Genomic DNA, 288,358 nt, shown 5'->3' with positions numbered 1-288,358 from the left:
ATTCGTGGGGTTGTCTCCATACCCGAAAACATGCATCCGCTCGAAATAATTTGAAACGAGACTCGTCCGAACAGGCAACATGCTTCCAGTCATCAACAGTCCAATGTTGATGTTGACGGGCCCAGATGAGGCGTAAAGTTTTGTCTCATGCAGTCATCAAGAGCACACGAGTGGGCGTAACCTCTGAAAGCCCATATCGATGATGTTTCGTCGAACGGTTCGTATGCTGACCCTTGCTGATGGCCCAGCATTGAAATCTACAGCAATTTGCGGATGGGTTGCACTCGTGTCACGTTGAACGGTTCTCTTCAGTCGTCGTTAGTCCCATTTTTGCAGGATCTTTTTCCGCCCGCCGCAATGTCGGAGATTTGATATTTTAACGGATTCCTGATATTCACGGTACACTCGCTGAATGGTCGTACGGGAAAATCCCCACTTCATCGCTACCTCAGAGATCCTGCGACCCATCTCTCGTGCGCCGACTATAACACCAGATTCAAACTCACTTCAATCTTGATAACCCGCTATTGTAGTAGCTGTAACCGATCTAACAACTGCGTCAGACTCTTGTTGTCTTATATAGGCATTGCCGACCGCTCCACCGTGTTCTGCCTGTTTACATATATCTGTATTTGAATACTCATGCCTATACCAGTTTCTTTGGCGCTTCAGTGTAGTATAGGAGCAGCTGGTCCCGGCGGAGGTTCGAGTCCTCTCTCGGGCATGGGTGTGTGTGTTTGTCCTTAGGATAATTTAGGTTAAGTAGTGTGTAAGCTTAGGGACTGATCACCTTAGCAGTTAAGTCTCATAATATTTCACACACATTTGAACATTTGTAGTATAGGAGATTAGATACTGGCGGAAGTAACGCTGTAGGAGGGAGCTTGGGTCATGCTTGAATAGTTCAGTTGTTAGAGCACTTGCTGCCCCAACAGGCAACGATAATCTGGTTTCGAGTTCCGGTCCTGACCACGACTTTTGTCTACAAGGAACTTTCATATCGGCTCGCTGAAGAGTGCAAAATTCGTTCTGAATAGGCTGCAGAAGACATGCGGAGATGAACAGACTTACGCAGAACAATCTAGCATGAAGAACTGCATTAAACCAGATTTCGCAATGAAGACTAGAACAGTATCAATATTCCTGTGGCGACCCGCCATGCAGTTGTTGCTAGACATACTGCTATAACTGCCCTGTCCCTACAAATAGTAACCGTCACCGCGTTCAGACAGAATGCTCTGTTGTTTGTTTTGCTGACATCAGGGTGGAACCTAGAGCTGGACGCTAATCCTTTATTAACAGCACCGCGTAGTGAACACGCAGTCGATGGCTGTTGCGCGTTAGCTCCCTCCGATGATACAAGGGAGGCGTTCGATAGCACTACGACAGATTAGTTCCCCCGCACAAATAAAACGAAACGAACGCCTCGGCCCTTCGTCGTTCTTCCGTCCCGAATCGTCCGCTCATTATTCAGTGACGTGGCTTATTGACCGTTAAAGCTGCCTCGCTGTTCGCAGAAGGAAAATAAAACAGCTGTGTAATTCAAGAGTAAACTATTTCAGTAACTCTGACTGAAATCTCACTGATAACAGTCTTCACACGTTTCCTGCCTCTAAAAACATATAAAATTCAACATGTGCCTTAAGAAAGGTCGGTATTTTCCGTTGTATATTAGATCATCAGCCGACCTCTCGGCGAGATGTGCTTAAACTATCGTCGAAAATATATCGTACATTTCGATAATTGATTCTGTTTTTTTTTTAATTATTCACTGACGCGCGATAAAGGCGCTAGATGCATTTTAGAAATTGATTTCGTGGAATTTATTTGATGTTACAAACCTACACCAGTGCAAAAAGAGACTGCATGAAAGACAGATTTCGACGAAGAACTACTGTAAAAAAAAAAAAAAAAATTACACTACGCGCCATTAAAATTACTAGATCAAGAAGAAGTGCAGATGATAACCGGGTATTCATTGGACAGATATATTATATTAGAACTGACATGTGATTACATTTTCACGCAATTTGGGTGCATAGATCCTGAGAAATCAGTACCCAGAACAACCACCTCTGGCCGTAATAACGGCCTTGATACGCCTGGGCATTGAGTCAAACAGAGCTTGGATGGCGTGTACAGGTACAGCCGCCCATGCAGCTTCAACACGATACCACAGTTCATCAAGAGTAGTGACTGGCATATTGTGACAAGTCAGTTACTCGGCCACCATTGACCAGACGTTTTCAATTGGTGAGAGATCTGGAGAAAGTGCTGACCAGGGCAGCAGTCGAACATTTTCTGCATCCAGAAAGGCCCGTATAGGACCTGCAACATTCGGTCGTGCATTATCCTGCTGAAATGTAGGGTTTCGCAGGGATCTAATGAAGGGTTGAGCCACGGGTCATAACACATCTGAAATGTAAGGTCCACTGTTCACATTGCCGTCAATGCGAACAAGAGGTGACCGAGACGTGTAACCAATGGCACCCCATACCTTCACGCCGAGTGATACGCCATTATGGCGATGACGAATACACGCTTCCAGTGTGCGTTCACCGCGATGTCGGCAAACACTGATGCGACCATCACGATGCTGTAAACAGAACCTGGATTCATCCGAAAAAATGACGTTTTGCCATTCGTGCACCCAGGTTCGTCGTTGAGTACACCATCGCAGGCGCTCTGATAGTCCATGCTGCTGCAAACGTCGTCGAACTGTTCGTGCAGATGGTTCTCGTCTTGCAAACGTCCCCATCTGTTGGTTCAAATGGCTCTGAGCACTATGGGACTTAACATCAGTTCCCTAGAACTTAGAACTACTTAAACCTAACTAACCTAAGGACATCACACATATCCATGCCCTAGGTAGGATTCGAACCTGCGACCGTAGCAGTCGCGCGGTTCCGGACTGAAGCGCCTAGAACAGCTAGGCCACCATGGCCGGCTCCGCATCTGTTGACAGGGGTCGAGACGTGGCTGCACGATCCGTTACAGCCATGCAGATAAGATGCCTGTCATCTCGACTGCTAGTGATACGAGGCCGTTGGGATCCAGCACGGCGTTCCGTATTACCCTCCTGAACCCACCGATTCCATATTCTGCTAACAGTCATTGGATCTCGACCAACGCGAGCAGCAATGTCGCGATAGGCTACAATCCGACCTTTATTAAAGTCGGAAACGTGATGGTACGCATTTCTCCTCCTTACACGAGGCACCACAACAACGTTTCACCAGGCAACGCCGGTCAACTGCTGTTTGTGTATGAGAAATCGGTTGGAAATTTTCCTCATGTCAGCACGTTGTAGGTGTCGCCACCGGCGCCAACCTTGTGTGAATGCTCTGAAAAGCTAATCATTTTCATATCACAGCATCTTCTTCCTGTTGGTTAAATTTCGCGTCTGTAGCACGTCATCTTCGTGGTGTAGCAATTTTAATGACGAGTAGTGTAAAAAGCCTTGAAGTTATGTTTGAAATTTGCTGAAAGTCGCTAAGCGCTCTCATTTTCAAATACTGTATGGATATAATCTGGGCATTTGTGCGCCATGCTTTACGCTACCTCAAGACATATGTATACGCAGTTCCTAACTGTAACACTTGTCTTACTGTGTTAAACTTTTAACGTAAGATTATTCGCCGATCAGTGACATTAATGTGACCACCGCCTCTGTTCGACGTAAGTGTAAATAACTACTCTCAGATGGCAAGTGGGAGGACTAGCAGTGGAGGGTACATAAAGAGCGACGCGGGACACAGTGCAGTCGCTGTCATATTGCGGAAACGGAGCGATTTATCAGACTCCCAAAACAGCATGATCAATGACTTTCAGGCCAAGTGGGTAAGTTTGCAAACTGTTCGCATGCCACCATGGGTAAAGTACACCGTGCATGGCAAAATGGCGATATCCAAAGCCGGTGCCGAGGCAACTGTAGTGGACAACGGGGTGTAGGTGACAGGGGTGAACGGCGGCTGCTGAGATGTATACGAGCGAATAGACCTGCGACTGTTGCCCAACCGACCATCCATATGAGCCAAGGGGTTAGCGACAGTGTCTCCTCAACGTCCGTCCAGCGGACGTTACAGCGCATGGGCCTCCATAGAAGGCGTCTGGTTCATGCACCCACGCTGACTGCTATTCATCAGCGACGAAGGATGATGTTTAGACACCAGTAGCGCAACTGGAGGTCCACTGAGTGGCGATTGGTGGCCTTTTCATCCGGATTTGTGGGTGGAGGGGGTGGGGGCTTTGAGGGTCTGTAGACCCGGGCCTCGAGAAGGACGAAGGGCCTCCTCTCTGGTCGACTTCTCAACTGGCTGTCTAATAAGACTCACTCAGGATGCAGTCATCATCATAGGATAAAATATGACCAAAAATATCTCAAAATTTGGGTCACAGAGAAGTTTCCAGAGGAATGGAAATGTGCTTTGATCCATCTCCTACATAAAAAGGGTGATAAGTTAGAGCCAAATAATTACAGAGGCATTTTCCTCTAGTACCAGGCACATACAAAATTCTCTCAAAGGTGTTATTAAACAGACTAGAACCACAAGCAAATCCACAAATAGGGGAATACCAGGCAGGCTTCAGAAGAGGGAGATCAGACATAGAACAGATCTGTAACTTGAGACCAATTTTTTAAGTCAGACAGACAAGAAACACTGTAGATACCTTTCTTGACTTTAAAGAAGCATACGACTCCATAGACCGACAAACGCTCTTTGACATACTGGAAGAATATGGCATCGACAGAAAAACCAGGGAAATTATACAACAGACGTTCACAGACACTACCTCGAAGATTAAGATCATGGGAGGTGTTGTGTACACAGTTCCGCGTAGTCAGCGCATACACAACTTCCCCACTAGAGCGCGTACCGCTAAGCACAACAGCACAGGCGCAGCGCTCGTCCGTCTCCGCATTACGAGATGGCGCTGCCATAGAGACGGACCAAATTCTGCTTCCGCCGATCTGCGTATTAATATGTAACACAGCCAATGAGATTGCTGCTAATGTAGAACCTTTTCTCCTCACGGATCACAATCACGCAGTGATACCTGAACGCGCAAGGTATTATAACGAGTGTACAGACCTCTGATTAGTCAGTCTCCATTAGTCTGCATTTGTCTGTACCAGTCTATAGTCAAGTTTCAGTCTGCGCCTAATAAGATTATCATATTCCTGTACATAGCCATGAAGAGAAATGTATAGACAATTTGTCAAGTATCAGAGATATGTGAGAATAAGATTAATGTACCAAGACCAAAGGAACTTCAGAGTGTCAGTTATAAACAGCATCCAGAATCAAGTTACGTAATGTCTATATTTTTTATTATTTTAATAAATGTGTATGAAAATTAATTAAGTTCGGTTTAAAGTTGGTCACCGTCAATCTGCTACTCTAAGTGTGCAAGTGGCATTTCTATCGTGTGACCTAACGGCAGAAGATAAACACGCCACGATAAGACCACGAGACATATTGCTGACACTCGCCTACTTCGTTAGAGCGACAAGTCAAATAATCTGATGGTGTGTGTACCGAAGGTCTTACAGTATGCACACCACAGGAGGTATTTTGGAACCCTTCCAGATACACACAGGTGTCCGGCAAGGGAATGGGCTTTCACAACTCCTGTTTAACATAGTCTTAGACAAAATTGTCAAACAATGGGAAGAACAACTTAAACGAATACAGCTAGGAAGAACACGTGAAACAAGAACATTCACAAAATGTCTGGAATTGGCAGATGACATAGCCATACTTAGTAATAACACACAGGAGCCAGAGGAAGCACTGGAACGCCTACATGAAATAGCTGCCAAAACAGGTCTACAGATGTCATACGAGAAGACTCAGTACATGGAACGACAAACCAACAATGCACACATCATGCAAACGATGTATGTATCTGTAAAAAAAGTCTAAAAATATAAATATTTAGAGGAATATGTACAAGTAGGTGGATCAAACAAGGCATCCAACATGGAACGAACAGAAAGACTCCAGAAAGCACACAAACTCACATGGTCACATTATAATAAGAAAAGCGTAGCAAGACTGGCGAAAATTATACACTACAAAACAGTTGTATTACCGGAAGCACTATATGCGTCAGAAAGGACCACAATTGGAGCATCAGGCATCATAGAGGCAGAAAAAATAGAACGAAAAATTCTCAGGAAAATATTCGGACCAATACACAAAGCTGGAATATGGATGAAAATACCTACCAATGAGTTATACCAAAACTGTGACAGACTCACAGACATGATCAGAAAACGCAGACTAAATTTCTACAGACACATACAGAGAATGGACAACACCAGACTTACAAAGAGAATCTTTGAGATAGTAAAACATTAAAGCCTTAAAACAAATAGGCATCATGAAATAGAGGAAGACATAAGGCAGCTTGGGATTAACAAACAAATGATAAAAGACAGAAACGAATTCAGGAACAAAATTAGGAACGCAAAATTTATGGTAAATGAGAAGAGGAAGACGGGAGCATTATGGACGGAACAAACGAAACAAGAGCATAATCAAAGGATGAAGAGATTTTGGGAAGAGAAAAAGAAGAAAGGAAAGAAGGGAAAAATGTGTCATCATGAGATATTTGAGTTCAAACACTGTCCATAAGGGCAAAAATAATCTGAATGAATGAATGACCAAAAATATGAAACAAATTTCTTCGTTTTTTACATCCACCATCTCAATAACTTAGCATGGATCGAATATAGTGCGTGATAATAATGGTCGTATTTTCTCGCTGAGCAGGAGTGTTCGGCACTCTCATGTAGTTATAGAATACCGAGTCCTAATCCAGCGGAAAATTAAGTCACTGCGTAGCTGCACAATAGCATATTTTCCTTTCATGTCAACAAGTTCCGTCTGTTTGTAAACCCCAAATGCGTGGAGTTGGGTAGAATTTTTTGACCACAATAATAACCGGGATACTACAGACACTTTTTATTCTCTGTGGGATAACTTCATCCCTCGCCGCTTCCTTTTTTTATATGCTGGTTTTATCACTTTTCTGTTTTTGTAGCGCTGAACTGTTACTCCATGTGGCAGTATTGTTTAGAGCGTTGTAATGTACTATACATTTGAAGATTGGCTGTTGTTAGCACCTAGGGCGATATAGCTTATGCTGATCAGTTAGTGTGTAACTCATATTTGAGTTTCATTTCTGGTTTTAGGCACTCGGAACGGAATCTCTTTGCTTGGGGAAGCAGCTAAATTTGAGAAGAAACTGCTAAAAGTGACTCCGTATTTTACGAAGAAATATTACTTCATTGGCAACATTAGTGAATTTTGTACTGAACCATAACCTCCTGCACCTGTGCCTACTTCTTGTAAGGAGTGTTTGACAAGTTCTGGTGAATCTGAAATTGTTGTGGAACAATATTTTGTAAGTGTGACGGTGATGAATGACCCCTAGACGCGAAGAACTGGAGCCAACTACGATAAAAGAAGATAAGTAAAGAGTTTATTGTTAATCTTACTGCTCTCGAAGCTTATTAAAAGATTTTATTTTGAAGTGAGTGACAGTTAACAAATGATGTGAGGAAGGGGTAAATTGCATCTTGAATGTGTCATTTCAAAAATGGGCGAAAATAAGCAATTTGTCCAAGCAAACCTAAATAGTTACCATTATTTGGGGCTCCAAAAATTTCGTTATCACCATGAAAAGCAAGTCCTCTTCTTACCAAATGTTCAATTACTTTTACCAAGCACCGAGGCTCTTCTTACCAATAATTTCCACTTTTTCAATCACAAGCTGCTTTTCATTGCATTCACTCAGAGTATGGACTTAGACAATGAGCGTACTCCATTTTCAACCTGTGGATTTTCTGAGTGGAAGAAGTCCCATGAAAACAGCGTTAATCATCACGAAAATTCATTGACGTGGCTTCTGTGATCGAAAAACGAACGACGTATCGACAATGAAATTTTTGACTTTATAGGTCCTCATGGTTCCAATATACATGATAATCCTGAAGAAAGCCTGCTCCGTAATTTCTGTTTCTGTAATTTTTGTTCAATTAAATTTTTCCATATCGCATTGTCTTTACAATTTCCGCTTCAAAATCGAAAATTACACTGTTATTGCCAGAAATAAAAACATGTCCGATCACATCAGAGGCATGCGCACTACTAATCCATTCTGCGGTACTAAGTACTGTATATTCCAAAAAGTATACAGACTTTCTTAACAAATGACTTTTTATTAATCTATTGCATTATTTTATAACTTAGTCCAAAATTTAATAGTTAGCTCCAGATTGCATAATTAATAACACGAATTTACATACAGAGTTAGTACACGTCGATTGTAACAACGAAAATAAAATAATTTCATTTTATACATTTTAACCTGAAATATAATACATCGTGTACACAATCATATGAAATTCCTTTAGAAAAACAGCTGAGATGATATTAACCTGTTTGAAAGGCAGAAAGTATTTTTGGTATCGATAACTTCTGTTGAAGAAGGTAATGTTAGAGAAAAGTGTTCCTTTAAAAAGAGCATGGCTGTAAAAATCGTGGCCATTATCCATATTTGTCAAGACTCTTCCTGAAGAATTCATCGGCCTAATGGGTAACAAGATATTGAGTAAAATAGTTCGCGAAATTCAGACAGCAATATACTTTCCTCTCACTACCAATTACGACCTGCGATACTGAGACAGGATTCTCCAAATCAGCCCTTATCAAGAACGACGTACGTGCTGTAATGCAAGAAGAACGAATTTCCACTCTCGCCTCGTTATCAGTGGAACATGAGGTCACCAGATCTCTTGACTTCCAGGATGTGATAGAGGACTTCGCTAGGACGAAAGCGAGGAAAAGAAATTTTTGATTTAGTCAGTTTTTATCTATTGCATTTATATAATAGGTTAACTTTGTCGGTTTTTTCTAATGAAATTGGAAAGTGCCATTAGGTATAATATCATTAACGCATGACATTGTTGATGTCGTAGAAATATGTGTATTCCCTTACCTTTCCTATTGTACTTTCACAGAAATGTATTAGGCCTACATGAAGTAAGCGCGGGGCTGCATATTTTTTCTAGGCCCGAGCCTCCCTATGGTGTTAATCAGGCCCTGTGGTCTGGGGAATATTTTCGTGGCTTTCCCTGGCTTTCCTGGAAAGGCAATGGATCAATACAACTATGCATCTATCCTTGGGGATCATGTCCATCCCTGCCTGCAGTTAGTTTTTCCTCGGCTCGATGGCATCTCTCAGGAGGACAATCCAACGTATCACACAGGTCATAATGTACATACACCAAGATGAGTTTATCGTACTCCCCAGGTCGCCAGACTCCCCGGATTTAAACCCAATCGAGAATCTATTCGACCATCTCGATCAGTCTTTTCGCGCCTTGGATGGTCAGAGGTCAAACCTAGCGCATCCGGCCACAGCGCAGGAGTCGGCATGGCTCCACATCCCTGTCGGTGCCTTTCAGAACTTCACTGGCTCTCTTCCTACACGTCTTGCAGCGGTCGGTCCTGCAAAAGATGGTTATTGAAGCTTTTGACAAGTGGATTACACTCATTTGACTGGGCAGTGTACCTCTGAAGGAACAGACTGACAGTATTTAAAGTTTTTAAATTTGGTGGATAATTTAATGAATTAGAGAAAATCAAATTTTTTACGCCTGGAAGCCGTTAGATAGGTAACTTGCAACAGGGGGTATGTATCGTGCCCTGGGTTAGCTGTTTAGTCACATAGATACTCCCCCTTTCCGTTTATTCGTTCAACTGCAACAAGTTTATTGCGTACAGTGTTTTCACTGCACTGCATTCACACACAGAAATATTGACATTGCTAAATAAACTGGAATAAATAAAGTATAATATTAACTCTGAACAAACACTACGACGAAGACTTTCGTGAGGAATTTGTTGTACTTGATCCATATATGCCCAGAACCTTTTCTGTCACGCAGTTGTATGATTTTCACTTACCTCATTTATTAGCGACCACAGGTAACAGCGGTAACAGTAATTTTTGGTTGTCAGTTCGGAAAAGATGTTTTTACAGTGAGCCAACAATGGCCCCATGGGTACGTACGGTAGTCGTAGACTACTATAGAACAAGAATAATCAAAACAAAACATATTTAACGTTAATCAGTGTTATTAATTGTCATTTTATAATCAGACTTAATTATTGCAAGTTACGGACTACTAAGTAATCATAAAAATAATGTACAGAATGAGATTTTCACTCAGTAGCGGAGTGAGCACTGATATGAAACCTCCAGGGAGATTAAAACTGTGTTGCGGGTGGAGACTCGAACTCGGGACCTTTGCCTTCCGCGGGTAAGTGCTCTACCAACTGAGCTACCCAAGCACGACTCACGCCGCGTCTTCACGTATAATTCTGCCAGTACCTCGTCTCCTACCTTCCAAACTTTATAGATGCTCTCCTGCGAACCTTGCAGAACTAGCACTCCTGAGAGAAAGGTCCAGAGTTCGAATCTCGGTCCAGCACACAGTTTTAATCTGCCAGGAAGTTTTAAACATAATATAATTGAGCGTGAAACTCTGCAATGCATTTTTCATGCAGATATACGTACTTTACATTTGTGGCACCATGTGACAGTTTAATTTTTACAACACTCACATCTTCCTTTGATCTGATCAGTGAGAATAATATGTTGAACTAAAGGTTTTCGTGCAGAAACAGCTGCAGTCGTCCTCATTCGCCGCTGCGGTCCAGGTTGAGTTTCAGCACTGCCGTATTACTGAAGACCTACCGAATGGTCGGTGCTACCTCACTGCCACATGTGTTGTGCGGTTCACCTCCATACCAGGTTTCAGCAAGGACGTTTTCTACTGCTTGGAAATATATGGGTTAATGTCCGCGGTACACTTGTCGCATTAATCCTCCACGAAAATACGAATTTTCGACAATATTGGTCTTATGCTTTGTCAGAAAAGCAACTGACTGTCGAAAAGCAGCGGAATCGCTCATATGTAACTAATGTATTAGCGAGCAATTTTAAACTTGTCATGTCCTTTTCCAAGGTCAACGATCAAAAACTTCCACCCCTTGCATTATCGGAACGCTTCATGATATTAAAACGAGCTTTTCTGCAGACGATAGCAGGCAGAGCGACACCGGGCTGCAAAATTTAAGAACGAAAGTAAGTTCCACATAGTGTATCACTGCAAAGTAACATAGCTGGGTTAAACTTGTAGCATACATAGAAAGACCTGCTACAGTCTAGTACAGAAGGTAACTGAAAGAAATACGCAATGAGATGAACAAAAATGACACTTTTATTCAACGACAATAATTACACTGGAGTCACTGAAATTTATGATGGTCCCATGGACACTGCGAAAGCCGTGACATGGTTAGGAATAGGGTATTTGACCACCAAGAACGGCAGCGCATGCTCTGCAGCGTGCTTCCACGCTCGGCAAAAGGTTGGTAAGGAGTTCTTTTGGTGGCGACTTCAAATCCACCTGCGTGGTTGGCATGTGGACGTAACGTCTGCCCAACCCATCCCACACGTGCTAGATGGGATTTAAGACGGGGAAAGAGCAGGCCAGGTCATTCCCCAAAAATCCTCTCATTCACCTGCGCAGTTCAAGGTAGCCACACATAGTTATCCACAACAGCTCAAAGTTGGACCTAAGAAAAGCTTTTGATGTGATTGATCATTCTATACTCCTGAGGAAGCTTGAACGATATGGTGTAAGAGGTGTGCAAAATCAGTGGATTAAATCATATCGCTCTCAGGTAACTGAAATTAAGTGCATGGAAGGAAATGAACTCCAGGTACACCTTTCAGAACCATGTGGACGAAGTCATGGTGTCCCACAGGTCTACATTTTAGGTCCCTTTCTTTTTTTGGTCTACATTAATGATTTCCCATCACATGTTAGGGATTCTGAACCAGTACTATTTGTAGATGACACCAGTCTATTGATTCAAGAGAATAAAGAAGAAAATCTTACTGCATCTGCAAAAGATATTACAAAAGGAGTGTCTGAATGGTTTACCAGAAACAGGCTAATAGTTAATCTCCAAAAAACAGTACTCATGAATTTCCACACTGATCAAAATAAAAATCCGGCACAATCTGTAATACGTATATATAACCAAAACATTAGTGCTGTCAATGAAACTAAATTTCTTGGGATTCATATCCAGGAAAATCTTAAATGGAGCATTCGTATTACATCCCTAAATTCAAAACTAGCAAAAATGATCTATGTAGTAAGAATTATCTGCAACAATACTAGTGCAGAAACAGTTAGGGCTGTATACTTTGCTCGTGTGCATTCATTACTGAAGTATGGTATCATTTTCGGGGGAAATGTACACCAAGCCATAACAGATTTCAGGAAACAAAAGGTAATTATAAGAATAATGAAACAAGTGAGCAAGAGAAAACCACGCAAACCTTTCTTTAAAGATCTAAAGATCCTACCCCTTCCCTGCATTCATATACTGGAAGTAGTCATGCATGCCAAAAAAAGCATACTGAGAAAAGAAAACCTTTTCCCTCAAAACAAAAGTGTCCCTGATTACAGTACCAGGTCAGACAGTGACATACATGTTAATCATTGTAACACCTCATTATGCCAAAAAGGTGTATACCATGCAGGAACAAAACGTTACAACATATTACCAGGACATATAAAATCTACTCCTAAACTACAAAGTTTTAAAAAGTCTGTGACAGCCTAACTTCTGAAAAACTGCTATTTCTCAAACTGTGACATTACAGCCTTTATCACTGTAAAAGTTTTTTTTTCTGTATTCGCATCAGTATGTGCGAACTTTTAACATATACCAATGAATGTTGTAACCAGATATCTTTACCGCGCTCCTGAAAAGCGCAGAATATCACGATAGCTATAAACTGTTATACGCTGCTATCGATCAGTAAAAAAACGATGCACCTATGTTTCAAAAAATAACAATTGCCAATTTTTACTTCTGCAGGGAGCCGCGCCGCTCTCTAGCTGTTCTTCTGTGAATGTGTTGCGAGTCGGACGCAAAAGTATTGTGCTCCATACTGATATAATCATTTTATTGTAAATTTAAGAGTTTAAGTGATTAAAAATATATGTAGGCACAAACAAGCGAGAATGTGTATCACGAAAATTCGCTCCACCGCCACAATGGGTGGCCATGTTAATGTAAGTTTCCGTTTCATAATATAATACTTAAAGCCTTGAAGTTTATTTAATTTCAAAGAAAATCTCTCAACCTTATTTTCATTAATTATACTTGTGATAATCTTTTCTGTTTAAAAGATTTATGCAGCTTATGATCCAGCGTGTGTTCTGTCGGAACAGGAGGCTGTCGTGACGACATCGCTATAGTATTTATTCCAAGTTCTTTCAGTTCCGTTTATATGTTCGTACAAATCCAATTAGTTGGTCCCTTAGGTTTCTTTCATGTAACTTCTGTCTGTTTTCTCCGCGCGATCTTCCTCCGAAAAAAAGAAATTTCTGTTCATTTTTTTTAGTAATTTTCGATATCGCGAATGAGAAAAGACAGCCGCCTCCTGCTCCGAACGGAACACCACGACTTTTCTAACGTCGGAGAGTACCGCACGAATTTTCCGCTAAAAGGTAATAGAATTTCTTAAAGCTGGATCAATTATACATGTTGCTGCTGTTCTCCGACAAATCTGGTGTGATTAATTAGTAATTTATTCTGTCACGACAAAAAAAGAACCAATTTTATTTTTACCAAAGCAACAAAGCTTTCAATTAAATTATTAAAAAAAAAACAATCATACCAGAAAACTCACAGTATCTTTTGCAAGAAAAAATGTAATTTGTATCTTTAATTGTAGAAATAAGTTATAAATATACAGTATTTCAAAAATTTGTAATTATGAACTGTATATATCCAATTTGTCATAAAAATTTAAATAATGTATGTTTGACGTTTGAAAAACCAATAGCTAAAAAGGTTTTCTGTCCAATATCCCGTGTACAATATACGTACTGAAAAAGAGATTTATCTGGACAAATATATGAATAAATAAATAAACAAGAAGTCAAGACCTGCCGAAACAAGGACTACACGTGAACTACAATTTCATATATTTTGCTTATTATAATTATTTTGTCAAAGTATGTTCTCTTTGGCTTGATAGTTCGTATTCCGGCGTTTCAACTGTGACTCTTGGTCGTTTTATTTAACGCTGTGACGACACAGGCCACGGCAGGATCCCAAGAGCGCAGCCGCAATCGGTGTCCTGCCAGCTCCCTCTCCTCTCGCCTAGCGCCCGCTTCCGCGCAGATGTCCTTCCGCGGTTCATTCTACTACCACGATGCACCATCCGCTACAAGGACACCGGCCGCCGTTCGGGGAGCATCCGCGTGGTACGTTTTCCGCGTGGTCAGCTCCAGATAGCTGTACTGAAGCCGCCGAAGCCAGTCAGCCATCAAACAGTAGATCGCAGTCTGTGTCAGATCATTTCTACACGACTGGCCATTAAAACTGCTATACCACGAAGATGACGTGCTACAGACGCGAAATTTAATCGACAGGAAGAAGATGGTGTGATATGCAAATGATTAGCTTTTCAGAGCATTCACACAATATTGGCGCCGGTGGCGACACTTACAATGTGCTGACATGAGGAACGTTTCCAACCGATTTCTCATACATAAACAGCAGTTGACCGGCGTTGCTTGGTGAAACGTTGTTGTGATGCCTCGCGTAAGGAGGAGAAATGCGTACCATCACGTTTCCGACTTTGATAAAGGTCGGATTGTAGCCTATCGCGATTGCGCTTTATCGTATCGCGACATTACTGCTCGCGTCGGTCGAGATCCAATGACTGTTAGCAGAATAGGGAATCGGTGGGTTCAGGAGGGTAATAAGGAACGCCGTGCTATATCCCAACGGCCTCGTATCACTAGCAGTCGAGATGACAGGCATCTTATCCGCTTGGCTGTAACAGATCGTGCAGCCACGTCTCGATCCCAGAGGCAACAGATGGGGACGTTTGCAAGACAACAACCATCTGCACGAACAGTTCGACGACGTTTGCAGCAGCATGGGCTATCAGCTCGGAGACCGTGGCTGCGGTTACCCTTGACGCTGCATCACAGACAGAAGCGCCTGTGATGGTGTACTCAATGACGAACCTGAGTGCACGAATGGCAAAACGTCATTTTTGAGACGAATCCAGTTTCTGTTTACAGCATCATGATGGTCGCATCCGTGTTTGGCGACATCGCGGTGAACGCACATTGGAAGCGTGTATTCGTCATCGCCATACTGGCGTATCACCCGGAGTGATGGTAAGGGGTGCCACGTCTCGGTCACCTCCTGTTCGCATTGACGGCGCTTTGAACACTGGACGTTGCATTTCAGATGTGTTACGACCCGTGGCTCAACCCTTCATTCGATCCCTGCGAAACCCTACATTTCAGCAGGATAATGCACGACCGCATGTTGCAGGTCCTGTACGGGCCTTTACGGAAACAGAAAATGTTCGACTGCTGTCCTGGCCAGCACATTCTCCAGATCTGTCACCAACTGAAAACGTCTGGTCAATGGTGGCCGAGCAACTGGCTCGTCACAATACGCCAGTCACTATTCTTGATGAACTGTGATATCGTGTTGAAGCTGCATGGGCAGCTGTACCTGTACACGCCACCCAAGCTCTGTTTGAAGTAATGCCCAGGCGTATCAAGGCCGTTATTACGGCCAGAGGTGGTTGTTCTGGGTACCGATTTCTCAGGATCTATGTACCCAAATTGCGTGAAAATGTAATCACATGTCAGTTCTAGTATATTTGTCCAATGAATACCCGTTTATCATCTGCATTTCTTCTTGGTGTAGTAATTTTAATGGCCAGTAGTGTATGTAAAAACAGCAAGAGAGGAGTTAATACCTATTGCATCTGCAACATCGCGAGTCAATACGCAATAGCGTTTTATTGCAGTAAGCTACTCCGACGTACCGGCTCGTAGCTTTGGAGCCGTTAGCGGTGGCAATATACAGCCACTGGTATCTTAGTGTCACTGACTCGCACCTGTCGCTAGCCTAGCCGTGGGAAGCGCAACCTGTGTTAGTTCGAGCGACAGAATACTCAAGCCCCTAAGAATCTAAATAAACAGTATTAAATATTATTCAATTTTGTTAAAAGTCAATATACAGCGCTTTGTTGTTAAAAGGAAGGTTGTTTTTAAATCTCAGCTATATAGCTGAGATACTTTCAGATTTAGAGACAGTTACCTAAAACACCAAAAACCGACAGTTATAAGATTAAAGTCAGTTAGGATTCATAGAAGTTTGTTTTTTAGTATCATTGGAAGTATTACTGAAGTTCACTAAATGGCAGAACAATTTATTTCGATTTTTTTATAATTAATGGCTTTCACTATTTTTCATTTTCGTAACATGGAATTCAGAAAGGATTAATATTTATTTAATAACTCTTTGTTTTGCTGTGTGAATGAGAGTGTATAAGAGGGACATACATAAAGATTCAATATTATCTGATTTTAAACATTACGTAACTATGTCATGGGAAAGTGTGAAGCAAGCAGTTGCAATGAAAGCTGTAATTTCCCTACCTTCCTGATGACGTATCTCCGAGGCTACTTGCTTTTATAAGAAAGCAGCTAGAATAGCCATTCACAGAGTAATGATTTTCTAAAGTCATTTCAAGATCAGTTTTCTTTTCCTTTGGTTTTGTTAAACATTTTATTAAGATTTGCATGATGAAGTGACGTAAATGCATCTGTGAATATTGATTGGCGTAGGACAGAGTTGGCGCGAGAAGGAACTGGAAGGATTGTTTTGATTGGTTGGTCATTTTGAACAATCAATCAGAGTTAACTATTTCCCGAGCTTTATCAAGTAGTTATAGGCCCTGAAAGGAACGGCATGGAATGAATCGTTGGCTAGCTATCGGACGTACAGGTCATGCTGGACGTGTCCGTCTACATTATGAGTAAAATGAAGAAGTTACTGGTATTTCGCACCCGGATGGTATTGCCGTGAAAGCAGTTGCATTTACGGACAGATTGTGAAAGTTTGAGCTTGTTGAAGTGATTTGTTAGAGAGATAAACGCGTGTGAATTTTCGGACTTTGTACATTTCCGCGTGGCATGTTTCATATTCATCTATGAAATAGTTGGCGAGCAGTTTCTTTATTATAAATCCACTGAAATAAAAGACCGAATGTGAAACTCATATACTGTAGCAGAGCATCGACTGTAGATCACGTAATAATTCGGGTAGGACTTAAGTACATTTCTGGCTGTCTTGCGTGTATGCTGGGTTGCATGGACTGTGAGCTCAGAACATTGATATTAGTCGTTTAAATTAAATACGGTCTGATGGTAAGTGTTTAATTTTGAACCTAAAGAAATAAAAGAACTCGTTGCAGAATTTTGCCATTTTTCTAAAAGAATGAAGCAATCGCCCTCCACCCGAAAATCGTTATGAGATATAACAGGATAGCTTGCTACCAGAGTTTAGGCGGACTTTTCAAACGTAAGTATTGACGATGTTTTTCTTCAACGCTGCTTTTAACCTCGTCTGAACAGTATCTACGTATGTAGAGAATCGGGCTGGTGAACAGACCCCGTACTGAGGTAGGTGGAACTAGAGTGCACAGTACGAGGAGCAACTCGTAACCCGCCACACCGCACAGTGGTACAGTTGTATTAGTCGACTACAATATTATTGCACCTGGGAGTGTGCCGCTTCGATCGCGTTGTCGGGGGTCAGCGAGTAGTCGGGACTGATAGTATATGCACAATTGATCTGAAAGCATTTGCCTTAGTCAATACTGTACAAGTTTAATGTAACGTCACCGCGTGTTTGCGATAACGATTGGGGGAATAATATCGTGGTTGATATAACAATGATTGTTTCAGGACCATAGGCGCCAACGGCCATTTTTCCGATGTAGCATAAATCATCATTCACATGGCCCGTCGTACACAGCAGTTGCATCGGCGCGGGTTTTGAATAGTGCCATGCACGGTACATTTTAATCACTACGGCAGGCAGGCAAATAGTTTACAAACCCAACCGTTTCGGAACTGCTTCCAACCTTGGCCCGAAAGCCAATAGTCATGCCGTTTTGGTCGTCAGATAAATCTCTCCGTTTCCGCATTAGGACAACGACTGAACTGTTATTCGCGTCCCCCCGACACGTTTGACATACCCTCCACGTCTATTGCTTCACGTTTATGTCGAATGTAGGCGGCAGTCATATTAATGTGACTGGACCATGCACAGTCTTACGTTAAAGGTTTGACACTGTAAGACAGGTCTTAAAGTTTCTAACTGTAAATGACAATATAGTGCCAACTACAACTTTTTGGGACTTCTCAAAAGCATTCGATTGCCCAGTTCATACTATTGTACGTGAGGAGCTCAAATGTTGTGGCTTCAGAGACCTCTCTGCTAATTATTTCTCATCCTGCTTAACTAAAAGAATGCAAAGTTTCGCATTAAGAAATAGCGTGAGTACACACAACGATGCAGCATATTTAGAAGGGAGGAAATTCATTTATTTTCTGACTCCAGTACCAGTCAAAACAAAAATATACAGTTCATGCACACCTTAATGGCCTTCAGGGAAGAAAGCAGAAAATTTTTGTAATCTGGTACATTATTTCCCTATTAGTGGTCACAGCTATAATCCTGACAGAGTGTATGGTAGAATGAGTACATATAGACTGCCGGCAAAAGGAAGACACTCTTTCGCAAACAGAATACAATAAAGTACTGGAACAACATGGTATCGTCAAGACGTTAAATAAGATTGGGAAGCAAAGGATATCAAGTACAGTGCACAAGAAAAGGCCTAGTATCTCAAATGCCTTTCAAAATAACTGTTCACCAAGTAATGGCTTATGAAAAGTCTAAGAAGTAGGTATTGTCAATATTGGAACTTATAGTGGAAGTCCTGGACAGGTACGGAAATCCAGAAACTGCAGCCAGGAAGTGAGTAAAGTAGCCACCTTGAAAAAGAAGAACATGGTCAGCAAGGAAAGGAAAAATGTTTTAAAACATAAAAGGCATTTTAACGTACCAGAAGGAGCAGAAGAGTTTTGCAAGGACATTGCTGAAAATGATCAATACATTTCCAGTTTAGTATTGTTGCAGCTTGTAGTTTGGTTGTATTTTAATAGGGTTTATACTATTTTGCACTTCTGCTAATCAAAGAGTTATGGAAAGACATGATACTAAAATGTTATATTGTATTACGTTATTACATTTCTATGCAAAATGAACAATAAAGCTTTCTTTTTAATTAATGTTAAACAATAAAAATAAGTGGGAAAAATCCATTTTAGTGTGTATATTAGCAAAACCTTTAATTTCCAACTTTGCATTTATCGATTTTTGAAAACAGTTGGAAATTTGGACCCTCTGTTCCTAAATAAACAATGTGAAGTTTACAAAAGACAAACACACAAACTGAATAAGACCAAAGAAAGCTGTTAAATTATCTCTTTTATGTAATTAGTTTTTGGGTATGATGTATACAAATGTGTTTCCTCAAAAGTTTACTTTTCTGTGTTTATCAAAACGTTCCTCAGTTACACTCAACAGCCAAGGAAACTGGCTCGCCTGCCTAATATCGTATAGGGGCCCCGCGACCACGCAGAAGTGCCGCAACACGACGTGGCATGGACTCGATTAATGTAGTGCCTGAGAGAACTGACACCATGAATCCTGCAGGGCTGTCCATAAATCCGTAAGGGTACGTGGGGTGGAGACCTCTTCTGATCAGCACATTGAAAAGCATCCCAGATATACTCAATAATGTTCGTGTCTGGGGAGTTTAATGGCCAGTGGAAGCGTGTAAATTAAGAAGAGTGTTACTGGAGCCACTCTGTAGCAATTCTAGATGTGTGGGCTGTCGCACTGTCCAGCTGGAATTGTCCAAGTCCGTCGAAAAGCACAATGGACACGAATGAATGCAGGTGATAGACAGGATGCTTACGCACGTGTCATCTGTCAGAGTCGTATCTAGACATATTAGGGTTCCCATATCACTCCAACATGCCCCATACAATTACAGAGCCTCCACCAGCTTGGACAGTTCCCATCGATTCATGAGGATGTCTCCATATCCGTACACGTCCATCCGATCGATACAATTTGAAACGAGACTTGTCCAACCAGGCACTATGTTCATAGTCAACAACAGTCCAATTTCGGTGTTGACTGGCCCAGGCAAGGCGCAAAGCTTTGTGTCGTGCAGTCATCAATGGCACACGAGCGGACCTTTGGCACCGAAAGCCCGTATCGATGATGTTCCGATGAATGGTTATCACGCTGGCACTTATTGATGGCCAACATTGAAATCTGCAGCAATTTGCGGTAGGGTTGTACTTCTGTCACGTTGAACTATTCTCTTCAGACGTCGTTGGACTCGTTCTTACAGCATCTTTTTCCGGCCGCAGCGATGTCTGAGATTTGAAGTTTTAGCGTATTCCTGATATTCACGGTACACTCGTGAAATGGTCGTACGGGAAAATCCCCACTTCATCGCTATCTCGGAGATACTGTGTCTCATCGCTCGTGCGCCGACCACATAACATCACGTTCAAACTCATTTAAATCTCGATAATTTGCCACTGTAGCAGCAGTAACCGATCTAACAATTGCGCCAGACACTTGCTGTCTTATATAGGCGTTACCGACTGCAGCGCCATATTCTGCCTGTTTACGTATCTCTGTATATGAATACGCATGCCTATACCAGTTTCTTTGACACTTCAATGTATTTGCGCACAGTTACGGACGTTGATACAATTCATTTTATGAAACAATTTTCAATTAAGAGAAACATATTTTCGTTTAGTTCTGGATGAAAATTGACAGTTACAAAACAAATCAACTATTTTAGTACTACAAAAAACAAAACTCTGCGATCAGACCCAGAAGCCGACACAATCATCGACCGACCGCCGTGTAATACACTCCTGGAAATGGAAAAAAGAACACATTGACACCGGTGTGTCAGACCCACCATACTTGCTCCGGACACTGCGAGGGGGCTGTACAAGCAATGATCACACGCACGGCACAGCGGACACACCAGGAACCGCGGTGTTGGCCGTCGAATGGCGCTAGCTGCGCAGCATTTGTGCACCGCCGCCGTCAGTGTCAGCCAGTTTGCCGTGGCATACGGAGCTCCATCGCAGTCTTTAACACTGGTAGCATGCCGCGACAGCGTGGACGTGAACCGTATGTGCAGTTGACGGACTTTGAGCGAGGGCGTATAGTGGGCATGCGGGAGGCCGGGTGGACGTACCGCCGAATTGCTCAACACGTGGGGCGTGAGGTCTCCACAGTACATCGATGTTGTCGCCAGTGGTCGGCGGAAGCTGCACGTGCCCGTCGACCTGGGACCGGACCGCAGCGACGCACGGATGCACGCCAAGACCGTAGGATCCTACGCAGTGCCGTAGGGGACCGAACCGCCACTTCCCAGCAAATTAGGGACACTGTTGCTCCTGGGGTATCGGAGAGGACCATTCGCAACCGTCTCCATGAAGCTGGGCTACGGTCCCGCACACCGTTAGGCCGTCTTCCGCTCACGCCCCAACATCGTGCAGCCCGCCTCCAGTGGTGTCGCGACAGGCGTGAATGGAGGGACGAATGGAGACGTGTCGTCTTCAGCGATGAGAGTCGCTTCTGCCTTGGTGCCAATGATGGTCGTATGCGTGTTTGGCGCCGTGCAGGTGAGCGCCACAATCAGGACTGCATACGACCGAGGCACACAGGGCCAACACCCGGCATCATGGAGTGGGGGCCGGCCGCGGTGGTCTAGCGGTTCTGGCGCTGCAGTCCGGAACCGCGGGACTGCTACGGTCGCAGGTTCGAATCCTGCCTCGGGCATGGGTGTGTGTGATGTCCTTAGGTTAGTTAGATTTAAGTAGTTCTAAGTTCTAGGGGACTTATGACCTAAGCTGTTGAGTCCCATAGTGCTCAGAGCCATTTTGGAGTGGGGAGCGATCTCCTACACTGACCGTACACCACTGGTGATCGTCGAGGGGACACTGAATAGTGCACGGTACATCCAAACCGTCATCGAACCCATCGTTCTACCATTCCTAGACCGGCAAGGGAACTTGCTGTTCCAACAGGACAATGCACGTCCGCATGTATCCCGTGCCACCCAACGTGCTCTAGAAGGTGTAAGTCAACTACCCTGGCCAGCAAGATCTCCGGATCTGTCCCCCATTGAGCATGTTTGGGACTGGATGAAGCGTCGTCTCACGCGGTCTGCACGTCCAGCACGAACGCTGGTCCAACTGAGGCGCCAGGTGGAAATGGCATGGCAAGCCGTTCCACAGGACTACATCCAGCATCTCTACGATCGTCTCCATGGGAGAATAGGAGCCTGCATTGCTGCGAAAGGTGGATATACACTGTACTAGTGCCGACATTGTGCATGCTCTGTTGCCTGTGTCTATGTGCCTGTGGTTCTGTCAGTGTGATCATGTGATGTATCTGACCCCAGGAATGTGTCAATAAAGTTTCCCCTTCGTGGGACAATGAATTCACGGTGTTCTTATTTCAATTTCCAGGAGTGTATTATTTGAGAAAACCACTGGAAAAAAAATAGTATCACGTCTATATTGTGGTGCCACAACGTACACTCAATAATGTATCAGTCTTTCTGTACAGCAGTAAATATCGGTAGATAGCCTCACTGACACACCCAGCAAATAGAGCTCAAAACACTCAAACACAATCTATAAGTAATAATCAATATGCCTGTAACGATACGGCAACTGCTGATTGCAGCGTGATATCGAAACACTAATCAGTATTGGCAAAAACTGACTGAAGCTGAACAAGTATTTCATAAATGCGAAAAAATTTTAGCCGTAAAGTCCACCAGCCGCTGAAATTGCGGCAGGTGTTCTGTACTCACAGATAGAAAAGCGGACCAGCTTGAACTCAGCGGAAGTCCTGACAAGGGAATTTCCTGAACCGACTAGGCACGGACTACCAACTTGGAACTGCGTGCCTGTTGTGGAGAATCCCAACTATGGCGGCCGAAGCACGGTGAAGATTTGTGGCCCACAGCCAGTGACATAACCACTCTATTTTGAAGGCATATTTTCTCATAACTGCTAAGAAAAATAATACACCAACGCAATGAATACTTGGTAGGCCTATATAGATTTAACCCCCCGCCTCCCCCCCCTCCACTCCCACCTCCATACCCCTCCTTCGCCTACAAATGGACAACTGCAACTGTGCGCTGTCTTTACACCTGTATCTACATAATACTCTACAAACCACTGTGAGATACATGGCAGAGGTTCCTTCCATTCGTGTACGGAACTCGGGCAGAGTGGCTGCTTACATTATTCTCTGTGCACTGTAATTAATCTAATCTTGCCTGCATGCTCCCTGTGGAAGCGATATATGTACGTGACTGAAGAGCTGCTCTAGATCCTGTACTTTAAAACTCTGTAAGAAGGCTTTAGTGAAATATATGGCGTTTATCTTCAAATGTTTACCAATTCAGTATTTTTTCAGTATTATTGTGACGCTCTCCAATAAATCAAACAAACGCCTGGTCATTTATGTTGCCCGTCTTTGCGTACTTTGAACATCTCCTGTTAGACCAATGTAGTGTCGGTCTGACACACTTGGACGATTTTCTTAGATATTACCCACGAGTAATACGCAAGGAGTCTTCTTTGTAGACCAACTGTATCTTCCAGTATCCTGCTTTTATTGACCCTGTGTGACCATTCCATTTCATATTGACACAAATTTTTACATCCACGTATTTCCATGAGTTGATAATTCCAACTGTGACTCACTGATGTTATAGTCGTGGTGCACTACGGTTTTCCGTTTGCTGAACTGCACAATTTTACATTTCTGGACATTTAAAACAAACTGTGAATCTCTCCGTCACTTTAAAATCTTTTCAAGATATGATTGGATATTTGTGGAGGTTTTTCAGATATTAATTCATTATGGATAACTGCAGCATCCGCTAAAAGCGTGATGCTGCTATTAATATTGTCTGCTACAACCTTAATACACGAAACGAACAACAAAAGTCCCAACACACTTCCTTGAGGCAGGCCTCAAGTTACCTCCGCTTGTGTCGATGACTCTCCATCCAAGATAGCATGCTGCATTCTCCCTATCAAGAAATCCTTAATCCAGTTACAACTTTTTTTTGATACCACATATCTCGTCAGGCAAGTACAGGGTAAATGTAAACGTCGTGTGACTAGGGCCTCCCGTCGGGTAGACCGTTCGCCGGATGCAAGTCTTTCGGTTTGACGCCACTTGAGAGAATTGCGCGTCGATGGGAATGAAATGGTGATGATTAGGACAACACAACACCCAGTCCCTGAGGCGAGAAAATCTTCGACCCAGCCGGGAATCGAACCTGGGCCCTTAGGATTGACAGTCTGTCGCACTGACCTCTCAGCTACCGCGGGCGGACAGTCCAGGGCTATAAATGCGAAATCAAACAAGAATCACAAAAAAACTGTTATATACCTGTAGGAGCCCTGGAGACAGTGAAAGGTTTGAGATTGTTTGTATCACTCTAAGACAGAGATTTTGGAGCCAGATTTTAAACTTTAAAACATTTCCAGGGGAAGATTTGGGCTCTGAAGATGATTCATTGCTTTTGAAGTATAAATTAAAACTGAAAAAAACTGCCAAAAGATAGGAAATTAAGGCTATTGGACGTGGATAAGTTCAAAGAGAAATAAAAGCTCGCACGGGAGGGTACAGATGTTCGTTTTTCTTCCGCGCGCTGTTCGAGATAGGAATAATAGAGAACTGTTGTGAAGGCGCTTCGTTGAACCTTCTGTCAGGTACTTAAGTGTGATTTGTAGAATACCCATGTAGATGTAGATGTAGATGAAAGAACGTGAGATTGTTGAGGCTTTCAAAACGAGCTTTTGGCTACGATTGAATCAGACAGGGGAACAGAACACCAGAACACAGTGGAAGACGAATGCCGTAGCTTTGAGAGCTAAAATAGACAAGGCAGCAGGGGACTAGATAGGTAAAAATACAAGGCCTAGCATAAATAGTTGTCCATCACAGGAGATATTGAATTTAATTGATGAAAGGAAAATATATAAAAATTCGGCAAATGAAGCAAGCGAAAGAGAGTATAAACGTCTAAAAACTGAGATTAGCAGAAAGTGCAAAATGGCCAAGGTAGAACGGCTAGGAGGCAAAAGTAGCTCTATATAAGCATGTGTAATTAGGAGAAAGGTGCATAGTACCTCCTAAGAAATTAAAGAGGACTTTCGAGAAAAGAGAAGCAGTTGTGTGGATATCAAGAGGTCAGATGGAAAATCAGGCATAAGCAAAGAATGGAAATCTGAAAAACGGAAGGAGTATATTGAGGGTCTATACAACAAAAATGAACTTGACGACAGTATTATTGAAGGACAAGTCGAGTTAGATGAACATGGAATGGAAGATATGATACTACGAGAAGAGTCTGACACGGGACTGAAAGACCTAAGCCGAAACAAGGCCCCTGGAGTACACGAAATGCCCCCAGAATTGTTAATATCCTTCAGACACACCGCCATGACAAAAAATATACCACATGGCGTGCAAGACATATCAAACAGAGGAAATACCGTCGCACTTCAAGAAGAATGTAATAATTCCAGCTCGAAAGAAAGCTAGTGCTGGCAGCTGTCAATATTACCTATGACTTTAATTAGTCGTGGTTGCAAAATAATGACGGGAATTATTTACAAAAGGCTCGAAAACTTGTAGAAGCCAACGTCGGGAAAAATCACTTTAGGTTCCAGAAAACTGCCGGAGCATGCGAGTCGACAATGACCCTACGACTTATCTAAGAAGATAGGTTAAATGAAGGCAAACCTACGATTATAGTTCTTGTAGACTTAGAGAAAGCTTCTGACGACGTTGAATGGAATACGCTCTTTGAAATTCTGAATGTAACATACGTAAAATAAGGGAAGCGAAAGGTAATATACAACTTTTACAGGAACCAGACGGCAGTTAAAGAGATTGGACACGAAAGGAAAGCAGTGGTTGAGATGCGTTTGAGACACCCCCCGATGTTATTCAGTCTGTACATGAAGCAAACAACGAAGGAAGCGAAAGAAAAATTTGGAGAAGGAATTAAAGTTCAGAAAGAAGAAATAAAAGCTTTGGGGTTTGCCAACGACATTGTAATCCTATCAGACACAGCAAAGGACTTGGAAGCGCAGCCGAACGGAATGGGCTGTGTCTTGAACGGAGGATATAAAATAATCATCAACGAAATCAAAGCAAGGATAAAGGAATGTTATCGAATTAAATCGGACGCTGTTGAGGGAATTAGATTAGGAAAAGAGACACTAAAAGTAGTAGATGAATTTTTCTATTTGAGTAGTAAAATAATTTATGGAAATAGAGAGGATGTCAAATGTAGACTGGCAATGGCAAGGAAAGAGTTACTGAAAAAGAGAAATGTGTTAATATTTAATATAAATTTAAATGTTACGAAGTCTTTTATGGAAGTCAAACTAGGGCGGTAAGCAGCTCAGACAAGAAGAGAATAAAAGCTTTCGAAATGTGGTGCTACAGAAGAATGCTGGAGATTAGATGGGTAAGTTGCGTGACTGACGAAGAGATACTGAACAAAATTGATGGGAAAGGAAACTTGTGGTATAAATTGAGTAAAACTCTGTACATGGTACATTGTACACTGTGAGACACCAAGGGATCACAAATTTAGTATTGGAGGGAAATGTGAGGGGGGGGGGGGAGAGAGAGACAAGTTGATGTACAGAGAGACCAAGAGATGAAATTCAGAGATGAAGTAGCTTGCGCAGGATAGGATAGAGTAGCATACAGAACTACACCAAACCATTCTTCGAACTGGAGACCATAACAAAAGTATCTCTAGATGTGCAGAATGAAATATGGTTTTCAGGAAGCCTTGCGTGAATAGCACAAATTGGGTTTCTCATTATCGATATTTAGAGAACGCTTGTTATTTGGCGTGAAGCATATCATTCTCTTCGAGATACCTCATTATGTTTGAGCACCAAGTATGTCCCATAGTTCTGCAACCGATGGAAATAGTTCTATGAAACATTTCTGCTACCCATCTTGTAAACGAGTGTGAGCCGTGCTTTCTTCCAACCACTATGCACAGTTTTTACTTCTATGAATGTACAGAATGTTATCGTTAAAATGGAAGCCAACTCAGCTGCAAATTGTGTGCAAGGAGTTCGTCAGATCCTGGAGCTTAGCTTAATGTTAGTGATTTTAGCTGTACCCAAACAGCATTGACTGTCACATATTATCACTCACTTTATGAGAATTAAACTAACGGATTAGTTCTGTAACTTCCTTATCAAAGGATGATTTGAAAACAGAGTTCGGAATTTCTGTTTTTACTTTTCTACCTTGTACTGCAGTTCCAGCGTCATCTATTATGTCTGGAGACTAACCATTATTTCACTCGACAGCCTTTACAAACGATAGATTAGGATTTTTTTTCTTCAGATATTTCGATAAGATTTTGTTGTGGTAGTCATTCAAGATTTCTCATATCGTCCTCTTTGACAGTTAAACGGGTTTCGTTCACTATCTCTGTGTCTGTAAAGCTATGCTTTGTTTTACACTTGTTTGCAGTAGTTGCAGCTTTTTAAGGTACTTTACTGTGAATGTATACCAGGGAAGTTCTCTCTGTCAAAGAATATTTTCTCATGAAGCTATGAGGCCTTCAGAATTAATGATGAGCTTGGAAAATTCCGTTCTGACGAAGTGGCTGGAAGAATCTCGACGCTATAGGTAGTTATTCGTAAAACCTACTTTCCGCTCAGAATTAGATCCACGAACAAGCAGAAGAGGATATTTTCACTCTACGTTTCTGTCACATGCAATTAAAGTTTCTGTTAATCATTTTCTCCCCAAAAAATGTTGTGTTGTACTTAGAGGACAGTGTGCCTAGAAACACACGATGTTTTTCTTTCTTCGGTACTTCAGTCTAGCGACTGAGTTTAGAATCACATGGTCACCAGAGACAGCCTTTAGGAGATTCTGACATTTTCAACAGTTTTTGTTGTTAAACATAAGGTTGTGTTTTTTGTAAAATGTGTTAATATTTTGCGTTCTTCACATTTATGTGGTGTATCATATGTTATGCTGTTTGGAATATGTTGTTAATACTTCAGGCACAGAATGTTATGGCGAATGAAATGCTAGATATTTTTGGAACAATTTATATAATATGTGGACAGTTAAGCCATACTTTGTCAGTTGCGCCCCATCTTGTACATTGAAACGGAGGGTATCTTCCGCCATGAAGCACGTGATATTTGTAAATCAACTAACTTTCCCTATCTTGAAAATGGAAGTTTCTAGTTGTTTCCAATAGCTTCCATTTTAAAAAATATATATCTTGTACCTCGTTTTTGATGATACTTCTGCTTGACTTGATTTCACTTAGCGAGTATTGGTGTGTAACAGACTAATAATGTAACAGGTTCACTATTAAATGCAATATTCACAAGATTATCTCGACGGCAACGTTTTAAATTTCAATCGAATATGGTTCCTAGGTCATGATTATGTCTTACCTTGGTACATGTTTTCACATAAGGACAGACCTTAATTTTCCGGAGTCAGTTTTGTAATTTCAGTAAAAGACTGCAGCACATAAAAAGTGAATGCCGTTATTTAAATCCGGCCCTTGTGGCCGAGCGGTTCTAGGCGCTTCAGTCCGGAACCGCGTAGCTGCTATGGTCGCAGGTTCGAATCCTGCCTCGGGCATGCATGTGTATGATGTACTTAGATTAGTTAGGTTTAAGTAGTTCTAAGTCTATGGGACTGATGACCTCAGATGTTACGTCCCATAGTGCTTAGAGCCATTTGAACCATTTGAACCGTTATTTAAAGGTGGAATAATAAAATATACTGAACTTCTGTATGGTTCAAATGGCTCTGAGCACTACGGGACTTAACATCTGAGGTCATCAGTCCCCTAGAACTTAGAACTACTTAAACCTAACTAATCTAAGAACATCACACACATCCATGCCCGAGGCAGGATTCGAACCTACGACCGTAGCTGTCGCGCGATTCCAGACTGAAGCGACTAGAACCGCTAGGCCACCCCGGCCGGCCTACACTTCCTCTATCACGCCACATTTCCGATGTAAATACAGTGTTCCGCAAAACTTGAAGACGAAATAGATAAAAATAACATAAAATATTAACTACTAGGTGGAAATGAATGAAACTGTGGGAGCATGTTGCCAGAGGTGTTTCCCAGCTGCGCTTAGAAAGACAGGCGTTATATAGCGTCACTATAGCGCCAAATGGGACTGGCTGTGCAGCACGGCGCAATTGAAGGAACGCGAAAAAACGGAGTGTCAACTAGTGAGCAGTTACAGTCCACTGCAGTGGTGTTCTTCATTACAACGTGCCCCGCAGTCAGTGTCTGGATGATTTTACGCGAGTAGGAACATCGGGAAACTGGAAGGATGACGGAAGTGTAGCCCAGAAGTTTTGTATTGTTCACAGCACTGTTTCACACATTGTTGCTTGTTCACATGCACCAACGACCAACCAGCAATGGGCAGCCCCACCGATGATGATGATGATGTTTGGTTTGTGGGGCGCTCAACTGCGTGGTTATCAGCGCCCGTACAATTACCCAATCTTTGCTCAGTCCAATTTCGCCACTTTCCTGGATGATGATGAAATGATGAGGACAACATAAACACCCAGTCATCTCGAGGCAGGTGAAAATCCCTGACCCCGCCGGGAATCGAACCCGGGACCCCGTGCTCGGGAAGCGAGAACGCTACCGCGAGACCACGAGCGGCGGACAATAACAGCCCCACCGAGCGAGGTTAGCAGACTGGCCTCGCATTCGGGATGATGACGGCTCAAACCCGCGTCCAGACATCCAGATTTAGGTTTTCCGTGACTTCGCTAAATCGCTACAGGCAAATGCCGAGATGGTACCTTTGGAAGGGCACGGCCGATTTCCATTTCTATCCCTACTCCAATACGAGCTTGTGCTCCGTCTCTAATGACCTCGGTGTCGACTGGACGTTAGCCGGCCGAAGTGGCCGAGCGGTTCTAGGCGCTACAGTCTGGAACCGCGTAGGTTCGAATCCTGCCTCGGGCATGGATGTGTGTGATGTCCTTAGGTTAGTTAGATGTAAGTAGTTCTAAGTTCTAGGGGACTGACTACCTCAGAAGTTAAGTCCCATAGTGCTCAGAGCCATTTGAACCATTTTTTTCGACTGGACGTTAAACCCAATAGTTCTTCCTTTTCATTTGGCAACCGCGCCGTCAGAGGAATGGGAGACTCTACCACAAGAACTACTTAACGATCTTGCGACCACCACAGGACCATGTTAAACAACATACATAGTCGTCCGTGATCATCACGCATCCTGCTAAGAACCATATACCGTTTTTTTGCAGTGTCCAAGATACTATCATGAATCGTGGTGACTGCAGACTAATTATTGCCTCATAATATAGGTATCATTTCGGATCATCTCGTAGCATATTTGTTTCTGTTGTCTTCTGTACTACACTGCAGCAGTCGTGCCTATTTATGGTCCAAGTTGTATCGAGATAGGTAAGCTGGCAGTGGCGCGTCTTGCGAAAGATTCTTTCGTCGTTATGTTTTACACACCAGTGATTAAACAAGTGGTCAGACAGTTAGTTAGTTAAATGTTCCATAGATCAGTTGAATGTTTTTTTTTTTTACGAAATGATGTGGAATAATCAGTTCACAGGGTATGTATACATGACTGTTTTTAACATTAATCAACATGTTTTAAGTGTAATGAACATGTTATTTTTCAGTGATACTAATGTCACTACACTCATAAACTAGGTTTTTTCAAGCTACCAGTTCATTGTCCATAACAAATGTTTTTTGGTTAGATTTAGATCTTCCTTTGCCACCTGTCAGACATTTTACGATATTGAGGAAATGATCAGAACTTTTTGTCGTTGCACACTGAACTTCTTTCTAAGCCACTGACAGCTTCATTAATGGGTAATAAAGCTAATTTTTTCTTCTAGTGTTGTGGGTATGAATGTCGCTGTTCTTATTACGGCGAATTTCAGTAGAGAATATATGTATTGTGACGGTCCAGTTAAAATGTCCAGATGTTTGAAGAGGTTCCTACGTGACGATTGTGAAAGAGCACCACATATTATTGGTACTGCTTTCTCCTGTGTTATCAATACCTTCTATCCAAGTGATGAGTTACCCCAGAAAAGTATTCCATAAGACATTATTGAGTGGAAGTATACAAGGTATGTTAGGAGATTGATTCGTTTATTTCCAAAACAAGCAGTTGAACAAAGAGCAGATGTAACTGATCTTAATTGTTTGAGCACCTCAGTAAAGTGCTTCTTCCAGTTCAAATTTTCATAAATATGCACACCCAAAAATCTGAAGCATTCTGTCCTATTTACTGACACCTTTCCGGATGCTACATCAGTTGTTGGTATGACCCTTTAAATGTTATGAGGAACTGGATGCAGTATGTTTTCTCAAAATTTAGGGGGTATGACCCTTTAAATGTTATGAGGAACTGGATGCAGTATGTTTTCTCAAAATTTAGGGGTAGTCCATTTTTAGACAGCATTTGACAATTCTGTAAAAAACATCATTAACAAGCTCTCCTGTTGATTTCGCTCTAATGTGATTTATTGCAGCACTAGGATAGTTTGAACAGAGTACCAGTTCTGCTTGAATCAGATCACATACCCCGTCAACATGTAAAGGATCATTTCATTTCATAATTCCCTTCTGGCTGCTTCACTTTTCTTGACAGGCAGTGTGTGCGTGTGAGTGTGTGTGTGTGTGTGTGTGTGTGTGTGTGTGTGTATCTGTTGTCAATAGCCCTCGTGCTTTCGTATTCATTCGGTATTCATATCAAGCACGAATTGTTCCAAATGCAAGCTAGCGCTCAGTGTCTATAACACTTCAGGAAACGTCCTTGAAGATCTCCTTGACCACACTGTTATCTGCCGTTAACCACTGTTCACCGGCTCCGCATAACAGTTCGGTCCACCCGGCAGTGTCCACATTGTAATCAGATCGCCAAACGCGCAAACCTACAAGGCGCCACGCACGTACTCCCACCACGTCCACACGCCAACCTCCAACTTCCCGCTATCGATATTCCATCTCGAGCACGCAAAGTCTCTTAATAACGGTCCTTATTTACACAGTGAAGTCAACGACTTACTAGAAACCCCTGAGTGCGAGGTGGCAAAAGGAAAATGATGTTTAGGGCATTCGACGCCCCACATATTGCCTATCATACAGCTGTTGTCTGTTAGTGGTAAAAGGGTTTGGGACTGGAGGTATCCTATGGTGAGCACAGCATGAGGCTACGGAGCGTAGTTGAACGGCTTAGTCGACGAGTAACTCACAATAGTGCTACAGTGCTAGTGGTGTTGATACGAAGCAGAATAATGACAACGATAAACAAAGAAAATACTGTATGATGTGAGGTCCGCCAGGTATGCAAAACACGTTTTTCTTTTTTTTTCCAAGTATCCAAACATGTTTCATCACCACTGTGCCATCATCAGTGTGTTTCCGTTTTATTTAATGTGTAATGTGAACATTTTTACTAAATGATTACAAAATTATGTGGATGTTTAGTTCAAAAAATAGTTCGTTTCTTTTTGTTAATACCTTTACACTTGGCGTGCATGACTTTTCAAGACCACTTGTGTATTATCTATTACACGTATTGATTTATATCTGCAACAACTTTTACTGAAGCTGACATTTCGTAAGCAAAGAACCCATCCGATTTCGCAGGGTGAGAATGAAGTGACAGACGAAATATTAGCGTTTTTGCGGTATGAGTAAGAAATGTGTGGTTTCCTATACGCCCGACTGTGCGGACAATATACATGAAGACAACAATGATGACGATACGTGCTTAACAAGTAAAAATGTTATGGAAACATGTGTCGAGCCACATAGTTCATCATCCTTGTCGGAGAGGAAGCCACTATCCCGTCTCCAGTGAAACGTAGTAAAGGATGACCGTTGCCCAAGTACAGGATACTAAACATAATTACATATATAGAAGATAAACCGCTGCATGTTAAAAAGCAAATATGAAGAGATTTCGAATAGATTCGCAGCGATATGGCCGTGTAGTCCATAAGAAAAACTACAGCTAATCAAGGGAGGACAAGGTGCACTTGTTACAAAAACTGGTGTTTGCGCGCTTCGGGGATGCTAGATACAATTTACAGGATATTTATGATAGTGTCTACTACGTTATGCACATCAAACTGCGCGCGACATAATTTACAGTAATTTCAAGTGAAGCAGTTGATGGCTGCATAATTTCAAACAGTGCTACAGAATTGGATAACATACGATAACGAAATTTCAAATAAAGCGTCAACTTGACGATGAATAATGAACTGCGGAATCGGTCCGAAAATTTGCAGATGAGATTAAGAAACTTATCCCATCGTTCAGTAAGATTAGATAGTGTGTAAGCTCAGGGACCGATGACCTCAGCAGTTCGGTCCCGTAAGACCTCACCACAAATTTCCAAATTTCCAACTCCGACCAGCCTGGATTTTAAGAGGAAAGCAGATGAAAAGAACAGTGGAAATGAGAGATACGACGAGAGTTGTATAAAGATCAACTAACAACAATGCCTTAACGCATTCTTATAAAATTATGCCGACTGTTAAAACTGGATGGTAAATTGGCTGGAAAGTTATTTATTGTGCTGTGGAAAGTTGGAGATGCTCTGCCTCATTCGGTTCTTTCTCGGGTGCGTGAACTTTGCAAGGGCAGTATGGAATATTTACGTCACAGCAAGCAAGAGTGGGAAAATCGTCGTAAGAGAACTACAGTACTATGGTATGAGCGCGGCTTTTGGCCAACAGCTGAATAGCTGGTCAAAATAACTTCCTTTTGCTTGATTCCTGGTCTGCGTATAAAAATCATACTCCTTTAGAGCAAGCTATCCGTCCTGAAATGGCCGGTCGGTGTGGCCGAGCGGTCCTAGGCGCTTCAGTCTGGAACTGCGCGCCCGCTACGGTCGTAAGTTCGAATCCTGCCTAGCGCATGGATGTGTGTCATGTCCTTAGGTTAGTTAGGTTTAAGTAGTTCTAAGTTATAGGGGACTGATGACCTCTGATGTTAAGTCCTTTAGCACTCAGAGCCATTTGAACCTCCTGAAAAGTGTGTGTCATTGCAAATCATACTATCTCGAACCACTGGTGAAATTCAGCCTTTCGATGTTTGTTTTCTCCGTGCTTCTAAAACATATTATCGCACTACCTGCTGCTACGCGTTAAAGGGTAGCCAGCTTCACGATAAGCTCCACGACATACTGTTTTGCATTCGGTTGCATGCTATCGCTCTCCATCAGTTCACATCATCCCTTTACACCAGTATGACTCTATTGTAATCTACATCTACATACATACTCCGCAATCCACCATATGTTGCGTGGCGGAGGGTACCTCGTACCACAACTAGCATCTTCTCTCCCTGTTCCACTCCCAAACAGAACGAGGGAAAAATGACTGCCTATATGTCTCTGTACGAGCCCTAATCTCTCTTATCTTATCTTTGTGGTCTTTCCGCGAAATATAAGTTGGCGGCAGTAAAATTGTACTGCAGTCAGCCTCAAATGCTGGTTCTCTAAATTTCCTCAGTAGCAATTCACGAAAAGAGCACCTCCTTTCCTCCAGAGACTCCCACCCGAGTTTCTGAAGCATTTCCGTAACACTCGCGTGATGATCAAACCTACCAGTAACAAATCTAGCAGCCCGGCTCTGAATTGCTTCTATGTCCTCCCTCAATCCGAGCTGATAGGGATCCCAAACACTTGAGCAGTACTCAAGAATAGGTCGTATTAGTGTTTTATAAGCGGTCTCCTTTACAGATGAACCACATCTTCCCAAAATTCTACCAATGAACCGAGGACGACTACGCGCCTTCCCCACAACTGCCATTACATGCTTGTCCTACTTCATATCGTTCTGCAATGTTACGCCAAAATATTTGAACGACATGACTGTGACAAGCGCTACACTACTAATGGAGTATTCAAACATTACGGGATTCTTTTTCCTATTCATCTGCATTAATTTACATTTATCTATATTTAGAGTTCTTTACTCCAATCACAAATCCTGTCGAAGTCATCTTGTATCCCCCTGCAGTCACTCAACGACGACACCTTCCCGTACGCCACAGCATCATCAGCAAACAGCCGCACATTGCTATCCACCCCATCCAATAGATCATTTATGTAGACAGAAAATCTTTAAGAGTGGATACCTAGTTGAGCGTCCTGCGCTGTTAGTAACTCCCAAAAAGTTCGCCTTCAAGCTTTATGGTGCGAATCTTTGTGATTACTGTAGCGCGCCATTTTTCATTCGGTGATCATGATGAATGTTAATGGTTTGCTTTGAATCTTACTTGAATGTCGACGATACCCATTTTGTGAAGTGTAGTACATACATCCCATATAAGGTAGATTTTTGCACCTGCCTGGCACTCGTTTTCTGTTGCCCCCCATGATGCACATGGTGCAGCTAATATTTTTCCTGTCGTAATGAACATACGACCTCGCATTCAAGGGGCTTCTCGTTAGATATACATCTGCAATTACGAGAACACGTCGATACGAACAAAAAACATTTAAAATAAAGGGAAGAAGAGGGAAAAGAAAACACGTCATCGGATCAGATGTAAACGGACACGCTTATTTAATGCGGAAGTGTCCACTAGATGCCACGAGAGACGACACGCCCGTACAACAGGAGGGCGGAGAGTATCGTGTTGGCAGTAGAGAATTGCCATTGCCATTCTATATTCACGAAGATGCAAAGCTGGTACTTTTTGCCGATGATACAAGTGTAGCTATCACACCCAACAGACAAGAATTAACTGGTGAAATTGTAAACGAAAATCATTAAGTGGTTCTCTGCAAATGGGCTCTCATTAAACTTTCACAAAACACAGTATATACAGTTCCACACAGTAAATGGAATGACACCATTAATAATATACAGTTCTACACAGTAAATGGAATGATACCATTAATAAATATAGACTTCGATCAGAAATCGGTAGCTAAGGTAGAATACTCAAAATTTCTAAGTGTATGCATTGATGAGGTTGAACTGGAAAAAACACACTGAGGATCTGCTGAAACGTTTGAGTTCAGCTACTTATGCTATTAGGTTCATTGCAAATTTTGGTGATATACATCTCAGTAAATTAGCTTAGCACACTTATTTTCATTCTCTTCTTTCGTATGGCATCATATTCTGGGGTAACTCATCATTGAATAAAAGAGTGTTCATTGCACAAAAGCGTGTAATCAGAATAATTGCTGGAGCTCATCCAAGATCATCCTGCAGACACTTATTTAAAGAGCTAGGGATCTTCACTGTAGCCTCACAATATATATATTCACTTATGAAATTTGTTATTAACAATCCGAACGATTTCAAAAGTAATAGCAGTGTACATGGCTACAACACTAGGAGAAAAAAAAATGGTTCAAATGGCTCTGAGCACTATGGGACTTAACATCTATGGTCATCAGTCCCCTAGAACTTAGAACTACTTAAACCGAACTAACCTAAGGGCAGCACACAACACCCAGCCATCACGAGGCAGAGAAAATCCCTGACCCCGCCGGGAATCGAACCCGGGAACCTGGGCGTGGGAAGCGAGAACGCTACCGCACGACCACGAGATGCGGGCACACTAGGAGAAAGGATGATCTTAACTACTCAAGGTTAAATCTAACTTTGGCTCAGAAAGGGGGAAAATTATGTTGCCACAAAAGTCTTTGGTCACTTACCTAATAGTATCAAAAGCCTGACAGATAGCCATATAGCATTTAAAAGAAAATTAAAAGACTTTCTTAATGGCAACTCCTTCTACTCATTAGATGAATTTTTTGGTATAGTAAGTGGGTAATTTCCCCAACCCCCACAAAAAAATTAAGTGACATTTAATATTTTGTGTAATGTAATATCTTGTATAGACACCTTTTATTAACCTGACACGTTCCACACGTCGTATTCATGATATATGGAACAAGTACTAATCTAATCTAATCTAATCTAGAAGACGTAATAGCGGAATAGGTCGGTCAAGATAGCTCGATGGCTTCGAAGTGGACTAAAGAATGGATATCACCTGAGAAGCAGATACACCAGGGACACTTCAATCTTTCGAAAGTTGCCCTAAGCTGACTGTTGGTGTTATGACTCTGAAGTAGAAACGTGAATGATTAACTACAGCTGAAACACGGCCAGGGAGACCTCATGTACTGACGGATAGGGATCGTCGAGCATTACGGGAGGCGGTTGTACAAAATTGTATGAAAAGAATCAACTCGCACCCAATCCTAAGAAAACGCAAGTGTGTTCATTCCATCTGAAACATAAACAAGCCAACAGGAAACTTGAAATATTCTGGAATGGAGTTGCACTAGAATATTGTTCCCATCCCAGGTACTTGGGTGTCACTCTCGACCGTACACTAACCTACAAGGAACATTGTCTGAAGCTGAAGCAGAAAGTATCCTCCAGAAACTGCCTTCGTCGGAAACTGGCGGGATCGAACTGGGGTACACAGTCACAAACATTAAGAACAACAGCTCTTGCCTTATGCCATTCTACAGGAGAGTATGCTAGCCCAGTGTGGTACAATTCAGTACATGCAAAGCAGGTTGATGTAGCCTTAAATGACAGCTGTAGGATTGTTACAGGCTGCCTAAGGCCAACCCCCATAGACAAAGTTCAGTGTCTCGCTGGGCTTGCTCCATGTGACATCAGAAGAGAGGTCGCCGCTAACATCGAGAGGCACAAGTCAAATACAGTGACCTCACATCCACTATTTGGACATCAACCTGCCAAGCCAAGAGTGAAGTCCAGGAAGAGTTTCCTAACAACTTCACAGCCCTTGGAATGATCAGCTGCGGCTACCCGACTCACCAAGTGAAAAGAAAGATGCCAATACCTGTCAAACTGAATGACACCACAAGAATCCCTGCCGTCTGGACACATGGAGAAGTGGGTCATCTGGAAGTCCTTGAACAGGCTACGGACCGAAGTCGCAAGATCGAGGGACAATCTCCTTAAATGGAACTTCCAACTGCCAAATGCCAACACAACACTGTGCAAATGCGGTGAATTACAGACAACCCGGCATCTCTTCAAATGTAACTTATTCCCAACCAGCTGTAGCATGAAGCACCCAATGATATCAAAGTTGCCCAACTGTGGGTGAATACTGTGTAGTTTTCTTTGTATGTGTTGTATATGTGTTCATTTTAGCGTACCTCTGACACGAATAAAGAAGAAGCGGAAGGAATCACTTGTGAGTTCCTACCAGCACTCCAGCTAGAAGGAAGACTATGCGAGGGAGTTATAAGAATGGGGTACAATGGTCAAGGATCTCCTTAAAAGACATACATTTCTGTTGCCAATGCTAAGCAACGCTGAGGTTGTGTAAAGACCGACGCCTCTGCAGACAGCGGATGACTGGAAATGAATGATTTGGAGTGATGAATTGTTTTATACCTTGCGGCAATCCAATATATAAGTCAAAATGTATAGCTGCCTGGATGAATGGAAGCTTACTCTAAAAGTTGTAACATCTAAATTAATGCGGATGAGCTGGGAAAGCAATCCCATAAAGTTCGAATACAGGATTAGTAGTATGCTGCTTGGCACAACTTTTTGTTGCTGTGGTCTTCAGTCCAGAGACTGGTTTGAAGCAACTCTTCATGCAGCTTTATCCTGTGCAAGCTTCTTCATTCCCAAGTACATACTGCAACCTACATCCTTCATCTCTTGGTCTCCCTCCACTCAGCCCTCAAATACTAAATTGGTGATCCTTTGATGCCTCAGAACATGTCCTACCAACCGATCCCTTCTTCTAGACAAGTTGTGCCACAAATTCCTCTTCTCCCCAATTCTATTTAGTACCTCCTCATTAGTTACGTGATCTACCCATGTAATCTTCAGCACTGCCGCGCGGAGTGGCCGCGCAGTTTGAGGCGCCATTAACACACTGCGCGACCCCTCCCGCCGGAGGAAGTAATGTGTAAGTCTATGGACCCATGACCTCAGCAGTTTGGACACTTAGCAATTCACACACATTTGAACATTCTTTTTCTTCAGCAGTCTTCTGTAGCACCACATTTCGCCAGCTTCTATTCTCTCTTCTTGTCTAAACTATTTATCATCCATGTTTCACTTCCATACATGGCTACACTCCACACGAATACTTTCGGAAAATACTTCCTGACACTTAAATTTCTCTTATTCCGAAACGCTTTTCTTGCCATTGGCAGTCTTCATTTTATATCCTCTCTACTTCGACCATCATCAGTTATTTTGCTCCCCAAATAGCAAAACTCCTTTACTACTTTAAGTGTCTCATTTCTTAATCTAATTCCCTCAGCATCACCCGATTTAATTCGACCACATTCCATTATCCTCGTTTCGCTTTTGTTGATGTTCATCTTATATCCTTCTTTCAAGACACTGTCCAGTCCGTTCAACTGCTCTTCCAAGTCCTTTGCTGTCTCTGACAGAATTACAATGTCATCGGCAAACCTCAAAATTTTTATTTCTTCTCCATGGATTTTAATGCCTACTCCGAACTTTTCTTTTGTTTCCCTTATTGCTGGCTCAGTATACAGATTGAATTGCATCTGGGAGAGGCTACAACCCTGTCTCACTGCCTTCCCAACCATTGCTTCCCTTTCATGCCCCTCGACTCTTATAACTGCCATCTGGTTTCTGTACTAGTTGTAAATAGCCTTTCGCTCGCTGTATTTGACCCCTGCCACCTTCAGAATTTGAAAGAGATTATTCGAGTTAACTTTGTCAAAAGCTTTCTCTAAGTCTACAAGTGCTAGAAACGTAGGTTTGACTTTCCCTAATCTATCTTCTAAGATAAGCCGTAGGATCATTATTGCTTCACGTGCTGAAGCATTTCTACGGAATTCAAACTTACCTTCCTCGTGGTCAGCTTGTACCAGTTTTTCCATTCGTCTGTAAAGAATTCGTGTTAGTCAGTTAAATAACTAAGCGTAACATTGGAAAACGATATGAAATGGAAGGAGCACGTAAGAACAGTCGTGAGGAAGGCTAAGGATCTACTTCGGTTTATTGGAAAATTTTTAGAGAAGTGTAGTTCATCTATAAAAGAGACCTCATACAAGGACATTTCTAAATTCTATCACCAAGTGATTCTAACAGCGGTGCTTTGTGAAGTCAAACCGGATTCCCAGTAAAGAATGGAACGTTCTTACCGTGGAACATTATTGTGAAAATTCACAGTCAGACATTTGAAGGTGAGTACATAACAATTCTGCTACCGCCAACCTACATCTCACGTAAGGAAGACGAACACAAGGTAAGAGAAATTAGGGCTCATACGGAGGCACATAGACAGTTTCTTTTCCCTCGCCCTATTTGCTAGTGGAACAGGAAAGTAAAAGTCTAGTAGTGGTACAAGGTGTCCTCCGCCATGCACCATACTGTTGCTTCTGGGGTAGGAAGGGTTTGCTGAAATCTTGGTAATTGTTACCTCCCATCGTGTGTAGCGCCATGAAGGAAGCAGAGTTAAGGTGTGGGAGTGTTTTTCGTGGCTAGATTGTGGTCCCCTTATGTCACTTAAGAAGACACTAAATGGGGAGCAGTTCGGATGCGATTAATGTTTGTAAAATTACCAAATATGCAGCAACCAGTCGCAAAATCATGTATTTATTTATTCACTTTTGTAAATCGATTTCAACTGATTAACAGCCATCATCGGTGCTTTCAACCAATATGGCCCTGAGTAGTAATACTCAGTATTACTGCTCAGGGCACACATTGGTTGAAAGCACGGATGATGGCTGTTAATCAGTTGAAATCGATTTGCAAATACTCAGTATTACTACTCAGGGCACATATTGGTTGAAAGCACCCATGATAGCTGTTATAGTAGGGCACATATTGGTTGAAAGCACCGATGATGGCTGTTAATCAGTTGGAATCGATTTGCAAAAATGAATAAATAAATACATGATTTTGCGACTGGTTGCTGCATATTTTGTAATTTTATGTTTTACGGTCGCTGTACAACTTGGGAACGACATGGAACCCACCATTCATTAATTTTTGTGTCAGGACGACATGGCACAGAGCAGCATCTCTGAGGCAACGCTTTGTGGACTACGAGAATCTTGAAATAGACTGGCCTGCCCACAGTCAACCCAATTCGACACCTTTGGTATGAGTTGCATCAGCTTCGCTCCAGACCCCAGCGTCCAACTACACAACCATCTCTGGTCACACTTCTTGAGTAAGACATTCAGATACCTCAGTATAAGTGACCCCAGAAGACTTCAAGCTCTCATAAAGGCGAAGGATGGAAGCACACCATATTAATGTTCCCTGATAGGTGTCCGGATACTTCTGATCAGATAGTGTACCATTAATATTTCCAGTTGCACGGCGGACAATTGGTGGATTGTGAATAACAGCTGTAACCCTGACTGGTGTACTATTAGCAGACGCAAAACACTGTCCTGGAACGCCACTCAGGGTAGTAAGTAGACTCCTCCAAGAGACTACGAGATGAAGGGGCTGGGACGAGGGGCGGCCGTTTTTAACCCGGGCGGCGGATCTGCCTCAACGGGCGGTCGCGTGCGGCCAGTTTATTAGGCGGCGGCGACCGCGCCCCAGGGTCATCCCGCCCTCAAGGCCCTCATTATCGGCAATCGATGGCCGCCGGGCAAGTGCAGAGCTACCTGCCCTGCCCTAGGGCTGGCTGCGTCCCGTGACCAGAGTTCTCAAGAGCACCAGCGGTCGATGGATCGTTCCTTTTAAAGACGCCCCGCAGGAACACTGTATAATCGTCCGCTCTTCCAGCGCTCAGACTCGTCCAGGACGTGGGGTGAGATCATGGATGGAGCTGCTCTGAGACTCTCCTCCACTACTGGCGGAATCTGGGTTCCACCCTCCCCCACGCCTGCTGGTTGCTCACTTCTCCGACACAGCTGCACAAGTGTACTTCCACCCAGACGGCGGTCCTCAACGTATCTACATCTATATCGATACTTGTGGTGTGCGTACTGTAAGACCTTCGGTACACACACCATCAGATTATTTGACCTGTCGCTCTAGCGAAGTAGGCGAGTGTCAGCAATATGTCTCGTGGTCTTATCGTGGCGTGTTTATCTTCTGCCGTTAGGTTAGACGATAGAAATGCCACTTGCACGCTTAGAGTAGCAGATTGACGCTGACCAACTTTAAACAGAACTTGATTAATTTTCACACACATTTATTAAAATAATAACAAGCATAAAAATAACTTAACTTGGTTCTGGATGCTATTTAAAATTGACACTCTGAAGTTCCTTTGGTCTTGGTAAGTTAATCTTATTCTCACATATCTCTGATACTTGACAAATTGTCTATTCATTTATCTTCATGGCTATGTACAAGAATATGATAATCTTATTAGGCGCAGACTGAAACTTGACTACAGACTAATGCAGCCTAATGCAGACTGACTAATCGGAGGTCTGTACACTCGTTATAATACCTCGAGCGGTCAGGTATCACTGCGCGAGTGTGGTCTGCGAGGAGAAAAGGTTCTACGTTAGCAGCAATCTCATTGGCTGTGTTACATATTAATAAGCGGATCGGCGGAAGCAGAATTTGGTCCATCTCTAAGACACCGCCATCTCGTAGTGTGGAGACGGACGAGCGCTGCGCCTGTGCTGTTGTGCTTAGCGGGGCGCGCTCTAGTGGGAAGTTGTGTACGCGCTGACTACGCGGAACTATGTACACAACAATACTCCACAAGTCGCCATATAGTGCGTGGTGGAGGGTACCTTGTACCACTAACAGTCACTTTCTTTCCCGTTCCAGTCGCAAACAGAGTGAGGTAGAAACGACTGTCTATATGCCTCCGTTTGAGCCCTAACTTCATTTATCTTATTTTCGTGGTACTTACGTGAAATGTACACAGATGAGCCAAAACATTATCACCGCCTGCTTAATAGCTTGTCTGTCCGTGTTCTGCGTATCAGGGATTCTACTGGTTGTTGGTAGCTTTATGGAGATATGTGGAATTATATGTCCACGCAGAGGTTATACAATTTGCATAAATAACAAGCCGTTACCAGAATGAGATTTTCACTCTGCAGAGGAGTGTGCGCTGATATGAAACTTCCTGGCAGATTAAAACTGTGTGCTGGACCGAGACTCGAACTCGGGATCTTTGGCTTTCACAGGCAAGTGCTCTACCAGCTGAGCTACCCCAGCACGACTCACGCCCCGTCCTCACAGCAGGTACTGGCAGAAGTAAAGCTGTGAGGACGGGGCGTGAGTCGTGTTCGGGTAGCTCAGTTGGTAGAACACTTAACCGCGAAAGGCAAAGGACCCAAGTTCGAGTCTCGGTCCGGCACACAGTTTTAATCTGCCAGGGAGTTCCAACAAGCCGTTGATTTGTGTACGCGGTGATGGCGCCCGATAGCGGCCCAGATGGGTTCCATAGCATTTACATCAGGCGAATTTGGTCACAGAGGCATCAACGTGAGTTCACTAAAATGCTCCTCAAACCACTGTAGCACTGTTCTGGCTCCGAGACACGGACAATTACACTGCTGAAAGATGATATCGTCACCGGGGAAGACATCAAGCATGAAGGGATAAAGATGGTTAGCAGCTGCCAGCGTGTCTTGAATTACTACCACATAAGACTGCTCCCACCAGCTTGCGCCTGTGGCGCGCTGCACGCTTCGAGCCACAGTACACCTCGCTGACGCCGTTTCTTGAAACGACCATCGACCTAGTGTAGCAAAAATTGCTATTCACTTGGACAGCCGACACGTTTCCATTGATCAACGGCCAAACGCCGATGGTTCCGTGCCCACTGCAATCGTAACTGACGATGTCATTGGGTCAATAAGTGAAGTAGTAGGTGTGATCTGCTGCGGAGCTCAATGTTCAACAATGTATGATGAACGGTGTTTTCCGAAACTCTTGTACGTGGACCAGCATTGCGCTCTTTCGTCAGTGATGCCAATATCGCCATCTATCCTACTTTACAGAGCAGACAAGCCTCTGAACCCCACGTTCTGTGAAGAGTCGTTGACGTCCAACCATTTAGCGCCTAGTGAAGGTTTCACTGTCCTTTTAAGTCTTCCAGTAGATGCTCACGTCAGTGGCACGTGAACATTCGACCAGCTTCGCCGTTTTAGAGATGCTCGTTCACAAGCTCTGCGTAATAATAATCAGCCCTTTCTCAAAGTCGCTTATCTCACTGGATTTCCCCATTTGCAGCCCATATCTTCGCTAGGGTGAGCCCCCGTCCGTGTCTGCTCTGCTTATACACTTTTGTTACGGCGACTCCTGCTAACAACGCCAACAGGCGGCATCCAACGCTGCATTGCGCAGCGGTCATAATGTTTTGGCTTATCAGTTAATGTATATAGAGAAGAATAGCGGTTCTATCACACTTTCCTGGAGCCCTACTGACGATACTCTTGTCTCTAATGAACACTCACAGTCGAGGACAACATACTGGATTCTGTAACTTAAAAAAACCTTACAGCTACTCACGTGTCTGTGAACCTATTCCATACGCTCTACCTTAATTAACAGCATGCGACGGGCACCGTGTCAAATGATTCCCGGAAATCTAGAAATATGGAATCTGCCTATTGCCCTCAGATCCCCCTTGCCCTTTCCCTGCATTGAAATTGTACCTGATACTCCCTGCCTCCTTGCAGACCCACCTCTCCCCATAACTACCCTATTCCCCCTATCAGATACCGTATTTTCCTGCTGTTATTTACGACCACGCAAAATACCCGTACCGACGGCAATATGTCGCACGATCCGATATGAAATGTGTGAGACAAATAATGAAATTGAATTTTCATCTACCGAAGTTATTCGATTTTTTTTTTCTGTGTTCTAACAACAATATGGTCCCGTGCAAAGTAGTTCCCTCCGGCAGCTATACATCGGTGGAGTCTTTGTTTGCGGCCCGTAATGAATTTATCCCCTGTGCCAGCCTTTTCACCTCAGAGTAGCACTTGTAACCTACTTCCTCAATTATTTGCTGATGTATCCCAATCTCTGTTTTCCTCTGCAGTTTTTATGCTCTACTGCTCCCTCTAGTATCATGGAAGTTACTCCCTGATATCTTAACAGATGTCCTACCAACCTGGCCCTTCTTTTTGTCAGTGTGTTCCATATGTTCCTTTCCTCGGCGATTTTCCAGAGAACCTCCATGTTCCTTATCTTATCAGTCCACCTAATTTTCAACACTCTCCTTTAGCAGCGCATCTCAAATGCTTGGATTCTCTTCTTTCCCGGTTTTCCCGCAGTTCATGTTTCACTACCATGCTATGCTGTGCTCCAAACTTACATTCTCAGAAATGTCTTCCTCAAATTAAGGCCTATGTTTGATACTATACTTCTCTTGGCCAGTAATGCTTTTTTTTGCCATTGCTAGTATGCTTTTTATGTCCTCTTTGCTCCGTCTGTCATGGGTTATTTTGCTGCCTAAACCTAAACTCCTCCCGAACAGGCAATGAAGGCCCAACGGTACCGACCGGCCGCCGTCTCATCCTCAGCCCACATGTTTCACTGGATGCGGATATGGAGGGGCATGTTGTCAGCACACCGCTCGCCCGCCGTATGTCACTTTAGGAGACCGGAGCCGCTACTTCTCAATCAAGTAGCTCCTCAGTTTGGCTCATAAGGGGACACTGGACTCGCATTCGGGAGGACGACGGTTCAATCCCGCGTCCGGCCATCTTGATTTAGGTTTTCCGTGATTTCCCTAAATCGCTCCAGGCAAATGCCGGGATGGTTCCTTTCAAAAGGGCACGGCCGATTTCCTTCCCTCATCCGATGAGACCGATGACCTCGCTGTCTGGTCTCCTTCCCCAAACCAACCAACCAACCAACCTCATAAGGGCTGAGTGCAACCCGCTTGCCAACAGCACTGCGGCATGGATGTTGACTATTTTGCTGCCTAAGTAAAAGAATTTCTTAACTTCATCTACCTCGTGATCACCAACCCTGGCGTTAAGTTTCTCGCTGTGCTCGTTTCTGCTGCTTCTCATTACTTTCGTCTTTCTTCGATTTACTCTCAATCCATATTCTATACTATTAGACTGTTCATTCCATAAAGTATATCCTCTAATTCTTCTTCATTTTCACTGAGGATAGCAATGTCACCAGCAAATGTTATCATTGATATCCTTTCACCTTAAATTTTAATACTCCTCTTGAACCTATCTTTTATTTTCCTCACTGCTTCTTCGATGTATAGACTAAACATTATAGCGATACTTTGACACAAACAAACCTTTGGCTTCGATCCAAATTTGACGTACGTTAAAAATGTTTAAGTTTAACGAATGACCAAGCATCCTTATTGTTAAACATTGGCCTGATCTCACAAGAGAACGCCCAAGCCTGACGTTTTCGTCTGTTTTTGAAGTTGAAGGTCTTCCTGAGCAAAGTTCATCTTCAACGTGTTCTCGGCCTTCCAAAAATGATTTGTACTAGTGAAAAACTTGTGCTCTTGGCAAGGAATGTTTCTCGTACCCCTGTTTCAACTTTTCAAAGATCACACTCAGGGATTCCCCAATTTTAACCGTAAACTTGACGGTATAGCGCTGCCCTAAACCCGCTGTTCCATTTTCGTAAAACACAACAAAATCACAGCTTCACTGATGGGGCTCTCAAAAGTCACCTGATGGCTGTATGGTGCTGAAACTCGGACTGAGCTTCTGGAAGGGATGAACACACCGGTCTACACAAGTAGAGCAACACATCGTTGCCAGGCCGCTCGCAGTGTTGTCAGCCTCATAACTTTTCTCACACATCTCGTAATTATTTTGGCCCTGTGCAATTTTAATATACCGGGTGACTTCGTGGTGACGTTAAAATGTTTCAGACATGATGGAGAAGGAGAAATATATCAGTATGAGGTTACGGCCCTGGTTCGGAAACGACCGAATCAAAAGCTATGATCGAAAATCGTTTGATACCTCTGACATAGACCTCCTCCACTGCCATCTCTTTGGGTTCCATATTTTTGGAGGAGGTAGAACGGACTAACATAAGACAAAAAGTCCAGTAAACATGGGCTCTAAAGCGCATGCCTTACGAGCTATGACCGCTTGTTCATTTCACTACTGTGAAACACATTTCTTCCGCTCAGTGGCGGATATCTACATCTACATCTACATCCATACTCCGCAAGCCACCTGACGGTGTGTGGCGGAGGGTACCTTGAGTACTTCTATCGGTTCTATAATCTCTCTGATTTTATCCTCATGGTCTCTTCGCGAGATATACGTAGGAGGGAGCAATATACTGCTTGACTCTTCGGTGAAGGTATGTTCTCGAAACTTTGACAAAAGCCCGTACCGAGCTACTGAGCGTCTCTCCTGCAGAGTCTTCCACTGGAGTTTATCTATCATCTCCGTAACGCTTTCGCGATTACTAAATGATCCTGTAACGAAGCGCGCTGCTCTCCGTTGGATCTTCTCTATATCTTCTATCAACCCTATCTGGTACGGATCCCACACTGCTGAGCAGTATTCAAGCAGTGGGCGAACAAGCGTACTGTAAACTACGTACTTTGTTTTCGGATTGCATTTCCTTAGGATTCTTCCAATGAATCTGAGTCTGGTATCTGCTTCACCGACGATCAACATTATATGATCATTCCATTTTAAATCACTCCTAATGCGTACTCCCAGATAATTTATGGTATTAACTGCTTCCAGTTGCTGACCTGCTATTTTGTAGCTAAATGATAAAGGATCTATCTTTCTGTGTATTCGCAGCACATTACACTTGTCTACATTGAGATTCAATTGCCATTCCCTGCACCTTGCGTCAATTCGCTGCAGATCCTCCTGCATTTCAGTACAATTTTCCATTGTTACAACCTCTCGATACACCACAGCATCATCTGCAAAAAGCCTCAGTAAACTTCCGATGTCATCCACCAGGTCATTTATGTATATTGTGAATAGCAACGGTCCTATGACACTCCCCTGCGGCACACCTGAAATCACTCTTACTTCGGAAGACTTCTCTCCATTGAGAATGACATGCTGCGTCCTGTTATCTAGGAACTCCTCAATCCAATCACACAATTGGTCTGATAGTCCATATGCTCTTACTTTGTTCATTAAACGACTGTGGGGAACTGTATCCAACGCCTTGCGGAAGTCAAGAAACACGGCATCTACCTGGGAACCCGTGTCTATGGCCCTCTGAGTCTCATGGACGAATAGCGCGAGCTGGGTTTCACATGACCGTCTTTTTCGAAAGCCATGCTGATTCCTACAGAGTAGATTTCTAGTCTCCAGAAATGTCATTATACTCGAACACAATACGTGTTCCAAAATTCTACAACTGATCGACGTTAGAGATATAGGTCTATAGTTCTGCACAGCTGTTCGATGTCCCTTCTTGAAAACGGGGATGACCTGTGCCTTTTTCCAATCCTTTGGAACGCTACGCTCTTCTAGAGACCTACGGTACACCGCTGCAAGAAGGGGGGCAAGTTCATTTGCGTACTCTGTGTAAAATCGAACTGGTATCCCATCAGGTCCAGAGGCCTTTCCTCTTTTGAGCGATTTTAATTGTTTCTCTATCCCTCTGTCGTCTATTTCGATATCTACCATTTTGTCATCTGTGCGACAATCTAGAGAAGGAACTACAGTTCAATCTTCCTCTGTGAAACAACTTTGGAAAAAGACATTTAGTATTTCGGCCTTTAGTCTGTCATCCTCTGTTTCAGTACCATTTTGGTCACAGAGTGTCTGGACATTTTGTTTTGATCCACCTACCGCTTTGACATAAGACCAAAATTTCTTAGGATTTTCTGCCAGGTCAGTACATACGGGGGGCGCACGGGGTGTCCCCCCCACCTTCTTGGACCGCCCGCTCTGCCACGCGCCCCATCCCCGCCAGTCAGCCCGCACGCTATTCGTTCGTTTCTTTCGTCACTCGACTCGACTCTACTTTCCTATGCAGCATTATCATTTAAAATTCAACATACTTTTGCCCTCACATCTACTGAAACATGACGGTAATGATCTGCCATATAAAATGAATGAGTGCTCAACTGAACTACCCTTCTTTGAAGAAGAATCACCCTTTGCGGTTAGAAAGAGACTAATGGGAGAGATTCTTCAATACAAGCAAACGAGCATAAACGCCCTTATATTATGCAAGCGTTGTCTGTTTGTCCTAGATCTGACTATCCTACTTCGCGCACGCTGTACAAAATATTTGCTTGTCTGCCTGCATCTTTGCTACAGTAGAAAGTAGTTTTTCAACATTGCGGCGTACAAAGACACGGCTGATATCGACAGCGAAGAAGGATTGACTTATGGCTTAGCTCTGTTGAACACTCACCATGACATTGATTGCCCTATTGACGAGGTAATGAACCAATTTGCCAGGAAGAATAGGCGCATAGAATTCATCATTTAAGGAAGAGCACCATAATTGTAACTTTTTTATATCATAACATGGCACATTGTCTTGTCTTTGTATATAACCAGTTTAAATAAAACTTTCTTAGCCGGCCGAAGTGGCCGCGCGGTTCTAGCGCTGCAGTCTGGAACCGCGAGACCGCTACGGTCGCAGGTTCGAATCCTGCATCGGGCATGGATGTGTGTGGTGTCCTTAGGTTAGTTAGGTTTAACTAGTTCTAAGTTCTAGGGGACTAATGACCTCAGCAGTTGAGTCCCATAGTGCTCAGAGCCATTTGAACCATATTTTGAACTTTCTTAAACTTTGCATTTGACTTGATTATCTTTTATTACGGTAAAAGTAAAGGTAGCTCAAGATATCTTTAGCGCCCCCTCCGTAAGTTTTTCTGTATACGCCATTGCTTCTACTGAACTACTTTCCATGCATTTTAGAGCTCATTCATATTTACTGGACAGTTTTTCTTGCTTTAGTCCGTACTACCTCCTCCAAAAATGTTGAGCCCAAAGAGCTTGCATTAGAACAGACGAGTTTCGCAGTATGGAAGACGACAAATTCTCATAGCTCGTAAGGTATGCGTTTTGGAACCCATGTTTACTAGAAATTTTTTTCTTTAGTCCGTACTATGACCCTGAAAGTTGCCTAAGCTACAATACTAGCAACAATGGTACTGGGCAAGTATATTACTATCAGGGTGAATTTCAAAGATTTTCGGTTGTAACTTTCTACCGGTCGTTTACGAACCAGGATCCATTACTTTAAATTTACCCTTCTCCATCATTCCTCGAAGTGTAATGTCATCAAGGAATCGTCCTGTATTCGTAACTGATAAGCCCTGTAGAACAACGGTGTGTGTGTCGGGTAATTGTAATTACTTTTGTTACGAGATAGGCTTGCTGCAATGGGTTCTCGTGAAAACTTTGGGTTCAGTGTGATTTCTATTGCGAGACACGCTTAATGTAATGTTACTGTATTTATTAAAAACACTTTAAAACACAACACCTTAGTGCGCGACGTAAATGTCCACTTGATACGTCTACCTGTTCCTGAGAAAAAGGAGTCTCAACAGATGGACGAATAGAAAGAGATTCGCATAAGATATGACAAAAAAAATTTTTCGTGTGATATAATTACATATTAACAGATTTCAGATTTTTTTCCCTTTGGTTGTACAGTAAAACCTTCCTTTTGCTAAATTTCTTGATTATAAGCCAACGGAAAATACCGTATGTTTTTTTATGAGTGAGTTTGCGAGAGTCAAAATACGTGACATAAATGGACGTGTCCTTCGATTGCATTCACTTACAAGCGTCAATGTTCCACACCGCCACGGGAATGTAGACCTTAGTATGCGACATAGACTTGTACTTGATACAGGTACTCTTTCCTGAGAAGAAAGGTTTTTAACAGTTGGACTGACAGATAGACGGACCACAAACTGATACTATACGGGTTCCGTTTTTACCGATTGAGGCACACCACCCTAAAAATATGGGCCTAACACAGTACTTCGGTGCACCCCATACGTGTGTGTGATAACGTTGGAAAGAGTTCTCTGTTTTCCCCTTGTTTGAGGCCTCTTTTGGCTGTTTGCGATCGTAACAAACAGCGGAAACTTGGAGAGACGTCTGTCCCCATCAATCTATTCCCCCCATTCCACGTCACGGTGACGTTGACCTCACCCACACGATAGTTACGGCTCCTGGGACTCTGGGGCCACGCCCAGTCTTTTCATGTCGCCGTCACGGAATGTGAGACGCCTACGACTACTCTCCCAGTCATCACCTGCATAAACAACTAGCTCATTTGCGCCACGGATCCACTATAACTAACTCCAACATCAGTCACTGTTATCACTTAGAAAAGCAGCTAGTTGTTTGCAAGCTGTATCACAATTAAAAGCGCTAACTGACGCAGGCGACAATGTACAACAATAGAAGCAAGAGCGCTCCAGGAAACATCAGTTCGCAGACGTGCCTCGTACGAGATAACTGCGAACGTGAGTTTGTTATCCGCCACTGTGCTCATTTTCACATGTTGTCTTGGTAAGTATAAGTGTAGGCTGATGAACCAGGACATTGTGACTACTTACATAAATTGAAGATGGAGCAAAGAGAAAAGGAAGGATCTAATGATTTCAACTGCATTGGGGGTGTGCAAAATCAGCGACGACGAGTGAAAATGTGTGCCAGACCGGGACTCGAACCCGGGATCTTCTGCTCACCAGGCACGTGCGTTATCCAGAGCGCCACCCGAACACTGTGTTTGTCGCAAATGTGCGGACAATCTCAGCACACTCCCTGGGTGATTCACACTCCCACCTAATGCCCTCTATCTGCAGTCTCCGTCCATGTCCTATGAAAATGTGCATCTACACTGAAGAGTTTGGAATCATTGCCCAGACAGCATGCAGGACCCACAACTACGATACACAGTATGTAAATTGAAGGGGGAGGGGGAGAAAGGAAGGGAATGGGAAGGTACTAATGTTATCTATTACACCGGAACTTTATGCAGAGTCAGCAGCGACTAGTGAAAATGTGTGCCGGACCAGGACTCGAACTCAGGATCTCTCACTTACTCGGCAGTTGCGTTAACCATTGCACCACCTGGACGATGTCGGCACCTTCCCTGGCCGATTCTCCCTCTCACCTAGCGCCCCCTATCTGTAGTCCCTGTCCTTATCCTCCACGCTTGCTAATTCAAATTTTCACTGGAGCTCGAAAGGAAACTTGTATCCGCACTGAAAGTTGCGGCTTCAATGCCCATTGAGGCGAATCAGTTATATGAATGCGTGGTGTATGTTCTTTTTGGACATGTCCAAAAGAACAGACACCATGCATTCATATACACTCCTGGAAATTGAAACAAGAACACCGTGAATTCATTGTCCCAGGAAGGGGAAACTTTATTGACACATTCCTGGGGTCAGATACATCACATGATCACACTGACAGAACCACAGGCACATAGACACAGGCACCAGAGCATGCACAATGTCGGCACTAGTACAGTGTATATCCACCTTTCGCAGCAATGCAGGCTGCTATTCTCCCATGGAGACGATCGTAGAGATGCTGGATGTAGTCCTGTGGAACGGCTTGCCATGCCATTACCACCTGGCGCCTCAGTTGGACCAGCGTTCGTGCTGGACGTGCAGACCGCGTGACACGACGCTTCATCCAGTCCCAAACATGCTCAATGGAGGACAGATCCGGAGATCTTGCTGGCCAGGGTAGTTGACTTATACCTTCTAGAGCACGTTGGGTGGCACGGGATACATGCGGACGTGCATTGTCCTGTTGGAACAGCAAGTTCCCTTGCCGGTCTAGGAATGGTAGAACGATGGGTTCGATGACGGTTTGGATGTACCGTGCACTATTCAGTGTCCCCTCGACGATCACCAGTGGTGTACGGCCAGTGTAGGAGATCGCTCCCCACACCATGATGCCGGGTGTTGGCCCTGTGTGCCTCGGTCGTATGCAGTCCTGATTGTGGCGCTCACTTGCACGGCGCCAAACACGCATACGACCATCATTGGCACCAAGGCAGAAGCGACTCTCATCGCTGAAGACGACACGTCTCCATTCGTCCCTCCATTCACGCCTGTCGCGACACCACTGGAGGCGGGCTGCACGATGTTGGGGCGTGAGCGGAAGACGGCCTAACGGTGTGCGGGACCGTAGCCCAGCTTCATGGAGACGGTTGCGAATGGTCCTCGCCGATACCCCAGGAGCAACAGTGTCCCTAATTTGCTGGGAAGTGGCGGTGCGGTCCCCTACGGCACTGCGTAGTATCCTACGGTCTTGGCGTGCATCCGTGCGTCGCTGCGATCCGGTCCCAGGTCGACGGGCACGTGCACCTTCCGCCGACCACTGGCGACAACATCGATGTACTGTGGAGACCTCACGCCCCACGTGTTGAGCAATTCGGCGGTACGTCCACCCGGCCTCCCGCATGCCCACTATACGCCCTCGCTCAAAGTCCGTCAACTGCACATACGGTTCACGTCCACGCTGTCGCGGCATGCTACCAGTGTTAAAGACTGCGATGGAGCTCCGTATGCCACGGCAAACTGGCTGACACTGACGGCGGCGGTGCACAAATGCTGCGCAGCTAGCGCCATTCGACGGCCAACACCGCGGTTCCTGGTGTGTCCGCATTGCCGTGCGTGTGATCATTGCTTGTACAGCCCTCTCGCAGTGTCCGGAGCAAGTATGGTGGGTCTGACACACCGGTGTCAATGTGTTCTTTTTTCCATTTCCAGGAGTGTAATTATGGTCATCGCCAGATTGAATGCTGCCTGCTACCGTTTCTGATAGGAAAGTATGCAAGTGAAGCACAGACGAATGGGGAATCATACGGACAATACGGGCCGCAAATGAGGAAATCCACTGACATAAGCGTCTTTGAAAAAGGGCTGACTGTTATGGTCCGGTCTCTGGGAGTGAGCATCTCGTAAGCTGCGAATCTGCTCGGCCGCTAGCGTGCTGCTATTGTCAGTTCTGTGGAAAGTGGTCGAAGTACGATAAAACCTCGAGTATCTGGTAAGGTGTTGGACGTGCACTAATGATGACAGAGCATGGAGGCAGGAGGCTTCCCCGCTCTGTAAAACAAGACATGCGGCGATCTGTGGCAGATGTGATGCCAGAGTACAATGCTAGTGCTGGCGCGAGTGTCTCAGAGCTCGCTGTTAGGAGCTCACTGTTGAACATGGGACTCTGGAGGAGACGACTGCTACGTGTGAGCATGTTGAACCAACGACGTCGTCATTTCCGATTGCAATGGGCCCAGGATCATGAAGACTGAACCCTCACTCAGTAGGAAAGTGTCGTCTAGTCAGAGGAATCATGTTTCTTATTACACCAGGTCTATGGCACCGACCAGGCGAACCACTGAAACACACATTGTGCTATGGACGTTGCGGCGGGACGGGGCGGGTGGAAAAAAATCGTTCATCGTATGGTTCAAAATAAACGTCCACCTACCTCAGTACGGCTTCTGCTCGACGACCCATCACTCTGTAAGCGTAGATACTTACTAGACGGCGAGAAAGCAACGTTGAAGAAAACGCCGCCTAGTATCTGTCCTGCAAACTCCGCGTAAACTCTTGTAGTAATTCAGTTCCTGCAACCTCACATATATCCAGATTTCGGGTAGTGATATGGTGCATTTTTTCTCACAGTAAATGTTCAAAAAATTTGTAGATAAGCCTTTTTATCGCTTCTAGCATACATGAAAATGGGCTATCAAGTCCGCATTTACCTAACTAACGTATATATAGTTCTCTGTTCACAGTTCATACAACCAATTTCACACGCAAAGCAGCCAGAAATTTACACAAGTCCGACCCGATTGATGACGCGATCTCACAGTCGCAGATCCTCTACTATAAATGAGTTTCACATTCGGCCTTTTTCAGTGATTTCTTGAAAAGAAACTGCTCACCAAACACTCCATAACTGAATACAGAATACGCACACTGAATTTTCATGAAGGCCGAAAGTTCACATCCGACTAACTTTCCAACAAAACACTCCCGAAACTCCAAACTTTCATCAATCTGTTCGTAACTACGTCAGCATTTAGCCACGACACGTATTAAACGTGAGGAACTCAATATTCCTTCATTTTACACATAATGAGTATCGTCACATTTAACATGTCTTTCCGCGTCCGAAGCTGACGAGCGACTCTCGCGATAGTGCCTCACTCACTGCATATCTAACTATCTGTGCGCGGGAACTACTTAATTCTGATTGGCCAATCAGTCTGACTGACCAGTCAGAATGACCCTTCGAGATCATTCTCGCGGAAAAACTCGCCTAAGCCAATCACTGTTCAGAAAGTAATTTAGGTCATCGCAAAATGCAAATACTAACACAAAGTTTAATAAAACAAAACGATGTAAAATTAATCTTGAAAATAATTTAGAAGACGATTGCACTTTAAATTAATTTTCGGGCTGTCTTTTTACAAAAGCAATCACCCCTAGACATACGTCATCAGCAATGTGGTAAGTTACATCTTTCCCACATTCCAATTACGTAATGTTGTATATAATATAATATTGAATTTTTTCGTATGTCCCACATGCACACTCTCACTTATTCTCATTTATTCACAGATGTTCAAATGTGTGTGAAATCTTATGAGACTTAACTGCTAAGGTCATCAGTCCCTAAGCTTACACACGACTTAACCTAAATTACCCTAAGGACAAACACACACAGCCATGCCCGAGGGAGGACTCGAACCTCCGCCGGGACCAGCCGCACAGTCCACGACAGCAGCGCCTTAGACCGATTTATTCAGACAACGACATAATAAACAGATACTAATTTTTTCTGAATTTTTATACTACAAAATGAAGAATAATTAAAGTTTTGAAAATGAAAATCGAAACTAATTGATTTGATATATTGAGAACTCTATGAATGATTTCAAATGGTAACAAAAGACAAACTGTAATCGTTCCTAGCTGAATTTTTCACCCTGAGTGTCGGTTTAGGGGATTTTAGGTAATTTTCTGAATCTCTGAAACTATAATATATACAGCTTTGAAATTTGGAGGAGATCTTCTTCTTAATAACAAAAAATAGTAAACCAAGTTTGAAAATAATCGGTTAACATCTAATATGTTTTATTTAGATTCGTAGGGGTACGAATATACGGTCGTTCTAAGTGATACAGAAGCCCGTTCTCACGCTGGCTAGTAGCGACAGATGTGCTATGAGTCACGGCACGGCAAAGACACAAGTTTGCAGCCTCCTGTGCGTTCAATGAGCTCCACGTCTACGTATCTTATTGCAATAAATGTTATCCCATAATAACTTGCGACGTCACAATGTGTCCTGGTAGGGGCAGAATTATCCTGTGGGGCAATTTTCCTGAGCTTCCGTGGGTCATGTGGCAGTAACTGAAAGCACCAAGAAAGCTGAGGATTATGTGTACATAATTACAGACCTGCAGCATCCCTTCACATTTGATGTCTTCCCTGAAGCTAGTGAAATCTTCCAGCAGAATAATTGTCCATTTACCAAGCTGTAACCGTCCTACAGTAGTTTTAGGGGCATGATTGTGAACTCACAATGATGTCTTTTCCACGGAACTCGCCTGAACTGAACCAGCCGGAACACATCTGGGACGATATTGGGCCCTGTCTCCGCTCCCGCAAACCATTGGCCAATAATTTACGGGAATTGTGTGACTCGTGCGTGGACATTTGGGGCCTTAAATCTTCTGAAACCTGCCAAGGTCTTGTCGAATACATGCTACGCAGAACTGCTGCTGTATTTTGTTCTGAAGGTGGACCAACTGGGTACTAAGCAGATGAACATAATATTTTCACTCATCAGTGTATTTTCCATTAACTCTGCATCTGACTGGAGTGCAACTTTCGGTAGGAACTGTGTCTCCTGACAGTTGATTGTTAAGTCCAGTGTACAGTAGAAATAGTCACTGGTGCAGTACGTCGGGTGCTGATGGAAGGCGTCCTCCGCTTGTACTGTTCCAGGTGACCCGGCGCCGCCATGCCCCGGTACGTGTGGTCCGGCGTCAAGCTGCCTCCCATTGGCAGGCCGGCCGAACCCCCAGTCACCCAGCTGCAGGTAAGGCGATCACCACCTCCTGGTATACTGTCTCTTACCGACACCCTGCTGTGGTTATTGTGGTTACAGGACTATCAGTCCGTGGATTGTTTCCAGACGGAGGTGAAGAATCTGTCTGACCATAGGTTCAGACCGCAACTTGCTCACTTTCAAGGAGAGGAGGCTCCTCTTAACACAGTGACGATGTCTGTTATTCCACATTGTAACCTCCCCACTATATTTCTTTCTGTATGAAATTTTAGCCCAACTTTAACTATAAAACTTTATTCTATAAAAGTCTACGTATTACCAAAAATATGCATCCACGAACTGTTATCAAGCTTAAACTCGTATGATGACCTTTGACTAAACAGAACCTAATTTAAATTGAACTGTAATTGATCTGAATACAACTTGTCTTTATATTAAATGCACAACTGAAGTAAAACAGTTATCAGGCACTAATCAAAATTACCACTTACCTCGCGTCTTGACAACATTGTTGCAGATTTCTCTACAGCACAACAGCAGACAGCAAGCAGGCAGACTTCTGTTTCTAAATAAAATTTCCAAACTATACTCAAACTGTTTCATTCCACATGGTGCAATGTGGTAATGCGTAATGATAAACAGTGGGCTGGGGAGAGCAACTTGCTATGCTTAATAAAGTGAACAATGATTTTAAAAGGGTACAATGTTAACAGAGAATTTCTATAAAAATCAACCAGTTAATCAATTAATATGATAATGCATGATTCAGGGAAGTGGATCTGTCTATCTCTCAGCAAATTAACAAAGTTAACTAGCTGACAATAATCATTCTGACAAACTAGCTGTGCAGTGCTGCAGTCTTACCTCAAACTTCTTCTCTTCCAAAAATTAATAACATTATTCAAAATTTATATTCTTTTCGGTTTCTAATATATACATCCCATTCATCCTTCTTGTCCTTTACAATCAGTCTTTCTTCATCTAACAGATACAATCGCAACTCCACACAGCCCTAATAAATAAGTCCATCACCTCTCACGCTTCAACTAAGAGTATATCAGACTTTGGAGAGGCAAAAACTGTGCCACGTCAAGATCAAAGTTTATTTAACAGTAACTTGTTCTCTCTCTGACACGTACATCTATAACATACAAAACTCAAAATAACATGACTACCTTACAACATATATTGCTTTTAATTGCCTACCAATATTGCAGAAATATATTTAGTTCTTAGTTCAAGGGGAAACTTTATGACGAATTCAATGTTTTTTCCTTAATTTGCAGTCGTCGTTAGTGTCCAGGAGTTGCCATATACGCGTAACATTGATATAAGAGATACAGGTCCCACGTATTTAAACAATAATGACCGATGTGTTGGTGGTTACGTTTTATATAACCACTTTTATTGTCAGTTATTCAAATGCAGTTGTAGCCACTCAATTCTCAAACATTTTCCACTGAAAATAGTGTTACAGATTGCATAGTAAATTTCAAGAGAAAAAATTTCTTTCTACACGTTCATGATAGCAAAGAGTAACGGACAGTTAGTGAGCAAATTTGGAATACTAGTGACGTCTTTGGCGCCGAAATTACAATGTATATGTACTGTGTTTTGTTCTGGAGGTATGTAGAACATTCTGTTAGTCAAAATAAAAGTTAATGAATTTCCGTTTTTTATAAGTTACATATTTCCGAAATGTTCAATGAATTAACTTGGGTTTTTTATATTTTACTTATTTCCAAAAAGTTCAATGATTACTATAACAGAAAATATTTGTGATTATTATCAAAGTAATAGGTATTTATGAAAGAAACAGGATAAATTTCGTAACTTTCAAAATTAGGGATGTTATGTCACTTCATCAATTTCACATGTTATCGATATTACTAATTACTAATAAAAAATACTTTAAATTTCTCATAAATGATGTTTAAATCATTTTACGAGACAGAAATAAAAATGAGAGTGTGTTTTACACGTTGTTATTGACATTTATTGGAAAACTAATTTTCATGGTATAACCTGGTAACATATGAAACTATCGATACGAAATCGGTGGAAAATGTATAAAACCAAATTTCACCAGGCTACAAATAAACTTCGTAAATGTGCAAAAATATGAGTAAGGTACTTTACAATCGAAAATAGATGTAAACATGGATAAAAAAAACATATGGTATCGTAGACTTCTGCAATTAAGAGAAATTCCAAAAGATCTTGGTTTATCAACATGTACTTCACAAGAAATTGAGATTTACAAAAAAAAAGGAAAGGGCTTAGTAGTGATTAAATAAAATGTACAACCTTTTATAATATCTGTATTCTGTCTAAGCAGTTCGAGACCGTACCTTTGATTTTTCTTGAAAATGCGGGGTAAAACCGTAACAAGTGTTTCGCATTAATATGTAGTTTAATTATCAACCTGTTTAATACAGTGGTTAAATAGAGTGGTATAATGATCACAAGTTTGGAGTGTCGCTGGCCGTTGTATTCCCATTTGTCTGCATTTTTCTTTTCCTTTTTGACGCTGCCGCAGGTCTCCCATTCACTCGACTGTTCACTTTTCAGAGTTTTTTGATTCCTCTCGACGCAGGCTTTTCTCTGACTTACGTTTTCTATAATTCTGAGCGTAATTACGACCCATTATTTTGTAATCAGGCAAAAATATCTTCACTCCTATAAAATATCGTTCAGTAAAATTAATTTCGTGAATAATCGAAGCCACAAATAACGAAGTCAGAAATATTGGTGAGAGAACTAGTTCATGAGGAGATAAATATTTTATTTCGTAGATCTGCTAACAAATTACGGAGTTCACTGCACTAAGAATTTAGAATCCATTTACGTTTCCTTTTGCCTTGTGGTGGATCGGATAACAGGCCACATGTAAGTCTGTGTCTCTCTTAAAGATGAAATGCTTCGGTAAGATTGCTATTTGATCAATTATTTGTCGCCGTTTGGTGGTTTTGAATCAGGTGCTGTGGTATCAAGTTCTACATTGATCGGATTATGTTAGTCTTCTAGTTTCATTAAGAACGTTGCGATGCCAAGGCCTGAAGTATTTGTATCTGTCAGTTTAATTAAGGACTGTTTACATTATTTACTTGTGCTCACAAATTTAGCTGCATGTTCTTATATTCACTAATTTTGTTAGCATGCACTGTTTGCAAAGAAAATTTTACAAATATAACCTCTTCATTCACACTTTTCATAAGAAGCTGTGACTGCGTCGGTGGTTTTAAAATTCGCACTGTACAACCTAGACCAACCGCCGTGTCGCGATACGGCCAGGGAAACAATTTGCAGATAAATAAACTACGTAAATGAACGGCATGGGGTTAACGACGTTATTGAAACGGAATAATAACTATTTAAATCGAATAAATATTTATTGCTAATAGATCATACATTTGTAAATAGTGGCCTGATTCAAATGGAAACAAAGATAAATGATAATTTATGTAGTGATGTAGAGCAACGTAAACAGAACACGTACATGCAAAGATTGTTTAACAGCCCTTTAATCACGAAATTCTGAAGTGAAGAGTCAAACTCCAGCAGCACAGTTTCTCACTATTAGCCGTGGCACAAAACTTATAGTTCATTATACTAAATAATCACTATAAAAATGCGTAAACAAGCCCATCACACACAAGTGTTGATATTAACTGTAACAAAATAGTTAAAGTTTCCAGCTGCGTCAGTTATCACAAATAAAATTCAAAACGGGGCATGTACTCAACAAGTCGTTAGAAATCCACTGTTATATATTCAGCCATGTTGTTTGTATAGCCGTCTATAATTGCGAAAGTGTTGACGACGCAGGATTTTGTGCACGAATTATCCTCTCCATTATGTCCCTTAAATATTCGATGGGATTCATGCCAGGTGGTTCGGGTGGCCAAATCAGTCGCTCAAATTGCCCAGAATGTTTTTCTAACAAATCGCGAACAACCGTTGCGCGGTGACATGGAGCATTGTCTTCCATAAAAACTGCATCATTGTTTGGGAACATGAATCCATGAGTGGCTGCAGGTGGTCTCCGAGCAGCCGAACATAAATATTTCCAGTTAATGATCGGTTCAGTTGGACGGACCAGAGGTTCCAGTCCCCTCCATATAAACACAGTCCACACCATTATGGAGCCATCGCCAGGTTGCACAGTGTCTTGCAGACAAGTTGGGTCCATGGCTTCGTGGGGTGTGCGCCAAACTCGAACGCTACCATCAGCTTACTAACTGAAATCGGAATTCATGTGACCAGGCCACGGTTTTCCAGTAGTCGTGGGTCCAACCGATATGGTCACTAGCCCAGGAGCGGCGCTCCAGGCGATGTTGTGCTGTTAGCAAAGGTACAGGTGTCGATCGTCTGGTGCCATAGCCCATTAGCACCAAACCTGCCGGCACTGACCTAACGGATACGTGCGTCGTACGTCTCATATTTGATTTTTGCAATTATTTCACGCAGCGTTGCTTGTCTGTTAGCACTGACAGGTTCTGTGTTGTCCGAGGTGAGACATAATGCCTGAAAACTGGCATTCACGGGACACTTTTGACACTGTGGATCCCAGAATATTGAATTCCCTAGCGATTTCCGACTACCGTTCCGCGTTCACGGTCGCAGGTTCGAATCCTGCTTCTGGCATGGATGTGTGTGATGTCCTTAGGTTAGTTAGGTTTAATTAGTTCTGAGTTCTAGGCTACTGATGACCTGAGAAGTTAAGTCGCATAGTGCTCAGAGCCATTTTGTTCCGCGTTCAACGTCTGTTGATTCCTGCCGTGCGGCCATAATCTCGTAGGACATATTGTCACACGAATCACCTGAGTGCAAATGACAGCTCCGCTAACGCACTGCCCTTTCATATCTTGGGTACACGATACTACCGTCATCTATGAATGTGCATATCCCTATCCCATGGCTTTCTTCACCTCAGTGTAAGCGTTCTTTCATAATGCGAAATAGCTACAAATAATAATGTACACTCCTGCAAATGGAAAAAAGAACACATTGACACCGGTGTGTCAGACCCACCATACTTGCTCCGGACACTGCGAGAGGGCTGTACAAGCAATGATCACACGCACGGCACAGCGGACACACCAGGAACCGCGGTGTTGGCCGTCGAATGGCGCTAGCTGCGCAGCATTTGTGCACCGCCGCCGTCAGTGTCAGCCAGTTTGCCGTGGCATACGGAGCTCCATCGCAGTCTTTAACACTGGTAGCATGCCGCGACAGCGTGGACGTGAACCGTATGTGCAGTTGACGGACTTTGAGCGAGGGCGTATAGTGGGCATGCGGGAGGCCGGGTGGACGTACCGCCGAATTGCTCAACACGTGGGGCGTGAGGTCTCCACAGTACATCGATGTTGTCGCCAGTGATCGGCGGAAGGTGCACGTGCCCGTCGACCTGGGACCGGACCGCAGCGACGCACGGATGCAGGCCAAGACCGTAGGATCCTACGCAGTGCCGTAGGGGATCGCACCACCACTTCCCAGCAAATTAGGGACACTGTTGGTCCTGGGGTATCGGCGAGGACCATTCGCAACCGTCTCCATGAAGCTGGGCTACGGTCCCGCACACCCTTAGGCCGTCTTCCGCTCACGCCCCAACATCGTGCAGACCGCCTCCAGTGGTGTCGCGACAGGCGTGAATGGAGGGACGAATGGAGACGTGTCGTCTTCAGCGATGAGAGTCGCTTCTGCCTTGGTGCCAATGATGGTCGTATGCGTGTTTGGCGCCGTGCAGGTGAGCGCCACAATCAGGACTGCATACGACCGAGGCACACAGGGCCAACACCCGGCATCATGGTGTGGGGAGCGATCTCCTACACTGGCCGTACACCACTGGTGATCGTCGAGGGGACACTGAATAGTGCACGGTACATCCAAACCGTCATCGAACCCATCGTTCTACCATTCCTAGACTGGCAAGGGAACTTGCTGTTCCAACAGGACAATGCACGTCCGCTTGTATCCCGTGCCACCCAACGTGCTCTAGAAGGTGTAAGTCAACTACCCTGGCCAGCAAGATCTCCGGATCTGTCCCCCATTGAGCATGTTTGGGACTGGATGAAGCGTCGTCTCACGCGGTCTGCACGTCCAGCACGAACGCTGGTCCAACTGAGGCGCCAGGTGGAAATGGCATGGCAAGCCGTTCCACAGGACTACATCCAGCATCTCTACGATCGTCTCCATGGGAGAATAGCAACCTGCATTGCTGCGAAAGGTGGATATACAGTGTACTAGTGCCGACATTGTGCATGCTCTGTTGCCTGTGTCTATGTGCCTGTGGTTCTGTCAGTGTGATCATGTGATGTATCTGACCCCAGGAATGTGTCAATAAAGTTTCCCCTTCCTGGGACAATGAATTCACGGTGTTCTTATTTCAATTTCCAGGAGTGTATTTCTTTATTTATGACTTGTTTCGAACGCTTTGCAGCGTTATCAGATGGCAGTTCTGGTGCTTAGCTTCGATGCATTGCTTTCTGAAAATCAACACATTCGGAATGTCTAGAATGAAGCAAGTTTATCGCTTTGGTTGGGGAATAAAATTGATGGTTTAGTATTCAAATTTACTTAAATTTTATGTACTTTTTTATTTATTTAAATTTGATAATATTTCTTATTCTATTCCATAGAGAACGTAGAGTAAAATACATATATTCAAAGTTCACTTAGAAAGGTATAGTATCTAACGAAACTGTGTGAAAACTTCGGTGGGGAGACAGCTTTTTCCACATAGTCACGCTAGACACAAGATGACATAAATACGTGAGGAAAAGAAATGACGATCCTTTTCAACAACGTCTTCGACGTAGAACCTGACTGACTGGAGTAGAATTGTCTATATTGATGAGTTCCGCTTCGAGTTCAGCCCTGATGACCAGCGAAGAAGTGTCTGCAGATGCGCCGGATAGTGGTGGGATACGAAACTGACTGTCGCACGCCATACGGGCCGACAACCAGGAGTAATCTTCTGGTGTGTCATTTCTTTTCATAGCAGGACCTCTTTAGTTATCATCTGCGGCACCATTACAGCACAACCGAACGTCGCAGATATTTTGTGCCCCCTTTCGTTGCCCTTCATGGAAAGCCATCCTGGGCTTACATTTCACCAAGATAATGCCCGACCGCATAAGCCGAGCGTTTCTACTGCTTGTTATCCAGCTTGCCAAACCCAACCTTGGCCAGGGATGTCGCCGATCTCTCCCCAGTTAAGAACATTTGGAGCATTATGGGCAAGGCCGCCTAACCAGCTCGCAGTTTGAACGATCTAACGCACCAATTGGACAGAATTAGGCACGAGATCTCTCAGAAGGACATGGAACAGCTCCGTCAACCAATGCCAAGCCGAATAACTGCTTACATAAGAGCCAGCGGTGGACCAACATGTTATTGACAAAAAAATGGTTCAAATGACTCTGAGCACTATGGGACTTAACATCTATGGTCATCAGTCCCCTAGAGCTTAGAACTACTTAAACCTAACTAACCTAAGGACAGCACACAACACCCAGCCATCACGAGGCAGAGAAAATCCCTGACCCCGCCGGGAATCGAACCCGGGAACCCGGGCGTGGGAAGCGAGAACGCTACCGCACGACCACGAGATGCGGGCATGTTATTGACATGATCAATCTGTGAAGCTCTTTCTCTTGACTAAATCATCTAATTTTCCTGAAATTATAATCATTTTTTTGTATGTGTATATCACATCTAATGATTTCTGTCTCATTGGGTAATTCCTTCGTGATGCTGTGTTTTTTTCTTGTCTTACAGCGTGTAATTTGATGCACTATCTGTTTTTAAATAAAGTCAAAATGTAGAAAGCAGCTAATGCGTCCATGTGTTCTGGAGCAAAATCGAGAGCTGCACATGTGTGTTTGTTACAGTTAATTTGCGTAAAGTTCTCCCCTGTTGTCGACAGGACTACCAACACGCCGTAACATACATTGCCTGCCAAAAAGGGTGAAGCACCCATAAGGAAAGGAGAAAACCAAGTGAAACTTCAAAGGTTCAAAGGAAATGTGATGTTATTTCTGTGATTACAAAATCGAGTCAAGTATACAAAGATGTTGGTACTGTTACGTTGAACCCCATCTGGCCTAGATGCATGCACTGATTCGATTGGGAAGGGTGCCGTAAAGTTGTTACATACTCACTTGAGGCAAACTGGCTCGCAACTGCTGTAACTGGTTCTTGGTGTCCTAAATAGTGGCATTGAGATGGAATTGATATCCGAGCAGCTCCAACACATATTCTGTAGGAACAGATTTGAGGATCTTGCTGGCAACAAGACTACCTCAACATCGTACAGAAAGTTCATAGAGACTCGTGACATGTGCGGACGAGCGTTATCCTGTTGAAAAATAGCAGCATCTCAGTTTCGCTTGAGAGGTAATACATGAGGACAGAGGTTGTGTGTGATGTACTGTTCTGCAGTCACAGTCTCCTCAGTCACTACCATCTGTAACCTGAAGTCATATCCGATAGCTACCCGCACTATGTTGCCGGGAGTAATACTGCTGTTTTTCTCCAAAACATTGGAAGAATGGGGCATCCCCCCAGGGCGTCGTCATATTAGCCGATGATGTTCATCCACTGTAGTGAAGAATCGCAGTTCATCGCTGAACACAATGCGACGCCAGTTATTAGCAGTCCATGTTTCCTGGTCACGGCACAACATGAAACGTAGTCGTTTGTATTGTGTTAACGACAGCCTACGCATCCGACAGTAATGCTGTAGTCTGACTGCTTCTAGTCTCCAGCGGCGTGAGGTAGCCGCGCGGTGTGAGGCGCATTGCCACGGTTCACGCGGCTTCCCCCGTCGGAGGTTCGAGTCCTCCCTCGGGCATGGGTGTGTGTGTTGTCCTTAGCGTAAGTTAATTTAAGTTAGATTAAGTAGTGTGTAAACCTAGGGACCGATGACCTCGGCAGTTTGGTCCCACAGGAACGTACCATAAATTTCCAAATTTCTAGTCTCCGGCTGACACAAAACGTTGTAGGGAGTCCATTCCTTATTCTTGGATGGCAGACGCAGATGTGAAAGCGTGACGATGCGCTTGCTGCACAGTGCGGCGGTCCTCCCTTATAGTGGTCAGACGTGGTCGGCCGAAATCTTGACGATGATTATACATGCCCACACGTCCACCACAGATCTGGATACTGCATGATTCGACCGGCCAACGAGACCCACAATGGTGTCCCTTTCGAACTCTTTCAGATGCTGATAACGCTGGCTCACACTAGTGTGTGGCATAGGCGTGTCCTCCACAGCGATAACTTGACACTGCTCTCGGCCTTTACGTTCACTACCAGGCCTGGTAACAACACCGAAGACGAGCAACACTAATGGAGTCTGTCGGCCGTTCTACCTGTCACAGAAAATTTGCAATTTCAGTCATTTACACAGCCGCCCATCCCGTGTACTGTACATTGACAAACAACCACGTCTTCTGTTTGTTTCATTTTGTCACGCAATATATACAGGTTGCAACAGAAAGGTTTTGGCAAACTTCCAGGAAATATTCATCACACTTAGAGGAATAAAATTTATTTCATGGACATGGGTCCGGAAATCCTTTATTTCCGTGTTAAATCTCATTTTCTGCTCATACATACATTAATCATCGGAAACACACAGAAACGGAATGTACCAGTATGACATGATACATGCTTGGTTATAATGTACACTAAGTTGTAATTCTCAGGCTCGCCGCCACTGCCTGTTGTTACAATTGAATGAAGGTAATGTTGCCATGTGGCTCACATCCTTGCTTGTTTTGACATGCGACAAACTTCATTACTCTGCTAGTACCAAGCAAGTACCATCATCTGTTCAGTGAACACTAAACGGACTTAGTTCTGGTACAGCGCAATGGAAGTGAACTCAAATGCAGAATTGGCAGGTGCTCATTTGCTATTCGGATTAGCAGACGGTATTCGCCGTGGCGCTGAATGTTTCTATCGGGAGAGATTTCCAGAACGACATTGCTCCGACAGGAGCACGTCCGAAACAACTGTTACATGTTACGCTTACGCCTATTACTGGCAGCTGGGGGAGGCATAGAAGGACGAGGATACCTCAACTGCAGCAAGAACTTCTTCGTGCAGTTGGTGACAACCCTAGTGCGAGAGTAAGACAATCAACTGCAACAAGTAATGGTGACCACACGAGAGAGTGCTACTTGAGACCTGCTGTTACAGTAGAATGTACAACGCCTGCATGCAATATCAGCAGCTGATTTTTCTGTACGGGCACACTTCGGCCAATGGTTGATTGAACAATGTGACAACCCGCATATTAATGCAGACGTCCTACACACGGATGAGGCTTCGTTGCAGAGTACATGATTAATGTGCTGAAGAGTTGTAGAAACTGACTTTCAGCATGTAAATAAAGCGTTTCAGGACACATGCCCATGTAACATACTTTCTTCCTCAGTGCGTGAAGAACGTTCCCTGAAAAATTGTCCATATCTTTTGTTACAACCTGTATAGCGGAGCCGTTTACCCAATGCCTCAACCTACAAAATGTAGGAAGAATTATGCACAAACTGACATAGTTAATGCACGCATCACACATAGTTTGTCAGGAACTACCGAGGACGTACTTGTGGCAGGTGATTTTAGTAATGCATCCTTTTCAGCTGTGTGTGGCACGGAGTGGGATGTCGTTACGTCAGAAAAGTAGGGTAATAAAAGGAAAAGTGAAACGAACTTGTGGCTGGAGTAACGCTGATGTGAGTTACCGTGACATTTTCTACAAGTTTGCTGACATTCACGATTACTTATAACAGAGTAGTGATTGCGCATGCACCTGCCTAATGCGCCACTGACGTCAATGCAGGTTACATGTGAGGTCAGCGAGCTCTTAACGTAGCCATTGCTTCCGGTAACGGATCGATCAGATTGATACGGAAATTTTCTCTCTTGACTTCTCTTCATGTAACGTAATTTGTAAGGGGAACTAACGTCGATAGTGGTATGACGCATCACTGGTTCGCTGGAACCTTCGCAGCTGATCGCCATGTCATTGTCTCACTGTTCAGTTCAACAGTGCTCAAGTTTACCGTTCAGGCGCCTTGACGAGAGACGAGTGAAGTCAGTGTTCAGGTTTCATGTGGAACGGTGGTGTTTTGAAGTGTTGATAAAGTATCAGTTCGGAAGTTTTCTCGTAATGGTAGCGTAATAGTGAGAGATTAATCGGTTTTGCTGATATTTGTTTTCTGAGCATTAAGCCGTGGTCCAAGGCACAACTCAGTCATAAAATTTGAAGAAGCAGCCCTTCAGACGTTGAAGAAGTAACACTCATTTTAGTTTCGGTGTGTGGATCACACATTCGTTGAATGGTGTCATGGAGAAAAAGAACTCTCTGAATTTCTAAATTTTGTGAAGAATACTAACTCTAATATAATGTTCACTATGGAAAGAGTGAAAAAAGGGCAAATTTTATTTTTTGTTGTACAAGTAATTAACGCTAGACACTAACACCAATCTTTAAACATGGAAACAGAAAAGATTGTAACAACTACAGAGGTATCTCTTTAATCAACGTTGTGGGTAAAATCTTCTCAGGTATTGTTGAAAGGAAAGTGCGAGTATTAGTTGACGACAAATTGGATGAAAATCAGTGTGGGTTTAGGCATCTTAGGGGTTGTCAGGACCAGATCTTTAGCTTACGGCAAATAATGGAGAAGTGTTATGAGTGGAACAGGGAATTGTATCTATGCTTTAAAGATCTAGAAAAGGCATATGACCGGGTTCCTAGGAGGAAGTTATTGTCTGCTCTACGAGATTATGAAATAGGAGGCAAACTTTTACAAGCAATTAAAGGTCTTTACATAGATAGTCACGCAGCAGTTAGAGTTGACGGTAAATTTAGTTCATGGTTCAGAGTAGTTTCAGCGGTAAGACAAGGCTGCAACCTGTCTCCACTGTTGTTCATATTACTTATGGATCATATTTTGAAAATAATAGACTGTCTGCGTGAGATTAAGATATGTGAACACAAAATAAGCAGTCTCGAATATGCGGATGACTTAGTTGTGATGGCAGATTCGATTGAAAGTTTGCAAAGTAATATTTCAGAGGTAGATCAGAAATGTAAGGACTATGGTATGAAGATTAGCATCTCCAAACGAAAGTAATGTCAATGGGATAGAGATATAAACGGATTGAGTGCCAAATAGGAGGAACAAAGTTAGAACAGGTGGACGGTTTCAAGTACTTAGGATGCATATTCTCACAGGATGACAACATAGTGAAAGATCTGGAAGCAAGGTGTAGCAAAGCTATTGCAGTGAGCGCTCAGCTACGATTTACTCTCTTTTGCAAGAAGGAAGTCAGTACCAAGACTAAGTTATCTGTGCACCGTTCAATCTTTCGACCAACTTTGTTGTATGGGAGCGAAAGCTGGTTGGATTCAGGTTACCTTATCAGTAAGGTTGAGGTTACGGATATGAACGTAGCTAGGATGATTGCAGGTAGTAGTAGATGTGAACAATGACAGGAGGGTACGCACAATGAAGAAATCAAAGAAAAACTGGGAATGAACTCTATAGATGTATCAGTCAGGGCAAACAGGCTTAGATGGTGGGGTCATGTTACACGCATGGGAGAAGCAAAGTTACCCAAGAGACTCATGGATTCAGCAGTAGAGGGTAGGAGGAGTCGGGGCAGACGGAGGAGAAGGTACCTGGATTCGGTTAAGAATGATTTTGAAGTAATAGGTTTAACATCAGAAGAGGCACCAATGTTAGCACTGAATAGGGAATCATGGAGGAATTTTATAAGGGGGACTATGCTCTAGACTGAACGCTGAAAGGCATAATCAGTCTTAAATGATGATGAAGATGATGATCACTAACACCCCTTACTTATATTAAACACTAACGATACGTAAAAGGTACGTATAGATCTTGAAATGGATTGTTTTTAGGACGCATTATAATTAAAAGATTATTATTCGTTTGAACTCTTTAATATAAGAATGCTGATTGTACAAAAGCGGTTTCCAAACAATGCACGACAATACAACATTTGTTCATATTGTTATATGAAAAGAAGTAATTCGACGCGTGCAAATTGTCATTTAGATATAAAATAAGTTAGTAATGAAATCATTGTTTGTGTACACAAAGACGAAATTAGAAGTGGCAGCACTATGGGAAATAAACACACACCTTCTTCTGATGTTCGCTGCATACTGGCTTGTTCCAAGCTGCACAGTTAACTGTCGTTATGCACTTCTTAGAGCAGTGGCAGTAAGAAAAGTACTTTCTCGGGCCATATTGCGGAGTAGGTCCTCGCTGTTCTTGCACATTAGTTTATAATACTCTTTTTATAACAGCCTTTAGTTCCTTTCTCGGATCTGACATAGAGACTCGATGGTCGAGCAAGGAACATGTAAGTTGTTGATGCAGTTATAGCATCTCAAACAACCATCCAATCCATATAATCTCTAACATCCATTGAACTAATGATACATATTCCCAGCGTAGGCAGATTGTCTACAAACATCTACATCTACATCTGTCGGAGGTTACCCTGTACCACTGCTAGTCACTTCCTGTTCCGCCTGCAAACAGAGCGAGGGAAAAACGACTGTCTTTATGCCTCCGCATCAGCCTGAATTTTCGTATCTTACATTCGTGGTCCTTAGACGAAATGTACGAGGGCAGTTCAATAAGTAATGCAACACATTTTTTTTCTTGGCAAATTTTGGTTGAAAAAACCGGAAATTTCTTGTGGAATATTTTCAAACATTCCCGCTTCGTCTCGTATAGTTTCATTGACTTCCGACAGGTGGCAGCGCTGTACGGAGCTGTTAAAATGGCGTCTGTAACGGATGTGCGTTGCAAACAACGGGCAGTGATCGAGTTTCTTTTGGCGGAAAACCAGGGCATCTCAGATATTCATAGGCGCTTGCAGAATGTCTACGGTGATCTGGCAGTGGACAAAAGCACGGTGAGTCGTTTTCCAAAGCGTGTGTAATCATCGCCGCAAGGTCAAGCAAGACTGTCTGATCTCCTGCGTGCGGGCCGGCCATGCACAGCTGTGACTCCTGCAATGGCGGAGCGTGCGAACACACTCGTTCGAGATGATCGACGGATCACCATCAAACAACTCAGTGCTCAACTTGACATCTCTGTTGGTAGTGCTGTCACAATTGTTTACCAGTTGGGATATTCAAAGGTTTGTTCCCGCTGGGTCCCTCGTTGTCTAACTGAACACCATAAAGAGCAAAGGAGAACCATCTGTGCGGAATTGCTTGCTCGTCATGTGGCTGAGGGTGACAATTTCTTGTCAAAGATTGTTACAGGCGATGAAACATGGGTTCATCACTTCGAACCTGAAACAAAACGGCAATCAATGGAGTGGCGCCACACCCACTCCCCTACCAAGAATAAGTTTAAAGCCATACCCTCAGCCGGTAAAGTCAAGGTTACAGTCTTCTGGGACGCTGAAGGGGTTATTCTGTTCGATGTCCTTCCCCATGGTCAAACGATCAACTCTGAAGTGTATTGTGCTACTCTTCAGAAATTGAAGAAACGACTTCAGCGTGTTCGTAGGCATAAAAATCTGAACGAACTTCTCCTTCTTCATGACAACGCAAGACCTCACACAAGTCTTTGCACCCGAGAGGAGCTCACAAAACTTCAGTGGACTGTTCTTCCTCATGCACACTACAGCCCCGATCTCGCACCGTCGGATTTCCATATGTTTAGCCCAATGAAAGACGCAATGCGTGGGAGGCACTACGCGGATGATGAAGAAGTTATTGATGCAGTACGACGTTGGCTCCGACATCGACCAGTGGAATGGTACCGTGCAGGCATACAGGCCCTCATTTCAAGGTGGCGTAAGGCCGTAGCATTGAATGGAGATTACGTTGAAAAATAGTGTTGTGTAGCTAAAGGATTGGGGAATAACCTGGTGTATTTAAATGCTGAATAAAACAACCCCTGTTTCAGAAAAAAAAATGTGTTGCATTACTTATTGAACTGCCCTCGTATTTTGGCGGCAATAAACTGGTTCCGCAATCACCTCTTCTCTACATTTTCTCAATAGTATTTCTCGAACAGAACGTCGCCTTCCCTCCAGGGATTCCAAAAGTATCTGCGTAACACATGTGTGTTGTTCGAACCTAGCGGTAACAAATCTAGCAGCCAACTTCTGAATCGCTTCGATGTCTTCCTTCAATCCGTCCTGATAAGGATCCCAAACACTCGACCAGTACTCAGGAAGAGGTCGCACTAGCGTCCTATTTGCGGTCTCCTTTGCAGATTAACCACGCTTTCCTAAAATTCCCCCCAAAAAACTAAAGTCGACCATTCGCCTTCCGTACCACCGTCCTCACATGCTCTTTCCATTTCGTGTCGCTTTGCAACGCTACGCCCATATATTTCAACGGTGTCACTGTCTCAAGTAGGACACTATTAATGCTGTATCCGAACATTACTGGTTTGTTTCTCCTACTCATCAGCGTTAACGTACATTTTGCTACATTTAGAGCTAGGTGCCGTTCATCACACCAACTAGAAATTTTGCAGTCTCATCGTGTGTTCTCCTACAGTGGCTCAGCTAACAACGACAGACTGCTGCCCACCCCGTCCGCCAGATCGTTTATGTACCGGGTGATCAAAAAGTCAGTACAAATTTGAAAACTTAATAAACCACGGAAAAATGTTAATCGAGAGGTAAAAATTGACACACATGCTTGGAATGACATGGGGTTTTATTTGAACCGAAAAACAAAAACGTTCACAAAATGTCCGACAGATGGCGCTGCACAGCAAAACGTCAGTGACTGCGCAAGACAATCGTGTATAAACGGACCTGTAATGAGATAGAGAATCAGATTCGCCAGCAGTCGCAGCATATTGACGTTACCTGAAAAGGCGCTTTTAGTGAAGCTGTATTATCAGAATGGGGAATGTGCTAGTTCAGCGTTACGATCCTATCCCCATAGGAAGGGGACTCGAACGGATAAAGGTCCGTTGACAAATGTAGCTGTGGCGAGAACGATATCGAAGTTCGAAGCCACGGGTTGTTTAGACGATAGACCCCGTTGTGGCCGACCGAGCACAAGGCGTAATGCTGCTGAGACAGTTCAGGAAGAAACGGAGACTGTAGCGGGTTCGTCTATCACCGGCATTCCATACACTACTGTTTGGTTGGCACTTAGTCGTACCCTCCGATGCTATCCGTGCAACATCCATCGGCATCATGAACTGTTAACTGGCGATTTAGTGAAGCGGAGGGCATTTGCGGTGTGGGCGTTTCAAAAGATGGCGGAAGATGACGATTGGTTGAGTAACGTGTTGTGGACCGACGGAGCTCATTTCACGCTCCGAGAGTCTGTCAACGTCCACAAATGCAGAATTTTGGCTACCTAAAATCCTAGAACTGTCGTGGAAACTCCATTGCACGACGAGAAAGTCACGGTATGGGTTGAATTTGCCATATCTACCGTTATCGGGCCTTTTTCTTCGAGGAAATGTGTGATTCTGGTTTTGTAACTGCTACCGTGACGGGTGAGAGGTACGCCGATATGTTACAGAATCGCATCATCCCCAGCCTGGCTGATAAACACCTCCTAGAACGTACGATGTTCATGCAGGATGGCGCTCCACCCCATATTGCTAGACGCAAGATCTCTTGCGCGCGTCGTTTGGTGATGATCGTCGGCTCAGCCGTCACTTTCGTCATGCTTGGCCTCCCAGGTCTCCAGACCTCAGTCCGTGCGGTTATTGGCTTTGGGGTTACCTGAAGGCGCAAGTGTATCGTGATCGCCCGACATCTCTAGGGATGCTGAAAGACAACATCCGACGCCAATGCCTCACCATAACACCGGACATGCTTTACAGTACTGTTCACAACATTATTCCTCGACTACAGCTATTGTTGAGGAATGATGGTGGACATATTGAGCATTTCCTGTAAAGAACATCATCTTTGCTTTGTCTTACTTTGTTATGCTAATTATTACTATTCTGATCAGATGAAGCGCCATCTGTCGGACATTTTTTGAACTTTTGTATTTTTTTGGTTCTTATAAAACCCCATGTCATTCCAAGCTTGTGTGTCAATTTGTACCTCTCTATCTACATTATTCCGTGATTTATCCAGTTTTCAAATTTATACTGACTTTTTGATCACCCGCTGTATAGAAAATAGTAGCTGTCCTATTTATACTTCCCTGGGGCACTAACCATACGTGAATTGGGCTTTGTGAACTTTCGTTTCAGCTCCATTGTCGCCACTCCAACGATTAGCCACGTTCGTTCCCGCTGGATTCCACTTTCTTTCTGTGTGCTTGAAGCACCCAGACATACAGTTATGAAACTTTTAATTGTAACATACAACTATACGTACACATTGCGCATCGTTAGTGTTCTGTAGTTAAAATACCTGACGGAACTTTAGAGCATACAGTCTAAAGAAAGCCCATCCACACAGATAGAGAGCTTCACAGAAATTCCAATAGCCACCCCAAACAGAAAAGAGGAGTGATCGAAACATTGGTGGAACGGGCAACAATAACCTGTGAACCATTGTACTTGGACGACGATGGGAAACATTTAAGAATGGCCTTCAGAAGAAACGGTTAATCTGTCTAAGAGATAAGTAGGGTGCTGTGTCCTAAAAAGTCTAGAACTTCTAATGAAAAAGAACCAAATAAAGGAAAAGTTTTCCTACCATTTGCAAAAACTGTCACGGATCGCATCATCAAAACACTCAGAAAAGACGGTACTGATACAGGGTTCAAGCCAGGGGTGGCCCAGAATTCGGCTCGCGGGCCATGCCCTAGCACGAGTGCCCTAGCTCTCTTCAGTTTAAGAGAAGTTTCTACGTAGATGTAGATACATCTTTATGAAGAAACTTGAGTAACATATTCTCGACAACAGTAGTAAAACAAGCTCAACCTACTTTTTCAAAAGCTTTCACAAAGTACATAAATCATTCTCATAATTTCAGATTCAGTACACAACAATCACTGTAACCACTCCCATTCATGTCTCGAGTTCAGCCTACTATATATATACAGGGTGTTACAAAAAGGTACGGCCAAACTTTCAGGAAACATTCCTCACACAGAAAGAAAGAAAATATGTTATGAGGACAAGTGTCCGGAAACGCTTACTTTCCATATTAGAGCTCATTTTATTACTTATTTTCAAATCACAGTAATCATGGAATGGAAACACACAGCAACACAACGTACCAGCGTGACTTCAAACACTTTGTTACAGGAAATGTTCAAAATGTCCTCCGTTATCAAGGATACATGCATCCACCCTCCATCGCATGGAATCCCCGATGCGCTGATGCAGAGAATGGCGTATTGTATCACAGCCGTCCACAATACGAGCACAAAGAGTCTCTACATTTTGTACCGGGGTTGCGTAGACAAGAGCTTTCAAATGAAAGTCAAGAGGGTTGAGGTCAGGAGAGCGTGGAGGCCAAGGAATTGGTCCACCTCTACCAATCCATCGGTCACCGAATCTGTTGTTGGGAAGCGTACAAACACTTCGACTGAAATGTGCAGGAGCTCCATCGTGCATGAACCACATGTCGTATTGTACTTGTAAAGGCACATGTTCTAGCAGCACAGGTAGAGTATCCCGTATGAAATCATGATAACGTGCTCCATTGAGAGTAGGTGGACGCAACTAAAATGAGCTCTAACATGGAAATTAAGCGTTTCCGGACACATGTCCACATAACATCGTTTCTTTATTTGTGTGTGAGGAATGTTTCCTGAAAGTTTGGCCGTACCTTTTTGTAACACCCTATAATTATATATATATATATATATATATATATATATATATATATATATATATATATATATATGATGTAATCTTTTTGTATATAAGGATAAAATAATTGAATTGTGGACATACCCACATTTTGGTGCACCCTATTCACATTTTTTAAAATAAAAGGAAAGCATGTATATCTAATTAGATAACATAATAAGTCCGTTGTCCATGTGTCCATATTCTAGTACAGACTATACATTTAAAAAAAAAACATATTTATGTAGAAACCATTTCATCTTTTATCTTTGTATCCAATGTAATCGAGCATATCTGTAACGTGTACAACATCTTTGAAGTGATCGTGTAAACATACTGTACAGTGAAGAGGACATACAAAAGGGAGCAGTATGCAGACGTTTTACTACTCTACTGCCTCTGTAATTACAATTCACTGTCAGAAATTCATGCTTTTAACCTAAGCAATGCCTTTTCTAAATAAACAATTTGTATCATTAGCAAAAGACGTAACCTACACTGCCTTTGGCCTGCTACTGTGAAAGCCGCGCGGGGTAGCCTTGCGGTCTTGGGCACCTTGCCACGGTTCGCCCGGCTCCCCTCGTCAGAGGTTCGAGACCTCCCTCTGGCATGGGTGTGTGTGTTGTCCTTAGCTTAAGTTAGTTTAAGTCAGATTAAGTAGTGTGTAAGCTTAGGGATCGATGACCTTAGCAGTTAGGTCCCATAGGAACTTACCACAAATTTCCAATCCCCAATTTGCTACTGTGAAAAGATGTCTGTAGTATTCACCAACTCCAGCTATGTAAATAAACAATTCTCACCTGAAGATGATGTGAAACCCAGAAAACTATTTTATTTGTATTACTCACCTGAATCATGCGCTAACCTATGAACTTCTTCCATCTCTGAATCGGAAACCAAAGAAGGCATTTCATCAGTGGAACTGCCATCTTCAACACCTATGAGAAGCTGATGAACACCATAATCTATGGAACTATCCAAATGCCTCGTTTTGTCTTCTTCTTTTGTTAAACGTAGTTCTGCATCCCACCAACACTAGGTAGTGACATGCCACAGACCGTCATGTATTACCTTAGCACGTCTGGTAGCTTAAATGTCGCGTTATTTCTTGCGATATAGTCTTTTAACTTGGCTCCAAATAAGTCCTATGGAGTTCAAATTGCTGTGGTATGGCGGTAAACCGACGACAATGTGTCCCACAGGCTAAGCCATTTTATCAATAATGTACTAATCTACAACGTAAACGTCAACCTGTTTCAGTAATTCAAGATTAATCGCAGTGTGATCGACATGTGCTCCATTTCCCATCAGCCAGTTTACAATGTTTTTGTTACTCTAAGATTTTTGTGGCTTGCACTCAACCTTAACAGTATCATATGAAGCATTTTCCGTAATTATAACGCTATTGGACGCTATTTTGGTAGAATATATTTGAACCGTTTTAGAGACAGTTCATCATTCAATGGCTTCATTATAATCTTCAGTGTTTTTTTTTTATTCAAAAATCAATTCTACACCTTCCAAAAAACTACATTGCTTCCTATACACGCTATAATTAGCCTTTTTCATTTTCCCGTCGGATTTTTTAAACCCTGTGATAGACGTGCAACAAAAGCCGCCTCTTATGAGTCAGTGTTGTGTCAGTCCACACTTTTTATGTCAAATGGCCTGCTTTAAGTCTTGATCCTTCAGGGTAATGAATCTTCCGTTTCTTGCATATGCTGTTGACTACAGGAGATAACGCAATATCCCATATAACTGTAATTACACTATTTCGTTTTCTACATTCGAGCTTAAAGCCAATGTCTTTTATTAGTTTATAAAATGTCGTTCTTTTCAATGTAGGCAAGTCATCGTCATTATTTACCGCTTGAAGTAACTTGTTCATTGAACGCGCTTTGTTCCTGAAGAAAAATGTGTCCACCTTTGACTGCAAAGCATTTTTAAAACTTCACATTTTCCTAAGACACACGACTGATGTTTTCCTGTGTTTCCTAGAACTGACAGCTCACCCGTACTGCATCTGTCTTTACAGGCAATCATTACAGTTGTCACAGAAACACCGCGAAAACGGATGTCATTGCTGCAAGTTCCTCTACCGGTAGCGACGGATATTATTCCTATAACATTGAGTACTATTAGTTTTTCACGCTTTTTAACGGTGTTACTTTTCTATGTTTCACAAAAGAAGACGGCGCAGTTTCAGCCATTTTCACCATACACATGGCGAACACGAATGAGTGAGAAGCACTACAATGACGTACGTAACTGAACGTTCCTCTACATGAAGATCACCACTTACAATCTGAATAATGGTGAACAGCTCATTTTCATATACAAAGGCTGATTTTCGTCCTCACACTCCACTTGCTATCAAGCGCAGAACACAGATGTCAATGCGATAAACATTACAAAAAATTAACTTAGTGTGGAATCAAACCCATGACCTTGCGTCTACTAGTCAATTGTTATATCCACTATGGTACAACAACTGAGCAGATTTGGCGATGTTTCTAAAATTTATTAAAAAGAAGGTGAGAACTTATACGTTTCGGCATCTAATGTTCAAAGGAGAAATTGAGAGAGTATTTACAAACAAAGCCGACAAGTTGCGATCAGGACCTAACCATAGCGTCGTGCACAGAACTGTTCATCAGAGAAGGCGGCTGCACATCGAGATTTGAAATAAGAAACACATGGTGTAAACATTTAGCATACTGATTGGCAAAACCACTGCTGTCGATTAATGCTTTAATACGTCTTAACGTTTCATTAGCGGTAGTATAACACAAAATATCTAATACAAAATTAGGGTCTACTTCCAATGGCGTAACAACACCGGTGGCTAATCCAGCGGCAATAGAGAGTTTTTTAAACTTTGTTAAGGAACAAGAGGGCAGGATGTTTACGGTGCTGCTAACATAGACGACAAATATAATGCCTTCCTTAACACGTTTCCTATGCTCTTTGAAATTAGCTTTCCATTAGAACCTTCACAATAGGGTACTAGCAGTAAAAGGCAGCCAGGGTGGCTGACAAGTGGGATAATAATATAATGTAGAACACAGTGGTAATTATATCAAAATGTTAGAAGCAGTTGCAGTAGAGCCACAGTAGCCCATTACAGACAATACTGTAAGGTGCTCAAAATAATATTAGGAAGGCAAAGAGTATGTGAAATGAAAATAGAACACTTACTTCACAGAATAAAATTAAAACCATATGATCAGTTGTGAAGGAAGTGTCTGGTCAGCAGCACAAGGTCGAGGACATAAAGTCAGTACATAGTAAAAATGTTTCTGTTACTGGTAAGTCAGATATATGTACAGTATTTAACAATCACTTTCTGAACATGGCTGGTGAATTAAATAAAAACTTTGTTTCTACAGGGAATTATATAACTGTCTTGGAAAATGGCTCTCAGAGACTGATATCTAAACTATTGCTCTGTGATACTGACAAGGGGGAGATTGAGTCAATAATTGTATCACTGAAGACTAAGGATGCTCATGGATATTCTGGAGTATCTAGCAGAATACTAAAGTACTGTGCTGCGCATGTTAGCCCTGTAGTTACCCATATTATTAATTTTTCCTTTAGAAAAAGTCAGTTTCCTGAACGATTAAAGTACTCAGTAGTGAAGAAGCTTTATGAAAAGGGAGAAAGGGATAATGTAGACAATTTTAAGCCTGCATCCATGCCATCAGCTTTTGCGAAAGAAATTAATAAGACTGTGTATGTAACAATAATTGATCATTTCATTTAATTTCACATAATTTGCTGTCAAAGTGCAGTTGGTTTTAGAAGTGGTTTATCAACTGAAAATGCTATGTTCCATTTCCTATGTTAGGTAATGGAGGGATTAAACAAAAGATTTCGAACGCTAGGCATCTTTTTTTTATTTAACTAAGGTGTTTATTATGTTGTTGATAAAATATTGCTCCAGAAGTTGTGTCATTATGAAATATGGGGAGTAGCTCACAATTGGTTTACCTCTTACTTTAAGAACAGAGAGCAAAAGTTTATTCTCCACAGTACTGAGAATGGGTATGATGTGGGATCTGAGCAAGGCACAGTTAAATGGTGTGCCTCAGGGATCAGTGCTTGGGCCACTTCTATGCCTTATTTATATAAATCATACGCCTTCTAGTATTACAGGTAACTAAAATATTTCTGGTTGCTGATGACACTATCTTGGTAGTAAATGATGCTGTTGCAACTTTGGCACTGTTTCAAATAGTGCAATTCAAGAGACAAGTTTATGACTTGTAGAAAATAAACTAACTCTGAATCACAGTACGACTCGATTTCTACAATGTCTAACACACAATTCAACAAAACCTGTCGTTTTAATTACACAGAAGGAGCGTAAGATTAGTGAGTCTGAAGAGTTAAAATATCATAGGTGTTCAGATAGATGTAAACTGTTGCAGACAGCACATGTTCAGAATCTTGTTGAAAGACTTAATGCTGCCATTTTTACTATTATAACAGTATCTGAAGTAAGGGATAGTTCGACAAAAAAGTAGTCTGCCTTGCTTATTTTTTCTTGCTTATGACATATGTTGTTATATTTTGATGTAGCCCTTCCCAATCTCAGTGGGTGTTGTTGGCTTAGAAACAGACTGTTCAGACAATAAGTGGTGTATGTTCACGAACCTCTTGTCAACCCCTGTTCATTATCATGGGTATTCTGACATTGGCTTCTCAATGTACATATTCTTTAATGTCGTTTCTTGTTAACAATATCAGCTTATTCCTAAGAATTAGCATCTTTCACACAGTTAATAGTAGGCAGAAATCCGGATTGCATTTAAAGTGCACCTCCTTGACTTTTGTGTAGAAGTGCGTGCGGTATTCTGCTGCATCCACTTTCAATAAGCTACCACAAGAATTAAAAAATCTTAGCAGTTATCCACGCCCTTTCAAATTTAAAGTGAAGAGTTTTGTCATGGTCATTCCTTCTATTCTCTTGGGGAGTTCTGCGAAAAATTAAGCTGATTCCTGTGTTATATTGTTGACTGCATTTACATCAACTTACAGCTTCTCGTCTTTTTGAGATTCATAAACATTTTATTTTAGCTATTATTACTTTTACGTTGTAATTTCACGTATTGTCATGTTCGGTGACCATGGAGATTTGCTCCTCAATTTGGTCCTATAAAACCAATTGTGGAAAAAAAGTGTGCTACATACGCTGACCAGTCGCTGAATGTGTGTTTCTTTACATCAGGATCGTTCTTACAATAAATACAGTATAGCATGAACTAAACTAGCACTACTTTGACGTTGCAACCGCCGTAGTATAAGTAACGTTTTGACAGTCAGAGCCAGTTCACCATTATTGGCAATAATATATTAACTGTACTATAAACACAAAATATCATTATGAAGTTATTGTACCACAACGAAACGTACTTAATAAACCATCAAACAGATTTTATAGTCAGAATTAAGTAATATACATCATTTCGTTTTAAAGTGCATGTTCTTTAACAATCAGAACTCATCACATTTTAATTAATCACATAGTTACTTTACCTATCACTTTACTAACATTTATTTCTGAAATTGACATTGTATTGATTCGAGCTGTATGTTTAATTCTATTGGAGTTACAAAAATATTACGAACATAACAGCGTTTATTATGTGGCAAACAAACATGTAATTTACATAAGTAATTTATAGTGCCTTTGATTATGCTTGAAAATACCGAAATGAATAACAACCGACATTAGTAAAAATAATAGTTGTAACAGTAAATATTTTCACACCGAGTAACAGCCGGGCCAGGTAGTACACTAAAGATGTGTATCGCACACTTCATTTAGCTCATCTCTATCTGTTACATTACAGCATCCACAGTTTGTTAAAGCCTTGTGCTGACTTTTCACGCATTATGCTCTCACCCATTCACCTGACGACGTGTTTCACCCACCTTCATTTCATTTTCACTGCAGTCGTAATTAAATCTTCCTTCCCAGTCCATTACCTGGTTCGTTTGTTTTCCCATCTCTGCTTGCCACGCCTCTCTCTAACATTCCCATCATTTATGCATTTCACATCAATTCAGTCAAAAGCGTCCAATTAACTCATTGCACATTTACTTCATTTTTTTTTAATCGAACCACGCGTTTCACTGCTTTTTCATTTCAGTAGTATCACGCTAAGGTAAACTCTACAAAACCGTAGATTAATACAATTTTCTTTATCATAAACAATGATTTTTATGTGACCATTGTTAAGTAAATTTGTATCCAAACACTTGGAATTGTGATGTTTATCTAACAAATTCGGTTAACTTTTTTGTAATATTTTGGTAATAAAATTTATTGCTGTAAAAAATTCAAATATTTTGCAGCTCAGTTCTTTAGACGCCATTTATAAAGCATAAAACTAGATAATTTCTAATTTTTTTTAAATTGACGTATTAAACCCTTACAATTTAAACTGATGGCTCAGCCTGAAATCTTATACTGGAGCTTTAAATTGACATCTTAAACCGAAACTGAAAACTCATGTCTGAACTGAATAGTTAAAAGAATTAAAAAGTGGGTGAAACTTTGTAGCTGAAACCTACAAACTGTTTGAATCTTTAAAATAATTTCCCTTCTAATTATCTCCTTTGTATAAATGGTTCGATTGCCATCAAGGATGAACACATTTAAGTTTAGCAAGTAATCGGAGCTTCAGATCAATAACAATTGTAAGGCTTCTGATTTTGAGATAGTTGGAATACTGCATGATATGAAAATTAATTCTATTTTAGATGACAGGTATAAAATCGGGTTACCTGGTGAATATGTTAGGAAAAGTGATAAAATTATGTCAAAAGTGCTGTATGATAAATGAGTTTTCGTAAGATACAAAGATATGAAGAATACGACGTTTATGAATGAAACTGAAATTCTTTACAACGGTAATTTTTGAAATTTGTTATTTCGTTTGTTACTATATTTTGTCTATTTTTGAATATTTCTATATAACGTATTCATAGAGTTAACCTTAAATTTAATTTATTGTGAGAATACTGAAATTTATCATGACATTACTGAAATGAAAGAAATAGTAAAATGCATAATTTGGTAAAAAATCGGGGGGGAGTACAACAGATGCAATATGAGGGAATTTGGCACGTTGTAGTGAAGTTACATCAAATACAAAAGTGCTCCATCTCTCTCTTTTCATGTCTACATTCAGACAAAGATTATGGGTCCTACTAAGAAAGAAGAGAGACTCAGAATTGGAATTGCAAGAAAATGGGTAGTAAAATACGGGGAAGCACAACATCTGTGAAGAAAAGATTACTAATGATATATGGCAGAGAGAGGTGGAATGACAACCATTCGAATCCCCTGCGCCCAATCAGATTTAGGTTGTCTGTGTTTTCCATAAATTACTTACACGAATGCATGGATGGTTCCTTTGAAAGGGCAAGATCGATTGCATTTCTCAATCCAAGTTTCAGTTAATGCTCTGTCTCTAATCACCTCGCCATCGACAGGATGTGAAGCCCCAGTCATTCTTTCTTTGCTAATAATCAAAGGTCGCTCAGTCAGGTACCTCAAAAATCTTCAACACTGCTTCTACCGTTACAACGCAGGTTAGTAAGGGGTATAAATCAGAAAAATTGATTAAAATTCATTCACATTGGCAGAGGCAAACTCTTGTCATGCCAGAGACAAAAATGGAAGCAGAAAGCGAGTCAGTATGTCTCATCGCAAGTGTGTCAGGTCATCGACACATTATTATACAATCTTTTGAGAGAGGTACAAATTCAGCGGAATGCAAGCTGAGACAGAAAATCAAAGGAAGTGAGGCAAGCATATTCATGAGCTCATAACACATGTTACAAGAGAACATAGCAAGGAACTGACACAGCAGTTACAAGTACCTTAAGTGAATGTAGCAGAATAAGCAGGAAGCATGGAATCAATATGAACTGAGCCTTGCGTCATACCTTACACCAGCTTCCTTCAAATACCCCACCTCTCCAGCTCTCGTCATGAGTTGGTCACTGGGATCGATGGCATTCGCAGTAATACCATTCGGCTCTATGATTATGATACGGTAGTGAGTCTATGTCCTACATGCTCTAGCGTAGTCTATGAACTAGACAAAGAAGTACTCAAGGCGATGGCCTTCACCTGATGATCTTCATACTGCTTGCTGTTTATCATCTACTGATGGAGGAAGTGACTATCTTGTGACAACACGACATCGCACGGTGCTGCCAGCACTAAACTACTGCGCAGAAGCCAGCAGTAGAGCCTCTTGGAGTCCACATTCCTGCTCAACAGTCTGGTGCCTCTGAGTGCTGACACCTACCAGGGGGAGGGAGGAGATCAACGGACCGCATGATTAATGAGACCGGGTACATCACGGGTGGCTCATCAACGGTCATCATAGAGTTCGTAGAGGGACCGAGAACCTTCCAGCAGCCATCCCGAGATCACTTCGCACTGGGCAACTGCAGCCCACGGCTCTGGAGTCGCTAAACCTCGCCTGACATACGTCAGCTGGAAACAAACATGCAGCTGAATGAGCAACGCCGTGGCTGGTGCGGGAGAACGACGAACTGTAAACAGTGAGAGTAAATGATTCAACTCTAATAATGTTTTACTAGCGTCGTTGCCGCTTCATACATTCCCGTGAGCTATCCTGACTTCACGTAGAGGTGTCTCCACTCGACCCCCTGTGGTACAGATACCGAAACACCAAGCGTTAATGAAACTGGTTTGGAAGGACCTGCCACTCTCATGCATCAGTCTTAGAGAGATCTGTAACTGATTCTAGTGCGAAACATTGACCAGAGCATGCGACCCTTTCAAGACACTAAAAAGGAAGAGCGGATGTACATAGAACCAGTATAGAGAAGTTTTGGGCCAAGAACAATGTCCGTTAAAGTTTAGAATTGTGGACTGTTAACATTCTGTAGCGAAGCATCTGGCAGCTCACGCAGGCTGCAGCAATTCAAGAAGAGCATCAGTACTTCTTCTCTTTTCGTTTCGGCCACCTAGGGACCACATCATTTCAACTGGCACGTTTTCCGAGGCTTAACTGCCGCCCCGTGTTCCTGCATTTGTTCCTGGTTCTTTTCTCTCAGTCCACGGCTTTCCTGTCTTCAGCTTTGGCTTTTCCTGTAAACCTCTGTGAACCATGACACTTTGGTTTTCATATCTCGAACGTAGATTAAAATCCCCTTAGATATCCTTCCTGGGATCATTCGTGTCACGTAACCATAAAAGGAAGTCATTGTTTTCCGAATCAAGTTCACTTCTCTTCTCCACATGGTTATATAGTTTGATTGCAACGCCTTCTGTACTCGTAGTTTTCTTTCATGGGATCCAGGATTTTATTCAAAATATTTCTTTCTCTGGCTTTAAGTTTCTGCACTAAATCTTTCCTGTTCATTGTAAGAATCTCAGCACTACTTATGTTTTACAAACTATTTGATTTGTATCGAATGGAAACGTTAGACGAAGTCTCATTACAGTCCTTCTAGGAGTGCTGCCGCATCATACACTGTCTAGTCACATTAACGTGACGACCTGCCAAAAGCCTGAATATGGTCGCCAAACACAGATGCATACTTGTGATGGTCCATTGTGCCTTCCACAATGACGAGATCACCCGGTGAAAGCTCCCTCCTCCGGCATGAACCCTTCCCACAATTGTTTTCAGACGTTTCATGCCGTGAGCGCCGACGGCGGTGGAGCATAAAACGTGAAGCATAAAAAGTGATTCATCTGGAAAAGCCATCTGTCACCACTCGCTGGACATCCAGTTGCGATACTCGCGTGCAAAATCGAACCTTCTTCGTGGAAGAACAGCAGTCAGCATAGGTGCGTGAATCAGGATCTTGCTGTGGAGCGCCTTTACAGCAACGGCCACTGATCGGTCGTTGAGGAAACTGAGGAGACACTGTTGGTAGCCCCTTGGTTCATCTGGGCGGTCAGTTGGTTGGTTGGTTGGTTGTTTGGGGAAGGAGACCAGGCAGCGTGGTCATCGGTCTCATCGGATTAGGGAAGGATTGGGAAGGAAGTCGGCCGTGCCCTTTCAGAGGAACCATCCCGGCACTTGCCTGGAGTGATTTAGGGAAATCACGGAAAACCTAAATCAGGATGGCCGGACGCGGGATTGAACCGTCGTCCTCCCGAATGCGAGTCCAGTGAGGGCTGTCAGTTGCTCAATACTGTAGCTGCACGTCCATTTGTCCGTACACATTTCCGCAGCCATCGTTCACACCTATCATCTACTGCCCGTGGTGCACCGTCGGTGACTCGGCGCTGCTTTTGGATACGGGCCATTTTCTCGTCCACGTTATACTCTAACCGCGGCGAATAGTTTGCAGAGTTACCCGTTTCTTCCACTCTTGGCCCGAAAGCCAATGAGCATGCCGTCTTGAGACTTTAATATACCCTCTAGTTCTAGTGCTGCGACCTGCCGTCTGTGAGTAGTTATTGCACGTTGACGTCGAACACATGGGTAGTCACATTAATGTATTACAAAATACTTAAAATAATTAAATACTGAAGTAACCGATGTATCGGTCATGTTGCTACAGCCTTTTTCAGGCAAAAGCTGTGGAGTGTCTGGGTCAGTAAGCTGCTTGTTGATGGTGTTGTACGGTCACATATGTCAATTTTCTTAGATTTTTTATTGGTGTTAAACTACCAGTTGTCGGTGTTAAGAGAGAGGGAGGGGATGTTTGGTAGCCTATCCTGGAGGGAGTGGGGAGGGGGGGGGGGTTAGTTGTCTTGCTGGTGACTGGCAGGCAGCTTCGAATCGGCTACAAGCTTGTGGGACCCGTGTTTTCCTGCTCTTGGTTACGGATAAAGGACGCCAGTTGGGACTTCGCTGTTTCTTTAGCTCAGGCGGTCAAGACAATGTGACGTCACGTGTGACCGCTGCCCTGCTATCACACACGACCAGTTATTAGGTACGGGTCGGGATTGCTGACAACTAGGACGCTGGCAGCCCGTAGCCGTCTTCCCTATTGATGTTGTAAGGCTGTTTCAGGATTTCAGTCGCCTCTATTATTCTGCGTGTACGCATCCTTGGCTAGTTTGCGAGTATTCTATATGATCAAAAGCACGCAGTCACTTGTTAGTGGACATAAATAGGGCTGTGTCCACCTTACACCTTTATGACGGTTTCATCTCTACTGGGGACACTTTCAGTGAGGTATCTAAATGTCTCTGTGGGAATGGCAGACCATTTTTCGTCAAGAGGTGAGACCAGAGAAGGTAGCGATGTTGGACGCTAGAGCCTAGAGTGAATTCGATGTTCTAACTCATAGGAATGTTATTGTCTACAAACCATTGCCTCACATACGCTGCTTTACAACAGGGTGTACTGTGATGCTGATACAGTCATCGCCTCGGAACTATTCCTCTAATGTACGCCGTACACAGTGCTGTAATATGTCTTCACGTCCTTCCGCATTTAACGTTTCTTTAAGTACAAAAGGGGACCACACCATACCGTAACACCACCACCTCCGTATTTCACTCTTGGTACTACGTCATGATGGCAGGTATCGTTCTCCAGGCATATGCAAAACCCAAACCCTTCCATGGGATTTCCACAATTCGTCACTCCAAATCACTCGTTTCCAGACATCTACTGTGCAGTGGTGTTGCTCTTTACGCCACCTCAAGCGTCGCACAGCATTGACTACAGAAAGAGGTCGCTCATGAAAAGCTGCTCGACCACTTTCAATGTAGTTTTTGAATGTACGTAAAGGAAAACCAGCCCATTTTTCCTCAAGAACGAAACCAGAGAGAGTAGTAATATTAGGGGCTTAGCTTTGGAGCGAAATCGTTGTTCTAACTCGACTCAAAGTTGTTCCATTCGGCTGAGATCGGGGCTCTGAGCAGCCCAGCCCATTTCAGGAAATCTTTTCATCACGGAGCTGCATTATGACAGCATGCAGTGTTATCCTCACACAATCAATCATTGTCTCCGCACTGTTCCTCTACTTGTACACAGTACACAGTGCTATAAAAAGTGTTCGTATCCTTCCACATTCAGCGTTCTGTTAAGCGCAATAAAGGGAGTACAACCAACCACAAAAAACACTCCTATACCCCTGCCACACCTTACATCGTACTTCACTGTCGACGCTACATACACTCCTGGAAATGGAAAAAAGAACACATTGACACCGGTGTGTCAGACCCACCATACTTGCTCCGGACACTGCGAGAGGGCTGTACTGTACAAGCAATGATCACACGCACGGCACAGCGGACACACCAGGAACCGCGGTGTTGGCCGTCGAATGGCGCTAGCTGCGCAGCATTTGTGCACCGCCGCCGTCAGTGTCAGCCAGTTTGCCGTGGCATACGGAGCTCCATCGCAGTCTTTAACACTGGTAGCATGCCGCGACAGCGTGGACGTGAACCGTATGTGCAGTTGACGGACTTTGAGCGAGGGCGTATAGTGGGCATGCGGGAGGCCAGGTGGACGTACCGCCGAATTGCTCAACACGTGGGGCGTGAGGTCTCCACAGTACATCGATGTTGTCGCCAGTGGTCGGCGGAAGGTGCACGTGCCCGTCGACCTGGGACCGGACCGCAGCGACGCACGGATGCACGCCAAGATCGTAGGATCCTACGCAGTGCCGTAGGGGACCGCACCGCCACTTCCCAGCAAATTAGGGACACTGTTGCTCCTGGGGTATCGGCGAGGACCATTCGCAACCGTCTCCATGAAGCTGGGCTACGGCCCCGCACACCGTTAGGCCGTCTTTCGCTCACGCCCCAACATCGTGCAGCCCGCCTCCAGTGGTGTCGCGACAGGCGTGAATGGAGGGACGAATGGAGACGTGTCGTCTTCAGCGATGAGAGTCGCTTCTGCCTTGGTGCCAATGATGGTCGTATGCGTGTTTGGCGCCGTGCAGGTGAGCGCCACAATCAGGACTGCATACGACCGAGGCACACGGGCCCAACACCCGGCATCATGGTGTGGGGAGCGATCTCCTACACTGGCCGTACACCACTGGTGATCGTCGAGGGGACACTGAATAGTGCACGGTACATCCAAACCGTCATCGAACCCATCGTTCTACCATTCCTAGACCGGCAAGGGAACTTGCTGTTCCAAACAGGACAATGCACGTCCGCATGTATCCCGTGCCACCCAACGTGCTCTAGAAGGTGTAAGTCAACTATCCTGGCCAGCAAGATCTCCGGATCTGTCCCCCATTGAGCATGTTTGGGACTGGATGAAGCGTCGTCTCACGCGGTCTGCACGTCCAGCACGAACGCTGGTCCAACTGAGGCGCCAGGTGGAAATGGCATGGCAAGCCGTTCCACAGGACTACATCCAGCATCTCTACGATCGTCTCCATGGGAGAATAGCAGCCTGCATTGCTGCGAAAGGTGGATATACACTGTACTAGTGTCGACATTGTGCATGCTGTGTTGCCTGTGTCTATGTGCCTGTGGTTCTGTCAGTGTGATCATGTGATGTATCTGACACCAGGAATGTGTCAATAAAGTTTCCCCTTCCTGGGACAAAGAATTCACGGTGTTCTTATTTCAATTTCCAGGAGTGTATAATGGCAGGTAACGTTATCGAAGCATTGTGTGGGGCGGTGGGTGGAAAATTTTCTGTTGTTGCCGTTCTCAAAACAGGATCTCTAACTACAATTTGGCAACCAGAAAGTGATTAGCAAAAACGTGATACCTGTAATTAAAGTTCCCTGGGCCCCCTCTGATGGAGAAATAAAGTTATTGATCACTGAAGTTCGTTACGCTGAGGATTCAGGATGATTTCTGGGATTAATAGAAAATGCAGTTTACTATAACAATTTTCACTATATTCTGAAAACGATAAAGCGTAAAGTTTCAGACAAGTGTTTACCCAAGCGATGCTACTATCAGCTATTGTACTATCAGAGCTGTTCGGAGTCTTTTGCGCGGATGCAAGAAACTGTTCAATAATCGTTATTGATGTAAATGTTCAAAGTTAATGCTCGCCAAAATTTGATGTTAATACTCATCAAATGCCACGCTAGTAATGGTAGGTCTGTCCTGCAGCGACACGTGAAAATACGACATACGCAAAACTGAGAATAAATTACTGAAGTCGTTCCGCAATTAACGCAATGCAAACTCATTGTTACGTGCACACCGAGTTACATATTATGGCATCCAAGGCTGTTCCTTGCAACTGCACAGATGCGACGCGGCTTCCGACACGGAGTGCGCGCTGATACGAATCTAGCACAGAACTGGGGCCTGACTATAGCTCGCAGGGCTCTTATTTATACAGCCGTGGTGCGGACCGCCGGTCAGTGTGGCCGAGTGGTTCTAGGCGCTTCAGTTTGGAACCACGCGACCGCTACGGTCGCAGGTTCGAATCCTGCCTCGGGCTTCGTTGTGTGTGATGTCCTTAGGTTAGTTAGGTTTAGGTAGTTCTAATTTCTAGGGGACTGATGACCTAAGATGTTAAGTCCCAGAGTGCTCAGAGCCATTTGAACCATTTGGTGCGGACCGCCGAAGGCGCAGCCAACAACATTTGCCAACCTGATTAGCCGTTGGGGCTAGCAGAACACCACTTCAAGTTACTAAATAATTAATTGCTTCATTCGCTGAACGCCAATGAAGCTCTCAATTTAATTGTCCTATCAGCACACAGGTAAGTATTTGTAATAAAATTCTGACGTGGCTATGTTAAATACTTTTGGCGAACGAATTATTTCAATTGCACTGCACGCAATAGATGTGCTCTGAACTTGCCCTTTGGAGAGACGCTACAGCTATAGTTTTATAGCTACCTTTTGGAAACTTCTCACATCTTTGTTATTATAGCGTATCTCCATTCTACCTAAATCTAAACATCCTAGCTTTATTTAATCACTTACTTAATCTATCTTGCTTCTGTACTTTTAGGACACAAAAACGGAAAATCATGAATATCAAACAAAATATTACTTTGTGAGATCCAGCATGCTGTTTCCATTAAATTACAATGAAAAAGGAATCCAAATATAAATTTTGAAGTTTCTAACTCCTTCCTACTGCGCCAATGATTTTTATGTAAAATGTCCAAATTTCGAAAACTGTTAAATTTACTAAACTGAAACTTAACACATTATTATTTCAGCATCACTCCTGACATGCCATTAACTTTTCAAATCATTTACTTTACTTTTAAGGTATTGTGCAAGATTTGTGACATCATAGCTAATCAGAGCGGACTAGGCTGGCACGGAATGGAAAGCATATGAAGTCTATATGGCGTGAGTAGGCTGCTTCCCTACAGTTGGCCAAACGCAAACGCTTCCGTCGGATTGCCAAAGGTTACAATGTTATTCAACACTCCAAATCACTTGTTTCCAACCATCCACTGTCACGTGGTGTTGCTCGTTACACCACCTCAATCGTCGCTTAGCATCGATTACAAAAATGTGTGGTTTATGACAAGTTGCTGGACCATTGTACCCCGTTCTTTTGGACTACTATGCACAGTCATTGTGTTAACTGGCCTACCGTTACCACTCTGGAAATCACGACTAATTCCTTCTGCTGGTTTCATGCGGTTGTTTACAACCAACCTCCTCAATGCTCGACGGTCCCTGTCAGCCAATATATGAGGTCTGCCTCGTCTTAAACTGTGATTGTTCCATCACATTTCCACTTCACAATCACGTCACCAACAGTTTTTCTAGACAGCTTTAGAAAGCTTGAAATTTCCATGATTTGTTACTCAGGTGACCTCTTGTAACTAGTCGACATTCGAAGTCGCTGAGCTCTCCTTATGGACCCATTCTGCTGTTACTGCTACGCTACTCACTACACGTCTTTTTCTTTTTTCATTATTGTGTTTCAATTCCCCATCCGGGACAGGCAGGCAGCAGCATACCTCTAGGCGCTGCTCTTCAGCCGAGAGACAAGTATACAGGAAGACATTTAAAACAATATAAAGGAGAAAACATGGCGGAACATAGATATAAAAAGGGGGAACATAATGGAAGATAGCATACCAAAGGGGTGACTGTAAAATGGAGATAAAAATCTAAAACAACTATTTTATACAGAAAACCACACACTTTAACAATTAAAAGATGCAAGATGAAGTACGGCCGGAGCATGAAAAGGTGCAGAACAATTAAAACACCCATGCGATGGGTGGCATAGCACAGAACAATCACAGACACCAAAACTATATACACATCAAGCACACGATTAAAACCACATCGCTTGACGACAATGTAGAACAGCTCGGACACAACACATCACACATCACAGTACACTGATGATGAAGAACAGACTGGGAGTATCTACTAGGGGTAGGGGTATGAGGGAGAAAGGAAAAAGAGAGGGAAGGGGCGATGCTAGAGGGATGGAAATTTGGAAATTTGTGGTAAGGACTATGGGACCAAACTGCTGAGGCCATCGGTCCCTAGGCTTCTGCACTACTCAATATAACTTTAACTTATGCTAAGGACAACATACACACCTATGCCCGAGTGAGGACTCGAGCCTCCGACTGGGGCAGCTCCATGAACTGTGACAAGATGACCCAGACCACATGTCTACCCCATGCGGATGGAGGGATGGGAGAGAAGTGGGGACAGGTGGGGGGCGCACCAAAGAGGGCCATGGAGGGAAGGGAGAGGAAAAATGTCGAGGAGAGAGTGCAGAGACTCAGGAAGGGGAAGGAGGAAAAACTGCTCTGCAGAGTGGGAGGGGAGGGGAATGGAGTGGCCGTGGGGAGGGGGAGGGACAAGGACGGGCTACAGTTGCTAGGAAGGGTAGACATCATGGTGAAGTTCAAAATCTCAGAGGAGGAGGTGCTGGAAATTGCCCTGATGAAGGATATGGAGGGGCTGGAGGTGGAGAGAGGGGGGAATACAGCAATAGAGGCGCGGCAATAGGCGGCGGTGGAGAGGAAGGAGGGTACCAGGGGGTGGAGGGGATCAAGCCTGTGCACAGGCAGATATGTTGGAGGAAAAGGAGGAGGTGGGAGAAGGGGATGATGTCATATAGGAACCATGTGGGGGACAGAAGATGGATATGGAAGGCATGGCGGAGCACATGGTGTTCAAGGATTTGGATGGCATTATAAAGAGGGGAGGCGAGGGGGAGGACCAGGCAGTGCTGGCATAACACAGAATAGGACGGATGAGGGATCTGCACTACACGTGCTCACCCTTGTGCTTTTATACTGGTGGGTCCGCCACTGATGACATTTGATGGTCATTTCTGCTTTACATGGGGGTGTCTAGATATTTTTGATCACATAATGTACTTTATGCTGTTCTGAAAGATCTTTCAAGAAGAGTCATCCCATTTCACAAGAATATATCTTGTATGTGCATAAACACAGACACTTGGAGTAAATTTTAACTTCTATATAGCAGTACAAAATTCAATTTGGCGCCAATTGGAAGGTTCTGGTGCATGTTGTGTTCAGCAGGAGTGTCCACAGTATGGTTAGCTTGCTATGTCGTTCATTCATTACCAAATGTACGTCGAGATGGTGATAACACAACAACAAAAGGTCTTTTACGGTCATCGTTTCGAGAGGTGCCATTAACTTACAACTGTATGGCATGATTTTAGTAGAGAATACCACACTTACCTCATACAGCTCAAAACATTGACTGATGGCACCAGCAGTTACAATATACTGGTAGGGGTTCTCGCAGAGTACAGAGTTTTTCACTTAGTCCACAAAAGCCCAGTTGTCACCCTGTACATCATCCACTGATTCGATCCCCCCCACCCCATGGTGTCTTCAGTCATCTCCACTCCAAGCCCATTGCAACGCCTTTACCACTGTGTCTCGCCCTCTCTCCACCTCCACAGCCTCCACCTCCTTTCCCAACGCACCTTCCAGCACCTACCTCTCCCAAATGATGAGCTTCACCCTGATCTCTACCCCGCCTACCAACTCAAACCCACCTTCCCCCCCCCCACCCTACTCTTCAGGGCTCCCTCTCCCCTCCCCTTCCCACCCCGTGAGTGGTTTTCCTCCCTCCTACACCCCTTCCCTTTCCCGTGGCCCCCATCTGTGTCTCTGTGCTCCCTCCTGACTTGCCTTCCCTCTTTATCTCCCACCCAGTCCGTCTCATTTCTCTTCGTGCGCCCCTGCCTCCGCTTTTTTTTTCCTTCCATCTCCTCCAGTCTCCCCCTTGCACCTCCATCGCCTCTTTTTCTCTCCTCTCAGGCCTCCCATCCCTCAGCAGGCCCCTACCAGTGGTTTTTATTCTTCGTGTGTGCTCTGTCGCTTCCAGTGGTTCTTTAAGCGTCTCTTGCCCTGTGTGCTTTTATACTGTGGCCAACTTTTAACTTGTGTGTGACTCCAGAGTATTTTAAGTGCCCCACAAATCGTCAACTGCTTTCTTTTAACTTTAATTCGACTTTTATAACTGCCCCCAACGAACGTCCCCATGTTAGTGCATATTTTAACTTCCATTCTGTCCATTTAATTTGTTTATAATCCCCCTTTTTACGCCCTTCTTTATGTAGAAGTTCTCATTTTTATTTCTTTAATGCCACTCGGCTGAAGAGCGGGGGATTGTGCCGCTGCCAGCCCTCCCCTGTCCATAAGGGGCAGGGGAATGAAATTACAAGAGAGAAAAAAACAGTTGTCACGTCGACCGAGAGTTAGCCATTCCTTATGTGTGTGCTTGACGTGTTTTGCAGCGAGGTCTGTGTTTCAGAAAAAGGATTCAGTCACAACATGTCGGTCATGAGATAATAAAAAATAGCGCATACATTTTTCTGAATTCGCGTTGCACGTGGAGATGGAAGATAGTAATTTCCATTCACGTTTAGTATTGAGACTACGTTCCATCTAACAAGGAAACACCTCCAACGTGACTCCATATTTTAAGGAGAAAAAAGGCATACATGCAAGATAGCAGCCCCAGAAATCGATACCGCGCGAAACTATGGGCCATAATTCTGAGCGTGCGCCCTTATGACCTTCTGAAAGTACAGCTTTTAAATTTTCACGTACACCGGTTGTTTCTCACTCGCTCCGCCCCATGTCGGCCACGTAATGCCCGAGCGCTAAGTATATTCAGCGGAGCGACAAGGGAAGTGGAGGGGGAAGCGGACACATCTGCTCAAAATTTTTTGATATCTTATTACAGAACACGTATTATTCTATTCGAATAGTAACAAGTACTATGAGTACATAATACGTTAACCTCACGCACATATACTGCGACTATTAATTTAACGATATTCTTGTATTGACATTCTGCAACTATAAGACGGATTACATGAACAAAATTTGGAATATCGAGCGAAACACTAGACCTCTAGCAGTCGTCGGACGCATTTTCTCTAGTGTTTCGGTAGTTATTCCCAATTTTGTTTTGGTAATGTGTAGCTGGAATCTGCCCTAACACATTCCGCTTATCGCGTCTTTCACGCAACGCGCTGTGTCGACGGAAGCCGTCGGGTTACAAAAGAAATTTTACATGTCCATTAGATAAAGCGGTTCCAAATTAGTCTAGTGCGCTATTCGTTTTGTCGATGTGCATTTTTTTTTATCAAAATTGGTTTTTGGGGGATGCTCATACAACCATCTCAACAGTGGAAGATAGGAATGTGTGTTTCGACAATTCAGAATATTCACTAGGGTCAAGCAGTACCCTGGTACGGAGTTACATAGGCGTAGACTTGCCATGTGATGCCATGCAGGCGATTTTCGTGTCACTTATGACGGTACGAAAATAAGAAAAACACAACACATAGTCCCCGAGCGGAGAAAATCTACGACCCGGCTGGGAGTCGAACCCGGACCCCTTCGGTTAGCAATTCGATATGTATTAACAAGTACAGTCAAGCACGGAGTATAATAAGCACTCCATGCCGCATGGCCGTAGCAGTCAGTGCAGTCGAAGCCTGTAAGCGAGACTGGTTAAGTCAGGTAACGCAAGCGTGGCGAACAAAGGTGTTACAGTGTTCCCGTGACCGTACGAAAACATATTTCTATACCGAATTTGGGACCACTTTATCAAATGGGCTCAGATAATTTCGCTTTAAAAATAATTTTGTTTGTAAAGAGGAATGACCTGACACTTTCTGTCGACACTGCGTGTCGCATGAAAAAAGTGATGAGCAGTATTTATTTAGGTCGACTCAAACTACAAACTGTAGAAAAAAAGAAAATTAGAAATATTTGCCACAATACTAAAGGGAACGAGCCTGATGACTCTTAGGAGGGACACTCCATATATATCTTCCTCAAAATCGAAGTGAATAAACCTAAGCAACTAAAGAATTATTACGAAATGAAGTTAACTATTTTCCATTTGCCAGCTTTGGAAGCCAAAGTAAGTAACACACAACAGCGCTGTTAATAACTAAACAGCCCTGCGCAAATTCCTTAATGACAACTCATTCGTTTCATTCATTTGCACTACATTTGTGAATCGAAGCGTAAAAATGTTGGAACAAAAGAAATCTACGGCTCCAGCTACGATTTATAAACCGCGTACTTTGCCATAATGAAAGAAGTCTCTTCCGGTGTCAAAACAGTGTTTCAAAGACCTGTTAGGCCGCGCGGACTAGCCGTGCGGTTTGAGGCAACATGTCACGGATTGCGTGGCCCCTCCCGTAGGAGGTTCGAGTCCTCCCACGGGCATGGTTGTGTGTGTGTGTGTGTGTGTGTGTGTGTGTGTGTGTGTGTGTAGTTCTTAGTATAAGATAGTTTAAGTTAGTTTAAGTAGTGTGCAAGTCTAGGGACCGATGACCTCAGCAATTTGGTCCCTTAGGAATTCACACACACACACACACACACACACAAACCTGTTATTCGCTCCACTGTAGAGTACTTCGCGCTCGGGAATTAACCCATTGATTTACTAACATTATTCCTCATTGTAGACTCTACTTTTACTATTTAAATTTACGAAAATCGGACCATTTCTTCTTACGTATTTTTCTCAGAATTATAAGATTTTGTGATAGGAATCCAATATAAATCTATCCTTACTATTTATTGAAGTGATGAGGAGTGAAGATACTACTGTTTTAGAAGTTTTTGTTGCTGTGATATACCCAAAAAAATACAAGCATATGTAACGCCACTAGATATTTCTCATGCTCATACGATTTATCACTTTTCTTCTTCCTTGATTTGCACACTACACAATTTCTGGACAGTGTTTTCTTGGTGAGACTGGGAGGGATAAACCTAACAAAACCTAAAAACTATTGCTTATAACTCGCAAAATATAGAAATATATCGAGTGTGTTATACACCACTAAGTCGTCTCAGCTATCATGCGACCTATTGACAGTGAAGAAGAAAGACTACAAAGAAGCTATAGCTGTACTGACTAAGCGGCTATACCACCTGACTAAGCGCCTACAGTGGGGCGGACAGAGTGACAAACAAACGGTGCATGCGAAAAGTGTGAAAGCTGTACATTTTAGGAGGCCATAACTGCGTAATGTCAGAATTATGGCCCAAATTACCGCGCGGGATCGATTGCTAGTGCTGATACCTCGCACGTCTGCCTTTTACTCCTTAAAATATAAAGTCCAGTTGGTGTTGTTTCCTTGTAGGTACACCAGTGAAATGGGACAACGTAAGAACATGGGGAATACAGCAGCCTTATACCACAGTCGGGAATGAGAGGGACTTCCAAGCCTTCATATTTTTCCCGAGAAATCATTTACGGCTTGTACTTGCCTTCGGAAAAAACTGTTTCAGGACTCACGTACCTGGGTAAGATGAGGATCTGCTGTTACTCCACAACTGCCAGAATACACCGAAAATATTGCTTTTCAAAGGACGGAACCCTACTGTACAGTAACGAGAATCCCATGACATGAAAGGGAAGCAGTAGTTGAGGAAGTAAGCAAAGATGACTGAATGTTCTGAGGACGGTGAAAAATATTGGCCGTATCCTTTCAAAGGAACCATGCCAGTATTTGTCTGGAGTGACTCAGGGAGGTCAAAGGAAACCTAAATCTGGTTGGTCAGACGCGGATTTGAGTCCAGAGTACTAACTACTGCGCCACCTCACTCGGTAGCAGTTGAGGAGGGAGCAAATCAGGGTTTTAGGCTATTCCCGACATCTGTGTATTGAGCAAGCAGTAAAGGAGACCAACGACAAATTTGGATAGGAAATGAAAGCCCAGGAACAACAAATAAAAATGTTTGCTGATTACACTGTAATTCTGTCAGAAACAGCAAAGAATCCGTTGAAGTAACGCTTTGTGTCTTGAAAAGAGGCTATAAGATGAACAGCACCGAAAGTAAAACAAGGGTAATGGAGTGAAGTCGAATTAAATCAGGTGATGCTGAGATAATTAAAGGAGGAAGTGAGAAACATGACGTTGTAGGTGAGTTCTGGTATTTGAGCAGCAAAATAATTGACGACGGCAGAAAAAGAGCGGATATACAATGCAGACTGTTAGTAGCAAGACAAGCAACAAAAAATATAAATATTAAGGTGTCAGGATCTCTTTTGTGAAAGTATTACCGTGGAGTGTAGTTTGGTATGGAAATTAGATATTGACTTAAACGTTGTAGACAAGAAGAGAAGAGAACCTTTTCAAATTAAAGCTGAATATTAAATGAGTACTGAATGTTATGGGGGATACACAAATTTATAGAGAGTTGGATTATATGTTTTCGAAGTGTTAATGAATCAATAGGTAAATAAAAGCTTTAATGAATCTAATGAAAGTGACACAGGAACAGGGTGATTAAACTAAACTTTCAGACCACCGTAGAAATAACACCACTGGCCAGAATGACATCAAATTGCAATGGAATACTATCGGAGAAGGGGGAAAATGTATGGCAGAAGAAAAATAAATAGTTACAGATGACGCTGTAAGCATCATAATTTAGTAGTGGTGACTACAAATGACAAATGCCTAAGATTTACGTTTGACGTTAAACAAACTGTACTTCTCAGTGTGCGCTCGTGTAGAGGAGTGATAATGTTAGTTGCGTAAGCTCATCCACCACGGCAACGTCATATCACATCGGATGGAAAAAATCGGTTTTTAATTGTCCAGATGCCAAAAACTGCATAAAAAGCATCACTCACATCGGTTTTTAGTTTTCCTGAGGCCAAAAACCGCATAAAAATCATCTATAACATCGGATTTTAACTGTCCCGACGCTAAAACCCACATAAAAAGCATCAATCTCATCGGTTTTTAATTGTCCTGAAACCAAAAACCGCATAAAAAGCATCACTCAAAATCAAATCGGATTATTAAAAAAGTGGTTTAAAGTGCTCTAAGCACTATGGGACTCAACATCTGAGGTCATCAGTCCCCTATACTTAGAACTACTTAAACCTAACTAACCTAAGGACATCCCACACATCCATGCCCGAGGCAGGATTCGAACCTGCGACCGTAGCAGCAGCGCGGTTCTGGACTGAAGCACCTAGAACCGCTCGGCCACAGCGGGCGGCTCGGATTATTAATTTCCGTGTGACTGGCACAAAACATGTTCATATGCTGTACACAGTTTTCTGCAACTAGTTGAAATCGAAAAACAGCATGTTTCCAGGGTCACGTCCAGAATATGTTGCGCAATGCGTGCCCTCCGTGCAGCTGTTTGCAATCGGAACTCTGAACACAACATCTTTCAAATAGCCCAACAGCCAGAAGTCACACGGATTAAGATGATGTGATCGGGATGGCCAGGCTGCAGGAAAATGCTGGCTGATAATTCTATGATTTCCGAAATGGCGCTTCAGCAGCTGCTTAACTAGATTAGCAATGTGCGGAGGTGCGCCATCTGGTGTAAATATGATCACACCCACACATCCACGCTTTTGGAGAGCTGGAATGACGTGGTTGCGCAAAAGACACTCGTAGCGCTTACCAGTGATGATACAGGTAACAGGATTGGAACCACCTGTCTCTTCAAAAAAACATGGACTTATGATAAATGATGTTATAAACCCGCGCCACGCAGTGACCGTTTCAGGATGAAGTGGCGCCGGTTGATTAGCGTGCAGATTTTCCGTTACCCATATTCGGCAATCATGTGTATTAACATATCCTGTCAGATGGAAGGGGGCTTCATTTGACCACAAAACTTCCACGGACAGTCATTGCCCACTTTCATGAGAGCAATAAATTCTAAAGCAAAGGTCTCTCTTGCTGGCAGTTCAACAGGAAGCAACTCGTGCACATGTTTAATTTTGAATGAATAGAAAAGTAGGACGTTTCGTAGGATTTTACGAACCGTGCTTAGGGGTATGTCCAATGTTCGGGAAATTCTCCGTGCGCTACACTTTTGCACACCACCACTCGTCTCCTCCTGCACTGCTGTGACCACTGCTTGCGCTGACGTCGAATCAATTCGTTTCCTCCCTCTAGCAGGCTGCATACCAAAAGAACGCGTCTTGTCGAATTTCCGAATCATTTTATCCAGACCCAGGGCAGTCACCGGACCAACGCCTTTTTTTTTTTCAAACCCTTCAGTGTCCGGAACTTCTGCAGAGCGACGTGTGCACAGTCATCGTTCTTGTAATACAGCGCGATCCTGCATTGAGACAGTCATGGCGAACGTGGCAGAAGGAGAAACCGTGTACTCGGCGTGTTTATACCCACCGGCTGGTGTGACCGAGCGGTTCTAGGCGCTTCAGTCTGGAACCGCGAGACCACTAGGTCACAGGTTCATATCCTGCCTCGGGCATGGATGTGTGTGATGTCCTTAGGTTAGTTAGGGTTAAGTAGTTCTAAATCTAGGGGACTGATGACCTCAGATGTTAAGTCCCATAGTGCTCAGAGCCATTTTGTTTATACCGACTTCAATGGTTCGTGCAAATGACAGGTGTTTCATTTACGTATTCTGACACATACATATTTATCAATTTTCACACTATTTTTTTCTTCTTCCGTATGTTTTCGCCCTTCTCCGATAATATTCCGTTGCAATTTGACGTCATACTGACCAGTGGTGTCATTTCTACAGCGTTTTGAAAGTTTAACTTCAATTATAACCACCCCGTATATTTTAGTCATTTGAAAGGCTTTTGATACTGCTGAACATAATATTCTGCTAAAAAGCTAAGCTCATCGGACAAAAAATTAGTACCCCTAGAGAAATTGTTACAAGCATCATTTAATACCGTGTAATTACGCCCCTGTGCTTGACAACCGCCTGGCTTCGGCTAGGAAGTGAGGCCACAAGATTGTGTAGGTACCTATAAGTCGCATCCAGGTTAAGCTACTCGTTGAGGATCTGATAGCGCAGGAATGCTGGGAATGCATTGCGGGAATGCCGATGTCGGCGCTCCCTGCTGTTCCGACACGTCCCACATATGTTCTATGGGGTTCCAATCAGGTGATTTTGCAGGCCAGTCGAGATGTTATAGGATGGGGAGTGCTTAGGAACCCAGTCCCATATTATGCACTTATACATAATAGATATTTGAGGCCCTAAAAAGTCTCTGGAACCGTATAGTTTCATTTGATCAGTCACATATTTTTCCAACCCGATGAACTTTGCTGTTGTCTTGAAAAACTGAGGTAAGCAATGGCGTCTTCCACCGTGACCGACTCCTGATGTTCATTGCATGTTGTTGTCGTCGCAGTGTTCTCTCGCTGGAGCTGGACTTTCATTCACTGCCTACAGTAATTCCTTGTGGATTTGGTAGTGATTTTTATTTGCAATCGGCCAATTGTGTCTCCGTTCCCTCTCAGTCAGGATTTTTTTCTGACACAATTCTGACGTCGTGTATCGTGGTGACGTGTTTTACACTACTGCTTCTAGATATGTTGAACAACCCACCGGGAAACACCAACAAATCCATCAACTTTACACATGGTGTGGCGAAATTGGCCTTTTTTGCTGCTCTGTCACGTCCTTACATTTACCCGTGTTTACATACAATGTCCGCTTGAAACACAAAAGTCGCCTCACTATTCGCCAGCGCCATATCCTGAAATAGAGGCAGTGCGCGCACGAATGAGCACGTGACTCGATCGCTACGCCATCTATAAAGGTTTAATGATTCACCTGTGTATTATTTGTTCTGCGAGGTTAGAAGAAACAGGGGTAAGAGGAACTGCCAATAACTGGTTCAGATCGTATCTGAAAAACAGAGCACGAAGGGAAGAGACAGCGCAGGCTTCAAAGAAAGTAAAACTTTTAGTAAAACACTGATCAGATCCAAAGTATACTAACATAGGAATCCCTCAGGGCAACAGCATACGATCAATATTGCTTTTATGTACCTCAATGACTTTCCAGACACTTTCATACACGTGGAGAAAAATATTTTTGCTGATGAAAACTACATTGTCATCACAGGTAAAGCCGCAGAACTCCTCGTAGATAGAGTAAATGGAACGCTAAAGGATTTTTATAGTTGGTCGTCATGCAACAACTTACACTGTACACAAAGAAAGCAACCAGCACGAATTTCTACATAAAGTGGGAGAGGGATATTTATGTTACAATCTATTAAAATTTCATAGACTGTATTTTTAAAATTTAGTTATGACTGTCACCTGAAGCAGAATCAACACACAAATACATTTGCAAAGAAAGTATCAACGGCGTACTATGCCCTTAAACTCCTGTCATCAGTGTGTAACAGAGGCAATGCCTTATAGTTACATACTATTCCTTAATGCATTCCATTTATGGCTATGGAATCATTTTCTGGAATACGGTTGCGTAGGCTTCAGCTGCCAGAGTCAGTTAACGCGAAACTTTTCTTGCTATGGAACCGCGTCATATTGGAAAACGTAGACCATGAAGAACCGTGACCACAAAATGCTTTCACCAGCAATGCCTTTTCTTCAGTATGACGCAGTACCAAACGTTGTCTGGAAGTCTCACACAGAAAATTTGGACATGATCTTCAAAGAAAAGAGAAGGGCCATTAGAATAATAATAAAATCTTGTGCCCGAGCTCCCTCTAAAGGTCCGTTAAAACAGCGGGTTATTCTAACTGCATCATGTGAGTACATCTACCAACGTGTTACTGAAATGAACACCAGCAATTACCTCACAAACTGTAGCATTCTTGGCCATGGAGCAACAGACTGACTGAACTTACATTTAGCAAAAGTAAACAAACAAAAAACATAGAACAGCATTTTCTACAAGGGAATAAATGTATACAATAAATTGCCCAAAGAGATTAGAGAGACAACCAACATCCAAATATTAAAGAAGTCTGTTAATCCATATCCTTTAAATAATTCATACGTCAAAGCTGAGGATTATTTATATAGAGTAGCGGATGATGAAAAATTAACACTATATAGTAATAAACAAATGCCATTCTAGAGTAAACTGACACAGTTTAATGAATCTTACTGTAAAGACCTTTACCGATGATCTGTGCTGGACAATTCTAACTCCTTTTCCATTTTCTTGAGCTCAACGTCTGATTCACTAACTTGTAATTTCAGTTGTGGCTCGGTGACATGGCGCAGAAAATTTGGACATGATCTTCAAACAAAAGAGAAGGGCCATTATAATAATAATAAAATTTAGTGACCAAGCTCCCTCTAAAGCTCCGTTAAAACAGCGGGTAATTCTAACTGCATCATGTGACCATATCTACCAACCTGTTATTAAAATGAATATCAGCAATTATCTCACAAACTGTAGCATTCTTGGTCATGGAGCAAAAGACTGACTTAACTTACATTTAGCAAAAGTAAACAAACAAAAAACATAGAACAGCATTTTCCACAAGGGAATAAATGTATACAATAAATTGCCCAAAGGGATTCCATCGTTGTTTGGATGCATGAAGTCTATGAATGGCCGAAAATGGTCGCCAGGTAGCCGAACATCTCCAGTCAACGATCCGTTCAGTTGGACCAGAGGACGTAGTCTAAACACAGCCCACACCATTGAGGAGCCGCCACCAGTTTGCACAGTGCTTTGTTGATAACTTCGTCCATGGCTTCCTGCAGTCTGCGCCACACTCTAACGCTGTCATCAGCTCTTACCAACTGAAACTGGGACTCATCTGACCAGGCTACGGTTTTACAGTCTTCTAGGGTCCAACACATACGGTCACGAGTCCAGAAGAGGCGCTGCAGGTGATGTCATGCTGTTAGCAAAGTCACTCGCGTTGGTCGTCTCCCACCGTAACCCACTAACGCAACATTTCGTTGTACCGTCTTAACGGAAACGTTCGTGTACGTCCCACATTGATTTCTGCGGGTATTTCACACAGCTTGCTTGTCTTTCAGCACTGACAACTCTACGCAAACGCCGCTGCTCTCGGTCGTTAAGTGAACACGATCGGTCACTGCGTCGTCCGTGATTAGAGGCAACGCCTGAAATTTGGTATTCTCGGCACACTCTTGACACTGTGGATCTCGAAATATTGAATTCCCTAACGATTTCCGAAATGGTATGTCCTTTTCGTATAACTCCAACTACCATTTCGCTTTCAAAGTCTGTTAATTCCCATCGTGCGGCCATAATCAAGTCGGAAACCATTTCGCATAAGTCACTTAACTGCAGTAACAGATCCGTCAATTCACTGCCCTTTTATATCGTTTGTACGCGATAATACCACCACCTGTACACATGCATATCGCTATTCCACAACTTTTGTCACCTCAGCGTACTAAGCATAGTCTTACTGGAGGCATAATGGCGTTGCAGTCCTCCGACTTTCGATTTGCATTACTAAGTCTACTATAGAGAGGTGTGCTGTTAACAGTGCACTTCGAAACATGGTGGACATTTTTCACAATAAAAAATCATTGACAGAGTTGGAGGAAGAGGCAGACGCCAGAAAAATCCCAGGAACTGCTGGGGACCCTTGGGTATGCAGTACGTACTCACCTACCCATTCAGCCACAATGGACCAGAGCACCTACCAGCAACACTACGGGAACGGGCCGTCATTTGGACAGCTGAGCACCTCTCAGTATTCTCGACTCAGAGTGGTGGTTTAGCAGACTGAGCGAGGGAAAACCTGCCTGGAAAAGAAATGATGTAGCTGACAAATGCTGCGACAAAGTTTGAGCTCTCGCACTTGATACAAGAAGGGCGTCACAACTGCCACTAAGATATTGCAGGAACGTACGAAGAAGATGGCAGGATGTACAAGGTAAAGGAAGCATGAGCAAGGTGTTCAGTTTGTAACATTTAATCGGTAGCGGCAGGCCTCAGCAAGTTGCAGACGGTGTGTTGGGGAACAAACTGGGGATAGAAGCCAATATCCAGAAACGTCATCTGGCGATGCTTTGTAAGTCACCCGATCTTCCCGCCTAATATGCAGCTCCATACTGTACTGTTTGTCATCTGCGTTTTACTTCCGTACGAAGCCGAAATCAAGGCAAATCCATTAGCACAAGATTTCCTAAAACTTCAGCTTATACTGTACAATGTTAAAATTTTTTTTCATAAAAATCTTTTGTGATATTGCCAGTCTGCACTATTTATCGTCTCTACTTCGAATATCGTCAGTTATTTTGCTGCCCAAGTAGCAAAGTTCGTTTATTACTCTTAGTGTCTCATTTCCTATTCTAATTCCTTCAGTTTCAGTTGATTTAATTCGATTACACTGCATTACCCATGTATTACTTTTGTTGATGCTCGTCTTACAACGTCATTTTAAGAGTACTATCCATGTTCCCGATCATTCACTGTCTGTGTCATTATAGAAACGTCATCGCAAACTTCAGAGTTTTAATTTCTTCTCTCTGGAATTTAATTCCCTTTCCAGAGTTTTAATTTCTTCTTCCTGGAATTTAAATCCCTTTCCAGTTTTCTTTGTGCAGTTCTTTCCGGTCACGATCACGTTTCCTTGACGAACCATTGCGCTGGAAAACAAATGGTCGGAGACGCTGGTGACCCAGCGGCAATAGGCTAGCACGTAACAGAATGACACAAGTTGGACATTTCTAAGTAAGACGAGGACATTTTCGTCCAAAAGGCTTTATTTTAAGATACTTACTCTCAAAAATTTACTTATATCTCATTAATGATTTAAATATGGACAACTGATAGTGTGAGAGTGCTTTTCTCTAACGCGTAGCTGCGTGAAAGTAGCTGCGTGAAAGTTGCTTTGTTTGTCGTATTCTGCATAAAGACACTGATGCCCCAAAGTATTAAGACCACATTCTTAATAGCGTGTTGGTCTAACTTAGGAAGAACACAGTACATCAGCGATTCTACGTAGCACTGAGTGAACAAGTCCTTGTTAGATTTCTCGAGAATGCGGCGCCAGATGTCACAGGTCACTCAATTCCCTTAAATTAAGGTCTGTGATTTTTGGGTGCGGAGCTGACAACCGATGGTGTCCCAGATGTGGGGCCATTACCAGTCACGATGACTTCAGTGTAATTATTGTCTTTGAGTAAAAATGTCGTTTCTGTGTGTCTAGATGCGTATTTCTTTCAGCTATCTTCTGTACTACATTGTATCAGTGCTTTCCACGGATGGCCCATGTCTCACTGAGCGATGTTATATGAGAGTAACACATCATACGAAAGTTACTTTCGTCTTTTAGTTTTACACACCATTCTACTTTCCTTAACACGTCAAGTGTTCGCAGCCCCACCAGGCTGCGTTATGTATTGCGCAGCGCGTTGGCTATAATGTTTTGCCCGTAATTGTAGAACGACTGACTTAACAATCACTACCTCGTTTCCGTCAGGTACACAGTATTAAAATGTGTTCTACATTGCGTAACAAAATTAAGGGATCACATTTTTGCGAAACTCCCTAATTTCCTCTCATTGCGACGCATAAGTTTAAAATTTGGCTCAAAGATGCCTACAGCCTTCCACCGCAATGGTGCAAAAGCCTGAAGGCCTGCCACGTTAACCTTGGGTTCGCTGACGCTTCAGACAGCAAAGTGTTGACACATGCGGAAGAAAGGCCTCAGCTCAGAAGTTCATGTGAGCTGTAAGGTGGGTTAATGACGTCGCATTGCCACCAAATTTGACCACAATTCTGCCCGACGCCAGTATGGATGAGTCATATGAGGTGAAGGTCATCACAGACCCTATTATCCATGTTTCACCCATTGTTTTGCGCCTTTGCGCTTGAGATCAGAACTGCGAGGCGCAGTATTCAAATCAAGCGCTTTTCTTATGAGTGGCCGAGGAAAACATTCCAGAGACAGCGCCGCTGAAAATCAGCACGAAAAGGCGGCAAGGGTTGGCATAAAGGGCGTTAATAAAACCACCCCTGTTCCTTCGGGCGATGATTCCCACACAGTTAGCGGTCAAAAAGGACAGTTTGCAGTGCAACGGGAAGACTTTGTGCACAATCTATGACACTGCTGACACCCATGGACGTTTGAACCCTTCTCTAAGGACATCTCCATCGAACGTGATCGCACACATTCGGAGTGCAGTGCGACCACAGTGTTTGCTCTTGTGTACTTGTTAGAACCACTAGAGACCGTTCGAAAACCATTCTAAGTACATCTACATCTACATGGATACTCCGCAAATCACATTTAAATGCCTGGCAAAGGGTTCAGTCTCGTATAGCGCGCGGAAAGAACGAACACATATCTTTCCGTACGAGCTCTGATTTCCCTTATCTTATCGTGGTGATCGTTTCTCCCTATGCACGTCTCTATCAATAAAATATTTTCGCATTCGGAGGAGATAGTTGGTGATTGGAATTTCGTGAGAAGATTCCGCCGCAACGAGAAACGCCTTTCTTTTATTGATGTCCAGCCCAAATCCTGTATCATTTCTGTGACACTCTCTCCCGTATTTCACGACAATACAAAACGGGCTGCCCTTCTCTGAACTTTCTCGATGCACTCCGTCAGTCCTATCGGGTAAGGATCCCACACCGCGCAGCAGTATTCTAAAAGAGGACGGACAAGCGTTGTGTAGGCAGTCTCCTTAGTAGATCTGTTACATTTTCCAGGTGTCCTGCCAATAAAACGCAGTCTTTGGTTAGCCTTCCCCACAACATTTTCTATGTGTTCCTTCCAAATTAAGTTGTTCGTAATTGTAATACCTAGGTATTTCGTTGGATTTACGACTTGTAAATTAGACTGATTTATTGTGTAACCGAAGTTTAACGAGTTCCTTTTAGCACTCATGTGGATGACCTCACACTTTTCGTTGTTTAGGGTCAACTGCCAATTTTCGCACCATTCAGATATCTTTTCTAATTCCTTTTGCAATTTGTTTTGATCTTCTGATGACTTTATTAGTCGATAAACGACAGCGTCATCTGCAAACAACCTAAGACGGCTGCTCAGATTGTCTCCCAAATCGTTTATATAGATTAGGAACTGCAAAGGGCCTATAACACTACCTTGGGGAACACCTGAAATCACTTCTATTTTACTCGATGACTTTCCGTCAGTTACTACGAACTGTGACCTTTCTGACAGGAAATCACAAATCCACTCACATAACTAAGACGATATTCCATATTTCACTACAAGCCGCTTGTGCGGTACAGTGTCAAAAGCCTTCCGGAAATCCAGAAATACGGAACTGATCTGAAATCCCTTGTCAATAGCACTCAACACTTCAAGTGAGGAAAGAGCTAGTTGTGTTTCACAGGAACGATGTTTCCTAAATCCATGTCAACTATGAGTCAATAGACAGTTTTCTTCGAGGTAATTCATAATGTTTGAACACAATATGTGTTCCATTATCCTGCTGCGTACAAACGTTAACGATATAATTTAGTGGATTACTCCTATTGCCTTTCTTGAATATTTCTGTGACACGTGCAACGTTCCAGTCTTTGGGTGCAGATCTTCCGTCGAGCGAAAAGTTGTATGTGATCCTTAAGTATGGAGCTAATGCATCAGCATACTCCGAAAGGGACCTAATTGGTATACAGTCTGGACCAGAAGACTTGCTTTTAAGTGATTTAAGTTGCTTCACTTTTCCGAGAATATTTACTTCTACGTTACTCGTGTTGGCAGCTGTTCTCGATTCGAATTCTGGAATATTTACTTCGTCTTCTTTTGTGAAGGCATCTCGCAAGGCTGTGTTTAGTAACTCTGCTTTGGCAGCACTGTCTCCGATAGTATCTCCATTGCTATCGCGCAGAGAAGACATTGATTGTTTCTTGCCGCTAACATACTTCACATACGACCACAATCTCTTTGGATTCTCTGCCAGGTTTCGAGACTGTGAAAACTGTTATAAGCATCTCGCATTGAAGTCCGCGCTAAATTTCGAGCGTCTGTAAAAGATCGCCAGTCTCGATGATTTTGCGTCTGTTTAAGTTTGACATGTTTGTTTCGTTATTTCTGCAACAGTGTTCTAACCCGTTTTGTTTACCAAGGAGGATCAGGTCCGTCGTTTGCTAATTTATTTGGTATAAATCTCTCAGTTGCTGCCGATACTATTTCTTTGAACTCAAGCCGCATCTGGTCTACGCTTATATTATTTATTTGGAATGAGTGTAGATTGTCTCTCAGGAAGACGTCAACTGAATTTTTACCTGCTTTCTTAAATAGGTATATTTTTAGCTCACTTTTGGAGGATTTGGGGATTGCAATATTCAATCTCGCTACGACAACCCTGTGTTCACTAATCCTTGTATACTTTTTGATGCTCGTTATTAACTCAGGATTATTTGTTGCTATGAGGTCAAGTGTGTTTTCACAACCGTTTACTATTCACGTGGGCTCATGAACCAACTGCTCGAAATAATTTTCAGAGAATGCGTTTAGCGCAATTTCGGATGACATTTTATGCGTACTTCCGGAATTAAACCTGTAACTTCACCAGCATATCGTGGGCGTTAAGAAAACGACCCCTCTTCCCTCGGGCGATGATTCTCACACATTTAGAGGTCAAAAAGGACAGTTCGCAGTGCAACGAGAAGACATTCTACACAATCTACGACACTGCTGACACCCATGTATGTTTGATCCCTTCTCTAAAGACGTCTCCATCGAACGTGATCGTACATATTCGGAGTGCTGTGCGACCACAGTGTACTGGTTAGAACCACTAGAGACCGTTCGAAAACAATTCGATGTAATTTGAACGTGATTCTTAGCAGTTAAGAATGCTTATGCTTCTTCAGAATCCTATTTTATGTCGTCATGTGGTGTACTCTCGTGCCGATGGGCACTGACACATGATTGGATAATAAGGTAAAGGATCCCTTTAAGACCCCCTACCCCCCCGCCCACCAGCTCGGCAGAACCCTCGGTGCCACACATCCGCCTTTTTGGAGCACCTCAAATACACTCCTGGAAATTGAAATAAGAACACCGTGAATTCATTGTCCCAGGACGGGGAAACTTTATTGACACATTCCTGGGGTCAGATACATCACATGATCACACTGACAGAACCACAGGCACATACACACAGGCAACAGAGCATGCACAATGTCGGCACTAGTACAGTGTATATCCACCTTTCGCAGCAATGCAGGCTGCTATTCTCCCATGGAGACGATCGTAGAGATGCTGGATGTAGTCCTGTGGAACGGCTTGCCATGCCATTTCCACCTGGCGCCTCAGTTGGACCAGCGTTCGTGCTGGACGTGCAGACCGCGTGAAACGACGCTTCATCCAGTCCCAAACATGCTCAATGGGGGACAGATCCGGAGATCTTGCTGGCCAGGGTAGTTGACTTACACCTTCTAGAGCACGTTGGGTGGCACGGGATACATGCGGACGTGCATTGTCCTGTTGGAACAGCAAGTTCCCTTGCCGGTCTAGGAATGGTAGAACGATGGGTTCGATGACGGTTTGGATGTACCGTGCACTATTCAGTGTCCCCTCGACGATCACCAGTGGTGTACGGCCAGTGTAGGAGATCGCTCCCCACACCATGATGCCGGGTGTTGGCCCTGTGTGCCTCGGTCGTATGCAGTCCTGATTGTGGCGCTCACCTGCACGGCGCCAAACACGCATACGACCATCATTGGCACCAAGGCAGAAGCGACTCTCATCGCTGAAGACGACACGTCTCTATTCGTCCCTCCATTCACGCCTGTCGCGACACCACTGGACGCGGGCTGCACGATGTTGGGGCGTGAGCGGAAGACGGCCTAACGGTGTGCGGGACCGTAGCCCAGCTTCATGGAGACGGTTGCGAATGGTCCTCGCCGATACCCCAGGAGCAACAGTGTCCCTAATTTGCTGGGAAGTGGCGGTGCGGTCCCCTACGGCACTACGTAGTATCCTACGGTCTTTGCGTGCATCCGTGCGTCGCTGCGGTCCGGTCCCAGGTCGACGGGCACGTGCACCTTCCGCCGACCACTGGCGACAACATCGATGTACTGTGGAGACCTCACGTCCCACGTGTTGAGCAATTCGGCGGTACGTCCACCCGGCCTCCCGCATGTCCACTATACGCCCTCGCTCAAAGTCCGTCAACTGCACATACGGTTCACGTCCACGCTGTCGCGGCATGCTACCAGTGTTAAAGACTGCGATGGAGCTCCGTATGCCACGGCAAAATGGCTGACACTGACGGTGGCGGTGCACAAATGCTGCGCAGCTAGCGCCATTCGACGGCCAACACCGCGGTTCCTGGTGTGTCCGCTGTGCCGTGCGTGTGATCATTGCTTGTACAGCCCTCTCGCAGTGTCCGGAGCAAGTATGGTGGGTCTGACACACCGGTGTCAATGTGTTCTTTTTTCCATTTCCAGGAGTGTATGTACCTGTATGGACAGATCCCGTGACGAGAGTAGCAGGCGCCTGCAGGGTAGGCTGCACAGTTTCACTACACTGATGCTCTTGCACTTGATAGTAGGCCATCCGGAATAGGAGAGTGTCAAAGGGATTGCCGGTCTGCAAGCGCTAAGGACTTCATCACAGGTTTTGTCCGTAGAGGTACATTTTTAAAATTCTTAATAACGGTGGGTGGTTGCCACCGAGAGTTTTGGTGAATTGAGAGGTCTCTAAGCCGGTCGTAGATTGTGTTCCAAAAATGAATAGCGTAGATACAGAAGTGATGACACTTTCTGCAGGACCTGAGCATAATTTTGCAGGACAATGCTCAAGCACGTACAGTGCAAGCTGTTACTGATTTGTTTGACTGATGGGGCTGCTAAGTACTATACCACCTACTGCACTCCCCTGACTTAAGCCTTCGTGAGTTTAACTCGATTTCTAAACTGAAAGAAACACTTCACGGCATTCGCTTCAACACTGCTACAAATTCGTCGGCAATACACCGTGCCGCTCGAACTGTCAACACAACTGGCACTGCTAAGAGTGTCCTATGACTTCCACATCGCTAGCAACGGTTATACACAATGCTGGTGACTACTTTGAAGGTAAGTAAAACTTTGAAACACCTATCTATTTTGTACGCGCTGTAAATAAATAGTTGCCACTATTAAAGTTCCAACCCTCGTAGTACCGGTTTCTTAAGCAGTGCGCCTTGCGTGGTGACGACGTTAATTTGCGATATTAGCCGGAGCTGTCATGCCGTTGCACCATTACAGAAAATGATTGTAGGCACCTTTGAGCCAAATTTCAAACTTAAGCGTCGCAATGGGTGGGAATTACGGGGTTTCGAAAAAGTGATGCTTTAATTCTGTTGCTCAGTGTATACTGGAAAATATTTGTAATTGCATGTACGACGAATGGAGGAAGCCAGAATATCAAAATTGATACTGGAGTGGGAACTGGCATGGAGAAGAAAAAGAAGAAGAAGAAGAAGAAGAAGAAGAAGAGAAAGACCTATGATCACCTGGCTCCAAAATGTACAGCACACAATGAGGAGAATGGGAGCAGAGGAAGAGGACACACAAGATCGAAACCCCTGGAGGAATATTTTTAAAATACAGTTTAAGAACATTTATTCTTTCTATAGTAATTTCCGAATGAATTATTATGTTGGAGATAAGCCTCTGCAGTGAGGAAAAGCTCAAAATAATAATCAATTTGTAATTGCTTCGTCCATCATGAAAATTAAACAGAAATTAAATTTTCGACAGTTGTCCTCCCCACGTAACCTTTGCGAATGGAAATGAAGCAAGTGGTAGAGGTAAGAGAAATACACTTCGCCACATACTGTATGTTGCCCTGGGTGTTATAAAAAAAAGAATTGCAAGAAAAAGGATAAAGGAAATGGCAGACAATGAATTGAAAGGAAAGCTAAGTAAAGAAGTGAAAGGTACGAAGGTTTTTGGTTTACGAAGTGGTGGTTTACGGTATCGCTTACTCAGGCAGTGGGCCTTGCGTGGTGACGACGTTAATTTGCGATATTAGCCAGAGCTGCATCGCGTGATCGCCTGCAGTGTAGCGATACCACACTGCTGCGGTGATGCACGGCTTGCATAATCGTCGCGCGAGTAGGGGTTAGTTAAGGCGGAGCGCGCAGTCTATTCCTGGGAGGGCGTACGTCACGCGAGAGGGGAATTCTAGCGGCACATTGGCGGCCCACAACTCCCTACCTACCACCAGCCGGCGTATTAGCCGGGTGGTCAATACTGGTCCAAACACTGACCTTGAAGGGCCGGACATGCATCTCGCGTCGAACGGTCTGAACAAGAATCCATTACAAAGGAATTGCCGACTGCTCTCCACCCTGAGGTCCACTTTATGCTTTACAAAATTTTTTGTAGTGGACGTTGTCAGTGCCCTTCCAAACACTGACGCGTAATTAAATTAGTGAGATAGTTCATTTTTACATATAGCCAACTTTTTCGTAAATTGCGTTGTTACAGTCATCAGTCCGAAGAATGGTCTCCTGTTGTACTAATTAATGATCAGTCATCGAGTAAAACAGAAGTAGTATCTGACGTTCTCCAAGGAAGTGTACATGCCATCTGCTGTTCTTAACTTGTATGACTGAGTTAGGAAACAATCTGAGAAGCCATCTTACATTGTTTGCAGATGACGGTGTCATTTACTGTCAAGTAAAGTCATCAGAAGAGTGGTATCGATAGCTACGATGCCACAGCGTAGGTAAAAGTTCTTAGGTTGGCAGTACGACACCGACACCGACACCGACGACAGCGACCTCTAGCCGGTGCTGTGCAGCTCTATGAGCGCCGCTCCAGGTTCTACCCATTTGATTCCAAGGAGACGACCTAACAACATTGTTTCTACTTCATAGGGGGCTAGCCATTACAGACTTTCTTACTTCAATGATAGTTTGTCCAACTACGAGTAGCTGTTAGATTCGAATGATGTACAGCTTCGCACCTAGGTGCTCATACCAGCCAAAGTTAAGTATTATCAGTTTTGTATGTTCATACACCAGTGAGAGAGCTATAACCTATAGGCAGTACCGAAAGATTTTTACCTCACCTGCTTCTACTCGCTTCCTATATTCGACCTACCCTTCAGTTTACAGGAGCAGACCCACGCACCGCCTTCCAGGCGGGATGCAAAAAGAAAATCAAAATCAATTGCAAAATGATTTTGGCAAGATATCTGCATGGTGCGAAAACTGGCAATTGACTCTAAACAATAAAAAGTGGGAGGTCATGCACATGAACACTAAAAGAAATCCGTTACATTTCAGTTACATGACAAATCGCCAAAATTTAGAGACTGTCAATACAATTAAATACCTAGGAACTACAATTACGAACAGTTTAAGTTGCAACGATCACATTGTTAATTTTTTGCGAAAAGTGAACCAAAGACTGCGTTTTATTGGCGGAACACTTAGTATATGCAGCAAATTCAGCAAAGAGAGTGCCTACACGACGCTAGTTGCTACAATATTGCTGCAAGCTATGGGAACCGCTTCAAATAAGATTAACGGAGGCCATCGAAAAAACATAAATAAGAACAGCTCGTTCTGTATTATCGCAAAATAGGGAAGAGAATGCACTGAGATGATACGCGAATTTGGACGGTAATCATTAAAAGAAAACTGTCTTTCGTTGCGGTGAGATTTCCCCATGAAATTTCACATTTGCCATTTGGATGCGAAAATATTTTGTTGCCACTCACCTACATAGGAGGAAATGATCGTCGTAATTAAATAACAGAAGTCAGAGCTCACACGGAAAAGAATTACGTATTCGTTTTTTCCCGCGCTCTTTTTGAGAGTGGAACGGTCCGATGAACTCTCTTTCATACACTTAAGTGTGAATTGCAGAACTGTTATGTAGATAGAGATGTAGATGTTATTCAGATCTCCTCGTATCTGCATAATTACTACACAGCAGTTCCATTTGAACCTGCTTATTATATTCTAGCTTTGGTCTCCCTCAGAAACTTTTTTTACATCCACACTTTCTTTCATTACCAAACTGACTACTCCCATATGATTCAGGGCGTGTCCTATTACCCTACTCCATTTTTTAGTCCAGTTGAGCCATAAATTTCTTTTGTCCACAATTCGATGCGGTAACTCTTCGTTAGTTACTCGATCTCCCAATGTAAACTTCAGCATCTTTTCCCGTGGTACAGTTCCTGTGGATTTTTTTGTAATAATGACAATTTTCTTTCTTTCTCCTTTCTATTCTTCTTTCTTTTCCCTCTCTCTCAGATTTAAAAAAAAATTTATTTGGCCCTGCTGTCGACCACGTAGATAAGTATTTGTGATTTAACTTCCGGTTTTTCAATTAATTTCTGATTCCGCCGGACTGCTGTTGCTTCCGAACATCTGACCACTTTACTTAAGTTTCCTTATTTCCTCTTTTTCGCGATGGAGATGGGAAGCTAAGACCTTCTTTCGAAATGAATGTCTGTTCATAACTTCCTATTCTTCAATATGGCTCTGAGCACTATGGGACTTAACATCTATGGTCATCAGTCCCCTAGAACTTAGAACTACTTAAACCTAACTAACCTAAGGACAGCACACAAAATCTAGTCAGCACGAGGCAGAGAAAATCCCTGACCCCGCCGGGAATCGAACCCGGGAACCCGGGCGTGGGAAGCGAGAACGCTACCGCACGACCACGAGATGCGGACCTGTTCTTCAATATTAATCTCTTTCAGACCACTACTCCACCACGAAGATTTTTTGCTATTGTCACATTCAAAACTGCAACTTTGTTTCAGAAAATGTAGATCATTTCCATTCTCCTTGCCCTGAATTTATTAGCCTCAGCATCACGGCCGTTCTTCTGTTTTGCCTCACCGCCTTATTTAAATTTATTGACTCTCTTAATTTTTCCGTAATATGTGTTCGTAAAATTTGACCATGTTTTATACATGTCACATATTCTGCTTTTATGTGCGATACTTGAAGACCCCTTTTTGAGCAAATCATTTCAAAATGTGTATCTTTATTTGTTGCCGTTGCTATATGTCCGGACAGTATCGCAAGATCGTCGGTAAAAGCTACACACTGAATTGATTGACCATTCATACAATATAACACTGATATTTACATATAGGTGTTAAAATTTTGTAATAGAAATCTGAACGGAGAGTCGAATAGCTGTATTTATTGAAGTCGATTAGAGACTCACACAACCGGTTTCATAACTTCTAATATATATCTGTACAGAAATTTTCATAAATTAATTCTTTGATAATGGGGAAATAAAGTTATCTGATATATTTTCAAAATACTGAGTGAATAAATTTAAATAAGAAAGAAAATATATGTATCTGATTAGGAACTTACGTGTGGATCACATACGCCCCACAAATAACTGGCCTATTCGTGTGTAATAAATATGATTTGCTATTTCATACCAAAAGATGGTTACTTATAATGCTGTGTCATATAATATAGGGAGTTGATATAGAATTCCGCAGAGTAACAGTTGGCGTGACAGGCAAAGTTCTCAGCCTTCTTCAGTTGGTAAAACCATCGTCAATGATGAATGTCCGGTCTGTAAAAGCGAAGGAGTTGAATTACCAATCAGAAACGGGTCGTTTGCTAAAAAACAGTGAAGTGGTACTAAAATTAAAATAGAGATGGGGAGAGTCCCATGTAACTTGAAACAGGTGACATAAATGGGACTGACCTGTGTTAGAGCCACGTTGAACTGTCACATGACCGACTGAAACACGTTCCTATTTGCCTATGTCAAGCAACAGACCACGCTCTTCGTAAATGGCGAGCGTCTATGATCAACATCTAATTTCCTAACCAGATGCATAAATTTTCTTTCTTATTTAAATTTATTCTTTCATTATTTTGAAAATATCTCACATACCTAGATTTATCAAGGTATTAATTCATAAAAATTTCTGTACTGATATACTCCTGAAGATGCAACTTGAGTCTCTAATCGACTTCAATAACTAGAGCTATTGCGGACTATCGGGCTTTTCATTCAGTTTTTTATTTTAAAAGTTTTAACACATGTACTTAAACACCAGGTTCAAATGGTTCAAATGGCTCTGAGCACTATGGGACTTAACATCAGTCCCCTAGAACTTAGAACTACTTAAACGTAACTAACCTAAGGACATCACACACATCCATGACCGAGGCAGGATTCGAACCTGCGACCGTAGCTGCCGCGCGGTTCCAGACTGAAGTGCGTAGAACCGCTCGGCCACTTCGGCCGCCTTAAACACTAGGGTTATACTGTATAAATGGTCGGTCAATTATGTGTAATTACTGTAGCTGTGGCTCTCCTAGTTTTAAAATTATCTTATTTTTATTCACTAACTGCACTTTGTCAATTGCTCTACTCTTTTCGACTACCTTTCAAAGGAAATACTTGGACGAAGTAGAGAGAGACTGCCTCCTTATCTAACACTTGTTCGCACTTCGAGAACTTCAATTATATCTCCTAAAAATAACGTTACCGTTTATTAATGTTTGCCGAATGTTTCATGTTTTATCCTCCACGCCAAACTTTTCAAATACCTGAAATGAAGAGGTTCTGTCAGCAGAGTTATATGCGTTTTTGAAGCCCACAATCAGAGCGATGTAGCACACGCGTCTTGTTACTCTGTCTTGGAATATGAGCTGAAGACTTGCAATCTGTTCCACATAGGATATTCTCTTCTCAATTCCACCTAGTCCTTCCCGATCTAATCGTCTGTCTACTTCTCTAGCCTATTACGTAGTGATTTCAAAAATATCTTCTCTGCAACTGGTAACAGTAACATTCTCGTGTAGTTGCTGGCATCAATTTTATCTCATTTTTATTTAAAGAATGAATTAATGCGCACTTACAATCCTCTGGATTTTTTCTCTTAGCCATATGTTTTGTATTATTCGTTGTAATGTCCGCAATAGATTTCCATGAACTAGTTTCCACTATTCTGCAACAATCCCATCTTCATTTGACTCTTTGTTGTTTTCCATGTCTTGAATGATTTATAAGAACCTTCTTATCTGGTGGCCTCGATTTTGGAAACTTCACATCAGGAGTTGAAATTGAAACTCTCTTTACCTAATAATTCACTGTTTCCTTTGTTGGACAAAGCTATTTTACCATTTCCTTTTTGAAAACGCAGATCTGGAACTCATATCTCGAGGACTCATATTTAAACACTCTACAAAAGTCTCAGGCGCTGTTTTCTCGAAAATCATTTTAATTTTGACTGAGTTGGTCTTTGTCACGTATACGCACAATGTTTATCACTTTTTCTTTTTGTCGTCGAACTGCCTGAAATTCTAAAAACGAATTTTCCTCGTTTTTAGAATAACACTTTTGCCTTGACTGCTTTCGTTTTGTCAGATCATCCTCAACTCTCAGTTCAACCATCTCTGGCTCAGTTTTCGCCGCGCGGGGTAGCCAGGTGGTCTTAGGCGCCTTGCCACGGTTCGCGCGGCTCTCCCCGTCGGAGGTTCGAGTCCTCCTTCGGGCATGGCTGTGTCTGTTGTCCTTAGCGCAAGTTAGGTTAAGTAGTGTGTAAGCCTAGGGACCGATGACCTGAGCAGTTCGGTCCCTTAGTTTTCCTTGTTGAAGTTGTTTCCTCAGCAATCTTCATTATACAGTCCTCCGTCTCCAACCACGTTTGGACAAGAATATCTCGGACATTTAAATGTGGTTCTTTGCTTGATATTATGGTCTCTAAATTAGCTGTAGCTTTCCATTTCTTCTTAACGTTTAACCGATTTTGCAGAATGAACTTCATATTGATAAATTTTAGATGATGTTCTGTTTCGAGACTTATTCCTTTCTTAACTTCCACAGTCATGATTTTTCATGAACGCCGTTACAGGCTCTATTGGGAATCCTCCTAGTAATTTGTTTGACGAGTTGCAGATTTTCTGTTTTAGAAGCATTCTTCTGGAAATTGTAGACGTAAGTTTCAGTTGGAACCTTTGGGTCAGTCCTACAAGTCTTTTGACATTCGTATTTGTTCATTTATGTGCTGGGGAGTTCCTAGCAATTTTATGAAAACTTTCCTTTTTCTGCAGTTGGGCAGTAAAGCCTCCTAGTAAAATTTTAATTTTATTGTTGTTAGTTCTCTTTCATAATTATTATTACAATTACGAGTTTTTTATGTAACATTAGATGGAATATAATTTTGACGGATAGTTATAATGTACAAATTAGTATTCGTTAGTTTGTAAATAGTTTTTAGAAGAAAGGAGTGCAGAGAAATAATCTCATCCGGAATGTGTTACGCCAGCAAGTAACGAGATGACTGGAATATGTTAGGTAATCTAAGAAATAACAATACAAATGTATTATTGTATAGCTTTACAATCGAACGCGGCAATGCTTCGCAGTCGCTAAATACGTAAGGTAATTGAATGTACATCCTAAACTCCTCCTCCTCCCCCCAATTCTCTCGGCCACCTCCTGCCCACCTTCTCCTCGTACATCTCCCTTTCCAACAACTCTCCATGCATCACCTCCTCCCCTTCTCTCTCTGTCCACCTCCATCGCTCCTTCTACCGTCTGTCCTCTTACCCCTTTCTCTGATCAACGAAACGTTGATTTGGAACAGAAGTCGCTGAAAATAAATGAGTAAATCCGTTGAGATCGTTCGTATACAGAGTACGAGATAGGCCTCTACAGCTGCTCGATCTGTGAGGATAGCAGCTTCAATGTCAATATTTCGCATAGTTTTAATCTGTGAATGGGTAGGATTACAAAGTTTTGGACGAGTCAGATTCTGTAGTAGTATTCTAATCATAAGCCGGTAAGTCATAAATATATCTTGCCCGTTTTCCATAAAACAAATGGGAGGAAGAAAACAAAACAGCACAGTGTTGTCTACACAATTTTTGTTTGAAATTATATATAAGGAAAAATCATACATGTGGGAGTAACAATTTCTCTATTGGTTTACATACCCCGCTATCGTAATTCGAAACTGCCTGCGAGAAAAAAGACGAAACTGCACACAACTAAAGCACAGCACTTTCTTTCTCGCAGTCGGGTCGGTTTTAACAAGGTTACCTTGGATGACAGGCGAATGCCGGAACTGGTAAGGCCCTACTATTTATCCAATTTAATATCAATTGGGATCTCACATTTGCCGCACCATAAGCTCATCTGATAACTGGCTGAATAGAACCGCGACTCCTTAATAGGCCTAACTCGAACAGCCCGCTTCACTCCTAGGAGTGGAGAATGAAATGCTTTCCCCCATTCTGTACTAAATATACATTGCCATACTATACACAACAATAAATATATAGCCTATATCAGTCTGAATGTTTATTAGAGATTTGTGAAAAAATTTGACGTAAATCGCTCAAGAGCTTCTCGAGAATTTTGCCAACCACGTTTCGCTTTTATACATTATTTACATATTTATATATTACATACAATAAAAATATGTAGCATATGCCCCTCGAAGTAGAGTATCGTGTGGAATTTCAAGTAAATCAGTTAATTACTTTTAGAGATTGTTGGTAACAACACAACATTAAACAAGGACTTGTCTTCATTTACCTGTAGTAGTGTCAATTACAAAATGTAATATATAAAAACTACCTGTTTATTTTGCTGGATGACAGATATCATTATGATATCTAAATGTAAAAAAAAGTGATGTTCTTGTGGACACTTGGCTCGCCACAAACAAGTTCACTTTCTGTCCAAAGATAAATGACGTGACTGTATGATACTTGACGTTCGAATGAAGGAAATGTCTGTCCAAAGGGAGCTATCCACGTAGTGTCCATGACGTCACTCATGACATTGAGTGAGGCCCTCCGGAAGCTCCCGATTCCGCATTCACAGGACGGTCTCGAGATCCCGTCTAACGCAGACAGCAATAGTGCTGGACGATTAATCGCACTGTTGACGGGCCACGCGCCTACAGCTCTCGAATTCCCACGCCGTCTCGTAGTTTGTTGCGCAGTGCCTTCACGGCGTTTATTACCCAGTGCTGTGTTTATCATCAGTCGGTAAGAACGATAACTAAGCAACAACTTTTTCTCGCTTTTTCCCACATCACTTAGTAGCTGACTACTGCTAGTTGTTCAAATTATAATGCCCTATGGCACTGAGATATATAAGTCTGTAATATAATGGGATCATTAACAACCTTTGAGTAATTATGTAAAACATTATAATAGACGTATGAAACATTCTCGGACTTCTTGTCGCGTCAATTCAGGGTAAAACCTCGAGCTTCCGGTGACCACCTCCATCGTCTTCGTTAGGAGCAAGCAACTGTCAAAACTGCAGTACATCAGCGAAGACGTCTCTGTTGTCCTCGGTGGGTATGAAGTATTAGCATCTGCTTCACCTTCTAATTTGTTAAATACATACATGAATTATATTCAGAGGTATTGTGATGCCTCAGATGTTTTAGTTACTACTATATGATCTCTTGGGTTGCTGCTATATGCAGTGGCGTTTTTACTCTACGTTCTGTTTCTCAACATTTTTTATGGTGGTGAGTGACGATAAAGAAATGGATGTGAACTTAACCCTAAATGGGGCTGAGTGGTGACAGTGATGTGAATGTGGACTTGAGGCTAAGATGTGCATGAGGTGTCCTTCATAGCTTTACAACTTTCGGAAGATCTACAGTGGACAGTTTCGCTGTCTTTGTTGTCTAATGGGTATGAGGGATTTTTAGACTGGTTGAGGTTCTTTAACTAAGAACTAGGGGATTTGTTATATAAAACATATACTATGTGATCAAAAGTATTCGAACGCCCCCCAAAAACATACGTTTTTTTTATTCGGTGCATTGTGCTGCCACCTTCTGCCAGGACTCCGTGTCGGCGACCTCAGTAGTCATTAGACAGCGCGAGATAGCAGAATGGGGCGCTCCGCGGAACTCACGGACTTCGAACGTGGTCAGGTGATTGGGTGTCACTTGTGTCGTACGTCCTCCTAAACATCCCTAGGTCCACTGTTTCCGATGTGATAGTGAAGTGGAAACGTGAAGGTTCACGTACAGCATAAAAGCGTACAGGCCGACCTCGTCTGTTGACTGACAGAGACCGCCGACAATTGGAAAGGGTCATAATGTGTAATAGGCAGGCATCTATCCAGACCACCACACAGGAAATCCAAACTGCATCAGGATCCACTGCAAGTACTATGACAGTTAGGTGGGAAGTGAGAAAACTTGGATTTCATGGTCGAGCGGCTACTCATAAGCCACACATCACGCCGGTAAATGCCACACGACGCCTCGCTTAGTGTAAGGAGCGTAAACATTGCACGATTGGACAGTGGAAAAACCTTGTCTGGCTTGCACCCCTTGTTGTTTATATATATTGTTGTTGCTGTTGTAGTCTTCAGTCCAGAGACTGGTTTGATGCAGCTCTCCATGCTACTCTATCCTGTGCAAGCTTCTTCATCTTCCAGTACCTACTGCAAGCTACATCCTTCTGAATCTGTTTAGTGTATTCATCTCTTGGTTTCCCTCTACGATTTTTACCCTACGCGCTGCCTTCCAATAATAAATTGGAGATCCCTTGATGCCTCAGAATATGCCCTACCAACCGATGCCTTCTTCTAATCAAGTTGTGCCACAAGTTTCTCTTCTCTCCAATTCTATTCAATACCTCCTCATTAGTTATGTGAGCTACCCGTCTCATCTTCACATTTCGAAAGCTTCTATTCTCTTCTTGTCTAAACTATATATCGTCCACGTTCCACTTCCATACATGGCTACATTCCATACAAATACTTTTAGAAACGACTTCCTTACACTTAAATCTATAACGATGTTCACAAATTTCTCTTCTTCAGAAACGCTTTCCTTGCCATTGCCAGTCTACATTTTATATCCTCTCTACTTCGACCATCATCAGCTATTTTTCTCCCCAAATAGCAAAACTCATTTACTACCTTAAGTGTCTCATTTCCTAATCTAATTCCCGCAGCATCACCCGATTTGATTCGACTACATTCCAATACCCTCGTTTTGCTTTTGTTGATGTTAATCTTGTATCCTCCTTTCGAGACACTGTCCATTCCGTTCAGCTGGTCTTCCAGGTCCTTTGCTGTCTCTGACAGAATTACAATGTCATCAGCGAACCACAAAGTTTTTATTTCTTCTCCATGGATTTTAATTCCTACTCTGAATTTTTCTTTTGTTTCCTTTACTGCTTGCTCAATATACAAATTGAATAACGTCGGGGAGAGGCTACAACCCTAACTCCCTTCCCAGCCACTGCTTCCCTTTCATGCCCTTCGACTCTTATAACTGCCATCGGGTTTCTGTACAAATTGTAAATAGCCTTTGGCTCCCTGTATTTTAGCCTTGCCACCTTCAGAATTTGAAAAATAGTATTCCAGTCAACATTGTCATAAGCTTTCTCTAAGTCTACAAATGCTAGAAACGTAGGTTTGCCTTTCCTTAATCTATTTTCTAAGATAAGTCGTAAGGTCAGTATTGCCTCACGTGTTCCAACATTTCTACGGAATCCAAACTGGTTTTCCCCGAGGTCGGATTCTGCCAGTTTTTCCATTCGTCTGTAAAGAATTCGTGTTAGTAGTTTGCAGCAGTGGCTTATTAATATATATATCACAACTGTTGCTTTGGTGGCCCTGTACATAGTCCATAGACGGCTTCTGATTGGTACGTAATTAGGTAATGCTGTTGCAAATGGTGTGAATGTCTATGCAGATGGCGCCACCGCTCCTGCCATAGGGTAAACATTGTGATAAATATCTCTGGTCTTTCTCTGCATCGATAGCTCACTTCCATGCACTACTAGAATTATATACATTGTCACGGTTTAAGATCTCTTCACACATTCTTATTTCCACACCCTCTTTTACATAATCCAAGTATGTAGGAGCCTGGGACAAAACTTTAGTTTCGTCAGACAATATTTTACGCAATTACATCGGTCAGCCCATGCGCACCATTTCCGAATGCTGTGCAGATCATCAACGATATATTAAAAACCTATAACTGGAGAAATCTTCATTTGCTGAGCACAACCTCTCAAACAAACATAAAATATCGTTTGACGAAACAAAAGCTTATATAAAATTAATTCGTAGTTGCGAATATGAACAACCATCAGCTGTATAATGGAACGACGACAACGAGACTTTGTTGCGGAATGGGACTCAAACCCGGGTTTTCCGCCGCCCACCAAAAACTTTGTAACTTCCTCTTTTCATTGGTATAAAGCTTCTTCATTGTGGATTTGTACTTGAATACATACGAATTTTTGAAAATGGATCCATCATTTAAAATAACCCTGTTTTGGACAGGTTCTTTGGAGTGCAATGTGAACAGGGAGGAAAGCAGTTGATCCGAAGTCTGTCGAAGATGTGGCCACAGCATTGCATGAGGCGTCGAGCGCTGTAGTGAATGGGGAATTTCCCGAACCTTGGTCACGTCTGCGACCATGGTGCACAAAATCCTACGAAACATCCTACACTGCTATCTGTACACAATCATCCTTGTTCAAGAGCCGCATCCCGCTGACCTGGCAGCAAGACAAACGTTCTCTCTGAAATTTCTTGCTCGCATGCAAGTGGACAATAAATGGCCAAGGAATATTCTGTAGACAGACGAAGCCCATTCCGTCTCCGACGACAAGTAAATACAAAATTGTTAAGGCTTTCGTGGCCACTTGTTGACAAACTGCCTATTGGCTTCTGTCTCGGGTTCTTCGGCCGACGTTCATCTAATGATTTTTCTGACGTTTCGCCAGCACGAGTGGCTGGCATTGTCAAAGCTTCACCCTCCATTGCCGATGGTGAACTGGAGGTGAGCTCGCGGCCGCAGATTGTATGTACCTGGCGCGCCAACGTCCGAGGGCTTCTCCGCGGTCATTTCCGGTGCGGTTCTCCTCTTGCTACCTGCGACGGTCGTTCGCTGCACTACGGGAAGCCAGAATCCGTTTACCTTAAGGCTTTCCTCTTTCTTGCTGAAACTGTTCGCGTGTTTTTGGATTTCTACAGCTTCTCTGAACAAGCGCGTGTGATAGTGCTTCTCTACAGCCAGAACTTCCGTGTCGGCGAATTTTATTACGTGGTCGGTCTCATTCAGTGCGTGCTCTGCCACGGCCGATTTCTCCACCTGCCCCAACCTGCAATGTCGCTTATGCTCTTTGATCCTGGTGTTAATGGATCGTCCAGTCATTCCGACATAAACTTTTCCGCATGTGCAAGGTATACGGTATATTCCCGACATTGCAAGTGGGTCTCTTTTCTCCTTCGCCGATCTAAGACACTCTTTGATCTTCCTTGACGGTTTGAAAATCGTCTTTACGTCGTGTTTGCGCAATATACGGCCGATTCTGTCCGTCACTCTGGAAATGTATGGCAGAAAGGCCGTACCCGACATTTCTTTTTCTGGTTCCTTACTTCGCCGAGTGTTTGGCTCTGTTACACTTCTAATGTAATTTGTGGAGTACCCATTGCTCCTCAGAACAGTTTCCAGGTGTTGCATTTCTCGTTTGAGGTGTTGAGGCTCACATATTCGTCCTGCTCTCGTTACGAGCGTACTGATCATGCCTCTTTTCTGGCTCGGGTGGTGGTTTGACAGTTTGTGCAGGTATCGGTCCGTGTGTGTCGGTTTTCGATACACGCTGTGTCCCAGGTTTTCGCCGTCCCTTGTGACCAGCACATCTAGAAATGGCAATTTCTCGTCCTTTTCTACTTCCATGGTAAATGTTATGTTGACATGGAGGCTGTTCAAGTGTCTCAGGAATTCACCGAACTGTTCTTCACCATGGCTCCACCGGCAAAGGAGGGTGAAGCTTTGACAATGCCAGCCACTCGTGCTGGCGAAACGTCAGAAAAATCATTAGATGAACGTCGGCCGAAGAACCCGAGACAGAAGCCAATAGGTAGTTTGTCGACAAGTAAATACTCTAGAATTGCAGAATATGGGCAATGGAAAGTCCGCATGCACATCAGCCGGTCCCACGTCTTTCTGCAAAGGGGACTGTGTGGTGCGAATCGACGGCATCGTTTATGGTGGGGCCATAATTTTTCGAGGAGATGAGTCCTGAGCTCCTGTTATCTGCACCGTCACTGGTAAGTGCTATGAGAGTCTTTTGCGCACCGACGTCATTCCAGTTCTTCAACAGCGTGGATTTATGTGTGACGATAGCAACTGTTCTCGAAAGAACAGATACCACTGATGACCGTGCAGCTTCTCTAGAGTAAATGATAATTAATTGAAACCCTCAGCTGCCGACGGGTGTTGTTGATATACCTCGATGGGGACAGCTGAAAATGTGTGCCCCGACTGGGACTCGAACCCGCGATCTCCACAGTGCGAATACACAGGTTGCCCGAACTCTTACGGGATTCGTCGCTTTAGTGTGCGCGAGTAATGAGTGGATGGGCAAATATCTATTAGGTACATTACATACGTAGATTGTGGACAGTTGGGAATGTGGATCTCACGGGAAGCGTGCAAGGGATAAGTCCCTGCAGTCGCGCTATTCATCTGTGACCTCAGTGGCTCAGATGGATAGAGCGTCTGCCATGTAAGCAAGAGATCCCCGGTTCGAGTCCCGGGGGGGGGGGGGGGGGGGCACACATTTTCAACAGTCCCCTTACAGGTATATCAACAACACCTTCAATTAATTATCATTTAACGTGGATTTGAAGATAGGATCATTTTTATGCAAGATGGCACTACTCTGCACGTTGCACGGCTAGTAAAGCGACTGCCACAGAGGCATTTCGGAAATGCTAGAATTATCAGCTGTCGTATCCGTACAACCTAGCAATCTAGATCACGTAATCTTAATCCATGTGACTTCTGGCCATGGCGTTAACTGAAAGATGTTGTGTTCAGTGCTCCAATTGCGAACGTAGCTGAATTGAAGGCACTCATTGTCCAACACACTCTGACCGTGACCCCCGAGACACTTCGGTGTGTTATGGAACATGCTGTTTCTCGATTTCAGCTTGTGGCAGGAAACCTTGGACAGTATAATGAACATGTCTTGCGCCAGCCTCACGACAATTAGAAACCGATGTAATGTTTCTTTTTCTGAGGTTTATGGGCGAAGGACAATTAAAAACCGATATCATTTTGCTTTTTATGTGGTGTTTGGTCTCCTATATGGTACACCCGTGCCATGGTCTACGGGATTACCTGACAGTGACACAACTGTTGACTGCCGTACTTATGCAGTCATGCACACTGAAGCGTACGGATGGTGTAATGTTCAACTCAAACCATAGCCGTCGTGCTGCGATTCGTCTCTCATTTGGAGCCGGTCCCATTTACATTAAGATGCTTACAGCGCCATCTACTGGTAAAAATTTCGTTAAACTTTTTTGTTCCATGACGTTTCCCGCTGCGCCAAGAACATGATGTTCTAATTTGACGTCATTTTGAGCCGTGGTTCTATTTCTACAGTGTTTTGAAACTGTAACTTTAATTGTGAACACCGTATTTTTCATCAAAAAGCGATTCTTGTTGCTGGAGTCGGATTTTTTTGTTGATCCTGTCGTTTGAGTTCTTGTCATGATATTTACATACAAAATTTCATCTCGTAACATGTTTCCTTATTTCTAACCTAGAAATCAAACATCAGTTTTCATAATTTTAGCTCAACTCTGATCCTCACTCCCCCTCCTTTCCTTTGTCCTTTTCCCAGGCTCCCTCTCCCCCCCTTCCATCCTCTTTTTTCCCCACCTCCCCTCTCTCTGCCCCCTTCTCTCCCCCGAGTCCATTTGCATTTCCCTCCTCTGCCTTTTCCCATTCCCTCTCGCGTCTGCCCTGCCCCTCTCCCCCCTTATGAGTCCTCTCCCTCCTTGGTTTCCCCCCTTTTCGTTTTTTCCTCTCCTCCCTCTATGTTTTTCCCCCTCCTCCAGGCCCCCCCCCCCCCCCCCCCCATCTGCCTTTGGCTTGGGAGTGTCATCTTTTTCGTGCAGTGTTTTACAGTGAGTGTTCCGTGTTGTGTCTTTTGGGAAGTGTTGCGAACGACCATCATACTTTTGCTGGGTGTGATTTTTTATCTCTTGCGAACAGAAACCAGACTGTCGCCATGTTTTTTTAATTGTGTGCCTACTATGTTACTTTTCTGATTCCTGTGTATTTTATTAACATTGCTAACCCCTTTGCTTTCTGTTTTAACTTTGCGCATTTTTCCACCATTTTACACTTTCAGTCACCGTTTTATCGCCTGTTTTTCTTCTTTCTTTTCTTCTTCCGTTTTTTAAAATGTCTGTAGGTAGTAGAGCAGCGTAGTAAGCTGCTGCCAGGCCGCCCCCTTCGGGGCGGATTGAAAGACAATAAAGAAAAAAAACATACTTTTAGCTTTCAAAATGCTTTCATAACGAAATATTTTCATAATTTTTTCATCCTGTGTTTCACCCCTTTAGGGGTTGAATTTCCAAAGACATTGAAACATGTATTTTTTCTTACTTCTAAGAGAGAAGACAAAAGCGAAGAAAAAAGCGAGAAGACAAAAATGAAACTATACATGCAACTTTAAAAATACCTTAGTAGTTCTTTAATAATGATTTGTTTTTTAATGCTTTCACCCACTATTTAATGTCCTTAGTGGCTGAATTTCCAAAAATTCTGAAACACGTGTTTTTTTACTTTTGTCTGACGAATCAGATACCAATTTTCATAGTTCTCGCTTCAAAATTGCCTTCATAGCAACATACACACATCAAAAAAAGTTTTGCATCACCTCAGTTCCAAGAGTTCCCGAACCTGTACAGAAAATTGGAATAGAGATCAACATAAACATCATTTCCGCCCTTTTTATTGCTCATGAACACCACACATTGCACGTTGTACCACCATACATACAGAGAGACCGTCAGAGGTGGTGGTCCAGATTGCTGTGCACACTGGTACCTCTAATACCCAGTAGCACGTCCTCTTGCATTGATGCAGGCCTGTATTCGTCGTGGTACACTATCCGCAAGTTCATCAGGCACTGTCAGTCCAGATTGTCCCACTCCTCAACGGCGATTCGGCGTAGATCCTTCAGAGTGGTTGGTGGGTCACGTCGTCCATAAACAGCCCTATTCAGTCTGTCCCAGGTATGTCGATAGGGTTCGTGTCTGGAGAACATGCTGGCCACTCTAGTCGAGCGATGTCGTTATCCTGAAGGAAATCACTCACAAGATGTGCGCGATGGGGGTGCGAGTTGTCATCCATGAAGACGAATGCCTTGCCAACATGCTGCCGATATGGTTGCACTATCGACCGGAGTATGGCTTTGACGTATCGTACAGCCGTTATGGCGCCTTCCATGACCACCAGCGACGTACGTCGGCCCCACATAATGCCACCCCAAAACAGCAGGGAACCTCCACCTTGCTGCACTCGCTGGACAGTGTATCAGGCGTTCAGCCTGATCGGGTTGCCTCCAAACACGTATCGGACGACTGTTTGGCTGAAGGCATATGGGACGCTCATCGGTGAAGAGAACGTGATGTCAATCCTGAGCAGTCCATTCGGCATGATGTTGGACCCATCTATACCACGCTGCATGGTGTCGTGGTTGCACAGATGGACATCGGGAGTGAAGTTGCGCATCATGCAGCCTTTTGCGCACAGTTTGAGTCGCAACACGACGTCCTGTGGCAGCACGGAAAGCATTATTCAATATGGTGGCGTTGCTGTCAGGGTTCCTCCGAGTCGCTACGGTCGCAGGTTCGAATCCTGCCTCGGGCATGGATGTGTGTGATGTCCTTAGGTTAGTTAGGCTTAAGTAGTTATAAGTTCTAGGGGACTGATGACCTCAGAAGTTAAGTCCCATAGTGCTCAGAGTCATTTGAACCTTTTTTTCATCCTCCGAGCCACAATCCGTAGGTAGCGGTCACTAACTGCAGTAGAAGCCCTTGGGCGGCCTGAACGAGGCATGTCATCGACAATTCCTGTCTCTCTGTATCTCCTCCATGTCCTAACAACATTGCTTTGGTTGACTCCGAGACGCGTTAACGCTTCCTTGTTGAGTGACCTTCCTGACACAAGGTAACAATGCGGACGCGATAGAACCGCGGTACTGACCGTCTAGGCATGGGTTGAACTACAGACAACACGAGCTGTGTGCCTCCTTCCTGGTGGAATGACTGAAACAGATCGGCTGTGACCCCCTCCGTCTAATAGGCGCTTCTCATGCATGATTGGGCGGGTTTAGTGACATATCTGAACAGTCAAGAGGACTGTCTCTGTGATACAATATCCACAGTCAACCCCTATCTTCAGGAGTTCTGGGAACCGCGGTGATGCAAAACTTTTTTTGATATGTGTATTTTCAAAACCCTTTCATCATCCTATTTCACTCACTTAGAGGGGAAATTTCCAAAAATCACTTCCTAATCAATGGCTAGATTATAAGATCAACACCGTCTCCAAATTTCAAGTTTCTATACTTCACAGTTTCGGCTGGGCGATTATGGGATAGTGAATCTGTCAGGACATTTGATTTTATATATAGACTAGTAGAGTATCCGGCATTGTCTGGGTACATGCTTATTCCAGTCTTCCATTAGTCCACGTACTCCTTCCACACCCACTATTCCAGCCCCTCTTCGTACAGCTCATCCCCCACTCGTTGTCCATCTCCTCCAGCTCCTCACTCTGTCCATCTCCTCCTATTCCTCTCTCTGTTAATCTCCTACTCCTTCTCTTTCTATTGGCTCCTCCCCCTCCCTCTGTCCATCTGCTCCTTGCCTCTCTGTCCATCTCCTCCACCCACTCTGATTCCATCTTCCCCCTCCCCCTATCTCAGTCCATCTCCTTCTCTTCCTCCTCTCTGTCCATTCTCCACTCTCTCTCTGTCCATCTTCTCCTTCTCCATCTCTGTCTGTCCATCTTCTCCTCCCTCTCCTCTCTTCACGTTGTAACTCTCACCACAATAGTTAGATGTTGGTTCTTACCCCCACAGCACTTCTTTCCAGTTTGTAACTAGTATCTGTAATAAATTTGGTTGTAATCGTTCCTGGGGTTAGAATGAGTTTTTATCTGTGCTTTGTCCATCTAAGCACACGTCAAGTACAGTTCTCATGTATTTAACATATTCACACGTATTTAAACACATATTTCACCTGTATCTCTAGCGAATTTGGCCTTGCAGTTTCATTTTCATACAACTCAATGTTTATGACTTCGTATCGCCTGTCATACAGTTACATAATTTTGCAGTTATATTCAGTGATACATCGTTCGGTGATACATACGAAGCGCCAAAGAAACTTGCGCTTCTCTTATCGCAAACAAGTCCATTTCCTGCCCCAAGGTAACTCAGGTGACTGTGTGATACTTTCGAGTGAAGAAAATGTCCGTCCACTCGGGAGCTATCCACGTAGTGTCGGTAAGGACCTGTTTGACCATGAATGCGCCCCTCTTGAACCCTTCGCTTCCACATTAGCATGACGGTCTCGGGATCCCGACCAACACAGGCAGCAGTAACATGGAATGATGGTTCAAATGGCTCTGAGCACTATGGGACTTAACATCTATGGTCATCAGTCCCCTAGAACTTAGGAACTACTTAAACCTAACTAACCTAAGGACATCACACAACACCCAGTCATCATGGAATGATAAACCGCACTGTCGACAGACCACGCGCCTAAGACTATCGAATTCCAACGCGTGCTGACACGCCGATTTGATGTTTTTTGCGTGTCACGTTCGCGGCGTTTAATAGCCAGCGCTGTATTCGCCACCAGTCGGTCACAACACTGCGCAACTAAGCAGCAACTTTTTCTCGATCTTTCGTATCTCGCGTAGTCGCTGACTATTGCAAGTTGTTCAATTTTTAACGCCGTATGGCACTGAGATAATACATGTCTATACTCTTATCGGGGTATTAACAACATTCATGCACTACACTGAAGCGCCAAAGGAACTGGTGTAGGCATGCATATTCAAATACAGAGATATGTAAACAGACAGAATACAGCGCTGCGGTCGGCAACACCAATATAAGACAACAAGTATCTGGCGCAGTTGTTAGATTGGTTACTGCTGCTACAATGGCAGGTTATCAATACTGAAGTGATTTTGAAACTGGTGTTATAGTCGGCGCACGAGCGATGGGACGCAGCATCTCCGAGGTCGCGATGAAGTGGGGATTTTCCAGTACGATCATTCCATGAGTGTACCGTGAATATCAGAATCAGGTAAAACATCAAATCTCCGACATGGCTGCGACCGGTAAAAGATCTTGCAAGTACGGGACCAACGACGATTGTAGAGAATCGTTCAACGTGACAGAAGTGCAACCTTTCCACGAATTGCTGCACATTTCATTGCTGGGCTATCAACAAGTGTTAGCGTGCGAACCATTCAACGAAACGTAATCGATATTGGCTTTCGGAGTTGAAGACCCTCTCGTGTGCCCTTGATGACCGCACGACACAAAGCTTTACACCTCTCCTGAGTCCGTCAAGACCCACATTGGACCGCTGATGACTGGAAATACGTTGCGTGGTCGGAGGAGACTTGTTTCAGATTGTACTGAGTGGCTGGATGTGTACGGGTAAGGATAAAACCTCATGAATCCATGGACCCTGCATGTCAGCAGGGGACTGTTCAAAGTGGCGGAGGCTCAGTAACGGTGTGGAGCATGTTGAGTTGGAGTGATATGGAACCCCTGATACATCTAGATACGACTCTGACAGGTGACACGTATGTAAGCATCCTGCTGTCTGATCACTTGCATCGCCGGCCGCTGTGGCCGAGAGGTTCTAGGCGCTTCAGTCTGGAACCGCATGACCGCTACGGTCGCAGGTTAAAATCCTGCATGGATGTATGTGTTGTCCTTAGGTTAGTTAGGTTTAAGTAGTTCTAAGTTCTAGGGGACTGATGAAATCAGATGTTAAGTCCCAATAGTGCTCAGAGACATTTGAACAATCACCTGCATCCATTCATGTCTGTTGTGCATTCCGACGGACTTGGGCAATTCCAGCAGGACAATACGACAGCCCACACTTCCAGAATTGCTACAGCGTGGCTCCAGAAACACTCGTCTGAGTTTAGGGGGAAATTGTATGCCCTATCCCACCAATGTTAAATTATCGAAATTTGTGAGCCATTATCTCAGAAACTTTTTAAGACACCAACTTACAATTTTCCATAATTATTGAATGTACCTTTCTAGATACACTGAACTAGAATTATTACTAAAATTGAATTGTGGGGCATGTTATCTTTTTTTTTTCAAACACTCAGTTTTTTGACAGAATTTTGTAAATTAAAAAAACATAAAAACAAATCAACCCAGGATATTTTAATTATTTTAGTTCCATATGTGTTGAATCTCACACTTGGCATGCTGTGAAAATTTCATGTCTCTAACATCAGTACTATTTTAGAAAACCGGTCATTTATTGCTAAAAATGTAGTTCAGAGATACCGAGGTTTAAAACATTTTTAATTATAAATTGTCATACATACATTTCTGCGTCTTTTATGCACTAGAACTGTCCTGGCCCACAGCCTGTGTCTTCTTCAGTGTCGCAACAGCACAGTGCTTGCCGCCTCCCATCTTTCTTACTTCTTTTGTCACTTGCTGAGCAGCTAACTCTGCCTCACGTACACGAAGCTCATCCAGTTCCCGCAGTCCTTTAGCTGTGTTCTGCCCGAATCTTACCCCTAATTTCTCCAGAACCGTAAGTCTTTCATAGGTCCCACCATTAAAAGTTATTACAGCATCAGACACTGCTAACGTTAGAGTCATAAGGCCAACAAATACATTTTTAGGCACATAGCACCACACAACATTATTGAAGGACTCATTCACATTCTGGGTCTTCCCAAGTAAACACTTACTTACTAGCTCAGGAGTTGCCAAATCTCTGTAAATAGGTTTAATTGCCTCCATTACTGCCAAAGGAAGAGAATTTTTACGAGTAAATTCATGCAGGGTGACAGAAAATTCAGCTTGTCTATATTTACACCAAGTGTTTGGTGCAGGTGGACACAAAGCATGGCACGGCTTTTCATCTGTTGATATTCGATGAAAGTTAGTGCTCCACACAGCTCTTTTCATCTTCTCTAAATTGTCACAGTTATCTCTAATGTCATTTTATTTACATATGAAAATGAATAGAAGTTGGCTTACTACAAAAATAGCCAATAATCACACTACTTTCAACGAAAACTAGTATTAGAAACAAAGGACTGATTTGTTTATTCGTAATGCCAACTTCTAAGATGTAGCAGTAGCAACAAAACGGACAGTTCACAGCCTTCTAGACTGTGTAGTTCCCAAGAAATGACTGCTCACCTGTGGCAGTACATCCGTAGCCGCGAAATTTGAAAGTCACCTGTCAACATTCAAAATATTATTTGAAGGTCGTACAATTGTCCGATTATAGTGTATTATATACCAAAATGTTCAGGAAAGTCCAAATACATTATGGAGCAGAAAACAGAAAATGTCCAATTTCAGCGAATTTCACGTATCATGTCCCCTTAAAAACTTCTGCTGGCCACCAAACTCCATAGACATGAGCATTATTGATCATATCTGGGATGCCTTTCTATGTGCTGTTCAGAAGAGATCTCTTCCCTCTCATACTATTACGAATTAATGGGCAGCCGTGCAGGATTCATGATGTCAATTCCCCGAGCACTACTCGAGACATTAGTCGAGTCCAACCACATCGTGTTGTGGCACTTCCGCACGCTCGCGGGGGCCCTGCACAATATTACGCAGGTGTACCAGTTTCTTTGGCTCTTCAGCTATGTGGCTACTGTCTGCGGAATGTTTTGTGAATGCACTCAGTAGTAAAGAAGTGATAAGGTAAAACGTCATGCATGATGTGGCAGTTTTTCACGCAGCTCAGTGTTTACATCATATCTCCAGAACTTTGTGTTGGACAACGGTATATTTTTGCAGGTTCGTTCAGTGGTATACGTGAAAACTGTCTGCAAAATGTGTCTCGAGTACAGTTGCTAGTAAAGAAGTAATAAATTAAAACGTCATTCCTGATGCGGCAGTTTTGCTGCATGAACAGCGAAAAATCTAGTAAGCGATAATTTTTTCCCATTAATCATTTTGTGTGGGTTGTCAGCGAGAAAAAGTGCCATAAGTTTATAAAAAAGTATATATAAGTCTTTTCATTTCTGAAGAAAAGAATTATATTTTTTTATGTATCTACATTTTTCTTTCTAATTCATAAAATAAGGATACATTCTTGATATGGGTTTTTTAGCTACCCCATTGTCATGGCCCTATTGCTGGTTTCAAAATATCACAATAACTGACAGGAAAGGTAAGCATGAGTGTAGTAATGAAGTTAAGGATAAATTATAAAGACAAGTATCCCGGCTTTTTCTCTTTGAAATCTGATCAGCCTACCCATGAGGTTGCCTCGGCACTGGTTTTGAATAGGCTATTTTGCAATACACAGTATACTCTTACCACATCGGCACATGGGCAGATTTAAAACGTAGCCTTTTCGAAAATGCTTCCAACAGTGGGCCAAAAGCTAATGATCATGCCCTATTGGATGTCAGATCAATCGTTCTGTTTCCACTTTACGACAACGACTGTACTATTTTTTGCGTCCACCCGACAGGTTTTATATACCCTCCACTGCTAGTCTGTGAGTGGTTATTGAACGTTGATGTTGAACATAGACAGCGATCACATTAATGTGGCTGGACCGTGAATATGCACTACATTTACTTTCTTCCAGATCCTACTCCCAATACCTACACCATTCATTAGTCCTTTCTAGCCTTTTGTGCATTTACCAGTAGCCAGTTGGTGTCGCAACCCTCATACAGACAACAGCATCGTTTGCAAACAGGCTACATCTACATCTAAACACATAGCCCGCTAGCCACTGTACAGTGCATGCCAAAGAGTACATCGTACCACTATTATCGATTTTCTTTCCTATTTAAGAATAAACTGTTTGAGTAATAAAATGATTGTCTACATGCCTCTGTATGTCTCATAATCTCTCTCACATTATTCCTATAATCACTACGCCAAGTATACTAAGATGGTGGCATAATGGTCTAATAGTCTTCATTGAATAGTTATTTAATTACTTAGTTAGTTGGTTACAGTTTCCGTAGATCATTTGAACGATTCTTTATTATCGATTTGTTGTGGAACGAGTCAGTTTACAGGAATTGTGTACATGATTACTGTTAAGGGGTGAATACATTTTTTAAGTCATACTCTTGCTAATACACTTCGAAAAAAATTATGTTATTTTTAATTTTTACAGGCTACCAGTTTTTAAATAGAAATTCGTCCACAGAATAGAAGGAGTGCTCCCTAAAAAATGGTTTTAAGTTAAATTTGAAATTTGCTTTGTTATCAGTCATATATTTAAGTCTTATTGAGGAAATGATCAAAGATTTTTTGTTGCTGCATGCTGAACTCCTTTCTGAGCCACTGACAGCTTTAACAGTGGGTAATAAAGGTCGTTTTTCCCTATATTGTTGCAAGTGTGGACCTCACTGCTCTTCTCAAACTGTGTTGGATTGTTTATGACGAATTTCTTTAGTGGGTGTATGTACTGTGATGGTGCAGCTGAAATGCCTAGTTCCTTGAAGAGGTACCTACAAGGCTTCAATGGGTGAACACCAAATATTATCCTTACTGCTATCCACCTGTTTAGTTGAATGGTAACGTGTGTGCCTACCATGCAGCGGGCTAGTGTTCGATTTCCAGAGAGGTTGGATATTTTCTCCGCTCGTGGACTGTGTATTGTGTTGCCCTCATCATCATTTCATCATCACCGACACTTAAGTCACCCAATGTGGCGTCACCTACAAAAAGACTTGCAACGCAGTGGCCGAACTTCACCGGATGGGGCTCCTAACCAACAACGCCACACGATCATTTCATTTCATGTTTTTTCTTACTGCTGACTTTTTTACAATCACTGTGTCCTTTCTAACTGGTGAGTTAGCCCAGAAAATTATTCCATAAGACATTAATGCGTGGAAATATACAAAATGTGCCAGGACGCTAACTTGCATTTCTCCAACATTTGTAATTATACAAAGAGTAACACTATCTGAACATAATCGTCTGAGAAGCTCAGTAATATGCTTCTTCCAGTTCGAGTTTTTATCAATATGTACACACAAAAATTTGGAGTATTCTACCCTATTTAGTAACTCCTGCACATATGCTCAATCAGTTGTTGTTATTGCTATTTGTTGTACAGAACTGAAAGTAGTGCGTTTTCTAAAAATGAAGAGGTTATCTATTTTATAAGAATCACTTAGCAATTCTTTGAAAACATCTTTAACTATCTCTTTTGTTGCTTTCTCCTCTAGTGAGATTTGTTATAACAGTAATACTATTTGCAAAAACTACCAATTCTGTTTGTTGAATGTTAAATAGAAGGTCATACACTTATATAAGGAATAGGGGTAGACCTAAAATTGAACACTAACTAACTCCCATTATGATTTCTCCCCAATCCCTAAAATTTTCTACCCATTCAACTTGGCCTTAATCATTCACCACAACATTTTGCATTCTGTTTGTTAGGTATGATTCAAAATAACCATGTGTAAAGCCATCAGTTGTGTAAAAGTTGAATTTTTCTACAAGAGTACATCATCTACACAATCAACCACCTTGTAAAGATTACGAAAATCAGCTGATGTTATTTTATTATTTAATGGTTGTGACGTTGGGTGAATGGTTGAATACCATTCGTTCTCAGTTGAGTAACGCTTCTGGGATTCAAACTGTGATATGCTAAGCACATTTTTTTCTAATTAAATTGTCGTGTGTCTGACTTTTGTATTTGCACAGTGAGTGTACTAATGTATTTAAACTTAGTTTACCACTTAGCGCACAAACACACAAAAAATCTGAACTGTCTTCTGAAGCCCAGGGTCTGAACTGTCTTCTGAAGCCCAGGTTTGTTAAACAGGGACTCTAAATAAATATGATCCTTGAGCTATAAGGCAGCTAACATCATGTTCAGATCACAAACAAAACCATTAGAAATGCTGCTGTCAAGTACCTTGAATGCATAAATTAATAAAAGTGAAAGTTCGAGGTCTATTCTAGAAAGACAAAACAGCTATTGCCTTTTCTTATTCTACATATAATTTATCAACTGTTGCTTTTAGGGGTCAAGTGATAAACAACAATAATGCTCAATTACTTTTCATAATCAATAACAAAATATTTAGTTCTTGGACATATTGAAATGACGATTGTTACAATCTTTATCTCTACATGAAAATTTTTATCACAGGAGCGAATGAATATTAAAAGTCCTCATCAGCTCATTTAAATCTCTGTTGTTGTAACTGGTCAATGCACCAAGTCAGTGGAGAATAAATTTACTTTTTGAACCAATAAAAAAACTCTCATGTACTCAATGTGAGGGTAGGTTAGTATCCTAGCTTATGATATTCAATGGTCAAAGCCATATGAAAGTTGGAGTGTGCAATGCACGATGGTACTTTACCAAGTGGCATCTGCAAGAGTGTTGTCTCTGTGCTGGATCTGAAAAGCTAATACCCTACTCTAGCCTTGACTGAATTCACTCAGTCGCAACTTTCCTGTGTTCTGTAGAACGTTAATCTTTCACTAGTCGATATAATGGCTGTTGCACACTCGCTATGGGTTGGAGCGACATGCACAATTTCTTTGCTCACAAAATTCCCACAGGAATATTTATCAATCGCTTTGCTATCTGTCGCCACGATATGTGAAATGTATCGTCCTCGCTTTACAGAAACCAAACTCTCAATGCCTTTTCTTATTTCCACACTCTTGTGCGGTCTGCCGCAAGACGAGAGATAGAGAGAGAGAGAGAGAGAGAGAGAGAGAGGGAGAGAGAGAGAGAGAGAGAGCCTCAATTTCAGGTCTCAAAATGCTTTTATATAATGAAGATCTCCCCACTGTGTCGTGTCTGCGTCGCAAAGTATGGCCTCAGCCATGGCCACAGCCAATCACTGTCTTGTTAGAGGTGAATAAACATTTTTATTTTTCTTTCTAGGTCACGGCCTTATTTACGCTAAAAGAAATAATGTATTGTTCTGGCTTTATCCCTTTCTGTGCTGAAGCTCGGTCTTCTCTTGCTAAGTGAAGTTTTATAGGATCATTAGCCACCTGCCCAGTTCATCTCCAAAATGCATTTCGCTTTAACCTGTGTGTTTCATACCACTGTCCATATATTGGTAGAGATTTTTTTGTTAGTATTTGGGCACATGAGATTAACTGCAATTCCGTTTTGTTGATGTAATGTATTTACTATTTTCTGAGGGTCTCATACTTGCCTTTTGTTGATAAAATGTAATTACTATTTTCTGAGGATCTCATATTGTATCATATGGTTGTTATTGAGTAAAGTTCATGTAAGGTCCATCAAAATCCAGACGCCTTACACATGCCATCCCTTCCAAATTAATTTTGTACTGCTGTGATCAATGGTTGAGGCACTGCTCATTGCAGAGCAAAATTATAATTTCAGATAATTTAATCATTGTCCAGCTACTTGTCTATCTTATGCTAGATGATGTCTTCTTTAACCTTATATATATTAACTAATTGATTTGAAATGTATTGCTTTCCAAGGCATTTTCTATTTAGATGATTATTATGTGGCTTTACAGTCCTTTATATATAGTTCTTTGACTAATCTTACATTTTCCCCTAGTACTTGTGGTTAAATTCTATTAAAATTGTTCATCCACCCTTTAGATTCTCTCTTTAAAATAACTTCAGGCATTTCACAATTCTCAAACATTCATGATACTGATGACTGTGAAAGATGAGTGAAGTTAAGGAAATGTCAAAATTTCTCTTATATCTACCCTCAGCACTTAAATGCTACATCAGTATTGAAAATTATCATCATAAACGGACATGTATGTATTTAAGTGAACATTATACATGTAAAATAGTTAATATTTTTGCATATTTCTATACACAGTAACACAAAATTTATATTTATTGGCATTATCTATCATTGAAAACACATGTATCCAAAATACCTACAATACACGAATTCTTATTAACATATATTTAGATTGGATGTACATTTACAAATTACACATGAAATAAAAAATATAAAACATGGTAATTTATGAACACACTTTAACAATTTACAAATCGAATTACAAAATACAAGTAAAACACATTAATTACAAATTCTCAGTGGTACAGGTCCCACTGAATATTTACAGGCATCTCAACTCCTTGGCGAAGTGATTATCTCTTACACTCTTAAAAATATTACTATGAGTTTGTCACACACATCACTTTCTCTCTTAACACACTTTACACTTTGAAATTTGAACTGGGTTTGCTTCCTGATGCTGCTGTCTATCAGTGGTGGTTGATGCTGCTAGTCAGTTGTGGACTCTGCTCGATGTTGATGAAGATTATCGACATTTACAGTTATGAGTGTTCAAGCATGAATGCCATTGCATGGTCGATTCCATATTGCATTGTTTTGAAGACAAACTGCTCGTCCAAAATGTGCCACGATGTGACAACATAGGTGGCAGGAAGCAAACCCAGTTCAAATTTCAAAGTGTAAAGTGTGTTAAGAGAGAAAGTGATGTGTGTGATTAACTCATAGTAATATTTTTAAGAGTGTAAGAGATAATCACTTCGCCAAGGAGTTGAGATGCCTGTAAATATTCAGTCGGACCTGTACCACTGAGAATTTGTAATTAATGTGTTTTATTTGGATTTTGTAATTCGATTTGTAAATTCGACTGCATTTGTGTGAATCATTTTACTAATTAACATGGATCCCTTACACACTGGATGGAATTTATGGAAAACCTTTTTCCTTTATTAGATAATAATTAAGTTCTAACAAGAACCGACTGTCCCAAAGTGAATACCCATGTGGATACACTTTTGTCCGCTCTGAGCTTCCTTTTTGCAGCTGCTCGTTCAATGTTTTCCAGTGCTAATTTTATTATCTGCTGATGTGATGGTCTTCTTGATGGGTGGCTGTACAACGTCTCTTACCCTATCCAATGGTCTTTTATTTTTGAGCACTGTGACTGGTGGTAATCGTGTAGTACTGTCTGGCATTTCGTTAATAATAGTTTGTAAATGATGTAAACTGGTACCCTATGTGGTATGTCATGAACTACAGTACAGACTACACTACGTCCCAATATCCTTCATCGTTCGTTCTGCACAGTTGTCGCTTCGTTAGTACCTGGATATAAAGATGTGTTTAATTTTATATCTTTTTGAAGTCGCTAACCAATGTTTAGATCTATAATGGGGCCCATTATTTGAACTTTACTTTTTTACATGCCCTACCTGCTTGAGGAAATCACGTTGTAGTGCCTTACTCATTGTAACACCAGTTGCACATTTCAAATCGGTCAAAGTGACACGCTTTGATGTTAACTCTAAAACTACAAAGATAAACTTGTTCCCATTCTTTGTCCTTCGTAACGGCCCTATAAAATATGTTGCTGCTAGATGTTTTAGCTTTTTCGGTATTATGGATGACAATGTTGGTATAATCTGAAAAGTAATGTGTTAGGCACGTTGGCAATCCTTGCATTTTTTTGAGTACTTGCTGAATACGTCTTTCCATGTTGGGGAAATGTGCGGTCTCTTTAAGTGTCCAAATGGCTCTGAGCACTATGGGACTCAACTGCTGAGGTCATTAGTCCCCTAGAACTTAGAACTAGTTAAACCTAACTAACCTAAGGACATCACAAACATCCATGCCCGAGGCAGGATTCGAACCTGCGACCGTAGCGGTCTTGCGGTTCCAGACTGCAGCGCCTTTAACCGCACGGCCACTTCGGCCGGCTCTCTTTAAGTGTCATAAAACATTTCTTAGCCCCAAAGTGTCCATTACTTAAGTGAGTGTACCATACATACTTGTTCATGAGTTCATCAGGAACACATGGGTCTCGTCTGTAGAACAGCACATCATTTTTCAGCAAATAATGCTGATGAATGTCCACCGAGTTCTTGTCTTTCCACTTATGTTTGACACTTAAGACCTCTGGGTCTTTGTTCTGTTCGTTAGAAATGTTCGAGAAAGCTGTTGTTATGTAGTTTTCAAAAGGAACTCCTCTTATGTGAGATATACCAATTTGGTCTTCATCTCACAGAATTTTGTGTTACTTGGGGTTACACCTTGTGGACACCAGGAAAGAAAATCTGCTAAGGTGTTTACCGGTCCTGGGATATGTTTTACACAAAAATCATGCTCTTGCAAGATTAAAATTCACCTTGCTAGCTTACCATGTGTCAACTTCGCTGGGAGTAAAAACTCAAGAACTTTATGATCTGTGTATATAAAGATTTTCCTTCTGAATAGAAAATATCTAAACTTTCGGAAACCCCAGACCACGACTAAAGCTTCCAGCTCTATAATGGAATAATTTCTCTCACCTTTTGATAACACACAACTCGCAAATGCAATGGTCTTACGTGTTATCTGTCCATCTTGTTCGTAGCGTTGAAATAATACTACACCTAACCCAGTGCTGGCGCTGTCCATTGCCATACAAAAATCTTGAGTAAGATATGGGTGTGACAGTATCGGTGCTTCTGCTAACGCCTTTTTCAACTTCTGAAATTCTTGTTCTGCAGTATCATCTCATATCCATGGAGTGTTTTTACCGGTTAAACTGCATAATTGGGGTGTAGCTAGAATGTTACTAGTCCCAGAAAGCTCTGAGCACCTTCCTATTATACGGTGTTACAAAATTTCTTATTGCCTCTAGTTTTTCTGGCTTTGTTTTTATTCCCTGTGCAGCTATGAAATGTCCTAGGAAGTTTATGTGCTGTGTTCCAAATTTGTATTTTTCTAAGCTAACCACTTGTATGAATATCAAGAGCTCAGATGGAAACCCAGTTCTAAGCAAAGAAGGGAAAGCAGAAAGGTGGAAGTAGTATATAGAGGGTCTATACAAGGGCAATGTACTTGAGTACAATATTATGGAAATGAAAGAGGATGTAGATGACGATGAAAAGGGAGATATTATACTGCGTGAAGAGTTTGACAGAACACTGAAAGACCTGAGTCGAAACAAGGCCCCCGGAGTAGACTACATTCCATTAGAACTACTGACGGCCATGGGAGAGCCAGTCCTGACAAAACGCTACCATCTGGTGAGCAAGATGTATGAGGCAGGCGAAATACCCTCAGACTTCAAGAAGAATATAATAATTCCAATCCCAAAGAAAGCAGGTGCTGACAGATGTGAAAATTACCGAACAATCAGTTTAATAAGTCACGGAAGCAAAATACTAACACGAATTCTCTACAGACGAATGGAAAAACTGGTAGAAGCCGACCTCGGGGAAGATCAGTTTGGATTCCGTAGAAATGTTGGAACACGTGAGGCAATACTGACCCTACGACATATCTTAGAAGCTAGATTAAGTAAAGGCAAAACTACGTTTCTAGCATTTGTAGACTTAGAGAAAGCTTTTGACAATGTTGACTGGAATACTCTCTTTCAAATTCTGAAGGTGGCAAGGATAAAATACAGGGAGCGAAAGGCTATTTACAATTTGTAGAGAAACTAGATGGCAGTTATAAAAGTAGAGGGACATGAAAGGGAAGCAGTGGTTGGGAAGGGAGTGAGACAGGGTTGTAGCATATGCATGATGTCATTTAATCTGTAAATTGAGCAAGCAGTAAAGGAAACAAGAGAAAAATTCGGTGTAGGTATTAAAATCTATGGAAAAGAAAGAAAACTTTGAGGATCGCCGATGACACTGTAATTCTGTCAGAGACAGCAAAGTACTTGGAAGAGCAGTTGAACGGAATGGACAGTGTCTTGAAAGGAGGATATAAGATGAACATCAATAAAAGCAAAACGAGGATAATGGAATGTAGTTGAATTAGGTCGGGTGATGCTGAGGGAAATGAGACACTTAAAGTAGTAAAGGAGTTTTGCTATTTGGGGAGCAAAATAACTGATGATGGTCGATGTAGAAAGGATATAAAATGTAGACTGGCAATGGCGAGGAAAGCGTTTCTGAAGAAGAGAAATTTGTTAACATCGAGTATACATTTAAGTGTCAGGAAGTCGTTTCTGAAAGTATTTGTATGGAGTGTATCCATGTATGGAAGTGAAACATGGACGATAAATAGCTTAGACAAGAAGAGAATAGAAGCTTTCGAAATGTGGTGTTACAGAAGAATGCTGAAGGTAAGATGGGTAGACCACACAACTAACGAGGAGGTGTTGAATAGAATTGGGGAGAAGAGAAATTTGTGGCACAACTTGACAAGAAGAAGGGACTGGTGGGTAGGGCATGTTCTGAGGCATCAAGGGATCACCAATTTAGTATTGGAGGGCAGCGTGGAGGGTAAAAATTGTAGAGGGAGACCAAGAGATGAATACACTAAACAGATTCAGAAGGATGTAGGTTGCAGTAGGTACTGGGAGATGAAGAAGCTTGCACAGGATAGAGTAGCATGGAGAGTTGCATCAAACCAGTCTCAGGACTGAAGACCACAACAACAACAACACCATTAGCCCATGTTCTTTAAGTGTTTTCAGTAATGTATCCAGAATTTCATCATGTGTTTCCCATGATGACTCTGCTATGAGGATGTCATAAACATAAGATGTCAATCGCTCCTGTGTAACTCCTTAGGTAGAATACTTCCTATACCTAAAATAAAAGCTTCAGATTAAATGTTCAATCCGAAGGGGACTCTTTTGAATCTATAACACCTTCCAAAAGCAGTAAATGCAGTATATTTCCTGCATTCAGGAGCTAATTCAAATAGCCAAAAGCCTAATCATAAATCTACTAATGAGAATACTTTTACATTATGAAATCATTGGAGCAAGTCTTCTAGTCTCTCAGGATGATCTGTCTCTGGAACTATGGTTGTATTAATTTGTCTGGAATCTAACACCAAACGTATCGTTCCATCCTTTTTTTCCACAATGCGTAATGCTCTGCTATAAGTTGGTGGCACCTATTCAGTGACACCATCCTGTTCCATTTTATTTAACTCCAAGAATACAGCATGTCAGTAAGTCAATGGGATGTTATATGGAGCTAATCTAAAAAGGCTTATGGTTCTTAACCTCGAATCTGTATTGTAGATCTTTAATTGCTCCAGATTTCGCTTCAAATACAATCCCATGCTTTCATAATATTCTATCTAATTCCAACCTTTGCTGATCTGTTAAGCCCTCTAGACTTCATTTTTTTTCGATCTCTGTATTCCCAAATCCATAGGCACTGGTTCCTTCATCCATAGATATCACGGATTATTCTGACAAGCAATTTCTCCATCTATTTGCATTTGTAACTGTGTATGATTTCCACACATTTCTTCATGTCTCAGATTTCCCTCAAATTTCAATGTAATTTCTCCTAAAGTGACACTTCCTCTGACCATATCCAATACAGTTTTATGTTTATTGAGGAAGTCAGCTCAGATAATCATATCGACTGACATCTTTCGTACTATGGCAAAATTCGTTACTATTACAAGACCCTGGCAGTCAAATGCAAGTCTTGTCTGCCTTGTGACATTCGACGAACTCTCCATAATTGGGCTGTGTACTTTGACCTTTCATGTTTTTAACACTGATAACTCATTGTCACAGTAATTGCAAAGATTGAATAACGGCTCTGATATCGCCGTTTACTCACTCCCACTATCAGGTATTGCGTTAATGACAGTACCCTTGACTGTTGCAGGAAGTATCGGACATATCTCTGAAATACTCTCGTCTTTGACTTCCTCCATTAATATGTTCTCAATTACTTTATAATTTAACTGATGTATGTGTGTTTGTTCTGTCACAACTGGATGTTTATGGACATCCATAGTTGCGTCATTTTCCATTAACATTTGATGGTCTTCATCGAAAGTTTGGGGAGAAGTACTTCCCTTTTTTTAAATTGTCCAACTTTAGTCTCACTGATTCTAGTTCAGCTTCTAAAGTAACCAATCTAGAATTTAAATTCTTATTTTCGCACCTTGCTACTTCCTTTAAGTGTGTCTCCTTGTCACACATCTGTGTAATCGTGTTTAGTTTGATTTTTAGAGCCTGGCAAGTATCCTTTAAGTGTGACAATACTTCACTCTTAGATTCTGGGAAGTCAGTTTCTATGTTAAGCATATCTGTACTCGCGCCCTGATTCAACTCGTTATCATATTTGTTATCTGGCACTGAGAGTTGCAGATTCAAATTTTCAGCTGTGTCGTCATTTATTACGACGCTGTTTTCTGTGTCTGTGATGATTACATAGTCTCGGTAATAATGCCATACTATGTCCTCGTATGTGCCAAAATTGTATACATTTGTGTCTGATTTATCAGACTGTTCACATACTTTATTATCTGGTTCGTTTTCCGATCCAGGCGGGATATTTTCTCTGTCATTTTCCTCTCCATTATCGACTTGTTCTTCCTGATTTTATTCGATTCAGAGTCTCTGCTTTTCTTCCAAAGTTTTGTGGAAGGATTCTAGTAGATCCTGTAGCATGTCGAACTTTTGATTAGGTGTAGTTATCCGTACTTCCTTCTTGTTTTTATGATCTGTATTAGCCGTATTTTGTCGGTTAATACTATCGTCTTGATCAACCGTAGTGTCACAAGTTACAGTAGGATATATATTATCCTGCTGAAAATCACTTTTCGTCTTTTCAGAATCAAACATCTTCACCATATACATTAATGCTTCGTCATAATCAAATGGTTCATTACTAGGTAATGCTGGGAGTTCATCCTCATCGTCAGTGTCAACCCAACCTATCTAGTCCTAACACTTCAGTTGTGACTTCCTCCACATTTGTAGTATCTGTACGGATACCGTTGATGATATTTCTGTCGTTCTTGTTCCCAATTCCGACTCTAGTGCGTCACGCCTCGAACTATTTATTGCTGTGGACACCTTCTCATCCCTTTCTGAAAAAAGTGTGTTATCTGCTTGAACTCCTGCAATACCTAAAGTCAGTCAATCCTCACGCTTCCCAGGATTTGGTGGTCGTAATTCTATCTCCATATGTGGTTCGCGGTTCGTTACACGAAGTATTGTGCTGCGTTCTCGCACCACCTCCACATCTGCTTTCTTTCCATGGACCTGGAGGTCGCTGATTAAAGTCAGTCTGTCGGTTATCCCGAGTTCTCCAGTTTCCATTCCTGTTTTCGTCTATATTCCGCCTGTTCCACGCACTGTTAAAGTCATATCCATTACGCTGTGGTCTATTGTTCCCCTACTCTCATTTCCCTAATTATTGCCATTTCGTCCAAAATTCAATCCCAATACTGGCCTCCCATCGCTACCATTATTGTTATTCTCCTTACTATTACGTATTCTTTCAGAATTACTCTGTCCTGAATCGTGACGTCTTAGAGCATCGTTTTCATACATGAATTCTACTTCTCTCAGAAACACCTTTGAAAGTTTCTACATTATCGCTCCCACGTCACTCAGGCTTGTTGACACTTCTTTGGTAGTTTCTTTTTGCATATTTGAATCAATTCTCCGTCGCTATATGAGTTATCTAAGTATTGGTTCCTTTTAGCCATATTCTCAAAGAATTTGACTTCTGTTTTCTCACCTCAAATTTTCGAATGAGACATTTTGTTATAATCCATATTTTATTCTCAATTGAGCCTCAGGGGACCAATATCTTGCTATGAAGGCAGCTCTAAACGAATCATACGAATCGCAAGTTTCTGCTATCTTCTGCATAGTTTTAGCAACACCTCTCTCCATATGCGCGCAAATAAAATCTAACTGATGTTTAAATGGCCAATTCCTACTTTAAATGGGTCAATAAATGTGCGGGGGTGGAGAATTTTTTGCATCTTCCTTATAGTGCTGGTATTTCCGCACTGTAAGAAAGTGGTTATCATCAAAATCTCTCGCTTCTGTCTGTGACGTACCTGCTGGGATTTGAAGACTGTAATTCTGGTTTGCGTCAAATCTACGCAAACGCGTGTAACTTGGCTCATTCTATGACATTTGTGCAGTAGAATCACTTGCAGGTCTCATTGGTTTGGACTAATCTCCCGTTCGCGGTTTGCGGTTTCGGACTGGCATCCACATGTGCCTTTCCGTCTTACGTTACACGTAATTTCACGTACCATTTTTGTCGCATTATCGGCAACTGTTGATTTTGCAGTATTCACAGTAGTTTCTACCATCCTAAAGTGGATTCTGTCGTCGTCTGCGATTCCTCACTAACGCTTTCAACGTCACCACGACTTTCTATCGAACGTAAAACTTCCGATCTCAGCCGCTGAAATTGGTGTTCGTTTTTCTCTTGTATTTCTAAAATACGAGCATCGAAATTGTTTAATGCTGATTTTGTCGTTCTTTTGTAACACATCGTTTCAGCAATAACGTGTTTGGCCTTCGTTGTCGCTTTGATAGCAAAAGCTTCGACCTGTTGTTTAACCTTTTTGACACTTCGTTGCGTATCTTCACGCAACGTAACCATGTCTCTTTTGACAGTGTCAATATCTGTTCTCAATTGTTTGTGCCCTGTAACGAGCGTTTGAAGCGTGATTTGCGTTTCCTTAGCTTCAGTTCGCATTTGATCTAATTGACCTTGAATATTATCACGCGTTTTTTGTATTTACTTGTTAGATTTTTCAGCCCCAGTGTTATGCAACCTTCTAATACTTTTTGCCCTTGTGTTATGCGCCCTTTTATAAGCTTTTTTGATTCTTGAAACTGTGCTGTTTGATGTGTTATGCGCCCCTCCATGCGCTTTTCTGATTCCTGAGATTGTTGTAATAAACTCTGCAACATTCCAAATATGTTGGCGTTTTCATCTACACCATTTTCGCCAGTTGCCATCTGATGCAACCGCTCCCTGTCTCATTTTTCGTGAACTGTTTCATTCACTTCCTAACATAGTGTAGGAGCACTAACGCTCGTTCTTTCATGCAATTGCAAGCCTGACTGATTCAATATGATTGCGTTTGGTTCAATATACTGTAAATCACTATCTACAGACTCAGTGTCTGATTCATTAGCAACGCAGTTCTCATGTCCATTCTTTGGACCACATTAAACATCATGTGTTGCGTTTTCGGTCTCATTCGGTATTTCTACGTGTTCTGTCTCCTGTTGTTCACGCTGATCTACCTGTTGCGTGCCCAACTCGATCCTATCAAGATCTTCCATGCCTTTTCTTTGTCTTAATCGATTATTTTCTGTCGTTTCTGAGCGTTCCACTAAGCGTTGGTATTGGCGAATTTTTTGAACGTGACTACGCGTTAACATCTGATCATAAGACCTGATTCTACCACAAAATATCATCCACGGTCCTATATTCAATATTTTAACCCATTTCCTCGTCTTTTATATAGCCTTTTCGTTACTGGAGTTGAGTCAGAACTCAACACAACCCAATTCAACGATGGAACGTTCTTCCTGTGCGCCAGCAAATAACAAATACAGGAATACAATTCTACCTAAATTTACTAGATAGTTAAGACCCATTTACATTTACATTCTTTGCTCCAATTTGAGTCAGCTTATTGTTTTGGAGAATTAGGTGTTTTGTACCTATCAAAAGCAAACCATCAATCTATCAGAATGCTGTAATTTCGCATCCTGGCAGAGTCGCCATTTTGTTGTACATCCGACTTTTGTATTTGCACAGTGAGTGTACTTATGTGTGCAAACTCAGCTTACCACTTAGCGCAAATGGACAAAGCATCTGAACTGTCTTATCAAGCCCAGGGTGTCAAACAGGCATTCTAAAGTAAATATGACCTTGCCATGTAATGCAGCTAACATCAGGTGCGAATCATAACAAAAATCATTAGAAATGCTGCCGTCAAGTACCTAGAATGCATGAATTAATGAAAGTAAAAGTTTGGGGTCTATTCTAGAAAGAAATTTTTATTCTACATATAATTAATCAACTGTTGCTTTCAGGGGTCAAGCAATAAACAACAATCACATTCGATTATTTTTGAGAACAATAACAAAATATTTAATTATTGGACAAATTGAAATGACACTTATTAAAATCGTTATCTCTATACATGAAAATTTTTTATCACAGGAAAGAATGAATATTAAAAATTCTCATCAGCTCATTTAAATCTACATTGTCATAGCTGGTCAATGCACTGAGTTGGTAGAGAATAAATTTACTTTTTGAACCAATGAAAAAACTCTTTATGTACTCAATGTGAGGGTAGGTTAGTATCCTAGCTTATGATATTTAATGGTCAAAGCGTATGTAAGTTGGAGTGAGCAAAATCTAGACTCAGCATTTACTGTGGCCTGATGGGCAATGGTACTATACCAAGCGGCATCTGCAATGGCGTTGTCTCTGTGCTGGATCTGAAATGCTAGCTTCCTACTCTGGCCTTGTCTGAATGCACTCAGTGACAACTTTCCTGCGTTCCGTATAATCTTAATCTTTCCCTAGTCGACATAATGGCTATCGCACACTTGCTACGGGTTGGAGACACATCCACAATTTCATTGCTTGCAAAAATTCATGCAGGAATATTTGAACACCGCTTTGCTATCTGTCACCACGATATGTGAAGCGTATCATCCTCAATTCGCAGAAAGCAATCTCCTAACGCCTTCGCTTATTTCCACACACTTACGCAGTCCGCCACGAGACGAGAGAGGGAGAGAGTGAGAGATCCTTAATTTTAGGTCTCAAAAAGCTTTTATATAATTGGGATCTCCCGCCGTGTCGTGTCTGCATTGCCAAGTATGGCTTCAGCCATTTACCGTCTCACTAAAATAAACATTTTTACTATGCTTCCTGGGTCACAGTCTTACTTATGCTAAAAGGAATAATGTGTTGTTCTGTCCTTATCACTTTTTGTGCTGGATCTCGCCGTTATCTTGCTAATGGGAGTTTTATGATATCATTAGCCACCTGTTTGGTTCATCTCCAAAATGCGTTTTTCTTTGGCCTATTTGTTTCATGCCACTGTACATATATTGGTAGAGATTGTTTTGGTAGTTTTTTAGTACTTGAGATTAACTGCAATTGCATTTTGTTGATACAATGTAATTATTATTTTCTGAGGGTCTCATACTGTATCCTACTGTCATTATGGATAAAGTTCATGTAAGGTCCGTCAAAATATGGACACCTTACAAAGTGTAAGACTACTCTTGTGTACATTAGTGTTTCCCAATCTATTTGCAGTATTTTCGATGATTGTGATCCCACAGAGGAATCATTGTCCAACTGGCAAAGTATTCTCAGACGATAAGGCTCACAACCAGGATATTCAAAATTATTGCCCCCACTCCACATGACTGACATGGGCTATCATAATTGGTAGATTGCAACTAGGGTGGAGAGGGGCAGTGGTATATACAACCACCAGTTCACACATCTAATAAGCTGTCACAAGTAAAGTTTATTTGATTCCTTACAGATCAAAACGACTCAGTGTTGGAACTGTGCCAGATGTCGAGTTAGCTGTCGTAATTGAACTAAATAATGTGCAGCAATGTAGAAAAGTTTTGTTACGTAAAACAGAGTGGAGATCTTTCTGCAAAAATCTGTCATGCATTTAGTGTCATCTCACCACCAATACAAGCCACAAGAAGTCAACATCAACATTTATCCAGCAGTGGCGATACCACCACCAGCTGTCATGTTACTGCCTTAATAATAATGGTGGTTGGTGGTACGATGCAGAAGCCACTAGGCTGAGAGGCTACAGATAGCTTATGTTTAAAAATCAAAGTGTTAGAAACATACATACACAGAGTGTAATATGTGGCATATTTTGCCACGCACAGAATATTTCAGTTAACCAAAGCAATAAAATGTGTTCAGTGACATGATGGAATATATGATGTGTTACAAAATTCATGTGGGTGTAAAGCTGGACGACTGCATAGCTGCATGTGAACATGATCACATATATGCTGAATTTAACATGCCAAATTAGTGCCTTATGGCTAATGGTTGTGATGAATGAAGAGTAACCATGTAATAGTAAATTTGTACATATGAGAGTAATAAAATTAATAATGTTTTAAAAAACAGTTACAATGTGTTTAATGTTTTATGATGCATATTACTAGAATTCATTGTATTACTTGTGTATATGAGATATACTTCGGGCTACTATTATTGTGTGGGAGATGCATAAAAGTTTTCTGACTTCTGACTAGGGAACAGCAGTATTCTGTATTAACAGTGACACATGGTGCATATAAGCAAAAAAGTTCGTCAAAAAGTGCTGATTAACGTTTAATTTGTACCAGTAATGTCAATATGTGAGCTAGTGTATTTTTTACGCTATAGAACAATTAAATTGTAATAGAAGTGCTACATGTGTGTTTTATTCTCTAAATCGTAAATATTTTGACAAATAATACGACTTTGAATTTTTGAGTGCACAATTGAATACTTCCGTTTGCTATCAGATATCTATAACCATTTTTAACTCTTACAACAGACAACATGAATGTATTTTTTGTACACACAGTGTTGCTCAAAACACTGAATGACCTACTTATGAAGGAAACACTAATGTATAGCCACATTCCATTGCTGTTTACAGTGAATGAAGATATCTTATATTCTCCTATTGCATCCAGATTTATTTTTCCATCTACTCTTTAAAGTAATTTACAAGACTTACCTGCACATCTGCAGTGGCCAGTGTTTTTCCAGTAGCAGTTTACACTCTTGCTTGCAGCATTTTGCTTTCGCTGTTTATTCCTGTCTTTCGTTTTTTTGACTTACTTCTTCCATTGGCAGCAATAGTAAACATTATACGTTAATTGTGTTTCAATGAGTAATTTCTTTAACAAGTTGCAGAACACTGTTTAATACGACACAGCAGCTGTTTTGTAAGCTGTCTGAAAATTTACATGGCATGGAAGTCATTGGCACAAACTCCAGCAGAGCATACTGTAAATACTATTTGTTGGCATGTAATGTATTTGGAGTTTTCCAACAGGTCAAAAACACCATCAGTTTCGTAGTTATAAAACATAGCATCTTCTTCAGAGAAGGAAGATGTAAAAGTTTGGCATAGACATATATCGGGACACTGTATAAAAAACGTTAGATGTTTATCAATAACTTTGTATATTGCTTGGCTTGCGATCTGACACACAAATTTGTTATATGTTTTTCATTCTACAATTGGACTTCGTCTCTGTTAAACAGTATTATCGTTGCTTTCAATCACAATCCTGTTTCGTTGGTAGTCTTTTTCTTGCACACAAAAGTCGTGGTTTGTTGTTGGGTAGTCACATGTCTCCATTTTGATAAAAATCTAAGCAAAAACTTGCATTATATCCAGGTCGATCTGCTAATATTCGTTTACATGACGCTGTTGGTATTTCCCAGGCAGCTGGTCCATTAGAACATCCATTTAACGTTGCCAATTTTATTTTATGTTGTACAGCCACAGGATTTCTATATTCCCAGGAAATGTCTTCAAATGCTTTCTAGTTTCGTATTCACAACATGGCTCCAGAATGTTTAGTTTCTCCTCTGTTAATACACACACACACACACACACCTACACACACACACACACACACACACACACACACACATATATATATATATATATATATATATATATATGTATATATATATATATATGCAGTGACATCTCCGTCTTATATCTAGTACTTAAGGTAAAGTCCCTCAGTCTATGTTGCATGTTCCGATTGCCTGTTCAGTATATTACTTTTTATAAGTGTATCTATAAATCAGCTTGCTATTATTGAAGTTGAAGTTGTAAAACAATTATTAAATGTAGGTGAAATCCACGAATTATATATTTGTTATGTTATGGAGCTCTTGTATGGCAATGGAACTGCATGTTTTCCATGGCATAACTCCAGTGCAGAGTGGAGTTGTTAATTGTTTAGGGTATATAAGGAGGTGAACACACCAGCTTAGGTCCACGTTAGCTTCTGGAGGTGAATCCACCAGTGTTAGGTTCAGGATTGGTTCCAGGAGTGGATCCAACACCGTTAGGCTTGAGTTACATTCTGGAGACAAACTCGTAAAATAGTGCACTTGGGTTAGGTGTTTGCAGTTGTGTAAGTTAGTTCCTCAAATATTATTTCCAAGTGTTAAATACCATGCATCTTGGATCTTTAGAAGCTATAAGAAGTTTTGACAGCTGCAGTCAGTCTGTATTCTGTGTTACCAATATAAAAGAAAGTATGAAATGTGTGTTGCCTTTGTTAGGTGGTTCTGGTGTGCGATTTTTGTAAGAATTAGTAGGCACAAAGCAGTACTGAAGAGAAATAAACTAAGTACACTCACCTATGATGTTCTAATACTGCAGTGCACTAATCCTCACCAAAATCCATGGGTATTACTGTCTATAATGGGTGGCTTTAACAGCTTGCATTTGTAACGTCTAGAGAAACAAAAACAATATATTATGTAGTAATTAGAGAATTAGATGTATCATATTGTGTCATTGCATAAAATTATGTATTTTTTTTTATTTATTTTTGAAAACGTCTGCGTCGGCGAGTAATAAAACCGACACAGAAGATAAATGTTGAACAGAGATTAAAAAAGGAACTAGTATATAATGCGTGATGTAGATTAATGTCTTTGTCTTCTTGATTTGGAAGTTGTGCGAGTAAGATCTCCTGTTGTTGTCGTAGAGAACGCGAATGTAGCACTCTTTTGTCGAGACTAAGCAATGTACGCCATTACGTGTGAATTCACAAAGGTCTGTAATCACTGAGATATTTAAAGGTTTTAATAGAGTTGTATAAATGAAAACTTGTATTATTTATTGTTAAGCTTGCTTGCATATTATCCCATCCTGTTGAGACATTTTTCAGTCATATAAATATTATCTGTGGTGCTGAGCTGCGTGGAGAACGAAGAGCCGCTGCCGCGGCGTATTTAAACGACGTACAATATAGTCGAGCATACCGCAAGGAAGCGGTAAAATAATAGTAAAATAATATTATTTCTTTTAGCTCCCAGACTGGCAGTGAAGATCAGCAGATTTTATGATGTGTTGCAGGTTGACGCGGGCTGCTGATAGGATGTAATTTACAGTGCAAATAATTTAATGTACCTTCAGAATCTGATAGGAATCTTGCTGTGCTCCGTTCTGATCTGGCAAACTTTATAGTGACAACGTATTTTTTAATGAGAGTCTCATGTTCTTGGGCTAGTCGTAGTATGAAATAGCATTTTAACGAGAAATAAAATCCACTGCGAACTTGTGTTTTTGAACGATCATACGAACTGTAACATCAGTGTTCATAACAAAGTAATTTCAACTTTTAATCACTATGAAGTAGGGAAGATATATTGATTCTTAGCATGAGTTGCAGTTACGAAAAATCGTTCCTTAAATTGTAGGCCAGATACAGAACAATAAGACTTCCATATATACATTTTATTCCGCTAAAAGGTAATGATGATAAAGAAAAGCAAAGCACAGCATTGCTAAAAGTATTTCACGTAACTCTTTTCGCAAATGTGTTGTTACAAAGAGAATAAATAAACCAGAGAGCAACAATTTTACAATCCGCGAGAGAGTGTACGCGAAACATTTCACTGACAGAACATTTCTTCTGGGTACACCTTTGGGAGAAGACGAAGAATAAATACTTTTGCCAACATTTCATAGATTCTGTCGCTGAGTGGGATAATGTCAACCACAGTTGAATGCTAAAGAAACCAAGCCATACCTCTCAGGGTAACGAATAAGAACACAAAAATTCTTGTGCAAGAATTTTAATTAATTATTGCAATCCGTTTGCACACATAATATGGAAAAAACTAGATACAAATGGAGAATAGAGGATACCTGCATTTACTGCAAATATTAGTGGAAGGTGCTCATACGTTGCTGAACTTGCAGAAAAATGATGGATTCGAAGATATTTACTACATCAGGGGATGTATGAAAGGTCTGTTTATAAACCTCCATTCCTATTTAGGTCTGTTTAAGAAAAGGCTGCTTATTTTATATCAACATGTGATGTACTGAATGTTGCGTATCTTGTTATTCCACAGGTCTTCAGAAAAAGTACCATAAATTGGTACATTTCGCTGAAATACTGCTAGCCCACAGGTCTTCAGAAAAGGAGGAAATGTGTCAAATATATGTAAGCCGATCACTACTAACGAAATTACTGCTTTAAGCACAGTTAACGTGAAACATTGGAACGAGGACTGGGGTATTATACAACTCAGGTATTATACAAAACATTTGTCATGAATGAAAAATATAAACTCCTACTTGAAAAAAGCAGGTCATTGCCAATCTGCAAGCAAGGTATACAGATTATTTTAAACATAGTATATCGGAAAAATTTCTGTATATAAATGGATAATACAAGATATCTGTATTTACTGTAAATACTAATGGAGAGTGATCACGCATTAGTGTACTTGTTGACTACGTTAGAGGATATGCGATAAAAATCTGTTCATACAGCTCCATTCTCAGTTGGATCTGGTTAAAAACTGCAGGAAATAAAAGGAAAATTAAAATCATTCAATGTTCTTGGTTACTAGCAGGTATATTATATGCAGTCTTTTTAGTAGATTTCTTACATTTTCTAAGTGAGGCTACTAGAATCGTGTAAGTTCAGTACACCCCATCCGATAAATGTAACACTCTAGTTTGGGAACTTAAATGGGAATCCTTGCAAAAAGCACAATGTATTTCTCGTGAAACAGTGTTGGGTGAATTTAGGGAAGCTGTAGTCAATGAAGACTGTGGGACCATTATGTAACAACCATGACACTATTATGCAAGAGCCACCGTATATGTGGCGAAGCCATTAAAGAAGTAATATATGAGAGATTTGGGAAGTTCAGAGAAATATAGATAACCACTGTGCGGCATGGAATAGCAAAGAAAACCGATAATACTGTTATGATATACCCTCTGTCAAGCACTGTATAGAGGCTTGCGGAGTATATGTTTAGATGTAGATTAGGCTGTTTCCGGACAATGCTGTTTCCTACAGATGGTTGCAACAAAGAACTACAGAGGATCAACAATTGATGTATGTAATGGCAGTTGAACCTGAACAGCCGGCCGCGGTGGTCTAGCGGTTCTAGGCGCGCAGTCCGGAACCGCGCGACTGCTACGGTCGCAGGTTCGAATCCTGCCTCGGGCATGGATGTGTGTGATGTCCTTAGGTTAGTTAGGTTTAAGTAGTTCTAAGCTCTAGGGGACTGATGACCACAGATGTTGAGTCCCATAGTGCTCAGAGCCATTTGAACCATTTTTGAACCTGAACATAAATGTAGCTCCTGCACATAAATTGGCAAAAAAATTGTGTGTTGTACATTCACAGTACTGGCAATATGCCTCTGGAAACAGTAATTCTCTTATAATGTCTAATAGTAACTGTCTGGTCTGACATTACGTGAAATGACCACATAAAATAACTTGTAGGAAAAGCAGATGCCATGCTGAAGTTCACTGGGAAAATCTTAAGGAAATGTAGTCCATCCACGAAAGATGTGGCTCACAAAACACTTGATCAGCAGATGCTTGTGTACTGCTAGTCAGTCTCACACCCTATATCTATATCAACATGATTACTTTGTAATTCACACAAAGAGCCTAACAGAGGGCTCACGAATCACTTTCAAATTATTCCTCTACTTTTCTATTGCCAAACAGTGAGTAAAAAACGAGCACTTAAATCTTTTGATGGGAGCCTTGTTTCTGTTATTTTATTACGATGATTATTTCTCCCTATGTATTTGATTGTCAATAAAATATTTTCGTATTCAGAAGAGAAACTTGATATTTCAAGTTTTGCAAAATGATCTCAGCACAACGAAAAACGCCTTTGTTTTAATGATCTCCCCCAACTTACATATCATATCCAAGTTATGTTCCCCCCTGTTCCGCAATAACACAAAAGAAGCTGCCGTTCTTGAATTTTTTCGATGTCCTCTGCCAATCCTATCTGGTAACATTACGATACTTGACATAAATATCTCACTCTCTTTAAATTACAGATGAGTTTTTGCAAACGTTTTAGAACATTGTGACAATGACAAGTATTGATGTGGAAAACGGTTACCTGTTGTTAGGCATGCAAATAGAACTAAGGTAGATATTTTAGAGTTTTAGACACTAATTTGGCGACCATTTGTGTATGTGGATATTAACATTACGATAATCGACATAAACATTGCACCTTTTTGCATTGCAAACGTATTTTTGCAGAAATTGTTTATTGTGAGAGAATATTATGGCAGTTGAGAAGCATCATAGACGTGGAAATTTAAAGCTCGGTTGTGTCTTACACCAAGTGTTGTGCACAGAACGATCAATTATCGTTTTTACCAATGCAGACGTTTCTTGGTGACAATAAGAATCCTGTGGTACAAGGATCGAATAATATGCATTTTCAGTAGTGCAACCTTCTGTTGGTAACAGAAAGAAACTTGTGGTTCAAAGATGGAACCATGTGCGTTTTCAGCGGTGCAGCCATCTGTTGGTGACAGTGAGTAATTGGAACATAAAACAGCAATTGATTTTATTTAATTATTTTCAGCATTTGGAGAATAGTATTTAAAGTAAAACTTGCTTTCAACAAATATGTACTACTAATTCATTAATTACAAATTATAGAAAACTTTGATTTTTATATGTTACATACTCGTTCCAATATTCCCTAGAATTAAGCGATGGTGGTTCAAACCCACATCCAGCCTCCTGATTTAGGTTTTCCATGATTTCCCTATATCGCTTCAGGAAAATGCTGGAATGGTCCCTTCGGATGCACATGGTCGATTTCCTTCCCCATATTTCCCTAATCCAAGCTTGTGCTCCATCTCTAATGACCTTTTCGTCAATGGGACGTTAAACACTAATCTCTCTCTCTTATCTCCTTTCCATATTGAATACTATATACCTACGAATGATATTTACCAACATGAGTGGTGAGCCAGTCCATAAACAGTTTTTGGGAGTCAGTAACACGAAGGTAATTCATTCTTTTTCATGTAGCTCAGATACTTTGACATATAGACGCGAACTCCTCTGCAGGCCTTGAAGGCCCAAGGGATGTCTATGCCCACAGGGTCATCCTCTGCCTTGTGCTGTCATGCAGACGCTGTATGGAGCGGCATGTGATCAGATCACCGCTCTCCCAGCCGTTTTGCAGGTTTTCCATACCGTGAAGCCGCTACTAATCGGTCGAATAACTCTTCAAATGGCATCAAGTGGCTGAGTGCAATGCGTATCAGTTATCCTATATAGAAAAAATCCTTGCAGTACCAGGAATCAAACCCGGGTCCTCTGCCTAGCACCCATCTATGCTCAGCACTCAGCTAAGGGGGCAGACTACTGTGACGTAAACATTGGAGCAATATTTACAATACTTTTGAGCAAAGACAAGAAGGGGCTCTGCTGCAATAATAATACTAGGCTATGATTGGAGGAGAGAGACAATTCTGATCGTTCAGGAACTTATGAGCCCTGCCCTGACGGACTTACTTTCAAATCTGACAGTTCCTCTGCTTCTTATACTTGCTATAGGTGGCGGCTGGTCCTTGATGATAGTACCTCATGGCTCACCCTTAAGCATTACGTACAGACTCTGAATGAAAGACCACTGGATTTTTATAATAAAGGAGATGACAATGGGAACTTGATTCCCATTGGCTGAGAGAAAATGCACGAGAGCGGTAGGATCTGGTGACGACTGTCTGACGTCATTAATGACGTCGATGCACGATTGGCCGAGAGCAAAGCGAGGAAGGGAAGGGGAAAGAAGGGTTTGGGAAGATAGGGGAGGGGACGTGGGTGGCCTTTAATATAATTCGTGCAATTGGTCAGCTGTAATGAGATACCAGGGACCTTGAAGATAACAAGCAAGTTTGTCTCAGCTACAATCTCACACTGGGATTGCTGGCCTTGCGATTTCACCCCAAAACCAACAGTGATATACTACTTTCGTCATGAACTGTGTTGTTTCAAGCGGCACGTTTAACCTTGCCTTTGCTGCTTGTTATCTGAGAATATTGAGCTGATTCAGTGAAGTATCTATTGAATTAGATAGAAGTGACAGGAAGTTGGTAAATGCCAGGCAGTCAACATGAGCTGACTGCGCTTGTGCCCCTGAGAGATGCTATCCTGAAAATCCTGTCTAGCTAAATCTTTTCGCTACTCCCTTATTACCATTTTCAGGGCACAACTAAAAAATTGAAGGGAGTGTCCCATCTCCCTGTCTCATTCATTTCTTGATTTCAAAACTTCAAAGTATTCCATCGAACTTTACTCGTGATCTCGTATTATTTGAAGTCTGTTGGGTAAGTTTATGAATCTTGTGGTCCAATCCTAGTTCCTGTAGGATCTACATGAGAGCAGATATGCACATAGAGACATACGCCTTCTTCTAAACAAAGATGATGACGTAATTCTTATCACCCAAGCTCTCTTGTTGTAAACTGAATTCGTAATTCAGTAGCTTTATATGTACATCTGAAAAATTCAATATACAATTTGGAATTTGGAATTATTATGATTTTTTTAATGTGTTGTGGCTCATTCTCTAGCTTCACGTACGGTCATGTAGTATGCACGCCTAGCCCAATCTCTGTACTACCATGCACCTGCCGCAAGCGACCAGACTCACTTGCCTCCTCTATGACATTTCTGAGAACCTGAGAGAAACTGTTCTGTATGAAACGAGCCAGTTAAACGGACAATACAGAAAAGACACAGTTTATTAACATTTAGTTGCATACTTAAAAATGTAGCGTCGAAGGTGCAGGCTGTTCAGAGGTTCGTGCTCGGTAAAATATGAAAGCGTTGTAAACGACAGAGGTAAAAATTAAGGAAATGCTCGGTTTTAAACAGATGGCAGCTTGGAGAACCACATCATCTCGCCCTTCCTTCCGTCCGCATGCAGTATGTCCTGTCCCTTGTAACTTCCTTCCCGGCTTGTCGTTGGCAGAACCTTGGCACCTGGCAGAAATGCACACAGATATCGGCAGGCAAGAGGAAATGGAGCGAGATTATGGCGGTCGATATCGCCCAGTACTCAAGGAACAGTTCTAGAGCGGCGGCCACTATCACACATCTGCAGAATGCTGACCGAATTAGAAACACGCCTGTTTAACCTTTACCTGACCTCCACCGAACGAGTGCCAGTTGGAAAGAGTTTCTTTTCATACGAAGCGAACAAAAGCGTATTGTCTTTCTTTCAAAAGAATCCGAGCCGTAACTTCCTGCTTTATTGCAGTTTCTGATGAAAAGCTGAGCACAACCGAAACAAAAAAAATTTCACGTGAAGTGGAAAATCAAGAAAGGCAAATTAATGTTAGCAGTGTAGTAATAAAGGGTAGCAGCTTATGCCATTTCTTATTTGACTTCTTTGTCGGCTAAGTAATCAACGGACTGAAACAAAATATAAGAAGAGGAATAAATGTACTGTGGGAATAGATACTAATGCCGGAGGCGGTAGTTTCCGTAGCTCTTCTGGCCGATAGCAAGGAAGACAACTGTTGACTGGATACGATAACCTACTGTATGTGGGATTTGGGTTACATTTCAACAAAGGTGAAGTGATGAAATGGAGTGAAAACGAGAGTTGTAGAGAGAACACCGACTTATTAGATATAAAATTGAGAAAGACAAAGTAAGTATGAATACCAAACGACAAACACGACTTATTGCACTTTTTCATAGGTTGCCCGCCGCTTTTCGTCATATACTGCAAGACGTTACACGGTTGGATATATCAGAAACATCGTTTACGGTACCAAATACTCAGAGCAATTCGATCATAACATTTGAACGCGTCTTCAGCTCAGAAAAGCTAATTTATACATGTACATGTGTATCATCACTTGAGGTAAAAACTTTGCTTTTAATATAATATGTATACCGATACCGCATTGTTGAGACATCCAGGAACACGAATGGAATCCTGAAAAAGTTATCAGCAGAAGGATCGAAACATCGAGCAGTGAAGGAGCTCACGAGGACTATGACGCACCTAAAGACTCAAGATTTTATCGTCAGATGTGAGAGAGTTCCAGTATGTAGGGAGTATAATTGGCGAAAAATACCGACCCAAGGCAGACATCGGGAGCGAATAGACGTAAGCGCGGGAAGGTTTCTTTAACTAACGGCCTAAACTCGGCGAGGAAGAGAATTTCCATTTTTCTTCATGTATGAGATATACAGCTGAAGGTACTGATATATTGTTAGATGCCGCGGGGCTACCAAATTTCGGGGGTATTAACTGATACGTTTCACCTCTTTTTCAAAATAGCCCGACACATTTTTATGCGATTAAGATCGGGTTATTTAGCAGCGCAGCAGATATTTTCGTCAAACAAGGGACATATATGTGCAGCCCTGTAAACACAGCCATTGTCATCTTGGAAGGCGGGAGCGTCCGCAGTATACCTATCAAGATAATGTAGAGAAAAGGACAAGACTTGGTCACCGAAGATGGAGAAATAAACATCCTAGTACGTGTTCACGGTAACCTACAGTGACCACAAGACGTATTCGTCCAACCATAGCACTTAATAAATAACAAACACGATCATAAAAATATAGCTAAGTAACGAACAATAACAATTTCCTTGAATCGGTTAATATCTACATTTGGAAATAAAAAGCTATTTGTGTTCATATGTTGTAACCTCCCCACAAAGAAAATGTCAATGAAAATGTAAATCAGCCAAGTGTAACCTCCCAATACAATTATTAAATTATAATTAAATGAGTTTTTAATTATTCTGAGCTCTGAACAAAATTGGCTCCGACTTATAGTCTCTATGCAAAGAATGCATTTACACTTAATATTCCCACAAAATTCTTTTTTCATTTAATGTCAAGTTCGAAATAGAAAAATTCCTAAACACCAAAAATAATAAAAAAAATTCTGTAACCTGATAAATTTTATAAGGACAGCAGCGCTGACCCTCGGCCCTGTATTCTGAATAAAAAAGCAAAAAATTCTTACCTCAATAAAATTGCAATTATATCCGCTCTTAATTACTCATTTTTCGACACAGCTTCGTGCAATGCTGGCATATATTTTTTGATTTTTGGATGCAATGATAATGCATTGGAAATTCTTTAAATTGAAATGAATGCTTTTCTTTAAAAGAGTTGGTTTATATTATAAAAATTATTATTGGGGAATTTTTTTTGAAACAAATTAAATTACAATTAACATACATTATTTAATATGCGCAAGGCTGCTTCTTTACCTTCTACAACAATACTCACCCTCCAGAGTCCTGACCAGAGTCGCGAACAGAGCACACAGCCGACGCATGCCGACTCCCCGACTACTACCGAGTGACTACAACTACCGGACTGACTGCTCACTCGCTACTACTACTGTCGACTCGCGCGGTCAAGCGCAGACTAGCAACAGCTAACGATAAACTACTCTCTGGTCAGAGATTCTGTCATGCCTCGCCCATCGCTGGCAATGTATACGTCTTTCAATGTCGGTTAATTCGTGAACAAATCCACGTTATGTGAAATCATGCTCCCGTTGATTATAAACAGGTATTTATCTAGTAAACAAGAGCCCAGGTGTGGTGCAGCTCTGAGACACATCACTCTCCCTTTCCTTGCGCAGCTGTGTTTCATCCACTGCAGCGGATAGAACCCTCTCTGTTTCCAAAGTCAATGAGTGATATTTAAGAAATATGCATCGAAGATGTTCCAAAACTACAACATAAAATAAGGAAATATGCATCAGCTTGTTTCTAAAATGAAAATCTTTTCAAGAAATCAGAGAAACCAATGGTATACCTATCAGTCCAGTGAAGATTATTACATACAGGTTTTATTAGAATGAAACGTACGAAACCCAGTCGCGAAGCAGCCATCCTGAGTTCTAGCCTCGATAGAAAAATAACAGCTACTTGGAGAAGCCAAGAAAAAATTCAAATCGAAGCGCTCCAAAATTTGTTACTACTGTTCAGATGCATATGGGAAAGGCTGTTTCGGCACGGACTGTAAGAAATTTGCTTTATGAAGAAGGGTGTGGAGGGCTAACAGCTCTTAGAAGACCATACACCAGTAAAATCAACAAAAAGGAACAGGTTGCATTTGCAAGAGAACATAAATCCGTTGGGTTTGTTTTCTGGGGAAAGGTTGTATTTACTGACGAGGTTCGGTTTGAACTGTATACATAAACATCCTAAAAACACATTTATCCAGAAGTTTGAATAATATGGGTCTTATATACCCAAATACATATTTTCACACAAGATAATGATCCAGAAAGTACAACTCCACATGCATGGCTGTGGCTGATGTATAACTCTCCCTGCCGGTTGCCGACACCACTGCAATCCCAAGACTTTAACCCAACAGCGAATTCGTGGATTTTACTCGACAAAGACGTGAGCAATCATCAGAAATTCACTGGAAATGATCTACAGAATGTTCTAATAGACGAATGGCGTAAAATTACGCTGTAACCGACATAATCTCTTGTGAAATCCATGCAAGGAGAACGCAAGAGATTCTAAAGAGAAACGGACACCCTACTGAATACTAACCGTAGCGTCAGAGTGTCATTTTTAGCATTACAGACGAATACTTATTTTGCGTTCTAAACTACTGTCTTTTGTTTTGAATGTTTGACTATGTTTGTGTAAACATAAATTCTCTGTTTCACTGCATAATAAACAAGTTCATGCCTCTGTTGTATTCCATTGTGACAATTTTCCGCTATCCATACACTATTAAACAAAAACTCACGTGTTAGACGAATACTTTTTGGACTATGAGTAAATGAGTGGGTAAAACTCTTGGAACGATTTCCATGTATCCGACGTTCGCCTGTTGGGATCGGCAACCGCTCAGACATTGAAGTACCACGGGGTTGCAAATGCACAAGGCGTAGTCTTCCCAAACTGCGTGTATCACAACGACGACAGGGCAGGACTAGCGCCTACAAAAGTCCTCCTGCAAGGGACCTACACTATGTGATCAAAAGTATCCGAACACCCCCAAAAACATACGTTTTTTTATATTAGGTGCATTTTGCTGCCATCTACTTCCAGGCACATCGTATCAGCAACCTCAGTAGTCATTAGACAACGTGAGAGAGCAGAATGGGGCACTCCACGGAACTCACGGACTTCGAACGTGGTCAGGTGATTGGGTGTCACTTATGTCGTACGTCTATACGCAAGATTTCCACACTCCTAAACATCTCTAGGTCCACTGTTCCCGATGTGATAGTGAAGAGGAAACGTGAAGGGACACGTACAGCACAAAAGCCTACAGGCCGACCTCGTATCTTGACGGACAGAGACCGCCGACAGTTGAAGAGCGTCGTAATGTGTAATAGGCAGACATCTATCCAGAACATCACACAGGAAATCCAAACTGCTTCAGGGTCCACTGGAAATACTATGAGAATTAGGCGGGAGGTGAGAAAACTTGTATTTCATGGTCGAGCGGCTGCTCATAAGCCACACATCACGCCGGCATATGCCAAAACGCCTCGCTTGGTATAAGGAGTGAATAACATTGGACGATTGAATAGTAGAAAAACGTTTTGTGGAGTGACGAATCACGGTACACAATGTGGCCATCCGATGGCAGAGTGTGGGTATGGCGAATGCCCGGAGAGCGTCATCTGCCAACAGTAAAATTCGGAGGCGGCGATGTTATGGTGTGGTCGTGTATTTCATGGAGGGGGCTTGCACCCCTTGTTGTTTTGCATGGTACTATCACAGCACAGGCCTACATCGATGTTTTAAGCACCTTCCTGCTTCCTAATATTGAAGAGCAATTAGGGGATGGCTATTGCATCTTTCAACACGATGGAGCACCTGTTCATAATCCACGGCCTGCGGCGGAGTGGTTACACCTGTAATGGACTGGCCTGCACACAGTCCTGACTTGAATCCTATAGAACATCTTTGGGATGTTTTGGAACGCCTACTTAGTGCCAGGCCTCACCGACCGACATCGATATCTGTCCTCAATGCAGCACTCCGTGAAGAATGGACTGCCATTCCCCAAGAAACCTTCCAGCACCTGATTGAACGTATGCCTGCGAGAGTGGAAGCTGTAATCAAGGCTAAAGGTGGGCCAACACCGTATTGAATTCCAGCATTACCGATGGAGAGTGCCACGTGGTACCTGAATTTTGGTTGCTGCCTCCTTGAATGATCAGCTTCTGCACCAGTTGTTAAAGTATTGCAATTTGGAGGGAGTTATTGTTCTTTAAGGTTTAAAATACGACTCAATTACTTGGCCGTATTGCGGATAGCTTTGAGTACAAGTTGTAGTAGCTTTCCATACCTAATGGACCACTGTTGTAAGTAAGTAAGATCAAACAGCAATCTGCTTTTCGTGAGAAAAGGAGATTGCTTGTCACACAAACTTCCTTCAAACTACACGTCCTGCTACATCAAAATTGGTCAGTGGAGTTCAGCACCATACTATTGTACAAGAACATAAGCCAATTACTGTAATTAAGAAATTATGAGAGGTTGTTACTTATTGAATGAAAACTATAGAGAATGCATTTCTTTTCCTGTATTTTAGTGAACTTTGTACACTTACAATTCTGTCAATTAATAGACGGCGACGACAATGAAGTTCACCTCCTTTTCCAAAAACAAGATATTTCTATTCTTCTCTTCCAGAAAATTTGTATACATAAATGTTTGGCAACTCTTACACACACACTTCACTCGGTTTTATCACTAAAATATCAATTTTCATTAAATGTAACAATACGTTCTGAGCGACGGCCTAGCAACACGTTCTCTTTCCACAAGATACAGATTAACAGTCTTTTTTTTAATAAAATCAATTGTCTCTTTGAGTCCATACTCAAAGATTCTCTAATACTATCGTTGTGGGGATTGCGCGCTAGAGAGTTTCTTGCTGTCCAGCTGCGCTTCACTTCACTTCAAGTACTTTTTGAACCACATTTACATTTTCGGTATTTACATACTGAGCTTCTCAGAATAAAATCAGGCACAAATTAGTTAAAGAAAAAAGCAATGAGGCACACATAACATTACAAGTGTCACATGTCCGCAACTGGATCGGCACGAAATCCTCCGCGCCACGCCTATACAGGGGTGATGGGGGGGTGGGTGGGGGGGTGTAAGCCAACACGTCGGTAGTTCGCTCTACCGAAACTCTGGGCCAATTCATGTGCTGGCTCTTAGCAGTCCATCAGTCACGAGCTCAGTGGAAAGCCACCGAGCTGGACCTCCAATTTTCCAGTGATATCGGGTGATAGCCCACATAATCCTCGGGTACTAATTTTACAGTCCTCCAAACCGACCACTGTGCTCTCTTTTAAGGAAATGACCAATATTTCGTCTATTGAGCTTACTTCCAAAGAAAAACAGTTCCATGTGTAACTGTGCGAGGACAAATTTTTAGAGCGACCATAGCGACACTCACAATATTATCCTCTTACGTAGTGAACTCAGTGTTTGATCATTACAACTTCTTTTACTTTTTCAGCAATTACAGCCCCCTGCATACTTCAGCTAGAGATATTTTAAAGAAATATATGCTACAAGCAAAAAAATACGCACTACGAAAGAATTATCGGAATAGGCAGGAAATCGGTAGATGTGATATAGATGTCCAGACAAACAAATGATTCCAATTTCAGAAATATTGGACTATTTATTCAAGAGAAAGAGCTTCTCAGACTGAGCAAGTCACTAACGCGTTGATCTACCTCTGACACTTATGCGACCAGTTATTCAGCTTAGCATTGATTGACAGAGTTCTTGCCCGCTCACCCACCGTCGTCGCAACTGCACTGATATCGCTTCGACATTCCACCTCTTCGGCAGCGGAGCTGATCTCACAAGTTTGTATATACCGGGTGATCAAAAAGTCAGTATAAATTTGAAAACTTAATAAACCACGGAATAATGTAGATAGAGAGGTAAAAATTGACACTCTTGCTTGGAATAACATTGGGTTTTATTAGAACAAAAAAAAAAACAAAGTTCACAAAATGTCCTACAGATGGTGCTGGACAGCAAAACGTCAGTGACTGCGCATGCCAATCGTGTATAAAGGAGCTGTAATGAGAGAGAGAATCAGCCCCCCCTCCCCTGTCCCTCTCCCTCTTGCCCCCGTCTCCCCCGCCGTTGGCATCCTATTCTCCCCTCTCCCCCCACCTCCCCCCTGTTCCACTCTTGGCAGGTCCCCGGACTCGCACACGCTACGTGGACTTTCGCGCGCCGGAGATCGCCGCCATCAGTGTCTTGTGTGTGCCGTCGTGTTTCGTGTTCAGTGTTTCCCGTCACGCTCCGTTGTTCACCAGTGCCATCGTCTTCTTCAGTGTCTGTGCGTCGTCTCAACAGTTTGCAGTGTGGTTTCTCGTCAAGTGTGAACGGCTCCGTGTTTGTCTCTCTGTGTCTCCTATTTTATCGCCCACCATTTTGTGACTTTTCTGTTTTTCTCCTGTTTTTTGTGCTTCTGTCTCATTTGGCTGAAGAGCAGCGTAGTGTGCTGCTGCCAGCCTGCTTATTGTATAGGCATTAAAATGACAATAAAGTAAAAAAAAAAAAAAAAAAAAAAAAGAGAGAATCAGATGCGCCAGCAGTCGCAGCATGTTGACGTTACCTGAAGAGGCGCTTTTAGTGAAGCTGTATTATCAGAATGGGAAATGTGCTAGTTCAGCGTTACGATCCTATCGCCATAGGAAGGGGATTCGAACGGGTAAAGGTCCGTTGACAAATGCAGCTGTGGCGAGAATGATTTCGAAATTCGACTTCACGGGTTGTTTAGACGATAGACCCCCATAGTGGCCGACGGAGCACAAGGCGTAATGCTGCTGAGACAGTTGAGGAAGAAATCGAGACTCTAGCGGGTTCGTCTATGCACGGGGAAGTCAGCGCTCGTGCAGTCGCACGTCGCACCGGCGTTCCATGCACTACTGTTTGGTTCGCACTTAGGCGTGCCCTCCGACATTATCCGTACAAAATCCATTGGCATCATGAACTGTTACCTGGCGATTTAGTGAAGCGGAGGGCATTTGCGGTGTGGGCGTTTCAAAAGATGGCGGAAGATGACGATTGGTTGAATAACGTGTTGTGGACCGACGGAGCTCATTTCACGCTCCGAGGGTCCGTCAACGCCCACAACTGCAGAACTGTCGTGGAAACTCCATTGCACGACGAGAAAGTCACGGTATGGATTGAATTTACCACATCTTCCGTTATCAGGCCTTTTTTCATCGAGGAAATGCATGATTCTGGTTTTGTAACTGCTACCGAGGCGGGTGAGAGGTACGCCGATATGTTACAGAATCGCATCATCCCCAGCCTGGCTGATAAACACCTGCTGGAACGTATGATGTTTATGCAGGATGGCGCTCCACCCCATATTGCTAGACGCGTGAAAGATCTCTTGCGCGCGTCGTTTGGTGATGATCGTGTGCTCAGCCGCCACTTTCGTCATGCTTGGCCTCCCAGGTCCCCAGACCTCAGTCCAAGCGATTATTGGCTTTGGAGTTACCTGAAGTCGCAAGTGTATCGTGATCGACCGACATCTCTAGGGATGCTGAAAGACAACATCCGACGCCAATGCCTCACCATAACTCCGGACATGCTTTACAGTGCTGTTCACAACATTATTCCTCGACTACAGTTATTGTTGAGGAATGATGGTGGACACATTGAGCATTTCCTGTAAAGAACATCATCTTTGCTTTGTCTTACTTTGTTATGCTAATTACTGCTATTCTGAGCAGATGAAGCGCCATCTGTCGGACATTTTTTGAACTGTTGTATCGTTCTGGTTCTATTAAAACCCCATGTCATTCCAAGCATGCGTCAATTTGTACCTCTCTATCTGCATTATTCCGTGATTTATTCAGTTTTATACTGACTTCTTGATCACCCGGTATATATATATATATATATATATATATATATATATATATATATATATATGATCACCCGGTATATATATATATATATATATATATATATATATATATATATATATATATATATATATATATATATATGCCGTGTGGGTCGAGCATAAAACATCTTTGAAACACGTTGTGAATCTAATTGCGGGAACTAGCAGTTGAGAATTGATCTCGTTTTCTATTTCCAGAGATATTTCATACACTTTCAACCACGACGTATCCAAAGACAGTGACTTTATTTATTACTCGTGAATAACATAGCAATCGAGTTCCAGTCCATTTTTTCTAATTTTTGTTTCCCAAATAATTTGATTTAGTTGCCTTCGTAGTCCATATGCCTTCGTTAAATCCTATTATCTGTTTGTAATAGGTCGATCAGCTCAATAACCATTGAATATTCACAGATATAATTGTCTATGTACTAGCTGATTTTCGGGATTTAGAAAACACGGAGAAAGTCTCGTATATATTCTGTTTTATTGACGCAATTCACTTCTTAAATTAACGAGATATGGCACTGGGGAATCAATGAAGGAGGAGTTGATCCTAGTGTGCATCGTTTCGGTAGAATAACAGTCAGTCCGTACCACATTTCTTCGCGTTCCTATCACCAAAGATATGATTTCCCATGAAACTGTCCTTTACCATTAATATCTGATAAACCATAAATATCTCTCTGGCTTTACAGTGTCTAAGCTTCTTAATTCTCACGACACGATATTAATTATAAGTTCGTGTTCTTTCAATGCCTATTCAGCACAAATTTAGTCTTTTCACGGGCACTATATCTCACGTCTCGTTTATTAGTAGAATCACCTTGACAATGATCGGCAAAAATATTAGTTTGATAAGGTCCAAATATTTTTTGTCCCAATATCTCAAAATAATCTATTATCCACCACTCCAATGTCTAATCCAGTTATCAGAATGATACTGAATTAGGCTTGTAATCCCTAACTTCCGACTACCACGGAAGACTGTACCCTTGATGACTGCACGACACCATATTTTACCCCTCTCCCAGGCCCATCAGCGACATTGGACTGTTGATGATTGGAAACATATTGCCTGGTTGGACGAGTCTTGTTTCAAATTGTATCGAGCGGATGAACAGGTACGGGTATGGAGATTATCTAATGAATCCGTGAATCCGGCATGTCAGCAGGGGACTGTTAAGCTAGTGGAGGCTCTGCAATGGTGTGGAGCGTGTGGAGTTGGAGAGATAAGGGACCGCTGATACGTCTAGATACGACTCTGGCAGGTGACACGTTCGTAGGCATCCTGTCTGATCACCTGCATCCATTCAAGTCCATTGTGCATTCCGACGGACTTGGACAATTCCAGTAGAACAATGCGACATCCCACACGTCCATAATTTCTACAGAGTGGCTCCAGGAACACTCTTCTGAGTTCAAACACATCCGCTGGCCACGAACCTAAGTAGACGTAAGCATTATTTGTAGTGGACTGACCCGACAGCCAATCCACTAGGACGGGTAGCCGAAAGGCACGCTTTTAACCTCACGCAGGCTGGCGTGAGGTCTGGAAAATGACAAGGAATTATAGTAGCCAAAAATAGTACATAGCTTCTGGAATACTTAACTTTAATTCATAATTGGTGAACATCGGTCTGACGGTACAGGCATCCATAGATAAACAACAAATGTGAATGGCGCCTTGCTAGGTCGTAGCAAATGACGTAGCTGAAGGCTATGCTAACTATCGTCTCGGCAAATGAGAGCGTATTTGTCAGTGTAGCTTCGCTAGCAAAGTCGGCTGTACAACTGGGGCGAGTGCTAGGACGTCTCACTAGACCTGCCGTGTGGCGGCGCTCGGTCTGCGACCACTGACAGTGGCGACACGCGGGTCCGACGTATACTAGCGGACCGCGGCCGATTTAAAGGCTACCACCTAGCAAGTGTGGTGTCCGGCGGTGACACCACATTATTGATCATATCTGGGATGCATTTCAACGTGCTGTTCAGACGAGATATCCAGTGCTAGTTGTTCTCTTACGGATTTGCGGACAGCCCTGCAGGATTCATGGTGGCAGTTCCCTCCAGCACTACTTCAGACATTAGTCGAGTCCATGCCACTTCGTGTTCCGCCTCTTCTGCGTGCTCATGGGGGCCGTACACAATATTAGGCAGGCGTACCAGTTTCTTCGGCTCTTCAGTGTATATTTTTTAAGGAAATGTGCGTGAAACGTTGTAATTTTAGTTAGCTTTTTTTTGTAATCTACATCATTGGTATCGTGGGCTTCAGCCAACCACGTGTTCCTTATTCTGCCTCCTATCACTGTAGAACGATTATAAAATGATGGCGTTTGTTAAGCAGAGTGGAGCACATAAAACCGGCACGAACCGGACTGTGAACGGGCGTTAGTAGCATTTCTAACTTGTCAGTTTCTTCACAAACTTCCAACAGCAGTAGCGTGTGAAAAGTTAATACGGAAAGTAGTCGTTATAAACCGTGTACTTCATTGCCATGCCTTACTCCATCAAAGAACGTGTGTTCATTGTCGAAGAATATGTGCTGTCTGAATCCATTAAAGGTGTTCGTGACACTTTTCAAGAAAAGTTTCCTGAAAGTAATATTCCTGCAAAATCAACGATTTAGTGAGAAAATGGCGTTCGACAGGCAGTGTTGTTAATTCAAAGACAAATAAGGCAAGTACTGTACGTACACCTGAAGTTGTGGAAAACGTGACGGCACGCATAGAAAGAAGTCCCTACAAGTCAACACGACGATTATCACAGCTATGTGGAATACACTCCTGGAAATGGAAAAAAGAACACATTGACACCGGTGTGTCAGACCCACCATACTTGCTCCGGACACTGCGAGAGGGCTGTACAAGCAATGATCACACGCACGGCACAGCGGACACACCAGGAACCGCGGTGTTGGCCGTCGAATGGCGCTAGCTGCGCAGCATTTGTGCACCGCCGCCGTCAGTGTCAGCCAGTTTGCCGTGGCATACGGAGCTCCATCGCAGTCTTTAACACTGGTAGCATGCCGCGACAGCGTGGACGTGAACCGTATGTGCAGTTGACGGACTTTGAGCGAGGGCGTATAGTGGGCATGCGGGAGGCCGGGTGGACGTACCGCCGAATTGCTCAACACGCGGGGCGTGAGGTCTCCACAGTACATCGATGTTGTCGCCAGTGGTCGGCGGAAGGTGCACGTGCCCGTCGACCTGGGACCGGACCGCAGCGACGCACGGATGCACGCCAAGACCGTAGGATCCTACGCAGTGCCGTAGGGGACCGCACCGCCACTTCCCAGCAAATTAGGGACACTGTTGCTCCTGGGGTATCGGCGAGGACCATTCGCAACCGTCTCCATGAAGCTGGGCTACGATCCCGCACACCGTTAGGCCGTCATCCGCTCACGCCCCAACATCGTACAGCCCGCCTCCAGTGGTGTCGCGACAGGCGTGAATGGAGGGACGAATGGAGACGTGTCGTCTTCAGCGATGAGAGTCGCTTCTGCCTTGGTGCCAATGATGGTCGTATGCGTGTTTAGCGCCGTGCAGGTGAGCGCCACAATCAGGACTGCATACGACCGAGGCACACAGGGCCAACACCCGGCATCATGGTGTGGGGAACGATCTCCTGCACTGGCCGTACACCACTGGTGATCGTCGAGGGAACACTGAATAGTCCACGGTACATCCAAACCGTCATCGAACCCATCGTTCTACCATTCCCAGACCGGCAAGGGAACTTGCTGTTCCAACCGGACAATGCACGTCCGCATGTATCCCGTGCCACCCAACGTGCTCTAGAAGGTGTAAGTCAACTACCCTGGCCAGCAAGATCTCCGGATCTGTCCCCCATTGAGCATGTTTGGGACTGGATGAAGCGTCGTCTCACGCGGTCTGCACGTCCAGCACGAACGCTGGTCCAACTGAGGCGCCAGGTGGAAATGGCATGGCAAGCCGTTCCACAGGACTACATCCAGCATCTCTACGATCGTCTCCATGGGAGAATAGCAGCCTGCATTGCTGCGAAAGGTGGATATACACTGTGCTAGTGCCGACATTGTGCATGCTCTGTTGCCTGTGTCTATGTGCCTGTGGTTCTGTCAGTGTGATCATGTGATGTATCTGACCCCAGGAATGTGTCAATAAAGTTTCCCCTTCCTGGGACAATGAATTCACGGTGTTCTTATTTCAATTTCCAGGAGTGTATCTCGCAGGTCACGTCAACGCATCCTTCATGGCTTAAAAATGAAACCTAACCGTGTGAGTGTTGTTCAGCAAATAAAAGAAGCGAACAAGAGTAAGCGTACACGTTACTGTAACTGGTTGCTGGAAAATTTCGCTGGGGGACATTTTGATCCGTTCCTCCTTTTTTCGACGGATGAAGCTTGGTTTCATCTGTCGCGTTACGTTAATTCACAAAATACAAGAAACTGGGCTACAGAGAATCCGCATGGCATACTGCAAAAGCCGTTACACGATATAAAACTTAGTGTATGGTGTGCTGTATCTGGTAACTGGATCAGCGGGCCATTGTTCTTCAACGAAACTGTCAATACACATGTCTACTTGCAACACTAGAATGAATTTTCGGCTCTGTTAACTCCAAACGTAAAATGTTATGCATAGTTCCAGCAAGATGAGGCAACTTCTCATACGTCGGATTTGTCCTTAACTCATATACATACTGATTTTACAGAAGAGAGGACCATTAGTAAGGGCTTGTGGCCACCCCGCTATCCCGAATTGTCACCATGTGACTTATACCTCTGGGGATTTCTGAGGCTGGAATCTACCGCAACAATCCCAGAACACTTGACACATTAAAAAACAACATATGTGAAGAAATTTCGAACATTCTTCAAAGAGTACTGAAAAGTGTTTTCCTTAAAATTCTTCGACGTGCACATCTTTACTTGGATGTTGGCGGAGAACATTTTGAACACAGACTTTAAATTCCTTTCTAAAACATGCTTATTTAACTAATAAAAGTAAATCTGTTACTTAAACTGTTAATTACATAGTTAATAATGAAACTGTACAATAAAAATGTAAGAAAGCGATGATGTACCTTGATTTTCTTCATTCATATTCCTTTCAGCGCAGGGGCCGGTTTTATGTGCGCCATTGTGCAGTAAGCATGATGATATACAATTTCCGTGTGAAAAGACGTACTTCCAACTACTGAACGACTTCGTTACTATTACGGCCCTCAGCCTGCCATGGATTCCTTTACTCTGTCTCTAATTACGAAGAACAATTCTCAAATGACTGCGTGTGTTATAATACGCGTAATGAATGCAACTCGAGTATAAAGTCTCGCATTTTTTTTAACAATCTTCTTTGTGAACTATACCTTTGGCCCATGATCCAACCACGTGGTGGTTACTTCATAGGTCGTTGTACTGGAGCCCGAGCAGATAACAGCTAGAATTTTGTTTCAGCAGCACACCAACGGAAGGTTCACCATTTTTTTTAGTAAACACTTTATATGTATTTTCTTTTCTAGGTTTGGTGTCAAGGTAAAGTTTGCACAAATAGCATGCTTGAATAGAAACACGATCAGATCCCGCCATCAGATTTTACGTCCCAGCATTTGGTGCATTGTAAAGTTCAATAACTTAGCAGGAATCTACAGATGGATGTTTGAGAATAATAATGTTTTAATATTTACCCTAAAAAACAAAAATAGAAAAACACGCACAGTTATCGCCAGCACAGTGCAAGGTACCGAAGCACTAATGTCGCTTCTTAACCAGCACTGTGCAAGGTAAATAAATCAAGCCTGGGAGTTTAAATTCGCTTTAAGGAATCGCTTTCATCATAAATATCTCCTGTGTATTGGATAATTAACCGAGAGAACGTAAACTCGTAACGTGTCAAGTTTGGCTTTTCTTAGTGTAACAAAACAGTTCAAATTAAGTGAAACAAATTTAACTACTAAGTAATCCAAACCATTTGTTTCTCCATCATCTTGCCATTGCGAACAACTTCAAAGGATTATTTGTTATGGCGAAAGTGTAGCACTAATGACTGAAAGGGCTGATTACAGGTATCTAGAAGACTCAGAGAACCTTGGACGTTTATGACGCCACTTTTATCAACCCTTACAATTTCTATATATACAAAAGGAAACTTTCTGACTGACTGATTTGTCAGCCCTAACCGCTAAGGATAGAAACATGAAATTTGGAAAGGGTGTTGATCTTATACAGTAGGCGTTGTTTACGAAGGCCTTTTTCGAAATCTCACTCCTAAGAAGGTGAAATAGGGATGAACGTTTTTTGCAAACATGTCACTATTAATGCAATTTTGACACTACAATTACGGAAATTGGATTTTGGTTTATATGTCAGAACTGAAGAAATACGTGTCTCAGAATTTTTTGAAATTGAACCCTATGGGGGTGAAATAGATGGTAGAAATTTTTTTAAACAAATCATTATTAAAGAACTACTGAAACATTTTAAAGTAAAATCTATGAAAATTGGCATTTGACTTCTCGATTAGAAATAAAAAATTACTTCTGTTATTATAGGTTATCTGTCTTCTTAGAAATTTAAAAAAACTCAATACAGATAACCTATAATAACAGGTGTTAACAGCTGCTGCGGAAGATGGCCACGTAAACAAACGTACAAACGTAAAAAGAATACTTGTTTCAATGTTTTTGGAAATTCAACTCCTAAGGGGTTGAAATAGGGGATGAAAGTTCTTGTGGAAATACTTTATTATGAAAGCATTTTCGAAGCTAAATCTATGAAAATTTGAATTTGGCTTCTCGATTAGAAATAAAAACTAACGTGTTTCAGTGTTCGTGGAAATTCAATCCTTCAGGGGATGTAATAGGGCCTGACTGATTCAGTGACTCATCATCGCTCAGCCCAAAGTGCTACGGATAGAAACTTGAAATTTGGAGAGGGTGTTGATTTTATACTGTAGACATCGTTTAGTATTATGGGAAATTCAACCACTAAGGGCGTAAAATAGTGAGTGAAACTTTTTTGGAAAATAAATCATTATTAAAATCCTAATAAAACCTTTATAAAGCTACCTCTATGAAAATTGATATATGACTTCTCAGTTAGAAATAAAAAATACGTGTTTGAATGTTTTTTAAAATGCAACCCCTAGGGGGATGAAATAGGGCGACTGATTCAGTGACTCATCATCGCTCAGCCCAAAGTTCTAGGGATAGAAACTTGAAATTTGGAGAGGGTGTTGATTTTGTAACGTAGGCTAAGTTTAGTAAGAAACTGTTCAAAATTCCACCCCTAAGGGGGTGAAGTAGAACATGAGAAGGTTTTTGAAAATATGTCACCACTAATGCAATTTTGAAGCTAGAAGTACGAAAACTGGTATTTGGTTTCTCGGTCAGAAATTAAGAAAAAGCTTTAGCATTTTTGATATTCAGCCGACAAGGGGGTAAAATAGTGGGTGAGCTCTGTTTGAAAATAAATTATTAAGGAACTAATAAAGCCTTTGTAAAGGTACTTCTATCAAAATTAGTATCTTGCATCGATGTAAAATGTATGTGTTTCAGTGTTTTAGGAAATCAAAGTGTTATGAAAAGATCATTACTATAAGGACTGTTTCAGAAGACTGTAACTCTGATTATAAGACCATACTGCTGATTACACAAGCTACTAAGGATTACATTTTTTTTCAAATACTAGGATGAATCCATGACAGAATGAGCCGCAGGTTACAGACTAAAATGAATGTCTGAAGAACATCTTCCTCACAAAGTTCACTCACTGACAACAAACTTTCTACTGTGCATCTGTGACAGTAAAATTGAGACATATGCACCACATATGCCAAAAATTTCATGAAAATGTATTATCCGAGTTGCAGGTACTTCTTGCAATAGACAGATTTCTTTCATCATTCACTTCGCAACAATACAAGAACTGTGATGTTTAATGCTTTCCCGGCGTACTGATTGTTCCATAACAATCAATTGTTTATGGAACAATACAAGAACTAACTATATAATGGCTACTGTACTGTTGTAAAACAGACGTTTTATTATTATTATTATTATTATTGTTATTACACTACTGGCCATTAAAATTGCTACACCAAGAAGAAATGCAGATGATAAACGGGTATTCATTGGACAAATATATTATACAAGAACTGACATGTGATTACATTTTCAAGCAATTGGGTGCATAGATCCTGAGAAATCAGTACCCAGAACAACCACCTCTGGCCGTAATAACGGCCTTGATACGCCTGGGCATTGAGTCAAACAGAGCTTGGATGGCGTGTACAGGTACAGCTGCCCAAGCAGCTTCAACACGATACCACAGTTCATCAAGAGTAGTGACTGGCGTATTGTGACGATCCAGTTGCTCGGCCACCATTGACCACACGTTATCAGTTGGTGAGAGATCTGGAGAATGTGCTGCCTAGGGCAGCAATCGAACATTTTCTGTATCCAGAAAGGCCCGTACAGGACCTGCAACATGCGGTCGTGCATTATCCTGCTGAAATATAGGGTTTCGCAGGGATCGAATGAATGGTAGAGCCACGGGTCGTAACACATCTGAAATGTAACGTCCACTGTTCAAAGTGCCGTCAATGCGAACAAGAGGTGACCGAGACGTGTAACCAATGGCACCCCATACCATCACGCAGGGTGATACGCCAGTATGGCAATGACAAATACACGCTTACAATGTGCGTTCACCGCGATGTCGCCAAACACGGATGCAACTATCATTATGCTATAAAAAGAACCTGGATTCATCCGAGAAAATGACATTTTGCCATTCGTGCACCCAGGTTCGTCGTTGATTACACCATCGCAGGCGCTCCTGTCTGTGATGCAGCGTCAAGGGTAACCGCAGCCATGGTCTCCGAGCTGATTGTCTATGCTGCTGCAAACGTCGTCGAACTGTTCGTGCAGATGGTTGTTCTCTTGCAAACGTCCCCATCTGTTGACTCAGGGATCGAGACGTGGCTGCACGATCCGCTACAGCCATGCGGATAAGATGCCTGTCATTTCGACTGCTAGTGATACGAGGCCGTTGGGATACAGCACGGCGTTCTGTACTACCCTCCTGAACCCATCGATTCCATATTCTGCTAACAGCCATTGGATCTCGACCAACGCGAGCAGCAATGTCGCGGTACGATAAACCGCAATCGTGATAGGCTACAATCCGACCTTTATCAAAGTCGGAAACGTGATGGTACGCATTTCTCCTCCTTACACGAGGCGTCACAACAACGTTTCACCAGGCAACGCCTGTCAACTGCTGTTTGTGTATGAGAAGTCGGTTGAAAACTTTCCTCATGTCAGCAAGTTGTAGGTATCTCCATGGGCTACAACCTTGTGTGAACGCTCTGAAAAGCTAATCATTTGCATGTGACAGCAACTTCTTCCTGTCGGTTAAATTTCGCGTCTGTAGCACGTCATCTTCGTGGTGTAGCAATTTTAATGTCCAGTAGTGTATTATCATTAGTGGTAGTGGTCAGGAACAGTGCATTGACATTTTGTAAGTCTTCGAGCCAGTTGAGAAGTGAAGAGTCCACAAATAAAGTGATTTACACACAGTAGGCCGAAGTGTAGTGGTCACATTTTAACTTGGTTGGTTATAAATGGGGTGGAGAGTGTGGGTAAGGCGAGTGTCGCTAGGGAAAGAAGTGGTACCGGAGAAGCACATTCGGTAACAGTACCGCCTATTCCCAATATGTATAATTAACTTTCTTTTTACAGGAGGAGTTGTAGATAGCACTCAGGATCAAAAACAAGTATTTAAAAATTAGCAGTACCAATTGTCTCATAGTTTAATAAAACACAAAAACTAAATACCATTAATCTATCATCATTTAAATAAAGTGTCTGAAGAAATTTCTTTTTTGTTCCAAAGTTTAGTTAGCTGGTAATGTTGATGGTGGTGGGAGGGACAAGGCGGAAGGATAATGGGCGGGGGAGGGAGGGGGGTCGAGCAGGGCTTCCTAACTAGTATCAGATTTAATTAGGGGGTATTGCTCTCAGAAAGGTTCAAATGGCTCTGAGCACTGTGGGACATACATCTGATGTCATCAGTCCCCTAGATCTTAGAACTACTTAAACCTAACTAACCTAAGGACATCACACACACCCATACCCGAGGCAGAAGTCGAACCTGCGACCGTAGTGGTCGCGCGGTTCCAGACTGAAGCGCGTAGAACCGCTCGGCCACAGCGGCCGGTTCTCTCAGAAAGGTTGGGACCCCTAATACAGAGGAATGGCAGCCCATTCTTCCTCAAGAACCGAATCCAGAGAAGATAGTAATGTTGGACACTGGGGTCTGGAGCGAAATCGTCGTTCTAACTCGATCCAAAGGTGTTCCATTAGGTTCAGTTCGGGACTCCTGGTACTCCAGTCCGTTTCAGGAAACCATTGCCCACAGATGCCGCTTTGTGACAGGGTGAATCTTTAGGCTGATACAAACAACCACCGACTCAGAACTGTTCCTCTACAGTACGCAGTGCACAATGTTATAAAATGTGTTCGTATCTTTCTCCATTTAGCGTTCACTCAAGCGCAATAAGGGGATCATACCCTAACCACGAGAAACTCCCCCATAACCCTAACACCACCTCCTTTGTACTTCACTGCTAACACTGCACATCGTGGCAGGTAACGTTCCCCAGACATCCGCCCAGTGCCAGCCCTTTCATCGGATTGCCACAAGGTACAGCGTGATTCAGCACCTCAAATCACTGTCCAGTGGTCTCGCTTTTCACACCACTTCAATCGTCGCTTAGCACTGTCTACGGAAATTTGTGGTTCATGAGGAACTCTGAGACCCCATACTTTTTAACTCCCTTCGCACAGTGATTGTGCTACGTGGACCGCTGGTAGTACTTTGGAACTCAAGAGTATTTCCTTCCGCTGATTTCACGCGAAGTTTTTTACGACCATCCTCCGCAGTGCTTTGCGGTTCTTGTCCGTCAGTGCGTGGCGTGTGCCTGGTCTTACTTTAGCTCTAGTTGTTCCTTCCCAATCCCACTTCACAATTACATGACCAACAGCCGACATGGGCTGCTTCAGAAGAGCTGAAATATCTCCGACGGATTTCTTACTCAGGTGACATCCAGTGACTAGTCCAAGTTTGAAGTCACTAAGCTCTCCTGTCCGGCCTGTTCGTAAAATGTACATGTAAATGTCGTGTGACTAGGGCCTCCCGTCGGGTAGGCCGTTCGCCGGGTGCAAGTCTTTCGAGTTGACGCCACTTCGGCGACTTGCGCGTCAGCCGGCCTGTGCGGCCGTGCGGTTCTAGGCGCTTCAGTCTGGAACCGCGTGAACGCTACGGTCGCAGGTTCTAATCCTGCCGGGAATGGATGTGTGTAATGTCCTTAGGTTAGTTAGGTTTAAATAGTTCTAAGTCCTAGGGGACTGATGACCACAGATTTTACGTCCCATACTGCTCTGAACCATTTGAACTTGCGCGTCGATGGGGATGAAATGATGATGATTAGGACAACACAACACCCAGTCCCTGAGCGGAGAAAATCTCCGACCCAGCCGGGAATCGAACGCGGGGCATTAGGATTGACATTCTGTCGCGCTGACCACTCAGCTACCGGGGGCGGACGGCCTGTTTGTGTGTTACTGCTTCCATATTGACAACGCATTTTTGTCGAATTGTAAGAAAAAGTATTTGAAAAGAGGCTCGGACAACAAAAGAAAAAAAAATCAGTCACTTTGTATCATGGTAATACACGTACCCATAGAAGTGCTTTTTAAGGTCCTTGAGCGATATGTCGTATGAATTCGTAATAGTAGTAGTAGCTTTATTCATCCATAGATCTGTTTTTACGAGGATATAGGACATGTCCAAGTATTTACAAGTTTAGATCAATTTAAAATAAGCTAATTCGTATACACATACATTTACAGATTTTTAGTTAGAGGCAATCATTAGATTTACTCCTGATAAGTCCTATATTTTTATAAAAAGATATCTACGGATGAATGAAGCTACTACTACTGTACAAAATTTTGTTTTACAAACAGCTTATTACATAATGTAGTGCCACACTGTCCACTCATATCTCACTATCAGTCACTGCACACACTGTACACACATTGTTTCATAACACCTAACTCACTACATACACAATCAGACACACACACTGGTGATCTCTGGGCCATTTTCTGTACCACAACTTCCCATTTGCTATCCTGGAAAACTGAGTCAGCATCCCTCTATAATGAGTGAGATGTTGAGCTCAGAAAGAGGAAGAGGTGGTAGTATTGTGCAATGCGTACCTTGGGGGTAAGTTTTTCTAGAAAAGGAAAAAACATAGTGTGTAGGTGTTATGTGGAATGTGGAGGTTTTATAATCATTATTATTATTTATTTGTATAACATTTTTTACCAAAGCCTACTTTGTTTTATCTAAGTAATCCTTCAATGTATAAAAGGTATTGCATAACAGGCACTTTTTAGGTGTCTTTTTAAATAAGTGTATTTTTGCTGTTTCTTTTATTTGTTTTCATAGTGTATTGTACAGTTTTATTCCTTGGTATTAAATGCTGTTTAGAGTTTTATGTTTTTTCTTTTCTTGGCAAATGGCAAACTGTCATGGACAGAACTGTTTGTGCAGTAATTATCAATGTTATTTTTTATTGGTTATGATTCTTATGGCTCTTTTCTGGAGTTTGAAAACTGTGGTCATATTTTGTGCATTTATTCCCCAAAAATAATGCTATGGCTAAGAATTGAGTGTACATATGAATAATATGTAACTCAAAGACACTGCATCTTACACACTAATGATAGGATTCTAAGGGCATAACATGCTGATGACATTCTGTTTGCAAGTACCTTGGTGTGTTCACACCACTTCAACTGAGAATCAATATTCATTCTTACAAATTTTTCATTTGCTACACAGTCTATAGAGATGCCATCTACATTTAATTTAACATTGTCATTTTCCTTCTTCAAACTGAAATTCATGGCATTTGGTTTCTTTATGTGCAGTGTTACTTTATTGCTTATTGACCAGTTGTAAACTTCCTTGAAAGCTTCATTTGCTTTCTGTGCAAGGACTTCTCTTGTTTACTCAATGACTATAATATTGCTGTCATCAGCGAAGAGAATTTTTTCACCATGAGTAACACAACTGGGAAAGTCATTGATGTATATCAGGAATAGTATTGGTCCTAATATGCTACCTTGCGGAACCCCTATATTAAAGTATTTTGGTTCTGATAAGTGTTTTACTTAATGTTTAGATCTATTTAAAGTATGTCGACCCTATTGGCTAGATTTGTCACTATCTGTCTTTCACCGTTTTCCACACCTGAAGATATTTGTGCCTGATAACGTTTTTGAACGCAGTGGACTGGTTACGTCAGCCATGCGTGAGTATTTTGTGAGCCTTCTGTAGTCGCATTTCGGGGATAGTATTCACTCACAAGAGGGCCGCGCCTATTCGTCATCACCAATTTCGTCCAAATTTACGGTACGTGCAGGGCTTAGCCAGAAAAGAAAGTGACAGAAGTAGGAGCTCCAGAAGGCGCGGCCTCTAGAGAAAATAGCGTGTTTGGCGAAGGTAGGGCGAAGCCTTAGCCATTTACGTCCACGTCGTTTCATGACAGCATGAGAAAAAGTACTTAACGGCAATCTTCGTGATCCCGTCCTTATGTGGAAAATTCTTTATTTTTTTATTTTCTGTTTCTATGCTACTTATGCTACGAATAAACCGAAATAATCATCAGCATATTACATTTAGAAATATTTTCATAAAAGCAGTGACAAGAAAATGCAAAGAAAAATTTGAGATTGTAAATAAAGTTCATGGAGGGGACTGTTGTAGTACAAAAAATTGCGTATATAAAATAACATTTATTATTTTACAGTTGATGATTTACATGTTCTGGGTGATATTGTCGTAACAGCTCAGGTAGCAGTAATTTTCGCGACACTTTGCACACATTATAAACGTCGCGTTTTAAAAACTACAAAAATACGTGGTGTTTTACAGTTTCTATAGGAAAACAAGCATGGTTTACATTCATAAGAGTTTCTCTGACATTGTACAGTTGGCAGCAAGTCACACGTAACGCATCATGTCGCCAAACACAGGCCAAGATAGCTGGTGATGTACAAGAGAATGTATTTTGATGTAGTCCTCTCCGGTTGTGATTACTTTTACTCCCTCGGTAACAGCAGTTATGAAACTTTTGAAAGAATTCTTTACCTGACTAAAAACTAGACGTAACAGAGTTGCATTAACGGAGTGCATTTCGGGGCAATCACTTTAATACTGCACGACGGCAATCTTTCTTCTTCTTGAAACTTCTCGTCGTATAATTGTAAATTATTTTGCCCTGCTCACGAGTCAATAAGCAGAAGATATTCCTTCTCCTGCCCGTAGGGCTTCATTCTGATGAAGTAATTACGGTATTCCTATATTTTGCCGCGTAATCATCCACAGCTTTTTTTTTTTTTTTTCATCCTCGGTCCAAACGAGCCAGAACGGGTTATAGCATACAGCGCAGTATTTAACTGGGATACTTTGTTATACTGTCGTTTCACGAAAAATGCTTTCGCCTCTCGATGATCCAGGCATCAGTTATTAGTCGATTGGTACTGGCAACCTGGAAACAGAACGTATGAATGTAAATATTTTATTACGCGCAACGATGAAAAAAGTATTTCGGTTGACGTCGACGAATGAGAATTCTCGACTTACTTCTTTGATTGGACGCTTTAATAACAATCCCTTCTTTTTAACTTATTTGCAATCCCAAATTTTCCTTTGCGTTTTCTTTAATGCCTTCTGTGAAAATAATAACAAATGCAGTATTCTGAGCATTATTTCAGTTTATTGAAAGTATAAGTAAGATAAAAATTGAAAATAAAAGGTTTCTCCAGAGGCACTCCATCCAACGACCCTAGTGTTACCGTATTGTACTCTTTCATTACGCCAATCACTGTCCATAAATTACGCTAACATAAATGCCTCATGCCTCGCCCGTCTCTCTCCATAATTTTTTTTTTTAATGCTTGACCATCTGGACCTCCCACCACTGACGCTTTAATTTCTGGCCAAGCCCTGCATGTACCGTAAATTTGAACGAAATCGCTGATGACGAATAGGTGCGCCCCCCCCCCCCTTGCCAGTGGAAATGTTACACAAGGCACAGTGAGCGAAAAGGGGTCTACAGCGAAATACATGCTCAATGTCGACATAAAGAAACTGTCTTTTATTGAAAGGCCGAGAACGTTCCTCTGTGACCTCATACATGCATCTGCAGCTGACTGATCAGAGCAGATTGCTGTCTATCTGTAATTCTAATCACTTACGTGTTATCCGCTGTTTCGTTCGTCCTTTAAATTTACGTATCTCACACGCTTCGTTCACAGTATTGAAATGGCGGTATTGAAAACACAAACTTTTTTTTTAAAGTGAGGAACGTAAACCATTATTAACAGTAAAATGTACCAAAAGAAAGACATTTGTAGGTGTTACACATTTTGTAATAAGTATCAGAGTTTAAAATCGGCCAACTACACATCACGAGGTGGAAAGGTTAAAATCTCTGGCCTCTGATAAAGGTCACCGTTGCTGATGCCAATCTGTTATCCCTCGAGTCAAGAGAAAGAACTGAGCCACTGGTTTTTACCATCCTGCCAACAGGGAGATCGTTAGAAGGGGATTTCCGCGTTTCAGAACTGTATTTTCCTATTTCCATTAGTTAAAACTAAAGATGTTAATCGCAACGAAGTTTACAAACACTGCGTAAAATTAGAATAGTAAAAGAATCAAGTTACAGAATACGAGAGTCGTATAAAATATTGTTGTAAAACTATTTAGCAATTATGTAAAAACACAAACATTATAAGAGTGTCTTATTTATTAGCATGCCCTGCAAAGCACCGGTAGGGAATTCATTTAATATTAAATAATTATTGTATAAACACATTCGACGCACGGAGAAAGAGAAGACGTGGGGAAAACGTGGAGTTGCAATAGAAATAATTAAAGTAGAAGCGGTGTTGTATTCCTAATAAAAATAGTGGGTGGACTCAGCTAAAGAAGATCCCATATGTTGGAGTACCGGTGAGACTGCTGCGTGTGTAGATTGGCCTTCTTGTATTGGTTGTCCTCGGCATGCCTGTGGGTTTTCATCCATACTTTGATATAATCCCTGCGGGTTCCAGAGATGTAGCGGAGGCCCTACAACTGAAATAAACATTGAGGATGTATGGCAAACACAAAGCGAATTCCGCAGTCTTGTCACAAGACAGTTCATTGTGCTGAAGCCTCTTTCATAGTCATTTGTGCTCACACGGAGAGTATCAACGCAAACAAAAACAGGTTTCAGCTTTTCGGGAACGATTTCTCCACTGTTGTTTATATAATCTCTGAAACCTTCTCTTACGTTTGAATAAGAATGAACAAAACGGTCACACATTTTTCTTTGATTTTCTTCCTCTTCTAGCATGGGCTCACAGTGTCATAGGGCCATTTTTTACTGTCCAAAATATCGATCTCTCTCATCAAGGATTTGAATTTTCCACTGTCACTCGAAATCAGCCTTTCCCTCAAATTGTCGCTAAAGCTCTGACAGAACTGTTTGCTATTAAATTGGGTAGGCATTCTGCTTGATACTGTTCAGGGAACCAGTGAAACGTCTTTGAAGCACCCTTCAGAAATAGCTTTAACTGCCTTCTTCATGCAAACACCTCGCATTTCCTTCAGTTGTCCAAAGACTCTTATTGACCTCGTAATTGTCCTATACGATGAGCGAGTATTAACACTGTACTTTTGGAGATACTGTGAGAGGATACTAATCTCTTCAGTCACATCAGAAAACAGTGCAACGTTACTCCCGAACTCAGGACTTAATAACGCTTTCTGAAATCGCTTGAACTCTTCCCTTATAATTGATTTTCTAGAGATTTGAACATCTATCGAAATGAATATTCAGAGCGTGGTAGGACTACATGCTGCTTGCACTGCTCTCAAGCAACATTTTCTTTCTTATTGTCTTTAGGACAGCCTTCACGAATACGACCCACTTCTTGTCAGTGCTGCTGCCTGTTAATACTCCCTGAACACGATTCAGCACGTTGTTTTTCTAATTGTTGGCAGAGAGGCGCGCAGAAGTCGTTTGAGTGCATGTAATGTTAGCTGTGACTAAGCTGTGTAGTGTTCCAAATCCTTATATGGTTTACATGCTAGAACTTTGAAAGGGTAAGTGTATCTGCAATTCATTTGTAAAAACATGTCTGCCATTGTAATACGAGGTGTTAAGCAAATCTCAAGGACATTGTCTTGTCTTTCTTTTCGTTGTCTGCATGCAGTTAAATGGGCTTGGGAATTCATATGTTTATGATTTTTTTTTTCAATGATGTTAACTGAGCTACTTTACTTCCACAAACTGAACCCACCGAAATATTTCTTCATTCTTTAAAAATCTACACTGCCCGGGATTTACTTACTCGAATATTCTGCCATCTTTACACACTGAGCAACCCAACTTGCCTTCCCCACACACTAACCACTCATAATTTCTCTTAAATTCTCTCCATGTACTGTCGTTCCAACAAACAGAATAATTAGGTACGTTTTGGGAATCCAAATAACAATGAACTACTTCAGCATGATTTGCTTTTATGTTCACCAATACCTGTTCCGGTGCTATTATTCGTATATAAAGTAGATGGGCCATTGTTAGCTCCACGTTTTTTCGAACCACACGGAGAATATTCTGTAGTTGAAACCCCAGAACTAGATTTACTGAAATAATCTAGTATACTGCCTTTCATTCTGAAAAATTAGACCTTTTATTACTAGCACTGTTCTTAAACTTTTCACTTAAAAATGTAATTTGCAAGAGTTAAAAGCGGCAAAGTAATACGTAGAAAAGGAGTCAACACAGCTGTTCACTACAGCGTCTATAACTTCACTGAAAAGAAAACCGAATAACAATACCCGTGGCGGCCGTGCTGTGGCTAACGATTAATGCTCTTAGCAATCTGTAAACACAAAAACGAAAGGCACGGCAATGACTCGAAAAAATAAATAGGTCTACTGTAATAATATCACAGAAGAGGGTCAAGTCAAGAGCTAACATTCGATGTTGCGGTTGGATCAGTGAAGATTGCAATATCGTCATAAGGAAGAGGAAAATGTTTTGAGTTTACTTATATCTTATCTTTCAGATAGGGGTCAGATTTTGTTGTATTATTAACCTTCAGGCGCTCACGCAATTTGAAGCAACGTTAGCGAACGCGTGGCGGCACTTACACCGCCACGAATTGGTTTTTGTTTTCTAGTACCCATACATTACTACATCGGGCTATAGAGTCAGTCACTGTCAAGGTCACGCGCCATAAGGTGAGCCGATAGATAACCAGGGGTTAACCGAGAATCAAGCGCGTAAAGTTACATGTCCAGGATTCGATGTAAATGCCGCCCGCGCAAGCGCCCGAAGCGAACATCAGCAAGTGTTTTCAGATATTATTAGCATGTCACGCGATGTGAGCATCGAACGCTGAGTCGACATCGGATGTGCAAAGCCGCGCAGCACCGCTCAGGCAGGTAGAACAGCCCAGAATTGTCATGAGTATTTGTAGTAGTGATGGGGAGCTCGTGAATGAGTCGTTCAAATGAACGCTTCATTCCAGTGAAGTGTGAACTAACCACTCATTTTCAATGAACTGGTACTTCAAACTCTTCACAGATAGCACACTCCACACTTTTTTCTAGTTCATTCACTCTCTTCCTCTCTCCCTCTCCCATTACATCGGCGCGTTTACGGGTAGCCTACCGTTGGCAGCGCTTGCAGACAAATGAATATTAAAGATACAAACGAAGAGGCTGGCTGTTTGTTAATAACACTGAAAGAGGGATTTTACCTGAAATCGTGTCCAATGACTACAGGTGACAGTTTACGCTTTGAATCTGGAGGGTTATTATTCTCAACAAAAATAAAATCTAAAGGAAAACTTCTGAATAATTACTTAACGTAGGTATATAGACTTTATGACAGTGGTAAACATACTCATTCTATTTTGGATTAAATTTTAAAAGGAACATAAAATTGGACTGCATTTCGTTGGTAGTCCTAGTTTTCAGTCCATGAATACAACAAATAATGTTTCATTTGGCAGATAAAGACTTTCTTGGGCGCTTCCTGAGAAAATGTCGAGCAAAATTAAATGTAATACTTTCTTTATATGTGACAGGCTTCTCTGTTTATCTTTCCTTTGTCCCCTTCGACCATGCTCTATTTAACTCAAACGCTACAAGAGCGCAAAACGTTGCGTGCACGTTACTGCATAGTTCGGCCATCTGTTGGTAAAATTATGAAGTATTACGAAGCTTTATTGTACGAGCGAGGCGAAGCGAGCGTAGCCGTAGCTGAGCGGCGAACTCGGCAACTTCGCCAGGCTTCCGTACTTCATGAATGAACTACTTCATTTGAACGCTTCACGGCAAAGAGTGAAATGAATGAAGTAGTTCACGGGAATGAATGAGTTCGACCCATCTCTAATTTGTAGGTGGCCAACAATGCTCCAGTGTGTTCGCGCGTGTGTGTCAGTAATAATGGGAAACGAGAAATGCCGTCCAAACAGAGCGCGCATTTCCTTGATGTTCCGACACTGCACGCAATTTTTCATTTTTATGCACTGCTCCGAATCTTCTTCTTGGTTATGCGGGGGATACCCGACCCCACACGTCCCTTATTGTGTTCCTTTTTATTGCGTTGTTTGTCTGGGCCATTTATCAGTGCTCAGTTGACTTCACAGTAGAGATGGGCAAACTGAAACACGTAACTGTTTCGAAACAAATGAAACGGTACAAAGTAATGTTTCGATACGATGTTTCGAAACAGTGAAACTGTTTGTGTTTTGTAATCTAATAAACCTACACATTTTATCAACTTGAATGTCTACTGTGTAAGTATGTCCATATAAACGTAAATGAGGTGCGAGAGTGCTAATCATATCGCAGAAAGTATGAAACTATCAGTTAGGCGTCTTGGCAGTTTCGTATTTCCTGCAGCAAATGCGCTGCTTTCGTGTCGTCTGACTTTCATACTTTTCAATTGGCTGAGGACAGCCATAGCTGAAGACAGAAGAACCACCACGAACGGATCTGGAGGTGGGAGCAAACTGCAGAAACAACGGATATGCTACTGGGATTCCCACATTCCGTTAGTATGGGTAATATACCCATCCTGCTTATTTCCATGCACACAAAGGGAATCATTGTGAATAATAGGCACAGTGACTATAGACTCACAAATAACGCCAAATAATTCGAATAAATAACAAAATATAACAGAAAAAATTTTGTCTTTCAAGATATTTCGAACCGTTACTATAAATTCACCATGCTTCCTAGCCCTTCCCGTTCACCATTACACTATCATGATATGTCAAACAGATTTCTTGCAATTATACTTACATAAAATTTATGTGTATATCTAATAACTGTCAGTCTACGCCTTTTTTTATTCAAAATGTTGTAGGCTTACTTGCGTTTCTTAATATGATTACTGTGCACGAACAGAGAAACGTATGTTATAAACAAAGTGTAATTTAACTGAATGATTTTCACATATTTATTACTTTGAAGGTGAAGAGTATGCGTTGTTTTATTGTTTGGTTAGTGTTTAGAACCCCCCCCCCCCCCCATGAACCATGGATCTTGCCGTTGGTGGGGAGGCTTGCGTGCCTCTGCGATACAGATAGCCGTACCGTAGGTACTACCACAACGGAGGGGTATCTGTTGAGAGGCCAGACAAACTTGTGGTTCCTGAAGATGGGCAGCAGCCTTTTCAGTAGTTGCGGAGGCAACAGTATGAATAATTGACTGACCTGGCCTTGTAACACTACCCAAAACGGCCTTGCTGTGCTGGTACTGCGAACGGCTGAAAGCAAGGGGAAACTACAGCCGTAATTTTTCCTGACGGCATGCAGCTTTACTGTATGATTAAATGATGATGGCGTCCTCTTGGGTAAAATATTCCGGAGGTAAAATAGTCCCCCGTTCGGATCTCCGGGCGGGGACTACTCAAGAGGATGTCGTTATCAGGAGAAAGAAAACTGCCTTTCTACGGATCGGTGCGTGGAATGTCAGATCCCTTAATCGGGCAGGTAGGTTAGAAAATTTAAAAAGGGAAATGGATAGGTTAAAGTTAGATATAGTGGGAATTAGGGAATTTCGGTGGCAGGAGGAACAAGACTTCTGGTCAGGTGACTACAGGGTTATAAACACAAAATCAAATAGGGGTAATGCAGGAGTAGGTTTAATAATGAATAGGAAAATAGGAATGCGGTTAAGCTACTACAAACAGCATAGTGAACGCATTATTGTGGCCAAGATAGATACGAAGCCCACGCCTACTACAGTAGTACAAGTTTATATGCCAACTAGCTCTGCAGATGACGAAGAAATTGAAGAAATGTATGATGAAATAAAAGAAATTATTCAGATAGTGACGGGTGACGAAAATTTAATAGTCATGGGTGACTGGAATTCGGTAGTAGGAAAAGGGAGAGAAGAAACCGTAGTAGGTGAATATGGATTGGAGCTAAGAAATGAAAGAGGAAGCCGCCTGGTAGAATTTTGCACAGAACACAACTTATTCATAGCTAACACTTGGCTCAAGAATCATAAAAGAAGGCTGTATACATGGAAGAAGCCTGGAGATACTGACAGGTTTCAGATAGATTATATAATGGTAAGACAGAGATTTAGGAACCAGGTTTTAAATTGTAAGACATTTCCAGGGGCAGATGTGGACTCTGACCACAATCTATTGGTTATGACCTGTAGATTAAAACTGAAGAAACTGCAAAAAGGTGGGAATTTAAGGAGATGGGACCTGGATAAACTGTACAACCAGAGGTTGTACAGAGTTTCGGGGAGAGCATAAGGGAACAACTGACAGGAATGGGGGAAAGACATACAGTAGAAGAAGAATGGGTAGTTTTGAGGGATGAAGTAGTGAAGGCAGCAGAGGATCAAGTAGGTAAAAAGACGAGGACTAGTAAAAATCCTTGGGTAACAGAAGAAATATTGAATTTAATTGATGAAAGGAGAAAATATAAAAATGCAGTAAATGAAGCAGGAAAAAAGGATTACAAACGTCTCAAAAATGATATCGACAGGAAGTGCAAAATGGCTAAGAAGGGATGGCTAGAGGACAAATGTAAGGATGTAGAGGCTTATCTCACTAGGGGTAAGATAGATACTGCCTAAAAAGGAAAATTAAAGAGACCTTTGGAGATAAGAGAACCACTTGTATGAACATCAAGAGCTCAGATGGAAACCCAGTTTTAAGCAAAGAAGGGAAAGCAGAAAGGTGGAAGGAGTATATAGAGGGTCTATACAAGGGCGATGTAATTGAGGACAATATTATGGAAATGGAAGAGGATGTAGATGAAGATGAAATGGGAGATACGATACGGCGTGAAGAATTTGACAGAGCACTGAAAGACCTGAGTCGAAACAAGGCCCCCAGAGTAGACAACATTCCATTGGAACTACTGACGGCCTTGGGAGAGCCAGTCCTGACAAAACTCTACCATCTGGCGAGCAAGATGTATGAAACAGGCGAAATACCCTCAGACTTCAAGAAGAATATAATAATTCCAATCCCAAAGAAAATCGGGTGTTGACAGATGTGAAAATTACCGAACTATCAGTTTAATAAGTCACAGCTGCAAAATACTAACGCGAATTCTTTACAGACGAATGGGACAATTAGTAGAAGCCGACCTCGGGGAAGATCAGTTTGGATTCCGTAGAAATGTTGGAACACGTGAGGCAATACTGACCCTACGACTTATCTGAGAAGCTAGATTAAGGAAGGGCAAACCTACGTTTCTCGCATTTGTAGACTTCGAGAAAGCTTTTGACAATGTTGACTGGAATACTCTCTATCAAATTCTGAAGGTGGCAGGGGTAAAATACAGGGAGCGAAAGGCTATTTACAATTTGTACGGATCCAGATGGCAGTTATAAGAGTCGACGGACATGAAAGGGAGGCAGTGGTTGGGAAGGGAGTGAGACAGGGTTGTAGTCTCTCCCCGATGTTATTCAATCTGTATATTGAGCAAGCAGTGAAGGAAACAAAAGAAAAATTCGGAGTAGGTATTAAAATCCATGGAGAAGAAATAAAAACGTTGAGGTTCGCCGATGATATCGTAATTCTGTCAGAGACAGCAAAGGACTTGGAAGAGCAGTTGAACGGAATGGATAGTGTCTTGAAAGGAGGATATAAGATGAACATCAACAAAAGCAAAACGAGGATAATGGAATGTAGTCGAATTAAGTCAGGTGATGCTGAGGGAATTAAATTAGGAAATGAGACACTTAAAGTAGTAAAGGAGTTTTGCTATTTGGGGAGCAAAATAACTGATGATGGTCAAAGTAGAGAGGATATAAAATGTAGACTGGGAATGGCGAGGAAAGCGTTTCTGAAGAAGAGAAATTTGTTAACATCAAGTATAGATTTAAGTGTCAGGAAGTCATTTCTGAAAGTATTTGTATGGAGTGTAGCCATGTATGGAAGTGAAACGTGGACGATAAATAGTTTGGACAACAAGAGAATAGAAGCTTTTGAAATGTGGTGCTACAGAATAATGCTGAAGATTAGATGGGTAAATCACATAACTAATGAGGAAGTATTGAATAGGATTGGGGAGAAGAGAAGTTTGTGGCACAACTTAACTAGAAGAAGGGATCGGTTGGTAGGGCATGTTCTGAGGCATCAAGGGATCACAAATTTAGCATTGGAGGGCAGCGTGGAGGGTAAAAATCGTAGAGGGAGACCAAGAGATGAATACACTAAGCAGATTCAGAAGGATGTATGTTGCAGTAGGTACTGGGAGATGAAGAAGCTTGCACAGGATAGAGTAGCATGGAGAGCTGCATCAAACCAGTCTCAGGACTGAAGACCACAACAACAACAGTGTTTATAAAGCAGATGTTACGCCATTTCGGAATAGGACAGTCAGCTAGAAACGAAGCTTTATTTTCGGATATCTTAAGCTACATGCTATTGCTTGCCAAAAGATTTCGACACTCTTGAAAGTGTTTCATGAAGTGGTATGTTGGGGTTCAGTACCTGTGTCGAGCTCGAATCTCGTCCGACACAGACCGGAATGAAACATCACTGTTTCGATACAATTAGTCCGTTCCAAGCAAAGGTGGACTGAAACAGCCTTATTTTCAAACAACGATACAGTTTCTGTATCTGACTAGAGAACGAATCCGGTCCGGTTATCCGAGACAGGAGCGGAATGAAACACCACTGTTTCGAAACAGTGAACCACAGCCGTTCCAAAACACTGAAACAGTTCCACGTATCGATACACCGTACTGAAACACAGAAACAGTGGCCAAGTCTACTTCACAGCTAGTATGTTCTGTGCGTTATACGAGGGTGAGTCACATGAAAACCTTAAATTTGTAATAACAAATCGAAAATTCGCGCCGTTATCCTGTAAGTTGGTAAGCGTGCTACAAACAGCGTGCAGAATGGCCTGTAGGTGGCAGCATAGTCTGATGCACACATACCGTCGCAGTATAAAAGTTTAGAAGATAGTCGCCCCTCTTGCGACTTACGTTATTCGGTTTTTGCGTAGTGAAGGTGTGAAACGTATTGAAATTCATTGACGAATGAAGGTTCAGTACGGTGATGCATGTTTGTCACAGCGCAAATGGTGTGACTTCAGTGGAAGATGCTCCTCGTCCAGGTCAGGCACAACGAATTTTGACTCCACAGCACCTTGCAGCAGTAAAGCCATAGTGAAGTAAAACCGCTGAGTGACACTGAATGACATTGCAGCATGTTTTACAGATTAGTCATGGGTCAGAACACCACATCGTGATGTGCTCCAGTTTCACAAAGTGTCTGCAAGATGGGTGCCACGGCAGATGACTCCTGAAATGAGAGAACGACGTGTTGATGCTTGTGAAGAACTTCTTCGGTGCTCTGAACGAGAAGGCGATGTCTTCCTTGCAAGAATCGTTACTGGGGACGAAACCTGGGTTCACTTCGACCAACCGGAATCGAAGCGAGCAAGAAATGGTGCCATTCCTCATCACCAAAACCAAAGAAGTTTCGAACAGAACCATCAGCAGGGAAGCTTATGCTGACTTTCTTTTGGGACGAAAAAGGCGTCATTTTGGAGCATTACATGCCTAGAGGGACCACTGTCACCAGTGCATCATACACAGATCTCCTAAAATATCATCTGCGGCCTTCAATCAAATCAAAGCGAAGAGGATTGCTGTCAGCAGGTGTCCTTTTGCAACATGACAATGCAAGGCCCCACACTTCCCGTACAACAGTCGCCATAATCACAGACCTGCATTTTGAGTGTCTTCCTCATCCACCATACTCACCAGACCTTGCTCCAAGTGATTTCCATATGTTTGGACCACTCAAAGACGTAATGGGAGGAAAGAAGTTCCGTTCTGATGAAGAGGTAAACCACGCGGTGCATTAGTGGCTGCACGGGCTACCAAAAGAATTGTTTTCTAAAGGAATTTATGCACTTTGTACGTGCTGGAGGACTTGCATTTAGCGTGGGGGAGATTATGTTGAAAAGTGATACAGCTTTGTACCACTTCTGCACAATAAATAATATTTAAAAAAATATTTAAGGTTTTCATTTGACTCACCCTCGTAACTCAAAATTGACGATAATTTAATTTAAAGAGACGATGAAAGAAAATTACTGTAATAACAAAAATTCTCCACATAAAATAGTAAGGGAACAGTGTGCCTCACGGAAAAAAAAGATGGGAGACGGCGTCTACCCGCGTTCCCCCTCCAATAAATTGTAAAAAAGAACCTTGCAAAATTGTTTACAGAGTTTTTGCGACAGACAACGCTTTCTTGGAACTGAAAGAACTCAGTAACTGTTCTTCTGCATAACAAACTTATCAGACAAGACATAAAAAGGTACACCCCTACTGGCCCCATGTACAAGCCGTGAACAAAAATATTGAAGACTTGAATGAATATGAACTACCACTTTCTCTGGGATCTATATATTCTGAGAAAACTTGTGACTCGGATTAGATAAATTGTGTCCTAATACTCATGAGAAACGGGGCGTTGATTAAACTAACTGTGATGAGGGGAAACATTGGGTCCATCTATTAACAACGTGTTGGTCCATCTCTGGAATGCAATACATCAGCGACTTTGCCTCACAACGTTTCGACAAATACTCGTAACACGTTTTTGGAGGTACACAGCAACAGATGTCTATGCATAGGCCTTGCAATTCCTGTATATTATGGACCGGCGGTTTGTGGGCGCAGAGTTGGCGTCCCCTTATTGTGCTCAAGAAAACGCTAAATTCGGGAGGCTATGGACACATGTTACAGCATTGTGTGCCGTGTACAGTTGAGGAACAGTCCATAGACTACAATTGTTTGTATCAGCACGACAACGCGCTGTCATAAAACAGCATATTGAGGCAATGGTTTGTGGACAATAACATTCCTGGAATGGGCTGGCGTTGCCGGAGTCCATCCTGAACGTAGTGGAACGCCTCTGGGATGAGTTAGAATGTCGACTTCGCTCCAGATCCCAGCGTCCTACATCACAACCCTCTCTGCTCTCTGCTCTTGAGGGAGAATAGGTTGCTTACACAGACATAGAAACATCTCAGTGGAAGCCACAACAGAGTTCAAGCCGTTACTGTCAACTAATAGGTATGCGAAAACTTTTGGTCAGATAGTGCACGTGTTAAAGGGCAATGTCTCATCCACCTTCGTGTCGCGGGTAATGGTGTACTGTTTGCCTCTGTCGCTGATATATTTCAACAGGTAATGGAAGAACGAAATGCAATAAATATGAGGGTCGTGAAATTAAAAAAAAGTGAAACATTTTTTTTTTTTCGAAATTGCACTTCACCACCTACCTGTAAAATCAGAATCATCTGCCGGGCTACATCCAATACTGTGTTTCTCTACCCCGTGTATTTTACCACGTTGAGGTTCTCTTTCTACATCCATACCTACATTTACATCTACATACACTCCTGGAAATGGAAAAAAGAACACATTGACACCGGTGTGTCAGACCCACCATACTTGCTCCGGACACTGCGAGAGGGCTGTACAAGCAATGATCACACGCACGGCACAGCGGACACACCAGGAACCGCGGTGTTGGCCGTCGAATGGCGCTAGCTGCGCAGCATTTGTGCACCGCCGCCGTCAGTGTCAGCCAGTTTGCCGTGGCATACGGAGCTCCATCGCAGTCTTTAACACTGGTAGCATGCCGCGACAGCGTGGACGTGAACCGTATGTGCAGTTGACGGACTTTGAGCGAGGGCGTATAGTGGGCATGCGGGAGGCCGGGTGGACGTATCGCCGAATTGCTCAACACGTGGTGCGTGAGGTCTCCACAGTACATCGATGTTGTCGCCAGTGGTCGGCGGAAGGTGCACGTGCCCGTCGACCTGGGACCGGACCGCAGCGACGCACGGATGCACGCCAAGACCGTAGGATCCTACGCAGTGCCGTAGGAGACCGCACCGCCACTTCCCAGCAAATTAGGGACACTGTTGCTCCTGGGGTATCGGCGAGGACCATTCGCAACAGTCTCCATGAAGCTGGGCTACGGTCCCGCACACCGTTAGGCCGTCTTCCGCTCACGCCCCAACAACGTGCAGCCCGCCTCCAGTGGTGTCGCGACAGGCGTGAATGGAGGGACGAATGGAGACGTGTCGTCTTCAGCGATGAGAGTCGCTTCTGCCTTGGTGCCAATGATGGTTGTATGCGTGTTTGGCGCCGTGCAGGTGAGCGCCACAATCAGGACTGCATACAACCGAGGCACACAGGGCCAACACCCGGCATCATGGTGTGGGGAGCGATCTCCTACACTGTCCGCACACCACTGGTGATCGTCGAGGGGACACTGAATAGTGCACGGTACATCCAAACCGTCATCGAACCCATCGTTCTACCATTCCTAGACCGGCAAGGGAACTTGCTGTTCCAACAGAACAATGCACGTCCGCATGTATCCCGTGCCACCCAACGTGCTCTAGAAGGTGTAAGTCAACTACCCTGGCCAGCAAGATCTCCGGATCTGTCCCCCATTGAGCATGTATGGGACTGGATGAAGCGTCGTCTCACGCGGTCTGCACGTCCAGCACGAACGCTGGTCCAACTGAGGCGCCAGGTGGAAATGGCATGGCAAGCCGTTCCACAGGACTACATCCAGCATCTCTACGATCGTCTCCATGGGAGAATAGCAGCCTGTATTGCTGCGAAAGGTGGATATACACTGTACTAGTGCCGACATTGTGCATGCTCTGTTGCCTGTGTCTATGTGCCTGTGGTTCTGTCAGTGTGATCATGTGATGTATCTGACCCCAGGAATGTGTCAATAAAGTTTCCCCTTCCTGGGACAATGAATTCACGGTGTTCTTATTTCAATTTCCAGGAGTGTACATACCCCGCTAGCCACGGCACGGTGCGTGACGGAGAGCACCATGTGTCAGTGCTATCCATTTCCTTTCCTGTTGCACTCGCAAACAGCGCGAGTTGGAAACGACTGCCTATTTGCCTCTGTACGAACGCTAATTGCTCTTCTCTTAAATTCGTGGTCCGTACGTGAAATGTACGCTGGCAGCGGTAGAATCGTTCGGCAGGCAGCTCCAAATGCCAGTTGTCTAAATTTTCTCAATATTGTTCCTCGAGAATAATGTCTTCTTCCCTCCATAGATTTCCATTTGACTTCCTGAAGTATCTGCGTATACTTGCGTGTTGTTTGTACCTACCGCTAACAAATCCTGCAGCTTGCCTCTGAATTGTTTCAATGTTTTCCTTCAATCCGACGAACCACTCAAGCAGTACTCAAGAATAGGTCTCAGCAGCGTCCTATATGCGGTCTCCATTGCACACAAATTTTTCTAAAATGTTTTCTGTCTCATGAAGGCATCTAAATGTTTGCATGATTTCAGGGCTCCTTGATCATGCTGACCATCGCCTTGCGTGAGGTTTCCCTGTTTCTGAAAGGTATTTATTTCTCCAAATTTTGTGTATACTGGAACTCGGCATACAGCCGAAGTCAGTTCGCTCTAGTAAGCTGTGCTGCAGAATAAGACGGTAGCAAGTAGAAAGCTGGTTCCCAATGAGGCAGACGTAGCGATCAGACCAAATAGTACAATGGTGAATCACAAGATAGGGCAAGGAACACGGGCCTTGAGAACAGATCTTACTCGGCAGCAATACACAGGGGAATCACTAGCGTTCTGGTGTGAAACGCCGATTTTACTTTATTAAATATTAATGATTAGAGTCGTTCTTTGTCATAACGGGTACTAGGAGAAGCCTACAGGTAATCAGAGCTTCAATACAATAATAACGTTGTTAAGTAAACCGGTAAACTCAGTAAAGAACAAATATTGTTAAGTTACCGGAGATGTACGAATGACTACGAAGTTTTACTATGTAAGCAAACTAGTCAGCGATAGGATGCTCTCGTAGACTGTTCTTACGTGATAGTTGGCCTTGGTTTTATAACACTAAAATGTTACGGTTTTATAGAGTTTGCAACTAATACCATAGTAATGACATCCCAGGACTCATTTCATATAAATTAGCTACCCACACCACCAGTCAGAATCACTGGTCGCTGCTTACACCTTCTGAAGAATCTAGTTCGCTTCAAGAACTGCTTTGAGGGACAATGCCTACAAGGGCTTCACAGAGAAAACGTAGGAGGAAATCCCACGTGCCGATTCACTAAGATAATCCATGAAAGAGTCATCTTAATTAGCATAATCTCAGGTGGAATGGCTTGAACAGTATACTGTGCGTCACCTATACCACCTATTACGGAATCGCGATTGAACTAAGAAACTTGTGTGGAGGTTTGGGACCGCGAAGAAGCTTGCATCTACAGTAACGAGACGAAACGTGAAATGATACTCCAATACATGTTGTCAGACTATGGCTGAGCAAACGATACTCGCGTTCGAAATTTCCCGATGCGCCCTAAAGCTTAATATAGTATCGAGCGCTGCTCGAACAATTGACATTTCACTCGCACGTGAGAGTCCGAGCGATAAACTAGAAACCGTGCTCTAACCTCAACACAAAGCTATAGCCCACATTAAAGTTTGACAGTTTCGTGAAAATACAGGGGAAATATTAGTAATTCCAACCACCGTACAAACTGCTCTTATATTTGAACAAAGTTGCAATAATAGATTTCATACAATAGTACACTGCATGGCAATTGCTAAGGAAGAACTGACACTTGCAGTGGAACACCGAGAAACTGCTACAGAACAACCGACAGTTGCTACGGAACACCCGATCAATGATAGTAAAAGAAAACGTAGAGAGCAGGACGTGTTGACTGCAGCAAAGACTGCGCGAAAGCGCTGTATGCATTCGACAGTGCATGCAGTACGGTCGCTGATGAAAGCAATTGCGTAACGGATTAGTGCGACACTCTTTGTGGTACGGCAACATATCTGCAAGACATCATTTGCTTGCTTACGATCGTGGACGAGCAATTGGACGCCTCCAAGCTGGTCAGTATTACTACTGTGGATTCAGTGATGGATTCGTCCAAAAGTGTCATCTCAAGATTGGAAAAGGTTGCTGAAGTTCAAAATACTATGCAAAGTCAATACATTGGTCGTAGATGGACACACCGCAAGAGAATCGATACGTGGCACTAGTGGCGGAAAGGTTGATCGGTCGATTTGGAGGAGGGTACCAAACAGCGGGGTCATCGGTCCCATTAGCTCCGGAAAGGAAGTCGGCGGTGCCCTTTCAAGGGCATTTGGCTGAGGCGATTTATGGAAATCACGGAAAACCGAAATCAGGATGGCCGGACGCGAGTTTGAACCGTCGTCCTCCCGAATGCGAGTCCAGTGTGCTAACCACTGCGCCACCTCGCTCAGTAGCGAAAAGGAACAGACATCTGCTGTAGGCGTTGCAAGTGCTCCTTGAACACGTATGTCTGCCAGAACCATTTCACGATGATTAAATCATGCTGGCCTGTGTGCTTGGAAACCTGTTAAATGCATCCCACCTCAACCACGCCATCGTCGAGAAAGCTTTCGATGGTATGGGAACATGTTGGCTGTGGTCATTAACAGTGATCCAGTCTGATGCTCTCTTACGAATTCTGATTCACTATGACACGGGGATTCTGGCCGCCAGTTAGTGCCGAGAGAGAGGGGGGAACACGTTACCCACTACAGAACGTTCATGTACGTCATCGCTAAGGCCAGAGTGGCCGAGCGGTTCTAGGCACTACAGTCTGGAACCGCGCGACCGCTACCGTCGCAGGTTCGAATCCTGCTTCGGGCATGGATGTGTGTGACGTCCTTAGGTTAGTTAGGTTTAAGTAGGTCTAAGTTCTAGGGGACTGATGACCTCAGCAGTTAAGTCCCATAGCGCTCAGAGCCATTTGATCCATTTGAACCAAGCCTAGGCGTTATGCTGTGGGCAGGCATTATCTGCAACGGCCGAACACCGCTGCATATCTTTTCGCGAGGTACTATTGCAGCACAGTAGTAATGCAGAGAGATTATTCTGAAACATGACCGTCTGTTTATGGGTACGGTAGGTTCCCGACTTTGTTTATGGACGATAATACCGGACCACACGTCACCGCTGCGGGGTCGGTCACGCTTGAAAAAATGGATATTGAACGTATAGAATGGCCTGCGCACTTCCTGGACATTAACCCAATGGAGCATGCCTGGGGTGCTCTTGCAAGCGTGTTTCCCAACGAACACCCCTCTCCGAACCTTGCAAGAACTGAAAACTGCCTTGAGCTGGCAGTGGGACAATATCCCATAACGACTCTTCTACAGCTTCGAAGCCAGCATGAATAACAGATGAAAAATGTGCTTTAGTGTCCGAAGAAGGCATATTTCTTACTGAGAGACCGTTCTCAATCTTTATTTTGCGAGTCTGAGCTGTGTCAAACGTAAACGTTATACATGTCTGTTATCCTGCTTTCTCATTTGGTGAAAACTGTACCATTAGTCGTTATAAATGTACCACTTCACCACTATTACGTATGTAATGTGTTCCCCGGTCATCATTGCCTGTGATTACTCCTATCCAACAATGTCTCTAATCTATTGCCAAGCACTGTATGTACAATATGTACACAGGGTGGAGAAAAATTGTGTCACGAAATTTTAAGCCTGGATAGCTGATGCCACTAGGAACCAAAATTACTAATGTTGTGTAGGCGATAACGCACGATTTTTAAACTACGGAAAATTGACGCCAGCACTCCTATTGGTTGCGGGATTGTCCTGTTGCCGGATGCTATGGACAACGCATGACAGCGAATGCTTACGTGTGACTGCCTCTGACGTAAGGTGGAGATAAACAGCAACACCTATTCGACACGTGTGCATATTAAGTTGTGGCAGTGACGGGGCGACGGACATTTGTATGTGTGAATCGACAACCATAGCTCTGCCCGTCAACCGACGAACGGCAACAAGACAATCCCACTGCCAATCGGAGCGCGTGGAGCCAAGCTTACGTAGTTTAAAAATTGTGCGTTGTCGACATACACAACATAAGTAATTTTGGCTCCTACAGCTATCAGCTATCCAGGGTCAAAATTTCGTTACACTATTTTTCTCCACCCTGTATAAACATTTATATTGATTTTTAAGTAAAGCTAACAATTAAAGGTGAAAATATTTTCCTTAAAAATTACTAGTTTCTGAATGCAGTTTAAAAAGGAACAGTATTATTGTGGTTATTAGAAAGCATAAAAAGAACGACTAAATAAGTCACCAGCTTTTAATCAGCTTGACAACAAGATGCTAACATTCAGATGAAACAAGGAAAAAATTTACTAGAACTCCTAATAAACGAAACAAATCGTACTGACCTGACTGTAGCTGCGTTCGCGAGAATAAAGTATAGAGGCAAAACTCGTCATGGAGCTAGCACATAAAAACGTTCCTAGATCGCAAGCTCGAGGATGGGAGAGAACCGTGATTGCGATCTTTTATTTACATTTGTTTCTGTTTTTACACATAATCTGCTCCTGCACAGTATTTCAGTTCAGATCGCAGGATGCGTGGAAGATCGAACAGAACTCTTGATGAAACTTCCTGGCAGATTAAAATTGTATTGCGTACCAGGAATCGAACCTCAGGCCTTCCAGAAAGAATCACCCAGGCTGTGACTAAGCCTCGCGTCCGCAATATGCAGGAGCTGAGGTACTGGCTCTGAGCACTAATGGCTCCATTCCACAGCTGCGACTAGAATTAATATATTTACGATTTTTATTTATATAGATTTACAGGACCGGTCGTGAGAACATACTCGCCATCAGCAGTGTTATATTTTACTTTTCAGACTTCATAGTGAAGTGTTCCTGGCCACTTTCTAATGAGTTTGGAACTGAGACAGAACACTCACATTTTATCTGTCACCCGAAGTATAATTTAGCTTTAATGTAACTCGGTCGCCTTTAATTCTCCTCTTTATATGGAGGTCCTGCAAAACAATATCTCTGTCCACTCATGTTTGGCCCTGGAAAGACTTGAACTCTTCTCCTTTGCAATTGTTACTCGTGGAAGGAAAAACGATATCTACTCTAATTACGAAATGGTAACATCTCATCACTGACTGTCTTGTATTTGTTTCAGTGGGTGTGCAGATCACAATTACTTCGTAACTTGGAGCAGATACAATATAAATTAAGTGTAATATCCGCCTAGAAGGTTCGACAACAAGTGTCATTTAATTTTAGAGCTTCCTTTCTTTCGTTGCAGTTTACATTCTAGGAGAGGGTGTCTGCTCCTTGAAAGTCAAGACATCACCAAGTAGTGACGTCAAAACATGAAAGTCCCGCCCACAGCAGGTGAAGACGTTTACTCACTGTCACGCCTTACCCACTACTCGAACCGCACACCTCTCGGTTCAACTCTGCACAAACGTGAAATAAAAAGACCGCGCACAGTATATGTTTCGCGCCTTATTCCCCATTTAATACTACTTTACTATCTTGTCACGATCATCTTCCCTTGTCATAAATATGGAGTGGGAAATGTCATTCGCCTAAACGGCATGTAACACTACAATAGAAGCTTTTGCAGATGTTGTATTAATACGTGCACAAGAATTATTTACACAACTATTACTTCGAAAGGTAATAGACAATGATATAGCTGAGTTCCGTGTACGTAAATAACAAAATGAACTGACAGATAACAAATGAAGAGAGTAGTACCCGACAAGTCTAACTTCCCAAGGTTTTTTTTCTAAATTACAACGTAAAATAATATAATTTGTTGCTCTTTCAGGTAAGATTTCACATGAGGATACAGGGAAACAAGCAAGGTGCTCGAAACTTCCTGGCAGATTAAAACTGTGTGCCGGACCGAGACGAAGTAAAGCTGTGAGGACGGGGCGTGAGTCTTGCTTGGGTAGCTCAGTTGGTAGAGCACTTGCCCGCGAAAGGCAAAGGTTCCGAGTTCGAGCCTCGGTCGGGCACACAGTTTTAATCAGCCAGGAAGTTTCATATCAGCGCGCACTCCGCTGCAGAGTGAAAATCTCATTCTGGAAGCAAGGTGCTCATTTGTATCCAACAAATACACTGGCGACTTGAAAATGATCAAGGTCGAAGTTGTAAAATCGTACATCAGAAAAAGAAAATGTCAGCTGAGGACATTAAAAAAACCACTAAAAAGTTCGGCGCAGCTGCTGATCATGTCACAATGAAGATTATATTATTACATAGTTACTTAAGACAGAAGTCATGAGTCAGTGTGAGGTTGGGTGACTGTGAGCACAAACCAACAAACTATGGTTGGGTCAACGATCCCGTGAACATTGTGATGTGGTGGTTGAACTATTTAGCATATCCGTAAGTGATACACATCCTGTTACCTGAGATCTACAAGGAAGAAAAGTTACCTATAAAGAAAAGTGGTCACAGATAACGGTTTGCTGTTGCTGTCTTCAGTCCGAAGTTGATGCGCTCTCCATACTATGCTATCCTATTAAGCCTCTACAACTTCAAATAACTTTGGCAACCCACATCCTTCTAAATCTGCCTACTGTATTCATATCTGGGTCTCCCTCTACGATTCCCTCCAATGTGTCCAATCAATCGATCTCTTTCTTTTGGTCAGGGTGCGCCACAAATTTTATTTTCTCCCCAGTCCTATTCTTCAGTGTATTCTTCTGTAGCACCACATTTCAAAACCTTCTATTTTCTTCTTGTCTGAACTGTTTATCTTCCATGTTTCACATCCATACATGGCTACACTCCCTACAAATACTTTCAGAAAATACGAGTATTTCCTATTACTTAAATCTAAATTCGACGTTAACAAATTTCTCTTCTTCAGAAACGCTTTTCTTGCCATGGCCATTTTACGTCCCCTCTACATTGGCCATCATCAGTTATTTTGCTGCAAAAAAAAAAAAAACTCATCTACTACTTTTAATGCCTCGTTTCCTACTTTAATTCCCTAAGTACCACCTGATTTAAACCGACCACATTCCATCAAACTTGTAGATGTTCATCTCATAAACTTCTTTCAAATTTTTCTTTGTTCCCATTTAGTGCTTGCTCAATCTACAGATTGAGTAACGTCAGGGATAGGCCACAACCCTGTCTCTCTCCCTTCTCAATCACTGCATTCCTTTCATGCCCCTCGACTCTTATAACTGCCGTCTGTATTCTGTATAGGTCGTAAATAGCCTTTTGCTCCCTGTATTTTACCCCTGCTACCTTCAGAATTTCAAAGAGGGTATCTCAGTCAACATTGTCAAAAGCTTTCTATCTACAAGTGCTATAGACATAGGTTTAACTTTCCTTAATCTATCTTCGAAAGAAGTCGTAGGGTCAGTAACGCCTCACGTGTTCCCACATTTCTGTGGAATAGAAACTGATCTTCACTGAGGTCAGCTGCTAGCATTTTTTCCATTTGTCTTAGTATTTTGTAACCAGGACTTATTAAACTGACACTCGGTAATTTTCAAACAAGCCAGCGCTTGGTTTCTTTGGAATTGGAATTACTAAATTGCTCTTGAAGTTTGAGGTTATATCGTTAGTTTCACACATCTTCCACACCAAACGAAAGAGTTTTTCCATGGCAGGTTCTCCCAAGTAGTTCTGACGGAATATCGTCTACTCCCGTGGCCCTGTTTCGACTTAAGTCTTTCAGTGGTCTCTCACATTCTTCTCGGAGTATCAAATCTTCCATCTCGTCTTCCGTTTCTATAGTATTGCCGTCAAGTATATCCTGCTTGTATAGTCCCTCTGTGTACTCCTTACACCTTTTAGCATTCCCCTCTTTGCTTACGACTGATTTTCCATATTAGCTCTTGATATTCACACAGCTACATCTTTTTTTTCTAAAGGCCTCTTTAAATTTCCTGTAGGCGATAACGACCTTCACCTAGAGATACATGCTTCTAAATCTTTAAATTTGTCCTCTAGCTATTCCTGCTTAACCATCTTGTGCTTCCTAACAACCTTACTTTTTAGAAGTTTGAATTCTTTTTCGCCTGCTCATTTACCACAGTTGTACGTTTCCTCCTTTCATCAGTTAAACACAATATCTCCCGTGTTATCTAAGGATTTCTACGAGGCCTGGTCTTTTTACCTATTTGATCCTCTGCCGCCTTCACTATTTCATCTCTTAAAGCTACTCATTCTTTTTCTACTATATTCCTTCCCCTGTTCTCGTCAATCGTTGCCTAATACACCTCTGAAACTCTCTACAACCTCTGATTGTTTCAACTTATACAGGTTCTATCTCGTTAATTTCCACCTTTTTGCAATTACCTCAGTTTTAATCTACTGCTAATAACCAATAAATTGTGATCAGTGTACTCATCTGCCCTTGGAAACGTCTTACTATTTTAAATCTGGTTTCGAAATTTGTCTCACATTATATAGTCGATCTGAAACCTTCCGTTGTCCCCAGACTTCTGGTCTGTGCAAAATTCTAACAGTCGGCTTCCTCTCTCACTTCTTTCAAATCAAATGGTTCAAATGGCTCTGAGCACTATGGGACTTATCATCTGAGGTCATGAGTCCCCTAGAACTTGGAACTACTTCAACCTAACTAACCTAAGGACATCACACACATCCATTCCCGAGGCAGGATTCGAACCTGCGACCGTAGCAGTCGCGCGGTTCCGGACTGAAGTGCCTAGAACCGGTCGGCCACCGGGGCCGGCTCTCACTTATTTCCCCCAGCTATATTCACCTACACTACTGGCCATTAAAATTGCTACACCAAAAAGAATTGCAGATGATAGAAGGGTATTAATTGGACAAATATATTATACTAGAACTGACATGTGATTACATTGTCACGCAATTTGGGTGCATAGATCCTGGGAAATCAGTACCCGGAACAACCACCTCTAGCCATAATAACGGCCTTGATACGCCTGGATATTGAGTCAAACAAATCTTGGATGGCGTGTACAGGTACAGCTGCCCATGCACCTTCAACACGATACCACAGTTCATCGAGAATAGTGACTGGCCTATTGTGACGAGCCAGTTGCTCGGCCACCATTGACCACACATTTTCAATTGGTGAGAGATCTGGAGAATGCGCTGGCCAGGGCAGCAATCGAACATTTTCTGTATCCAGAAAGGCTCGTACAGGACCTGCAACATGCGGTCGTGCATTATCCTGCTGAAATGTAGGATTTCGCAGGGATCGAATGAAGGGTAGAGCCACGGGTCGTAACACATCTGAAACGTAACGTCCACTGTTCAAAGTGCCGTCAATGCGAACAAGAGGTGACCGAGACGTGTAAGCAATGGCACCCCATACAATCACGCTCGGTGATACGCCAGTATAGCGATTACGAATATACGCTTCGAATGTGCGTTCACCGCGATGTCGCCAAACACGGATGCGACCATCATTATGCTATAAAAAGAACCTGGATTCATGCGAGAAAATGACGTTTTGCCATTCGTGCACCTAGGTTCGTCGTTGAGTACACCATCGCAGGCGCTCCTGTCTGTGATGCAGCGTCAAGAGTAACCGCAGCCATGGTTTCCGAGCTGATAGTCCATGCTGCTGCGAACGTCGTCGAACTGTTCGTGCAGATGGTTGTTGTCTAGCAAACGCCCCCATCTGGTGACTCAGGGATCGAGACGTGGCTGCACGATCCGTTACAGCCATGCGGATAAGATGCCTGTCATCTCGACTGCTAGTGATACGAGGTCGTTGGGATCCAGCACGGCGTTCCGTATTATCCTCCTGAACCCACCAATTCCATATGCTGCTAACAGTCATTGGATCTCGAACAACGCGAGCAGCAATGTCACGATACGATAAACCGCAACCGCGATAGGCTACATACAATCCGACCTTTATCAAAGTCGGAAACGTGATGGTACGCATTTCTCCTCCTTACACGAGGCATCACAACAATGTTTCACCAGGCAACGCCGGTCAACTGCTGTTTGTGTATGAGAAATCGGTTGGAAACTTTCCTCATGTCAGCATGTTTTAGGTGTCGCCATTGGCGCCAACCTTGTGTGAATGCTCTGAAAAGCTAATCATTTGCATATCACAGCATCTTCTTCCTGTCGGTTACATTTCGCGTCTCTAGCACGTCATCTTCGTGGTGTAGCAATTTTAATGGCCAGTGGAGTAATTCTTAAACCAAGTGTTAGCGATGATTAAATTATGGTCTGTGCAAAATTCTACTAGTCGGCTTCCTCTCGCACTTCTTTCTCCCAGTTATATTCACCTATTCTTTTTCTTTCTCTTCCTTTTCCTGTTATCGAATTCCAGTCTCCCATCACTATTAATTTCTTCTCCACGAACTATCTGAATTATTTCTTTTGTCTCATCATACTTTTCTTCAATCTCTTCACCATCTGCGGATCTAGTTGGCATATAAACATTTGCTAAGTACTGGCCGCTTCCCGCCTCACCTTCCTGACGGCGACAAATAGCCGATTTTGCAAGGTTATTCGATTTCGCACACGCAGTCACTGCTCGGCGTGATATTAGTTGCGTTAAGTTACGCATGTAAGCATTCGTAGCGACGGTCAGTTAGCAATAGCCAAGAATAATAATGATTCGTTACGTAGGCAAAGGAAATTCTGCAAGTTGTTAATATGTGCGACACTATTTGCAAGTAAGCCACGTGCCCCTTGCTAGTAATCGCAGGGCGTAATAAACAGTATGCTTTGCCCGGCGTAAACTTCCGCTCTGTGAGAAAAGCCACCAGTACAACAGATCTAAAGGGCCGTTCGGGGTAGCCGCACAGTCTAGGGCGTTTTGTCACGGATCGCGAGTCTCCCCTCGTCGGAGGTTCGAGTCCTCCCTCGGGCCTGGGTGTGTGTGTCGTCCTTAGCGTAAGTTAGTTTAAGTTAGATCAAATACTGTGTAAGATTAGGGACCGATGACCTCAGCAGTTTGGTCCCATAAGACCTTACCACAATTTTTTTCATCTAAGTAAATAAAGAAATTTATAGAGAACATATGCTAACCCTGGACTCAAAATATTATTTTGTGCTTTCAAATGGATCATTAATCCATTAGTTTCGTTCAGAGATTATTTTATAAATTTATTTCATTGCAAGACTAACCAGACAGGAGCATTACGTATTATCTTCAAAGGAATTATTTCTGTTAATACTTTGAAAAAAAAAAAAAAAGAAAAAGAAAAACACAACCAATCGGTATAGCTTTCTCTCTTAAATAATAGCGCTCCTTTATTTGTCGGGTGAAGCCCGTAATATTTGAAATTAAATTGTTCTGGTGCAACGGTGGCTGTTGGCCGGTAACCAACGATGCTTTAACGGCAGTTCTTTGCAAAGCTAGAAATATTCTTATTATTCAATTCCATGTCACAGAATGGAAGTGAAGGTAGAGGAAACCATGAAAACTTGAAATTAACAGTTGATATTTATTCGAACACACTTAAATGATACATACAGTTTCAACAAGACGATAATTACTTCGTTTAATCAGGTTGTTAGTACAGAAATGTTCTCTCTCTCTCTCTCTCTCTCTCTCGAACGCAGCAGCCGAATCGGAATGAACAACGGTTAACACATGAAAGAGAAGGTTTGTAATAATTCCTGACATCGCTTTCGACGTTCTGTGATACTGTTGGAACTGTCACACACACTTTTTGGCATAACACCTTATACTGTATTTCATTTAGGATTTATCGAATTATATGGTTCAAATGGCTCTGAGCACTATGGGACTTAACAGCTGTGGTCATCAGTCCCCTAGAACTTAGAACTACTTAAACCTAAATAACCTAAGGACATTACACACATCCATGACCGAGGCAGGATTCGAACCTGCGACCGTAGCAGTCTCACGGCTCCGGACTGCACGCCTAGAACGAATTATAAGGGGACGGCAACAAGTACTGCGGTGGGAGATGGTTATGTGTCTACCTTGTCTACAATAATACGTTCGCTAGTATGTTAGTATCACCTTACCCGCATTCCTATTTTCATATTTAGTATTGCACTATCCCTATCTCATTTTGAATTTCCAACCCTGTATTCATCTGACCAGAAGTTCTGTTCCTTCAGCCACCGAACCTCACAAACTCTCACTATGTTCACCCTATCCATCTCCGTTTTAAATTTTCTGAAGTACCTGCCCAATTAAGGGATGAATAGTCCCCACCTGGAGATTCGAATGGGGGACCGTTTTACCTCCAGAATATTTTACTTAAGAGGAGCTTTTACTTAATAGCTGCTTGCACTTGAGGATAATGACGGCCGCAATTTCCCCTTGCTTTCACGTGTTCGCTGCATCGACACAGCAAGGCCGCTTTGATTGATGTTAGAATACCAGATCATTCAGTCATCCAGACTATTGACCGTGCAACTACTGAAAAGGATGCTTCCCCTTTTCGGGATATGTACATTTGACTGACCTCTCAACAGAATCCCCTCCATCGTGGTTGCTCCTACGGTAGGGCTATCTCTGACACTGAGGCACGCAAGCCTCTGGCACCAACACCACGGCTATGGTTCCTGAAGAGATAACGGCTCATTACGTGGAAATTATTAGGTCTGACCCAGTTAAGCATGAAAGTATGGGTACCTCACCTGACATGAACATATTGATAATGGGGTCCATCAAACTATGAAAGAAAACAAGTGGTCACTATAACAATCTAGTTTATTGCCAAAAGAAATGAAAAAAGATTTAGCCACTAAATCAAGAATACAAACATTTAAGATGTGAACGAGATATTTCAAATACAAACTATAGCCTTGCCACAGGCGGATGGATACATGAAACAATGATATAAGCTTACGTCGCGAATATGACTAATGATTATGGGGAAGATTAATGATTTAAAGCAAAAGTTCTGGAATAGCATAAATGAACATCAATCCTCTCGCCTAAGGACATGACGAGTGTAATTAGCTGGCTTTGAGAATTAGACCTGAAAAATGAGACACTCGCGCAAATAAACTGATTTTGCACTCGCCTAATCTCGGTGGCTGGAATTACGGCACATGCTTACCACTTTTAAGCTGTGAGAGGTCAGAAGATGACTGCCGTAGTGGCGGAAAATTCTAAGTTAACCCTGGCTTCTGTATCTGCCCCAAGTTGGAGACTTCTCTCTTTGCATCTCTGTGAAACGACCTGGAACAAGTATTCTGTACCCCATCTCTATAGCAAGTGTGTTCTAACTTTTCTCTATGAAACAGCTTGTTCTACCAACATTAGAGTGTCGTCAGCCAACTGCAGCAGACCTTGCGAGGTGTTACCAATTATAAATCAATAAACAAGCTTAACAGTTTCTTACTCTTTTGTCGTAGTTAACCAGTAAGGTCTATTTCTCTAATGGTATCAGGAAAAGGCATAAAATCTCTCCGACTACATGACACACTTTCAGTCATCACCATTTATAAGACGTCCATGTACGCTCGTGTAGAAAGTCACCCCCAATTTCTTACTCTTTTGTCGTAGTTAACCAGTAAGGTCTATTTCTCTAATGGTATCAGGAGAAGACATAAAATCTCTCCAATTACATGACACACTTTCAGTCATCACCATTTATAAGACGTCCATGTACGCTCGTGTAGAAATTCACCCCCAACTATCAGAATAATTGCTATGAAACATCCGGAGAATTCCTTACTAAAATTTGAACAAACATTCAAGCAACCTCCCGCGAGCTCATAACTTCGTGTTCTCTCCTGACTTTTAGATTCTTACCGGAGCTAAAAAGGATTCCTTGCACTTTTCGCATAATGAAGTTTTATGGCATGCTGCCCGGCCTCACTTGACTCTCCTGCTCGACTGAGGTGGCAGACTATCCTCCTCCGCTTTATACCCGTGCGGAGGATGGCTTTCAGCTCCTCCATTCCCCTTACATAAAACTTCCACCTCACGAGCCAGCTAAAAGCCCAAGGCTGTCGTAACTGGCTCCCTCACCGTAGGAAGAGGAAAGGTGATACAGAAATAATTATAAATGGAATCACTGGCAGCAGTGAATACTGCTTGCAGGTTTCATGCAGCATTAGTGATTTGACGTGACTGATGGTGCACTCGACGACGAACCTGGGTGCACTGATGCCAAAACGTCGTTTTTTCGGATGAATCCAGGTTCTGTTTACAGCATCATGATGGTCGCATCCGTGTTTGGCAACATCGCGGTGAACGCACATTGGAAGCGTATATTCTTCATCGCCATACTGGCGTATCGCCCGGCGTGATGGTATGGGGTGCCATTGGTTACACGTCTCGGTCACCTCTTGTTCGCATTGACGGCACTTTGAACAGTGGACGTTACATTTCAGATGTGTTACTAACCGTGGCTCTACCCTTCATTCGATCCCTGCGAAGCCCCACATTTCAGCAGGATAATGCACGACCGCATGTTGCAGGTTCTGTACGGGCCTTTCTGGATACAGAAAATGTTCGACTGCTGCCCTGGCCAGCACATTCTCCCGATCTCTCACCAATTGAAAACGTGTGGTCAATGGTGGCCGAGCAACTGGCTCGTCACAATAAGCCAGTCACTACTCTTGATGAACTGTGTTATCGTGTTGAAGCTGCATGGGCAGCTGTACCTGTACACGCCATCCAAGCTCTGTTTGACTCAATGCCCAGGCGTATCAAGGCCGTTATTACGGCCAGAGGTGGTTGTTCTGGGTACTGCTTTCTCAGGATCTATGCACCCAAATTGCGTGAAAATGTAATCAAACGTAAGTTCTAGTATAATATATTTGTCCAATGAATATCCGTTTTCATCTGCATTTCTTCTTGGTGTAGCAATTTTAATGGCCAGTAGTGTAAATTACAAAACAGTTTACAGAACAGTTTTGGGAATACACTACCATCTAACAACATCCCTCCTGTCACTCAGATGTAAAGAACTGCATCCACGACAATTAGGGATCGAGCAATGCCTTCTGGCACTTGGGCACCTCCTGTGACAGGAAGACCAGCCAGAGTACGAGGCTTGTTTGATGATAAGTTGTCCGTACTCTGCCTGTCAACTCAGTAAATTTTCTACTCTGAGGGAAATTTTGTCTAGTTATGGATTCAACCTCATTATTAGGATATAAATCCATGAGGCTAAAGAATATATGCACTGTCTGAGAAAGAGTGAAGTACCGAGAAGTGGAGGACGAAATGAAATGAGACTTCACTGGATCAGAGGGTACATGGTGTTATGTAACTGATTAAAAATCGAGTGAAATTTACAAAGAACTTGGGAGTCTGAGCTGAATTATCAGTATGACGTTGCGTCCCTCAGACCTGATGCAAGCACTGAATCGGTTAAAAAATTGTAATGTTCTGTCCTCATACATGAGTGTTTGAACTGGTCCTTGTTGTTGTTGTGGTCTTCAGTCCAGAGACTTGTTTGATGCAGCTCTCCATGCTATTCTATCCTGTGCAAGCTTCTTCATCTCCCAGTACTTACTGCAACTTTCATCCTTCTGAATCTGCTTAGTGTATTCATCTCTTGATCTCCCTCTACGATTTTACCCTCCACGCTGCCCTCCAGTACTAAATTGGTGATCCCTTGATGCCTCAAAACATGTCCTGCCAACCGATCCCTTCTTCTAGTCAAGTTGTGCCACAAATTTCATAGGTATTGTGAAACCTTAGATGTTGTATTTATGACTGTATGATCTCTTGGGTTGCTACTATATGCAGCGGGTTTTTACTCCACGTTCTGTCTCTCAACCTTTTTTATGGTGGTGAGTGATGATGAAGAAATGGGTGTGAGCTTAACCCTAAATGGAGCTGTGTGGTGACAGTGACGGGAATGTGGACTTGAGGCTAAGATGTGCGTGAGGTGTCCTTCATAGCTTTAAAATTTTCGGACGATTTATAGCGGACAATTTCGCTGTCTTTGCTGCCTAATGGATATGAGTGATTTTTAGATTGGTTGAGGTTCTTTAACTTAGAGCTAGGGGATTTGTTATATAAAATATATACTATGTGATCAAAAGTATTCTGACACCCCCAAAAACATACTTTTTTTTTTATTCGGTGGATTGTGCTGCCACCTTCTGCCACGTACTCCGTGTCAGCGACCTCAGTAGTCATTAGACATCGTGAGAGAGGAGAATGGGCGCTCCGCGGAACCCACTGACTTCGAACGTGGTGAGGTGATTGGGTGTCACTTGTGTCGTACGTCTGTATGTGAAACTTCCACACTCCTAAACATCCCTAGATCCACTGTTTCCGATGTGATAGTGAAGTGGAAACGTGAAGGTTCACGTACAGCACAAAGCCGTACAGGCCGACCTCGTCTGTTGACTGACAGAGACCGCCGACAATTGAAGAGGGTCATAATATGTAATAGGCAGGCATCTATCCAGACCACCACACAGGAATTCCAAACTGCATCAGGATCCACTGCAAGTACTACGACAGTTAGGCGGGAAGTGAGAAAACTTGGATTTCATGGTCAAGCGGCTACTCATAAGCCACACATCACGCCGGTAAATGACACACGACGCCTCGCTTAGTGTAAGGAGCGTAAACATTGGACGATTGAACAGTGGAAAAACCTTGTCTGGAGCGACGAATCACGGTACACAATGTGGCGATCCGATGGCAGTGTGTGGGTATGGCTAATGCCTGGTGAACGTCATCTGCCAGCGTGTGTAGGGCCAATAGTAAAATTCGGAGGCGGTGGTGTTGTGGTGTGGTCGTGCTTTTCATGGAGGGGGCTTGCACCCCTTGTTGTTTATATATATTGTTGTTGTTGTGTTCTTCAGTCCAGACACTGGTTTGATGCAGCTCTCCATGCTACTCTATCCTGTGCAAGCTTCTTCATCTCCCAGTACCTACTGCAACCTACATCCTTTTGAATCTGTTTAGTGTATTCGTCTCTTGGTCTCTCTCTACGATTTTTACCCTCCACGCTGCCTTCTAATACTAAATAGGTGATCCCTTCATGCCTCATAATATGCCCTACCATCCGATCCCTTCTTCTAGTCAAGTTGTGCCACAAATTTCTCTTCTCTCCAATTCTATTCAATACCTCCTTATTAGTTATGTGATCTACCCGTCTAAACTTCAGCATTCTTCTGTAGCACCACATTTCGAAAGCTTCTATTCTCTTCTTGTCCAAACTATTTATCGTTCATGTTCCACTTCCGTACATGGCTACACTCCATACAAATACTTTCAGAAAATACTTCCTGTCACTTAAATCTTTACTCGATGTTAACAAATTTCTCTGCTTTCAGAAACGCTTTCCTTTCCATTGCCAGTCTACATTATATACCCTCTCCATTTCGACCATCATCAGTTATTATGCTCCTCAAATAGCAAAACTCCTTTACTACTTTAAGTGTCTCATTTCCTAATCTAATTCCCTCAGCATCACCTGACTTAACTCGACTACATTCCATTATCCTCGTTTTGCTTTTGTTGGTGTTCATCTTACATCCTCCTTTCAAGACACTGTCCATTCCTTTCAACTGCTCTTCCACGTCCTTTGCTGTCACTGACAGAATGACAATGTCATCCGCGAACCTCAAAGTTTTTATTTCTTCTCCATGGATTTTAATACGCACTCCGAATTTTTCTTTTGTTACCTTTACTGCTTGCTCAATATACAGATTGAATAACATTTTGGTTAGACTACAACCCTGTCTCACTCCCTTCCCAACCACTGCTTCGCTTTAATGCCCCTCGACTCTTATAACTGCCATCTGGTTTCTGTACAAATTGTAAATAACCTTTCGCTCCGTGTATTTTACCCCTGCCACCTTCAGAATTTGAAAGAGAGTATTCTAGTCAACATTGTCAAAAGCTTTCTCTTCGTCTACAAATGCTATAAACGAAGGTTTGCCTTTCCTTAACATGTTTTCTAAGATAAGTCGTAGGGTCAGTATTGCCTACGTGTTCCAATTGGTCCTTAATGTTGTGGATACTGACGCTGAGATGAAGTTCACTCCCGAGCTGGTTCGAGACGTGTTCTGTCAGGGACAGAAATGAGGATCTTTCTGGCCACAGTAGTACCTCAACATCACGCAGGCAGTTCATACACACGTGTCATGTGTGGAAGAGAAATGTCCCGTTGAAAAATGTCACTGCAGTATTGTCGCTTGAGAGGTAACATATGAGCTCACAACACGTCCGTGACATGTCACTGTATCCTCGGAGTTCGTCGATGACTAACAGCTGTGGCCCGAAGTCATATCTGACCACTGCCCACACAATGACGCCAGGGGTAACCTTTCTTGAAAGAATGGAACCTCCCTACATGTCACCGCCGTACAGCTGACAATGGTCATCCAGGTTAGTGCAGAAACGTGATTCACCGCTGAACAGAATGCAACAAAAAAAATGGTTCAAATGGCTCTTAGCACTATGTGACTTAACATCCGAGGTCATCAGTCCACACACATCCATGCCCGAGGTAGGATTCTAACCTGCGACCGTAGCAGTCACGCGGTTCCGGACTGTAGCGCCTAGAACCACTCGTCCACCGCGGCCGGCTAGAATGCAACACCATTCAACTGCAGTCCATGCTCCCTGTTCACAGCACCACCCCAAATGCAGTTGTCCGTGTTGTAGTGTTAAAGGCACCCTACGCATGGGATGCTAATTTCCTAGTACGGCTTTTCCTAGTCTCTGACCGATGGTGCAGAATGACACGAATCCATTACTTGTTGTCAGGTGTCTGAAGAATATGTGAAGGGGTACGATGTTCTTGGTGCGCAGAATGGTGATCCTCCATTGTGGTGATCAGACACTGTGCGACTGGAATCTTGAAGAGTATGCCCACCCTTGCATTCCCATGCTGTCGAACATTGGGCCATTGTCACATCTGTATGCCTCAAAAATATGGATACTGCACTAATCAACCGCCCCACAAAATGCAGATCCACATTGAGGATTGCATTTTTCAGATCATCTGATCGCGTTGTACAGGAGACATGCCCTGTTTTACCTCTTGATATACTTAGCCTATAAATTCCCTAGCATATTTTTATAAGTATAATTTTATGCCTAACCAAAAATATTATTAAATCTTTCCCTTACAATGTAATTATTACCTAAATTTTCTAAACATTATTTCATGAACACAGTATCATCTACAATACTACAATAATACTAAATAGTAGATCAATCAACTGATTCAAATGATTATTTCATCATTCATCAGTCTCTCTATTAAGTAGCAGCATTTTTCTACCAGGTGACCGTGCAGTTTCCCCTTCAGTAAATCTGTCGTCATCTTCAATATATCACTAACGTTCAGTTCATTGCAAATTTTCATCCCATTGTGAATAGGCTGTTTAGGTTTTTATGTCGGTAACGCCATGTAGCGCTCCATATGAAAATCACTGACTGTGCTGTGTGCAGTCTGTGGCTGGTTTGCGTTGTTGGAATTCGCTATTGTAGTGTTGGGCAGTTGGATGTGAACAGCGCATAGCGTTGCGCAGTTGGAGGTGAGCCGCCAGCAGTGGTGGATGTGGGGAGACAGATGGCAGAATTTTAAGAGCGGACGGTCTGGACGTGTGTCCGCCAGAAAGAGTAAATTTGTGATACTGGATATCATGAACTGATATATATATATATATATATATATATATATATATATATATATATATATATATATTATGACTTTTGAACGCTATTAAGATAAATACATTGTTTGTTCGCTATCAAAATTCTTCATTTGCTAACTATGCCTATCAGTAGTTAGTGCCTTCAGTAGTTAGAATCTTTTATTCAGCTGGCACTATTGGCGCACGCTGTATTGCAGTAGTTTGAGTAACGAAGCTTTTTGTGAGGTAAGTGATTCATGAAAGGTATAGGTTATTGTTAGTCAGGGCCATTCTTTTGTAGGGATTTTTGAAAGTCAAATTGCGTTGCGCTAAAAATATTATGTGTCAGTTTAGTGTTGATCAGAATAAGTAAAGAGCGAAATGTCTGAGTACGTTCAGTTCAGCTCAGCTGTTTGAAAATCAGATAATGTAAGAGGTTTCTCAGCACAGTCATTCATAAATTTTTCTAAGGGGATGTTTCATATGTCGACCCTTAGCCGAGGATACCTCACTGGAATCTTCCGATTTATTTCTTGTAGTTTGTGTAGCTATTGTTTATTGCTAGCGAGTAATTGTAGAGAGAATTTCCTTTGTAGTTGTAGTTTTTCATTGTTGTACAGTAAAACAGTTGTGGCATGCACGTAGATTTGCACCAAGTATTTCGCAGCTGCGCTTTCAATTAACGAGATATTATTTTCAGTGCTATGCTAATGTGTTTTCTTGTTTTTGCTCTTCAAATTGTGCTTTTCTTGTTATCGTGTGTAATACGTGATAATTATGGCGTGTGAGAAACGTAACACTAAGCTCCAAAGTAAATTAAGAAATGACAGTGAAGACGAGAGTAGTGTGTCAGCGCCACCATGTAGTGAATTAACAAATAAGAAACTTCCTGGCAGATTAAAACTGTGTGGCGGAGCGAGACTCAAACTCGGGAATGGCTTAGCCACAGCCTGGGGCTGTCTCCGCAATATCCTTTCTTTCAGGAGTGCTAGTTCTGCAAGGTTCGCAGGAGAGCTTCTGTAAAATTTGGAAGATAGGAGACGAGGTACTGGCAGAAGTAAAGCTGTGAGGACGGGCCGTGAGTCATGCTTGGGTAGCTCAGTTGGTAGAGCACTTGCCCGCGAAAGGCAAAGGTCCCGACTTCGAGTCTCGGTCCGCCACACAGTTTTAATCTGCCAGTAAGTTTCATATCAGCGCACACTCCGCTGTAGAGTGAAAATTTCATTCTAGAATTAACAAATATTCAGAATAGTAATTTGGTAACTGTGCATAGGGAAATGGACCAGGCAATAAATAATGGTGCAGACAGTGAAACAATTAGTGAACAGGGAAGTATTATCGATCGATCGGTCGCCAACAGCTCACCTCAGGAATCCGAAATGACAGGACAAAATTTTGCAAATCCCGTAGATTCAGGCTTTGCGTCCTCACCTTCTTCTCAAATAAGTACATTGCCGGTTCAAATGCACTGCCGAATCGCACTGAGGAACATGTTTCAGACACCAGTGCATTGTTATTACAGTTAATGCAGCACATGGGACGAAAGCTACAAAAGTTAGACACAACGCTTGAACAAAATCAGAAACAAACGGGACAAAATCTTCGAAAGTTAGACACAATGGAACAAAATCTTCGAAAGTTAGACGCAATGGAACGAAATCAAAAACAGTCATAGCAACAAATGGAACAAAATCAGAAACAAATTAAAGAAACACTTCAACATACACGTAAAGATTTAACTACTGAGTTACATAACATCGAATCGAAATGTCAAAAAGTCTGTAATTACGTAAAAACACAAATTTGTGAGCATTTTCAACCTATTTTTTCGCGGCATGAAAATGCATTGCAGACTCACGAAGCAGCCATAAAAGAACTGCAAACAATTGTTCATGAAAATCACGAGACCTTGCGGGCTAAAATTGACACTTGCATCTACCGATTCGGTTACGCAACTTGCAAAAACTTAGGAAAACTTAAAGGACACAGTAGCTACTCTGAAAATTGGTTTAGAAAGACACATGGAGGAAATTAGTTCATTATCAGAGAAAGTAGTCGAACTTTCGGATCAGCTAAATAATTTATCTACGAAGGTAGATGATAATCTGAATGACACAAGACCGGTAGCCTTCACAGACACAGAAGAGTATGAACGAATTAGAAATTCAAACAAAATCAAAATCAAATCAATACACAGTATAAAAGAGAAATCCGGGAAGTACAAGATCAGTTGACACAGGTAATACAAGAATTAGATATTTCAGAGGAGACTCGTACTCCAACACGAGAAGAGGGACTTAGAAATACGGAAAAGCCACAAAATAATAACACAGGACATTTCGGAAATTATGAAAGAAATTGGCAAGGTGCACCGAATTTTGAGATGGAACCGCCGACACGACGTAACAATGACCGATATGCGACTCGCCGAGACGATGACTTTGACTATAAGCTGTTCATTACTACACGTAAATTCAAAACATTTAAGAATTCTGGCAACGTCATTCATCCACAAGTGTGGCTTAATCAATTCTCTCATTATTTTCCTCCCAACTGGTCATTAGAGCACAGATTAGAATTCATGTGTGGCTATTTAGAGAATGAACCAGCTGTAAGAATGCGATCGGTCATTCACGATTGTCACAGTGCAGGAGAATTTTATCATGCCTTCCTCTCAGCTTATTGGTCTCAAGCTACACAAGACCGAGTAAAACATAGCATCATAATGATGAAACATTTCGAACAATCTGAATTTTCCAGTCTTGTGAAATATTTTGAAGACATGTTGCACAAGAATCAGTACCTGTCAAACCCATACAGCCCCTCAGAACTCATCCACATTTGCTTAATCAAATTGCCTGAATAATTACGATATATGAAACATCCCCTTAGAAAAATTTATGAATGATTGTGCAGACAAACCTCTTACATTACCTGATTTTCAAACAGCTGAGCAGAACTGAACGTACTCAGACATTTCGCTCTTTACTTATTCTGATCAACACTAAACTGACACACAATATTTTTAGCGCAACGCAGTCTGACTTTCAATAATCCCTACAAAAGAATGGCCCTGACTAACAATAACCTATACATTTCATGAATCACTTACCTCACAAAAATCTTCGTTACTCGAACTACTGCAATACAGCGAGTACCAATAGTGCCAGCTAAATAAAAGATTCTAACTACTAAAGGCACTAACTACTAGTAGGCACAGTTAGCAAATGAAAGATTTTGATAGCGAACAAACAATGTATTTACCTTAATAGTGTTCAAAATCATAACATATATATCAGTTCATGATATCCAGTATTACAAATTTACTCTTTCTTGCGGACACACGTCGAGATCGTCCGCTCTTAAAATTCTGCCATCTGTCTCCCCACATCCACCACTGCTGGCGGCTCACCTCCAACTGCGCAACGCTATGCGCTGTTCACATCCAACTGCCCAACACTACAATAGCGAATTCCAACAATGCAAACCAGCCACAGACTGCACACAGCACAGCCAGTGATTTTCATATGGAGCGCTACATGGCGTTACCAACATAAAAACCTTAACAGCCTACTTACACCATCTCTGAGGATGACCGTTGGTAGAATATTAGGCAGTGCTTTGAAACCATTAAATTTTCCTGTGTCTAGTGTTACACATATGTTTGAAATGCTTTACTTCATTTAGCTCAAATTCACTGCACAAAAGGCTGCTGATAACCAATATTTACAATGCAGCGATAGGTGTTAGTTTTAAGTTCTTCAATATTAGATGATACAATATTCTTGGAGGAGCAACACACATTTTCCTAACGTAACACATTAGTTTGGTTTGAAATCCCACAAAAAATAAATGATATATATTTACAGACTCAAAGTGAATGCGCTATATTTCTTCAATGTTACTCATCTCTGTTGCCAAAGACAGTATGTTTGCTGAAAAATTAAAGCTATTTAATTTAGTAGCTGAATAACCTATTTATTCCTGCAAGCTTAAATTTTTGTCCAAACTTAGTCCTGTAGTGTTTTGATTAAACACAGCTAAAATTTTACATCGAGCACTCTAGTTATCAGCAGAGAAAGTAAACGCTTACAGAAAGACTTTCTGATTGAATTTCGTCAACCAAATGTTTTGAGTGACTTTCACTTTTCTGTCTTGTTCCACTGCACCTCTTCTGTTCAGCCATTGAGCAAACCTGATGCAATTAGACGCCATCGCTCGACTGACTCAGTATTATTATGATTAATAATATAATAATATAATATCAAGACAAGTATCCTAGGCTGATGTGTCCTATTATTTTGAAAGTAAATAATGGCATAAGGTAAACAAGCTATTTACTGAATTGGCGAACTCTTTTATTAGTTTTAGTAAACTTGATCGTGTTCTAAGCACTCACCCAGTTTTTATTCTTGTAAAAAATGTTCTTTAAAGTATTTTATGTAACATGGAGGATACAGACTGAAATAAAGTACGATATCTGTTAAGAAAGTACCCCTCTCGGCGAAGGTATTGCTATTTAGATATTACTCGAGAGGACCCACAGTTAGTTTTTACACAGAGTTTGTCTATATGGATCACAGAACGAAATACTAGTATTTAATCTGAGATGTTTAATTTTCATATAATCACATATTATTTTTTTTCTCTTTGTACATGGTACGCTACAGTGACAAGTCTAATCGTTTGAGTCTTCTTCATAACTTGATTTTTATCTACGATGCTGAAGTTGTAACGCCTACGCTCGGGCGTACGTTAACTCTTTAAAGCCTGTACTATGGTAAGTTGACGGGCTTCACCTTATAAGAAAGGATTTTAGTAAATACACTCCTGGAAATGGAAAAAAGAACACATTGACACCGGTGTGTCAGACCCACCATACTTGCTCCGGACACTGCAACAGGGCTGTACAAGCAATGATCACACGCACGGCACAGCGGACACACCAGGAACCGCTGTGTTGGCCGTCGAATGGCGCTAGCTGCGCAGCATTTGTGCACCGCCGCCGTCAGTGTCAGCCAGTTTGCCGTGGCATACGGAGCTCCATCGCAGTCTTTAACACTGGTAGCATGCCGCGACAGCGTGGACGTGAACCGTATGTGCAGTTGACGGACTTTGAGCGAGGGCGTATAGTGGGCATGCGGGAGGCCGGGTGGACGTACCGCCGAATTGCTCAACACGTGGGGCGTGAGGTCTCCACAGTACATCGATGTTGTCGCCAGTGGTCGGCGGAAGGTGCACGTGCCCGTCGACCTGGGACCGGACCACAGCGACGCACGGATGCACGCCAAGACCGTAGGATTCTACGCAGTGCCGTAGGGGACCGCACCGCCACTTCCCAGCAAATTAGGGACACTGTTGCTCCTGGGGTATCGGCGAGGACCATTCGCAACAGTCTCCATGAAGCTGGGCTACGGTCCCGCACACCGTTAGGCCGTCTTCCGCTCACGCCCCAACATCGTGCATCCCGCCTCCAGTGGTGTCGCGACAGGCGTGAATGGAGGGACGAATGGAGACGTGTCGTCTTCAGCGATGAGAGTCGCTTCTGCCTTGGTGCCAATGATGGTCGTATGCGTGTTTGGCGCCGTGCAGGTGAGCGCCACAATCAGGACTGCATACGACCGAGGCACACAGGGCCAACACCCGGCATCATGGTGTGGGGAGCGATCTCCTACACTGGCTGTACACCACTGGTGATCGTCGAGGGGACACTGAATAGTGCACGGTACATCCAAACCGTCATCGAACCCATCGTTCTACCATTCCTAGACCGGCAAGGGAACTTGCTGTTCCAACAGGACAATGCACGTCCGCATGTATCCCGTGCCACGCAACGTGCTCTAGAAGGTGTAAGTCAACTACCCGGGCCCGCAAGATCTCCGGATCTGTCCCCCATTGAGCATGTTTGGGACTGGATGAAGCGTCGTCTCACGCGGTCTGCACGTCCAGCACGAACGCTGGTCCAACTGAGGCGCCAGGTGGAAATGGCATGGCAAGCCGTTCCACAGGACTACATCCAGCATCTCTACGATCGTCTCCATGGGAGAATAGCAGCCTGCATTGCTGCGAAAGGTGGATATACACTGTACTAGTGCCGACATTGTGCATGCTCTGTTGCCTGTGTCTATGTGCCTGTGGTTCTGTCAGTGTGATCAGGAATGTGTCAATAAAGTTTCCCCTTCCTGGGACAATGAATTCACGGTGTTCTTATTTCAATTTCCAGGAGTGTATGTTGACCGCGTGTACCTGAATGGAGGCAAAATCAGACTTACACCCACTCAGTAACAACCATGATACGTCAAGCAAGTCTAAAGTGCAACTACACGTTAGGACTGGCAAGAAACATAGACAGCAGATGCTACCTATTGTTAATAATACGGTCGCCAGCCTAATTAGGCATTAACTGAGTTTTTCCCTGTACAAGTGGATGTATGTGCAAGCATAACAACACGTAGTAATACTGCATTATATGGTAAATTTTAGAACCAGAAAAATCTACTGAACTAATATTTTCACTTTCTGTACTAATTTGGACAAGCTATAAATACACAACATTACACTATAATGATTACTACAAGCTGCGTTTTGTCTATTGATCCGACTGAAATCGGGTATAGGTTACCCTAGAAATAGCGCTTTTGAAACACACATACAAAGTCAATTTTAAGAAGGGTAAAACACTGATAAATTTAGTTTTTATATTGACTTTAACTTTGCTGGTCGAATCAGTTCAGTACACTTCAGAATTCAAATGAACAGAAAAGAAAAAATGGAGGGGGGGGGGGGGAACCCTGAAACTATTATGATCACTGTAGTGAAAGTTTGATTATTGAGAGCATTTAGCATTCAAGATTTTCAAAATATGATTTACCATTCTTTTTGTCTTATTTCCTGCTCATTTAACTACCGTTATTTTTGTCTCAGTTTAAATAAACTTCATTACTAAACCAATTTCAACATTATCTTCCAACTTTGTCATACCTATATTATTCGTCCAATATCCATTAACAACAAAGTTCTGTAAACATCATTCTAACATAGATAGGTCTGCGGGTAATTATTATTAACATAAACTTTAAATCTTCATCTTGGGACACTCGGATTACACAACATGTGGAAAGGACCCTGTCTAGGTTAGTCGTGAGTATAATTAATTGATAGGACAGTTCTGGTAAAATTTAAGTTGTTATTGAACAGTATGTAGCAAAAGTAACTCTGGTCCACACGAATACAGTACTAAAAGTTTCAACCTGTTCGTATCGATGAGGCGGACGGCAGGCGGCGAGATGGCAAGGCACAAAGCACACGTGCAATTACAGCAATGGCTCATGAAATATCGGCACTTTACTTCTTCATGGCGTCGCAATGCTTTTCCATTTAGTGCCTATGGAATATTACCATGCTGTATAGACGTCGGAAACAGCGCATCCGAGGCTCAACGAAACCACCTTTTCCAGGAGAGCCTCCTCGATCCAGCACGTGTTTCTCAGATCGATGCCCAACTCCGACTACTCCTGCTGAGCCCGTTATGCCGTACCGCGCCCGTGTGCGTTTTCCCGCGGTCGCCTGCCTCCATCTTTTTACCGCTCCCCTAAAGACAGGGTACTCACCAAAGGTTTTACATTCCACATATTCTAATACATTGCCTACTTATGGACCAGGCGTACAAATACAACTTTCACATCTTACAATAGTTTCAACATTAGGTACACTTTCCTTCGATTACAACATTACTTGAAATTTGACATAAATATTAAAATTTACATCGAAAATTGTTTATAGCTTTTTCAACATAATGTCATGAAAGAAAAAAGAAATGAAACCAGAATATCGATTATACTAATTTATCGAAATTCAGAAGAAAAAAAATTATTACATATACAATAGTATAACGTTAGTGTTGTTACAAAGTCAATGATTTTTTTTTTACTGTTTAGTTGTAAAGTGTTTAAAAATTCTTGGAAATGTTACGTTTCAGACCATTTCGTTGGTACGACATTTTATGGCTACTTAGTGCGTTTACAACACCGTCAGAAACTTCACATGTGTTTTCTATTTCAGTGAATAATGAAGTATCTTATGTAAACGTGAGTGGTTGGGCACTGATACTGAGAGGTAAATCATTTATGTAAAGGAGAAACATGACCGATCCTAAAATTTACTCTTGAGGAACTCCTTGTGAAATTGATTTCCACTGAGGTGCATAATTTATCATTATTGACTGCTTCTTGTTTATCAGGCCTACTGCGGAACACTATGCCTGCCTACCTCACAAAAACCAAATGTTTTTACAAGGTCTTCTTGTTTATCAGGCCCACTGCAGAACACTATGACTAATGCTATGCCTGCCTACCTCTTAAAAACCAAATGTTTTTACGGGGTCTCAGGAGATATCTGCAACATTATTGCGTTTGTGGAGTGATGAGTGATTTATTCAGTGAATTCATAAACTGAATTCGTGGTGCTTATCCATTTCATGGATCTATATTGGTTTCTGATACTAGCATAACACTTTGTAATAAAACTTATTTTAACTGCAGCAGTATTTTAAAACACTGTGGATAATAAGACTGGGAGGGTAGAGGTGTGTAATGACTGCGCCCTTCTATACCTACACTGAGTATATCTAGGAAGTTTGCTTGTTCAAATGACAGACTGATTATTAAAAACAGAGGATGATCTATTATATAATGCACCTTTTAATTACTTTGCTGGATGTTCCAACCCATCATTCCAATTGTATTTATTCCATCTTCAGTTAAAATTTTACTAATTTCTACAAGGGTCACTATTTCGTCTGGGCAACAGAAATTAACACTGGTTTGACAAGTATCACACTTACATTACATTCTGCTACATTTATGAGAAATTTGCTGAAGCATTCTGGAATCTGAACAAGCTTCATGAAGTGCTGTTGTTATGTCTAATTTTTGAAATCTCCTGATAGCTAACTGCTACATCCAAATTGGATTTAATAGCAGTCTGTACTGCCTTTGGCTTATTCCTGACCATATTATTTGACACTCTTTTGGCAGCCTTCACTGCCTTTTTTAATTGCTACTGCACAACTCCCCCCCCCCCCCCCCATGAACCATGGACCTTGCCGTTGGTGGGGAGGCTTGCGTGCCTCAGCGATACAGATAGCCGTACCGTAGGTACAACCACAATGGAGGGGTATCTGTTGAGAGGCCAGACAAACGTGTGGTTCCTGAAGAGGGGCAGCAGCCTTTTCAGTAGTTGCAGGGGCAACAGGCTGGATGATTGACTGATCTGGCCTTGTAACAATAACCAAAACGGCCTTGCTGTGCTGGTACTGCGAACGGCTGAAAGCAAAGGGGAAACTACAGCCGTAATTTTTCCCGAGGGCATGCAGCTTTAGTGTATGATTAAATGATGATGGCGTCCTCTTGGGTAAAATATTCCGGAGGTAAAATAGTCCCCCATTCGGATCTCCGGGCGGGGACTACTCAAGAGGATGTCGTTATCAGGAGAAAGAAAACTGGCGTTCTACGGCGTTCTACGGATCGGTGCGTGGAATGTCAGATCCCTTAATCGGGCAGGTAGGTTAGAAAATTTAAAAAGGGAAATGGACAGGTTAAAGTTAGATATAGTGGGAATTAGGGAATTTCGGTGGCAGGAGGAACAAGACTTTTGGTCAGGTGACTACAGGGTTATAAACACAAAATCAAATAGGGGTAATGCAGGAGTAGGTTTAATAATGAAAAAAAAAATAGGAGTGCGGGTAAGCTACTACAAACAGCATAGTGAACACATTATTGTGGTCAAGATAGACACGAAGCCCACGCCTACCACAGTAGTACAAGTTTATATGTTAGCTAGCTCCGCAGATGACGAGGAGATTCACGAAATGTATGATGAGATAAAAGAAATTATTCAGAAAGTGAAGGGAGAGGAATATTTAATTTGTTAGTAGGAAAAGAAAGAGAAGGAAATGTAGTAGGTGAATATGGATTGGGGCTAAGAAATGAAAGAGGAAGCCGCCTGGTAGAATTCTGCACAGAGCACAACATAATCATAGCTAACACTTGGTTTAAGGATCATGAAAGAAGGTTGTATACATGGAAGAACCCTGAAGATACTAAAAGGTATCAGATAGATTATATAATGGTAAGACAGAGATTTATGAACCAGGTTTTAAACTGTAAGACATTTCCAGGGGCAGATGTGGACTCTGACCACAATCTATTGGTTATGACCTGTAGATTAAAACTGAAGAAACTGCAAAAAGGTGGAAATTTAAGGAGATGGGTCCTGGATAAACTGAAAGAACGAGAGGTTGTACAGAGTTTCAGGGAGGACATAAGGGAACAATTGACAGGAATGGGGGAAAGAAATACAGTAGAAGAAGAATGGGTAGCTTTGAGGGATGAAGTAGTGAAGCCAGCAGAGGATCAAGTAGGTAAAAAGACGAGGGCTAGTAGAAATCCTTGGGTAACAGAAGAAATATTGAATTTAATTGATGTAAGGAGAAAATATAAAAATGCACTAAATGAAGCAGACAAAAAGGAATACAAACGTCTCAAAAATGATATCGACAGGAAGCGCAAAATGGCTAAGCAGGGATGGCTAGAGGACAAATGTAAGGATGTAGAGGTTTATCTCACTAGGGTAAGATAGATACTGCCTACAGGAAAATTAAAGAGACCTTTGGAGATAAGAGAACCACTTGTATGAACATCAAGAGCTCAGATGGAAACCCAGTTCTAAGCAAAGAAGGAAAAGCAGAAAGGTGGAAGGAGTATATAGAGGGTCTATACAAGGGCGATGTACTTGAGGACAATATTATGGAAATGGGAGAGGATGTAGATGAAGATGAAATGGGAGATATGATACTGCGTGAAGAGTTAGACAGAGCACTGAAAGACCTGAGTCGGAACAAGGCCCCCAGAGTAGACAACATTCCATTGGAACTACTGACGGCCTTGGTAGAGCCAGTCCTGTCAACACTCTACCATCTGGTGAGCAAGATGTATGAAACAGGCGAAATACCCTCAGACTTCAAGAAGAATATAATAATTCCAATCCCAAAGAAAATCGGGTGTTGACAGATGTGAAAATTATCGAACAATCAGTTTAATAAGCCACAGCTGCAAGATACTAACACGAATTCTTTGCAGACGAATGGAAAAACTAGTAGAAGCCGACCGCGGGGAAGATCAGTTTGGGTTCCATAGAAACACTGGAACACGTGAGGCAATACTGACCTTACGTCTTATCTTAGAAGAAAGATTAAGCAAAGGCAAACCTACGTTTATAGGATTTGTAGACTTAGAGAAAGCTTTTGACAATGTTGACTGGAATACTCTCTATCAAATTCTAAAGGTGGCAGGGGTAAAATACAGGGAGCGAAAGGCTATTTACAATTTGTACAGAAACCAGATGGCAGTTATAAGAGTCGAGGGACATGAAAGGGAAGCAGTGGTTGGGAAGGGAGTAAGACAGGGTTGTAGCCTCTCCCCGATGTTATTCAATGTGTATATTGAGCAAGCAGTAAAGGAAACAAAAGAAAAATTCGGAGTAGGTATTAAAATCCATGGAGAAGAAATAAAAACTTTGAGGTTTGCCGATGACATTGTAATCCTGTCAGAGACAGCAAAGAACTTGGAAGAGCGGTTGAATGGAATGGACAGTGTCTTGAAAGGAGGATATAAGATGAACATCAACAAAAGCAAAACGAGGATAATGGAATGTAGTCGAATTAAGTCGGGTGATGCTGAGGGAATTAGATTAGGAAATGAGACACTTAAAGTAGTAAAGGAGTTTTGCTATTTGGGGAGCAAAATAACTGATGATGGTCGAAGTAGAGAGGATATAAAATGTAGACTGGCAATGGAAAGGAAAGCGTTTCTGAAGAAGAGAAATTTGTTAACATCGAGTATAGTTTTAAGTGTCAGGAAGTCATCTCTGAAAGTATTTGTATGGAGTGTAGCAATGTATGGAAGTGAAACATGGACAATAAATAGTTTGGACAAGAAGAGAATAGAAGCTTTCGAAATGTGGTGCTATAGAAGAATGCTGAAGATTAGATGGGTAGACCACATAACTAATGAGGAAGTCTTGAATTTTTTTGTGCTTATAGTATTTCAGGTTATTTTTCGCTTTTTATGTGAGACCCTTGGTACGAATGATTCGCTGAATACCTCTAGAAAACTTTCTTAAAATCTATGAAATTTCTCAGCACTTGATATACTATGATCTATGAGCCATATGACTGCATTTTTATTGCATATAATCGCTTCGAGATACTTCTATAGAAGTTTCTTTTCATCTAACTCTTCTCGCCATTTGACGTCATAAATATTTTAGAACAAACTTAACATGGAACATATTATATTACTTAAATACAAAGACAGTATCAATGTGCAAAAGTTTTAAATGAAAGAAAATTTTTACATTTCGTATTACTTATCGTGTGCGATATGATTTTTTTTACAGGCCGGACTATGGCACATCGGTGCGCAAATGTGCCATATTCTGGTACACGAGCCACCTAGCAGCGGCTGGTCGAACGACAGCCCCGTGGTCGTCCTAATTCCCGAGTCGTCCGAGAGGGCGGCGACACCGCAGCGCAGGAAATCCGGCGGAGCCGGCAAGCCTCGAACGAAATTCCGTCTGTCGGTGAGTTTAACCGACACCTCCAAGCAGTAGTCATTAATGAGGAGCTCTCATCATGATCAGGACCTATGTAGTACTTAGCCAATCACTGTTTTGATAGGAAAAGGAGATTTCTACTGAGTCAGCTATTCATACATGTACTGTGTACATAATAAAATATTTAAATGATAAAATATAACCCTGTGGGACCTTCTGTGACTTATTAAAGGCATTTGCTTATAGATATCAGAATATCCTATTGGGGAAGTTAAGTTTATATGGCGTATGTAATTAAAGAACTGCAAGGTTTACTTCTTATTTAAAAAATAGAATGCTGAAAATTATCCTAGGCTGTTCGAGTAACACAGGAAGGGACGCCACATCATCTGCAGGGAAACAAATGACAAAAGGAGACCCTCAGGGATGGTCACTGGCCCACAACTGCTCTTGCTTTGATGATGATATGCCATTTCATTTGAAACAGGAGATATAATTAGCTCTGTCTTCAGATGATACAAGCGTTGTTGTAGAGCAGGCCAAAGAAGCATCACTAGTGAAAACAGTAAATGATGTTTTCATGAAAGTTACTGAATGGATTTGCACAAATCTTTAAAATTAAAAAAAAACACTGTTCATCAAGTTTTTTACTATCAAAAATAACCTACCTCCTGTTAATATGTCAGACCAAAACGAAATAATAAACAATGTGGAGAACTGTAAGTTCTTCGGTATGCATGTTCATGAAAACTTAAACTGAAAACTCTGCATAGTAGTCCTGCTAAAATATTTAGGTTCGGTTACTTTTGCCATGAGAATAATTATCAACTTTGTCTAGCTAAAATATTTAGGTTCGGTTACTTTTATCATGAGAATAATTGTCAAATTTGTGGATATAGAAGTATGTAAGTTCCAATTTTTGCATATATTTAATTTTTAGTTATATGTAAATGCTCTGAGTTTATTGTGTTGATACTTTCCACATCATAGCTTTTATTGCAAATTTGATTTATGGAACAAATGACTAACTAAATAACTGATGTACAACATATTAAAAAGACTTTCTGTCTTGTTTAGATAGCAGACAATAACTGTTTCGTTCCGTTGATTCAAGTGTTATTCTCCTGCCTGTATAAAGTCTTCCTGCACTACGTTCCTTTTTCCAACTACATAGGGCAGACTGTTGACACTCAGTATGGAGTCCAAAAGACAACCTATCACCATATCAGTAGTCTTCCCTCTATCCATCTTCAGTTGTTTTCCATCTCGTTTTCCATCTCTCTCTCTCTCTCTCTCTCTCTCTCTCTCTCTCTCTCTCCCATCACTGGCGCGCAAGTCGCCAAATGTGGCGTCAAATGAAATGAGACTTGCACCTGGCGGCCGAACTTCCCCAAATAGAGGCCTCCCCGCCAACGATGCCATACGCTCATTTCATTCTCTCTCTCTCTCTCTCTGCGAGATATAGGGCCTACTTTTTCCCTACAGTCACCCTTTTACATACTAGTCCTGTTTTCTGTCGATGGTCTTCCTCCAGCCTCATCAATGTCTATGACACTGTAAACACCTTTCGTTTATTTCCGTTTTTTTTTCCTTTTTGTATGGTGAAATATTCATCTGTTTCTCGTTAAATGCAACCATGACACATGACACACTTAACTAAGATGGTTCCTTTGTAGAGCTTTTATTTTTTCAGTATGTTTCACCCTCGAACATGTTGATGAGATTCACAGCGACCAGAAAATAAATTAAGTAACAAAAACAGTAAAATAAATGAAAAACAGGAAATGGTGTAATGCCTTTAGAGAGTCTCATAACGTTAGTGAGAGATGTTTCGAATATAATTATAAAGCTCAGATACAAGTTTTTAACAAGCATCTGGCAGAAAGATGTGTTATGCCGATAGGTTTGATTAAACCATACATAAATGAAGTGCACAATAAAGGGCAACAACATGGGATATTATAATAATAAATGAAATGGTGTAAATAATCCTCTAAGGAGGTTGCATAGTAGGACATTAACAAACTACCGAAAGCTGAGTACAAGGCACTGAAGAACAAATCTATCTGTGAACTGGAAAATCACACCTGGATAATAAATTTGTATTAAGTCAGCAAACCGAGAAAGGGCTTGAAAGAAAAATACATAAGCATATAATTTTCATACACTTGAAAAAGGCCAGTAGATGAATGTGCTGTAAATCCAATACACTTCGCAGAGGTATACAATCTACACAGTAAAGCATGAAATTATGTGAAGATAGGACACAAAACATCAGGGCTATTTAAAGTTAACAAGGATTTGAATAACGACATGTTGTGCCCACCTTGGTTAAAATTTATTTGTAATATGTATAATGGGAAAAGAAATGTGTAAAGCTGACTACAAACACATTGTTATTCGCAAGTACTGAGACTGTTAATGACTAGACGAACGAGATATAAACCGTTGTTGTTGTTGTTGTTGTATTTGTGGCCTTCAGTCCAGAGATTGGTTTGATGCAGCTCTCCATGCTACTCTATCGCGTGAAAGCTTCTTCATCTCCCAGTACTTACTGCAACCTACGTCCTTCTGAATCTGCTTAGTGTATTCATCTCTTGGTCTGCCTCTACGATTTTTACCCTCCATGCTGCCCTCCAATACTAAATCGGTGATCCCTTCATGCCTCAGAACGTATCCTACCAACCGATCACTTCTTCTAGTCAAGTTGTGCCACAAATTTCTCTTCTCCCCAATTCTGTTCAATAACTCCTCATTAGTTATGTGATCTACCCATCTAATCTTCAGCATTCTTCTGTAGCACCACTTTTCGATAGCTTCTATTCTCTTCCTGTCCAAACTATTTATCGTCCATGCTCCACTTCCATACATGGCTACACTCCATACAAATACTTTCAGAAACGACTTCCTGTCACTTAAATCTATACTCGATGTTAACAAATTTCTCTTCTTCGGAAACGCTTTCCTTGCCATTGCCAGTCTACATTTTATATCCTCTCCACTTCGACCATCATCAGTTATTTTGCTCCCCAAATAGCAAAACTCCTTTACTACTTTAAGTGTCTCATTTCCTAATCTAATACCTTCAGCAACACCCGATTTAATTCGAGTTTTGTCAGGCTATCAGTAGTTCTAATGGAATGTTGTCTACTCCTGGTGCCTTGTTTCGACTTAGATCTTTCAGTTCTCTGTCAAACTCTTCACGCAGTATCACATCTTCCATTTCATCTTCATCTACATCCTCACACATTTCCATAATATTGTTCTCAAGTACATCGCCCTTGTATGGACCCTCTATATATTCCTTCCACCTTTCTTCTTTCCCTTCTTTGCTTAGAACTGGGTTTCCATCTGAGCTCTTGATATTCATACAAGTGTTTCTCTTTTCTCCAAAGGTCTCTTTAATTTGTCTGTAGGCAGTATCTATCTTACCCCTACTGATATATGCCTCTACATCCTTACATTTGTTTTCTAGTCATCCCTGCTTAGCCATTTTGCACTTCCAGTCGATCTCATTTTTTAGACGTTTGTATTCCTTTTTGCCTGCTTCATTCCCTGCATTTTATATTTTCTCCTTTCATCAATTAAATTCAAAATTTCTTCAGTTATCCAAGGATTTCTACTAGCTCTCGTCTTTTTATCTACTGGATCCTCTGCTGCCTTCACTCTTCCATCTCTAAAAACTACCCATTCTTCATCTACTGTATTTCTTTCCCCCAGTTTTGTCAATCATTCCCTAATGCTCTCCCTGAAACTCTCCACAACCTCTGGTTCTGTCAATTTATCCAGGTCCCATTTCCTTAAATTTCCACCTTTTTGCAATTTCTTCAGTTTTAATCTATAGTTCATAACCAATAGATTGTGGTCAGAGTCCACATCTGCCCCTGGAAATGTCTTAAAATTTAAAACCTGGTTCCTAAATCTCTGTCTTACCATTATATAGTCTGTATGAAACCTCCCAGTATCTCCAGACTTCTTCCATGTATACAACCTTCTTTCATGATTCTTGAACCATATGTTAGCTATGATTAAGTTCTGCTCTGCACAAAATTCAACCAAGCGGCCTCCTCTTTCGTTTCTTACCCCCATTCCATATTCAGCTACTACATTTCCTTCTCTTTCTTTTCCTACTAACAAATTCCAGTCACCCATGACTATTAAATATTCCTCTCCCTTCACTTTCTGAATAATTTCTTTTATCTCATCATACATTTCGTGAATCTCCTCGTCATCTGCGGAACTAACTAGCATATAAACTTGTACTACTGTGGTAGGCGTGGGCTTCGTGTCTATCTTGACCACAATAATGTGTTCACTATGCTGTTTGTAGTAGCTTACCCGCACTCCTATTTTTTTTCATTATTAAACCTACTCCTGCATTACCCCTATTTCATTTTGTATTTATAACCCTGTAGTCACCTATACATAAACTATATAATGTAAAAGCTTATTATGGAAATTGCAAATTGTGGTCGAGTTATAAATTACACAAAAAAATCTGAAATTTCTTAGGAACACAACTTTTTAAAAAAATTAGAAACCACTACCATTAAAGTGAGTAAGCTATATGTGTTCAATGGAAGCATGATATCAGAAGACTTATTGAGCGGGGGAGACATACATAATCAGTTAACACAAAAGAGGAAATGTATCCAGACAGACTCTAATGTACATAAAACCATTGCAGAGCCAATTAGTGTTTAAAAGTTATATAGTTACCTAGTTAGTTTCATGGTCCATATATCTTCTGCATGATAAATCATAATGATGTGAAATGAATTTATAAGGCTACTTTTTTTTTAACATAGAGATATGAATTAGTAATTCCTACTACCTCTCACACATTACAATAATAGAAATTCATCTATGGAAAAGAAGCTATTGCCAAGGACAAACTTTTTCAATCTGTTTGCCAATTTTACTTTGCTGTCGGAAGACATTTTACATCACCGAGTAAGTGATAAAAAATTTTAGTTACAGCATTATTCACTCCGTTTTGGGCTAAAGACAACCTTAATGTGGAGTAATTAATGTCATTTTTTTCTTCTGGTATTGTAATTATGTACATCATTGTTCCTTTGGAACTGCAGTGAATTTTTTATAGATAACTTCACAAAGGTATAAATCTACTGTGAAGCAGTAATGAAAATACCTAACTCCTTAACAGATGTTTACAAGACGACTGTGAATGAGAATCACATATGATCCTTGCAGCACGTTTTTGAACAATGCAGACTTTGTTTCTTAAAGATGAGTTACCCTGGAACATTATTCCATCTGACATTACTGAATGAAAATACGCAAGATATGTCAAGTTACCGATTTGTCTCTTCCCAAGATTTTCAGTGATTGTAAGTGCAATTGTCGCTGAACTATATTGTGTAATGAGTTCCAGAACGTAAAAATTTTGTAATTTCCTCTCGACTTATTATTTCCTCACCACGTGTTATACTTATCATTGATGTAGTATCTCTAGTTGTTCATAACTGAGTGTATTATGTCCTTTTAAAACTGAGAATGGGGCCATTTGCAGAAAACTATTCAATGACACTTTTAAGTACATTGTTTAGCATTTCCTATGTTGTTGTATGTATGCTTGGATTGATTACAATACTAGTGTCACCTGCAAAGAGAACTAATTCTGCTTTTGTATACTAGACAGAAGCTGTTTACGTATATAAGGAACAATCACAGATCTAAGAATAAGCCTTGTGGAACCCCATACATGATTTCTCTCCAGACGTAAGAATTCCCCCAGACTACATTGGTTACAATTTTCTGCATTTTTATGGTTAGATGTGACATCCATTGGTTGGCTATACAGTCAATTCCATAAAATCTCTCTTTATTTAAGAGATTCACACAGTCAAATTCCTTAGACAGGTCACAGAAAATATCAACCTGTGTTATTTTCTTACTTAATGCTTGTAAAATTTGGCAAGTGAACGTGTAAATTGCATTCTCAGTAGATCAACTCTTCTGCAATCCAAACTGTGATTTACTGTGGATATTATCGTTTAACAGGTGGGATACTATTCTAGAACGCATCACCCTCTCAAAAATTTTGGAAAATGATGTCGGCAGTGAAATAGATCATACTTATTGACACCTCTCCTATCACCTTTCTTCTAGAGAAATATCGCTGAAAAAATGCCTAGAATAAGTGATGCATTACATATTTCAAATAATACTGGGGTTATTTTATGGGAACAAATCTTAGCATTCTCTTGGAAAAATCATAAAATCCAAATTGGCATTTATTGTTTCTTAATTTCAGAAGGAGTAGTTGGTGATATACTTCTACGAGTGAATTTTAAGAGGTTCGCTTTTTCAAACATACGGCTGTGATTTTTTCTGTTGAGATGTTTGTCCCTACATTTTGTACTATATTTAAAAAATGATTGTTAAACAGATGTGCTACCTGTAACTCATCATTTATAACTATTCCATTTAATTCAATAGTGATGCGATTTTGTTCTTTGACCAGTTGCCCTATCTCTCGTTTCACTACACTCGACATAGCTTTGAAGGAAGCTCTTGGGATACGGATTAGAATTCACGACATCCAGGAACATATGGCCCATTATGCCAATAACGTTTATTTTTAGAAATGCATATGGGGCCTACAGATTGAATGCGGAAAATGGTAGTAAAAATAAAATAACATCTCAACTGGACGGCTGTTGGCGAATTTCATTGTTAAATATCCTTAAATCTGTTGTCAGATTTACTGATTGCTTACTTAATGCAAATGTTTCTTGACTTTCTTTAAGAACATTTCTTAGTAATTTTGATTATTTGTTGCAGTTTGTCATTACTGCAGGATGGTTACTATCCATCGAAGATCTGTGCAGAAATAGAGAGCAAATAGCAGAACAAAAGTTGACATGTTGAATTCTATATTCATTCCTTCACTAAGAAAAATCAAGGAATGATGCCATCATTTAGTAGCTGTACCGTTGCTAAGGTAAAGGACGTAGTAATCATTACTAATGATGTTCAAATGCAGCTATTTTGCTAAAACTCAGTAAGGCTATTGGGTCTGATGGTATGACAGTACTGTTCAGTTAAGAATTTTTTAATGAACAAGCTTCTCTCTAGATCATAATTTTCGGCAGATCCTCTGAGCAGAGATCTGTTTCCTGGAATTGACTAGAAAAGACCACAGGTCGCACCCCACTTGGAAACATAAAGTAGAATGAACGATAGACCGCCATTCCTATATCAGTAAAGCAGACATCGACCACGTAAAATTTACTTCGCATTCGTCACAAGCTATCCTAATGTCACGAATAGATGAAAACAAGTTCGACATTACGCTTTTGTTAAGCGCACTAAATGGACCATATCAGATTTTCAAAGCGAGTTATACTGTATAGCGCCCCCTCCCCCCTCCGCCCCTTCCCCCTGCCGCAACCAACACCTTCCTTTTCCGTACGCGCTAGTAGCGTTTACATTCCAGATTTGGGATTTTAAAAACAAGTTAAAGATTCAGGGATTTTAATAACAGGTTAAAGATTCACAATGAGATATATTCTGATAAAAGTAGAAAACCACAAACATGAGCCAGGAGCAGCTATCCCTGATTGTTCAAAAGAATACAGAGATCAAAAGGGCTCATTGATAAGGGCTTTCACCAATGATTAAAATAATACAAAAATACGAATACATTATTTGATCAAAAGTATCTGGACTGCTATTAGTAGACATTAACTTGGAGCGTATCAACCTTTCGCCTTTATGAGGCCTTGAACTCTGCTGGGAACATTTTCAGTGGGGTATCTTAATGTCCGTAGAGGAACAGCAGTTCAATCTTCCTCAACAGCCGAAACCAGAGAACATAATGATGTTGGATGCTGCGGCCTGGAGCGAAGTCGACAATCTAACTCATCCCAAGTGTGTTCAGTTAGTTCCGGGTCAGGACTCTGGACAGGAAAGTCCATTTCAAGAATGTTGTTCTATTGTCTCGCAGATGTTCCTGTATGACAAGGTGCACTGTCATGCTTATACAAACTAAGATCGTTCCCGAACTGTTCTTCCACTGTACGCAGTGCTCTAAAATGTCTTCGCATCCTTCTACATTTAGCGTTTTGTTAAGCGCACTAAATAGACCATACCCTAACCACAAAAAACACCCACATAGCGGAACACTAACTACACCATACTTCGCTGTTAGCTTACACATGATGAAAGGCGAGGATCTCAAGGATTTCGCTGCATCCGAACTCTTCAATCGGATTGCCACAGGGTAAAGCGTGATACATCATACCAAACCACTCGTTGCAGTCATCCTCTGACCAGTGGCATCGCTGTTTATAGCACCTTAATCGTCCCTCAGCTTTGATTACAGAAATGTGTGGCTTATGAGGAACTGTAGACCATTGTATCCCATTCTTTTTAACTCCTTACGCATCTCATTGTGTTAGCTGGTCTGTTGGTAACACTTTGGGAATCAAAAGTGATTCCCTTCCCTCGTTCCATACGATTTTTTACAGCCACCTGCCCTAATGCTTGGCTGACTCTGTTCCGTCAGTATATGAGATTTGCCTTGTCTTGGTTTCGCTGTGGTCCCCCCTCGTATTTCCACTTCACAATTAGATCACCAACAGTGGTCTTGGGTAGCTTTAGAAGACCTGAGAAGTCCATAATGTACAAGGGGCAAAGTAAGCTTTGATTTTATGCAGGATTCCAGTACATCATATTAGTCCACACTCTTTTGTCTACAAAAAATGACTCTGAGCACTATGGGACTTAACATCTGAGGTCATCAGTCCCCTAGAACTTAGAACTACTTAACCCTAACTGACCTAAGGACATCACACACGTCCATGCCCGAGGTCTTTTGTCTACAACACCCAACTTTTCAACGTTATCTCAACGTTATGCCAGCGTGGTACCACTATACTGGTCGATGGTGGTGCCAACGTTTTGCTGCATCAGTAAGTTCCCCATCATCCATGTACTGCTCCCACAGTGTGCATCCTTCATTGTGCCACAGATGGCCCTTCATTCCTCTTTATACTCTTCTGATAGGTGGCGAGGAACCTAGCGTGCACACACCTTTCAGTACCCCTACTAGTGGACGAGTGTGTCAGTACTACCAACAGAGACGTACAGTTGTGTGACAAAGTGTTTGATTGTGATCCGTCGATTACTTCAAGGGAGAGTGTCCGCACGTTCCTACATTGCAGGATTCACAGTTGTGTGCGGCCGGCAGTTATGCGAACTTGCGATGATGACAGACGCCTCGTCCAACGACACGCTGTGCTTTTGTTCATTCCAGACCTCCATAGACATTATGCAACAAAGCCTTTGTGAATACCAGCGATGCTCTGGCATTCCGCCACAAGACACTCAATGAGATCTGTCTACTTTGAACACACCTCCTTACAGCTGTCATTTTCAAGGCTACGTATAGCGCCACCACCGATCAGAAAATCATGAAAGTGTAGGGGCTGAAACGGGAATATTCCAAGAGTTCTGCATTTTTTGAACCGACATTGGCCCGGATAAAAAAAGTGTTGCATTACTTATTGAAAGCCCCCATATTTGTTACTCAGGTGACATCCAATGACTAATCCACGTTAGAAGTCAGTGGGCTCTCCTGACCGACCCATTTTGCTGTTAATGCTTCTCCACTGACAACACAGTAGTCCACTCGTCCTTTTATATCGGCGGGTTTGGGTCTTGTAACATATAGCGGTCAATTCAGCATTGCATAGGGTACTGGGATACATTTGATCAGGTAATGTGTGTTTGAATGAAACCACCATACTACTGTGCTTGAGACTTAATGTACGAGGAAATCGTGACGTGCTAGAGAGATGGTAGACTACTGAACCCGTTAGACAGTGATCGAGGTGACAAAAGGGATGGTCGCAGTGATTTCTTATCGCATGCCTGGCGATGTTCGATTTCGACCAAAACGTGAGGTAGTCGCACACACATCGAGTACGAGAGATGATACATGTAGGGGAGCAACATTACAACGTTCTGCTCAGTGTAATGAGCACTTAAACTGTGACTGGCATCTAAGCAGCAAAAAAGTGCCAACGGCAAAGCGCATTCGCGTCGCCGTCGTATGGTGACAGTTGTCGCTCCAGATGGAAGCAAACAGAAAGGAATGGGCAGTGAGGTAATTCTGTGTATGGATTATCTCCCTCTTTGTTAGACGGCCTCCGTGGGCACACACGTATGCGTCCCAACAGCCTGAGATGGCTTGTTATAATATCTGGTGTGCCTCAGGTGCCGGCAATAGGGCTGTTGCTATTTTTTGTGTATATTAATGTCTTAGCGGGTTGAATTAGTTGTGATCTCAGACAATCTCAGTCATTTTGCAGATGACGCGGTTAGCTGTGAGATAACTCTACGTGGCAATTATTGCAGTAATATCCAGTTAGATCTTGAAAAAATGTCAGTCCAGTGCAAAGACTGGCATCTATGTAGAGAAATGTGATGTTGTGCACTTCACGACAGGGGAAAAGAGTAGTATCCTTCAGGTGAGAACTTAAGAGACGGTCTACACCTAGGAATATTTATGAGTACCACGGCCATACCAAGGGAGAGGAGCACGGTCCCCTGGTAATGGTGCGGGCACTGAGTGGGAGCAAACTCTGACAGAAAAAAGAGTGAGTAGGACTTGCACTCTGAAGGTTCTTTACAAACTATTTTATGTATATAGATAATAATAATAATAATTATAATAATAGTAATAATTTGGTGAGGGCCTAGTGCAAGTCCTTCTTTTTGACGCCACATTGGTGAATTGTATGTTCCTAGCCTACCCTTGTAAAGGACTGCGCAGGATACGGCGGCTGATGCGCAATGAGCAAAAGATGGGTGAGTTCACTCGTTTGTTCGGAAAGGAAGGTCCACATTGTTTGACTGCTTTGGGCCGGTCGGCTATGCATCCTCATGACTAGAGACCGGATTATATGCATTTGCATGTTGCATATTCATTTGCGTATTTGGCTCCTTTTCACTGGTTATTGCATATTTTAACTGAAACCTAGTGACGAAGCATACTTTCGCTATATGTTTACAATATTTTAAAAATGTAGACAGCATGCAGCTTTACTGTATTGTTAAATGATGATGCCGTCCTCTTGGGTAAAATATTCCAGAGGTAAAATAGTCCCCCTTTCGGATCTCCGGGCAGGGACTATTCAAGAGAACGTCGTTATCAGGAGAAAGAAAACGCGTTCTACGGATCGGAGCGTGGAATGCCAGATCCCTTAATCGGGCTGGTAGGTTAGAAAATTTAAAAAGGGAAATGGATAGGTTAAAGTTAGATATAGTGGGAATTAGTGAAGTTCCGTGGCAGGAGGAACAAGACTTTTGATCAAGTGAATACAGGGTTATAAATACAAAATCAAATAGGGGTAATGCAGGAGTAGGTTTAATAATGAATAAAAAAGTAGGAGTGCGGGTAAGCTACTAAAAACAGCATAGTGAACGCATTATTGTGGCCAAGATAGACACGAAGCCCATGCCTACTACAGTAGTACAAGTTTATACGGCAACTAGCTCTGCAGACGATGAAAAAATTGATGATATGTATGATAGGATAAAAGAAATTATTCAGGTAGTGAAGGGAGACGAAAATTTAATAGTCGTGGGTGACTGGAATTCGAGGGTAGAAAAAGGGAGAGAAGGAAACATAGTAGGTGAATATGGATTGCGGCTAAGAAATGAAAGAGGAAGCCGTCTGGTAGAATTTTGCACAGAGCATAACTTAATTGTAACTAACACTTGGTTCAAGAATCATAAAAGAAGCTTTTATACATGGAAGAATCCTGGAGATATTAGAAGGTATCAGATAGATTATATAATGGTAAGACAGGTTTTAAATTGTAAGACATTTCCAGGGGCAGATGTGGACTCTGATCACAATCTATTGGTTATGAACTGTAGATTAAAATTGAAGAAACTGCAAAAAGGTGGGAATTTAAGGAGATGGGACCTGGATAAACTGACTAAACCACAGGTTGTACAGAGTTTCAGGGAGAGCAAAAAACGGTTCAAATGGCTCTGAGCACTAGGGGACTTAACATCTATGGTCATCAGTCCCCTAGAACTTAGAACTACTTAAACCTAACTAACCTAAGGACATCACACAACAGGGAGAGCATAAGGGAACAATTGACAGGAATGGGGGAAAGAAATACAGTAGAAGAAGAATGGGTATCTCTGAGGGATGAAGTAGTGAAGGCAGCAGAGGATCAAGTAGGTAAAAAGACGAGAGCTAGTAGAAATCCTTAGGTAACAGAAGGAAAATTGAATTTAATTGATGAAAGGAGAAAATATAAAAATGCCGTAAATGAAGCAGGCAAAAGGAATACAAACGTCTCAAAAGTTAGACCGACAGGATGTAGAGGCTTATCTCAATAGGGGTAAGATAGATACTGCCCACAGGGAAATTAAAGAGACGTTTGGAGAAAAGAGAGCCACTTGTATGAATATCAAGAGCTGAGTTGGAAACCTAATTCTAAGCAAAGAAGGGAAAGTGGAAAGGTGGAAGGAGTATACATAGGGTCTATACCAGGACGATTTACTTGAGGACAATATTATGGAAATGGAAGAGGATGTAGATGAAGATGAAATGGGAGATATGATACTGCGTGAAGAGTTTGACAGAGCACTGAAAGACCTGAGTCAAAACAAGGCCCCGGAAATAGACAACATTCCATTAGAACTACTGACGGCCTTGGGAGAGCCAGTCCTGACAAAACTCTACCATCTGGTGAGCAAGATGTACGAGACAGGCGAAATTCCCTCACACTTCAAGAAGAATATAATCATTCTAATCCCAAAGAAAGCAGGTGTTGACACATGTAAAATTACCGAACAATCGGTTTAATAAGTCACAGCTGCAAAATACTAACGCAAATTCTTTATAGACGAATGGAAAAACTAGTAGAAATCCACCTCGGGGAAGATCAGTTTGGATTCCGTAGAAATGTTGGAACACGTGAGGCAATACTGACCCTACGACTTATCTTAGAAGATAGATTGAGGAAAGGCAAACCTACGTTTCTAGCATTTGCAGACTTAGAGAAAGCTTTTTACAATGTTGACTGGAATACTCTCTTTCAAATTCTGAAGGTAGCAGTGGTAAAATACAGGGAGCGAAAGGCTATTTACAATTTGTATAGAAAGCAGATGGCAGTTATAAGAGTCGAGGGACATGAAAGGGAACCTGTGGTTGGGAAGGGAGTGAGACAGGGTTGTAGCCTCTCCCCGATGCTATTCAATCTGTATACTGAGCCAGCAATAAAGGAAACAAAAGAAAAGTTCGGAGTAGGCATTAAAATCCATGGGGAAGAAATAAAAACTTTGAGGTTCACCGATGACATTGTAATTCTGACAGAGACAGCAAAGGACTTAGAAGAGCAGCTGAACGGAATGGACAGTGTCTTGAAAGGAGGATATAAGACGAACATCAACAAAAGCAAAACGACGATAATGGAATGTAGTCGAATTAAGTCGGGTGATGCTGAGGGAATTAGATTAGGAAATGAGACACTTAAAGTAGTAAAGGAGTTTTGCTATTTGGGGAGAAAAATAACTGATGATGGTCGAAGTAGAGAGGATATAAAATGTAGACTGGGAATGGCAAGGAAAGCGTTTCTGAAGAAGAGAAATTTGTTAACATCGAGTATAGATTTAAGTGTCAGGAAGTCGTTTCTGAAAGCATTTGTATGGAGTGTAGCCATGTATGGAAGTGAAACATGGACGATAAATAGTTTGGACAAGAAGAGAATAGAATCTTTCGAAATGTGGTGCTACAGAAGAATGCTGAAGATTAGATGGGTAGATCACATAACTAATGAGGAAGTATTGAATAGAATTGAGGAGAAGAGGAGTTTGTGGCACAACTTGACAAGAAGAAGGGACCGGTTGGTAGGACATGTTCTGAGGCATCAAGGGATCACAAATTTAGCATTGGAGGGCAGCGTGGAGAATAAAAATCGTAGAGGGAGACCAAGAGATGAGTACACTAAGCAGACTCAGAAGGATGTAGGTTGCAGTAAGTACTGGGAGATGAAGAAGCTTGCACAAGACGGAGTAGCATGGAGAGCTGCATCAAACCAGTCTCAGGACTGAAGACCACAACAACAACAGACGGGTGGTCTCTAGATCGATCTAATTTTGATGTCTCATAGATTGACCGCGACTTAGAGCTGCGTGCAATTGCTAACCGAGAGGCCACTGCCTAGCGAAATCATTACAGAAGAGGAACAGGAACAGGCAGACAGAGTCACTGCTCCAGCACCCGCGCCCCCGGTTAATCCCGTCTACTGTCATACCATACGTATGGCAACAACTAAACTATGCAAGCTTTTAGTCGCATGTCCATTGTTACATATTAACTTTCTGTTTACATGTACACAATTGAACGTGTTTACGACGTGTAGTGTGTAATATGTTGTGCGCCATGCCGCCCGAAGAAGAAACGTTGTTTCGTGGATAGCTGACCACCCTGGAACATTTACAAATAACGGAACTGTTTTATACTGTCGAGTTTGCGAGAAAAACATTTCATGCAAAAAAAAAGTTTCAAATAGACCAGAATGTCAAGACAAGCCTTCATATCGCAAGAATGCAGAAGAAAGGACCACGACAACAACTTCTGACAAGTTGCAGTAGCAGGGATTTGTCCAAAGGTAACCAAAAACGTCGGTTTAACATGGACCTATGTGAAGCATTCGTTGCAAGCAATATTCCTCTTCACAAGCTTACAAACCCTATCCTCAAAAGCTTCATGCGCAAATATTGCTTAAATCAGAATATACCATATGAATCCACACCGCATAAAAATTACATACCGACAATTTACGTAAATGTTCTCGAAGAATTACCCAGTTAATTCGGGAACAGCATTATCTGGATTTCAGTTGACGAAACTGCAGACACTTGTGACCGTTACATTACAGGTTCAATTGCTGGTGCTTTAAAAGAAGAGCCTTCTTCTCCCTATTTAGCGGCTTGAAAAGAACTTGAAAAAATTATATCATTCTCCAATCGCCAGATTTGTGAAAGAGGATATTAGAAAAATATTTCCAGAATCTTCTGCGGATGAAAGGGTGTTTGTGTTTGTTTCAGATGTTGCTCCCTATATGATCAAAGCAGGAAAAGCCCTCCGAATAGTTTATCCCAGTTTGATTCATGTGACGTGCTTTGCTCATGGAGTACATCGCTTTGCTGAAAAAGTACGTTCCACGATTGTGAGTGTAAATAATCCACAAAGAAAGTGTTTCTAAAAGCTCCTGCTCGCATCAAGTACGTGGGTCGAAGCTGTGTTGTTTTACAATGAACATTTCGAGGCCATTAAAGGGTTAGTAAACGACTTCGACAGTGCAGAAGGTTTGGCAGTTTGCCAGTGCAAGGAAGCTTTTAATGATTCTGGAATTAAAAAAGACATTGCTGTGATTAGCACTCATTTTTTTCCATTTTTGGCCTTAAATGAATCTATTCAGTTAATGAATAAAATTATTCTAGTGAACTTCTCATTGCCAGAAGTATTTCCAAGAAAACTTAAAGGGAAGTTTGAAAACATTTTAAATAAATAACCCAGCCATTGAACCCTTGTGCCAAATTGATAGTTTTATTGATAGGACAGGTGAACGTTTACCAGAAATAATAAGTGATAACAAGGCACCCAAATTAAAATACAGCCCCGTTACCTCAGTTGATGTAGAATGGTCCTTTTCTGCGTATAAAAATGTTTTGAGTGATCGAAGACACTATCTTACTACCGAACATTTAGAAAAGTATTTGGTCGTTTTACGCTTACAATAGTAGAAAAATGTAAAATAAATTGTAATTGTTGCTTCGACCCAATAGTATTAATTAAAAGTTAATGCTGTTGAAAAAAATTCGTGATTGTATGTTGTTTTTTAAATGAAATATTACGGAGTTTTTGAGTGTGCCTCTCTGCTACATATCTCAAACGAAGACAACGATATGAGACAAACCCCAACCAAAACAAAAAGATAATCGAGAAATGATACACAGAAATTTATCTTAATTCAACCGAACATAAAAATACGAGAATCGCACAACTGGACCTGTATAGCTGGACCTGTGAAGTTCAAACGAAGACAGCGACACCGGAAGCCACAATCTGAACCATCAGAGGAAATATCGCAGTTTATGTTAGGCCTATATAACTGAAGCACTTGCATCTATACCAAAAACATACTCCTCCAAATGAAAGTAACGAAACACAAAATTGAAAACAGCTAATTGAAACAAATTTCCCTTCCAAGAAGAAAAATAATAATAACAAAAACAGTAATAATAATAATAATAATAACACACACATACACACACACACACACAGGCGCACACGCTCTATGCTGTGCTTACTTGAAAGTGCAAACTTCAAATACACTACTTTGCACAACTCCCCCCCCCCACCCCAAATCAGAGTAACCACCAGAAATTCGAAAACTTATTTCAAAGAGATTTCCCTTACACAAACTGCAGTCAAACAATAAATGAAAAAGCTCATAAGGGCAAACTTAAGAGTCATAGACAACTTCTAATTAATCAATGCTGGCCACAAAATACACACACACACACACACACACAACCGTACTACGAACAACAAAATATTCAAACACAGCTTCAAAACAAACGACAAACACAAACGTTCAATACAAAAAAAATCAACAGACTATAAATGAAAATTATCAGTTCAAAAACCAAAAATAGATAAATAACCTGTAACTACCAAACACTAGATCCATTTCAACTGAACCATTAGAACAAACGACATGACGAACACAAACACCCACCACAAGAGTAAGCCACCGCTAATAACAATACGAGCCCTAAAAAATAATCCATTTCAAATACGCCACTACGTAATATTCGAAAAAACAAGCCAAATATTCGTAGGAACCAAGGTTACTATTTGAGCTAAGCACTTAGGTTCCTGCCTACACTATCTCTCAACAAATGTGCCACGTTACACAAACAGCCAAATAACTTTAAAAAGAAGCAACATCATAATTATAATCACTAATCGTTTCACTCACAACAATTTAAACAGTGCTCTTACGTTCGTGCCTAACCTTAACGTCAGGAGTCGGGCCAAATACGGAAAGAAACAGCCAAATATTTGTGAGAACAGGAATAAAAATATAACCGCTCCTGAACGAAAACATATCTGAAACGAGTTTAGAGACATCATAGTTTACTCCACTTACTGAGACAACCACAGCCAACATTTAATAACAGGCAGTGCAAGCCGCTTATTTCCTTCGCATCGTGAACTCATGAGTCACACAGGACGTCATGGGTCAAACCAGATTTTTCTGTACTAGACTTCGTTCAAAGTAGTTGATGTCTCAGAAGTAGAAGTAAGAAGAATTCATTGTCAGCAGTATGTAATTTCCCAGTCGAAACACTCACCTCTTACGTAAAACAGTCCGCAAACTGAATTCATACAGCCGTTCCCCAAATGTCGTCAACACCACAACCGCACGCCACCTTCGATGCTGCAACAGAAAGAATTCCGTGCGGTCAACCAGTGTCCTCCCCCCGCTACCCGCCGCCCCCCCCCCCTTTAACCGTCACTTTAAACCGTCCAAAATGATATACTGCCGCCATGAAGCAGAGTCGTTAGCGGAACTTGAACGCCGAATACTTACGTCGCAATCGTCTCTTCCTCACTGTTGCCGCGGAAACGCTTTACATTCTGCAGCAACAATTTCCTTCGAACTTCTTTTGTTTCCTAAACTACTGCCATCCGAATAATGTAGACGGTGAGAGGAAGCGGGGCTGTTTCATCTCTCAAACCGTGTGCGTGGTATGCGTGGGGATGCACCTCTTTGTTTCTAAGTATGTACTCATTGCTAGTTCAATGCCGCCTGTGTTGTCGCCCTGGCTTGTTCTGTTCATCTGCAATGATTGTTTTTGCTAGCACCGTTCCGTTTCTGTTACGTTTTTTATGATGGCAAGTTTAAGCGAACAACGTGCAGCAGTGAAATTTTGTTTTCTACTCAGCAAAAATGCTGCTGAAACTGTTTTAATGCTTACCAAGATGACGCTGTGGAAAAACACAAGTGTACTAATGGTTTGCTCGATTTAAAAATGGTGACATGTCAATTGATGACAAACCTCGTTCTGGACGTCCATCAACTGCCCGAATCGATGACTATATTGAAAAAATTCGAGACGCTGTGCTCGCAGACCGTTTTAAGAAGAATGCGTTAACAGTGTTCGTCAAAAAAGACCCGCTTTGTGGCAGACATGAGGCTGGTTCTTCGACCACGACAACGCAGTTGCACACACAGCCATCTCTGACAGTTCTTGGCTAAAAATGATATGGTTCCGCTGTTCCAAGCACCTTACTCGCCAGACCTGGCTGCGTGCGACTTTTTTTATTTCCCCGCATGAAAGGACACCGGTTTGAAAACATTGAAGAAGTCAAGAAAAAAGAGGGAGGAGCTGTCAGCCATTTCGAAAGATGACAAAAAAGTTTCGAACCGATGGGACAAATGTATTAGTTGTACAGAAGAGTAATTTTAAGGGGATAAGGTTGCTCTGAAAACAATTTGAAAATATTTAACTTTTAAAAAATAATTCCCTTTTTTGGGTACTCCCTCGTACTCTCTCTTCTTCGGCCCTCACCAGTTATTTTGCTGCCCAATATCATAACTCATCTACTATTTTCAGTGCCTCAATTCCTACAATCTATTTCTCTCAGTATCGACTGCTTTAATTCGACTATATTCCATTACCGCTGTTTTTGTTCTGTTGATGGTTACGCTCAGATATTTTACGATACTTACTGCTAACAGTGATTTAACGCCAATTGTGTCATCGAATGCTAATGGGATTTTCCACTAATTTTTGCGCAGGATGTTACATTCATTCGTGTTGAGAGATTGGTGCCAGTCAGTGCATTAACTGTAAATCCTCTAAAGGTTTTCCTTCTTTTCACTGCAGTGTTCTGATGTTGCGACATTCTTATGTACAACAGCATCATCCATGTGCAGATTCACTGAGCTAACGAGGCGTTTTCAAACAGTAATGAGAATTTTGTGCTTTCACATGTTGTATTAGTCCCATTCGTGCGATTTTTTATTCTGTTGGTAGACGTGGCACAAAAATATCTGTACAGTGTTTGCCACATCAGCTACTTAATCTCTGGGCAGGTGTCAAAAAGGTTACACGTATTTTGACAGTGTGGGTAACTATAAGTTTCTATAAAATGCGTCAGAGAATCTGTATTAAATATTGTTTTATGAACGAAATAAAATGTCACATATCTAGAAACGTTAAATATTTCTTTTTGTTATAAGTAAAACTTGGGTTTACTAGTTGTGTAAGCGTTACGAAGAATGCGCAAAGAAAATGAAGGTGACGAGCGCCATGGACTTGCCAGCACATCATAAACTGATGGAACCGTGGAAAAAGAGAAAGAAATGATTATTAATGATCGCCGAATCAGTATGAGACAAATGGCTTGATGATGCTGGCATTAGCTGACACCATGTAAAAGTTTCGAATGTGTGGGAACTGTATTCGCAATTGCGAATATGAACCACCATCGGCTGTACATGGAAACATGTCCAAAGGAACTTGGCATCGCAATTCAGAATAACATAGGTACTGCAGTATCGTATTTATCCGTTGACATCGGGCAAGCGACTTCCAAGTAAAATGTCTCACTGTACGGGAGTATACATAACGGATGTACGTGTACAGGTTGTATACGCATGGTTGAAGACATATGAAATTTCGGGTCAGGCCTTGAGTCGTGCACGGATACCCATGTGGTAAGGCGAATGCTCTCGGTAAGCCGGAAATCCGGGTTCATATCACGGTTCGCTACAAATTTTCATTGTCGTTGTTTTATTCTGCGGCTGATGGTTGTGCGTATTTGCAGTTGCGAATATACTGGGTAATCAAAAAGTCAGTATAAATTTGAAAACTGAATAAATCACTGAAGAATGTAGACAGAGAGGTACAAATTGACACACATGCTTGGAATGACGTGGGATTTTATTAGAACCAAAAAAATACAAACGTTCAAAAAATGTCCGACAGATGGCGCTTCATCTGATCAGAATAGCAAGAATTAGCACAACAAAGTAAGACAAAGCAAAGATGTTGTTCTTTACAGGAAATGCTCAATATGTCCACCATCATTCCTTAACAATAGCTGTAGTCGAGGAATAACGTTGTGAACAGCACTGTAAAGCATGTCCGGAGTTATGGTGAGGCACTGGTGGCGGATGTTGTCTTTCAGCATCCCTAGAGATGTCGGTCGATCACGATACACTTGCGACTTCAGGTAACCCCAAAGCCAATAATCGCACGGACTGAGGTCTGGGGACCTGGGAGGCCACACATGACGAAAGTGGCGGCTGAGCACACGATCATCACCAAACGACGCGCGCAAGAGATTTTTGACGCGTCTAGCAATATGGGGTGGAGCGCCATACTGCATAAACATCGCACGTTCCATCAGGTGTTTATCAGCCAGACTACGGATGATGCGATTCTGTAACATATCGGCGTACCTCTCATCCGTCACGGTAGCAGTTACGCTGTCCAGCGCCATCTGTCGGACATTTTGTGAACTTTTTTTTGTTCTGGCAAAACCCCATGTCATTCCAAGCATGTGTGTCAATTTTTGCCTCTCCATCTACTTTATACCGTGGTTTATTAAGTTTTCAAATTTATACTGACTTCTTGATCACCCTGTATTTAATGTACCAAACTTTCATATGTCGTCGTCCATGTGTCACAGCCCGCACACGTTGCTTACATGTACAGGGTGAGTCACCTAACATTACCGCTGGATATATTTCGTAAACCACATCAAATACTGACGAATCGATTCCACAGACCGAACGTGAGGAGAGGGGCTAGTGTAATTGGTTAATACAAACCATTAAAAAATGCACGGAAGTATGTTTTTTAACACAAACCTACGTTTTTTTAAATGGATCCACGTTAGTTTTGTTAGCACATCTGAACATATAAACAAATACGTAATCAGTGCCGTTTGTTGCATTGTAAAATGTTAATTACATCCGGAGATATTGTAACCTAAAGTTGACGCTTGAGTACCACTCTCCGCTGTTCGATCGTGTGCATCGGAGAGCACCGAATTACGTAGGGATCCAAAGGGAACGGTGATGGACCTTAGGTACAGAAGAGACTGGAACAGCACATTACGTCCACATTCTAACACCTTTTTATTGGTCTTTTTCACTGACGCACATGTACATTACCATGAGGGGTGAAGTACATGTACACACGTGGTTTCCGTTTTCAATTAGGGAGTGGAATAGAGTGTGTCCCGACATGTCAGGTCAATAGATGTTCAATGTGGTGGCCATCATTTGCTGCACACAATTGCATTCTCTGGCCTAATGAATGTCGTACACGCCGCAGTACATCTGGTGTAATGTCGCCGCAGGCTGCCACAATACGTTGTTTCATATCCTCTGGGGTTGTAGGCACATCACGGTACACATTCTCCTTTAACGTACCCCACAGAAAGAAGTCCAGAGGTATAAGATCAGGAGAACGGGCTGGTCAATTTATGCGTCCTCCACGTCCTATGAAACGCCCGTCGAACGTGTACCTCACCCCTCATGGTAATGTTCATGTGCGTCAGTGAAAAAGACCAATAAAAAGGTTTTAGCATGTGGACGTAATGTACTGTTCCAGCCTCTTCTGTACCTAAGGTCCGTTCCCTTTGGATCCCTACGTAATTCGGTGCTCTCCGATACACACGATCGAACAGCGGAGGAGTGGTACTCAAGCGTCAACTTTAGGTTACAATATCTCCGGATGTAATTAACATTTTACAATGCAACAAACGACACTGATTACGTATTTGTTTATATGTTCAGATGTGCTAACAAAACTAACGGGGTTCCATTTAAAAACACGTAGGTTTGTGTTTAAAAAAACATACTTCCATGCATTTTTTTTTGTTTGTATTAACCAATTAACCTAGCCCCTCTCCTCACGTTCGGTCTGTGGAATCGATTCGTCAGTATTTGATGTGGCTTACGAAATATATCCAGCGGTAATGTTAGGTGACTCACCGTGTATACTCGTCCAGGAAGGACATATTTATCGAGAGCTGAGGGCCTAGTCCTGGCGAATAAACATCAAAGAGTTGTGCCGGTCTTATGAAGAAGTACGATCTCAGAAGGAACATTGTATTGTACTTCTTAGTAGCAAAGGCAGTGGTATTTCATATTCGTGTTTTGTATGTGTCGAGAATAAAACGTGTGACAGCAAAATTTGTTCCAAATTGTTGAACTTCGAGCAAAAACATTGGCGTAAGCAAGTTGCTCAGAAGTACCTAGATGCAGTCAACAATGATGCAGAACTACTGAAACGTGTCTAGACACCTGTCCTCACGTCGTTGCTTGCTCGTCAATATTTTGCAAAAAGCAATACTGTAATGATGCTCCGGCCTCCATATTCGCCAGTCATGGCCCCACGAGTCTTTTTCTGTTCCCAGAAATAAAGGAAACTTTAAAGTACTGTCGCTTTGCAAGAACTGAGTAGATTAAAAACGCATAAGCGTAGAACTAAAGCCCGAGAGATCAAAAGATTGGAATAAACCTGTAATACGTAAAATATAATGAAGGTGATTACAGTGATAAAGACGAGCAAATAAAGTATCCTAACATTTTGGTATAAGAATCTCTGATCTCTAGTGACCCGTTACACAATAATAAAATAATTATTAATTATTTAGTTTGTTACTACAGTTACTTTTCTTTCTATGAAAGTACACTCACAGGAGTGAAGAAGCCTGTTACATGCCACCAACAAAACGTACATCACAAAGCAATGGGTAGTGCAGTAACTCTCAAATGCAAATTACTGTGGTGTGGTTGCTGTCGTTGCTTCCATTCAGAGAGCCCCTTACACGAGATGAATAGCACTCAACTCTCCATTAGTCAACGTAACGATATTTCTGTCTAACCACTCTTAACGTACAGCTAACACACTGAAAAGCCAAAGGAACTGGTATTTCTGCCTAATATGATGCAGAGCCCCCGCGAGCACGCAGAGGTGCCGCAACACGGCATGGCATGTACTCGACAAACGTCTGAATTAGTGTTGGAGGGAATTGACACCATGAATACTGCAACGATGCCCATAAATTCGCAAGAGTACGATGGGTGCAGATCTCATCTGAACAGAACCTCGCAAGGCATCCCAGAATAATCAACAATGTTCATATTTCGGGAGTTTGGTGGCCAGCGGAACTGTTTAAACTCAGAAGAGTGTCCCTGAAGTCACTCGGTAGCAATTCTGAACGTGTGGGGTGTGGCATTGTCCTGCTGGAATTGACCAAGTCCGTTGGAACGCACAATGGACATGAATGGATGCGGTCGATCAGACAGGATGCTTACGTTAAGTGTCACGTGTCAGAATCGTATCTAGACGTATCAGGGCTCCTATATCACTCCAACTGCACACGTCCCACACCATTACAGAGCCTCCACCAGCCTTAACATGCACGGTCCATGGATTCATGAGGTTGTCCCCGGACCCGTACACGTCCATCCACTCGAAACAATTTGAAACGAGACTCGTCCGACCAGGCAACATATTTCCAGTCATCAACAGCCCGATGTCGGTGTTGAAGGGCTCAGACGAGGCGTAAAGCTTTGCGTAGTGCAGTCATCACGGGGACACGAGTGGGCCTTGGGCTCCGAAAGCCCATATCAATGATGTTTTGTTGAATGGTCCGCAGGCTGACACTTGTTTATGGCCCAGCATTGAAATCTGCAGCAATTTGCGGAAAGGTTGCACTTCTGTCACGTTGAACGAATCTCTTCAGTCGTCGTCGGTCCCGTTGTTGCAGGATCTTTTGTCGGCCGCAGCGATGTTGGAGATTTGATGTTTTACCGGTTTCCTGATATTCACGGTACACTCGTGAATTGGTCGTACGGGAAGATCCCCACTTCGTCGCTACCTCGGAGATGCTGTGTCCCATCGCTCGTGCGCCGTCTATGGCACCACGTTCAAACTCACTTAAATTTTGAAAACTTCCCATTGTAGCAGCAGTAACCGGTCTAGCAACTGTGCCAGATACGCCGGCCGGAGTGGCCGAGCGGCTCTAGGCGCTTCGGTCTGGAACCGTGCGGCCGCTACGGTTGCAGGTTCGAATCCTGCCTCGGGCATGGATGTGTGTGATGTCCTTAGGTTAGTTAGGTTTAAGTAGTCCTAAGTTCTAGGGGACTGATGACCTAAGATGTTAAATGCTCAGAGCCATTTGAACCATTGTTTTTATTTATTTATTTATTTATTTTTTTGTGCCAGATACTTGTTGTCTTACATAGGCGTTGCCGACCGCAGCGTCGTATTATGCCTGTTTACGTATCTCTGTATTTGGATACGCATGCTTGTACGAGTTTCCTTGGCGCTTCAGTGTAGTTGCGGAATACGAATCCAAGACAGAAGCGGGCAGTGCTGAATGAAAGCTAGCGGGCGAAGGTTATACTGTTGACAAAAAGCAGTTGCAACAGTTCTAGCTGTAGCAGACGTTGTTACTTTACAATTAGTCAACGGCATGTACGTGCTGCAGCGGGCTGTCGACGGCATTAAAATGTATTGAGCGATGTATGTGACTTTGAAACACAGCATCTGTAGCTACATGACTACTCTTCAATTCATACTTAAGAGACTGGCAGAGGGTTCATCTCTCTACCGTTCAACTCTCGAAAAGGAAGCGTAAAGAAACACATCTTTCTGTGCGATCTCTAATTTCTCTTATTTTATTGAAATAATCATTTCTCTTTATGTAGCTTCGCGTCAAGAAAATATTTTCGCATTCGGAGGAGAAAGTTGATGATCGACGGTTTCAGGAAAGATCCCTACCACAAAGAAAAACGGCCTTGTTTTAATGATTGCCAACCCAGCTCGCGTATGTTATCCGTGACACACTTTCCCCTGTACCGCGATAACAGAAAACAAGCAGCCGTCCGTGGAACTTTTTTGAATGTCCGCCGTTATCCTGTCCGGTACAGATACCATGCCGTGCAGCAATACTGCAGAACAGGACGGACAAACATAGTGTAGACAGTCCCTTACTAGATCTGTTGTGTCTCGTAAGTGTTCTGCCAGTAAAGCGTAGTCTTTGGTTCGTCTTCCCCACAAAATTATCTATGCGGTCGTTCCAATTTAAGTTATTCATAATTGTTATCCCGAAGAATTAGGTTGAATTGACAGTCTTTATATTTGTATGATTTATCGTGTAACCGAAAATCAAGTGAATCCTTTTAATACCTAATATTGTTCGTTATTTAGAGTTTAACTGATACTTTTCGTGCATAATAGATATGTTGTCTAAATCATCTGGCAATTGGTTTTGCTCTTTTTATGACTTTATCAGAAGGGAAATGACACCATCATCTGCAAACTATCGAAGAGGCCTGCTCAGATGTGTCCTAAATAGTTTATGTCGGTCAGCAGAGGTCCTATAACACTTCTTTGCCGAATTCCAGATATTACTTATGTTTTACTCGATGACTTTCCGGCAGTTACTACGAACTGTGACCTATTTGACAGGGAATTACGAATCCAGTCGGATAAATGAGACGGTATTCTATAGGCATGCAGTTTGATTGCAAGCCATTTATGACAAACGGTGTCAAAACCCTTCTGAAAATCTAGAAATATGAAATCACTTTGAGATCCCCTGTGTGACTAACGAGCTAGTTGTGCTTCACAGGAACGATATTTTCTGAATGTGTCATTTGCACATGCCACCGTAGTTTGCCTGGCGCCTTTGTTTCACTGATGTAGCACCATCTGAGCGATGTTACGCTCTAATTGACGGCGGGGTGTAACGTGTGCGCCAAAACTTCCAGTTTAATTGCTTATTATTTGTTAATTAGAGCGTCAAATATGAATTTTGTTTAAGTATGAAAGGTCTCTCATTAAGTTGAATATTAAGAAGTACGTCAGCAGCTCGTGGTCTAGTGTTTAGCGTTGCTGCCTCTCGATCACAGGGTCCCGATAGCCGGCCGAGTTGTGGATTTCCTCTGCCCGGGTACTCGGTGTCTGTTATCCTCGTCATGTTCTACATCTACATTTATACTCCGCAAGCCACCCAACGGTGTGTGGCGGAGGGCACTTTACGTGCCACTGTCATTACCTCCCTTTCCTGTTCCAGTCGCGTATGGTTCGCGGGAAGAACGACTGTCTGAAAGCCTCTGTGCGCGCTCTAATCTCTCTAATTTTACATTCGTGATCTCCTCGGGAGGTATAAGTAGGGGGAAGCAATATATTCGATACTTCATCCAGAAACGCACCCTCTCGAAACCTGGCGAGCAAGCTACACCGCGATGCAGAGCGCCTCTCTTGCAGAGTCTGCCACTTGAGTTTGTTAAACATCTCCGTAACGCTATCACGGTTACCAAATAACCCTGTGACGAAACGCGCCGCTCTTCTTTGGATCTTCTCTATCTCCTTCGTCAACCCGATCTGGTACGGATCCCACACTGATGAGCAATACTCAAGTATAGGTCGAACGAGTGTTTTGTAAGCCACCTCCTTTGTTGATGGACTACATTTTCTAAGGACTCTCCCAATGAATCTCAACCTGGTACCCGCCTTACCAACAATTAATTTTATATGATCATTCCACTTCAAATCGTTCCGCACGCATACTCCCAGATATTTTACAGAAGTGACTGCTACCAGTGTTTGTTCCGCTATCATATAATCATACAATAAAGGATCCTTCTTTCTATGTATTCGCAATACATTACATTTGTCTATGTTAAGGGTCAGTTGCCACTCCCTGCACCAAGTGCCTATCCGCTGCAGATCTTCCTGCATTTCGCTACAATTTTCTAATGCTGCAACTTCTCTGTATACTACAGCATCATCCGCGAAAAGCCGCATGGAACTTCCGACACTATCTACCAGGTCATTTATATATATTGTGAAAAGCAATGGTCCCATAACACTCCCCTGTGGCACGCCAGAGGTTACTTTAATGTCTGTAGACGTCTCTCCGTTGATCATTCGAGAAAGCGTATAGATGGGTCTGCGTAAGTATTGGGACTTTGTACGGGCGCTGATGACCAGGCAGTTAAGTGCCTCACAAACCAGTCATCATCATCGTTAGGAAGTACTAAAGAAGATAATCTGTAAGAAACATACACTGTCCAGTCACATTAATGAGATCATCTGTCAAGTCTGAATAGCCACCTTTTGCAGCGCGGACCATTGCGAGACGTGCAGCAACAGAATCGGTGAAGTTTTGCCAGCCGCTGTGGCCGAGAGGTTCTTGGCGCTTCAGTCCGGAACCGCGCTGTTGCTACGGTCGCAGATTCGAATCCTACCTCGGGCATGGTTGTGTGTGATGTCCTTAGGTTAGTTAGGTTTAAGTAGTTCTAAGACTAGGGGACTGATGACCTCAGATGTTAAGTCCCATAGTGTTCAGAGCCATTTGAACCATTTTGGTGAAGTTGTGGTAAGTACCGATAGGTATGTGGAGATGCCCACTCCAGTGCTGTGTCCGGCTGCGCTATGTTTCTCAGTTGGGAATGCATGGCGCGAACATCACCATCGTGGTGGTCACACGCATTCTCGATTTGGTTGAAATTAGGGGAGTTTGGTGGCACAGGAGCACGGTAAACTCATCCCGATGCTTTTCACGCCACGCACATACACTGCTGGCTGTGTGACACGTTGCGTTGTCCTGCTGGAAGATGTCATCGAACCGAGGAAAACCAAGCTGCATGCAGGGATGAACATGGCCTCCATGAATAGATGCTTACTTATGTTGATCCCCTATGCCTTCCAGCATGACGAAATTACCCATGGAAAGCCACGAACTACACTCCTGGAAATGGAAAAAAGAACACATTGACACCGGTGTGTCAGACCCACCATACTTGCTCCGGACACTGCGAGAGAGCTGTACAAGCAATGATCACACGCACGGCACAGCGGACACACCAGGAACCGCGGTGTTGGCCGTCGAATGGCGCTAGCTGCGCAGCATTTGTGCACCGCCGCCGTCAGTGTCAGCCAGTTTGCCGTGGCATACGGAGCTCCATCGCAGTCTTTAACACTGGTAGCACGCCGCGACAGCGTGAACGTGAACCGTATGTGCAGTTGACGGACTTTGAGCGAGGGCGTATAGTGGGCATGCGGGAGGCCGGGTGGACGTACCACCGAATTGCTCAACACGTGGGGCGTGAGGTCTCCACAGTACATCGCCAGTGGTCGGCGGAAGGTGCACGTGCGCGTCGACCTGGGACCGGACCGCAGCGACGCACGGATGCACGCCAAGACCGTAGGATCATACGCAGTGCCGTAGGGGACCGCACCGCCACTTCCCAGCAAATTAGGGACACTGTTGCTCCTGGGGTATCGGCGAGGACCATTCGCAACCGTCTCCATGAAGCTGGGCTACGGTCCCGCACACCGTTAGGCCGTCTTCCGCTCACGCCCCAACATCGTGCAGCCCGCCTCCAGTGGTATCGCGACAGGCGTGAATGGAGGGACGAATGGAGACGTGTCGTCTTCAGCGATGAGAGTCGCTTCTGCCTTGGTGCCAATGATGGTCGTATGCGTGTTTGGCGCCGTGCAGGTGAGCGCCTCAATCAGGACTGCATACGACCGAGGCACACAGGGCCAACACCCGGCATCATGGTGTGGGGAGCGATCTCCTACACTGGCCGTACACCACTGGTGATCGTCGAGGGGACACTGAATAGTGCACGGTACATCCAAACCGTCATCGAACCCATCGTTCTACCATTCCTAGACCGGCAAGGGAACTTGCTGTTCCAACAGGACAATGCACGTCCGCATGTATCCCGTGTCACCCAACGTGCTCTAGAAGGTGTAAGTCAACTACCCTGGCCAGCAAGATCTCCGGATCTGTCCCCCATTGAGCATGTTTGGGACTGGATGAAGCGTCGTCTCACGCGGTCTGCACGTCCAGCACGAACGCTGGTCCAACTGAGGCGCCAGGTGGAAATGGCATGGCAAGCCGTTCCACAGGACTACATCCAGCATCTCTACGATCGTCTCCATGGGAGAATAGCAGCCTGCATTGCTTCGAAAGGTGGATATACACTGTACTAGTGCCGACGTTGTGCATGCTCTGTTGCCTGTGTCTATGTGCCTGTGGTTCTGTCAGTGTGATCATGTGATGTATCTGACCCCAGGAATGTGTCAATAAAGTTTCCCCTTCCTGGGACAATGAATTCACGGTGTTCTTATTTCAATTTCCAGTAGTGTATAATGGTCCCCCCAGGTTGCAGGGTGTTTGCTTCCACACATTTCCACCATACACACCAATGGCCATCTGTCCGATGGAGTATAAAACTTTATGCATCTGAAAATGACATTCAGTGGGCGTTCAATTACGATACTGACGCGCAAATTGCAGCCTTCGCCGCCGGCGAACAGCAGTCAGAATGGGGGCATGAACCACGCGCCTGGTGCAGAGGCTCATACGCAACAACGTTCGCTTAATGGTTGTTGAGGAGAGGGTGTTGGAAACCCCTTGTTTCATACAAGTGGTGATTTTTGCAACAACTAAACGTCTATTCATCCGTACACATCTCCGCAGCCGTAGTTCACCCTTGTCATCAGTGGCCCGTGGTGCACCACAATTTCCTTGGTGTCAGTTCTGGGTAGTGCAATTTTGCCATGCACAATTTACTTTCATCACGTTGGCTCATGCACAGTTTATACACCAAAACGATGAGGAAACGATTCCTCCATGGCCCAAAATCCAAAGATCATGCTCTTTTGAACGTCAGAAAAATAGTTTCGTTTCTACATTATGGCAACAACTACACTGTTTTCCGTGTTCCCCGACAAGCTTTACATTCCCTCCTTTGCTAGTGCTGCCACCTGCCGTCTGTGAGTGTTTATTGCATGTTGACACGGGTGGTAGTGACATTAATGTGACTGGGCCTTTTTTCAACAAATGATACCACACTGGAGTGATCTGTGCTGGTGGTTAGTGTGTCCAGGTCCCACCGGTAGCGACTGAAGTCTAGCATTAGTGGGCTAGACAGTTAAGAGCTCAGATTTGCTTGGCAGTCTGTAGATATGTACACACATCAAAAAATGTTTTGCATTACCTCAGTTCCCAGAACTCCTGAAGATAGACGTTGACTGTGGAGACTGTATCAGAGACACAGTCCCTTTGACTGTTCGGAGATGTCACTAAACCCGCCCAAAGATGTAAACAGTGTAAGGTGATGTGGTCTCCTGACCTTCATTTCTTACATATTCCAACCTCACCATCGTATTCTGCATTTCATTCGAGCCCAAACTCGATGGGGTAGAGTCAATTTTACATATTTCCATTTAACCGATGTGCAAATCTAATTAATAAATCGCAAGTGTGCACCGAGATTAAAAAGTCGAAGCATTCAAGACACGATGGCCACAGGAGTTTTTGTTCAGCGGAGGCAACTAGCCCACTGGAAAGTCCGTAAGAGGGTGAGTTAGTATGCAGCTGCGCTGGCCGGATGACCACCCAGGGACCAAAACAGTTTTTGCCAGAGAAAAGGGATAATGGTCTGCGTGTTCACCTTAAAAGCAAAACCCGCTTTATTGTTTGGGAGAGCTCCAGCAGACGCATTTTTTGACGGACCAAGTGCGCAGTTTCAGAGTTCTCACAGGCGGACAGAAAACGCCTAATGCAGATCCTATATATTTCCGGATTGGTCGGCTTAAACGGAGCGCCATTCTCCCATTTGTAAAAGTAACGCTGATTGGCGGACTGTTTCTGACGCAATGAGCCAGAGGAATGAGAGAAAGACAGCGGATGATATACTCTTTCACTTTTTGCATGGAGAGGGGTCGTCCCAGCGACGCTCTTGAAGCGGGAACACGTAGCGGGAGCAAGTGCACTCATGTGTGCACACAGAGAGCGAGGAACAAAGTCTCTACTCAGTACTGCACTGAGAGAGCACCTCTGTCGCTAGCAAATCGGAGTGATACTCTATATTCAGTCGCTTGTGATTAAGCATTTGTTCTCTGTGTTGGCCGTGACACTTAATGTGCGGTGTGAACACAGACAGAGCATTAGTTAGCACCTACAAGCGAACACTGAGTGGCATCACGGTGGACTGGTTATCTGATCGGTGTGCCACGCCAATAGTTAGACTAGGGGTAGATAGGAGTCATTGACTTCATCAAGGGATAGTGAGAGTTCAATTGGCGAAGGTCAATCCAGATAGTAAGAGATAGTTTTGTTATTTTTCAGCAGTAAACGACACAGGCTGTAGTCGAAGCAGCTCACAGTATTGTATGCTACAGCGTACATGAGTCCCATCTTTCCTCCATTAGAAATAACATACTTCATTCACAGCACTCCATTACATTTCTCACTCGACAGCCTCGACCATACTTAGAAAAATTCAGTCGAATAGTTATTCAAGTTGAGTAGGCACGGCTCTCAGACATTCTGCTGAGTCAATAACATTCTTAAAGAAAAGGGATAAAAGAGCTTTCTCACACTTTGTATATAAATTTCATTAACAGGATTCCTATCCATAAGAGGTAACCTATTCTGAAAAGAACTCGGAATTTTTTGTATCAGTTTATAAATAAAAGTTTCAATTGATTTTCTCAGAGTTTGCAATAAATAATATTTTCTGTTCATTTAATGTTTTTCTTACACTAACTAGCAATACTCCAGTACCCAAGTATCCCACTTTTTACATAAGAAAATAGAATATTTTTGTGTCTTATCCTTACAGTGGACGACTCCAGAAGATATTTATTGCTGAAAGTTTTTCAGGCATTTCTTTTTGGTACGTTAGGAGTGCCTATCTGACTTTTGTAGTAGCGTGGGGTGGAAATTGCTTCTTGCAAGAGCGAAAGGGTACTTGTCAATCCGACAACTCGACAACTTAACTCCCATACACTTACAACAACCATGCATGAGCAGCGCCTATTAGACGGAGGGGGCCGACAGTCGATCAGTTCCACTCATTCCATCAGGAAAGAGGTACACGGCTCGTGTTGTCTGTAGTTCAACCATGTGTAGATGCTCAATACTGCAGTTCGATCGCGTCCGCGGGAAGGGCTCTCAACGTAGGAAGTCTTCAGGCATCTCGGAGAGAACCAAAGTGATGTTGTTCGGACATGTAGGAGATTCAGAGAGACGGGAACTGTCGACGACATGTCTCGCTCAGGCCGCTAAAGGGCTATTACTGAAGTGAATGACCGGTACCTACGGATTATGGCTTGGAGGAGCCTGATAGCAACGGCCGCACGTTGAATAATGCTTTTCGTGCAGCCACGGGACGTCGTGTTACGACTCCAACTGTGCGCAACAGGCTGCATGACGCGCAACTTCACTCCCGACGTCCATAGCGAGGTCCGTCTTTGCAACCACAACGCCATGCAGCGCGGTACAGATGGGCCCAACAACATGCCGAATGGAGCGCTCAGGATTCGCATCACGTTCTCTTCACCTATTAGTGTCGCATATGCCTTCAACTAGACAATCGTCAGAGACATGTTTGGAGGCAACTCGGTCAGGCTAGACGCCATAGACAGACTGTCTAGCGAGTGCAGCAATGTGGAGGTTCCCTGCTGTTTTGAGGTGGCATTATGTGGGTCCAACATACACTGTTAGGGGTCATGGAAGGCGCCGTGACAACTGTACGATATGTAAATTCCATCCTCCGACCGATAGTGCAATCATAATGGCAGCATATTGGCGAGGCATTCGTCTTCATGGGCGACAATTCTTGCCCCCTTCGAGCACATCTTGTGAATGACTTCCTTAAGGAGAACGACATCGCTCGACTAGAGTGGCCAGCATGTTCTCCAGACATGAACCCTATCGATTATTCCTGGGGTAGATTGAAAAGGGCTGTTTATGGACGACGTGATCCACCAACCACTATGAGGGATCTACGCCGAATTGCCGTTGAGGCGTGGGACAATCTGGACCAACAGAGCCTTGATGTACTTGTACACAGTATGCCACGATGAATACAGGAATGTATCATTGCAAGAGGACGTGCTACTGGGTATTAGAGGTACCAGTGTGCACAGCAATCTGGACCACCACCTCTGAAGGTCTCGCTGTATGGTGATACAACATACAATGTGTGGTTTTCATCAGCAATAAAAAGGGCGGAAATGATGTTTCATTTGATCTGTATTCCAATTTTCTGTACAGGGTGCGGAAATCTCGGAACCGAGGTGATGCAAAACTTTTTTTATGTGTGTATTTGGCGCCGCGAATCTACATGCAGTGCAGACGAGTTACATGTTAGGAAAGTTTTTATATGTTGTTCATTGGCGCATAAAAGTATAGTAATTACACATGTGGATTATCATGTGTATGGATTTGTAGGTCGCCTGTCGTTTAAACACATAACTTATTAGTAACTGTGGTTTTGTTACTTCAACCAACGTTAACTTCTTAAATCAAACAAGTGGTTTCCATTTTGATATCTCGACTACGTCATTCGATAGTGTGCCTGAGCCTAAAGATCCGGATCACATACACTAGCATTTCATTTCAGCCAATAGCGCCTCATGAGGATCTGACGCTTGGGCTTTTGCTCCTTGTGACAACTAAAGGGTAATTATAAAGTCCACGTAACTTTTAAAAATCGATATAGGCAAATGGCCAAGAACAACGGACCAATGATACAGTATGTGAAAGACAACCTTTCAAAGAATTTTTTGAAGTGCGGTGGTAGGCAGTGATGCAGACTCTCTACTCGCATGGCTACCATTGTCGTCGGACATCACGCCTCATGCTATTTTCTTGTGAGGCTACACCGGACATAGCATTTATGTCCCTACTCTACCAGAGAACCTCGAAGACTAGCGACACCGTATCGCAGTATTGGGTACGCGCAGAATTGAATTACCGATTACATGTGCCGTGTGACGAAGGGTGGACACACATAACGTTAAACACTGTAAAAACTCTGTCTTTCGCATAGAGCATCATTTGTTACTTTGTTTTTTTCCGTTTATCGGTATCGATTTTTTGAAATACGTGGTGATTAAAAACAAACAGATTTCAGTTGCTTATTACAAAGAAATATAAAAGAAACACACTGCACTTGTCTGCGGATACAGGAATGTTCAAAGTTTTGACACAGCTGCGCTATTGTTTGTAGCAAAAATGGTTCAAATGGCTCTGAGCACTATGGGACTTAACAGCTATGGTCATCAGTCCCCTAGAACTTAGAACTACTTAAACCTAACTAACCTAAGGACATCACACAACACCCAGTCATCACGAGGCAGAGAAAATCCCTGACCCCGCCGGGAATCGAACCCGGGAACCCGGGCGTGGGAAGCGAGAACGCTACCGCACGACCACGAGCTGCGGACTGTTTGTAGCAACACGGCGACTACAACACATTCAAGTGCAACGTGCATTGCCCAGTCGATTCAACAAGATGCTGCCTCTGCACAAGAAAAAATAATTCTTGGAAGCTGGTTGCATATGCGAAGCGAAGAGCATTGGTCGGCCACTCGCGTCTGATGAAAATGTTGAGCCTACACGAGATGCGTTCACTCGGAGTCCTCGGACGTCCACAATACGGGCAGATAAGGAACTTCAACGTTCTCAAACAACCGTGTGGCCTATTCTGAAACGACGCCTGCAGATGAAGCCTTACAAGTTGCAGTTACTCAGCAATTGCATCCCAGTGACCATAACAGTGACCTCAAAAACAGACAAAGTTTATTCTGGGGAGTTTAGTCTCATCTTGTGTGCACATGAGCTGTGGTTTCGTTTTGTTGACACTCTGTGAAGCACAGTGTGTACCTGCGGAGAACCATCAATGTCCAGTAGTAGTAGTAGTAATAGTAGTCGTTTATTCATCCAGGGACAATTTACGTACATTCCATGGATATAGAGAGAAAATACACAGCATAAATAATAAATATATGATATAATACACGTAAGGGTGTACAGTTTGCTACACAATACAAGGGTGCATACTATCCCATACATCACAATCAAAAATGCACATACAACTTTCACTGCTTACAAAAATGAATGAAACATATTTTACATAGAATACTTAGTTCAGATTCACATAAAACACTCAATAGTCGTAACAATTCTGTTCAAAATATTCATTCAGATCATAGTAACCACTTCACTGGAAATACTATTGACAATGACTACGACATACAGTACATGATCATAATTATTCATTACTAGGTTAGCGCAAGTGTGCGTTCACACTGTAACGGCAGTTGGTTTTCAAAAATTTGACTACTACAATAACATTTTCACTCTGCAGCGGAGTGTGCGCTGATATGAATCTTCCTAGAAGATTAAAACTTTGTGCCGTACCGAGACTCGAACACGGGATCTTTGCCTTTCTCGGGAAAGTGCTCTACTGACTTCTTTTTCCTTTTGTTCTCATTTCATTTGTTATTGTTCATTGCATTTCTTCGGCGCGGACGTCCCATGACACCCGCTTAAGTTCATCGCTGATCCGTTCACTAAGTTTTTTCATTACAGAGGGCAGCTAACTCTCTGACCGAACACGCTGAGCTACCGTGCCGGCACTGATTGAGCTACCCAAGCACAACTCACATCCCGTTCTCATAGTTTTAACTTCTGCCAGTACCTCGTCTCCTACCTTCCACACTTCACAGAAGCTCTCCTGCAGTTTGGAAGGTAGGAGACGAGGTACTGGCAGAAGTAAAAGCTGTGAGGACGTTCGTGAGTCATGCTTGGGTAACTCACAAAACCCGCTACGATACCTTGAGCTGTCACCGAGAGGAAGAGGCATCAGACTCGTTAAAGTGAGGAAAAGGGCGCGTGCGTTATTTCTTATTACGATGTAACTCTATTGGAGAACCGAGCACGTCACCTTAATGAGCGCTGTGATCAACGAAGTGCCCTCCCCCCTCCCCCTCCCCAGCCCCATTCTCTCCGTCCATCAGTCAATGTTGGCCACATCTCAGCACCGCTCGGCCGCCTTCTGGAGTTCTTCGTCGATTACAGTTACGTTCAGAACGCCCCACTGACCAGACTGCCCACAACGAAAGCCTTATACGAGGTGCATTCAAGTTCTAAGGCCTCCGATGTTTTTTCTAATTAACTACTCACCCGAAATCGATGAAACTGGCGTTACTTCTCGACGTAATCGCCCTGCAGACGTACACATTTTTCACAACGCTGACGCCATGATTACATGGCAGCGGTGAAGGCTTCTTTAGGAGTCTGTTTTGACCACTGGAAAATCGCTGAGGCAATAGCAGCACGGCTGGTGAATATGCGGCCACGGAGAGTGTCTCTCGTTGTTGGAAAAAGCCAAAAGTCACTACGAGCCAGGTCAGGTGAGTAGGGAGCATGAGGAATCACTTCAAAGTTGTTATCACGAAGAAACTGTTGCGTAACGTTAGCTCGATGTGAGGGTGCGTTGTCTTGGTGAAACAGCACACGCGCAGCCCTTCCCGGACGTTTTTGTTGCAGTGCAGGAAGGAATTTGTTCTTCAAAACATTTTCGTAGGATGCACCTGTTACCGTAGTGCCCTTTGGAACGCAATGGGTAAGGATTACGCCCTCGCTGTCCCAGAACATGGACACCATCATTTTTTCAGCACTGGCGGTTACCCGAAATTTTTTTGGTGGCGGTGAATCTGTGTGCTTCCATTGAGCTGACTGGCGCTTTGTTTCTGGATTGAAAAATGGCATCCACGTCTCATCCATTGCCACAACCGACGAAATGAAAGTCCCATTCGTGCTGTCGTTGCGCGTCAACATTGCTTGGCAACATGCCACACGGGCAGCCATGTGGTCGTCTGTCAGCATTCGTGGCACCCACCTGGATGACACTTTTCGCATTTTCAGGTCGTCATGCAGGATTGTGTGCACAGAACCCACAGAAATGCCAACTCTGGAGGCGATCTGTTCAACAGTCAGTCGGCGATCCCCCAAAACAATTCTCTCCACTTTCTCGATCATGTCGTCAGACCGGCTTGTGTGAGCCCGAGATTGTTTCGGTTTGTTGTCACACGATGTTCTGCCTTCATTAAACTGTCGCACCCACGAACGCACTTTCGACACATCCATAACTCCATCACCACATGTCTCCTTCAACTGTCGATGAATTTCAATTGGTTTCACACCACGCAAATTCAGAAAACGAATGATTGCGCGCTGTTCAAGTAAGGAAAACGTCGCCATTTTAAGTATTTAAAACAGTTCTCATTCTCGCCGCTGGCGGTAAAATTCCATCTGCCGTACGGTGCTGCCATCTCGGGGACGTATGACAATGAACACGGCCTCATTTTAAAACAATGCGCATGTTTCTATCTCTTTCCAGTCCGGAGAAAAAAAATCGGAGGCCTTAGAACTTGAATGCACCTCGTATGGAAGCTTCCTTCAGCAGCAACCTCGCAATGTGGTCGAGCAGAAGTACCTGGCGATACAGTGGCAGAGAATATAGAGAGCGGTTTCTCTTCCCTCTCTTCCTACAGAGGTACGTGCGTTGTGGTCTGTAATGGTGAACGTCAAATTCCCAGACCGTCAACAACTGCACTCTATTCACCTGGTCGACACTCCGATATGCCCCCCTGCGCGTCAAATTCCCAAACCGTCAACGACTGCACTCTATTCACCTGGTCGACACTCCGATATGCCCCCCTGCGCGGTCGTCGACTCCGACGATCATCGTTTGATTTGTGGCAAGGCAGTCGACTGCTGGCTTCTCACGAGTAAAATGCTGGCCCTTTTATTGCGTACGGCGCACACGACGATTAAAGCTGACGAACTATTGTTCCCAGACAAAGTATACTTTCCCATCGCCTAAACTGGATTAAGGGGATGACGACATATTGTCTGTATCGTACCGATGACAAGGACGTCAAAGACTTCTGGCATACACTGCAAGAACAACATATGATCTTGCGGTGACACGTGAAATAAAGAACATGCTTCTCCGATTACTTGGATTCGTTGTTCACGGACCCCCTGGCTATCTGGAGTGTTCCTGGTGTGGCAAGTGAAATGAGAAGATAGTTCAACCTTCGGGAGCTTACGTTCATGTCTGATGTATTCAGGGGACTATACATCGTTGCTAATTTAGTGAGAAGCAGTCCTAGATACACGCCAGATGGACCGTTGCAGGGTCCCGTTTTTCTTTTGTTAGTGAATTCTTTAAGGCTAGGCGGCGTTGGGAGCCGTTTTACGTTTGGCTTTGTTGAATGGCACCTATGGCTTCTGTATGTTGTCGTTTGCACCTATAAAAGGCAAAAAATCAAATAAAAAGTAAATCGATCGGCATAGCACATGCCCGCGAAAGGCAGATGTTTCGAGGTCGAGTCTCGATCCGGCACACAGTTTTAATCTGCCAGGAAGTTTCAATTTGAATACTGCTGGCTTAAATGAAGACTTTTTTATTTCCTTTCACTGTGCCAGCACTTTGTTGTACAATCTAGTACTCTGAATGTCTGTATTTGTCCTAAGGTCATTTTTACCCTTTTGTGTGTAGATGTCATTACACATTCTTGTATTATATGAATGTTCTGAGTTAGTTTTGAAATTGTCAATTTGTGTTTTACATTAACTTTTTGTATATAGAGTCATGGTAAGGAAAGAATATTTAGCTGTTGAAATAACTGTTTGGAAGGTGTTAGCATTGAACCATTGGTAATTATTCTAACAGGCCCTTTTTGCAGTATGAAGATAATAAGTTTGTCTTACTATGACACCAGAAAGTGAGACCATAGGTAACAGCAGAATGAATGTAAGCAAAGTAGACAATTCTGTTACACTGTTTAATACACACAACACCAGCTACACGTTGTGCAAAGCAAGCAGAACTTGACTTGTTACTGAGGCAGAGGATGTGAGCTTTCCAGTCTAAATTTTCGTCTACATGACGCCTAAAAATTCTGAGGTAGCTACCCTCCCACCTTCTTTATTTTGTATTCTGAGGTCCAAGTCATTATGTGACCGTTTTCTTGTACTAGATATTATTAGTTTTTGAAATATTTAAAGTTAACTTGTTCATTTCAAACCAGTTTTATAAATATTACAAAACTCAGTTTGCAGATGTTGGTAATACCTGGTTTATATCAGTTATAACAACATTTTTATCATCGGCAAACAGGTTTATGTGATAACCATTAACTGTTATCTTGACATTATTTACGTAAATAAGAAATAAGAGAGGTGCTAGAACACTGCCCTGTGACACCCAATTGGTACAGTCTGAAAATCAGATCTCTAAGCTATACCTTGGTCTTCAATCTCGGCTGAGGTAATTTCTGCTACATGTCTCCTGATATGGGGATAACAGTGTTTTTTTTTCCTTTTTCTCCTGCATTTCCCCGTACAGCAATAGCTTCTACACTGAAGTGACAAAAGTCATGGGATACCTCCTACTATTGTATCGCACTCCTCTTGCCCGACGTAATGCAGCAAGTCGACGTGGCATGGAGTCAACAGTTCGATGGAAATCCCCTGCAGAAATATTGAGCCAAGCTGCCTCTGTAGTTGTCCATAAATGCGAAAGTGTTGCTGGTGCAGGATTTTGTGCACAAACTGACCTCTAGATTATGTCCCATAAATGTTCGACTGCATTCATATTGGGTGATCTGGGTGACCAAATCATTCGCACGAACTGCCCAGAATGTTCTTCAAACCAATCGCAAACCATTGTGGCCCGGTCCCATTCCCCATTGTCATCCATAAAAATTCCTTGGTTGTTTGGGAACATGAAGTCCATGAATAGCTGCAAATGGTCTCCAACTAGCTGAACTCAACGATTTCCAATCAAGGAAAGGTTCAGTTGGACCAAAGGACCTAGTCCATTCCATGTAAACAAAGCCCGAGCGATTATGGGGTTGCTTGTTGCCTTATTGACAACATGGATCCACAGCTTCGTGGAGTCTGCGCCACATTCCAACCCTACCGTCAGCTCTTACCAACTGCAATCGGGATTCACGAGACCAGGTCATGATTTTCCAGTCGTCTAGAGTCCAATCGATGTTGTCACGAGACGAGAATAGTTGCAGCAGGCGTTCATCTACATCTACATCTACATCCATACTCCGCAAGCCACCTGACGGTGTGTGGCGGAGGGTACCTTCAGTACCTCTATCGGTTCTCCCTTCTATTCCAGTCTCGTATTGTTCGTGGAAAGAAGGATTGTCGGTATGCCTCTGTGTGGGCTCTAATCTCTCTGATTTTATCCTCATGGTCTCTTCGCGAGATATACGTAGGAGGGAGCAATATACTGCTTGACTCTTCGGTGAAGGTACGTTCTCGAAACTTTGACAAAAGCCCGTACCGAGCTACTGAGCGTCTCTCCTGCAGAGTCTTCCACTGGAGTTTATCTATCATCTCCGTAACGCTTTCGCGATTACTAAATGATCCTGTAACGAAGCGCGCTGCTCTCCGTTGGATCTTCTCTATGTCTTGTATCAACCCTATCTGGTACGGATCCCACACTGCTGAGCAGTATTCAAGCAGTGGGCGAACAAGCGTACTGTAACCTACTTCTTTTGTTTTCGGATTGCATTTCCTTAGGATTCTTCCAATGAATCTCAGTCTGGCATCTGCTTTACCGACAATCAACATTATATGATCATTCCATTTTAAATCACTCCTAATGCGTACTCCCAGATAATTTATGGTATTAACTGCTCCCAGTTGCTGACCTGCTATTTTGTAGCTAAATGATAAAGGATCTATCTTTCTGTGTATTCGCAGCACATTACACTTGTCTACATTGAGATTCAGTTGCCATTCCCTGCACCATGCGTCAATTCGCTGCAGATCCTCCTGCATTTCAGTACAATTTTCCATTGTTACAACCTCTCGATACACCACAGCATCATCTGCAAAAAGCCTCAGTGAACTTCCGATGTCATCCACCAGGTCATTTATGTATATTGTGAATAGCAACGGTCCTATGACACTCCCCTGCGGCACACCTGAAATTACTCTTACTTCGGAAGACTTCTCTCCATTGAGAATAACATGCTGCGTCCTGTTATCTAGGAACTCCTCAATCCAATCACACAATTGGTCTGATAGTCCATATGCTCTTACTTTGTTCAATAAACGACTGTGGGGAACTGTATCGAACGCCTTGCGGAAGTCAAGAAACGTCCTACGCTCATGCTCATAAATTAAGGATAATGCTGATACACGGTGAAACAACGCTTTGATGGGCGGTTTGCGGGTTTAAATCACCTCGGGGTAAGACCATGCGGTGCATTTGACCTGCGGTCGTCGCACGGTGGCGCTGGCAGCAGTCCACTTACGCAGAGGTGTGTTGGTGCATGTTAGAGTACGGTGCAGCGAGTAAGTGCGCAGACGTTTTCAGACGCGCTAATGATGACTGTGTGTTGAAAGTGGCTCAAAGAATATATATTGATGACGTTGTGAGGGATAGAATACTAGGGCGATTGGAGGCTGGTCAAGCACAGCAGGTCCTAGCATGAGCCCTTCGTGTGACACAAAGTGTGATCTCAAGATTATGGCAACGATTCCAGCAGACAGGAAATGTGTCCAGGCGCTACAGTACGGGACGTCCACAGTGTACAACACCACAAGAAGAACGGTATGTCACCATCAATGCCCGCAGACGGCCACGGAGCACTGCAGGTAGCCTTGCTCCGGACCTTACGCAGCCACTGGAACAGTTGTCTCCAGACACACAGTCTACAGAGGACTGAACAGATATGGTTTATTCGCCTGAAGACCTGCAAGGTGCATTCCACTGACCCCTGGTCACAGGAGACCCCGTAAAGCCTGGTGTCAAGAACACAGTACATAGTCATTGGAACAGTGGTCCCAGGTTATGTTCACGGACGAGTCCAGGTATAGTCTGAACAGTGATTCTCGCCGGGTCTTCATCTGGCGTGAACTAGGAACCAGATAGCAACCCCATAATGTCCTTGAAAGGGACCTGTATGGAGGTCGATGTTTGATAGTGTGGGGTGGGATTATGATTACTGCACGTACACCCGTGAATGTTTTTGACAGAGGAACTGTAACAGATCAGGTGTATCGGGACGTCATTTTGCACTAGTATGTCCGCCTTTTCAGGGGTGCAATGGGTCCCACCTTCCTCCTCATGGATTATAACGCACGGCCTCACCGAAATGCCATTGTGGAGGAGTACCTTGAAACATAAGACATCAGGCGAATGGAATGGCCTGCCTGTTCTCCAGACCTAAACCCCATCGAGCACGTCTGTGGTTCTCTCCCTCGACGTATTGCTACACGTCTTCAAACCCCTAGGACACTTCAGGAGCTCCGACAGGCACTGGTACAAGAATGGGAGGCTATACTCAAGCAGCTGCTCGACCACCTGATCCAGAGTATGCCAACCCGTTGTGCAGCCTGTGTACGTGTGCATGGTGATCATATCCCATACTCATGTCGGGGTACATGCGCAGGAAACAGTGGCGTTTTGTAGCACATATATTTCGGGACGGTTTTCTCAACTTATCACCAATACCGTGGACTTACAGATCTGTGTCGTGTGTGTTCCCTGTGTACATATGCTATTAGCGCCAGTTTTGTGTAGTGTATTTTTGGCACACTCTTGAAACTGTAGATCTCGGAATATTGAAAAGGCACTAGCGCCGGTCGTCTGGTGCCGTAGCCCTTTAACGCCAAATTTCGCCGAACTGTCCCATCGTTCGTCGTACGTCCCACATTTATTTCTGCAGTTATTTCACGCAGTGTTGCTTGTCTGTTATCACAGATAACTGTACGCAAACATCCCTGCTCTCGGTCATTAAGTGAGGGCCGCCGACCACTGTATTGTCGATGGTGCGAGGTAATGCCTGAACTGTGATAGTCTTGGAATACTTTTTACACTGTGGGTGTCGAAATATTGAATTCCGTAACGATTTCCGAATTGGAATGTCCTATGTGTGCTTCAACTACTATTCCGCGTTCGAAGTCTGTTTATTCCCGTCGTGCGGCCACCTTTCCACGTGAGTCACCTGAGTACAAATGATAGCTCCGCCAATGTACTATTCTTTTATACTTTGTGTGCGCAATACTACCGCCGACTGTATATGTGCATATCACTGTCCCACGACTTTTGTCACCTCACTGTATTTTTTTATTTACTATTAAAAACGGTCTTGATCACGATTTATTTATCAGGGTGACCGGATTCAAACCATTGAGTAGGAACCTCTTTCTGTTGGAGAGTCACTACTGGAGAAACCAGTGCACGTCTTACTATATTCTCCAACAGAAAGAGGTTCCTACTCAATGGTCTGAAGATGACCACAGTAGTGGTCGAAACCGGTCACCTTGATAAATAAATCGTGATCAAGACTGTTTTTAATAGTAAATATTTGTAAGACATTGATCACTGCCTCTCCCATAATGTATTCAAAAGTAATTCACTGTATTTTGTTTGACAAGGTATCATGTTAGATTATCGATAGCCTTCGACAAGTCCAAGTTTTTTCCTATTGTGCTATTTTTCTGTCTAGTCCGATTGCGATATCTTCAATGAATTGGGCAATAGTTGATTCCATGACTTAGACTTTGCGGAATCGTGCTGGTTTACACATGTTGTTGTTGTTGTGGTCCTCAGTCCTGAGACTGAAGCTCTCCATGCTACTCCATCCTGTGCAAGCTTCTTCATCTCCCAGTACCTACTGCAACCTACATCCTTTTGAATCTACTTAGTGTATTCATCTCTTGGTCTCCCCCTACGATTTTTACCCTCCACGCTGCCCTCCAATACTAAATTGGTGATCCCTTGGTGCCTCAGAACATGTCCTACCAACCGGTCCCTTCTTCTCGTCAAGTTGTGCCACAAACTCCTCTTGTCCCCAATTCTATTCAGTACCTCCTCATTAGTTATGTGATCTGCCCACCTAATCTTCAGCATTCTTCTGTAGCACCACTTTTCGAAAGCTTCTATTCTCTTCCTGTCCAAACTATTTATTGTCCATGTTTCACTTCCATACATGGCTACACTCCATACAAATACTTTCAGAAACGACTTCCTGACACTTAAATCTATACTCGATGTTAACAAATTTCTCTTCTTCAGAAACGCTTTCCTTGCCATTGCCAGTCTACATTTTATATCTTCTCTACTTCGACCATCATCAGTTATTTTGCTCCCCAAATAGCAAAACTCCTTTACTACTTTAAGTGTCTCATTTCCTAATGTAATTCCCTCAGCATCACCCGACTTAATTCGACTATATTCCATTATCCTTGTTTTTCTTTTGTTGATGTTCATCTTATATCCTCCCTTCAAGACACCATCCATTCCATTCAACTGCTCTTCCAAGTCCTTTGCTGTCTCTGACAGAATTACAATGTCATCGGCGAACCTCAAAGTTTTTATTTCTTCTCCATGGATTTTAATACCTACTCCGAATTTTTCTTTTGTTTCCTTTACTGCTTGCTCAATATACAGAAATTGAATCTTTCAAGGAAATTTGTAGTTCTTTATCTCATGACTGTCTCTATTACTTTTCAGAATACATATAAAAAAGCTATTGGTCTACAGTTTCCAACTTCATACATATTGTCCTTTTTATACAACTGTTTTATTTTTGAAATATTTAATCTTTTTTGAAACGCTCGTGGCGGACAGTTCAAATGGCTCTGAGCACCATGCGACTTAACTTCCGAGTTCATCAGTCGCCTAGAACTTAGAATTAATTAAACCTAACTAACCTAAGGACATCACACACATCCATGCCCGAAGCAGGATTCGAACCTGCGACCGTAGCGGTCGCCCGGTTTCAGACTGCAGCGCCTAGAACCGCACGGCCACTCCGGCCGACGGCGGACAGTTCGTCGCCTGGCAGACGGGAGATACGGGACGAACAATGCGTGATATCTGCCGTGATAGACCAGAGAGCGTGTTGACTTTTGCTGAGCGGTCAATACACTGACCCCCAAGGGTCGAGACCTGGACCACAGCTTAATATAACACGACGTGTCTCTCCCAGATAACAGCTGTGGCGTGGCCACCGTGTGGCGGGTAGCACAACTCACAGGCGTCACGTTGTTTTCAGAGCTTCATATCATTGTCACCACCTGCTGTAGAATCTTAGTGGGTGTTCTGGGTTCAAACGTAATGAAGTATGTTAAACAGAATGACCTCCTCCGTGCCAGTCAGTATGGATTAAGTCACGCGAAACATAAATCGCGCTAATCTCTCGGGACATTCTGAAAGCCTTGGATCATGGAAGTCAATCAGACGTAGTACCTAGTGACTTTCGAGTCCTATTACACAGCACCACACCAACGCTCACTAACGAAGGTACATATATAAGTATCAAACGAAAGCTGTGGCTGAACTGAGGATTTATTTGGTAGGGAGGACGCAGCACGTTATCTTGGATGGAGAGTGTAACGGAACATATTAAAGGCTTTACTGTACCGAAGTATGTGATACCCTCCAAATTCAACCAGTTTAACGAGTATTTATGATTATAGAAAAGTTATTGTGTATGTTAACAATGATTGCGTAACATGTCTCCATAAACAGTCAACCCATTAAATTATACTGAATAACTAACCCACACAAAAGTTAATATCACTTGATCACTGATACAGCAAATGTCATCATGTAAAAACACCGAGTTCATCTTAAATAATTAATATGAAGTACGAAAAATAGTGTACAACTTAGGTATTTTGGATCTCCTTAAATAAAAATCACCCAGTGAAACCTATTTGTTCACTAGGAGCGGTTTCACTTAGTATTCACGAAATCAATCCTGTTTTAGACGAAAACCAATGTATTTCTTAATAATTCATGTTAATTACTTATTTATGCAAATTAGAGAAGTCAATTGACAAACTTCTAGAAAACGGACTTTTTGTAACAAAGAATTATTCTGTCACGTCAACAAATCTGTCTGTCATTTTAATAACATGTTAAATTATGTCACTCGATGCAAATCAATAACTTTTCTGCACAAATTATGATAACAGATGTACATGTGACTTGTAAACTATATCTCTTTTTAGTAGTTCTTTGACAATGTTATAAATACGAGCAGCAAGAAGGGTCGAGAAGCAGTCGGAATGTCACTTTGGTACAGTGTGTTAGTGTGTTATTGTTTGAGGTGGATAAACAATGCAAAGAACATGTAAAGGAAGTTGTGTTGTGTCATAGTCTTTGGTGGACAGTGGAATTAAGATGGCCACCAGAGAAATAAATATTTGAAGTTTACATATTTGTTGGTTTCGTTCATCCTTTATCATCAAAAGCACATAAAACAAAACACGGGACCTCATGTTTTTAACCCTAGACAACCAGATTTAGAGCCAGCATCAACATCGAGACACAGCAGCGATCCAGCAAGCAGCAGTGATTACTACAATGCATTGTAATGGCGCCAACCTAACATCAAGTGCTAACAAGCTCCGTAAATGGGAGTGAAATAGTGCGATTATAGCAATTAGCAGTATCTACGACCAGGTGACCATTACAAGAGTCATCGATGGATGTAAGGGTAGCTTCAGGCGTGCTCCAGGAAAATGTGCTGAAATTCTTGCTGTTCATGTTGTGTATTATATAACATATTAATACGAGGGCTGTGCAATAAAGAATGATCATAATTTTTATGGTCATATTTTTCGCGCGCAAAAATTTTATTTTATGATATTCTATTAGCTTAATTTGCAACAAACACGCTGTAGTAGTTTCATTGTTGGGACTCCTGGTTCCTGCCTGTGAGAGCATACCGCTGCAATGGAGGTAACACGCGAGGAACGATATTCGGCTTTGAAATTATGCTTTTGTCTCAAAAAATCTTCAGCTGAGGTCTATAAAAGGTTACAGGAGGCCTATGGAGACTCTGTTCTTCCCTACAGTACAGCTCTAAGGCGATATAAAATGTTAAACAGGGGAGACAATCAATTTCAAAGGAAGGTGGACCTGCTGCTCCAGTTACTGCTCTTACGGATGAAAACATCAACACTGCTGCTGTCATTGTGAGAGAGGATCTACGAATTACCTTAAGATCACTTTCTGAAATACTGAACATTTCATTGGGTGCCTCCCACACATTGGCTACAGAAAAATTACACATGAGACGTGTTTGTGCGCGATGGGTTCCAAGACTGTTGATTCCGACAAAACGACATTCGCGTGCAGGTCTGCATGCAGTTAAAGTTGATGTTCGAGGAAGATCCTGAGTTTCTTTCAAATGTAATCACTGCTGTTGAAACTTTGCTACATCATTTTGATCCGGAGAGCAAACAGTGAAGTCCAGTGTGGAAATCTCCTTCATCACCAACCCCCGAAAAACCAAAAGTGGTTGCTTCTGCTGGGAAAGTTATGGTCTTCTCATTCTTTGATATTCGTGGAATAGTATATCAGCATGTTGCCCCTGCACACACATCAGTAACTGGATGTTCTGAAAATATTGCTAGTCCATATCATTCGCAAAAGACGACATTTCCGTGAAGCAGGCTGGATGCTGCACCACGATAGTGCGCGACCGCATATTGCCAATGTTGTTGCTGAATATCTTGCAAAAATCAACGTGAAGTGCATCCCTCATCCTCCCTGTAGTCCGGATTTAGCTCCATGTGACTTTTTTCTATTACCTAACATGAATAAACGCCTTCGTGTGAGACATTGTCAATCATCAGAAGCAGTGGTGAAGGCTGCGGAGGCGATTTTGAACGACCTCTCAAAAAATAGTTTCCAGCATGTATTTGAAGCCTGCAGAAACACTGGGACAAGTGCATCGCCTTCGTGAGAGACTACTTTGAGAAAGACATCAAAATTATGAGGATGAGTAAAGGTATGTTGTCAAAAAAAATCATGAGCATTCTTTATTGAACAGCCCCCGTAGTATCCTCAGATGATGCACTTATCTACAGAGTGATTATAATTGAAGAGCAGCTTCTCACGGAGGTCCAGCGTGGGCTGTAATTATTGTGTGGCAGAGAAACTTACTAGATATGTTAATACGTTAAGGGAGGACGTTGATGAAACTGACCAAAAATGTCAATTTTCGATTTATTTTTTATTTGTTAGTACAACTCATGGACAATAAGTTACCAAAGTTTCAGTGTTGAAATCGCATCCGAAGTGCCTGAAAATTAATTGAAAGTGTGACGCCGCCTCCCTGCCACGCCCACGTATTGAAGCAGCACTTCAATACCAGCTCAGTGAACAACGATTCTGTGTATTACTTTCAACCAAACGTGTGCGGGATACATCTAGAAGGCCGTGATACATACTCTTTGGTTTTATAGATCATCTTTGGCCGATCCTGCACTTCTCAAAAAGTGTGTTCATGGCAAAACCCAACATCCAAATGAGTCTCTAAATTCACCCATATGGAAACGATGCCCTAAAAACACATTTGCATCTGCTACAGTTGTCAGAATTGCAACTTATGATGCAGTTATTGTACTTAATGATGGAAACGTCGGGATGATGAAGGTATTAGAAAGAATGGGCTTCAAGATAGGAAATTCTACTCAAGACATCCTGAGAAAAAAAGATTTACAGCGCGTCTCTGCAGTTGAAAAGTCAGTTGAAGACCTGGTACATGAAAGGAGACAGACAAGAAACCAGAAGAGAAGCCTTGAAGGGAAAGAGGACCCAGAGTACAAATGTGGTGCCTTCTGAAGAAGTGACACAAGGAAAAAAGTTAGGTTGAATTTAAATTGGATTTCCTGAAAAGTTTGGTTTTTAAAGTTTATGTACCTTTTCCTCAGATTCTATGAATGCTAGTATTATGAAATTTTGTACACATTTTTCCGTAAACCTAATAAACGTTGTCGCAAGAGTAAATTTTGAAATTCTGATTGCAAGCTGAGATATGGGGCAAAATGCTTGCAATTTTGCATGAGTTTAAAATTGTACTTGTGGAATTATAATTAAAAAATTATGAAAATTCTCCTATTTGATCTATTCCGAAAACCTCATGAGAGAAGCTTACAACATACAAAGAGATGAAACAGAGAACGTTTTGTAGAAATCACTTAAATACTTTCTGAGATAAAGGAACATACATTATTTTTTGAAAATAAAACTTCAAATTTCATTAAAAAAAGTTGAATATATATAATCAAGGGATTTTATATGTAAATGTGTTACTTTCATGTAAAGCATAGTACGAAATTTCATTGCCATATTTCCAAAACTGTGGATTTGTTGCATTTTTGAAACAGTGTGTGTTTTTCATCAACGTCCCCTCTTGATATGGAACAGCTTTACGCTGGAAAAAAATATTAGTTCCATGTGTGGCCACCAGGTGTAAATCCGGCTCTGCACACTGTTTATGTGCCAGTATGACATCCATGCTGCCATTTCACAAGCCATAACGTAAGTGAACAAACAGTATGGCTATGGAGAAAAGAGACTGTGCGCTGCTAGTGAAACTGATTTCTGTGCACGGTAGTAGTTTCAGTGCTGCATTGAGCGAGTATTGCCGACTGAAAGGACTGAGGAATCGCCTGATGTCATTAAACGGTTTAAAGGAGACGTAGATGAAATTCGAAAACACAGGCGAGCTTTTTGTGCCACCTGGAAGAGGAAGTCGTTCTATGGAAGAGGTGGCTGTTACTGTAACTGACCATGCACTGCAGTGCAAGTGCTCGTGCAGTGTCACGAGGATTGTCCACTCCGTGATCAACAGTACGGAAAGTTTTGTAGTCTGTTTTACTCTGGTACCCGTAAAAGATACGGGCGGTGCAATAACTGAAACTTCCTGATCCGCATCAACTTTATAAATTTGCTCTCCGGTTTCTGACAAAAAAAAAATGGTTCAAATGGCTCTGAGCACTATGGGACTTAACATCTATGGTCATCAGTCCCCTAGAACTTAGAACTACTTAAACCTAACTAACCTAAGGACAGCACACAACACCCAGTCATCACGAGGCAGAGAAAATCCCTGACCCCGCCGGGAATCGAACCCGGGAACCCGGGGGTTTCTGACACGGATCGAAGTTGATGACACGTGGCCGGGCAATATTCTATGGAGTGACGAGGCACATTTTACGCAACAGGGTGCGATGAATATACAGAACTGCCGAATTTGGGGTACTGTTAAACCACGTAATGTGCACGAAGAGCCATTTCACTCGTCGAGTGTGATCTCGTGGTGTGGACTCACAGGCACCTTTGTTCTCGGTCCGCGCTGCTTTGAAGAGAATGCACGCAGGGGGATTGTCAGGAGTACCGTGATGTCTGCACGCTATGGAGACCTCTCTTATGCAGCATGCGATTCCTCCTTTGGGCCGGCCGGCGTGGCCGAGCCGTTCTAGACGCTACAGTCCGGAACCGCGCGACCAGTACAGTCGCAGGTTCGAATGGGCATGGATGTGTGTGATGTCCTTAGGTTAGTTAGGTTTAAGTAGTTCTAAGTTCTAGAGGACTGATGACCTCAGCAGTTAAGTCCCATAGTCCTCAGAGCCATTTGAACCATTTGATTCCTGCTTTTGGAAAGGGCAGCTGCGTCAAACCACCGTTTTCATGCCGAGATGGGACAATATTTCATGCCGCTTGTCCAGTGAATGATCTGTTTCATGCAACCATCCACGAGCGTATTTTCTCCAGAGGTTTTTTTTAGATGCATGGCCCGCAGAATGATCTGATCTGAATCACTTTCAGCACTTTCAGTGCTCTGTCAAACTCTTCACGCAGTATCGTATCTCCCATTTCATCTTCATCTACATCCTCTTCCATTTCCATCATATTGTCCTCAAGTACATCGCCCTTGTATAGGCCCTCTATATACTCCTTCCACCTTTCTGCTTTCCCTTCTTTGCTTAGAACTGGGTTTCCATCTGAGCACTTGATATTCATACAATTGGCTCTCTTTTCACCAAAGGTCTCTTTAATTTTCCTGTAGGCAGTATCTATCTTACCCCTAGTGAGATAAGCCTCTACATCCTGTCGGTCTCACTTTTGCGACGTTTGTATTCCTTTTTGCCTTCTTCATTTCCTGCATTTTTATATTTTCTCCTTTCATCAATTAAATTCAATATTTCTTCTGTTACCCAAGGGTTTCTACTAGCCCTCGTCTTTTTACCTATTTGATCCCTTGCTGCCTTCACTATTTCATCCCTCAAAGCTACTCATTCTTCTTCTACTGTATTTCTTTCCCCCACTCCTGCCAATTGTTCCCTTATGCTCTCCCTGAAACTCTGTACAATCTCTGGTTCTTTCAGTTTATCCAGGTCCCATCTCCTTAAACTCCCACCTTTTTGCAGTTTCTTCAGTTTTAATCTACAGTACATAACCAATAGATTGTGATCTAAAAGAGTGCGTTTATCAGGGACATGTTCCGTCTCTTCCTGCCCTGAAGGCGAGTATACAGAAACACGTTACTCAGATTCCACAGTAACTACTGTTGACCACGTCGTTTTACGGATGGAGCATCTCGTCGACGTCTCCGGTGCTCATATTGAACAAACTGAGTAAGCGGCGGTTAATAATAATATCAACATTATGTCTTTTCCACCTGTTTGACCTTTTCTGTCCACGTCCCGATACTAATCCTTTACATGTGGAAACATTTATACGCGTCTGTCTTCCATTCACAGCGCCAGATTTCCACATGGTGGCCAAAACAGGAACCATTTTTTCCAGCGTAAATCGGTCCCACATTACCAAATTATAATATGTAACACATTTCGCTGCCATATGATAATTACAGTCCACATTGGACCTCTGCGAGTAGCTACACTTTAATTGTAACCACTTCGTATAATAAAGCTCTGTCTGATAACAGGTGAAAACAACTGCGGTCAGATCTTGATACGATTTCAAAATGATGCAAATATTAGCAATTTGCTTTAAATGTTCAGTACAGTAAAAAAGTCCACTTTCAAAAAAACTTATTATCGATTACTGTGTGAGTGAGTCAGAGCTGGAGGCATTCAACTCATAGAGATACCTGGGTTTTGGACCGATATGAAATGGAACGTTTACAAAGGCTCGATCATAGATCAAAAAGTGATAGACTTCTGGAAGGATATTGGGGAAATTCTAACAGTCTACAAAGCTGGTTGTTTACGACACACTCGTCCGTCCCAGCTTAGAATATTACTCATGTTTCTGAAACCCATACCAAATATGACTAACATGGGGTACTGAACTTATACCGAGAAGGTCAGCACGAATGGTTGTAAGTAGGCTGTTTATGTTTTCTTTATGTAAGTAGGCTGTTTAGGTTCTTATATTGGTAACGCCGCCGCCACGTAGCGCTCTCTGTATGAAAATCACTGGCTGTGCTGTGTGCAGTCTGTGGCTAGTTTGCATTGTTGTCTGCCATTGTAGTGTTGGGCAGCGGCAGCTGGATGTGAACAGCGCGTAGCGTTGCGCAGTTGGAGGTGGGCCGCCGGCGGTGGTGGATGTGGGGAGGGAGATGGCGGAGTTTTGTAATTTGTCATGAACTGCTATATATATTATGACTATTGGGGTAAATGCATTGTTTGTTCTCTATTAATATCTTTCATTTGCTAACTATCCCTATCAGTAGTTGGTGCCTTCTGTGGTTTGAATCTTTTATTTGGCTGGCAGTGGTGGCGCTCGCTGTATTGCAGTAGTTCGAGTAACGAAGATTTTTGTGAGGTAAGTGATTTGTGAAAGGTATAGGTTAAAGTTACTCAGGGCCATTCTTTTGCAGATTGCGTTGCGCTAAAAACATTGTGTGTCAGTTTAAGCACAGTCTTGTATAAATTGTTCTAAGGGGACGTTTCATATGGCGACCCTGTCAGGATTTTGTTTGACCCGTGGAAGAGAGTCACTAAATACTCAAAAACCCTGATTTGCCAGGCGCTTGAAAATATATGTCGATTATTCTGTGACTGTCTAATTACAAAGTTCAATAAAGTATAAAGTTGAGAACCTAGAAACGCACTGATGATCCAAAGCATTGTGATACTCAAGGTTTCTTCCAAATTACGCTCTACCCGTATTTCTTAGAGATATTGCCCGAATGTACAGGGTGAGTCACTAACTATTTCCACCAAGAATAACTATAAAAGTATGATAGGAGCTGAAAAGTTTGTAAGACAAAAGTCACACAGGACAACGGGGACCATAATATGACGTTGGTTTTCCATTGCTAGGTGGGATCGCTTCTTTTTCAAATGGGCTGCTATAGTTTGGTACTTATTTTCTGATAGCGGCTATCGAGACGAATCCAGTGATGTGCAGTAGTAAGGTCTTTGAAGGTCAACGGAGGTCACAAAGGTGGCATGAACGTCCATTTACAGAAGGTGTTCGAAGTGATGGCCATTGGTATCAATGCAGTGCTGTAATCTTCTTATCACGGATTGAGTGGTATTCCTTATCACATCGGCAGTTATCGAAGCACATGCTCTCAAAATTATCTCTCGCATATCTTCAGGTGTAGTTGGAACGTCTTTATAAACAATGACTTTTCCGAATCCCCACAAGAAAAATACAGAGGCGTCAAGCCTGGTGAACGACCCGGCCACGACACATCTCCTCCGCGTCCAATCCAACGATTTGGGAATTGTCTCTCCAACTAATTTCTAGCCGTCAGCGAAGAATGTGCCGGACACCCATCGTGTTGATACCACATTCTGTTCCTTGTTCCTAAAGGTATTTCTTCCGATAACAGACCTAATGTTTCTTGCAGGAATGTGGTGTGCTTCCTACCACTAAGATTTCCTTCGGTGAAATACGGGCCTATAATTCTGTCCTCCAGAAGCCCACACCATACATTCACCGACCACGGTTTTTGGTGTGCAACTTGCTGCAGCCAACATGGGTTTGCAGTTGCCCAATAATGCATGTTATGCAAATTAACATTTACATGGTTCGTGAATGTAGTCTCGTCAGTAAATAAAATCAAATTAATAAATGTGTCATCCCTCTGAATCTGAAGTTGAGCCCATCGGCAGAATTCAATATGACGCATATAATCCGTACCAGTTAATTCTTGGTGGAGACTGATATGGTAAGGATGATATTTATCGCGATGCAGAACACGAACAACACTACTCTGGCTCATGACAGGTTTCCTTGCGATCTGAAGCGAACTAACACAAGGATCTCGAACCACAGAGGCAAGAGTACCAATTTCCGTTTCCTCGGTAGTAACTTTCCTTTGCCGGATATGTTTGCGATGCGTTAAAGATCCAGTTGTTTTCATTTTTGCCATACACATATTTAAATGTAGGGCGTGTAGAGTGAGTGTACTGAGCATATCTTTCAGCGTATAAGTCTCTAGCTCTCTCTGAATTTCGTTGACATTCTCCGTAAATGAGAAGCATATCGACTTGTTCTTCGAAGGAATACATCATTCACATTCGCTTGATTCGAAGTTATTTGTCTTGCCATTCCTATTAGTGTTGTATTGCGAAACCGTCGAATGGTGTTTACATGTCAATGGCACGATAGATGGATACGCCATATTCAGCGAATATTTACTGTTTGCACGATATACGAGAGAGAATTGTCAGAGCATGTGCTTGGATAAATGCCGAAGTGATAAGGAATACCACTCAATTCATGATAAGAAGATTGCAGCATTGCATTGATACGAATGGTCATCACTTCGAACACCTTCTGTGTATGGACGTTCATGTCATCTTTTTGACCTTCGTTGACCTTCAAAGATCTTACTGTTACACGTCACTGGATTCGTCTCGACAGCTGCTATCAGAAAATAAGTACCAAACTATAGCATCCCATTTAAAAAAAAAATGACCTACATATCTCTGAAGCGATCCCATCTGGGAACAAAAAACCAACGTCATATTATGACCCCCGTTGTCCTATGCAATATTTGTACCATAAACTTTTCAGCTAGTATCATACTTTCTGGGTTACTCTAGGTGGCAAAAGTTAGTGACGCACCCTGTATAATGGCTACGGAAAACAAGGAATGCTGCCTACTGCCTATGCCACACGTTGCTTTGTCCATGATGAGGATGTCGCTGACCAGTGACGTAAGTAAAATTACTCGTTTTCTTTACTGCATTGCTGTAACTTTTCCCTGGACAAACTTCTCTATTAATAGATGACTTTAAGGAGTTTCGTAAACGCTCAATGTTTAGCGTGTAGACTGATGCATCATCGGATAAAACGAACGCTATATGTTGGTTGACAACATCGTGGTTGATACCTTCTTTTCGCAAATTGCGATAGACTTCCACCCGTCTGTTACGATTCTCGTACCAGGTAAAAGAAAATGCTTTATCAGGGGCAGTAAAGTTGCCTTACCGTAAGAGTACACACGAAGGATAAAGCATTCCTTCGATTTTCTCTCTAGGCCACCAAATACCTAAATGTGTTCGATTTCGTTTTCCAGGAGACGTCTTTTACCTTAGTTGCGAGTCGCGAGGTGCGGCTCGTCAATTTCTACGGTTTCGTTGTGACCATCGATAGGGGCGCTTTCGTTTGTGACAATGATATATCACATTTTGCCACGGAATCGATAGTAGTGACACACAGTCTTGATAGATGCTTCGCTTTCAGAAGCATTGGCTTGTAATGTATAACTTTTCAGCCAACGGGAAACGATAATAAGAGTCTTGTCAGTGCTCTATTTTAACGTGTCAAACCAATTCTTCTTCTTTATTGACTTTCTTTTATTACATTCTGCGCAATACAGCTTGAAGGGGAACTCCTCGTCACAGGTTTTCTTGTAAAGTTTGACGGGTATCTCACCGTGACATTTGTCATTTTTTTGTTCCGTTTTTGGCAAAAATCTATATGCCCAGTTAAAGTCTAAGTACTTTTCCACTGTACATATTCGAGGAACTACTTCCTGCCACGAAAGTATACTTTCACAAGATATCAAGACAGATTAAGTCATTATTATTTACACCGTTATATGATATTCCCTTGGCGACGCAAAAAACAGAATTCGCCGCCTCGACTGTGAGATTCGATAGTGAGTCGCCCTATGTACAGTATATCGCTCGTAGTGCACACTTGACTACGATACACAAGGTTTCTTCCAAATTGCCTACCTAATTAACTAAACGTTGTTCCGCCTTCGGAACTCAATACAGCAACTGAGAGGCACGGATTAATGCAAGTTTCCGGAAGTACGTGGCTCAAATGGTTCAAATGGCTCTGAGCACTATGGGACTTAACTTCTGAGGTCATCAGTCCCCTAGAACTTAGAACTACTTAATCCTAACTAACCTAAGGACATCACACACATCCATGCCCGATGCAGGATTCGAACCTGCAACCGTAGCGGTCGCGCAGTTCCAGACTGTAGCGCCTAGAACCGCTCGGCCACTTCGGCCGCGAAGTACGTGGCACCAGATGTCTCGACAAAGGTCATACATTCAAGTAAACTTGGGGCTAATGGTTTCTAGACACAAGAAATGGCGCCCGATAGCGTCCCCTACGTGTTCCATTGGGCTCAAATCAGGTAAATTCGTTGGACAAGACGTCACCACGATTTCACTAATACGCTCCTCGAACTATTGTTGCACGTTTGCGGATTATGACACGGACAGTTTGTAACACCCCACCCGTCACTTATCTGGTTTTGGCGTGTGTTCACCCCAGCTAATTGACTAACAGATCAACAGAGAGTGCAAATCTGCCGCAATATCGGATAATGCAAAGAAAGTAATAAGTCCCTGTGACTCTTGATTGAACTGCGGTGGCAGTGTTGACATTACCTGATTCAGAATTGATCCCTTTTAATTAAAGAGGGATGCACATTGATGTTATATTCAGCTATTGAACACCAAATGAAAATGTTGAACATAAAATTAATTAAGAATGTGACTTGGGATTTCAACTACTTGATTGAAAACAGATGCAGTCGATCAGCACAAATTTATTTTAACTCACGACCTTAAACCATCACATTACATGACTCTTCTATCTGGCAGTGGGAATAAATTGCGTTTACGTGGAGTAAAGAGCGATAAATCAAAATTAATTCCTATCGACTGACCCAGGCGTAATGCGAATTGCCAGAGAAGAATTCTACAATACATGGCCCATGAAACCTCGTGGAAACTATGCCGACGTGATCCAACAAATTAATCAGTGGCCGAACTCAAGCCGGAGTGGGCGCAATATCACCCAATTCAGCGTGGCGGGGCATCGTCGTTGTGCAGACGTCGGTCGGCATCGTGGTGCTGCAAGGCTGCGCTCGTCTATTCACTCCTAGCTATCTTGCTCAGTAAATAGCTCAACGAAAACTTTCTATCTCCAAGCTCAATTGTTCCGTTTGCTAAGTCCTAAACTGCACAGATGGTCACTCTCTCTCAGGCAAGCTGAGTGAAAGAACGCCATGTCCGTACGCTAGGCAATCTGGGAACGGAAGACTTCTACCAAGTCTTCTGCCAGTCCGCTCTTTGCCTCAGTTTCCCCTCCAGAAAAATCACTTACGCCAATTGCAGCGCAAGTCGCGTTAATTATGCGGCGCTTCCCAGCGCCAATCAATGCCTGCTCTGGGAAGTGAACAAATTCCCACAAAATTTCCCTTCCTCTCCACGTCTGCTATTTAGCTCCTCCCAGGCCACCCACCAAGGTTAGAATCTGCATAAATCGCAATTTTTTCCGAAATTCTGACTCACAGGAGAGTACTTCAAATTCCTTGGTCCTACGTTCCCATCGGAGGCCGGCGTATTTCGTTCTGTCGCCCTTCACCTGATTTACTTCACACTCTGCAGACTGTAAATTCAGCGTGAAGTTGCTATAGTCACGAATACGCATATTTCGGCCTCTGTTGACCACTCCACCTTACCTTTGTGCGGGTTTCTCGCATGTTTCACTGAAAACGGGATGACGGACATTTATCAACAGGTCTACAAGTTCTCCGTCTGCTTCCCGGTACACCAGCATGGGGTCAACCACCCCCTCACTGTCACTCATCTTAAGGTAGCTGGAGACTGCGCCCCGTTACCGCTTTCTCAGAGTTTGAGCC

The sequence above is a fragment of the Schistocerca cancellata genome, chromosome 7 (genome assembly GCF_023864275.1).
Source record: "Schistocerca cancellata isolate TAMUIC-IGC-003103 chromosome 7, iqSchCanc2.1, whole genome shotgun sequence".
NCBI lineage: Eukaryota > Metazoa > Arthropoda > Insecta > Orthoptera > Acrididae > Schistocerca > Schistocerca cancellata.
Note: the sequence above shows the minus strand (reverse complement) of the source record.